This window comes from Carcharodon carcharias, chromosome 25 (assembly GCF_017639515.1).
Source record: "Carcharodon carcharias isolate sCarCar2 chromosome 25, sCarCar2.pri, whole genome shotgun sequence".
In the NCBI taxonomy this organism is placed as follows: Eukaryota; Metazoa; Chordata; class Chondrichthyes; order Lamniformes; family Lamnidae; genus Carcharodon; species Carcharodon carcharias.
In genome coordinates, this window is record NC_054491.1 from 9,878,692 (window position 1) to 10,115,709 (window position 237,018).

The window sequence follows — 237,018 nt, forward strand, 5'->3', positions numbered from 1 at the left end:
CTTTGTGCCAGTTTCTCTTGTACTGAAGTCTTAACACAGCCAACTTCTTAAACCTTAAATTAAAACTTTAAAAGAGTCCAGATGGTTACCTGGACCAGATCTAAGTTTCTAACGTGAGACCGCCCCATCTGTTCTTTCTCTAACATTTCTCTGACAGATCTCTGTACATGCTTGTGTATGTGCACAAAGCAACACTTTCTGAGTAAAACACAATGCGCGTGGCTAAGATAACATTGTGTCAACCTCTCAGACTGCTGTAAGATAAACAGAAACGGGCACTCCTTTCGAAGATTAGGGATGACCAAATAAGGACCTTTAAAATTATGAAGGGGTTTGATAGGGTAAGGTTGAGATGAACATGTCTGTTAAAGAAATCTTAATTAACTACTTGTTAAGTAGTCTTTTTTAACTACTTGTAACTATATACAAATATTGAGTAAAGGGTACAGGCATGGAGCTATCTCCATCCTAGGTCTTCGCACATCTCTGGCCCTAGGTCTAGGTCATGTGCCTTCTTACATCACTGTGTGGGCGGTACTGTTCTCAGACCCACATTAACCCTGTGTGTACTAGACCCTGCTACTACCAGTAAATGTTTCAGTTGTCAGATGGACCAGAGCTAGGAACCATAAATATAAGATAATCGCTGATAAATCACAGAGGGAATTCAGAAGAAACTTGTTTACCCAGGGAACGTTTTGAATATGGAATTCAATGGAGTCATTGAGACAAACAGAATAGGTGCATTTAATGGGAAGCCAGATAATCATGTGAGAAAGAAAGGATTAGAAGAGTGTGCTGATAAGGTTAGATGAAGAACATAAACGATATCATAGAACAGTTGGGCCAAATGGTTTATTTCTGTTCTATAAGTTCTATGTAATTCTATGTAAGTACCAGTGGCTGAATTATGAGTAAAATGAAACAATGGATTTTTTGGGTTGCATTTTTCAGAACACTTAGGATTGACCAAAATATAAAAATGTCTTAATATTCTGCTAGGGTGAATCATTATTTTTGTGATACTACTAGAGTAGATGGTGTTCTTCGCAATGATTCAGAGGAAACACATAACCAGTAAAAAGATGGAAAAGAAGTTAGTGAGAAATAGACTCAGAGGCAGTGAAGTAAGTCCTATTTGGTTCATCTCTGAATAATGAATAGCAGAGGTGGTGGCTTGGTGGTATTGTCACTGGACTAGTAATCCAGAAACCCAGGGTAATGATCTGGGTTCATAATCCCACCACAGAGTTAAAAGTCTAAGGATGACCATGAAACCATTGCACAAACCCACCTCATTCACTAATGCCCTTTAGGGAAGGAAATCTTCCTGACCTGTCTGCCCACAACAATATGGTTGACTCTGAAATGGCCTAGCAAACCACTCAGTTCTTAGGGGAAATTAGGGATGGGCAATAAATGCTGGCCTAACCAGTGATATCCTCATCCCATGAATGAATTAAAAAAAATCTCCTGAATCACTACAGGTAGGTAAATCAATCTCCAGTTGGGGAGAGCAGCTCCTTTCCCCTTTTATTGTTAGAGGCAGAATGTCTCTTCTGTTTAGGAAACAGGTTTTATAGTGAAAGCTGTAGAATATATCCTGTAGAAACATTGGCATCTTTTCTCTTTTACCGAGCAATTCAGCAACACTATTTACTAGTACTAATAGATTCTGGTGAAAAATGAAGTTGTCAAAATCAAAAGCAGATGTTTGCTTTCCCTACAAATTTAATCACGTGGCTGCTTTAAAACATAAACTTGATCATACAAAATATAAGTGGCCTCACCAATGTTTAATTTTCTTTTTGAAACATCCGTGTATCAATACAAAAAAGCAAATTTACTTTCTCGACATGCTTAAAAAGTCCTTTCTCTGACAACAATTTTCAATGATCTGAAAGAGGAATGAGATGGCAGGACAGTTAAATAAAAGCAAATACTGCAGATGCTGGAGATCTGAAATAAAAACAGTAAGTGCTGGGAGAACTCAGCCGGTCTGGGAGCATCTATGGAGAGAGAAACAGAGTTAACATTTCAAGTCTAATATCACTCTTCTTTGGAACTCTGGGGACATAAGGGAGTAAAATTGAGTCCTTTGCTGAGTTCCAAAGTGTACTGGACTTGAAATGTTAACTCTATTTCTCTCTCCACAGATGCTGCCAGATCTGCTGAGTTTTTCCAGCACTTCTGTTTTTATTAAGGCAGAACAGTTAATATTGGTTCACTCTGTATGGATGGTCTAGCCACTCTTACAAACTTTCCCAATTTCCTTTTGATAGATATAATCTAGCTCAGATGTATTTTTGTAATTTGTTAATTAGACGTGGGCATTATTGTGTTTTTCTTCTCCTTGTACTTATCTTAGTAGCTAAACGTCAAGGCACCAATACGCATAAGGGATTGGTTAATGCAAAAATATGTGGGTTCATTTATTAAGGATTTAAGAAGTTGGTAGCGGCATTAGACAGTTGGAGAATTCGTGCACATGTCTGCGTTGGTAACTTCCTCAGAACAATCTGAAACTTAGTCCCAGATTTTCACTACAATGAAGCCTCTCTATCATGGCAAAATAGCGGAAATAGCATGCCCAAAAATCATAAGTCCCACCTCATGAGCACAGCACTTTCTATTTTCACCAGAGCTGGAATGGAGCATTTCACTCATGCATGCTTTATGGAGGCAGCTGGCCATTGAAATCATCTGCCTCCACACTAGTCTGATTTGGTGGCCAGGGGGTATGAATCCCAAAGTGTGCCAAGTAGACCTGATAAGACTAAGTCTGAATCTGGTGTATTTCTTTGCAAATAGCCAGCGGACAACTTTGGAGAGGTAAGGTACCACTGCGGAGTTTTCCTTAAAATTTTATTCACAGCCCCAGAAGAGGCACAAAACCAATTCCAACTATCTTCCCTTAAATCAAGGGAATAGGGGTAGGGGCTCCTGCCCTCACAGGGAAATTATCTTTGTTCCCACTGACTCATGCACCCGGGCACCAGGAATAACTTTGTGCTGGAGAAGGGTGTTTAGCACTTTGTGCAAAGGGACATAGAAGATGGGTATCGCAACTTTGCACACAGAGGCCATAGAAGCCAGTCACCATGAGAAGCCAGATGCCAGAAAGTCAGGAGGGAGAGACTGCTGCCTGTGGACAAAGGTGGAGGAGGAGGAGGAGAGGCAGGGCAGCCAGGTACTGCCCTGTGGGAAGGGTGGACAAACCTAGGACTTCCTACATCGAAATGACAGAGAACCAGTGTTGAAGGTGACTGAAGCTAAGCCGTGAGGTGGTGACAGACAGATGTTCAGCAGCAACTCGAGCCACAATCTATTGACCTCTATGCTTTGCCAGCAGTTGTGAAGGTAACTGTTTCTCTCAACTTCTATGCCTCAGGGATTTTCCAGGGATCATCAGGAAACCTGTCTGGTATATCCCAGTCAGCAGCACACTGCTGTATCAAGGCTGTAACTAATGCCCTGTTTGCTTGTCTGGGGATCACATTAATTTCCCTCTAGATTTGGTGTCTCAGACCCAGAGAGCCATAACTTTTGCCCAATTAGCAGGCTTCCCTCAGGTACAGGGTGTTATTGATTGCACCCATGTGGCCAGAAAGGCCCCAACTCAACATGTGCGCAACTTTGCCAACTGGAAGTACTTACACTCAATCAATGTTCAGGTGGTTCATGACCTCCACAAGGTCTTCCTTCATGTGTGTGCAAGGTCTCCTGGTAACTGCCATGACTCCTTCATACTAAAGAGTTCCCAACTCTCTCAGCTATTTCAGGCACCAGTGCAGATCTGTTGGTTGGCTTTTAAGAGACAAGGGTTATCCCTTAAGAACTTAGATAATGACTCCCTTTAAGTGCCTACAAACAAGGGCAGAGTCCAACTACAATATCAGCCAGGTCGTTACCTGGAATATAACCGAGCAGGCAATTGGCATTTAAAGGTGCACTTCAGGTGTCTTGATCACTCAAGTGGAGCTCTACAATATGCCCCAGCAAGAGTACCAAGAATAGCAATGGTGTGCTGCGTGCTGCACAATATTGGGCAGTAGAGGGGCATACAAATTGATGACGTTGATGCCAAGGGCCGAGCACCAACCTCTGAGAAAGAGGAAGATGAGGAGGAAGAGTAAGATGAGGAGGAGAGGAAGACCCTGTACATTTGGAAGATTCCAAAACAGATGAGGATGAGGAGGCTACCAATGGCAGACCAGTGGAGTGACATGGCCATATAGCCAGGACTGACCCTGTGCAGGAAGAGATCATCACCAGGCGGATCCTTGTGCAAAATAAATTTTCATAATGTCCTTCTGCGTCACTATTGCCATCAGAAAGTCCGTGGTGACATACTTCCACCTAAAGAACCTTATACACTGACTCAACAATTACTCAAGGGACTGCCCATTCCCCACAAGGGAGATAATAAATGTCAATGAGTTAGATTCAGTCACATTCATATGGTTGAAACCCTCATCGTCATAGCAATGGGCCTCATCATATTACAAACACACATATTAATAAGTCATTCACAACTTGGTACCCTCACATGAATGCCAACAACAATAAATGAAGGGCCTAAATTGCCAGATTGTCAAACCTTGTTCACAATGCTGAGAGTGAGACATTAGAATTTAAACTCAACACATGCTGATATGTTGTAGCATACATGCAGATAAGGCATCTCCGTGCATAAAGAGCCCAGAACCGCAACCCACAGCTCTTTGAAAGAACTTGCACACCATCCATTCCGGCCAATGGTCCAGTTTCTGACGTAGGTGTCACGTGCATCATTCCTGGCTTCCGATTAGCTCTGCTATCTGCATAAAGCACATCCCGTGAGACCTGGAATACAAATGCAGCTAAAGTAGTGGGCACAGCAGACGGCCAATATTACCTGCATGATAAATGGCCTCTTGAGCTGTGATGCCTACACCTCAGCCAACGTGTGACACTGCAGTGCAGGTGAACGCCTTGCACACAGCACGCATGTTTGAGATGCACCTACTGCCCAGCATCTGTTAGTGGAGTCTCTTAAAGTTAAGCTTGAGTGGACAATGAATGATACAAGGGTCATCTCAGTGCTTGAATCCTTCAATGCTGAAATATTATATGCCATAGCAGAGAAGAAAGAAGTCTTCCAAAGCATCACAAATCAGCCAACAGCCTTGATCCTATCTGCAGCACATTGAGAAGGACTTCAGCATCTTAATTATTACTGGTAAGAGCTGCCTTTATAATGTTACCATTGTTTTTGAGCTCTTTAGTTTTTTTTTATTCATCCATGGGATGTGGGTGTCATTGGCTGGGCCAGCATTTATTGCCATCCCTAATTGCCCTTGAGATGGCGGTGGGTTGCCTTCTTGAACTGCTGCAGTCCATGTGGTGTTAGGGAGGGTGTTCCAGGGTTTTGACCCAGTGACAACGAAGGAACGGCGATATATTTCCAAGTCAGGATAGTGAGTGGCTTGGAGGGGAGCTTCCAGGTCATGGTGTTCCCATGCTGTTCTTGTCCTTCTAGATGGTAGCAGTCGTGGGTTTGGAAAGTGCTGCCTAAGGAGCCTTGCTGAGTTCCTGCAGATCATCTTGTAGATGGTACACACTGCTGCCACTGAGCGTCGGTGGAAGGTGTGAATGTTTGTGGATGGGGTGCCAATCAAGCGGGCTGCTTTGTCCTGGATGGTGTCAAGCTTCTTCAGTGTTGGTGGAGCTGCACTCGTCCAGGCAAATGGGGAGTATTCCATCACACTCCTGATTGAGCCGTGTAGAGGGTGGACAGGCTCCAAGGATTCAGAAATGAGTTACTCGCTGCAGAATTCCTAGCCGCTTACCTGCTCTTGGAGCCACAGTATATATATGGCTTGTCCAGTTCAGTTTCTGGTAAATGGTAGCCCCCAAGGTGTTGATAGTGGGGAATTCAGCAATGTAATGCTATTGAATGTCAAGGGGCAATGGTTAGTTTCTCTCTTGTTGAGGGTGGTTATTGCCTGGCACTTGGGTGGTGTGAATGTTACTTGCCACTTACCAGCTGAAGCTTGAATATTACTCAGGTCTTGCTGCCTCTGGACGCAAACTGATTCAATATCTGAGGAGCTGAACGTTGTGCAATCGTCAGAAAACATCCCCATTTCTGACCTTATGATGTAGGGAAAGTCATTGATGAAGCAGCTGAAGATGGTTGGGTCTAGGACACTACCCTGAAGAACTCCTGCAGCGATGCCTGGGGCTGAGATGATTGACTACAACAACCACAACCATCTTCTTTTGTGCTAGAATTGACTTCAACCAGCGGAGAATTTTCCCCCTGGTTTCCATTGACTTCGGTTTTGCTAGGGCTCCTTGATGCCACACTCAGTCAAATGCTGCCTTGATGTCAAGGGCCGTCACTCTCACCTCATTTCTTGAGTTCAGCTCTTTTGGACAAAAGCTGTAATGAGGTCAGGAGCTAAGTGGCTCTTGTGGAACCCAAACTACACGTCAGTGAGCAGGTCATTGCTGATTAAGTACTGCTTAATGGCACTGTTGACAACACCATCCATCATTTTGCTGATACTCTAAGCAGACTGATCCAGGGTACTGAGGGCAGACCAGCACCCTTTCCTGGCCAAGACTTTTCTCTTGCATCCACTCCAAGTGCTGCTGCATGTGTCTCTCCATGAGAGTGGCCAATGTCTCATGGTCAGAGCTCATGTGATTGAGGCCCCAACTTAATGTGGAACTCATGAATCATGTGATTGACTTTTCCGTTTGCATTCCTAGAGCTCCCACTGCCTCAGGAACTCTGCCAGATTTTCACACATCTAGTCCTGATTATCCAAAAAACAATGTTATCATTGTGCCCTAAAAGGAGACTCCACTGGCTGCACATTCCTGCCCAGTGGAGCATCATTGTGACTTTCCTCCCTTCTTCAAGGAGAACTGTGCACAGACGTCTTTGACTCTGACACCTCCTCCTGCACCCTGGTCCGGTGACTTTCACCCTGTGCCACCAAATCTACATGTGCTACATCCCTCTTTACTATTTACATCTGAGTTGGAGGAGTGTGGGAGTTGGCTGGTCTGTTGTGAAGCTGTCTCCTCAGACATCGCTTGCTCCTCTTGACGCCAATGGGATAATCTGGCCCGAGGTTGAAAGTAGGATGGGGGAGGAGATGTTAAGGGAGCAGAGCTGGGACCTGTGAGACACACAAAAGGAGTTATTTAGGTATAGCACTTTCATTGTTGAAGCACTGTCTGATGTACACCATTGCCTTTAACCATGATCGTGCTGCCCGCATAATGCAGCCTCTTCCCTGCACTCCCTCTGATGCTAATGTCCCATTGTGCTCAGAGAACTGACATTGTGACCTCCACTATTATCACCATGTGCCAAAGTGAGGTGATTTTAACACCACCTTTATCACCTGCTAACAGCGATTCACCATCAGCAACAGACAGCTGTTCAGGCACTCTGGCAAAATTGCACTCAACCACAGTCCGTAACGTCATGGCCCGGCATATCACCAACTCGACCATTACCACTAAGCTGGGGGATCAACCATGGTTCAGTGAAGAGTGCCAGAAGCAGCACCAGGTATACTTAAAAATGCTCTAAAAATCAATCTGTTGAAGCTACAACACAGGACTACCTGCATGCCAAACACCATAAGCAGCAAATGATAGACAGAGCTAAGCTATTCCACAGCCAACGGATCACATCTTAGCTCTGCAGTCCTGCCATGAATGGCAGTGGACAATTAAACAACTCACTAGAGGAGGAGGCTGCACAAATATCACTGTCCTCAAAGATAGAGGAGCCCACATGTTAGTATAAAAGATAAGGCTGAAGCATTTGCTACAACCTTCAACCAGAAATGCTGAGTGGATAAGATCCATCTCACCTCCTCCAGAGGTCCCCAGCATCACAAATGCCCGTCTTCAGCCAATTCGATTCACTCCAAGTGATATCAAGAAATGGCTGAAGACACTGGATACTGCAAAGGCTATGGGCCCTGACATATTCCAGCAATAGCACTGAAGACTTGTGTTCTAGAACTTGCTATGCCCCTAGCCAAACTGTTCCAGCACAGCTACAACACTGACATCTATCCGGCAATGTGGAAACTTGAACAGGTATGTCCTGTACACAAAAAACAGGACAAATCCAACCTGGCCAATTACCGCCCCATCAGCCTACTCTCGATCATCAGTAAAGTAATGGAAGGGGTCATCAACAGTGCTATCAAGCAGCAGTTGCTTAGCAATAACCTGCTCACTGATGCTCAGTTTGGGTTCTGCCAGGGCTACTCAGCTCCTGACCTCATTACAGCCTTGGTTCAAACATGGACAAAAGAGTTGAACTCCTGAGGTGAAGTGAGAGTGACTGTCCTTGACATCAAGGCAGCATTTGACCAAGTGTGGCATCAAGAACTAGCAAAACAGGAGTCAATGGGAATCAGAGGGAAAACTCTCCACTGGTTGGAGTCATACCTAGCACAAAGGAAGATAATTGTGGTTGTTGGAGGTCAGTCATCTCAGTTCCAGGACATCACTGCAGGAGTTCCTCAGGGTAGTGTCCTCAGCCCAACCATCTTCAGCTGCTTCATCAATGACCTTCCTTCCATCATAAGGTCTGAAGTGGGGATGTTCACTGCTGATTGTATAATATTCTGCAGCAATCGTGACTCCTCAGATACTAGAAGCAGTCCACGTCCAAATGCAGCAATACACCACCATCCCCCGGATCAAAATCAGAAGTTTGGGCAGACATTTTTAGAGGTCAGTTTCGTGGAGCTGGGAATTCTCCTCACTCTGTGTACCCAACCTGGGAGTGAAAATCAGGGCCTAAGTCTGAATCACAGGATACATTGCATTATTTCCACTTTAGTGATAGAAAAGAAAATCACACCCACTTAAAGGTCCACAACAGATATCTCTGGCAAGGCCCAGCATTTATTGCCCTCCAAAGATGGTGGTGAGCCCTTCTTGAATCGGCAGTTTCCATGGTATAGGTACACCAAAGGTGCCGTGAAGGAGGAAGTTCCACTATTTTGACCCAGCTATGGTAAAGGAGCACCTATATTTTCAAAGTCAGCGTATGGGATGGGAATTTGTAGCTTGTGGTGTTCCCATGCACCTGTTGCCCTTGTGGTTCTAGGTGGTGGAGGTCATGGGTTTGGTGCTGCCTCAGGAACCATGCTGAGTTTTGGCAGATGAATGTACCAAAGTTTGTTATTTGTTTCACAAGGATTTAAGCCAAAAAATAAAAGATTTCCCTTCCACTCTTCCAGAATTTTGCATTGGAAGGGAATGTGCTAATGAACAGTAGGTGCTGGTATAAGGCTGTGAATGCAAAGCAAAAATTAGTAAATTTATTATAGTTGAATTGTGAAACTTTTCCTGGAGAAACATTCTGGCTTCAAATCACAGAAACCCTGTCACAGTAAGAAAGAGGTATTGGGCCGAATTTTACAGCAACGGGATTTTACATTCCTCAGTTGAGAATGGCTTGCTGCATTCTAAAGCCTCATCCCTGCCCTGGCGGGACCGGAAATTTCCATCCATTGGATTGTACTCAGGGAATTATCCTGATGCATGCTGAGAGATTTTGCACACTGTGGCATCATTAGATGCAAAGCTTGGATATAATTAGTAATGCCATTCAGCAGAGTAATACCCCAGGGGGAGAAAAGTCTCACCTACTGGAATGGATCACTTGGACCATTTTAGTACCCACCTAATCTTTATCTCATCGGGAACATGTTACAACACGTGTCTGTTCTATTCTGCCAGATTGCTGTCGAGGCAGTGAAGAGAAAATTCTCCTTATGTAACTTTTATGTTTTCATTATATTAGAAATCTTACACTGAACTTTATGGTGTAAGGGTTTGTTCAGCAGGTCTCACAAAGAGGTTCAGAGGCTTTTAAGGTTCTACAGTAGTGTTTATTGGTAACATAAAACATATGTACAAAGTATACAATACAAAGCAGAGTCTTTGAATATTTTTAAGGCAGAGTTGGATAGATTCTTGGTAAGCAATAGGTGATAGGTTATCAGGGGTAGGCGGGATGCAGATTTGAAGTTGCTATCAGATCAGCCATGATCTTATTAAATGGCAGAACAGGCTCGAAGGACCAAATAGCTTCCTCCCGCTCCTTGTTCGTATGAATAGCCCAGATTATGAGCTAGCTCCATGCTTACTTCTACTGAAGTCTCTGTACACTCTTAGGCTGACCCAGGTCCCTTGTCATGTGACCGTTTACATCACACTGTGGGCCGCACTGTTCTCCAATTCCACATACAACAACGCTTGCCATACCAAACACCCTTATACCATACCTTGCTTATCTGATTGGGGGGCCAGTTAGCTCAGCTGGCTAGGCGACTAGACCATGATGCAGAATAATACCAACAACACAGGTTCATTCCGCTTACAAGCTATGGTCATTCATGGAGGCCCTGCCTCTCGCCTTGCCCCACGCTTGAAGACTGGTGCCCTCCAAGCTACAAGTAGCGAAAATGTCTCTCCCTAATGGAAAATGATGCCGATTGGTCATTTGGGACTAAGGCTAGATGGCACGACCAATTTGAACATGAAAAAAAAAGTAGGTTTTCTTCAGTCTTCAAAGCTAGAAAATTCTAATTTGATATGTTTATTACAAATATAAAGCAAAATGTAAGAAATTTACTTACCAGCAAGTGTGACACAGGAATTGTGATGTGCCATTTGTAAGTGATAGGTACTAATGGATATTCTATTCCATGTGTGCTCTGCCTCATTGTCTGCTGATGCTTCATCCTTGGCATTTTTTGTCATTGTCTCAGGGGCAGGGCAAGGAGGCATATCCCAAGTCTACCTCAACCAGAACAGGAATTGAGCCCATGCCATTGGCATTATTCTGAACCACATGCTAGCCATGTGACAGGGGAAATAGTGGCATAGTGGTAATATGACTGGACTTGTAATCCAGAGGCCCAGGCTAATGCTCTGGGGGCATGGTAGCTGGCGGAATTTAAGTTCAATTAATAAATCTGGAATATGAAGCTAGCCTCAGTAATGGTGACCATGACAACTATCATTGATTATCATAAAACTCATCTGGGTCACTAATGCCCTTTAGGGAAGGAAATCTGCCATCCTTACCTGGTCAGGCCTATATGTTACTCCAGGCCCACTTGACTCAACTCTTAACTGCCCACTGCCCTCTGCAATAAGCCATTCAGTTCAAGGGCACTTAGGGATGGGCAACAAACGCTGATCTTGCCTGCAACTCCCACATCCGATGGAAGAAAAGAAAAATTGAGCTAATCAAACCTCTAGGTCTTAAATAAAATTATGCAAAGTATTTTCACAAGAGAATGTGCCGCAAAATAAAAATTGTTCCTTTATCAAATTGTGACTAATCATAAAATAGAAAAAGAGAGGGAGGATCTGTGTATTTTCCACCCAAGTTACAGATTAATGGTCCAAACAGGATAATATGAGTGTACAGTTCCATTACTTAGCTATCTAAAGATATTCCCTCAACAATGAATATGAGCCAGATTACTAGGCAGTGATTCTACAGCTTTCCAGTTCAATGAGATAAATTTCTTTGGCAGTAGCTAAGAAAATGACAACAAATTTAATTACATAAATGTCTGGACGAGGATGATCTAAATGCAAGGTTGAGACCTGTCTGCGATTTTAGTACATTTTGTATCAGATTATGTGCGTGCTTCCAAAGTGGAGCAAGCTTGTTGCATAGCCAAAACATATGCAAGCCGTATGTACTGGGTCATAGTTGACCCTTCATCCCACAGCTGGTGCGTTTCTCAGTGTTGACTCTTCAACATCTACATCTCAACCTCACCAAGCTGTAATGAGAGCCAGTATTAAAAGCAGAAACAATAGTAATGTATTTGCCTAGTATTTTTATAAGTTATGGACATCTATACTGGCATACATATAGTAAACATACAGTAAGTTTAGAGAACTTTAAAATTTCAGTCAGGAAGATGTCATTCAATAACTATGCCTATGGCAGTACTTGTCCCACATCATAACTCTCAACTCTAATTTTACTTCACTTGTCTTTTCTCCATACCTTTCCTCCAAGTGTCTAACTCCCTTTTAAGCAAAATAACCTGCTTAGCTTCAATATTTTGTGCTGATGCAATCTATATCTGAATGTCCCTTCATGTCTTCCATCCTTCCTCTTTATGCTTCCAGTACTTATTCTCAATTTATGCTTCCGTGTTACTAATTCACTGGTCAGGGGAAATTACCTTTTATTATGCATTTTCTCAGCCCCTTTCAAATAAAAACAACTCCCATATGATAAACAAGCTGGTGGATCCACCAGTGACCTTTTCTGACAGTTTCTGCTCTGAGTGTTTTTCAGCAGATACCACCATAACAACCATTTGTTGATGTCTTTATTTAAGTGGAAGGTTAAATATTGGTGCAGAGATATCAGTTCTAACGTCCACTGTTAAGGTAATAAAGTGATACTCAAGAGTTCTTTTTTTCACCGAGAACAAGGAATTACATAAATCTGGCAGTTCTGCAATTAAGGTTTAGTTCAAATCAGATGGAGATCAAATTCTGGAACTTGGGACATGAAACCTCCTACCTTTTAGAAACTGACAGACTTGCAACCTCAAAATGGTAGGAAAGACCATTTTTAAAGGGATGATGATTGTATGTAAGACAGTATACAAGACCAATAACATATCAGAAAATAGAGGGCATTGAGAAACTCAAAGCATGAGTTTGGTCTCCTAGTTGATCATGTCATTTGAAACCCTTGATGTCATTAGCTTGTATCACAGCCAAACTCATAAAATATAAAATATGTTTTAGCATCACTGATTCTCATTCATTATACAGTAAACCCTCTCCAGATTCTTGCAATAATTCCTAACTTTATTTCATACATTAAACCAGAACACAAATCCATTCCATATTTCTATGCTGTGCTGCTCAATTGCAAGCTGAAACTATTCATGGAGAACTTAAAGAGGAAAGCGAACCTACAGGGGTGTACATTTTGTTCAAAGTGCTCACAATTGTTTTGAAAAGTAAATAATACACTTACTATATATTTTTAGTGACTGAGATGTCCCCCCACACTCAGTATGTGCAGTAAAAGCACAGGTAGGAAACATAAGGGCGCTCACTTAATGCACACAGAGAGGTGTGATGGCAGGCTGACAAGAGAGAGCTGCTCTGGAATCACCTGGAACCAGAGACATGTATGACCACCACAATGACACAAAAGCAAAATACAGCAGCTGCTGGAATTCTGAAATAAAAGCAGAAAATGCTGGAAACGCTCAGTAGGTCTGGCAGCATCTGTTGAGAGAGAAAAACAGAGCTCAGGGCCAGGATTTCCCAGTCCCACCCATGGTGGGAGTCAGCGTGGGTGGGACCAGATATTTTGGAGGGAAGCCAAGTGTTGACTTAGGGCAGAAAATCCTGCAAAACATTTCAGATGTGACCTTTCATCAGAACTGAGGAGAGTTAGAAATGTAATGGATTTTGATCAAACTGAAAAAGCCGGTGGGGTGGGGGGGCGGTGGAGAGAACGGGAGGGCAGGAGGCAGAACAAGAGGGATTGGGTGGAGGACAGGAGAGATTAAATGACAAAGTTTCATGGTACAAAGCTAAAGTGAGTAATAATGGGACAATTAAAGAAATGAAGAATGTATCTAGAGTTGGTAGGAATGACAGGATAGCAGCGATTTAAACGCAAAGGAATTAAGGAAAAAACAAGGTAAAGGGGGAAAAAACTCACAAGCAAAATGAGGGCAGAGGTTAAAATTTAGAATTGTTGAATTCAATATTGAATAACTTGTTGGCACATAGATTTCCAATACTCAACGGTGGCATGGTTTGCCAAGTTTGGGATTTGCATTTACGTCAGCTGGGGATGCACCTCTCAATTCCACTATTGAACTCCTCGGGTATACTCCCTACCAGCAGGTTCACTGGCATGACTAACTGTGTCTCCAAGTTTGAAAATTCAAAGAAATATCAAAATATCAAAACCATGAAGGGTCTGGACAGGGTAGATAGGGAGAAACTGTTCCCATATGTAAATGGATTGAGAACCAGAGGGCACAGTTTTGAAGTGTTTTCCAAAAGAAACAAATATGAGGTGAGAAAAACTTTTTCACGCAGCGAGTAGTTAAGATTTGGAATGTGCTGCCTGGAAGTGCGATGGAGGCAGATTTGACCGAGGGCATTAGATGATTATTTAAATAGAAACAATGTGCAGAGTTACGGAGAAAAGGCAGGAGATTGGCACTAAGTTAAAATGCTCAGAGAGCCAGTGCAGACACGATGGGCTACTTCTACACCATCTACACTGTGATTCTGTGATATCCAGCAAGCATCTTAGATTATTCCATAAAAATGGGAAGGTGTAATGATACATCTTATCCATAACTCTATTATTACTTTTTATGCTGCTCAATGATTCTTTGTCCTTGCTTAAGATTTCACATAACACTACAACTCTGTGGTTCAGAACTGGCTTCGGTCAGACCAGACACTTAGGGTGAGTTTGGAAGTGGGTAGGGGCCATGTGTTCGGATGGAGGGTATGGGGTGGTGATCCCACCATTTTCCCACCTCCTTCCAATTAAGTGCAGGACAGGAGGGCATGCGGGTAGCCTTCTAGCCAGAGGCCAATTGAGGCCCTTAATTGGCCATAACTGCAAGGGGCTTTTAGCGAGCAAACCTGTGAGAGCAGATTGCAGGAATGCTGGGACACCTTTGCGCACTGCTATTCAGAACCACAACGACAGCAAGTAGAGGTTGCATGACAGCATTCTGAGCTTCCACTGCCACCCTCAGATGTTGGGTAGTTAATGCTTGTGCTACTTTGGAAGCTGAGACATTTGCCAGCACATGCTGCAGCATGGTTAGCTCCACAAAATGCAGGCTTTCTGGCAGTCTTTCTACTGCACCAAGCTTGCGGTCTTTTTCTATAGCCTGGGCCATTTAAGTCATCATTTGATTCCTCTGTAGCAGAATTAGTATGTGACCTTGACCTCCCAGTGAGCTGGGCTCGTGCTATCTTTTCCCCAGGGCCCTGCTGCAGGCCATTCCTGCCCAGTGTCAAAACTCATGTCGATCCAGCCTCAGTAGCTGACGTGGTAACGATGGCAATGAAATAGTGATGGTGCGTCTTCATCATCACTGTCTTCTTGTTCTTCCGCCATTGCCTAGGCAGGTTGAATTCATTGACGCTTTTTCCTTTCAGATAGTCAAAGGTAGGTCATGGTGAGAAGAAAGGAGAAATTAAGAAATACATGCTACACGATCAGCATCCTCTCGATGAGAATACAGTGTGAGTTGAGGGGGAAGTAGGATGTGAGGAGCATACCCTCATCTTCAATGGCTTCAGCTCTGCTGCTGGCCACAGCCTCAACAATGGCCCTTACCATAATGGTCAACACCATCTCCTCCATGGGGCTTCAAACATGCATGTGTGTGTGTCCCACTCCAATTAGTTCCTGCTGCCTCTGGTTGTGTGCCACCTCCTCCAGAGAGAAAGAGAGAGAGAAAGACAGACAGAGGGGAAAGTATGTTAGTGAATGTCATGAAATCTGTTTGGGTGATGTAGTTGTCATGAATAGCTGCCATTGTGTGTGCAACCTGTGGGATGTGGGTTTGTGGCTTGCAACAGTACCAAGTGTGCGAAGATGGGGTGAAGCATACGGACATTAGGTACAAGTCCTGATTGATACAGCTTGTTGGTCAATAAATGAAGGGAATGTAGTGAATTGAGCAGTGGCTGATGCTGGTGGTGCAGTTGGTAGGGTATGGCATTTGAAGATCCATTCACCGATCTTGGCCATTCATGTAAGGTCACTAAAGTTCTTCCAGAATATTATATGTAACATAAACTTGTGTTTCTGCATGGTTAAAATAAACAAAGTTTTCAAATAACTATACGAGCACAAGGCAGACACAAACTTCATCGACTAACAGGAAAGGTCCTCGTTTTGCCAATGATTTAAAAAAAATATCGGGGCAAATCTCCTGGTGTAATTTTAGCATAAGTCCCATTTACATGAATAACAATCAGGCATTCTGCCAGAGTTAAAGCAGCAAAGCAGGGCAGGGCTCCAAGGAAATTCATCCCATTGTGCGATTATTATACCAAACTGTTTTCCTTCACAATTAAGAAAAGCAGAAAGAACAGTTAATTCTTTCCAGTTGTACGTGAGTAAAGTCAATGGGACGATGATTGGACTGGTTCAACAACAGGTGGGTGGTCCATTCCACCAGGTCACTGCCTGGGCAGTGAAAATGAAAATTTACCTTATGCATTTTACAGCATGGGAGACATTTGGCCATGGCACCGTCACCACTCTCTGAAGAGCTAACCACTAATGTCATTCCCCTGGCTTTTCATCAGACACTTCTGACCAAAAAAGGTAGAATGCCTGTGCAGTTCAGCGCCTGTGCTTTTCTCAGGAAAGTTTTAATCTGTGGTTTGATTAATCTTACTGGAAACAAAATGGTAAATTTATGAGTTACGCTGTTTAAGTGACAGCATAGTCAAACAGCTCTATGTCTTGCTGCTTTTTAATCAGTGTTAATGCTGACCTTTTCCATTTCTGTATTTTTTTTAATGGTTCATAAACTTGTCCTTTAGGATGTCATAAAGCCTAAACAGGAATTCTAGCTCTTATATTCAGAATATTGCAGCCTAGACGCAAGAAACAATTCAAAAACCATTTACAAACCCAGGCCAAGGCATGACGAATTTCATTTTACTAAAATGCAAAATAGCAAAGTTTGAGTTTTTTTAAAAATCCCAAATGGAGAGCTGCACAGACCTTATTAAGTAAATCGTATCTGGGTTGTTTGCTTGGCTTAAGAAGCCTGCTATGTCAATGGCAGTGCTAGACATACAACATTTCAGACTAAAGGGTCCCTTGACAACTATGAAATCCAACTGACACCTGTGGTCTGTATTGATTGAAGTAAAATGTCCGGTTTATAAGGAAAGAAAACGACCTGATCTAAAGCATCTGCTAACATTCCGACATTCCAACTCAGTCACTTTTGAGGAAAAAAAAATGTTCCCTTGCTATTAAATGTCAAAAATTCTGCAAGGCCTGGCCTATCCACTTAAATGTTAGCATATGGTAATAAACATTCCAAATTCCTCATTCGCAGTATTTTATGCTTAGTGTAAAACAAGATGTAATAGTCTAATTGTGCAACAAACATCACGAGCATTTTTTTGTCTCCACTGACTAATTCATGCAGAGCTTATCTGCTGTTTTCTTTCATTCTTGGAATGTGGACGTCACTAGCAGATATTGCCCATTACCCTGAGAAGGCAGTGGTGGACAGCCTTCTTGGATCACTGACAGTGGGCAATGAGATACTGCAGACAGCAGTTAAGACAGCAGTCTGCCAGGTTGGGGTGGGACTGAAGTCACATATGGGCTAGACCGGATAAAGATAATGGGTTCTCTTCGAACATGGAAACAGGAAGCCATTCAGCCCCTTGAGCCTGTTCCACCATTCAGTTAGATCATGGCTAATCTGTATCTTAACTCCACCTACCTGTCTTGGTTCCATATGCCTTAATACCCTTGCCTAACAAAAATCTATCAATCTCAGTTTTGAAATTTTCAATTGAAATAGCCTCAACATCTTTTCGCGGGAGAGTATTCTGAAGTTTTAATGAACAAATGCTTCCTGACATCAACCCTGAATGTCCTTGCTCAATTTTAAGGGTGTGCCCCCTTGTACTGGACCTCCTTCCAAAGTAAATAGCTTCCTAAAAGCATCAGTGAACTTTAGGTTGGTTTTTACGACACTCTGATAGTTTCAAAATCAATTTTCTTCTTAGATTTTTAAACTGATTTCTAATTGTCAAAATTGCCATAGTGGGATTCGAACTTACGTTGACAGGATTCTTAGTACAAGCAACTGGATTATTCATCCACTACACTATCTAACATTGCCACTACACTACTGTAACCCTGTGTTCAGATGAAAACTGCAGGAGTGTTGGCTTTCAGAATGTCTGTTGAGCCAGGATTCTTGTATTTTCTTGCTTCCTTTGGGGGACATTAGAAGGTATATTACATTACAGAAATATGTTTTTCATTTTAATGTGTCTATAAAATGCTTCCCTTTCATGTCTAGTTACAATAATTTTGACGTATGTGAAATATTTAGTATATATAGAGTTGCATCACACAAAAAGGCTGAATAAGTGTCAAACTTTGTTCAATTTGTGCTATAACTTTTCTTTTAAATTAGATATGGAGACGACAATATTGTGATGAAACCGAATGAGCAAATGTTGTAACTGATCAAGACAGGAGGATGTAGTGTTGTTTAGGGGAGAAAGATTAATACGAATATATAATTAAAGGGTCATTACATGAATAAGAAGGCATGAAGAATGGGTATAAAATAGCTTCACATAAATGCAAACATCAGGCTAAATTTTAGGAATTTAGCTGCCAATTTTGAACAACTTTAAGAAATTTTTGTAAATGGTTGATCACACCATCCATGATAATATAGTTTTCATTGTTGCCTGTGATGTTGAGAAAACATTTGATTGCGTCCATTGCCAGTAAACATTCCAAGTACAGTTGCGATATGACTTTGCAAATACAATCTGAGTTCTCAACTTTTCATACTGAAAAGAAAGATACTGCTTTAAGATTGAGTTGATTGTCATTTGTTGTAAAAAGAACAGGGAAGGAACATAAAGCATCTCTACGATAGATGAAACAAGGATGGAAATTGACAAGGCTATCCTATTATTATTCAAAGGGCACATAACCCAGCCAACCTTAATAGTTGTTTACAGGGTAAAATGTCAAAACAAATCTACATCTCATCCTTCTAAAGACAGAAGACTGAACACACCCAATTTTGGTTACTATTTCTGGACTTCCAAAATCAGACATTGAACTTATTGGCAGGAACTAAGTTAGAATGCTTGGAAGTAAGACGTTATGCTTTGTGGCATATTCCTTTCACATCACCTGAAGTACTAACCTAATATTAAATGTCATCTTATCAGATTGTCACGCAAGATTTGGAAAAAATAAATATACAGAACCTCTGACGTTCTTAATGATAATCTGCAACTATTACATTTACTGGCACCTGTTTAAACCCTAGAGTTTATAATCCATGAACGAAAGAGAATACAAAACTGTGCAGTGTCCCATTGCTTCAATTATTCTGATAGTAGAAGGTAACTGGCCCTAAACAGAATCCATATTTTCGAAGCCTTGTAGCATTAAAAAAGTGACAAAGATGGATGATTTAGCAGCTCTAAAACAGTGTTTGTAGTGGTGCTCACACAGTGATACGATTAGAAAAAATTTGAGGGAATAAAGATCAGAGAATCTCACATTTACACTCACCTTCAAGTTTTATTCTCTAGAACTTTAATGCACAATGTGCATCATAAATTATAACTCTTTTACAAAATTCTACTGCTTATTTCTTCATACATGCCTCTGTAGACAGGCAGGTGCGTAAATCATAGGTACTGTTAAATACAGAATTTGAGCAGAAACATTTAGATCAATTCTAGCTGTTCCCCTGGCTAGGGAACGGGTGGCAGTGCCTTCACCACCAATTTTGCACTCGGTTTCATTTTTTTCCCGATTGACTTCAATGGGCAGGGTATAAAGTTGGTAATCAACCTGCTTTCGCCTGTTTCCCACCAAGCAGGAGCAGTTAAAACTGACCCCATTAATTTAACATTAACATGACGACAATTTTTGTGTTTGGCAAATTTACAATTATTAGAAGCACAAGGTTGAGTTCTACAACTGGGAACTCTCACTGAACACTTAAACATCTGAGACAACAAATAATAGTAATATTTGAACATGCAGTATTTATGCAAACATACATCAAATCCATGGTTACCTAATAATAGTCTGACAGATAACAGAGGCGCCTAAATGATGTGTCAATTTGGTGAAACAGAAATGCTTAAAAAATGCACCTTGTACATCTGCCAGTATGGATTCTATTATGTTAAACCGGAAAAATGCCATTGGGATGCACTGTAAAGTATTTTAGCTGTTCATCAGCTGCAATGCACCACAACAAGATCATCAGATTAGAGGACTATATTTATATCTAACATTGAACTAATTTGCTCCCCTTTAATCATGAATCCATTTCTGCAAAGAAAAAAATCATACAACATTTTGAAGCCTTAAGCTGTGGGCTTTAATGTTTCAAACCTCAGAATTTATTCATTCCACAGAATAGAGGAAGTGATGGGGGGAATGAACAACATGCAGTAAATGTATTATTGGGTCTAAATCTTGTCCATGGACAAATTTTGCCTCATTCCTGCATTTTCTCATATTAAACATGCAAAAGTGATTCAATCACAGAGATGAAACTTACCGTCATTGAAATCAGCTTTGTGCACTAAATATATGAGGATAGGCAACCAGTTAAACCCCTTGGGCTTGGTGGCTGAGAAAAAGGCACTCCCTGAAGGATGGATTTAGATCAGAAAGCTGCATTTTAACCACAACCAACCCTCCAAGCTCAGGGGACTTACAGAACTGAGGTTGAAGTCTCTCAGTTTTCAACCTGGGGGCAGGGGAAGAATGGACCTAAAAAGATAGAACTTAGGACAGGGAAAAGGAGCTGGTGAGAGCATGTTGGAGGGAGGGAGTCAGCTGGAGTTTGCTGTTCATAACAGCATGGACTTTTGTGTGTGTGTGTGTGTAATTCTCAGTTTTTTGTGTCTGGCTTTGAAGGTGTGGGTGCGAAGGAGGGGGTCTGGCTTTTTTTTATGCTGGAGGTGGGAGCATGGAGTATTCTTTGAATTTTCCAAAATTTAAAGATCACATTTCTGTATATCATGAAACTCACTGGGGCCCTGATGCAGAGCTTGCTAAAGATAGTAATTTAGTATACCAGTTTGGTTAGTCTGACAGCTACTTAATACTCAAAATGGAATATCATTTTCAAAGCCTGTTCTATTTCCAAAGCAAATTTGATGTTCATCAACAAAGAACATGATCTTATAAAAGGGAATGACCAACAAAAAAATACAGACAACGGTTTAACATTATACTTGTGCTTTGATGAGGTCCACCATTTTGATCTTTGTGCCTAAGAGAACACAGTTCTATTTCTTGGGCTACAAAGGCGACTTTTAAAATCTAATGCAGAATATAGCAATCCTCTTTACTTAGCATGCTCTTCTTCCAACTTCAAGTTTATTCACATTTTAAATTAATGAAATAAGTAAAAGTAACAGTTTTTACTGCTTCGGTAGCGGACATATGAACAAATGAAAAAGAGGGACAAGAAAAGATCAACTAGTTCATCTAGGCTGTTCTATCCAGACCTGGAATATATTCCATTAGTTATTAATTGTGAATCCCAATTTTGGTGCAATGAGAAAAACTGCAACACATCTTTATAAACTGCATAATGTAGCTGATAAAACCTTCATCAAACTATTATCACGACCAACAATACAAAATCTTTTAATATTTTAGAAGCTACTTCGTGAACAATATCAAACAATCACCTAATCAAAATGACAAAACAGTACATCTTATACTTCAGCCTCTACATTTAAACGTGAAATGTGCAAAATGTTCATATGGTTCAACAAACTAGAAAAGAAAATATGTAGCAAATGAAGAGGGCTTCTAAAAAATAAGCTCTCATTCCAACCATCTCTCAAAGAAATTGGAACTTAATTTTGATACCTTCCATTATACCTAAGGCCATATTATGGCAAATTCATCACCGAAATGCACAGCTCTCAGGCACCATGTTATAATGAGGGTGCAGCTTTAGTTTTTCAGTTCTTTGGGTGGGAAATTCATCAGAGCTGCTCCCTTTCCATTGGGGGTTACTCTGCTTTAAAGTGCAGTAAAATAAATTTCCACTGCACTTTCGGGAATTCTCATGCAAGCAGAATTCTGAGGAACTTCCTGGCCCTGGTACTCAAAAAGTGCTTAACAATAAGCTCGCATTGTGCTATTCAGTGTTTGTATCTCTATTTTAGGAATGTTTGAATAAATATTGGTTAATTATTGCAATTGTGGAGATTGGCCTTGTCAGCACAAGTGTAATAAATGCTGCAAAGTTATTAACGTGGATGAATTGTTAGGTGGAATCGTTTAGAAGCTTGCTATAGAAACTTACGTTTAGGTTTTCAAGCATCAAGTGAATCCCAAATCCTTTAAAACATTTTGGAGAAGTACTGCTTTCCATTTTACTGCAATATTAAGCATTCTAATCATTTTGATTTGCTTTGTATATCTGCTCAAAAGCATTTCCACTCCGCTTGAGATGGCCAGTGCACTTTCCAATAACAGGTTCCAATCATATCTGATGAACAAAGCTCAAGGCTCAGATGATGTCTGAACATGCATTACACACTTTCAACAAATAGCCTATTATCATGTGCTGTCATTTTATGATGTATCTGAAGTTGAAATGTACAAAATTCAGGCTTGGTGTTTTCCTTGCTGCACATTGTAGTGCAAAAAGATGTTGTTCACACTTTGTTTCATCTGATCTCTGGTAGTGATGTCCAAATGATGCTTTTGTGACAAATTTCCTTTGTATTCAGTCACTGCATGGCGATTGGTTCTTACCCTGTTCAAGAGAAAAGGCTATAGGTGGATTTGTTCAGGGCTTTTTACAACTATCAACAGATAAATGAAATTCTACAATCCATAGAAAAGGCCATTTGTTTTCAGTATTTAGTAGTCTTTAAGCAGATGTGTTACCCGAGAAAACATTTGAAGGAAAGAAAGGACGAATGGAATTTATTATACAATGGCAAAAACTTTGGATCACAAGTCAGGCCTGCTTTCTTCAAGAAGCTATTGCCTTGTTCAGTGACATTACAGCTAATTAGAATCATTGGATATACTTATTGATTGCCAAGACTACTACAATAGTTGGAATTGCTGTAGTCAGCTATCATGAATGCTTTCTCGTAGGGGAGGACTGAAGCCTGTCTTCGGCTGTCATGAAGATATGTATTGCTAGATGGATCCGATGGAACAATGTCACAACTCCACAAAACAAATTGCCAATGAGAGGACGTTTACCTCAGCCCAGTAGTTTCTCAGAACTGCCAGAAGCACAGGCAAGTAAAGACTTTTGGAATTCCTCACTGGAAGCTTCTGGAATCAGGAACTCCAGCAGTAGATCCCAAATGCAGTAAACCAGGTGTCTGAAACAGAAAAGAATTTTGTGGTCATATAGAAATTATAATAAGGCAATAGGATTAGAAAAGAAGACATACATTCTCACAGATGCTATTAGATTAAATTTTATGATTTAGTGCTGTCAACACACAGCTTCAGATAATGGGAGCTCCGGTCTGGCAGACAGCTGCCCAATTCACAGCCCATGTGACTGTCCTTCCATTAAAATGGTGGGATTGTCATGTGGGCTGGAAATCTTGCAAACTCAGCCCTATCACCAAATATCTGACAAGAATGAAGGTTTGCACTAGGCCCACAATGATTCTCTGCTCCTCCATAAGGTGCACTGTTGAAGTTCTCACAAATCACTCAGTAATATATGGAATCACTTACTAATAATAAAAGCTGTTCAGAGTTGGTAATAAAAAGAGAAATGTAGAAAAATGGAAAAAAAATGGAAAATAGGAACAGGATTAAACTTTTCAGCCCTCGTGTCTGTTCTGCCAGCATTTAGTTATTTCATGGCTGATCTGTACCTCAACTCAAATTATCCACCTTTGCACTATATCACAATGTATGTATCTGAACTAGCCTTTTATGTGAAGATGTGCATTCTGATTTCATACCCTAATTGCCTGCTCTAATTTTGAGAATATTCTCTCTTGTTCTGGATTGCCCTTCCAGAGTAAGTAGTTTCTCTATATCTATGTTAGCAAATCCTTTTATCATTTTAAACAGCTTGCTTTGATCACTCCTCAATCTACTATACTCAAGCGAATACAACCCAAGCTTATGCAGCCTGCTTCCTAACATAATCCTTTAAACCCTGATATCATTCTAGTGAATCTGCACTGCATCACCTCCAGGAGTAATATATATTTCCTGGGGGGGGGGGGGCAATGCCAAGAACTGACCAGGCTCTATATAACTAAAGCATAACTCTCTTCCCTTTGTACTTCTGAGATTTTTCTATTGTATCTGTTCACCAGCCTTTTGAAATCTGTGCCATGGATTCTTCCACAGTTCTTAGTTTCTCACTGTCTAGAGAACACTCTGTTCATCTTTATTGGGTCAGGAGTGAATGACCTCACACTTTCCACATTTAACTCCATTTAACACTTCATCCGTCCGTGAACTCTCTCAAATGAGAGCTATATTCTCCCAAAACTTATTCGGCTGGCAAATAAAAATGGAAAATTCATTTGTCAAATGTAACCTACAAAAAAAAATCTATTCTGAATGGGAAAGATGTCCTATGAATTGGCTAAATCTCCTGAAAACTGTGTCAATAGACTGAACTCTGGGAAGTAAAAGGAGTAATGGGAATTGAACCATGAAGGCTTATACAAATAAAATATTTCTTACTATTATTGGGAGGCATAAGTCATCAAGGTCACAGCTTCAGACACAGCTTGTTAGGGAATGTAAATTAATCTTTATCTGAAATTGTTCCAGTACAGCTACAACACTGACATCTACCCGGCAATGTGGAAAATTTCCCAGTTATGTCCTGTCCACAAAAGTGAGGACAAATCCAACCCAGCCTATTACTGCCCTATCAGTCTACTCTCAATCATCAGGAAAGTGATGGAAAGGGTCGTCATCAGTGCAATCAAACGGCACTTGTATAACAATAACCTGCTCACTGATGCTCAGTTTAGGTTCTGCCAGGGCCACTCAGCTCCTAACCTCATTGCAGCCTTGATTCAAACATGGACAAAAGAGCTGAACTTCCGAGGTAGGGTGAGAGGGACTGTCCTTGACATCAAGGCAGCATTTGACTGAGTTTAGCATCAAGGAGCCCTAAGAAAACTGCAGTCAATGGGATTCAGGGGAAAAACTCTCCACTGGTTGGAGCCATACCTAGCACAAAGGAAGATGGTTGTGGTTGTTGGAGGTCAATCACCTCAGTTCCAGGGCATCAGTGCTGGAGTTCCCCAGGGTGGTGTCCAAGGCCGAACTATCTTCAGTACTTCATCAATGACCTTCTTTCCATCATAAGGTCAGAAGTGGAGATGATTGCTGATGATTGCACAATGCTCAGCACCATTTATGACGATTCAGGTACTGAAGCAGTCCATGTCCAGATGCAGCAAGACCTGGACAATATCCAGGCTTGGGCCAACAAGTGGCAAGAAACATTCACGTCACACAAGTGCCAGGCAATGACCACTTCTGACAAGCGAGAATCTAACCATAGCCTCTTGACATTCAATAGCATTGTCATCGCTGAATCCCTCACGATCAACATCTTAGGGATTGCCATTGACCAGAAAAAGAACTGGACTAGCCATATAAATATTATGGCAACAAGAGCAGGTCAGAGGCCAGCAATCCTGTGGTGAATAACTCACCTCCAAAGACTGTCCATCATCTACAAGGCACAAGTCAGGAGTGTGACGGAATACTCTCCACTTGCCTGGATGAGTGCAGCTCCAACAACACTCAAAAAGCCGGACACTATCCAGGACAAAGCAGCCCACTTGATTGACACCCAATCCACAAATTCACTCCCTCCACCATCAACGCATAGTGGCAGTAGCATATACAGCCTACAAGATGCACTGCAGGAACTCATCAAGGCTCCTTAGCCAGCACCTTCCAAACCCACGACTGCTACCATTGAGAAGCACAAGGGAAGCAGGTGCATGGGAACACCACCGCCTGGAAGTTTTCTTCCAAGCCACTCACCATCCTGACTTGGAAATATATCATTGTTCCTTCATTGTCGCTGGGTCAAAATCCTGGAATTTCCTCTCTAACAGCACTGTAGGTATAGCTACGCCACATGGACCGCAGCCATTCAAGAAGGCAGCTCAACACCACCAAGGGCAATTAGGAATGGGCAATAAACGCTGGCCTAGCCACTGACACCCACATCGCATGAATGAATAAAAAAAAAAGTTGTGTAAGAGTCTTTCTTAAAGCAAGCCTGAGAATTTAGGGGAGTGAAATCACAACATGACATGACTGGATATCGATGCTTTACTAAAGCTGAAGTCATTGAGAGTGCCAAATATGGCTGTTTAAGGTGACTGACACCTAAAATCGAGTTCTTCAAACATGTGTGCCTCAGATTTGTCAAAGAACCTGAAGTGGTTTCTCTGAAAATGAAGGATATACGGGGTGGTATTTTGACACTGAAAATAAGAAGTTTGTGTCATTGGTATTGTAGTAGTAACACTGCCAGTGATAGAAGTTGTATCAAAATGGTAATTAATTTAATATTTAGGGATCCTTGGATCTAGTGAATGTTGAAGTGTCTCTCTTGAAAAGGAGGAAAGTTCATATCTGGATAAATCACCCCTTGTCCTGTAATAGAACAGTGAAATAGGTTCTAGAAATAAATGCTTATATCTGGCTGGCGGAGCCAAAGCAGAGATTACTGTGTAACTTAAATGTAAGTTTTCCCTAAAATTATGGGGAGGGAAATTAAAGTCCACTAGTACAGATACATCTGCCAGTGCAGGAGAGGAATTTACCCAGGGCAATGATTCGGAGAGGAATGGGTATCACATTGCCAGCCAGGGAGGGGGCAAGGTCATTACTCTGGTATCTCAGAAGATTAACACCGTCATCCCAGAAGAAAGCAACCAGCTCAACTTACACAATGAGGTTGTGTAAGTTCTGGAATATTGTTAACTATAAGCACATAGACTTTGTCAGGACAGCTACCTAATGCTGTTAACTTATCATCTATCCAACAATCTAATCCTAAACTAACTTCGCCAAGTTATATCTCTGATTCCAATTGTATAAACAGGAAGCTAGTTAATGCCAAACTACCATGACGTAACTGAACTACCCTGGCAATTTCTGTTATTCATTACAATCATTTAACCATATCTATTATGTAAGTCCATATACTATGTCCAAGTTTAAATGTTAATTCTGATCATGACATTAATAAAGATTTGTGCGTTCGTGAATTTATTGTCTGGCTTCTTTAAAGGTTTGGCAGGAAAGAATTTGTGCAGTGGGTAGAATTTTCCCAGAATTGCACCAAGTGCGCTAATGGGTGGGTAAAATGGAGTCCTACCCGCCGATGAAAATGGCGGGTTTTCATGCCGTATCTTCCCGAGCCCGCCTCATTATATATTCAGTCCTGCAAAACACGCCGTTTCCATGGCGAGCAGACTCTCGTTCTTCTGCTCGCCACTGTTGCATCACGCCGGCCGCCATCTTTAAAAGGCAGTCGCCAGCAAAGCGTTCATCGCCACCAGCTCACCACCGCAGCCGAGGAGACATGGCCAGCAAAGGCAAAAAGACTGCAGCCTCCCCCACTTCAACAACGGGTCCCTTGAGCGACTGCTGGATGCCATGGAGGCCTGCCAGGATGTGCTCTACCCCCGCTCTGGCTGCAGGATGGGTAGCAATGTCACCAACCCGGCTTGGGAGGAGGTGGCAGAGGTGGTCAGCGCAAAAGCCCTGCAGAGGAGGACAGCCTCCCAGTGCCGCAAAAGGATGAATGATTTCCTCTGTTCCACCAGGGTGTCACTCTTTTCATCACTCCAAACTCTCACACTTACAAACTCATTACATACCCACAGGGCCCTCACTCACTGCCGGTGCAAGGACATCACCTTTCACACACACCGTCATTTCCCTCATCCTATCCATGGGACCACTTACCACCCACACAAGCCAGGCATACTTATCATCTGGCCCGACAGGGGTCCTGATACACTCTCCCTATCTCTATCCATGCAGGACAAACTGGCTCACAACAGGAGGGAAAGGTGACAGACAGGTGGAGGGAGGCCGGAGATCAAAGTTCTCACGGAATTTGAAAACAGAGCCATCCAGCTGGCCGGCGATGACCTGGACCGGTCCTGTGCTGACGGTGAGGTCAGCGGTGCTCTACCAAGTGAGGATCCAGCAGTGTAACATCCATCAGGCAACCATGCTGTGAGTAATGTGTCCTCTTTCACAGGCCACTGCCATGCACTAATCATCTCCCCTTGCTTTCGCAGGTACATCTGGGAAGCAGCCGATGGAGTCCACGACCCAGGGCCTCCAAGCAAGCTCCAAAGAAACCTCTGAAGAGGAATCTGAAGGCACCCTCCTTGAAATCCCGTCACAGCGCTCACCCACACCCTCCACCAATGCAGATGCACAGACCTCGATGGGTCCTAGCTTTAGAGTAGCCTCGGGATCACAACCTAGCGAGCACAGCACACTTTCTGACCCACAGCAGGCGGATGCAAAGACTTCCGGACTGTTGGAGGCCAGAACGTTGCTGAGTCCAAGTCTGATGACAAGCCTCTGGACTCAGTCATGTCATAGTTGCTGGAGCTGCAAAGGCAAGCTAGGGAACAACAGAAAGGGATGTCTACTGCACTCCTCAGATTGCAAGGCACGATGGAGGAGTCCGTCTGTCTTCCAGCTGAGGTGATGGCACCAGCATTGCAACAAACCGAGGTCAACACTGGCAGGATGGCGGCCGCCATGGAGACCTTGGTCCAGAACTTCACTCCTGCACTGCTGCGCGGGCTTAACTCCATCACTGATGCCATAGTTGGCCTCCAACAGTGTGTGCTGTTGGCAAGAGGAGGGCTGGGCAGCTCGATCTCACTCCAACTCCTTCTGCTCACGGAGTCAGCCAGGGGTCTCGGGGAGGAGGATCAGCAGATGCACACTCCGGGGCCAACCACCCAGGTGACTCTGGGAGTGAACCGCCCATCTGACTCCCCTCCGCAGATCCAGCTTCACAGGCCAAGGAGGGTGCCACTGTCATACAGCAGGACACCAAAAGCAGGCCAGGACCCTCCAAGTCCAGAGGACACCTGCCAAATCACAGTCAGCAGGCTGCCCCCACCTCCGCTGTGGATGTCCGGGAGCACCAAGATGTAGAGGCAGGGTTAAGAAAGTTAAGGAGAATTAACTCTTCTGGAGTCAACCAATTAAACCAAATTAACAAAATGAGGGACAAGATAAACACAGCCCCTAAATTAGGGAACTGCAAAACCAAAGACAAAATTTAAAGGAAACTTACCAACATCAAATTAAACTGTGATTAAGGGGGTCAATAAAACACCCAGTCCCCGCGGTGCCCACCAGGCACGGAAGGCCTCGACGGTGTCGGTGACACCACATGCTCCCTCTCCAGGGACGTCCAGCCGTGAAGGCTGCCACAGAAGAGGGGCGGACAGTCGGGGCAGACGACCCCCTCAATCGCCCGCTGCCTGGACCTGTTAATGGCTAACTTGGCCAGGCCCAGGAGCAGGATCACGAGGAGGTCCTCCTCCCACCTGACCCCCTCCCCATTGGGTGCCCATAGATCAGGAGCGTGGGACCGAAGTCCAAACAAAACATCAATAAAAGGTTTTTTAAATAACTGAAAAGGGAGTGCAGCCTACAGCACCCTATGCATACGTGGTCCACGGACTCCACAAGACCGCTAAAGGGGCAGGTGTCTTGGGAGTCCGTAAACCAATACATCCTGCAGTTGTACAGGACTGTTGCCTGCAACACCCTCCACCCCAGGTCCCCGATGGAAAGCGGGAGGACACCTTCGTAGAGGAACCCCAACGGGGATCTCCGCCGCCAGATGACAACAAGGCGTGTACGGGCGGCGAGCAAGGAAGTGAAGGGTGTGCAGCAGCAACTCGTACAGGGAACCCCTCCATACCGTGCTAAAGGACACGGAGGGCATTTCTGCAAGACGACTCAGCTTGTGGGGCACCGGCTCCCGAGGGGAATGTGGAATTCCGTCTGAACAGGGTTACACTCAAGACGGAAAACCACTGCACGCCTGCGTGACATCTCGAGGCCCAGTATGACGTCGGGGCCGAGCACGACCGTCCTAAAGTCTTGAATGGCATTGGCCGCGAGCTGGATGTCCACGGACACGCGACACAACAACTCCTGAGGAAGCATCCAGCCCACTCCTCCGCCACCCAGCACATCCCCGATCCTGGTCACCCCGGCAGCCACAGCCCTCCTCTTCGCCAGCCACTGTAAAGGACAGAGGGGCAGATTCCTGAGCAGCAGCTCTCTGATGATAGCCGCTACTCCTTACGGGGGAGAGCTGCGTTGTAAGGCGATCACGTTCCAGACTTTGATCAGGTCCTGGTAAAAGACGGGCAACGCCTGCAAGGAGCCATGAAGGCCCCTCAGGTCTACAGGAGCTGCGCATCATAATTCAGGCTGTGCACACGGCAGAAGAAATATGTCGCTAGGACACAGCATTTAAGGAGAATTAGTTGCACAGCCTGGGCACGAGTGTTAATCTCTTGTACATAATGTTCACTATTGTCAATAAACTCCCAATAATCTCCCTGTCTATGGCTCTTTGTTCTGATGAACAGTGTTCTTGTCACTCAGAAGTGAAACATTTCTGCACAAAATAAAAGGCAGCTGTCTCAGTCCAGGGCCTCTTCCCTGTGCTGTGCGGCCTTCGGACCAAAATGATGGTCCAGCCTCACCCTCCCTGGAAACATTACTGATGCTTGCACCTCGGCGTGCTGGTCATTGCTGCTAAAATGTAGTGGGCAGGTGTCACAGAGTTCTCTCATACTCTGTGTGCTCTCAGCACCTTTAAGGTGGGGTTGGACCCCATCACACCAGCATGTGAGACCAGTGATGCTGTACAGCAGCTCCTGAAGGGCTGAGGTGCTGAAGGGGGACATAGCATCAGATGCGTCTAAATTTTCATGGCTGCATCTCTGAGATGACCCTGATCATGGGAGTGCAAGCGAGCTGACCTCGGCCAGACAGAAGTCAGACATTCTCAGAGGCTATGTGAAGATCTAAGGAGTGCCCTCACTGTATGTTGTCATCATCCTCCTGCAACCAAGCGACTTTTAGGGCCTCCACTGCATCTCCATGACAGGAGCATTCTCACAGAGGGTATTGGCGCTGTGATAAGCCAGACTGGAGTCAAATGTTCACAATTATGACAGAGAACAAGGGCACCTCACTGCATGTCATCATCCTCCACAAATCTGGCAGATATGAGGGCCTCCCGAGTGCACCTGCCTTGACTAGCCAGTACGAGAGCCTCATCCCTGTTGTCGTCGTCACCACCAAGGACCCCCTCACCCTCATCCCCGTCAGCGTCCTCCTCATCAGAGGTGTGCAGCTCCTCCATCTCCTCCTCAGCCAGCTCCTTGCCCCGTTGCAGCACCAGGTTGTAAAGGGCACAGGAGATGACGACGATGCGTGACACCCTCTGCGGACTGTATTGTAGGGCCTCACCAGTCCGGTCCAGGCACCGGAACTGTATCTTCAGCGTCCCAGTGGTCTGCTCCACCAAGTTGCGGGCTGCTGCATGAGCCTCATTATAGCATCGCCCTGCTACAGTCTGAGGCCACCGCATGGGTGTCATCAGCCACAACCTCTGCGGGTAGCCCTTGCCCCCAAGAAGCCAACCCTGCAGCCTCTGTGGACCCTGGAAGACTGCAGGGTTCTGTGAGCGACTCAGGAAGTAGGCATCGTGCACACTCCCTGGAAACCGTGTGCATACCTGCAGGATACGTTTCTGGTGGTCACATACCAGCTGCACATTCAGCGAGCGGAAGCCCTTGTGGTTGATGAAGTCTACTGAGTGTAGCAATGAAGACCAGAGCGCCACATGAGTGCAGTCAATCACACCCTGCACCTGTGGGAATCCCAAGATCTGGGCGAATCCAATGCCCTTGCATCCTGGCTGTCCCAGTCCCAGCTGAAATGCACAAAGTTGTTGCCATGGAGAAGATGGCATCCGTGGCCTCATGGATGCATTTGTGGATGTCGGACTGTGAAATCCCACAGAGATCACCTATGGAGCTCTGAAAGGAGCTACTGGTGTTGAAATTTAGTGCCACAGTCACTTTCACAGCCACAGGCAGTGGATGCTCTCCATGTCCCCTTGGTGCCAGTCCTGCAGTAAGTGGCGGATGTGAGCCACCGGGTCCCTGGGCATGCATGTCGTCGGCGACACTGGCTCTCAGTCATCTGCAGGAATGGCAGGTGGCGCCTATAGACCCTGGGTGTCGCTAGGCGCCGACCAGCCACAGCTCTCTGTCACTCCTGGGCAGTGTGCACGGGAGCCTCTGTTGCACCTTCTTCGTGAGGTTGCTACTCCTGCCTTTGCATGGCCAGGTGCCTCAGTCGCGCTCTCCTCTATCTTCTATGGTCTCTGTAGGCCATCAGGCATACAGCTAGGTCACCAGGATCCATAATCCTGACATAGTCCTCCTGCAGCATCAAAGAGAGAGAGATGTGGTTATTATGGCTGTACTTAGCACCTTTTCTGGCCCTGTGTGACCGTCCCTTAACACTTCTCAGAGTGCTGGTCACCCCTCGGATGGCCTGATATGAGTGTGCTGTGTGGCTGCCCTGTGGGGTGGAAAGGTAGGGAGCGCTTCGTGGCCCTTTGGTGCTTCTGCGTTTGTTGCATGGGCAGGCAGGCTAGGAGCTTGACCCCAATCACATCACTGTGGCTGCGCCTGATCTGTCTCAGTTGCAGAGGAATGGCCAGTTTACACAAGTGTCCCTAATGCGTGGCCACTTCCCTCGCTTACCCTGCCCCACCTGTGCGCGGGATGCAGCGCTAGGGCGGCATGTGACCCCCTCCTCTCGTCAGTCACCTCCGAGGCTGTCCTGCACTTGCCCCCTGACATCCCCACCCTTCAGCTGTCGCCTCCGAGGCTGGCCAGCATTTGTCCCTGGACACGCCCACCCATCAGCAGTCGCCTGCAGGGCCAGGCATCAGTTTCCCCAGCACCCCTGAGCCATAGAGAACGCTGCTGTTCACTCACCTCAGTTCCCCCAAAGTGAAGGCCACCAAGTGCACGTCGCCTGTGTGCTGTGTGAAACACGTCGGAGGGAAAGGACGGACGATACGGTGGGGTTCCAAGAGCCTGGCGGGCTGTCCCTTTAATTATATGCTAGTGTATTACAATTAGCTTTCTGCCAACTGATGGCAAGAAATGTGGCCCACATAATTTGTCACGGAAAATTCCGCCCAGTGGCTTGCGCGTATCCTAATTGGACAGTGTACTCTAAATACTAATATAATGCAAGTTGGTTCACGTAATACAGTTTACTGAGCCAAAGTTAGGCACCATTCACTCCAAGCATTGACTGGGTGATAAACCCCTGATGGTTCCTTGAGTAGTTATAGTGAAGGGGGTTAAAGATTCCTCTTGTTTCCTTAATAGATAATCGTGTAAGGATACAATCTAAGTATTTTCCATGAATGCTTTTTTAAAAGGCTCAAATTCTGAAATACAATTGTTCCTCCAATCTGGTACAGGCCAAACAGAGGTATTCTATAATTTACATGCAGAATATCTGTACAGAAGGACAAGAGCAATAGGTTAAATGGAACTGAATGTAATCAGATAGTGTCAGGGTAAAGGTTGATGAAGGAAGTACTGGCGATCTTCAAACATAATCTGTATATAACATACAAGCCTCCTCGTGTCTGTTCTTTTTGCTGAATCAGCCCCCTCCAGCTAACTTTCATCAAAATCACATCCTGGTCTGTTGAAACTACACTTAGTCTGGCTCTGTACAATCTAAACTAGTCTCACCCTCCCCTTCCCAAGGGGTTACTCAGAGAGCGAGCCAAAGTTAATTAATGCCCATTAGAGCTTTGAGTTATCTACTCCCCCTCCCCATTTCTCTTGATGCAAGTGTTGAGCTTTTATTCTTGGAGCAATTTGGAGATTCATGTCAGAAAAACGCATTAACTTGAAGTGAATCTTCTGCTCCAAAGTTAATTTTCAAATAACTAGTATTTTGGAGTGTAAATGTTTACTAAACTGCAACTGCCACTTTACAGCCCCAATCTACTGCCAATCAATTTGTCTCTCATGAAGCTGTTTATTTTAACACAGATTATCTTAAATGGTGTTAAATTTATAAATATTTGAGGTTTTTAGAGCTTCTATTATTCCATAGGAACCACTTGAAATAATCACAAAGGTTACTTAAATTCAGATAGTAAAATGAACCACAGTGTTTAATTCTGACACTACAGAATAATGCTATCATCTTTCCTGGCCTTACACAACCTACAACTCAGGGTATGCAAGAGATTGGTTCTTATGCCTTCACCAATGCTGCTCTTAAGTTAACCAGAAAACAGGGCATAAGAGCAAAATTCGCCCCTCTTCACAACGACGCGAGTATATTTAAAGACCTTGGACACATCAGTCAGGAAATCCAAACTGCAAGCTTAGAAGTCATGTGGATTAAAACTTTCTGAATAGAATTCTTCACTTCAGCAGCAGCCGGCATTGCTTAAGCTCTGTTATAAAAGTGCCGTTTGGAGCCTTTGGGGTCACTTGCTGATTTGTATGTAAAAGGTATGTTTCTCAAAACTAAAGGAGGACATGTACATGTCTTATAAACTGAACTGCAGCTTCTGTGATGCAAAACTCTATTTACATTTTGGACTTATCAACCTTAATTAAAAGATACAAACATATGAAATAGGCCATTTGGCCCATCGAGCCTGCTCCATCTTTCAATAAGGTCATGGCCGATCTGTTTGTATTACTAATTCCACACTCACATCTATCCCCAATAACCTTTGATTCCCTTGCCTAACAAGAATCTACGTCTGTCTTAAAGATATTTAATGACCCTGCCTCCACTGCCTTCTAAGGCAGGGAGTTCCAAAATCACACAACCCTCAGCAGGAAAAATTTCTTCTCATCCCTGTCCTAAAAGGGCACCCCGTGCCCCTTAGTTCTTGACCTACCCACAAGAGGAAATATTTCCGTGTTCACCTTGTCAAGGCCGTTCAGGATCTTATATACTTCAACCAAGTCACCCCTCATTCTTCTAAACTCCAGTGGAAACAAACCCAGTCTGCCTAATCTTTCCTCATATGACAACCCGCTAATTCCAGGTATTAATCTAGTAAACCTCCTCTGAACTGCCTCTAATGTATTCACATCCTTCCTTAAATAAGGAGACCAAAACTGTACACATTATTCGAGTTGTGGTCCCACCAATGCCCTGTAAAACTGAAGTATAACATCCTTACTTTTATGTTCCATTCCTGTTGTAATGAAAGATAGGATTCCTTTAGCCTTCTTAATTATTTGTTGTACCTGCATACTAACTTCTTGTGACTCATGCACAAGAACACCGAGATCCCTCTGCACCTCGGAATTCTGCAGTCGTTCTCCATTTAAGTAATACTCTGCTTTTTTTTATTCTTCCTACCAAAGTGAACTTCACATTTTCCCAAATTTGCCACACATATGTGTTTCAAGACTTGGTTTTAATAGTACAGAAAGCATTCTCCATAAAGGTGTACTTTTCCCATTTTTGTAGTTAGTGTCAGCGTTGAGTGCGCCAGGGTTTACTGTAAAGTTCCTCTTCTTTTCCCGAACAAATTTTAGCCCAAGTACAAGAGAACAATCCAATTATTGCTCTGGTGTGACAGTCGCAAGCTGTTCTCTAAATCTGACAACCAATACCAAACATTGGCCAAGGTTGCACTTTAGAATAGCACACAACAGTTAGATGAGGACTGCCTCAACTCATTACACTTAAAATTCTCAGTGAAAGAGGACAGTGTGATCCAATGAGTCTGGTTGGAGACAAAGACAATACCCAGAGGTAAAAAGACTGCATTCTAACCCACTGTAAAAGTAAAATACATTTTAATTTGCTAGAATTTGAAGAAAACAGTTCCTCAGGATTGAGCTGAATTTTATAAAATGCAGTGATTTTAATAGAGATTTGTGAAATAGGTCCATCTTTCAAGACTCCGAAGAAAATAAAATACAATCATGATTTATCCTGGATGTGGTACCCAAATGCTACCGCAGTCGTCAAAGGTTTAGAAACAAAAAACAGATTTGTCCCATATGGTACAGTTAGGTTGAAGAGAGAGGTGTGTGTGAAATCTTGACAGTTCTTTGAATGCAACTGAATTTCAGCTTCAGTCCAAATAAAAGCTTTAAGTATTTTCGATTAAAATGCATTACAGTGAAATAGTGAAGACTTGAATATCATGCCAAGCGCTTGCTGTAAATGACGTCCAACTCTCAGATTTAATTGGTGTTTGGGTTTCTTTCCAAGAGCTTTGGATGCTCTCCAAAAAGTTTAGAATGACTTTACATATCAGCACAGTGTATATATGCATGCATTCACTCAGGATGCCATGTTAGTAATATGGAGAAGCAAGATGAAAAAGATTGAAAAGTAAATAAACTAAAAACATGTCAGTGTGTTAACACCAGTTTGAGCAAAGATAAACTGTATAGATAGATTTCGCTAATTCTAGTCGATGTCAATACCAGGCTGTCTTGTAACTATATTTAGGCTCAAGACATCTTATGCTATGGAAATATATAATTTGGCTTTGCTTTCAATCTCTGCCAGGCTATTTGGGAGGGAGGGGAGTTGCGGAAGGGGGATCAGTGGAGCCACCCACATCTTGCTCATATTCTGGTACCTGGTTTAAAAGCTTCATGGGCACAGATGTAGAAATTGATCTACATCCACAGTTGTAGAAATACATTCTTCTCTAATGAAAGGCGTTGGGAATGTAAGGTAACAAAAAAAAGACTGGGAAATATTTAAGATGTAGAGCAGCAAACTTCATTCACCCGAGAAGGCAATTTCCATAGGAACCCAAGAATTATTGTAAAGCCTCAGCACACAATAAATGTCCTTTGCACCTTAAGCACCAAAATGCACTGTAACAAGGTTTAATACTGAATATTTACTGTTTACTTTAAGTAATGAACTTACGATACAGTTTAGTTTAAGTGAAGATGATGGACTTCAGCAACTTAAATCATAAACTTGCTTGCGCTAAATTCAAGAGTTTTAAATTGTATTCAAAAGGGCTGTGTCAAATATGCTGTTTAAATGAGGTTTCATTGTTTACAACTTTTGTTGTCTACATTCTAAGAAATCCTAGTTTTAACTTGGGATGTATTTGAAGTTGGTCTAAAGTTCCAACATTCCTATATATTCAATAGAAGTTCATGTATTGTTTATTCTGTGATATAAATTGAATTATATAACTGGAGAATATTCAAAATGAATATATTTTCAGTCAGCCAGCAGTAGCCAGCATTATAGCTTTCAGAAACTCTGGGTTGAAGGCTGAATTTTCCCCCTTTTGGCGGGGGGGAGGGGGGAGTTGAGGCACGGTGCCATTTTATGTGGGTCGCCAATTAAGGCCCGCCCAGCATGAGGTCCGCTGGGAAGCGCTATGTGCTCCCTGTGCGGGCGGGCGGGGGGGGGTGGATTCCTAAAATCAAGAGTGGGCTCTTTTGCACAAATGCACGAAAGAGCGCACTCATCTCCCTGAGGCTAAGTGCAGCCTCAGGGAGATTGGCTCTAAATATAAAAAAGCTCAAAATGGAAAAATAAAATTTCCCTAATATGTCCCCTGATGTGACAATGTCACATGAGTTGGGACATGTTCTTAATTTCCAAAAAAAAAAGTTACTAAAATTTTTAAAACCCTACATGGAACCTCATCCCGCCGGCGGATGAGGTTTCAAGTTTTTTCTACTTCCTGCCGGGGCTCCTGGCCTGCCCACCAACCTTAAGGGTGGACGGGCAGGTCCACTAATTACTTTAATTGCTCTGTCAATGGCCTCAATTGACTATTGACAGGTCGGCGGGCCCGCAGCTGATTTTGCTACGTCCCCGCCTTCTTGAAAATTTAAATGGGACGGGGTGACATCGGGAATTCCGCCCGACATCACCGCGCGTCATTTTACATGTCGGCGAGCGGGCCCCGCCCCCGCTTGTTGACGGTAAAATCCAGCCCTCCAACAAGTCCCAGTGAGAAACACTGAAAGAAATGGCATAAACAGCACATAGACATGATTTTCAGTGGCTGTATTCTATAAAGCACAGGAGTGGACATATGTTGATAGCTAAGTAGAAGAGTTAGGAGCAGTAATAATGTTGATTATATACGTATTAATGACAATTTATTATTTTGATAGATGCATTGAAAATAGGTCAATGAGGGGGTGGAGTCTCTAGCCTATAGTATTCCTTGTGAGACATTATTACCTGTTGAACTTTTTTGCTTAGTTTTTTTTACCATCACTGTTGCTGGGTCAAAATCATGGAACTCCCTCCCTAACAGGGACTACACCACTGGACTGCAGCGGTTCAAGAAGCAGCTCACCACCACCTTCTCAAGGGCAATTAGGGATGGGCAACAAATGCTAACCCAGCCAGCGAAACCCTCATCCCACGAATGAGTAAAAATTAATTAATTTTTTTAAAAAAATAAAGCAAAAAAAAACCTCAACAGGCAATAAATCTGAACAGGCTTTCATCACTCTCACTAAACTAAATAACTGCTCTCTTCCAATAATAAAATTATTACAGACAATTTATATTGTTCCCCTTTCTTTCTGTATGGAAGGAAAATGGAGAAATACAATGAGGTAGAGGGGTATCAGGTAACTTCGTACAATGAAATTATTGCCCTGAAGGACGTTTTAATTTTGTAGCAGTATCCACTTTAATTTTGAAATCTAGTTTTCAACAAAAAATGCATTTAGCCATATTACTACATGAGTATTTCTCACTAACAATCTGAAACTCATATTTAAGCTTGGGAAAAACAGGGAATGGTCACACTGTTTTATGATCATGATGCGTGAAAGAAAAACTGAAATAATTACTAAAATCACTGGAAGTGAGCTTTGGCTTTTGAGTCAGTATGCTTGACACCATTCTGCATTCCTATTCGGATCATGCAATTCACAAAAACTGATTCCTATCCTGTCAGTGCCAAAGGTTACAGCTTCACCGACTGAAGCTTTTCTTTGGTTAGAATGGCTTGCTATGGAGAAGATTGGGACTGAAAAATATGTAGGGTAGAGGAAGAAATAGCCAAATTCTTCACGTTAAGATCCCTAGCTACTTAGTGCTGTTTTAGCCTCTGAGTCAGATGATTGCATACGTTTTGTATATCAAGTAAACATTATGCTAAAATGCTATCATGGATTTCGATCACTACCCTGCTCTCTGTAAAGTCTTAAGTGTAAGTTTTAACTGGACATATTTAACAAGGGGCCCAGCAAATTATAAAGAAAACAAAACAAAAGTCAATATAGTTTGGGTGCACTTAAAGAGGGGATAGTGGGAACCAAAACATGGTCAACATTTGAACTACTACAACCTGAGTTGGCAGAATAGCATGGATTAGGTCTATTTCCCTACTGATTTCATCTGAAAGGGTCCTAAAAAGCGTGATTCCTGCTTCGAGAGCCTATCCAAGAAGAGCACTATCTAAGACAACATAATCTCATTTATGGTTATGATGGTGTTGTTTAATTGCAACCTAGCAGATGACCGAAGCTAGAAAATGTGCTTAGCTTACTGAACATTTATGTTCTGACCACATTTTCCAAAAATATAAAATGTACAAAGATATGTCATTTTTTTGCAATAAAAATTTACAAGCAGCTTCAAGAACTTTGGCACGTATGAGACCTTTAAAAAAAAATCTAATTAATTTACAAGTTATTTGAAAAATATATTCTGCACAGAGCTTTCGAAGATTAAGCTAGAAAGCAAGGCTTTCACTCTTATTTCCCAGTTCCATGAGACGACTCCCATATTGATGATTGTTCACCCCTTGGCCAATAATACTGTAAAAAAATTAAATGAAGCTTATTGTGGTGTCACAAGGAGTGACAAAGCAGACAATGTTGTTACCAAATATTTGGTTCAACTTATATAAAGAGTAAATTTCATACAATTTGAAGCTGACTGGATCCTAATTACAGCCAAGACTGAGATTCCATAGGACTTCTGTTTTTTTAATATTTTAGGAAAGGCACTGAGCTCCATTTTCATCATTATTGGGCAGGGATTCTATCTCTTAAGATCCCAATTTGTCTTAATGAAGCTTTTGCCTGTTTCTAGCATAAATTGTGGCTGGTTCAAAAATCACAGTGGGTGGGTTTCAGATAGCAGTAAGTCAATTTTTGTGTTGCTACTTCAATCTCACTGGAAATCAGAGCAGGAGAGAGATTAAAATTGGGCCCATTATTTCTTGCTTTATTAAACTGATCAACTATAAATTCTGCACAGGTTTTACTGAATCATTCCTACCATTTAAAATTAGTCTTGTGCAAGTGTAGTGTTTGTGTATACTGGCTACCTGACAGGGAGGAGCTCTATAAATTAAATACAAAAAAAAATGCATGTCACCGAAGTGTTCCACATACTTACTTGTATATTAAACAACATTTTTAAAACTTGTTAATCTCAAAAGCTTCATGATACACTATAAATTTCATAAAGCTAGGACCAATTATGTTACGTGGAAAGCTAATTTGCAAATTAGCATTATCCCTAACAGCAAAATTTTGCTCCCCAGCTTCATTTGTTTTTGAGTTAATTGTAAACCTGAAAATGGGTAGCAGATGAAGGAATGTGAATCGTAGGGGCTGAGCACTTATTAGTGTTGGATCGGTTACAGTAAAACAAAAATGGCAAAAGCGTAACTTTGTATTTTGACTTCTACTTAAATGTGGGTGGCTTGTGGCAAGTGATGAAGTACATCATCTAAGTGTTCTCTATAGAGTAACCTTATCCAATGGCAGTTCCTCTCTGCTGTTAGGTACTGTATCAAATATCCTCTAGGACCTCTGGACTCAAAGAATTATTTCCACCGCTGGAAAAGCAAACTTCCTGCCTGGACATTATCCTTTTCCTTTCTTTCCCTGATGGTCATAGTGCTCTAAAATTTCTTGAAACACTTTTTAACAGTAATGAAGAATGGATATTCTTAAAAACTACAAGTTTCAGTAATTTAAAGATCTGTATAACACTGCAGTTTATTTTTATTGAGTTTTGGCTGGTAAAATACAAAAATACATCCGACTCTTATTTTTTAATCCTTCAATAAATTAATTTTTTTTGCAAAATTGGTTAGTACCACAAACTTTGTTGAATATGACAGCAATTTGTTGGACTTTGTCTCAAATACTGATGCCTAAATATACAAACAGAGCTATTTTTCACACTTCTCACAATACTGTGGTGCTGTCCTTTAAACCATGCTTTTTGGCTGAGAAGTCAAGCTGAGGCATTGCCTGATGGTTCAGATGGCTATAAAGAATTCTAAGAGATTTTCCTGATGTCCCCATCAATACTCAATCAATTCTTTGCCAACAACATTGAAACAGATTTAGTCAACAGTTATCTCATTTGCTATTTGTGAATTCTAACCATGTCCAAATTTGCAGATATGTTCTACCCTCTGCACAAAAATCCTTTGGCCATAAAGTACTTTGGGAAGTCTTGCCAGCTGAAAGGTGCTCTATGTAAATGCAGTCCCTTTAACAAAAGGAAAGCAATGAAAATTCGAGCAGACTGTCTGACCCATGCTGCAACACTGCAGTCTGTAGCTGGGCTCTCAAGATCCTGCGATAAAGGCAAAATACTGCGGATGCTGGAAATCTGAAACAAAAGCAAAAAAATGCTGGAAAAACTCAGCAGGTCTGACAGCATCTGTGGAGAGAAAGATAGAAGAGTCATACGGACTCGAAACATTAACCCTGTCTTTCTCTCCACAGATGCTGTCAGACCTGCTGATTTTTTCCCAGCATTTTTTGTTTTTGTCTCAAGGTCCTGGTTTGCTTGCGGTCGCCTCATACGGCCATCTGAAATGGCCTCGGTGAAAGCTCGGGAGCCTTCCACCTCATAATTTCTAGCCACGGAGGATACACTTCATAGGAGCACTTCGACAGGTTAAACAAAATGCACACAAAACAGTACTAGTGGTTGCGCAAGAGTAATTCTTAATTATTCCTGTTAAATAATGGACATAGATGAAATTAAGTTGTTGAATACCTTTCTCCTTGTTTAATAAAATTGCAAATTCATTCAAAAGGAATTTATTTAGAGCAGTTTTTCTCCTAAGGTTATGAGGATTGACTGTAATATTACAAATCATTTCAATTCCAAGTGAACATTTAATTCCAAGTGGATTCTCTTAAAATTCTTTCATGGGATGTGAGCATCGCTGGCAAGGCCAGCATTTATTTACCATCCCTAACTGCTCTCGAGAAGGTGATGCCTTCTTGAACCGCTGCAGTCCATTTGATCTAGACACACCCAAAGTACTGTTACAGAATTCCAGGTTTTTGACCTGGTGACAGTGAAGGAACAGCGATAGAGTTTAAAATCAGGATGATGTGTGCCTACGCACAGCTGCACGGAAAAGTGAACACTGCAAAGCCAGAATTCTATATTAAACCAACCTGTTTATCATAGGATCTTGCAGAGACTCCAGCACCACCTGCCAACTTTTCTTATAACCCTCCTCACCAAGAACTTCAGGAACCAGAGCTGTCAAAACATAACAGGAAAGGCTTGTAATCAAAAGACGTGTAACTGGGCCTTAATCAGGCGACTTCTGCTCCAAAGAAAACATCTATTAAAATGTTTGCGATCTTTCAGTGAAAGAAAATACATGATTGGCAAAGATTATTCACAGTTCTGGGCCTCACGATCTGAGGCTTTCATACACAAACTTTCTGAATTTAAAACATAAAACTTATCTTCTTGTGCTAAGAAATTTCAGTACAAACAGAAGAATTTTCAAAAACCGATGTTTTCGATAACATTTTGAAAACACTGCAATCCATAATCTGGAGAACATTCAGCATTCACCTGTACCAAGTGAGGAACCTAACCTTGGACTGAATTTATGTCCATCATCAATAATTCATGACTGAGCTTCGATAACTCATGACTGAGAGAAGTAGAAGGGTATTTCTGCCACCCAAATCCTTCCCGATCCTCACTATCAAAGCTCTGCATGTGCACCTGTGATTAAACTATTTTTCTAACTAGGAGCAGAGAAAAACTTTGGTACTCTTATACAACAATTATGAAGCAAATGGAATTATCATAATGGGCTCACTACTTCAAAAAGCTGAATAAACAATACTAAACTTGCTGAGTTTTCACTCAAAAACATTTGTTTTTCACTGGAATTGTGCTTATCTTCCTATTCCGAAGGTAGTGACGCACAATGAGTAAAGTGCCTCAGGAATGAATGACTCCCCACTTTGTCACCAAAGTGGTTAGTCTCCTCAAATGACATTGGACAGTAAGAAAGGCAACTGTGAGACCATTAAAGCCGAGCCTGATCAGGCTCTCGGACAACGTCCATGGGCCCCTGCTTTCAGCATTATAAACAAAATTTTTGTCCTCCATAAATGTATGTAGTCAACTGGATCAGGAGAATGGTGGAAGCAGTCACCAGGAAAGGATGACAGGAGGTGGTTGAATGGACACAAGTTGTTTCACGGATGGCATCATTGTAGCTTCACACTTCAATTCAAATGCCCAACATATCAGACTTATTCCTAACCCCAAGTGTCCTTCCACTGAGATTGCTTGGGCATTTGGTTAAAAAAAACACAAACATGCAATACAATAGTTACTAATTTCCCAAGAAATTGTTTTTTTTTCAAGCCCACTTGAAGCAAAGTCATCCTTAAAAGATAAGAATTGTTTCACATGTTGAAAGCTCATTTACATTTCCTGTTTGCTGCATTGGTTACAAATTGAAAATGTGAAGTGACATTTGTGCCACTGGACACAAATGGCTTCAACCCACACCATCTACAGCTGCACAAAGCAGGTGCAAAACATTTCCTCCATGCAGAGGTAAGCAGGTTTTTTTACTCTTTCATGGGATGTGAGCATCGACAGCAAGGCCATCATTTGTTGACCATCCCTAACTGCCCGTGAGGTGATGGTGAGTCTCTTTCTGCGGTTTATCTCATTTAGATACACCCACAGTGCTGTTAGGGAGTTCCAGGATTTTGACCCATCAACAGTGAAGGATAAAGTTCCAAGTCAGGATGGTGTGTGACTTGGAGGAGAACTTGCAGGTGCTGGTGTTCCCATGCATCTGCTGCCCTCGTCCTTCTAGGTGGTAGAGGTCTTGGGCTTGGAAGATGCTGTTGAAAGAGACTGCAGTGCATCTTGTATATGGTACAAACTGTTACAACTGTGCATCAGTGGTGGAAGGAGTGACTGTTTAAGGTGGTAAATGGGGTGCTGATCAAGTGGGCTATTTTGTCCTGGATGGTATCAAGTTTCTCAGGCGTTGTTGGACAAACTCTTCCAGGCAAGAGGAGAGTATGCTGTCACACTCCTAACTCATGCCTTGGCTTTGGGGAGTCAGGAGGTAAGTTACTTGCTACACAATTACCAACCCCTGACTTGCTTTTATATAGGTATTTATATGGCTGGTCCAGTTAAGTTTCTGGTCAATGGTAACTCCCAGAATGTTGATGGCAGGGGATTCAGTGATGGTAATACCATTGAATGTCATGGGGAGATGATTAAATTCTCTCTTGTTAGAGGTGGTCATTGCCTGGCACTCGTGTGGCACAAATGTTACTTGCCACTTATCAGCCCAAGCCTGAATGTTGTCCAGGTCTTGTTGCATATGGGCACATTCTGCTTCATGAACAAAACTGAACACTGTGCAACTGTCAGTGAACATCCACTTCTGGTTTTATGATGTAGGTAAGGTCACTGATGAAGCACTTGAAGATGGTTGGGCCTAGGACACTATCATGATGAACTCTTACAGCAATGTCCTGGAGCGGAGATGATTGGCCTCCGACCATCACAAACATCTTCCTTTGTGCTAGGTATGGCTCCAACCAGTGGAAAGTTCTCAATGCCATCCACCACCCACCCCCCCAACCCCAGATTCCTACTGACTTCAACTTTGCTTGGACTCTCTGATGTCAAAGTCAGTAAAGTGCTGTCTTTATGTCAAGAGCAGTCACTCCCACCTCACCTCTTGAAATCAGCTCTTTTGTCCATGCTTGGACCAAGACTGAAATGAGGTTGGGAACAGAGTGTCGGTCGGTCAGGTACTGGAATGAAAAAAGCAATTTTTGTTCCTTTAAAAAGAACTGAAATTAAAAATCAACCTTCAATGACCATAATGTTGGATATCAGCCTCAGGAGAGAACAGCGAAAAATTATGAATTCAGTGTCGTTCAAATGTCGTTTCAATGCTGTAATCTTTAGTAAATATCCTATATATACTGTAACCAGGCTTTTAATTTCACAATACTCAAGTGTTCCTAATGCTCTTTTTTTAAAAAAAAGTCAGTGATGATATAATTTTCAGCTGGATTTCATGCAAATATCTGCATGCAAAAAAAAGTTTTGAAATTACTCATCAAAGAACAAGGATAGTATCAATCAGAAGCATTCCTTTATTTAGAATTCTATCCCCTCTTTATGTGCTGCAACTGTCATGGTTTGAAACACCTTAAATTATGGTGTGGAACATTTATTCAAATCTCAATAACCGTAATTTTCACTGTAATTTGCCCAATGAAACACTGCCAATTCTAGTCCCTGAATGTTAATTATTCAGTTCAGTAAAAGAGCAAATTAGGAAGAACTTTCAAAAACAATGCCAGTCGTAAAACAACAGTTCATCAAAAGGGGGAAAAAACCCAAAGTTCTTAGTCAAACCCATGTACTGCCAGAGCAGTATCTCTAGGTATTTATTACTGGAATCATTTTTGCAAAATCACAGTATTATTCAGAAATGACAGCAATCGATACACAATAACACAACTGGGCATTGTCTTAAAATGCAATTATTATAAACCTACTGCATCAAATGCATCATATTCAGGGACTAGAAATGGCAGTGTTTCATTTGACAAATTAAGTGAAAATTAGTTATTGAGATGCATCCGGCTGAAAATTATCTCATCGCTGACTTTAAAAAAAGAGCATTGGGAACCTACTGCATCAAATGCATCATGTTCACAATGTGCCATTGCTGCAGTTACTTACTTACATGGCATTTTATATATTGCTTATCTATTTCATCTTCTCATCGAACAAATCACAAAATGATTACGCACTAAAGCAGATGACACAGCCCATCAAGTCCACACCGGTTTTCTGCAGGAGCAATTTAGCTAGTTCCGTTTCCCCGCCCTTTCCCTGTAACCCTGCAAATTCTTTTCACTTCTAATTCTGCTTCCACCACATTCTCAGGCAGTGCATTCTAGATCCTAGCCATTTATTGCATAAAAAAGTTTTTCCTTGTGTCACCTTTGGTTCTTTTGTCATTCTCCTTAAATCTGTGTCCTCCATTTGTTAACAAATAGGAATAGTTTTTCCTCTATCTACTCTGTCTAGACCCCTCATGATTTTGAACACTTCTCTTGGATTTCCTCTCAAGCTTCTCTTGGCTAAGGAGAACAGCCCCTTCAATTCTCCAATTTATTCTCGTAACTGAAGTCCCTCATTCTTGGAATCTTTTCTGTAGCCTCTCTAAAGTCTTCAACATTCTTCCTAAAGCATAGAGTCCAGAATTAGACACAACACTCTAGTTGAGGCTGAATCAATGTTTTATAAAAGTTCATCCCAATTTCTTTGCTTTTGCACTCTATGCCTCAATTTATAAAGCCCAGGATCCCCTTTTTAACCACTTTCTCAACCTGTCCTGCCACCTTCGACAATTTGTACACATGTACTCCCAGACCTCTGTTCCTGCACCCTTTAGTTATATTTACTGTCCTTGTTCTTCCTACCAAATTCTTCATTAAATTTTATGTGTCCGTCCATTCCATCAGCCTACGTCCCCTTGAAGTCTATCGTTCTCTTCCCCATAATTCTTCAAGTTTTCTGTCAACTGCAAATTTTAAAATTGTGCCCTGTACATCCAAGTCTAAGTCGTTAATAAATAGTAAGAAAAGCTGTGATCCTAATCAACCCTAGGAAACACCACTGTACACCTTCCCCCAGTTCGAAAAACAACCATCCACCGCTACTCTCTACTTCCCATCACTCAGCCAACTTGGTATCCATGCTGCCACTGTGCCTTTTATTCCAGGCTTCAACTTTGCTGGCAAGTCTATTATGTGGCACTTAATCAAATACCTTTAAGAATCCATATGGACCACATTAAGCCATATTATCCTCTCTGTTACCTCATCAAAAAACTTAATCAAAATTGGTTAAACATGATTTGCCCCTAAGAAATTCATACCTATCCAAGTGACTATTAATTTTATCCCCAATCAGTATTTCTAAAAGCAGTTAGTTGAACTGACTCGTCTTTAGTTGATGGGTTTATGCTTACACCTTTTTTGAACAAATGTGTAACATTTTCAATTCTCCCTGATATCTAAGGGGTATTGGAAGATTATGACCAATGCCTCCACAATTTTCACCCTTACTTCCCCCAGTATCCTTGACTGCATCCTATTCTGTCCTGGTGACTTATCAAATTGAACTTTAGTCAGTCTTTGTAATACATCCTCTATCAATATTTAGCCCATACAGTATCTCAGTTACCCTCCTCTTTCCACTAGGACTTTGGCAGCATCTTTTTCCTTTGTAAAAGCCAATGCAAATTACTCATTTAGTACCTCACCCATGTTCCCTGCCTCCATATGTAGATTTCTTTTTTGGCCCCTAATTAACACTACCATTTCTCTTACTGCCCTTTTACTATTTATATGGTGACACACACCTTTTGGATTCTCTTTCATATTAATACCAGTCTCTTCGCCTTGTATTTCCTTTTTCACTTCCCCTTTGAACTTCCTGTATTCAGCCTGGTTCTCACTTATATTATCAACCTGATGCCTGTCACATGCATCCCTTTTCTGTTTCATCTTACTCTTTATCTTTGTGTCACAAAGAGAGCTCTGGCTTTGGTTACTCTTCCTTTCCTACTCATGTGAATATACCTTGACTGTACCCAAGTCATCCCCTTTCTAACTGCAGCCTATTGCTCTGTTATAGTTTTGCCTGACAATCTTTGAATACAATTTACATAGGGCAAATTCATTCTCAACACACTGAAATAGGCCCTACTCCAATTAAATATTTAACTCTAAATTGTTCCTTCTCCTTTTTCATAATTAATCTAATCCTTATGATACTGTGATCACTGCTCCTTAAATGTTCTTTTAAAGTACAAAACACTAAATTGACTTTGTATAGTGCCTATCAAATTCTCAGTATGTCCCAATGGATTTCACAACATTTTCTTTTGAAGTGCCATGATTATTGGAGATACATATGCAACAATGTTCCAGAAAGAACAATGACTAAGTGATTGGTTAATCTATTTTGGTGGTGTTGCTCCAGGGAAAAAGGTTGGCCAGGGCACCAGGTTAATTTCCCTGCTCTTCCTCAGTGCCAATCGATCAACCTGAAGGAGCAAATGAGGTGTTAGCTTAACTTCCTCCCCAAAAGCCTACAGCTCCAACAATGTAGAGCTCTCTCATTACTACACTGAGGTGTCAGCCTAGTTTACATGTTCCAAGCCTGCAGTGGGCTTAAACCAATAACCTCGTGGCTCAGAGTCAGTTTTTTGTTGGTTTTCCTATTCAAATATCAAAACAAATCTTAAGCTGACATGTTCCAACATTCTGCTACACTTTGTTTATTGTAATGCTTATTGCAAAAATTATGACATTGTTATAAAACCATGTTTTATATTGAAAATGACTTTATTGATTGAGAGGGCTGAAACCCCAGGATAAGTTTTAAAAGATAAATGACCTAAGCAGCAGTTCTGAAGATGGCCGAACATTTACATTACTGTATCCTGAATTTACCAAGCTAACTGAAAGGAGCCGGGCTGTCTGGCGTGGTCCACCAGAGGTAGTCAGCTTAAACGAGTGCAGGTGACCAATCCCCTGAACCATTCGTAGACATCCAGGCCAAATCTGTTATTCAGGTGGGTGCAGATCGTTAGACTCGATCACTTTGGGCAATGGACCCTGGCCATGTAATCAAATGATTTTAAACAATGGATCTGGAATGAGGGTTTCCACCTTGCTATGACTATATTTGGTAACTGGCCAGGTTGTGAATGGAGGCCATGTGTTTAAAGAAACTGCTTTTCCAGGGTCATTCATTCAGACCAGAAAGGCCTCGAGTGGGTGACAACAGGAAGAATTCTCTTGGCTCCTTTTTTCCTCTCTCTCCAGCCATCCTACAAGCATGTGCCCTGCCTGTGCTCTGACCTGTCAACCACCAGAGGCGGCATATTCAAGATAAAGCTGCTGATGCTGGAGGAAAAGACAGAGATCATCTATCAACATTTTAAATCATCTCGACGTGGAATCCAGAAAGATCACTGAATGCAGCCTGAACTCGTCCAAGTCAATCTACAGGATCCGTATATGATTGACCTTCTTTTGGGCACTTAAACAACTTACCTCCCCTTCCTCTTTGTAGCTTATTTGTGTGTATGTGTGAGAATCTCCTGAATGTATGTATGAATGAAAGTTGTAGCGTTTTTATTATATTTACATATTGCATGTTAAGTACAATAAATACTATTTCCTTTTCTTTTAAAACTAACAAGGAAACTTGTCTATGTCTATCTTTTACAGTCACAGCACTTAAAAAGTTAAACACTCATTGAATTGGTAAGCAAATTCTCTTTTAAAAAAGACCCATAGTGGTCAACCCATAGGTGCAAAGAGAGGGAAGCCACTCTACCACTGTTCATCTGACCGTAACACCATAGTGAAAGAAATGGATTTTAATGTTAGAAATTTCATCCTGTAAAAATCACAATTCTTGTGCTATTTAAAACTTGCATCTTCAGTTACTTAGCAAAGGCATGGCACCAAATCAGATTTTTTGGCAAGAGGATTGAACTTTACAGTTAAGAATTGGCCCCCAGTCCCAATTGATTAAACCTTTGACAGTAAAGACCACTGGAATGATGCCGCATTACTTTGCTGCAGAGGTAAGACATCATCAGCACAACATGACAGTAAATTATGCAGCAAGTAAAGAAAGAAATTAATGGAATTGTGGCAAGCTCCTGAGTTAGCAAATCAGATGCTGTTTTTACACAGTAGTGAATCAAAACCACCAGCTAGAACTGCTAACATTAGGGAAAGACCAGAAATTAGGTTTCGGTCACCAAAAGGAATGTAGCAGATTACAAACCCACTGAAATATAGTGAACTATGTCCCTTTCTAAGGGCAAAATAGGTCAAAATTGAACTCAAAATGTGAGAGACTTGACAGGCTTGTGTTAACAGTGCTATTGATTCTGAGACCAAATCATAAAATTTCACGGATTATGAGCTGTGAAGGTTCTGTGAAATGTTATTATTTCAAAGACTTATAAATTCCTTCTGTATTTTCTAGCATGATTGTTTACAAGCATACAGATGCTATTTTACAATACTTTGTTTCCCTATTCCAACACATCACACAACAGCACTCAAGTATGTTCTTCAAATATTTTTGCAGATGGGGAATAAAGAAAAATCCAAGAAAGAAGTTATATTAAGAGTAATTTTTTTTTAAAATGGCAAATACCAAAAAATGTCATTAATCAGATGCAGATTGTCAATGGTCTGATGTAGTGCCGACCATAGCAAATTAATAGCCAAATGGTCAAAGAAATAAAAGCAGACGTCACTTCAGAAAATACATTTTGTTATTACAGCAAAGTGAACATTTTGGCAAACACACAAGGTAACAGGAGCTTCATAAAAATATTTGGTTTGGCCTGGCATAACATAAAGGAAAATAAGCTACCAGCAATGGATTTTGTAGGTACCTGAAGTGAAAGTTTACTTGTTCTGTTAAATCATCGTAAAGACTATAAGACAGTTAGAAAAGCAATATACAGTGGTGAATCCTGGAAATCTGTAATAAAACAAAAAGATTCTGAAAATATTCAGCTGGTCTGACAGCCTCTTTGGAGAGAGAAACAGTTTCAGGTCAATGACCTTTCATCATTTTATGACCAAAACAAGTTATCTGGTCACTGATGATAATTACTACATGTGGGACCTTGTGTATGATGCACTTTGGGGCATCCAGTGGATGAGGGGCTGCGAGAGAATGAGAGAAAGATATTAAAAAAGTATAGTGTTTCTTTTTCTAAGTAAAAAAATAAGTATATATTATCGAGAGAGAGCAAGAAAATGAGAATGAGAAAGAGAGCGCATTTCATAATCTCAGGATGTTTCACAGAAATTTACAGTCAATGAAGTACTTGAAGTGTAATCATTATTGCAATGGAGTAAATGCAATAGGCAATTTACACACAGCAAAGTCCCACAAACAGCAATGTGATAATGACTTGTTAATCTGTTTTGCTGATTTGGTTGAAGGATAAAACTTGGCCAGCACTCTGGAGAGAATTCCCTTGCTCTTCTTCGAAACTGCTGGACATACAAGATTTCGTGGAATTGAGAGCGGAGATGACTCAAGTCTCTGGAGTGGGATCTGGAGTCATGGTTCAGAGGTCTGAGTTCTGCCGTTGAGCCAAGGCTCAAACCTGAAAGGGACTATAAAAAAGTATGCACTTTCCTTCTTTTGCTTTTTCTAACAAAGCTACACCATTTATGAGCCAAAAAAAAGCTAACATCCGATAATATGACATTATTGGAAAGCAAACAGTGAGCATGATTATTTGCTCATGAGCATTCTGTAAGGACCAATATTCACAAGGGCAATCAATTAAGTTTGAAAAGTAAACAGATAACTTAAAAAATTGTTTCAAAAAAGCACATGGTTTTTGTCTGTAATAAATGATGTAATCCATCAGAGTAAGAGAAATAAACCATCCAAAACAAACAATAAGCAGTGCTTAGGACTCAACTAATGTTTTGTCTAATTGCAAAAGTCTCTGTACAGTTAAGTGAGGCAAAGCATATTCACAATGCAAAAGTACAAATGGTTTACATAACGGGGAGAGTTTGGAAACCAGAGAAGAGATATGAATTTGACCATAAAAGTGTATCTTGGCTGTTGTTTTGAAGAATGAAGCGTGTGATGAACAGACAAGCAAGCCAGGATTTGAACAATACTTCAACAAGTAACAGAATTTAGTAACAGCCAATTAATATTTTAAAGATCATAATGCAATTGCTATACATTACCTCCAACAGGATAGTTAACTTACTTATCCTATTCAATACAGCATGCTAATGTTCCCTGCAATTAACAACTGCTGCAGCTTATGTTAGCTAAACCAGTCTTCAGTACGAGTGAAAAAAAATGGTCACAATCCTCCATTATCAATGACATCCAAGTATCAAGCAGCATCTTTAGTTCATATCCTTAAATATAGGGTTCACTGTTAAGTTCTCTTTTGTAATAAAACAAACCCCTCAAAGTGTTAAAGATTATACTTTCTCTATCCTTATATAAATATTTCCTCAAAGAGGTTACACCATATTAGAAGCTTCACTGGATTACAGCGTTGTGCAGGAGATAATTTTTGAATCACCCTGGGTTAATAGACTGTATCCTTACCATAGCTAATTCTTCCACCCACCACCACACTCGCAACTGCATCAGTAATACCCCAAGCCAGTTATGTTCATGCGGTTATCAATAATCCACTTAGTAAATATTCAAATCTATCAAACTTAAAAGTGCAAACAAAAATATATTACAGTTATGGGTCTCCCATTTAAAATGGAGATTATAAGCAATTGCTTCTCAAAGAGGGTCATTTATCTTTGGAATGCTCTACTCCAGGGATCAGTGGTGACTGAGTAATTGAATATATTCAAGGTTGAATTAGATAGTTTTTGACCTCCAAGGAAGTACAGGGTTATGGGAGGGGTGCAGCCAGGAAAGTTGAGTTAAGGCCACAGTCAGGTCAGCCATGAGCTTACTGAATGGCAGAACAGACTCGAGGAGCCAAATGGCCTACTCCTGCTCCTATTTCTTATGTTTTTAACCATACACTTTATCATAATTTGATTTAAACAAGGAGCTATAGTGATGCACTGCAGAAACTCACCAAGGCCCCTTCGACACCACCTTCCAAAGCTGCTATCTCTACCACTTAGAAGGACAAGGGCAGTAGACATATGGGAACACCACTACCTGCAGGCTCCCCTCCCAGCCCCACATAGTCCTGACTTGGAAATATATCTCCATTCCTTCACTGTCACTGGGTCCAAATCCTGAAACCCCATCCCAAACAGCACTGTAGGTGTACCTACATCACATGGACAGCAGCAGTTCCAGTCAATGGCTCACCACCAAGGGCAATAAGGATGGGCCATAAATGCTGCCCTTGCCGGCAACGGTCGCATTCCAAGAACGAATTAAAAAACATACATATTTTTCTAATGAAGGATTATTTCACATGCATGAATCACTTTTTGCTCTTCATGAATGTAAAATAACTCTGTGGGTAATTAAATTACATACTTCACATACCACTCTCCGCAGAGAAAGAAACAAAGTTAATTTGTCATCGACTTAAACGTTAACTCTGTTTCTCTCTCCACCGATGCTGCCAGACTTGTGAAGCATTTCCAACATTTGCTGCTTTAATTAAAGGAAATTCATTGCCTGTCATGAGACAACATTGAAGTTAGTCTTCCCAGTTACTAAATATGAAAATATATTAACCTGGCAGTACTTTACTACTTGGACATAAGGACCGTGATTGAAAACATATTTAATTACAGAAGCCTACAGAATGGCAAGCAAAAGAAAAACTAATATTTAACTTTTTCATTAATGAACTTGAGATCTTCAAAAAAAAATGATCAGGAGTTCATGAATGTCAGTAGCAGTGTTAATCTAATTTAACCATGACCTCACTGCCAAACATATATCATTTATGTTGCTTATTTGGCTATGTATATCAATATATGGAAGACATAAATACATGAAAAGAACAAGACAGATCACAGTGACAGAGGATCAAGTGCTTGTGTTGGAGCCATGGGTTTTGTAAAACTTTCCTGGATTTTAATTATTTCCTATCTTTTTGATAATGTATTGTTAAAGTTTACCTTCAATACTCTTGTTAGTTAATCTTCCATTGCTTAGCATAAATGCAATCATCTTATAAGGTCTGCAGAGTGATTTTAATGATATTAAGGATAAAATTATGTTCCATTCAAACATATATACAATTTAAAGTGGAAGATAGCACTACAAGAAGCACCTTGGACAATGAGTATTCTCCTAGACTTTGCTTTCCCATTTACTAACATATTTAATATTGTCTTCCTAACATTACTAGCCACATGCCAGGAGGATCTACCTGATTTTAGACAAGTGAAAGGAATTCATTCAAAAGCAAAACATTGCTGATGCTTCAGGAAACCTGAAATAAAAACAGAAATGCTGGAATGCTCAGCATATCTGGCAGCCTCTGCAGAGAGCAAAACAGAGTTAACAGGTCAGCGACTTGAAATGTTAACTCTGTTTCTCTCTCCACAGATGCTGCCAGGTGTGCTGCATATTTCCAGCATTTTCTGCTTTAATTAAAGGAAATTCATTGCCTCTCATCAGATAACATCGAAGTTAAACCTCACAGTTACTAAAGATAAAAATATATTAACCTGGCAGCATCTTCATTAGACATTGGAAGGCTAATTCCTGGGTCTGTGCTTTCTGTTCTTGAGTTCTGACCGGCTTTGGCCATTTGGGTAAGGTTCCTCCAGGCCAGATAGCTTCCTGTAAAAGCTTGAGGTACACAACCCAGTGTTGAGTACATGTCAGGTTAACAATCTGGACCTCAAGCCACCTGTAAGCAGAAGATATATATTGAGTTGTGCACAAGAAAAAATATGCATGATATTAATCAATTAATAAGTGATCTATCAGCCCTTGGAAAAATAAACTATTTCAGTCACACATTCTCACAAAAATACCTATGGGTTATACATGCTATGCAATGTGCACTTCAAACAGTAAGAAGCAAGATCAATTAGTATGAAGTACTTCTGTTTTTTATCTATGTTAGAAAGATGGTACATTCACTTTCATGCATAGCATTCATCGGATGGGCAGGCAATGGGTCTATAACATAAAAGCATCATGACTCCTGGCATGATGCGCTGTTGGTAATCACATACCAGTTGTGCATTAATGGAATACAATACCTTGCGATACATGTAGGCAGTAATTTCTTTTTTAGGAACCTGAATGGCAATAAGGCCGTTGACATAGGGAAAATCTGCACAAATCCAAAGCTCTATCCTTCTGTTCCCCGTTATTGATGGGGCAGATGGTAGAAGTGTTTGCTTTAGAAAATGTGGCATTAGTCACTTACTAATGCAAACATGCAGTGCTGACTAGTTGAGTTGTTGACATACCCTGTTGCAGCCTGGAAGGAATCAGGTAAAAAAAATTGACAGCCATAGTAACCTTGACTGCAATGGGCAATTCTATGCTAATCATGGCAGTGCATGCAAGTCTCGTTGCAGGAAGTGGCACAGCATCCTTCTACGCTGCTACTCTGAGAAGTGCAAGTATAAAACGCTGGCTCTATATTCTCAATGTGAAGGTGAGGTTTTCTGTGAGTTTTTCTCCTCTTCTATGGTCTCCCTACAGCCGTTGCACCATGTGCTGTGGCTGCTGCTTTTCTTCCTCTACAGCCAGAATGGAACAGCCAAAATGATTCTCAATTTTAGAAAGTGTTAGCAATCCCTGCTCAAACTTTCTAAGGACTGTCCGGCCACCACCACAAAAATACAGATTCTGCACCCACAAATGGCCAAGACAGACAAGCAATATGTCTGTCAAATATTTACAATGATTTAAAAGTTATGAGATGATTATCCCTTTAAATAATAGTGGAATTAGCTGTTTCCACTCTGTATCACCCAAGATTTGTAGTAGGTGTAAGTAGCAGCAGTGACACAAGTAACACAAAAGCTAAGTAACACAAAAATGGAGTCTGGCCCCAGTTGGCAACTGGTTTCTAATTTAAATTTATTTGGTTCCTAAGTATTTCTAGCAGCAGTGCTAGCAGCTTAAGTTAAAACCTGCTCAAAAATCACACTGTGCAGGCCTGCAGCGACATGTTGCTTACCGATTTTTTATTCCAATTTCTGTCCTATTACCGTACATTGCATCTGAAGATTGGGGTGGTATGGTGACAAAAATCATTCTTACTGCGTCCTTATATTGTTAGCATATCATGCATTATCAAGATGGTAGTATGTGTGTGGGCATAGATCTGAACAGGCAGATCAGCATACAGGGAACATAAGCCAATTCAACAATTGTCAACAAAGTCAAGTTAATGACATCGTTCTGTTGACATGCCCCTTGTACAAGAGAAAATAACCTTTAGGCCACCATTGTGATTTAATACCCTACTGCTGTTGGTACAACACTGTATGGAAAGCAATCTGCATCATATGGGAAGAAACATCCGCCTGTTCCTAAGTATTTAAATGCCACAAAAAGAGTGCGCAATGGCTGGAACAGCATATCGATTTTGGTGTAATTTCGTCAATCCTAGGATTGGTTAATAGAGCAATGCACAATGGCAAATTTTGAAAGGTTATGGAAAGATATCCAAGCTAGACATATGTGAAAAACATCACTTCTACAAAAAATATTTTCCAATAGCTGTTTACACTTTTGTGACCAAGATTTGCCTTTAGCCGATCAATGACATTTTACACACTGATGTTCTGTGGGAGAGCTCGAAATAAACAGTGAGCTGTTCAAGTAAAAACCTTTGTTTAAATTAATGACATCAGTACATGAGGTAAAGCAATGCTTTTCCCTAACATTAAGCACAGTTCTAAGGTCAATAATGAATTTTACAGAAAATTAAAAACCTCTTAAATGTAAATTGATCCATAGATTTTATGACAAACTTAAACCAATTGTACTTGTATGTAATTGGCTCAGTGTTCAGGAAACCAAGTAACTCAATACTATTACAATAGCAGTGAATCTTACAATATAAAAACACAATAAACTGTATTTTCCCAGCCGTGGAGATCAGGTTGGAAGTGATGGTGGGGTGGGGAGGGGGAAAACAGAAAATAGGAGGAACATGTCAGGATAACTCTCTGACGCATTCCCACCACTCTGGAGGTTTTCCAGGGAGGGTTGGGAAGAGAATCAGTTGTCTGTACCATGGAGGCAGGCAGCCAATTAAGATGATCAAGTTTCTAATTTGAAGCGATTTTGGGGTCTCCCTGACATCTTGCTCCATGGAGGCGATTTCCCTGCAGCCGAGTGGGGGGCTACTGGAGCTGGAAGCTCCATGCCCCATTGAGGCAGGAAAGACTGCAATCACGGCTGATCCCGATCCAGTGAAGGGGTTTCCCCTCCATCCCAATGGATATGTCAATCAAAGTCTTGTTAATTTCTACATTGCTGTGCAGGCCTCCTTGGTCAGCAGTGTCACCTCTCCTGGCCGGGGGGTGGGGGGGGGGGGGGGGGGGGGGGGGGGGGGTGGAATACTGAGGTTCCAGAGCTGCCAGCCCTCTGATGGGGCTTATAGCATCAAGAGCCCGCTGCTATCCTTAATTGGACAGCAAACAAGGGAGGGCAGAATTCTAGGTTTAGCCTTAGGAAATGGAACTGGGCAAGTGGAGGAAGTAGCAGTAGGGGACCATTTTGGAGATGGTGACCATAATACAGTTAGATTTCGTATAATTATGGAAAAGGACAAAGATAGAACAAGAGCAAAAATTCTAAATTGGGGGAAGACATATTTTACAAAGTTGAGTGGTGAACTGGCAAAAGCGGACTGGATATAGAGAAAATTGTCAAATCAGTGGGAAGCATTTAAAGGCGAGATTATACGGTCACAATGTAGGCAAGTCCACACAAAGACAAAAGGTGCTACTGCCAAATCTAGAGCCCTCTGGCTATCCAGAAGCATACAGGGTAAGATAAAGCAGAAAATGAAAGCTTATGACAGTCACAAAAAGCTTAACACTGTAAAAAGCCTAGAGGAGTATAGAAAGTACAGGGGATGAAGTAAAAAAGGAAATTAGGAAAGCAAAGATACAAAAAAATATTGGCAGGTAAAAGCAAAGAAAGCCAAAGATGTTTTACCAGTACATTAAGAGCAAGAGGACAACTAAGGGTAGGGCCTATCAGAGATGTACATTGTGAATTGTGCCGAAGTTGTAGGCAGGATTCTCAATGAGTACTTTATCTCAATCTTCACTAAGTAGAGGGATGATGCAGGCATTCTGGTTAAAGAGGAATGTGAAATATTAGATATAATAAGCATAATGAGAGGAAGTACTGGAGGAACTGGCATCTTTGAAGGTGGATAAATCACCAGGGCCAGGTGGATTGTATCCCAGGCTGTTAAAGGAAGCCAAGGAGGAAATAGCGGATGCTCTGACAATCAATTTCCAATCCTCACTAGATACAGGTGCAATACCAGAGGATTGGAGGTCTGCAAGTACTTTTCAACCTGCTGAATAGGCAGCTGGATAGGTCAGAAAATTATAGGTCAGTCAGTCTGACTTTGGTGGTGGACAAACTATTGGAATCAATTCTGAGGCACAGGATAAATTGTCACTTAGAAATGCATGGATTGATCAGGGATAGTCAACATGGTTTTGTTAGGGGAAGATCGTGTCTTACTAACTTAATCAAATTTTTTGAGGAAGTAACAGGGAGGATTGATGAGGTGAGTGCAGTGGATGTTGTCTACATGGATTTAATTAAGGCATTTGACAAGGTCCCACATGGCAGACTAGTCAGAAAAGTGGGATCCCATGAGGTACAGGGGAATGTGGCGAGTTGGATCCAAAATTGGCCAGCGACAGGAAACAAAGTGTCGATGGATTTTTTTGCAAATCAAAAGCGGTTTCCAGTGGCGTTCCACATGGCTCAGTGTTGGAGCCCTTGCTGTTTGTCACATATATTGATGATTTGGACTTAAATGTGGGAGGCATGATTAGGAAATTTGCAGATGACTCAAAAATTGGCCATGTAGTTGACAGCGCGGAAGATAATTGTTGTCTCCAGAATGATATCAATGGTTTGGTTGAGTGGGCAGAAAACTGGAAAATGGAATTCAATCTGGAAAAGTGAGGTAATGCATTTGGGGAGGACAAACAAAGCAAAGGAATACTCCATTAACAGGAGGATATTGAAAGGGGTAGAGGAAATGAGAGACCTTGAAGTACATGTCCACAGGTCCCTGAAGGTGGCAGGACAAGTGAATAAGGTGGTAAAGAAAGCATATGGAATGCTTCCCTTTATTGGACAAGGTATTGAATACAAAAGCAGGGATATAATGAACACTGGTTAGGCCGCAGCTGGAATTTTGTGTACAGTTCTGGTCACCACATTACGGGAATTGCCCTGGAGAGAGTACAGAGGAGATTTATAAGAATGTTGCCAGGGCTTGAAAATTGCAGCTATGAGGAAAAATTGGATAGGCTAGGGTTGTTTTCCTTGGAGCAGAGGAGGCTGAGAGGTGACCTAATTAAGGTGTACAAAATTATGAGGGGCCTAGATAGGGTAGACAGGAAAGACCTGTTTGCCCTAGCTGAAGGGTCAATTACTAGGGGACATAGATTTAAGATAAAAGGATTAGACATGAGGAAAATCTTTTTCACCCAGAGGGTGATGGGCTTCTGGAATTCACTGCCTGAATTGGTTGTTGAGGCTGAAACACTCAACTTATTTAAAAGACACCTGGATCTGCACCTGAAGTGCTGGAACCTGCAAGGCTACAGACCTGGTGCTGGAAAGTGGGATTAAAATGAGTGGCTAGTTTCTTTTTTTAAAATCTCTTTTTTGACCGGTGCAGACACAATGCAATGAATGGCCTATTTTTGTGTCTTAATTTTTTTGTGGTTCCATGGACAGTGAGTGCAGAAGCTGTCAATTGGGAAGCCATCTCCAAGAAGATTGTTGAGTCAGTCTCACTGCTGGCAAGTGCGGGCAAGGGTCCCCCATTTGGTCCTGCACTCACAGGAAAATCCAGCCCACTACTGCTAAAGCACTGACAACAAAACATGAAAGCTTATTAAGACTTATAAATTTGTTCTTCGACTGAGCAAGGAGTCAGTCAAGGACAGTAAAATCGGCTCCCATCAATTTTTTGATAGGTATAGTTCCACAGGTGTTAGGTGCTCTCATTGAAATGGTCTTTCCTTTTATGCAATAATTGGCAGTGTGTCAGCAGGTCAGACTACCACAACACAGCTGAGCCCAATTCTGTCCTCTCCCTTCATCTAATGTCCACGCTTGCCTACAAAAAGCAGGGGTTACTGGTTAGCAATCAGAAACAATGACCAATTTTTCAACTAACAAAGCAGAGTGGACATTGAATCTGTGATTTTCATGGCCTCTACGGCTCAGCAGCTTTAGATCAGCTCAGTGAGCCGCCAGAGGAGTCTAGGACATGGTTTGACATTGGACTAACTGGTTGGATTATGGAAACACTCAACGTACCTGTCTGCTTCACTGCATTTCAAATGATTTAAGACCTATTTGAAAAGCCAGGTAAGGTGTTATATAAATGCCAAGACGTTTTTCTTTCTGTAGATGAAATACAGCAATAGATGGAGTATGTCTCACACTGTTATTACTACCTTTCATTCTGATATCACAATAAAGTTGGTTAAACCTATGATGATTTCCAAAAACTCTGTCATCCAATGAAACTTGAGGCAATGTCATTTCAGACATGGCATTGGGTTTAAAATGTTTCTGCTGCAAGTACCTTGGCATTTCAGTAAACAGTCCATTATAGGATAAGTTATAAGAATGAAGCAGAATTAAAAATGAATGAAAACAAAAGTAGCTAATTTTTCTTCAGAATTCCATCTTGTTATGCAGGTGAGGAGAAGTGAGCTGGCTCCCCTTCTCTTTAGCTCCATCGGTTGGTCACAACAAAGGTATTAAAATTTATTTTCCCCGTAAATGCCTTTCCCAATCCAAATGTATTTAATTTTTAATAAGGAGCCTATCAAACTATGTTTTCTTGAGTCAAAGAAAGAGTAAATTTACTAGTTATTAAACCTGAGAAAAAATAATAAAGGCTCAATAACATACACACACGCACGCACACACACACACATACACACAAAGATCAGAAGTAAGAAAGTTAGAGTCCAATAAGAAGTTAAATTAATGTATAATTAAGTCATTTGCTTGTCTTTGAGGCATGGATTGTTGAATGTTACAGTCATTTGAAGTTAGTTGGTTTCCTATAGAATTCTGGAGTTGACTTGCTTCAGGTCTGCACTTTGTTGAAGACACTCTTTTAGCGTGAAAGAATGGGGGATGTGGAGAGAGGGGGGAGATCTTTTCTGCTCTTTCCTAGCAATATTTTCAGATGGCTGTGATGTTCCTTTCTCCTCCTTCTGATTCTGCTTTGCAGAAACAGTTTTTAAAATTCCTCTATATATATTTCCTAGAAGAGAATTTAATTAGCATGTCTTGCAGTCGTTGGGCAGAATTTAGCCCTCGATGGATGGGCAGGCCCCACCAGCTCGGCGGCAGGCAGGCAGCCGAACTCCGCCGCCGAAACGGGCCCCACCGCCATTTTGAGTGGGCGGTCCAATTAAGGCCCGCTCAGCGGGCTGCACGACGGAAAGCGCTAAGCACTTTTTTGCAGGGGGGGAGGGATACCCCATCTGTCAAAGTGTGCTCTTTTGTGCATGCATGCCAAAGAGCGCACTGCTCCCTGAGACTAAGTGCTGTCTCAGGGAGATTGGTGACCGTTTAAAAAAACCTCAAAAATAGAAAAATAAAAAAATTATTAACAATGTCACACGAGATGGGACATGTTAATAAATGTGACATAAAGTTTATTAAAGATTTTTAAAATGGACATGAAACCTCATCCCGCCGGTGGATGAGGTATCATGTTTTTTCTGTTGCTCGCTGGGGCTCTGGGCATTGACAGGTTGACGGGCAGACAGTTGATTTCGCTGTCCGCCCGCCTTCCTGAATATTTAAATGGGGCGGGATGACTTTGAGGGGTTCCTCCCAACATCACCCCTCCTCATTTTCGTGTCGCCGATGGAAAAATTCTGGCCGTTGTTGCAGAACAAGTTATTCAATTTTTTGATCTTTTCTTCTCTGAAACCTTTGACACATTTCAAGATAGAAATTGACAGGAGATGGAGTTATTTTGTCCTCCACAGGGGGTTTTGAATGTCTGATGAGTATCTGGCTGGTTAACAATTTCCATTCTTGATAGAATGACAGTTGATTAAAGTCCAGCACTTTACATTTGTAATGCCTTGCTTCTAGGAGAGTCCCTGTTTGAAGTGGACCTTGACACTCCCTGGGTGTGAAATTCTATGCAACAGGTCTGCATTGTAATTCATATAGAAACTTTCCAGGGAAGTGGTCAACTTATAGCTTCAGACTTCAGGTGATTCGTGGCATCCATTTTTTGTCAGTATCTTTTCTTGCATTTGTTTTTAAACAGGTCTTCTTTAAACAGTCCAATATGTCTGTGATTAAATTTCACTCCGTCACAGCTTCCTGTCATTGTTACATTGTCAATATCTGCCTAAAATCCAAGAATCCACTTAAAAGTGATTGAGTATCATTTGTATACATGCTCTTTATTCCCAAAGACAGCGGTATAAAGATCATCATGTGATTACATTTCTAACTTCTTCCAGTTCTGGATTTCAACATACAGTCTATGACCAAGTGCAGGAATGTTAACATTAATTAAAACAGGGCTTTAAGGTTAATTTCTGGCAATTATAGTAATTTGTGTCCTTTTTTTGATTGAAGACTTCCTCTGTATATTAACATAAGCACAAATTCTAACTGTGCTGACCACAAATATTTGGCAACGTGATTAAAAAGCTTCAACATTTACTGCTTACTTTGGCTGCAGGATGTCAAATTGACACGGGGTATCCATATAACTATTGATTCTTAATGTACATGCATCATCAGCTCTACTAACTGGTTTGTACTCTACGTAAATATAGTTATATCCAGAACCAAGGTCAGATGTGGGCTAAATATATGCTCTTTGGAAAAAAATCTACTTACTCAAATACTCATATTGTGGAACTGAAAAGCCTTCATCTTTGCAGGCTAAAACTTTGGGTTGGTTTAACAGAGAATTTTGGAATGAGAAAAAAAATCAATGAGCAATTCAAGACTGTTCAATGAAAATATAATTATTGTAAGGAAAGAGTTAAAATATAAAAATGTCTCTTTTGAAGTCACAGCCTGTGAGGATGCAATTTAATGTCAAATAAAACTAGGCCTTTTTTTCTGACAATAATTAAGAAAATTGTCCTATAATTAACATTATGTACTCATGTTTTGCCATTAAAAAGATTGGCACATTAACATTTTCTAACCACTTACATCACCATAACGGCTAATCTTAAGTACTTAAAAGCTCTGGGTAGAAGTTTAACCTTTTTATTGTATGGATCATTTGTTGTCAGACAAGTAGCTGTCTGAAATTATTTTAAAAGCCAAAAACAAATCCCAGCAGCATAAATGTCGACACGGCTGAACACTGTTTTTCTGGAACACACAATGGCTTCCTGGCAAAACACTTCTGATTTTGAAGAATGCAGATGCAGCATCTGTATCAGCATTACCGGCAAGCCACTCTACCTAATTTTTTATCCGGTGGTTTTGTATGTTAATTGACATCTACAAGTTTCGATTCCATTGTCACACCCAGCACCGCCTTTCAGAGTTTCCAAAATGCAGAATGCGTCCCCCAGGACTTACCTCAGTGCTGAAAAATACCCAAATGCCCTCTTTCTTTACAATGAGACCCTGGTATTCTCATTATGGTACTCCTAAATATCAGCGCATCTCCTCCAGCATGCCCATTTCTCATAACCTTCCCTCCTATTTTCTCAATCTCTTATAAACCTCCATTGCTCCTATATTATTGTCCCGTTTACCCCAAACCTAGACTCATCCTTAATACCTCAAATCCACAAAACACTACCAGCTCTCTAGTGTACCACATAGCTTTAACCTCACTGCAGCCTTGAATAATTTTCCTACCACCCTCCTCTGTATAGTTTATTTAGAAAATTGAGATAAAGTGAACGACCATATTTATCTAACCTTTAATATTAATGCTACTGATTACAGTTTCCACACAACATGCATACAATCATTTTCAAGACGCAAAACTGGTAAAAAAAAAATAAAAAAGGTAATTGGGCTTTTTTAGTATTTGTGCAACAGATGACGGCATTGCTGGCAAGACCAGTATTTACTGCCAATCTCTAACTGCCCTTGAAAAAGTGGCGGTGAGCTACTTTCTTGAATAGCGGCAACCTATGTGGTATAGGTATACCCACAGTGTTAATAGAGAGAGTTTCCAGGATTTTGGCCCAGCGATGATGAAAGAACATTAATATGGTCCCAAGTCAGGATGCTATTTGACTTGGAGGGGACTTGCAGGGGATGGTGTTCCCATGAGCCTACTGTTCTTAACCTTATAGATTGCACTGAATCAATATACAGGTGACTTACTGAATCCATACAGATTAGTGCATCTTACACTATATTTGATGTTAAATATCATAAAACAACCAAACTACTAATTCACCATGTACAATGCCACAATAAATCTTCTAGTAATTACTATGTCTCAAATTTATATTGAAAACTGTAATATAATGGTTTAACACGTAATGGTAGATTTCAGAGGCTTTATATACATTGAATTTTTTAAATTATTGCTTTGACAGTTATTTGTACATGGCACACACTAAAATTAAAAGTTTCAGAAGTTGGACATATGATTTCCAAGTGCCATTCTTCCTTCATCTTGTTCCATTTAGTCATTAAACATTAATGTTGAACTGGGAGGTTTTTCAGATCTCTGCAGCTTTACCCACAACTGGTCAGACATGGACTTAGAGTAAGTGAACATGAACAGCACACTGTTGACTACATTCAAATTATTCTGTAAGATACCATACCTTTCCTCATTCAAGACTATACAATTTAGTCCTAGTGAAACAGTCAAAGAATATGTAGGTCATATTACTATTGGAGAACCATTCCTCTCCCTTTGGGATCCATTGGATTAAATTCACAATCAATCATTTAGGTTGGTGCTGTTAGCTTCTGCTGCATTGTTTATAGCTCAAATTACTTTTATTCAAGCTATACTTAAACAAAACCTGCTACTTACAATCTCCAAGCTCTCTCAGTTGAGGCTGCAGTATAATAATGTCGTGGTTTCTTCAGTCTAACTTGGATAACAAAAATAACGCCAAGCGCTAAGGATTTTAGCAATAAGTGCAGTTCTGCAGTGACTTTTCTGTATTGTCACACATGCTGTGTTTTAGGAGCACATTAATGCAGGCAATAGCATTGTTAAAAAAAGCATGGAATCTATTGTATCAAAACCCTGGATTCCAAACCACGCCTGATGCGTGATTAGCAAGAAAATATGATTTGGAGCTAATGGAAAAAGTTGATCAATTTACAACTTTTTGTGCTTTCTTTTCCTAAAAATAACATGTCATTTAAATTTAAAAAAATGATACTTGTAACATGAAGTGAAATTTCAAATGCCAATGCGACAATAAATTACCTGCAAGCCTGTTCAGGCAGCATCAATATCTCCAAACTACACCCACCAGCTGAGTTTGCTGCAATATCATCCAGGTTAACACTGACTGAATTGCATGTTCTGTTCAGTGGTATTGAGGAACTGTTAAGTTGTTTTAACATATCACGTGTCAAATGGGTCGATGGTTAGAATTTATGAGGAAAGGCTGGTTTCCCCTGAAGATAAGCTTATTCCCATGTCTACTTTAAAGATGACATCATGTCTGGAGTAAAAAAAGGTCAGTGTTCCCTGCTTTGCACCTGCAATCATTTCTGTCCAAACAGAAGTCAATGTTGGTACAACATAGGTGATTTTCTGGGGAGCTTCTAATGCTTGTCCACAGTAATTTTAGTGAAAGGGAGTGACCAAGTCCTCAGCTAAACACCATTTTTCCAGAGTTTTCTCGATCCTTCAGCTGAAGTGACAGTGGATGTTCAAGGACTCAAGCAGAAATTCACTCAGCAATTTTAACCAACTTTAAATTGCCTGATTAACATATCCAATCATTATCAATTTGTAAAGAAGAGATTTGTTCCATAGCCGCTTCAAGGCTGAGAAAATTGGACAATTTAATTCCGACTTTAATCCATGGCAGGAATCGGGGTACAGGGGCTGAAGCGAGCGGTGATCTAATCAGCACCCCACAGCATGCAGCCTGTGCCATCTTAACTTCCAGGCGTCGTTTTATTGCTCCCTCGCAGCCACCTGACTGAAGTCAACATGGATGATGTAGATAAAAACATAAAACTGCGGATGCTGGAAATCCAAAACAAAAACAGAATTACCTGGAAAAACTCAGCAGGTCTGGCAGCATCGGCGGAGAAGAAAAGAGTTGACGTTTCAAGTCCTCATGACCCTTCAACAGATGGATGATGTAGATGCCAGTGGGAAAGAACAGCAAAAACAAGGTGCTGCGGGGGTAACATAGGGAGGGAAATGGGAATGATCACGATCATAAGGGAGAGTGCCCCAGGGCAGCAAAAGCCTAAACTCACCTTGTGGGGTTGGAGGATCACACTGGTTCTTCCTGGCCCTCAAGTAACCTTACAAGAATGTTTTAAAAATAACCTGCACCTCTTCTGCATCGGATTTTACCTACTGCCAACTGCAACCAGTTAGTTGGCCCTGAGTTAAAATCGCCTGAGTGTTGCAATTATGTAATTGGACCACAACTTTGGCTTTGTAATTAAACACAGTTTGTATGGTGTGGGCAGCTGTCCTGAAGCCAGATGATTGCTAGTTAAATTTGCATGCCTCAGCAATGGGGCAAGAATGGCATTGAATGCCCTAAGAGATCATTTTAATTCCTAGGTGCCTGTGTACTGTTCTTTTTCAATTCCAATTTGCTTCCTCACCTTTGATACAACTGACAACTGATTAAAAAAAACTGTTATAATGTTCCAAATGTTTAAGGGTTTCCACTTTTATGGTATCATATCAGTATCTGAATAGTTGAAATATCCCAACAAATGCAATGTTCATTTCATGATAGCATTTGTAATCTTACTCTTTGGTTTCACAAAAGTACAAGTGCACCACAAGGTAGAATTTCTACAGGCCACTGCCGTTCATCCCCCATAATTTCACAGACTGTCTTGGATCTCGAGGCCACTTTTTAAACCTACATGATGTTATTTCTGGCACTTTCTGTCAGGACATAGTAAGAGAAAAACAAGTGCCCAGTGTCGCTACAGGTACAGCGGGCTGAATTTAAATTTTAAATTGCCTAAAGGGAGTGAAGGACATGGTTGGGTGATCTAACTCTCCAGCCGCATGATTTTGAAGAATCAAAGAAGAATTCTGTCACTTATCAGCTACCCAAGATGAGGTTTACCATGTTAGGCTGGGGCAAGCCTCAAGTTCCAAGATGGCAACAGGCAGAATCACTTAACACCCTTGACCTTGGAAACTTGGTTACTGTCAGAGGGAATCTTTGCAATGGATGGAAGTCTTGGACTGCTGGTGTTGCAGTCAAGAGGAGCATCTAGACTAATCTGTCTAATGCTTATTGTTATGGAGGTGTGTTGATGGTCAAATATTAAATTTCAACTTAATCTGCTGGGCTCTCACATATGGAACTTTTTTTTAAAATGGCAGTTTCAACTGTTAAAACAAAGACACTGACTTAAGATGGTTGCCATAGGTTCACGTAATATTTGGGACTATAAGTTGGCCAAGTTTCTGGAAGTTTCTAAAAGTGAATTACAACGAACATGCCTCTACTACATCCTTTCGGAATATCACACATCTTTTTCAGGACTTAACCCAAAACAGCAAGGACAATAAGGCAAAAGCAAAAAACTGCGGATGCTGGAAATCCAAAACAAAAACAAAAATACCTGGTAAAACTCAGCAGGTCTGGCAGCATCTGTGGAGAGGAGCACAGCTAACGTTACGAGTCCGCATGACTCTTCAACAGAACTGTTGGACAATAAGGCCTTAGACTCTCTGTCTCCAGAACTAACAGGTAACAAAGAGAACTAACAAAACTGACTATGCAAAAGGGAAATCCAAAGGGCACCTCTCTGTTTCTATTGTATGTCAATGGTTGTGACCATGGTAGGTGGAATCTCCTTCATTAACATGAATAGACTACCGATTATTTTCCATTGTTTATCAATAGCCAGTTGTCACATGACAAACTCTGATTTTTGAAAGTCTTTTGTTATAAAACCTGTTATGATCAACCAAGGTGTGAGGAAAAAAGGGGCAATCCTTCCGCTCTTCCTCACCTGCTCATAATAACAGCTGTCATAGCCCAGAATTAAAGTACTGTATCCCATAAAACAAGTCTGAGTGGATAGATTGATATGCTAATCGAGAAACAATGTTGCCCTTCATTAATGTTACAAGGTAAAGTGGTAAGAGGTTTAAATAAAAACAGACTAGCAGTTATGTTGACTAGCAATCCCCAAGAATTGAATTGTTTCATTTTTGTTTTTTATATACAGGTTTTGGGTGTTGGCCAGGCCAGCATTCATTGCCCATCCCTAATTACCCTTGAGAAGGTGGTGGTAAGTTGCCTTCTTGAACCACGGCAGTCCATGTGGCATAGGTACACCCACAGTACTGTCAGGAAACGAGTTCCAGGATTTTGACACAGCAACAGTGACGGAACTGCGATATATTTCCAAGTAAGGATGGTGAGTGGCTTGGAGGGTGGTGTTCCCATGTATCTGCTGTCCTTGTTCTTCTAGATGGTAGTGGGTTTGGAAGGTGCTGTCGAAGGAGCCTTGGTGAATTACTGCAGTACATCTTGTAGAAGGTACACAATGCTGCCACTGTTTTGGTGGTATAGGGATTGAATGTTTGTAGAAGGGGTGCCAATCAAGTGGGCTGTTTTGTTCTGGGTGATGTCAAGCTTTTTGAGGGTTGTTGGAGCTGCACTCATCCAGGCAAGCAGAGAGTATCCCATCACACTCCTGACTTGTGGCTTGTAGATTATGGACAGGTTTTGGGGAGTCAGGAGGTGAGTTACTCATTGCAGGATTCCTAGCCTCTGACCTGCCCTTGTAGCCACAGTATTTACATGGCTAGTCCAGTTCAGTTTCTGGTCAATGGTAACCCCCAGGATGTTGATAGTGGGGGATTCAGTGGTGGGAATGCCATTGAATGTCAAGGGGCGATGGCTAGATTCTCACTTGTTGGAGATGGTCATTGCCTAGCACTTGTGTGGCATGAATGTTAGTTGCCACTTGTCAGCCCAAGTCTGAATATTGTCCAGGTCTTGCTGCATTTGGACATGGACTGCTTCAATATCTGAGGAGTTGTGAATGGTGCTGAACATGGTATAATCATCAGCGAACATCCCCACTTCTGACCTTATGATGGAAGGAAGGTCATTGATGAAGTAGCTGAAGATGTTGGGGCTCGTACACCCTGAGGAACCCCTGCAGTGATGGCCTGGAACTGAGATGACTGACCTCTAACAACCACAACCATCTTCCTTCGTGCTAGGTATGACTCCAACCAGCAGAGAGTTTTCCCCCTGATTCCCATTGCCTCCAATTTGCTGCTCCTTGATGCCACACTTGGTGAAATGTTCCCCACCTCCCTCTCCTCTGGAGTTCAGCCCTTTTGTCCACGTTTAAACCAAGGCTGTAATGAGGTCAGAAGCTGAGTAACTCACTGTTACTAATGGTAAATATAGAGGTATATCACATGGGTTTATAGTCACCTGATATCACTGAAATTCTTCAAACATGTTACAGCTTTGTATCTTTCTCCTAGCCATGTGGCTCTTTACTTACCTGCTGCAAAAAAAAAAATCCAATTCTGATGGAGGGTTGGATATTGACTAAGAAGCATAAGAAATTATTTGTCCCTGACTGATGGGATTACAATAGCTGCAATTTATTTTTAAAGTAAAACCAGCAAAGGGTTAAAAAGCTGAATCGGGAAGACGGTACTCTTGGTGCAAGAAATAGTGCCTGAGGTTTGAGTTTCGTAAAGAGCATAGTCTCTCCCTTCCCACTCCTCTGCTCTGGATTATTTTCACAAGCATGTTATCAATTACTTTAAGTGCATGTAACAGATGCACACAACCACAATATGACATCATTGAAAACTGCATGCTGATAACTGTTATTTATGCCTTATTACAATCCTGCAACCAGGATAATAAATAACAAAATGACCTAATTTACAACTAGGCAACTTTACTAGAACCATCCTTGATGGGAGCACCAGTCAGGAATTCAGTCTGATATTGTAATGTGAAACAAGTCTTGCATTGATATCATACTTATCACACCTGTGAGAAACGTCTCAAGGTACTACATCTGAGAATTAAGTTGAGTTGCAGTTACTATTGTTATGTTGGTGAAAGTGGCAACCACAGTGCAGACAGTGCCATTCCACAAACATTCCAGTTAATTGTTTTAGAGATGTCACACTAAGAGTGCGTTCACCTTCACAAGCTTAGCTTTGGTGTAGATTCAAAGCTATTTTACAGCGGCTCTAAGCTTGGAACGTTAGTCAGGTACCAAGATCCAATCTGATTCCAAACCAAAGTGGAATGAGACTACCTTTTCCAGGAAGTTACACTCAGTTTTATTCTGGTGTCAGTTTATACTAGGCTCAGGTGTGTTCACACTGTACCTGCAGTTCCAATGTGAAGCTAATCACGTGACACCCTCTGTACTATTGAAGTAAGAAAGCAGCTTTAAACAAAAACTTATTGAAACTATGGCCTTAACACTTTTCCATTATGGTGGGTTAACTGACGACAGTATCATTATGATCTATTATTCTGTTCTACTAAATAGCAGAGGAGGTGTTTGAGTAAACTGCTCTTTATGAAAGTTATGTTTAGAGTGGAGAAGACGAACGATCAAGGAATACCTTTGAATGTTATAGGAAGGTGTAGCACCCAAAGGACTAGTTTCTTGACCAGTCTTACATACGTACATACAAATTAGGAGGAATAGGCCACTCCACCCATCAAGCCTGCTCTGCAATTCAATAAGATCGTAGCTAATCTGATTGTAACCTCAACTCCACATTCCTGCCTACCCCCAATAACTTTTCACCCCCCTTGCTTATCAAGAATCTATCTAGCTCTGCCTTAAAAATATTCAAAGACTATGTTTCCACAACCTTTTGAGGAGGGGAGTTCCAAAGACTCTCAGCCCTCAGAGAAAAAATTCTCGTCTGTCTTAAATGGGGAACCCCTTGTTTTTAAACAGTGACCTCCTAGTTCTAGATTCTCCCACAAGAGGAAACATCCTTTCCATATCCACCCTGTCAAGACCCCTCACATCCTTTACGTTTAAATCAAGTCGCCTCTTAATCTTCTAAACCTACAGTTACACAGGATGCAAAAGCAAAGGGACAGACAGGACTTTAATTCTGTACCATAGTGCTGAATCTTTGATCCATTCTTGTCATCATCAAGACTCCGCACCTTCGAAACATCAGAACTTCGGCAATAATATGCCGTCCACAAAATTGTTTTGAAATTCCAACCTTGTATCAGTTCTTAAATAACGGAGTATGGAGGTAATTATTATAGCCTAAATCAACGTCATCCCTAAGTTTTATTTAATGATCCCAATCATAATCGCTCCACCATTGGTGGCTGTGCCTTCAGTCATTTAGACCCCAAAATCTGCAATTCCCTCCCTACGCCTCTCTGCCTGTCTATCTTGCTTTTCTCCTTTAACACTTCTTAATACCCACCTATTTGACCAAGTTTTTGGTCATCTGACCTAATATCTCCTTATGTGGCTTGGTGTCATACTTTCTTTTCTCCTGTTAAGCACCTTGGGAAATTTCATTATGTTAAAGCCACAAGACAAATATAAGTTGTTGCTGTTGTTGTTTTTGTTGTCCTGACTGCCAATTCAACAGCTGAGGGAAAAAATGCTCACAAACAAAAGAAAACACACATACTCGTGATGCAGACTCTGTTTTGAAATAGAGAAACCATCATGCACGAGATAGTTATTTCTATCATTCCAAGATTGAATTGTCTACGAGTGCTATAATAGGACTGCATTTTAAAATTCCAATTAAGGCATACAATGCCTTTTTGACATTCCTAAATAAGGAGTTATTTATCCTGCTACACTCCACATTAATTTGCATTCCTGTCCATCTCTACAGATACCTCAGGAACTAGACATAAAAACCTGATGCTGCATTGCCTAAAACAAGTGTGCATGGTCTGGCATAACTTGTTAACATCTCAGCAGCACAGGGAAGCAACTGTATCTGTGACAATCTGTACTAATACTAACAGAATTAAGCATTGCATTGGCAGAATCTGAATTTCATTACTGTTTTTTCATACAATATAGAAAACCAAAATATATATTGCAATAAAATGAATGTATGTGATAACCACATACACTGTTTGACAATTTGACTTTAGTAGTTAACAAGGATATAAAATCTATATTGACAAACCGTTTTTTTTACAAGCTTCAAAATAGCTTGCTGTTCTCCCATCCAAAGTCCTGGCTGAAATTCCATTCATCCTGTCTAAATATTGATCAATCTCTTGTAATATCTAATTTGGTGGTTTCATAATATTGGGATAAGTAGGTTTAACTACCACCATCAAGGTTAAATACCCAGAACAAAAACAGAATTACCTGGAAAAACTCAGCAGGTCTGGCAGCATCGGCGGAGAAGAAAAGAGTTGACGTTTCGAGTCCTCATGACCTTTCAGCAGAACTGGGTGAATCCAAGAAGAGGGGTGAAATTTTAAATACCCAGAATTCTACCTCCAATCATAAGTAGCTCAACTTCTCTTAAAAAAATCCTTTGACCTTTCAACATCATTTTTATCTTTCTGTTATCTGCACTGGAAGGAAGAAACTATAGTTACAAATGTTCATCTGCATCTTAAACTGCAACCTCCCACCTTCCCCCAGAACACGTACAACAATTCGCATTTATATTGAAGAAATGCATTTTAAAAGGCTCAAAGTGAGATGGAATGGTGGAGAGTTTGGGAGGAGTTCCAAAGAGCACGACTAAGGCAACTGCAAACTCCACCAGTGTTTGTTATGCAGAGGGAGGGAACAATGCAAAGCAGGGCCTGGATGGCTCAAAACACAGGAAATATATAAAGCTGGAGGAGTTTACAGAGCTGAGAATTGGCAAGGCCATTCAAGGATTTGATACAAGGATTTTAAATTTAATCTATTGGGAACAAGGAGCCAATAATGTAGGTCAGTAAAGATAGATGGGATGGTCCAGAAGAGTTGAGTGTGGGGCAGGGTGCTGGTTTCAGAATTTTAAACAATTTGGAATTTCTGGATGGTGGAGTTCATGAGTCTAAGAAAGAGGGTGTTTGAGGCATTGAGTCCAGCAATAGCAGGGTATGGCTGTAAGTGTTTTGACAGGTGGTGTTGCAGAGGTGGAAAGAAATAGGCTTGGTGATGGAATCAGCTATGGATCAGCTGTAGATCAAACTGATCAAACAGTCTGGTTCAGCCTGAATGAGCAGTCAAGGTGTCAAGAATTCCAGACTGACTTATCGCTAGGTGGAGGTCCAGGGCTACAATCCCTGGCAAGCTGCAAGCTTTGGCCCATGTGTAGTGTACGACAACATGTCTGACCCAGCATGCTCTGTTCTGAGTTTCTCCTCTGGCAGTTGAAGGGCTTGGACATCCTGAAAGTAATGGTGAAAAGGAAAAAGAAACAGTGTGAAAACGAGATCGTGTGACTGGGGGCAGAGCACCATAATCGGGAAGAGTCCCAGGCAGGGGGACAAGGGGAGGGGACAGGGAGAAGTCGCAAAAGAAGAGTCCCAGACAAGCAACAGGGAGAGATCCCAGTTAGAAAAAAAGAGAGGAGCAAAGAAAGAAGCAAGAAAAAAGCCAGCAGTTTGCAGACCTTAAGTAATCGGGGCTTAGGAGTAGCCCAGATGATCTTAAGAGACAGCAGAAGATTGGCGTCACCATGCTGCAGGCCAAAGGTACCCTTCTGGAGCAGCACTGTTATGCTCGGCATGGCCAAAAAGCTGAAGTTGTGCTTTTCAGTGGTGCTGGCGTGTAGACTCGGGAATCCAGGGAACAGAGTCTCAGCAACCGAGATTGAAACCCTGTGAGGTGGGCTGTCATCGAGGCCGCCTGAAGTGGAGTAACTTTTGGAGAAAATTCCAACTTGAGATCTTTGAAGATGGAGACTGGAATCCCTCATGAGAGAGAGAGAGTTTCAATGAGATTGGTTGACTCAGTGTTTACTGACGTACAGGTAGATTGTTGAAAAATCAGTGGAATCTGTCTTGGTCGTATTTGCCATTTAGTGCACAATGTCATGTGTTCAACGACAGTTTTCCTGTTAATTCACATGTACTTCATCTTAACCCTGAATGTTAGAATATAAGGTAGATATTGTAAATTGTTTCGCCTTTCTGACCTAGTAAAGGTCCTTTTTGCTTGTTCAAAACCCATGGAATCTTGTGACTTTATTCTCTTAGCAAGTGCCTTGAATCTCAAACTTTGTCTACTTCAAACAAAAGGTTAATAGTCCCTAACTGGATCATACCAAGAACTTAAGGATCTGGTCCAGGATCATAACACAGGTCAGGAATGTCTTTGATGGTAAGGATGAAGAGTTATAAAGACTCAAAAAATACGATAATCCTGGCGTTCAACCGTAGGATTGTGAAAAAGCTAATCTGAAAGTATTGGGATTTTACTGTTGAGGGCAATAGCAAATGTCATCACCATTTGTATGGAATCTAACTGCATGTCTACAGATACATTTTTTTAGGCAGTACAAAGATAAAGAAGAGGAAGGTGTCCAAGATTGATCTTTGTGGAACATTGGCAGGGACTGTGTGCATCCTAGATGAAAAGCCCCCATATCTGGAGATCCGTTGGCTGCATTGAAATAGGGAGGAGCAGAACCCCACCTATCTATGCATTGTCAGAAATGGAACCTGGAGTGACATAATAGCAATTGGGACAGTCAATTAAGGAAATATGACCCCAAAAAGTCAATGCGGAGAAACACAATTGCACTCAAGTCAAGAGGCATCAATTAGAGGTAGTGTAAACTGTCAGGTCTCCAAGGTTAGGAAACACTGCTAGATCAGGCCGGGCTTTAAATAGGACATAAAAGTCAATCAGGTAATTAAGTAATGTAGAGGAAAACGTTCAAATCTGGTGTAAGTAGGATCGGCTATACATTTTGATTTCATTTAGTAAAATGAGCCGGGATATGTAACAGTTCTCAGCATTAAACAAACAACAGTCATTTTTCAAAATACATTTGTAAAATCTATACTCAACCGTTTCTGGAGAGTAACTCCCTACTTTAATTTTTACGCCTATAATTGCTACTGATAGAAGGAAATGGAGAACATAGATGTAATTTTCATAATTTCATTTAAAATGCTGAACATTCAGATGCTGATTGGCAAAAACAAGAATGTCAAAATCAGTGGTAATGATTTATAAACTCCTGCTATTCTGTGGGCAATATTTGCACACAGTAACGAATTCCTTCCCAATTTACAGAGGAGTTGTCATAGACAGATAGGCCCCAAAATGGAGGTGTTGCCTCAGTATTCATGGCCACTTGTATTACAAACGCTCGGGAGACACTGGAATGGTGCAGGCACGTGCCTGTATTTTGTAAATGACTTGGGACTTAGGATGGAATAAAAGCCAAAGCATCCGGCAGCCTGAAATCACAACCCATAACACTTCTAGCAGTGCAGCAGGACTCAAAAATGTGTCAGATTTTGCAAAATTCCCAAGTTTCCAGCACCACACCTCCCACCACCACCCCCTCACTACCTCAGGGCCAGAATTTCCATTTCACCCTAGTAAAAAGTTACTTGTTTTCCCTATAACTCTAGGGAGATGTTTCCTGCTGTTTTGAGGTAGTTTGCATAGCAGCTTTCGAGGCTGTTACTCTAAATGCACTGAGGTCCAGTTTTTGGTGCACACCTTAAGGCAACCTGGTGTCAGCAGCTTTCACATTACTGCTGGTGGACAATCAACAATAGCGCTAGCAAACAATAGCGAATATATGGAATCCCAAATTCCACCAAGGTGGTAATGCATTGGATACGCAAAAGAAATCAGATTGTCACATTGGGCTTTTACCTCAGACTTGATTATAATCCTGCCCAGACTAATGGGAATAAAGGTCTGCTCTGTATGCTGGTTGAAGAAATCCCAATTGAAATTTGTTTTGATAGTCTCAAACCACTTTTTTGTGGGCATGGATTCCAAAGTACAAAACTGAAAGTAATGCAGGACAAAACCTCAATCACCCGATGGCCACAGAATAGTTGGTGTGGAAAATGGAAAATGTCATAGTGAGCTTAAGTGGGAGGTGCTCTTTCGAGGTGGCAGATGAAGCACCTTTTTGAAGTGGAAAGGGGTTTAGTTTGCATGCAACCAATGTTACATCTCACATGCAAGTATTTGATGCTGGCACAATACAGAAATGTTTCATTCCTCAACACCAATAGTCCTCAGCTTAATGTGCACAAAAGAAAAGAGTAAAAAAAGGAAAAAACAAAAATTATGCATACTAAGACTTGTGTAAGGGTGGTCACTTGCAACAGTTTACCTTTCAAAGTTACATTTTGACAGTCAATTTTGCTTTTTTTTTGAATTAATCATAGACAGGGAGGGGCTTACATATGTGCCTTTCTTTTTCCACATTGCTGTTAGTCCCTGGCTGAAAATGGGAAGTCAACTAGCACACAAAAACAGAAAGAATACTAACTGTCTTCACTCTCATTAGACATATCACATCGGCCCATAGGACACACTTTGTACCATTTAGCATTAAGATATCTGTAGAGGAGTTTGAAATCGTTACTTTATGTGTCACTCTTACGGCCATGCACAAAGTTCTGTAATTGATGAAGAATGAATCCTTTAAACCTTTCAACCAAAATCTAAATACTATCCTGAGGGCCTTAAGGAAATGCTGCCTGCACCCAAAATCTCTACACTTTACAAAACATTTTAATTAAAAATATACATTTGTAAACTATCAAAAAATACTTAATGGTAATGGCCAGAATTTTACGTTGGGCGTGCGGGCAACGCCCGGGTGTAACATCATGCGTGATGATGTCGGGTGCGCTTCCCAACGTCACCATGCACCTCACGATATTTCACTAGAAGGGCGCGCGATGTACACGGAGGCACACCCGCCATTAATTAACAGGCCAGTTAAGGTTATTGAGACGCCAATTGTCTCAGAGTTTACATAGCCCGGGCAAATTTCAGGGCGTCGCAGGGGCGCAACGGGCAGGCCACGTTTTCAAAAGCCTCACCCACTGGCGGGATAAGAGGGGTGAATGGGCTTGCTAATGCGAGTTGTTTGTATTTTAGCTTATAAGTTGCTGCTGCTTGCTTTGTGAACAGGACAACTTAATTTCGCTTCAGAGCTGCTTTGACAGCAATAACAGGCTTCAGTTCAGGACTCCAGAGGAGTCATACCACTTGGGTCCTTCCGGGTATCAGACAGCCTTCCCTTACCCTGGGAATGGGGATCGTGGTCTCCGCTGGAGGCACCTCCTCCCCTGAGGGGAGGAGAGGAGGCCAGGTGTCCCTGCTCAGCCTCCATGGGAGCGACCTGTGGGAGGACAGGCACAAGCACAAGGCCAACAGGAATTCCAAGGTGGGAGGGGCTGCAGAAGACGCCACTAACCTGCTGCCAGGGTTTACCGGCAGTGATGCAGCTACCTCAATATGTCTGAGGTGCAATGCCGAAGGTGGCTCTGACTCTCATTGGACACAGCGACCTCCATCTGTCAGATGATCGGCCCTGAGATCAGCTCCGGTTGTGTGGGTGGACACCCCATGCCAGTGGTGCTAAAGGTCACAGTGGCTCACAACTTCTATGCCTCTGGCTGTTTCCAGGGGTCAGTGGGTGATCTTTGTGAAGTTTCCCAATCAGCTGTCCACAATTGTGTCAAGCTGGTGACAGACACGCTGTTCAGGTGTGCACTGACTTTCATTCACTACCGCATGGGCAAGGCCAGCCAGGCAGAGCGAGCCAGAGGCTTTGCAGCGATTGCTGGGTTCCTCCGCATCCAGGGTGCAATCGACTGCACACATGTGGCTATCAATGCGCCAGCGGGCGACCTGGGTGCCTTCATCAACAGGAAGGGCTTCCACTCCATGAACGTGCAGATAGTGTGTGACTATAGGATGCAGATTCTGCAAGCCTGTGCAAGGTAGCCAAACACCTCCCAGGTGCCGAGGCTCTTCAATGCTCAAGCTTGACTGGATGGATGGCTGCTGGGTGACAAGAATTATCCCCTCAAAAGGTATCTCATGCCACCTCTCCACCATCCAAGAACAGAGGCCGAGCAGCGGTACAATAGGAGCCACGGCACCACAAGGGCTGTGGGAGAGAGAGCCATAGGTCTTCTCAAGATGCGCTTCCGATGCCCGGACGGTTCAGCGGGCGCACTCCAATGCCCCCCAGATCATGTGTCACTGATAGTGATTGCATCTTGCGCTCTCCACAATCTGGCACTGGAAAGGGGGGGACATGGGGGAGGAAGATGACGTTGACGCAGCTGCTCTGGCAACAGACGATGAGTCCAGTAGTGAGTCCGAGGACAAGCACGCTCAGGAGAACGCTGAGGGGAGAGGCCTAGCCAACCTCCAGGGATGCAGGGACATCCGGGACGCTTTGATCTAACGCTCCTTCATCTAGCCTACCAAATAAGAACCACCACCACATGCCAGGGCTGCAGGCTCCACACTCGATGTCTGAAAGGAATATTTGCTTGGAGCACAATATGCACCATGTGCCATTTCAATGAAGTTCAATGACAAACAAATCACTCATAACCTCATGGGTTACCCTGCACCTGCAGAACTAATGAAGCACCCAGGGACTTGTTGAGCAGAAACACATTAAGTGCTGTGGTGGTGTACATAATACAACTTAAATTGACAGGTGTCATCCATCACACCAAATAACATTTAATGTAAAAGTGGGAGAAGAAAAATATCACCAGTGATAAGTGTTGTGCTTAAAGTGCTTAAGTTTTCGCTTGTGAGTGCTACATCTAGGTGCTCCCCCTTCACTGGCACCGACATTGGAGACAGCCTGCTGACTCTGCTGTCCTGTTGGCCTTGATGACCTTGGCAGACGTCCTATGGCCTGTGGAGCCCGTGCTGGCCCCGCCTGGGAGGGTGTGGCCAGTGCCATGGCTGGCATCTCCCCAGTTGCCGCTGCCTCATCAGATACCACTGGCAGAGAGGCGGAGGAGCTGCTGCCATCGCCCGGAGCGCCCTGAGAGGAGCCTGCAGAGACAACAAGCAGCTCGTGCACCAAAGTGAGCTCACTTTGGTCCTCCGAGCTCAACATTGATGGATGAGCACCTAGCTGGGATACCGGGTGCCCCATCCATCTCCTACACTGACAGTGATCACCTGAGGTCATTGCTGGTGTGAGGGCTTGCAGGTCCGAGCACATCCCCAGGAACCCATGATTCAGCTCCTGAAGGAGCCTCTCCACGAGAGTTGCTACTCTCTCCATGGAGGAGGCAGTGCGCTCAGCCATGAGGGTCATTGCATTGCTTATGCTCCGCAAGGACCTATCCACAACAGAGACCATGGCACGCATTCCCTCATGTATCTCCGCCAGATCCTCCCACACACCCTGCTGAACTTCCAGCGTCTGCTGCCTCAGGGACGACTTCAGAGGCACATCACCAGCCACCGACTAACCATGTTCCTGGTCCCCAGCAGTCCTCCGGCTGCCGGAGCCCTGGGCACACTCTGCCTCCATCTGCACCTCAAGCGAGTGTGAAGCACTCACCGATGTACACCGAGATACTAGCCGCTGATGTAATGCCCAACGAGGTGCTGGTATCTGTGCTGGTGCCTGCTTGGCTGAGAGGGTGTGACGCAGGTGCATTTCGATGGTTGCTGTCCTCTGGGGTCAGTGGTGGGCCTTCAGGCTCCTCACCTCGATGGGCTGCTGGTGAGCACGATAGAAAAAACAAGGACATGTCATTAGTTGAAGTCATTACACTGTGACTATGTATGCCTGGCACCCATCTTTCCATTATCAATGGGGATTCCATGTTCGAGGCTCACATCAGTATAGAGACACTGGAATGGTTGCTATTACAGACATACTGACCCCAGTGCACTGCACTCTTACCTCCCTGTGGCAACCCAACCTCACCGCGGCCGGTTGACCTAGGCGCATGGCGCCTCTCCAACTCCAGGGCCTCCTGCTCATATCAAATTAGGATGAGTAGGTGGGGCAGTCCTCCGCCAGTCCACAACCTCCCAGCATTGTTGTGGGATGTCTTCTCCTGAAAGGACAGAGGTGCATTGATTAGTCCACCCTGTACCTGCATTGTCATTGCAGCCTGGCCAAACCCACCTGAGGAAAACCTCGCAGGGTTCAGCCAATTTGTGACCCTGGAGCCGCAAGACACTCATTCCAAGCAGCCAGCACTTATGCCCATGCCCAGATGCTGCGTCGTTGACATTTGCCACTCACACTCTAAGGCCTCTAAGGTCCGTGGGGGGGGGGGGGGGGGGCAGCTCCTAACTGATGTGCTAAGTGACCCATGCCTTCCCAATCGCAGGAGAAAATTGAACCACTTATGGCACTTCACCCATGTGCGCCTCACCATATCATGAGAGCTCACCTTGGATACCACCTCCTCCCAGGCATTTTTGGTGAGGTGGTGGTGGTGGTGGTGGTGGTGGTGGTGGTGGTGGTGGTGGTGGTGGGGGGGGGGGGGGGGGGGGGGGCTCCTCTTCCCGTTCCTGGGGACAAGGATCTCTCTCCGTGCTGCCACCTCCTCCAGGAGGGCAGCGAGACACTCATCAGAAAATCATGGGGCCGATTGCCCCGCTGACCTGCCCTCCCACCTGCCCGGTCAGCTTCCCGACTGCTCCCGCCGAACGTAAAATTCTGACCCATGAGTCACAAGTTAAATTATTAGTTTATCACAATGTCACTGAATGTCACTTGAAACTCAGGCTACTGACTTTTACAGCATTAATGTATTTATGTTAAGGACCTTAGGGTATTGTTCTGCTAAGCCTGACAATTCTGAGTGAGTTCAACATAAAAAAACAAGTCATCATTGTGATTTGGTAATTGTTGGAAATGAAGATGTTCAACAACTACGTATTATTTATTTATATTTATAAGTTTTTAAATTTATTTTTAATATTTGTGCTATAGTCAGTCTCAGGGAAACAAAGGTTGAATTTGAATGAACCGTCATGTTATATAAAAGAAAAATACTTGCATTTATGTAGTGTTTTTCACAAACACCAGACATCTCAAAATGCTTTACAGGGGACATGATGGCATAGTGGCATTGTCACTGGACTAGTATTCCAGAAGCCCCGGGTTCAAATTCCCCCAGAGCAGATGGTGAAATCTGAATTTAATAAAAATCTGGAATTGAAAATCTGATGATGGCCACAAAACCATTGCTGATTGTCGTAAAAACCCATCTGGCTCACTAACGTCCTTTAGGAAAGGAAATCTCTCATCCTTACCTGGTCTGGCCGACATGTGACTCCAGACCCACAGCAATGTGGCTGACTCTTGAACAATTAGGGATGGGCAATAAATGCTGGCAATAAATAGCCAGCGACACTCACAACCCATTAACAAACTTTTTGAAGTTACCATTGAAATGTAGTAAATGTGGCAGCCAATTTGCACACAGCAAACTCCCACAAACAATCAGATAATCTAATTTTGTGATTTTGATTGAGGGATAAATATTGGTTGGGGATAACTCCCCTGCTCTTCTTCGAAACAGTGCCATGGAATTTTTAACATCCACCTAGAGCAGGCAGACGGGGCCTCAGTTTAACGCCTCATCTGAAAGACAGTGCCTCCAGCATTTCCTCAGTAGTGCACTGAAGAATCAGCCTTGATTTTTACGCTCAAGCCCTGGAGTGGAGAGGTGAGAGTGCTACCAACTGAACCACAGTTGACACACTGTTGATTTTCAACAGGTTACTGAACAGTACCGCAGATTATGGATTCTAAGTAGGTAATTGTTTAATTCTTCAATTACCCAAACTACTTGATCTCTACGTCTTAAGTCTAGCTGTTCAATTTACACAGGTATTGAAATCAGCTATTGATTAACTTAATGTATGGTGTAACAACTGTAGCATGTGTGACTGACAAGAGAGTCAGCAATATTAACTTTTACATGCTTCTTACAATGTATCTTTATTAAGATTATTAAGTTTCAGCATTAAAATTCCAGCACATTACTCAGTCACATTTCTTATCTCAGAAATATGTTGTGATGTTTGCCTGGCCATGGAGAAAAGTGAGTGTGATACAGGTCAGAAGACATTTGGATCACTTGCTTTTCTAATGCAAGCACATTTTCTGCCCTTCTGACCTTCAGAGGTAGATTTCCATCATAACACAAAGTACAGGTTATTATTTTAATATTTACTTATCTTCTACTCACAGGAGTATTATCTGAGCCCATCAGACCAACCGCGTCTTTCAGTGTTCCACTCTACTATACAAACATGTACCAGATGTTTCAAACCTCCACCTCCTGACTTTGAGCACGCTGTGAGTACAAAACATTAATAAAAATAGCAACCTATTGGTAAATAACTATTAAAAGAGAGAAACAAAACAAATAATGGCAGAACATGCTAAACAATTAACTAGGAGTTTATTTGATTTGGTTCAATTGAGTACCAAGATTTTTTTTTACCATTTTAGCTAAAGCTTATAGTCACTGCCTATTAAACAAAATGTTTGTTATATGATGAACGTTATCAGCATTTTGTAATTAATATATCATGGGTCTAATAACAGAATGTACATTAGTTTCTAATTAGTTCCAATTCTGCAACTAGAACTTGCTTTTTTCCCTAAAAAGAAATCATTATGCGTGCACTTTCCAGCAGGATGCCATCTGATCTTCCGATACAAGCTTGCATCATTAACTTCGGTTTACTGTTTATTAACCTACCAGCATTTAAGTTATAAAAAGAGAATTTGCCTCAAAAAGTTTAACTGAGATGATACATTACGCAACACTAAAAGATAAAAGCAAGACCCAATTAACTGGCCCATTGAGTCTATACTAAAACCTTAATTTCTAATGTAAATTCTTGACATTTATAATTTTATTACTCATTTTTCTGAAAATTGTATAATGTTCTTGAATATGTGTTTTGTGTGCCCAGTTTCCCCAGAGTGAACTTTTAATGTGAAATTCTCAATATTGCACTAAAATAAGCAGTGATCGAGTGTTATGGACGCACATTTCACTTTTTGTTCCTCATACTTTCAGCTCTGAAAGTTAGGCTTTGTTGTCAACCAAAACCACAACTTTAGACCATCTAGGAAACAGAGGGTTTGTGTGAAAGTACAGGCTCAAAAAGTATGAGGCATTAATTTTGAGTCAGTTATCTGAAGTCAGAGCCATTCATTTACCAAATATGTGTCTCCTTTGTTTTCACACCCTCTTTACATTCATATTCTTGATCAACAAGAATTCAGAATCAATTGTCAAACGTAAGAACAGTTTTCAAAGTGCCTAAATTTATTTCACTTCAGGCATTTAACTGCCAAGCGCTGGAACAAAGGACATGACCAAGAAATAATTGTTTTCAAATACGAATGTTTACAACCAGCAGTGCAAACCTTTTTGTAACCACAGTGTTGACAATGGTAAAACTTCTTTATTTTCACACTTTCTTGAGAACACAAGGAGAAATATTCAGTGAAACATTTTTCTTGTCTAACAGGACCTTTTTAAGAATAATTATTCCCCGATTTCTTCTCTACTGTCGACCGTGACCTCTATTGTGGACAGTTTCGTGAGCATTGACATCACCCTGGCACGATTCCTAAAAGGTCATTCTTCACGCTTTCATTCTCGACAATCCGTTTGGTAATTTGTTCAACTACCTCAGGCGTCACAGCAATGCCCAAAACTGTCCTTACCTTGCCAGCCTGAAACATGCATTTTCCAATAGGGATCACAGGGCAGCAAGCAGAGTTGGAAACCCAGCCTGATTTTCATTTCCCTTCCCGATGTCAGAGATGCTATATGTAACTGGAGCATTCTTGCAATACAGTTCTGACTGGGAAGAGCAAACTCTGCACATATCTAAGGAATTTTCTGTTCTGGACAGTTCTGTACCACACCATCCTGGGCATTTACTTAATAAGCCACGAGAGGCATAAATAGAAATTGTACCACAAAAACCAAGTCTAAGCCAATGAATACTCTTAAAAACATAAGCTTGCGTAAGATCACCACTAGACTGTAGTTTCACAATAAAAACAATAAACACTCTAAAAATCAGGTTCCAAATGTCTTCAATAAAAGTGTAATTTAATAGCTTAAACTGAATTTACTCTACAAAAAATGTTTTTACATACATAGAAATAAACCACATTTCAGCCAAGTCACGCAAAACCCGTTTATTGCCTCATAAACTTGGCAATTGCAACAGGCATTGCTTAATCATTTGAAAAATTACACTAGGTGTCCTGAAAGGCGAGGAGAAAGGCTTGATACAGAGCTGCGCACACAACTTACTAGTGCCAATAGTACGAGTGTCCTTCAATTTCTTTGAACCTATTTCTTGTAGATTTACTTCAAGATTTTATTTTCAGCAGAATTAACTTGATAGAAAGTATTTAATACTGTAAATTGAAACATGCTGGTCTAATAGCACTTCACTGGGGATCTGACAATAATATAAGTGAACACTGCAATGCAATTCCTTAAAGATAGCAGAAAGATGGCTAAGTTCCTTTGTCTAATTGCTTTTCCTGTGCATTTTGGATTCACTGAGAGAAAACCATCCCTGAGGAAACAATTCCCCCCCTCAAATCTCACAAAGGCCTGCCCAACTCCGACCACCTTCACCTGGTTCCAAGGCAGCATTCAAGATGCTATTCCGGCTGCATCAAGTCCCAGTGGTGGTCAACAGCAGCTTTGATTAGCCAGCAACTCTTGGAGGAAGAATCTCTATCCGTAAAGCGATGGAAGCACCAACAACAGCAGTTAATCACCTTACGGACAACTAATTGGGTCAGGGTTCCCGGAAATAGCCTAGGTGGGGTTGCACCTGGCTTTCTGGGCTGTCATCAGGGCCACTACCACCCACATTAAATTCAGCCCCTCCTGTGCTTCTGAGTAATTGCACGGAACCCTGCCTGCCTGCCCCAAATTCACAACATTGTGAGCAGGCATTGACAACATGGCTCCAGTGCAGAATGAAGTTGACATGAACACACACAGCACAGGTCCGCCTACTCCCTTTGCTCCTCTTCTCTCTCCCTTTATTCTTCCATCTTTTCTCCATCATTATTTTCTCCATCTTGTTCTTATCCTTTTTACTTTTTTTTTGTTCTGTACACGTTCTTTTTAAGTCATTTCTTTTTCCTTATTCTTTTGTCAGATTTATTTTGCTGACTCTATCTGAAGGGAAACAGAAAACTAAATTTCTGAACAAGAGTTAGCATCTGAACCATAAACTTGTCCGTTCTCAATGCAGCTGCTGGCTGCCTTGATGTGTATTTCCAATATTTTCAGTTTTTGTTTTGGATTTTCTGCACCTGCAGTATTTTGATTTTTAGTCTTATCAGTATAGTGCTGCAAATTGGTGTCATCAAGCAAAAGTTAGGAGACCGCTTTCTCCCTCGGCAAGTTCAAAATCAATGGGGTTTGCATAACTGTTAGTTCATGACAGGGATTCAGATCATTTAGGGATCAGAGTCTTGTTTCAATGACCACTGCATTGCTGCCTCTCTCAGTCCTCATTATAACTAGATCTGACCTTAAAAGTCAATGTCCCCAAGCATCATCTTAAACCACTTTAAACATTAGTGGACCAGGTACTATGGGACTGAATTGTGACCAATCCCAAGGCTGCAGCAGAGATTCAGTGTACAGTTGGTCAGTGGCCATCTACTAAATACTCCAGCTCCACCACCTCCACTCTATGTGGTTCTAGTGCAGCCAATCTCTATTGCCAGCGCCTGCTGTCTGAGAGAAAATGGGTAGTTAAAAATCAATGTTAAGGCTGTAAAGTAGCTATCAGGAAGATGAGGTGCTTCTCCTCGAGAAAGCTGCAAAACCTTTGAAATGAGTTGAGAGATGTGGAGGAAGGATTATGCTGATCAATATATACAGTGCCACCATTAATGCATTCAAAAAGTGTGTTTAGGATTTTGCTATATTCAATGAGCAGAATGCACTTACAATATTCTCTTCTGGCTCTAAGGAGGAAGTGAGATCTTAAGTTGAAGGTAGGAGAGCACACAACTGAATGGGAAGATAACTTGTGGAGGCCTAAGTCAAGAGGACATTGGTATCTTAATGAGGAGGCAATGGGCCTGCAAAATGACAGCCAAAAATGTGTTGAAATTTCCATTCCAAAAACGTGATTGATTTGTAATGCCACATAGATTGCAGGATAATGTTAGGATCTGACTGGTTTGTGGTATCATGATACCATGGTCTAATTTGCTACATTAGAGGCTTACCACAATGCCATAAATTGCTGAAAATCAATGCCATAAATTGCAAACACTATCTACTTTGCATTGCAGTTACACTGATTTTCCAACCACAAAGGACAGAAAAAAGAATGAGACCAGTTATACTGAATCTCTGCCCTCTGCTTCAGGTGATAAGGGGCTGTGGTATCTTTCTGCCTGGCACAGGTGAAAGCATTTAAAAGGAAGCTAATCATGTGGGGGGTATGATCAAAACATCCCCCATCTCATCTTTCCACCTATCTGCCTAGCAGAAGCCAAATTCTTCTGGTGCACCCTGATTGGAGGATTTGAGAAAAAGCTTCCAGTAACATCCTCCTGTCTCCACACAGGAGAATTCATTTTCAAAATTTTCTTAAGTTCAGAAAGATAAGTGGTGCTTCAGAAATTATGGTTGCTGTTTCCAGACAACAAGCAGAAGGCACCACAATCAGTGCTGCTGTCGCCGCCTCTCATGCTTGCAATAATGAAGCACTTTACTCCCTCACTTGAGGTGCACTTCCTTCTAACCTCTGCACCGGCAGAATGCCAGAGTAATCCACAAATACAAGGAGATTCTGGTACTTTCAGGGATGCTCTGCCCGGATTGCACTCAATAGGGGAATAGAAAATTAGACCCCAGATATTTCGATGGGGTGCACCATGGCACATACCACACACTGAGGTGCACATTACATCAGATACCCACATGGCTTTAATTTGGCCCAAATACAAAGGGGAAAAAAAAACTCCTGATGCGTTATGTATCTAGCAAGCTGCTCAAAATAAAATCTCGATTTTTGGCTTTAATTCATACAAACATTAGTACCACTTGACATACTGAAGCCTCTACTATGGTGTCTTAAGAAAATAAATCTCTGCTCCTGACTTATTTGGATTGTGGATGCTTTCTGACTCCTTTCCTTATGCAGAAACAGTGAATGTGGAAGCTTTTACAAGAGCAGCACCCATCATAATGAAAGCTCCTCAGCTTTAGTTTCTTTCCCCTCCAGCCATGCAAATCAGCAAAAGGTAGTAGCAATGATAACTCAATGATTACACTGGCGTGCATGCTCAAGTTTAAAGAATAGGAAGGCAAGAACACAACTGTAATAAGCAGGGGCGGATTTACAATGAAACACACCGTGCCTTGGCACAGGGCCCCCATTCGCAGGATGCATTATAAACCTGAGAGCTTTGTAAGATAATACAGCCCAATCATTGCTGCTGTTTTAGTTTGAATGTAGATTTAAGATTAGTATGAGATAATATAGAACACAGAGTTGTCCAACCTGTCCCGTCAGCAAAGCCCACCCAAAGCAGAGGCTGGATGCAATGATGCAAATGGGGTGGTAGGGGTATGTGGTGAGGATGAAAAGACTCGCTGTCCATGAGTACGGGAGTGAGCGAGCGCGCGCGCGCAGGAGTGGGAGTGAGCACGCAGGAGTGGGAGTGAGCGCACGCGTGGGAGAGTGGGAGTGAGCACGGGAGTGGGAGTGAGCGCACGCATGGGAGAATGGGAGTTAGCACGGGAGTGGGAGTGAGCGCGCGCACGCAGGAGTGAGTGCATGCGCAGGAGCTGGAGTGAGCGCGTGCACACAGGAGTGGGAGCGAGCGCGCGCACGCGGGAGTGGGAGCGAGTGCAGGAGTAGGAATGAGAGCACGTGGGAGTGGGAGTGTGTGCATGCGGGAGTGGGAGCGAGTGCAGGAGTGGGAGTGAGCGCACGTGGGAGTGGGAGCGAGTGCAGGAGTAGGAATGAGAGCACGTGGGAGTGGGAGTGTGTGCATGCGGGAGTGGGAGCGAGTGCAGGAGTGGGAGTGAGCGCACGTGGGAGTGGGAGTGAGTGCAGGAGTGGGAGTGAGCGCATACGCGGGAGTAGGAGTGAGAGTGTGCATGCGGGAGTGGGAGCGAGCGCACGTGGGAGTGAGCGTGTGCATGCGGGAGTGGGAGTGAGCGCACGCAGAAGTGGGAGTGAGCGCGTGCATGTGGGAGTGGGAGCGAGTGCAGGAGTGGGAGCGAGCGCACACAGGAGTGGGAGCGAGCGCACACAGGAGTGGGAGCGAGCGCACACAGGAGTGGGAGCGAGCGCACACAGGAGTGGGAGCGAGCGCACACAGGAGTGGGAGCGAGCGCACACAGGAGTGGGAGCGAGCGCACACAGGAGTGGGAGCGAGCGCACACAGGAGTGGGAGCGAGCGCACACAGGAGTGGGAGCGAGCGCACACAGGAGTGGGAGCGAGCGCACACAGGAGTGGGAGCGAGCGCACACAGGAGTGGGAGCGAGCGCACACAGGAGTGGGAGCGAGCGCACACAGGAGTGGGAGCGAGCGCACACAGGAGTGGGAGCGAGCGCACACAGGAGTGGGAGCGAGCGCACACAGGAGTGGGAGCGAGCGCACACAGGAGTGGGAGCGAGCGCACACAGGAGTGGGAGCGAGCGCACACAGGAGTGGGAGCGAGCGCACACAGGAGTGGGAGCGAGTGCAGGAGTGGGAATGAGCGCGTGCGGGAGTGGGAACGAGCACGCGCACGCGGGAATGGGAGTATGTAATTCTTCAGCAAACAATTAGGAAGGCAAAAGGCATGTTAGCTTTTGTTATGAAGAGACTGGAGTATAAGAGCAAAGAAGTTGTACTACGATTATACAGGACTTAGATCAGACCACACCTGGAATGCTGTTTGCAGTTTGTCTCCTTACTAATGGAAGACATATTTGCCCTAGAGGGAGGGAAATAGGGTTCATTAGGCTATTTCCTGGGATGAGGGATTGTCCTATGAGGAGAGATTAAGTAAGCTAGGTTTATATTCCCAACAGTTTAAAAGAATGAGAGATGATCTAATTGAAACATATAAAATTCTTAAGGGGCTTGACAGGGTAGACGCTGACAAAATGTTTCCCTCAGCTGGGGAACGTAGAACCAGGGGTCACAGTTTCAGAATAAGAAGTTGGCCATTTAGGATTGAGATGAGGAGAAATTTCTTCATTCAAAGGATAGTGAATCTTTGGAATTCTGTAAACCATAGATGCTTAGTGGATGCTCAGTTGTTGAGTACATTCAGGATAGAGATCAATATATTTTTGGGTACCAAGGGAGTTATGGGATATGGAGATAGTGCAAGGAAGGTGGAATTAAGGTCAAAGATCGGTCATGATCTTGCTGAATGGTGGAGCAGGCTCAAAGGACCAAATAGTCTATCCTAATCGTATTTCTTATGTTCTTAAAGCTGTAAACCTATCGCAGATGCAAAGCAACAAAAGCCGATGGCTCACAGATTATCCCTCTCTCAATCTGTTATATTTTGCAGGGATTTAATACAGTGCAAAAAAAAATTCTTTAATTGTATGTTTGTAATTTTTCGTTCCAATATGTATTGTATTTCTAATACACATCAACCTTAAACTTGCAGTTATCTCAAGAGAAATATGAGTAAGGCTGGTGAATTGATTTCACTCAGTGGAGGAGGTGGTAATCATTTCCAGCTAATAATATAATTATTGGCCAGACTAATGTGCAAATCGCGTCCAACTTTACTATTAATCTATAACACGTATTGCTCAGAAGTGACTTTTTTCTGTAAATGGGTGCAAAATTAAATTAAGCTCTTTTTTCTCATCATCCGCTCCAGTTGAGTATAAAAAGGTCGAGAAAAAAGTTTTTTGGGCAAATGACCACTTGCTAATGAAAATTACTCAAAAATTTGAGTCCTTTTAACCATGTTGCCCTTGACATATTGTATAATTTTAACTTTTTAAATATGTAAATGCAAAGTATATAATTTTATATAAATCACAAATATATTCCCAATACTCTTTAGCAAGCTCTCCAACAGTAAATATACTTACTTATGCCTGACAGTTAAGCTGATCCTCTTATTGTCTCTACATAAACAGTTACGTATCATAAACAATTATAGGAAGGTTAGCAATTGTTGATTGTTCTGGCAATGTTACTTCAGTATTTAAGAAATGTGAGCTACTTTTAAAAGCCCAGGTTATTTTTTCCCTTTCACCTGCAAAAATTTTCAAATTTTCCAGAATCGTACACTGGATAGAAAAGAAACAATATTTAGGTGGAAGATACTTTTTGTGTTTCTTTAATGTCTCTATTTTCAGCCCATCACACATTTTTCTGTAACGAATTTCAGCTATTCAGGTCAAAGAGATGGGTATTAAAGAGTGTCTTAAAGGAGGAAAAGGAGGTAAGGAGGTGTTTTTCAGATCTAAGGGCCTTAACAGCTGAAGGTACGCTGCCAATGGTGGAGTAATTAAAATCGGGGATGTGCAACTCCTCACAAAGAAACACTAAAGCCTGACAAAAATGGTTTTCTGTCTTATCTGGATTGTAGTATATCAAAAGGATGAGGAACTTTCAGTAACAAAAGCCATAAAAATGTAAGTAATAGGAGCAAGAGTAGGCCATTTGGCCCTATCAGCCTGCTGTGACATTCAATAAGATCATAGTTTTCATAAGTAATCATTTTTGAAAAGACTGTGCTATGGAATGACTTCTCTCTTTTAATATGAAATAATTAGAAGCCTTGCAGAGATTTAGAGTAATGTTGGAGAATTTCATATTGTGAATGGAGTATTTCTATTATAGTACAGCAGCAACTTTATGAAATATAAAAGCAGAAATCTGCTTCACAAATAAAAAGACAAATATTCTCCAGTACAATGGTCAGCTGTAAAATGTAGGATATTTTATGTGTACGAACAGAACCTATCACGTGCTTCCTTACAGATCATGTTGGAAACTGGTTTTCCTACACTGCAGGCCAATTTTTCATTGCAGTGAAGAAAGAGATGACTGTTCTATGGCATGGTATTTCTTCTGTTCACCTGAGCACGCAGACTCCCCATCTGTGGCCTCCTGCTGGTCAGTTAGACAATCTGATCTATTGTCAAGCAGGACTCTGCAAATATGAATTCAAATAAGGCCATGCTGTTAAGGTCAATAGGGCCTCCACGTCCCTAACTTTGCTGGGTTCATGTTCCTGTGCACCCTATTCTCCTCACCCCGTAAAAATTGAGGCCATAATAACGGTTTCAAACAGAAGGTCTTCAGTCCATCTAGCCCGCCTAGCCACAGTATTCCCTTGGTGCATTTCTAGTTAACCATGAATTGTATTTGTTGACAAGAACTTGGCTCATTCCTTAAAACAAGGCACCTATCATTTACGGGCCACAGGTGTAAACTACAAACGGACCTTGTTAAGTGTCCTGCCTGGAAGGAGAATGCAAAAATGCAATCATTGTCTATGGTTACTGGAAGGGCAACAACAATGTAGCTCCATTTCTTGTAGGTCTGTTTCCTGGGGCAATTAGGCTATAGCTTCCTTGGTGAGTTGCAGAAGCTCACAAGCCCAAGACAATAATGGATTCTAGTGGACTTTGGTCTGCTTCCCTTCTTTTCTATCTCACAAAGTGATGCATTCATGCTACTGTGTGGACTGAAATAGTTTCCAACATCTCGCCTATGCTGCAGACAGGACTTTGATTTTCTCCAATGCCGTAATACCACTCTTAAAGCAGGTGCTAATAACATGAAGAAGGTTCAAGGACAAACGTGATTATATCTTCACGTTCGCCACTAATTGTTATTCAACAAAGCAAAAAATATATTATTTTTTGTACTATTAAAGCTACAGAATGCTTCTTTTTAAATGGAGGTTGTGCTGTTTAGATGGGCAGGACCCTATGTCCCTTGCCTGGTTTTCTAGATGCTACCCTTCACCCCTACCCTCCCTATTAATATCAGGGCTTTGAATCCATTATACTTTTTCGTTCATGCGACAACTAGAAATATATTTCTCACGGAAGAATTTACTAAACTAAATAGTGAAAGTGTACAGTTCATATTTTTAAATCATACATTTAAAAAGGAAAAACCATAAAATATTTAATTAGATCACCCTTTGGCCAAGTTTAGAAATTTAGAATATTAATCTTTTTGTAATATAGAAGGCCTGACTGGAAATACAGCTAAAATATTCCAAATAATGAGGAACACTAACCACAGAATCTTGTTTTAGATAAATATGTTCATATATATTTATTTTCCTGTGGATTTTTTTCCCTACTGAGGTAAAGATTATCCAGGTGTCTGTAAATTGTTTATTTAGGCATAATAAAATAGTGGTTTTGTAACATCAGGAGCTGTACTTAATTTAATAGTGAGTGAGTGTTGCACAACAAATATTTAGCAGACAATTTTGCTTTAAGCCAAAATTGAAGAGAACTGCAGGTGATGGCCTTTTACTCTTTATGGAGCTGTGTGAAAAGATTAAATTGTTGTTTCACATTCTGCAATCTATTTCTCCCTGCCTTCTCAGCTTTAATGCAGTTCGTTCTTGGCAAGTCATAATCAAAAGCACTGTAAGTCCAGGCAAAAATTAATACTGGAAAACAAGTGAAGAATGGCTTTGCACCAGTTTAACAATTTAACGCCTGTCAGGTGTCCAGGGATCTATTGTCAACATTGACTTAACCTCTGCAGGGAGCGAGCCACAAAATGACTTGCTTCTTGCTGTGAACAGGGTGAAATGAAGTATTATTGAGGTCCACTGCAGACCTATTCAGGTTCTAAAATGCTGTCTTTTATATTACAGGCTCCTGCTATAACTAAGGCACAAGAGAGGAAGATAAAGAATTGCTCACGGATAAGTGATTCTAAGACTGTTCCAAATATTTTGAGATAACAAGTTATTATTCCACACAGACTTCAGCTCTCTAAATTGAAGACTTGTCTTCTGTATCCCAAGCAGTAACTTTCTTAGATATGGTTAGTAATTGAGAAAATTGTATTTTTTGTGTGTAAGTAAAATAATCCTAAAACGTTTCATAATTAACAAGTAGGAAAGGATTAATATGGGAAAGGGTTAAGACAGGTTATGATTTTAGAATGTTTTAATATATTACAGGATGTCCAGTGATGAAGGATAGAACTGGAGCCAATCTCTACACACTTTTTTAAGCTTTTATTTACAGAGGTTGTGAACAAGCACCTTCTAAACTAACCACCAGCTTCAGTCTGTTCCTATTTGTAGTGATACAAGTGAATGCCCAGTTAATGCTCACCACCTCTATACAATAAGCACAATTAATGTACAATGAACACCTTTTCTAAGTTTTAAAAGTGTTTCATTCACAAGTATGTGCTTGCAAGATTAATTCTACCGTGAAACATACAGCCACCAGTGACTTAAATCTTCTAGATCATTCCTTACAACCTTTAAGTTTAATGGCACATGGGATTTCATCATGTTACAGTACTGCCCAAAGATGCACCCTTTTGGTCAAATTGGAGCAGTTAAACTTTTGCGGAATTAATAACTGTAATAAAATTGAGGCTGCCATGCCAGAGACCAAGGGTTCCACTAGTGTAACTGTCTCTTATCCTTTGCTATATCCATTTCCTAATTAACTTGCTTTAATAATTTACCCTACAGGATATTTTTCAGGTGTTAAATGCACAGGTTAAACTATGAAACTGCAGAACACATTCTCATATACCGTATGTAGACAAAACAAGGCTGGAAGTATATAGTAAATCAGCTATGTTGCTATATTCTTAGGAATATGAGTAGATTATTCAGTGAAATCATGGCTGATCTGTACCTCAACTTCGTTTGCCCAACTTCGCTCCATATTCAATACCCTTACCCATCAAAAATCTACTAACCTTAGTCAACAGAACTTGCCCTTGTGGAGGAGAGAGTTCCAAACTTCCAATACCCTTTGTGTAAAAAAGCCTTTTTAAATTTTACTCCCAAAATGACCTAGCTCTAATTTTAAGATTATGCCCTCTTGTTCTGGATTCCACAACAGAGGAAATTGTTTCTCTGCATTCCTTCATCATTTTAAACACCTCAAATAGATTATCCCTCAGCTTTCAATCACAACAAAATACAACTTCATGAAACCTGTCCCTACAATTTAACCCTTTAATCCCTGGTATTATGCTGGTGAACATGATTTAGCTAGTTGAATGAGAATTGTCCTACTATGAATTGTACTGTTATTAACCCCTAAGTTTTGTGATGTTAAGGATAAGATCAAGATTCTACTCAACTGTGTGTTTATCTGTCATACCTTGGCAAGTATTGGAAACTATCATTTTGTTCTAATTGTTACCATCTTGCTAATGTTTCTTTCAGTATTTGGAATTTTTGACTTTACAAACTTATTAGGAAGTGATTCAGTTAATCTTTCTACAACATGGGTCAAAGGATCAAAGCTTCTACTGATTAAAAGCAATCATTTTGGTTGCCAAAATATAATTATAAACAAATGCAGTTAAGAAAAACAAGAGGACACAGAAAATATCTATCCAGCCTGTACAGAACAATAGAAAGTGGGAAGTACATAACCCAATGAAAACAGTAGACATAACAGAAACAGGGCAGTGAGAAATTCTTTGAAAACAAGGTACTTGTACAAGTTCACTGGGTATTAAAAGGATTGAATCCAACTGTAATTATCAGATTACAAAAATGAGTAACTGTTAACCTGGATTATTGAGCCTCTTATCTCCCGCATCCAGATTTGGTCATTCTACATCATGACTCTCTAACAATAGTTTCATTATACCATAACACAGCTACTGCAGTTAGCCCCAATTAACTGACAGAATAGGATTCAACTGAGGTCACTTTCATGTGTATTGATGTTCATTTAGGTTGCCACTAGTTTTACGCAGGAGTCAGTTTGAGAGGTGAAGCTCAGATTGGAAACTTTTCACCAGAACATGGAAAAGGATTAGACAGTGTGACAGCTTGATTGCTTACCTCAAATTCCTACAGTCACAGATTTGTCTATTAGTAGTCCATAGTTGTTTGTATGCTTACTTTATGCTCTTATAGTTACAGGTGTGAGTGCCAATAATACCACTCAAGCCAGGTTAAGTATTGTAAATTAGATTTCACAGTTGGTTAACTGAACCCCAATATTCATAGCTAGAGCACTGAAATGTTCATGATTGACAAGTGAGAGGGCTTGCTTCCTGTGTGTCACACTAAATTAATTAGGATTAATCCCAATTATGAAAGGCCTTTATTAATAGACAGAGAAATGCCAACACTCGACAATCCACCTACTGTCCATCTGAAACCTAATGTATCATGATCAATGGCCTTAATAAGGAGGGAAAACACAACCAGTGAATCTGACTTTGAATAGTGTAATGGGGAAAAATACACCTCATTAGACTGAAGTGAGGCATAACTTAGAATACAGTAGCAGTATGCAAACTTTGAAATGAAACTCCATTTGTATCCAAACCTGAATAAATTCTTCCATTTTAACAGCATCGTTTTTGGGAAGTGTCAAAAGTGCAAATTCATCTGGTTTTAAGGGTAATGTTTACCCTCTTCATTTCCACTAGCAACATTGTCACATTTTAGAATGCAACAATGGCTTACAGGACCATTGTTGACATCCTTGAATAATAACATAGCAACAGTAGTAACAATTGGCAGTAACTTTATTATTCTTAATGGGTGTTACTGCCAGAATTCCAGAAGGGAAAAACATAAGTGAAGGAGATAAATTGTTCCTGTCTGTGAAAGCATGGCTTCAGTTCATGATAAACTGCTGCAATCTGACTTTCTTGTAGGGAAAAATCTGAAATCAGAAGAGCACAATAAATTAAGTATATCTTAAATGTTCAGGAATCAACTAAAAAATTGACAGGGATCCAGTGAAAATTGTGGTTTTATTTAAGATGTTTCTTGGGAGAGGGGAAACAAAAAAAATCTCAGTTGTCCAACACTGACTTCTCATCCATCCTTTGGGGCCAATAATTAAATCATCCTCGACTGAAAATGCTACACATCTCATGTTCCTTAACATAATACAGAGATACTGCTAGAATACTTAAGAAATCCAACCTAAGTGGAAGAATGTTATTATAATATAGAACATTTAGACAATCCAATAAAGCGCCTCCAAATATTTTCACTGGCAGACAACAGGAAATACATTAAGCATTTCAATCAAACTCTCACACAAAAACATCTCAGGTATGTTATATAGTTTAACTTATGCATCTACTTTTATACAGTTGAAATTTCAAGTCTGACGAAGTAGCAGTCTACTTGCAATGAGTGTGCATTTGCATGTATGTGTGTGTTTCTGACTGCTGTATAGCCCATTCTTAATCGATGGTGGGAGGTGTTGTACTGTGGGAGCTGGTTGGAAGAAAACCTTTGTTTTCCGGGTGTTTAGTGAAAGGTTCATTCGCTCTATGGACTCAGACTATGGCCTGAAACTGAATTTCTGAATGGACACACACACACACACACACACACACTGGCACAATGAAGCTGAATTACTGAGGTTGGGGTGATTTTTGTTTTGAAGGTGGCGTAGGTTGAACAGCTTCCGGTCTGTTCTGTCGATCACCTCCACACTTGTGGATAATTTTCTGGAGGTGAGGTGCAAAGTTGCAGTCAGGAAAATGGAAGAGAGGGTTGGTTTAACAGCACAACCTTGTTTGATCCCAGTCTTCACTGAGATATGGTCTCTGTTGGTTCCATTGGTGAGGATCATGGCTTGCATATCATCGTGGAGTAGGCAGAGAATGATGGTGACAAATTTCTGAGGGCAGCCCTAGTTTGAGGCGGATACTCCATCAGCCTTCATGATTGACAGAGTCAAAAGCTATTGTGGGGTCATAATAGGCCATGTATGGTGGTTGGTGCTATTACTTTCATTTTTCTTGAATTTTCTGCTCAATGAAGATCATGTCTGTGGTGCCTCTTGAGGGATGAAAACTGCACTGTGACTCTGGGAGGAGCTCTTCAGCCACTGGGAGGAGGCGACTGAAGAGGATCCTTGCAATGACCTTCCCTGTGGCAGACAGCAGGCCAACACTCTTTGTCGTTATCGTAATTGACTTGTCGCCCTTCTGGAATGTAGTCGCAATCACAGCGCCTCCGAGATCCCCTGGCATGCACTCCACTTCCCAGAATAGGGAAATTAAATTGTGCAGCCGTGCCAGGAGTGTATCTCCATCTTGTTTCAGAATTCCAGCAGGGATTCTGTTTGCTCCAGAGGCCTTGTTGTTATTCAGCTTTCCTAGCTTCATTCAGAACCGGGATAGGCCCTGCAGTAGCACTGAGACTGTGCCGGACAGGGTATTGAGGAATGTTGTTGCAGATATTCAAGTCGAAGAGCTCTTCAGAATATTCTCTCCAGTGAGCACTGACTCTCCCAGTCTTGATGAGCTACTCTCCATGTTTTGCTCTCAGCAGGGTAGGTCCTTGAGTGCTAGAGCCGTAGATCATCTTGACAGTACTGAAAAAACCTCACGTCATTGTTTTTTGCGATATGTTGGATCACCTACTCTCTTTTTATCCACCATTTGTTCATTATGTTGTTGATTAACATCAACGGCAAGATCTTAGAAAATGTGGGCCATTTTCTGTGGCCTGGGAGCCTACTCTTGATGAAGGCTGACATAAAAGATTAAATTTATCATCGCCTCCAATGTGCCAGCTCAGGCTTTGGGCAACTGAGGAAGAATATTTGTGGATAAGGAACCCAAGCCCAAAAAGTAATACTTTATTGGGCAGCAGTGATCCCTGCACTCCTTTCTGCTTTGGAGACTTGGACAACCTACAGAAGGCACCACAAAGCACAGAGGAGACGTACCATCAGAAGTATCCTTGCAAGATCTTACAAATCCAGTGACAAGAAAGGTGGTTAACAGCAGCGTCCTCTTCCAAGCCAACATGCTCAGCGTCAAGGCATTAATCACTTAAAACCAGCACCACTGTGAAGGACATGTTATTCGTATGCCTGACACCAGAGTCCCAAAGTAACCATTCTACTCAAAATTTGGTCACAACCGGAGACTCCAAGGAGATCAGCAGAAGCACTTTAGTGATGTCCCTAAAGCATCCCTGAAGAGATAAAACATTCCCGCCAACTCATGGGAGTCCCTGGCTTATGACTGACCCAATTTTTTTTATTCATTCATGGTATGTGGGCATCGCTGGCTAGCCCAGCATTTATTGCCCATCCCTAATTGTCCTTGAGAAGGTGGTGGTGAGCTGCTTTCTTGAACCCTGTGGTCCATGTGTTGTAGGTACACCCACAGTGCTGTTAGGGAAGGAGATACAGGGTTTTAACCCAGCTACAGTGAAGGAACTGCAATATATTTCCAGGTCAGGATGGTGAGTAGCATGGAGGGGAACTTGTAGGCGGTGGTGTTCCCATGCATCTACTGCCCTTGTCTTTCAGGATGGTAGTGGTCATGGATTTGGAAGGTGCTGTCTAAGGAAAATGGAGAAGGTTTATTCGGGAAAGCAACAAACAAATCAACAGACTACTTCAGGAGCACCCACAGGTGAAGTTGAGGCATCGGAGAGAGCACACAAACCTCCAAACACCTTATCTACCCAACCTTTCAAGCACTATCTGCCCTGTATGTGCCAGAACCTGCAGTTTGCGCATTGGACTTATCAGTCCTCTCAGAACCCATCAAACCAGAGTGGAAGCAACTCATCCCCATTCCCAAGTGACTGCCTAGGAAGACAGTTTGGTAGATATCTAATGTTAAATTTGAGGGAACTATTTTGTAATATTACACTAATAATTGTACAGAATTAAGAATTGAATGACTCAAATTAAAAAGGAAAGGGGGTTCTGAGAACAGTTAAATTTGTTTGAGACTCATTACTCAAAACTCAGTATAGTAACATTGAAAAATAGAGAAATCCTCTATATCTCACCCCAAAAGGCATCTTAGTAGCAAATTAGATCATACACTCCATCACCAACACATCAATCATTCTATGCTTGTTTATTTTACTCAAGTCTGATTTCATGGGGAGAATTTTCTACCTGTTGGAGGGGGGGGGGGTGGTGCTGGGCAGGAGCAGGAGTGGGTGGGTGTGCACTGCCATTTTGCATGGGCGGGCCAATTAAGGCCCACCCAGCGTGACGCGCACCCGGAAGCACTGAGCGTTCCCTGTGCAGGCGGGGGGAGTAGCCTGAGTTATGGCCTGCATATGCGCGAAAGAGTGCAGAAATCTCTCTGAGGCACAGAGCTGCCTCAGTGGGATTAGTTTGATTTTTAAAAATTTAAATGAAGAAAAAAATTTTTTTTAAGACATGTCCTCTCATGTGACAGCTAGAACATGTCTATGAATTTTATGAAAAATTTTTATTGAAGTTCAGAGACCTTCATGAAACCTCATCCCGCCCGTGGGTGAGGTTTCATAATAAATGCAAAGGCTGCCTGGGCTCTTCGCTTGCCAGCCAACCTTAAGGTTGGATGGGCAGCTATGTTAATTATTTTAATTGATATTTAAATGGCCTTAATAGGCCTTTGACAGTTCAGCGGGCGCGCAGCCAACTCTGGTGCGCGCCCGCCGAACTGAAGAGCTAAATTACACACGGTGACGTCAGGAAACATGCCCAACGTCACTGCACGTCATTTTCCGTGTTGGCCAGTGGGGCCTGCCCCACATGCTGCCCCTAAGATTCTGGGCATATTGCAATTTGAAATGAAATCCAGCTGAAAGAAATGCAACTTGTGTTAACAACCACTGTATTGCATGGGAAACGATTAGATAGAATCGACAAGTGGAAGCTTTCCAGCTCAGCCTCACTGTTATTAAGACATAGTTCTCCGTTCCCCTGTAGTACGAGATCCTGAAGTACTATTAAATACAGAGATTTATATGTATTCCAATTGTAAAAAACAACATTGAAACTTGAGACATAAAGCATATAATGAACCATTGTCGAATGCATTAATATTTGAGAGTTAACATAGAAACATAGAAACTAGGAGCAGGAGTAGGCCCTTCGAGCCTGCTCCACCACTCAATATGATCATGGCTGATCATCCAGCTCAATAGCCTGCTCCCGCTTTCTCCCCATATCCTTTCGCCCCAAGAGCTATATCTAACTCCACCTTCTTTGTCAATGAAATACGAATGTTATACTCCCACTTTTACAACAGTTGGAATGACAAATTCCACTTAAAATACACATTTTATATACATATACAATATTCCTAATTAACAACAAAATATATCTTATTAAACCAAAGCAATTCATACAATTGTAAATCCTTTTCTAAGTACGTCCTCACAGGTCAATTATTAAAATACAATTATTAAGAGAATTTCAATTCTGTACTGTCTTCTTCTTGAAGGTGCTGATTGAACTGAAGTACATTTGCACAGATACTGGAAAGCCTTCAGTCAAGCAGTTTTCAGTGAGCCTAGGCAGTAAGCAACATTCATTCACCAGGGAACCTCAGAAGAGCCTGTTCTGTTCCTACAAGAATAGGTCACTGGATATATGATCAGGAGCCTTCCTAATTTTCCCCTCCCTGATTCAGCCATTTTGAGGCATACTAAGCGTTAAGTAAAACTTAATAGCGGCAGTTTAACAATGTACATTTGCAAGTTTACTCTCACTGTTCAGCTAAGGCAAAACAGAAGAAATGCCATATCATAACAATACAATTAAACTTACAAGTGAAAAAGTCCTGCAAAGCAACTGTGGTATTCTACTGCCATCTACTGCTTCTGTTCTATGCTTGTGATACAACTTAGCCATAGTCACATTAAGTCTATTACCTCTCCAGGCTGGAATGCATGTTATAATTAAACATAAGCCATAAGTCAAGTGATCCATTTAGCTTTCCTAGAACATATGAATCACATCCAGCATTATTCTTTCATATTAAAAGTACTCAAATATTTAAACACTTAGCAAGCTATCCACTGCATTCTCAGAATAAGGCTATCAGTTTCAGTGATTGCTACGTTCTGAAGGTCTCTTTCAGAAATACCTATTAAGGAGAATGCGGGTACTATGTGAAGTACTAATATGGGCACTCGACCCACACTCTTCCCCATTAACATCTGCATGCATTACGTTTTTAAAATTTGTTTTACTGAATCTGTAATGCGGGGCTGTTTGCAAGCAACCCACACTCTACACGTGTGTTGATTAATTCAAATGGGACCTCAGGGATAGGAGAACTAAGTTGCACGTGCATAATCTGGCAATGTGACAATGAAATGCTTTGTCCACTTTTCTCGGACCTAGCATGTTCTTACAAGGCCAATCACAGCCTCGGCCACATTTCTGGCTAAAAACCATTGGTGGCAAAGCTTAACAACAAACTAAATATTTATTAGTTAATATATCTTATTTACTTTTACAGACATCTTTATTTGCTTTAGGTTTACTAAAGTTTCAAAATATAACAAGAAATAAAGATTTTTTCAACCATGCTTGTAACAATTTCATTTTAATTATTTTAAGTGCGTATACTATAAAAATCACTCATTTTGAAAAACGATTGAAAAATTACGGCTTACTACAAGTTCAAATCGACATAAAAATGTGATTACTTTCCTACAAAACACTTCCTGGAAGTAGGATCTTGAATCGAAGTGTTGTTACAAAAGTTCTTAGATATTGGCCCTAAATGGATTATCTTGCTCCCATAATGGTAAAGACACAGTCCAGTAGGTAGCCAAACCAGACAGACTACAAAGGTCCCAGGTTTAAATCTCATTCGACCTAAGTTTTTCCTGAATGTATGACTCATTGATTCTGAGGGCGGATTAGCCACTTTTAGGTGAATTATCATAAATTGTCCACATACAATGAATGAAAATTGAGACACTGAATCTGCTGAAAATTTCAATATCGGTTATGACTGATGTTCAAACTCATTAAACCGAGGTCTCATTTGAACTCTCATGTTGCCATTTAAAGGTCCCCTAGCACTATTTCGAAGATGAGCAGGGGAATTATTCTTGGTTCCTGGCTAATATTTATCCCTCAATCGACATCACTAAAAAAAAAGGATTATCTGGTTATTGTCAAATTGCTGTTTGTGAGAGCTTGCTGCGTGCCAATTGGCTGCCATGTTTCCTACATTACAACAGTGACTACACTTCAAAAAGTATTTTATTAGCTTTAAGGGGCTTTGGGACATCCCGTGGTTGTGAAAGGCACTATATAACTGCAAGTCTTTCTTTTACCCGTATTCAGTGTGGAGCCATATGCGACATCATGAACAAGTGGAGAAGCTGGCAGGTCCAGCCCCACTCTGCAGCTCCATAATCCGTGCTAACTGGTGATACAGCAGCATTTACAGTTTCAATGAGCAAATCAATGGCCTACAAAGTTCTACTTTACTAACTGAAGAAGTTAAAGGCAGACACTGGGAACTCAAAGGTCACTTAAGGTTAGCCAGGTTTTAAACAGCGAAAGGCAGGATACCCCAATGTAAAAACAGCTGGGGAGCACAGTCTGAAATTCCATTTTCAGCAGTGGACCACCAAATATCCACCATTCTATCTTATGTTTTGGTTTGGAGGGGGGTAGTCAAATCAGGATACCACAAGTGAATGAATTAGACACAATACGTTGAATTGGGTGGATGGATTTAAATTAGGACACTAAAGGTGCATTTAAGTCAAATGGTAATTTTGTGGTAGCTCACAACATGGTGCACTGCAACTTCAATCTTAGCGCAAAGTAAAACAACTTGGTACTGATGCTACCACTGCAATATAGATCCACCCTAAGCTGTCATTAAAAAAAATTGGTTATGACAACACGGAAAAGTCAGTAAATGGTAATGTCTGAGGTATTGCGGTACAGTGACTGTGTTACTTGATAAGTAGAGTAATAAACCAGAGAACATGCATTCAAATCTGACCATGATATTTTGAGAGTATTAATTCAGTTTCAAAACATCTTGAAATAAAAGATTGGTATCCAGCAGTAAGAGTGACCATGAAGCTGTTGGATTCTCATAACAACCCAATTGGTTCACTAATATCTTACAGGATAGGACACACAGGCCCAGATTTTCGCCACAATAGTGAGCCTCTCAGTCATGGTGAAAATAGTGAAAGTGGTCAAAAATTGTAAGTCCGGTCCCGGAACATGGCACTTCCCATTTTTGCAGGGATGGGAATGGGAGAGGGCGTGTTTCACGCTTGCGTGATTTATAGAGGCTGCCAGCCACTTAAATCATTAGCTGCCTCCACTGAATTGGGTTTTTGGTAGGCCAGGGGTGTGACACCTGAAATGTACAGATTAGACCAGGTACGAGCAGGTCTGAACTTTGTGGACTTATTTGCACAACCAGGTTACCCCTTTGGAGAGGTACGGCAGCCTTTGAGTCTGGTCCCAGGATACCTTTGAGGGAGATAAGGTTCCCTTTTTGGTGGAGGCCAGATGCCCTTTGGAATTATTAAGAGTAAGCATAATGTGCGTAAAAGTGTGTAAACACATTACTAGCAAGTTCATTAGAACAGTCAACAGAACTGTCAAAACCAACTTTCAAAATTGCCAGATGCACCTGTCAAAAGGGCTGTCAAAACCGTTAGAAGCATCCATAAAAGGGACCTGTCAAAGGGAACTGTCAAGCTGACAAGGCATTTAAAAGTCCTGCCCTTTAAATCTTTTTAAAAGTCTGAAGCCTTAAAAAAATTAATGCTTACTATTTCACTCTGTCTAGTGACATAAGCCTAAAGGCTTCCATTACTGGATTAGCTGCATGACTGATTTCAGAACCATCCATTGTCACAGTAGGGTACCTGCCATTTCAGTTTAATTGACAGCTACAAGTGGTTAAAGACTCTTTGATGTGGGACTATGAATTCCAATGCTAATTGTTATAAGGGATTGTGCTATTGAATGAAATGTTTGTTGTTATGACTTTATTTAGCTGAAAAAGTGTAAAGGTAGTAAATGTTTTTTTACGAATGAGTGTGGTTTTTTTCCAATATGGTGAAGTCACTTAAAACTTTATTTTGTAGAACTTAGTCTCATCGATGCATGGGTCCTGAGGTCTGCTCATGGTGGACACTAGGTGAGCTGGGGTAGTAGGTGTAAGGGCAAAAGGTGGTGGGTGGGGAGGCATTGGTTGGCCTGAGTTGGCACTAAGTTGACACAGGGGCTGCAATAGGCCACAGGGTAGCTGGAAGGGCATAGGTTGGCACAGAGGCTATAAAGGGCCACAGGGCATGGGTGACGTGGCCTAGATGCTATAAGGGGCTATGGGAGCTGCGTAGAGGGGCATAGGTTTACATAAAGGGTATGAGGGGGTTACAGGGTGGTGGGTAAGGGGCATGAGGTGGCATGGGTTGGCAATGGGTATGTATGAGGGGGTATGAGGGCTGGGTGGGTGTTTTATGTTCTAATCCTTATTTTTAAACTTTGGACACAGTGCCAGAGACCTGAGGCGGGCCTTTTGTCCAGCCTGCCCCCGCACCCAGCATCCTCTTCAGTTCTTCCCAGGTCACCCACCCCAACTTCTAATCCAGTCCGCCGCCCAAGACTGAAAACGCAACATCTAGGCAGCCATTTTTAAAGGTTGGGTTCATGGGGCCGGGAATTTTCCAGTCTCAGCACAACTGACCCGGGAGTGAAAATCTGGGCCCTACTGTTCTTATCAATATATTGATATCCTATATTTGACTGCGCTCTCACACAAACATTACTACCCTTTGAAGTGGCTAAGCAAGTCGCTCACTATATCGAATCACTCTGACTCAAGAAGGCGGCCTACAACCACCTTCTCAAGACAATTAAGTAGGGCCAGTAAATGTTGGTCTTGCCAGGGACACCCGGATCCCAAGAAAAAAATTTTAAAATATGATCCGTTCATGAAAAAAGCTGAGAAAAATGTTTTAACTGTTTACAAACTTGCATTTCATTCATAGCATATCCTCAAAAAGCTACTTGACAACATTTGGGGCTTTGCTAAATTAAATTCCATTACCTTGGTGACATCTAAGCAATCCACAAGCTTTTGAAAATTATTGCATTAGGTCCAGTTTTTACACAATCACTTATTTAAAAAAATATTTAAATGTGATGCAAGCCATAAAGCATCTGACATATGTTTATAATTCTATGAGTTACGTACATATTCTGTTAAATCATTTAGGGTATTCCACCTTTCTTACTTGTAAAACAGTCTGCAGAATTCACCATTACTGCTCTGCAGGATATGGGATTCAGTTCAAATTTTAGGTGAATTAATGTGGTGTCTATTTCAGATGAACTTGAATATCATGTTGCCATGAACTTTCAGTGACCTTACAAAAATAACAAGGCTCTTGTCCAAACCAAAACACAGCACAATACTACTTAGGAAGCATTTCATCCAAATCTAAATGCCTCTTTTGTGCCAGTCAAATGGGTATAAGGGAGACAAATGTAATCTCATCCTTCCTGAAATTGGAATGGAGTTAGAGGTTTGTTTTTAAACTACAATTCTTGCAGCCAAGGAGTGGATGTCAAATAAAAATTATAAGTGAAAGGAATTATTTTCCATTCCTTAAGAGGCCAGCAATGGCTTAATGTTATTTCATAAACATGACATTGGCTGGTGGAAATAGTTGAGTGGGTTGACCTTTGTGTGTCAGTGTAACGCAATAGATGTCAAAGCACGTGCAAACAAAAGCAAAACAAACGATATACAACCCAGCAAGTGAGAACTTATCTTTACATTGAGCAGGAAAAAAGCACTATTGGATAAAATTCTTGGATCTTCACTAAGAACCCTTTTTTTCCCCCAGCTGAAAGAATGTTGAACTATCAGGCGTTATATGTTGCTTACATTGCCCTGTTGGCTGGGGTCCTTCCACCATGCAACAAATGACATTAAGTACCTCTTTCACAAAACAATACCATTTTCGGTCAACAGATTACTTGAGCAGCACCAAGACTAAAAATACAGGCCGGATTTATAGAGACAGCTTCATGACAGAAATATTCCTGCAGTCAACTCTCCCTAGGAAGAAGCTATCGGTGGCCTGTAGGTCCAGTTATCTGCTGAAAAAATATCCCTGATATTAAGGAGCATGACTGTGCTGCATTAACTGATGACTTCACGTCAGTTAGAGCTTGAGGCTGGAAGACATTCAGTGGACTTTAAGCTAATATTACACATACTAGATCATGTTGCCAGTCAGAGAGTCCAGCTTCTAACAATATTCAATTTATCAGTTTAACTTTTGTCATGACTGTAAACTACAATCTGCATTTACTTTACAATTAAATAGGTTTGTTATTGCTAAAATTCCACATCTACTTTACAGTTTGTAAAATATTGCTAAAAATACGAGCTGGACCAATTTTATTTGTTTGTTCAGTGTCACATGTCTACCCATAGGGCAGAATTTTGCCATCGGCGAGCAGGGGGTCGGGGCTCGCTCACCAACGTGTAAAATGAAGCGGGATGACATTGGGCGGAACTCCCGACGTCACCCTGACCCATTTAAATTTTCAGGAAGGCGGGGACACGGCAAAATCAGCTGTGCGCCCGCTGACCTGTCAATGGCCAATTGAGGCCATTGACAGGATCATTTAAACAATTAAAGGACCTGCCTGTCCAACCTTAAGGTTGGCGGGCAGGCCAGGAGCCCCAGCGGGCAATAGAAAAAACACAAAACCTCATCCAATGGCGGGATGAGATTTCATGCAGGGTTTCAAAAATTTTAATAAAGTTATTATGTAAATTATGAACATGGTAGGGAATTTTTTCTTCTATTTTTATTATTTTTCAATGTAAAAGCGATCTCCCCGAGGCAGCATTTAGCGTCAGGGAGATGCTTGCTCTTTCGTGCGCATGCGCAAAAGAGCGCACTCTCGCTTTTGGGGAATCCCCCCGCCCGCACAGGGCGCCCGCATAGCGCTTCCTGCCGGACGGGCCATAATTGACCCGCCCACGTACAATGGCGGCACGGCCCGCTTCTCCAGTGGGGATCGGCTCCCCACCCGCCGAAGATTGGGTTGGGCCCACCCGCCCAACAGGCAGAAAATTCTGCCCATAAAATAATTCATTTACAACATTACCTCCCTTAAGACAGAAGTGAGCAAAGCCATTTCAAAACTTTCTGCCACACTGAAAGTGGAATACACTATCTTTTTGTCAGAATTCAGTATCACAAAGCTGTTGTACATTTATATGCATTAATAATTTGGATCTAACTACTTGAAGTTTTAGATCTAGACCGAAGGTTTTCAGTGTCCAGTTGGAGCAGGTTTTGTTAGTAATAGTGATTGGCCCAGATATGGCAGTTGAAAATAACAGTGAAGCTATCAGCGCTCACCGTTGTTAAGGAGTAAACTGGACAGCAGCTTCCAGCGTCTGCATAAGCGCAGTTAAATAGAAATCAGGAAGCTGCTGAGTTGCATAAACTTTGCTTTAATAGTATCTCACCAACAAATTAGGCATCAAAATACATGCAATGGGGTGAAGATGCAGTAGTTACCCATTAATGCACCAGCAAAACTTAGGGCTAGTTCATTTAAATATAAGTGCATTCTGACTTGCTGCAAAATAACTATTGTGGCAGTGAAAATTAACTTATACAAACGTAGAGTCGTATTCCTTCAGATTTTAATTGTGGAAAGCATACATTCACCACTGACCACAAAATCGTGCACTTATAATTTTGTAAATACAGTAATTTTACAGCCTTGAAATTATAAAGGACACAGAAAAAGAACTGAATGAAACGGACATTTTTCTTAGTTGATGGGAGTTTACATGTATTAATCTGAAACTAAATCTTAATTTTTCCCATTTCCTGGGAACTATCACCATATAGTACTTTGAATCTATCCTAAGTGATGGCTCAGCCAATCAGAGTCAACTTGCCAACCAATCAACACCTTTTTTTCCTGTAGTATAATTTGTTGCGATCATTTGAAATTTGGCATTCTTGCACTTGCCCTGGTGAATGCAAGACCAAAAGCTTCAGCAAGATAAGTTGAATATTGCTGAAAAGAAAGACGTGTGCTACCAAGTGAAGGTAAGGGGATTAAACTATATTCTGCTGCACTTGATATCTGTAATATTGTGAGCTGGAGTTCCCTCTGCCAAGTTGCCCAAAATCTGGAAGTAAAGTGGCAAAAATAGGAAGAAAAATAAGACAGAGACCTGCCGCCAGATATCCACCATTACCAGCATTGCAGAGAATTTTCCTCGGTCAATGTTGTCTTGACCATCCTCACATCTTTAAAAAATGGTGGGGAGGCAGCTCTGAGAAGATTCCTCAACTTCAACTCAAATATTATCAATTGAAAGCAGTACACCCTTAGGCAGCAGTGGAAAGCCCTCAACTATCAGGCCGGAGAGAGACATGAGTTGCTGCAATGGCCTACGGCTCAGTAATAAGCATTTTCTTAATTTCAAAAATCATCTTCAGATTATTCTCTGTTTAAAACATCCTCCTCAAAAGCACAACAGACTTTGTCCAGTTTATGTGCCACTGAACTTTGGTGGGGGAGGGGGGGCATAGAGATAGCGGGCTCCCTCTGTGTGGTACAGATTCCTCCAGGATATCACTCTGAAAATTTAATGAGGTGGATCAGAAGCACTGCAGAGTTGGGAATGGACGAAAGTTTTACCCCCAAATCAACCCCAATTAAAACATTGCGTTGTTACTTTTGTTCATATTGCACATAATTCTACAGTTCTCCCAATGCAACATGTATTGCAAAACATGGGCTACTGTTGAACATGTTTTGATATCCACTAAATGTTTACACACTGGTGCAACTTCAACATTCTGTTTTACTAATTTATAAATAGTAAAATACAATAGTGACTTCATGACTAGGTTGCCACACCTGCTGTTAAATTTTTTGCATCTCTAAACTTTTTAAAAATAAAAATTATACATAATGTTTACAAAATTCTTCCAAGTGTTTTTCCCAAGACCGAATGCAATGATAAAAGTCACATTAACATGCATCACTACATAAATAAATGCCACCATCTTACTTATGCATAGCATAAGCGCAAATGCTCTTATTTCTTTCCTAACCTTAGACAAAATGGAATACATCGAAAAAAGAAAACACATGCTTAGGTAAAATGTAAGAAAACACTGTCAAAACATCCTGATACTGTAAACATAGGAGGAAGCAGGGACTTCGGTTTTAGAAAAATGGGTATCTGTAGAAGTGATAGATAATACCCTATGCGTCACTTCTACCAAGTGGCCCTGTATCAATTCATGCAGTGCTCTACTTTGCAGAGATCACTATCCCACTTATGTTCTCATATAAAATATTGGTTACTCAACGTTGTCATCGCTTTCTGCAATTTGAAACCACTGATCTGTATGGTATGATGCAAGTTCCTAACACCCAATCTTTCAAAGGAATCAGAGCAAGATGACTACCAATTGTCAGAATTGCCAAATTATAATATTTTTAGCTACTGCAATCACACACACGATCTTACAGATTTGCAAATTGGACCAAAGGATTATTCTATCTTGTGGCAAGTATTTTTGTATTCATTTCTGGGGTCTGGGATTCACTTGCAAGCCTAGCATTTATTGCCTGCTTTTAGTTGCCATAAGAAAATGGTAAGTGATTTAATACAATTGAGTGGCTTGCTAGGCCACTTCAGAGAGCAGTTAAGAGTCAACCATTTTGGTGTGGGGCAGAAATTACTTACAGGCCAGATTGGGTAAGGACAGCAGGTTTCCTTCCTTGAGGGACATGAGCGAGCCAGTTGGGTTAAAAGCAAAAAACAGCGGATGCTGGAAATCGAAAACAAAAACAAAAATACCTGGAAAAACTCAGCAGGTCCGGCAGCATCTGTGGAAGGGAGCACAGTTAACATTGAGTCCACATGACTCTTCAACAGAACTAAGGAAAAATAGAAAAGCGGTGAAATATAAGCTGGTTTAAAGGGGGGGGGGGCGTTGGGACAAGCGACAAGAGAACTGGATAGAGAGCCATTGATAGGTGAAGACAACCAAAAGATGTCACAGACAAAAGGACAAAGAGTTGTTGAAGGTGGTGATATTATCTAAGGAATGTGCTAATTAAGGGTAGAAAGCAGGACAAGCAAGGTACAGATAGCCCTAGTGGGGGTGGGGTGGGGTGAAGGAATCGAAAAAGGCTAAAAGGTAGAAATAAAACAATGGATGGAAATACATTTAAAAATAATGGAAATAGGTGGGAAAAGAAAAATCTACATAAATTATAGGAAAAAACAAAAAGGAGGAGAAATCAGAAAGGGGGTGGGGATGGAGGAGAGAGTTCATGATCTAAAATTGTTGAACTCAATATTCATTCCAAAAGGCTGTAAAGTGCCGAGTCGGAAGATGAGGTGCTGTTCCTCCAGTTTGCGTTGAGCTTCACTAGAACAATGCAGCAAGCCAAGGACAGACAGGTGGGCAGGAGAGCAGGGTGGAGTGTTGAAATGGCAAGCGACAGGGAGATCTGCGTAATGCTTGCGGACAGAACGAAGGTGTTCTGCAAAGCGGTCACCCAGTCTGCGTTTGGTCTCTCCAATGTAGAGGAAACTGCACTGGGAGCAACAAATGCAGTAGACTAAGTTGAAGGAAGTACAGGTGAAATGCTGCTTCACCTAAAATGAATGTTTGGGCCCTTGGACGGTGAGGAGAGGGGAAGTAAAGGGGCAAGTATTGCATCTTCTGCGGTTGCATGGGAAGGTGCCGTGGGAGGGGTTTGAGGTGTAGGGGGTGATGGAGGATTGGACCAGGGTGTCACGGAGGGAACGATCCCTACCAAATACCGCCGGGGGGGGGAGGTGAAGGGAAGGTGTGTTTGGTGGTGTCATCCTGCTGGAGTTGGCAGAAATGGCAGAGGAAACCCAATTGGGTTGTTACGACAATCTGACAGCTTCATGGTCACTTCGACCAATACGACCCTTTTATTTTCAGATTATTTTAAGCCGAATTCAAATTCTCAAACTCTTCCGGGATTCAGGTTAAGGAGCGTTGGTGGAGTAAAATACTTTTTTTACATTGTGTCTGTTTTATGCTACACTTAACTGTTGAGAGTTTTTATTAACTTTATGAGTGAACTTGCAGCTATCTCTGGCAAGGTCGGGGATACTTTTTCGTTTTTGGCTGAATTAAGGTCATGTCAGGTGCAGCAACAGATGGTCATGCTATATTGCTCCCTCTATTTTGCTTCAAATATGTATCTCAGCCCCAAACTGAGAAAAGCTTTCCCATTTGCACCAAATACATTTTTTTTGTTTTCCATGCCAGTCATTCTTACAGGCCCATTAAGTTTGACTAGCAAGTTACATGCTGTGGGATTGCAACTGGTTGAAAGTAAGGTAAGCCTGCCAAGCTCATTTTACTTAGGATCATTTTGTTCCATCATCAAAAGTCAGAGAAGCCAAGAGCGATATGTTAGGCTGTGAAGAATAAGAATTACCAACAGATTTCAGGGCCATCTGTAAGTGCATTTCAAAAAAATATGGCTCCTGCAGCCACGTTGGCTGAAGAAATTAAATATTTTGCTCTGCTATATTCTGTCAAAAAAAGAGATAGGATTATCTCAGACATATTTGGCAGTTAGGCCATGAACAAACTAGTTTTTTAATTCCCAGTTGGCCAATAAATTTCAGCTGAATGTATTTTAAAGTAATTGGGATTAAATGCTGCTATAGGGTCTCTCAAATTCCAGTCAATTGGATCAAAATCTTAATATTGCTGCTGTAGCTATTTTAACAATTAAAACTAACTGAAACTGTATTCAAAATAAAATTCAAATAAATTTTCCCAAATTATGTACACTAAGTTCCAGATAAATCTTCCATATGATAATGCACATCATTTTTTAAACTAATCTAAACTCTGGTTAGCTAATTGGTTAAAATACTCATCTAAAGAGCTAAACATTTTCCCACTGCTTTGCATTTGGTGTCTTCATCAATCATTGCATGGTCAGGCATAGCATGGCCATTAAGCTATTTTCACAAGGTCATGAATATTCATTAACATCTTTAAAAAGGTATTATTCATTGAAATAGGTTGCATTTTTATTTCTGGTTTAAGCCACCTTCATAGCCTCTGTAAGAGAAACTGCCAATTAATCTTAAACCATGAACATTTTTGTTCCATTGATTAACAATCACAAGTAATCACAGGAGGATGATGATTGTTCTAACTTACTTCACTTAATGCCCTTACAGGCATTAGAGGTATAAAGCTTTCAGCTCAATAGTCTGCACTGGTTTACCACAGTTTCCATTCGTCAACAAGATAGATTAATATCCTTTTAAAAGTTTCACCTACTCTTATATAATTTCTACTTTATAACAATTCAAGGTTCAAGTTTGAAAGAGATGTGCCTGTAACAGTCCAGCCAGTGAATCGCTGTCAATAAAGTCACAAGAGATATTCTAGTACTAAATCAAGTATTACAAAGTTTTAAAATAAAAAGGGAAAATGCCTGGGAACCTACACTCGTCTATCAGCATCCAAACAGGCAAATTCTGACAAAGGGTCATCACCAGAAACATGAATTAGTCTTTTGTCATCAAGATTGTATTTTTAGAATTCACTGATTGTCATCTCGTTTCCAGCATTTGTATTTTTCCTTTCTTTCTCTAAAGTGTGGTTGATTCTCTATTCTATGAAATTTACAACATATTTAATGCAATGGTTCATACATCACAATTCTGTCAATACACTGCAACACAAATTACCCGATGTAGGGTTATTCTATGCTTTAGCAAAATTAAGTGGCAACAATCACCGGGGTCAACATGAGAAGGCAACAATAGAAGGGGAAAACACATAGCTAATGGAGATAAGGTCACAGCATTTATAATATGGCATACATATGCTGAATATAAATACCTTCTCGACCAAAACTGCTGCATGTATCCTACTCACCCAGCAACTTCGTAAAGGCTGACTGTTTCTCCAAACTCAAAGTTTCAAATTGAATAACCTCCTTCTCTTTGTTAAACCAGACCATGGTCAGATATATTTTGATTATTTTTTGAAATAACGGGCCAGATCTTGCAAATTTTGCACCTTAATGACACACATTGTTATCAATGCGCAAATCGGAAGGGAAATTTTGGCGAGGAAGAGATATAAGGTGCTGACCAATTTGTACCAGACCACCATTATCTTTGCAAAAATGGCATCTAACACTTAAACCTCTCCCTGATTTTCATGATGTTGTAGCCATTTTCAAATTAACTACACATTAAACTCAGAACAGGAATTAAGATCAGCGTTGTGCCTTTTTAACAACATAGTTGTTAATGGCTGCCAATCAACCTATCTTGCACAGATTTGAGTCTTTCTGTTTCAAGTTGAGCAGTTTTAGGAGTTTTAAAAATGTCAATTTAAAGTATCTTCTTACCTTTCCTTGCTGCCTCTTTTTTTTTCCTTTCTTAACCCAATCTTTTGTTCCCTCAATATCTCATTTCACATGGAATTCACGCACTCCATTTCACCTTTCTTCTCATTCTTTCCTGTATATTTCTCAATCCTTTAATCTCATTAAGGAGATACACCATTTGGTCTGCTGTTTACCAAGGTCCTCAATAGCCTGTTGGTCTTGGTCTCAGCTCCAGCAACTATGTAGGCAAAAAGAAGCCTACATTTTGAAGTCTAAAAGTGCAACTCTAAGTCTAACTAATCAGACATGCAATGAGATCTCAGACTACAACAAAATTGCGATCTCATATTTGCAGGAAATAATATTTTGGATATACTATAAGAGGAATTACGCCATGGTTAAGTGTGGCATGTTTTGGAGGAAAAGGTTACTTTGGAACTACAATTCCCAAACTTTTCACCACTTTTGGTTTCCTCAACTCATCTGGATTTGTTGTAGACAAACTGATAGAGATTGATTGCTATGATTATTCAACAAAACCATTATCATTGTATCATGGACTACCAGGATGGAAGGAGGCAAACAAGAAAGACTTTGGCTTTTCCCCATCTAGCAATTCTTATATTCCGATGTCTTGTCCTATCCAATCTATTAAAGTTCACCTACCCTATATCCCCCATCCCCCAAACTCCCCATTCCACCCCTCTGATTGGGGTTTCTTGTTCACCTCCTCTCCCTTTGCTCTACTATTGCTGGAAGAGCCTTCAACAGCCGAGAACCTACTGTTTTGAATTTCCTTCTTTAACTGTTCTGCTTCTCTTCCCACCTTTATAAAAGTCCAGATAATCCAAGTTTCTGGTTACCCCTCTCAATCTGTCCTTTCACGCCTCTGTGATCATACACTTATCTGTGAACAACCTTGGGATGTTTGTCATATTAAAGATACTATATAAAGCTAGGTTGCTGTTGCATAATTATATCAGGAAGCTTGTCACAATGATATTGTGTCAAAATGTGATAAGAAAAAAACAGGCCTGAAAATTGTTTGGCTTACTTAACTATGTTAATAAAACTCAAAACATATTGGTGCAAAATATTAAATATATTTATTTTTAAACCCAGACATGACAAAGCATCGTGCAAGTTTTGTTATAATATGGCCTTTTCTTGAAACAAATTATAATTGAACACTTTTCCTAAATTAGCCAAGATTCCAGTAAAGCACAGTAAAACACAGATTTCTTTTCGTGCTCAAACAGATCTAGAAGAAAATAAAAGTTACTTTTAAAGAGGTGCAATATCTACACTGATTTATACAGAATATTATGCAAAGATAGATCTTGTATTATGCCATGAAAAGCATATGTGCAAACAAATGAATCATCCCTTTATGTTCTAGTCGGACAAATTCTTTCCCTTCTATATCGCATCAACATGCCAAAAGAGGTCATTTTCTTTTTATGACAAAAAACAGAACTGAGTATCTCTGAGCCAAACCTTTGAAACAAATGACATTTTGAACATACTGGACCATTTGTATTTGTCTCTAATCAAGTTCCTCTGCGGCTTATTTCAGTTCATTTAGAAGCCAACGTGATTTCAGAATGGTGACGTCAAAACAAATGGATGCAGTCCAATTCAGGTCACCTACCATCCTTCAAAATTTAAACCTTGCACTTCAAAAAAAAAAGGCTGAGGAACATTTGGCGAAATAAAAAGCTCCCACCTCTGCAAATGGTTATGATATTTAATAGCGCTAAGGAGAATTAAAACTCAAGCTATCATGTAATCACTTCTGGGAAGATAGACTTTGGACAAAAACAACAGAACATATACAGTTCCTGGATGACACAGACCATCAGCGGTTTTCAGAAAAATTGTACCATATATCACACTCAGGTGTTACTGAACAGTTTTATTATCTGTGCTCTCTTACAAATGTGGCATCCGTTTTACTTGCCTATGCCTGAACGTTGCTCTTCCAAATTATTTGCAACACGTATTGATAAAATAACCCTTAAATGTTACTGACTTTCTTAAAATTTTAACATGATTCGCCATTCCATTGCTGTTTATAGCACTGTCAAAATCTTGCAATTATAACACCTTTTCCTTTTGAAAGGTGCATGAAATTGAACAATGCCAGCAGAATGCAATTGATAAGTATAAAGAGTCTTTTAGTGTCTGACAACACAATATTTGCTTGTAAGGTGAGGAAGTCACAGGGGCTCCTCCTGGCCCATATAATTTCACTGAATTCATTTTGAAAATTCGATATCTGTAGCAGCTCATTGTTTCACGTGATCAAAAATTAACCTCCCAGTATCCAAGATAAGGTGGAAGCATTTGCAACAATCATCAGCCAGAAGTGCCAAGTGGTTAAAACGCCTCAGCCTCCTCCGGAGGTCCCCAGCAGCACAGATGCCACTCTTCAGTCAATTCAATTCATTCCACGTGATATCAAGGAATGGCTGACGGCACTAGATACTGCAAAAGCTGCGTGTCCTGACAATATTCCGGCAATAGTACTGAAGACTTGTGCTTCAGAACTTGCTGCGCCCCGGACAAGCTGTTCCAGTACAGCTCCAGTACCAGCATCTACCCGGCAATGTGGAAAATTGCCCAGGGGTTTGCTGCACACACATAGCAGGCCATATCCACCTGGAGAAATACCGACCCATCAGTCTACTCTCGATCATCAGTAAAGGGATGGAAGAGGTCATAAAGAGTGCTATCAAGCAGCACTTGCTTAGCAACGACCTGCTCACTGATGCCCAGTTTGGGTTCCACCAAGTTCACTCAGTTCCTGACCTCATTACATCCTTGTTTCGAACATGGGCAAAAGAGCTGAACTTCCGAGGTGAGACGAGAGTGGCTGCCCTAGACATCAAGGCAGCGTTTGACCAAGTGTGGCATCAAGAAGCCCTAGCAAAACTGGAGTCAATGGGAATCAGGGGGAAAATTCCCACTGGTTGGAGTCAAATCTAGCACAAGGGAAGATAGTTGTGGTTTTTGGAGGTCCATCATCTCAGTTCCAGGACGTCACTGCAGGAGTTCCTCAGGGTAGTGCCCTCGGCCCAACCATCCTCAGCTGCTTCCTTCCATGAAGTCAGAAGTGCGATGTTCATTGATGATTGCACAATGTTCAGCACCATTCACGACTCCTCAGAAATTGAAGCAGTCCATGTCCAAATGTAGCAATACATGGAGAATATCCAAGATTGGGCTGATAAGTAGTAAGTAAAATTCTGGCCACACAAGTGCCAGGCAATGACCATTTTTGACAAGGGAAAATCTAACCATCACCCTTTGACTTTCAGTGGCGTTACCATTGCTGATTTCCCCCACCATCAACATCCTGGGGGTTACCACTGACCAGAAACTGAACTGGACTGGATTAGCCATATAAATACTGTGGTTACAAGAGCAGATCAGAGGCTAGGAATTTCGCTGCGAGTAACTCATCTCCTGACTCCTCAAATCCAGCCCACAAGGCCCAAGTCAGAAGTGTGATGGAATACTTGCCTGGATGAGTGCAGCTCCAACAACACTCAAGAACCTTGGCACCATTCAGGACAAAGCAGCCCGCTTGAGTGGCACACCATCTGCAAACAGTCACTCCCTCCACCACTGACGCACAGTGGCAGCAGTGTGTACCATCTACAAGATGTACTGCAGGAACTTGCCAAGACACCTTAAGCAACACCTTCCAAACCCACAACCACAACCAACTAGAAGGGCAAGGGCAGCAGACACATGGGAACACCGCTACCTGGAAGTTGCCCTCCAAGCTACTCACCATCCTGACTTTTTTTTATTCATGGATGTGGGACTCGCTGGCCAGGCCAGCATTTATTACCCATCCCTAGCTGCCCTAGTTCAGAGGGAATTTAAGAGTCTGGCATCACATGTAGACCAGACCATGTAAGATCTCCATCCCTAAAGGACATTAGTGAACCAGATGCGTTTTTACAACAATCAACAATGGTTTCATGGGCAGTGACGCCCACATCCATGAGTGAACAAAAAAAATGGAAATGTTTGCTCTCCAAGACTTGTATTTCTAAAATGTGCATTAACACTGTAACCAAATATTTATTTGTCTTAAATATAATCCATTCAACTTTACATTGAATGCAATTAAATCTGCAGTCTGATCCCTCAGAAAAAAGCAAGAGTTGCAAAACACAATGACAAACAATGGACTCAACAAGTGATAATAACCATACATGCTTACTCAGCAAGTCAATCCAGTAAGCTGCTAAACTTCACCAACTGGGAAGATTCTTGGTTTGATCCCTGGTGTCTGCTGCGTTAGTTGATTTCAGCCTCATCAGCTGTAGGGCTGCTTCAACTAGACTTAACATCTCTGTCTTAAGAGGAGAGAATCATTCAGGATTCCTATTACTAGTTGCTATCTAGCATTCAATGCTAGAAGTGAGTAATAACAGGTTAAGATAGGATCAGTCTCCACCACAGTGCCCCTGCAGTTGAATACCTTGAATAGCTCAGCATTCATTACCATGATTGATGGCCATTTTGGCAAAGTACCAGAGATAGACCATGCGAAACAGATCCATACCCCAGTTAGAAGACTCTGCCTCTAGAAGAGGGGAAGGGGTAAAAAACTGGTTGAGAAAATTATACAAATAACATCACAACAGGCTTCCAGGGCAGTTAGTTGAGGTACCTTACTTCTGACCTTAAGGTTAACTAACTAAAATACTGTGGTGAATGGAAGCACATTCCTTTTACCACAGAAATAAATGAAAGTTACTAAAGAGGAAAATCACAAAACACACTGATCCAGAAAGGGCTCTTTGATGCTGATTATCGCTACGCTACCTACATTTCCTCTCCACTCTCTAAAAAGTAACCTTCATTCAGTCGGCTAGCTTATGTGGTTTTTTTCCCCCCAAAGCCTTGGGAGGCAGGAAAAAAACCCACAAGAATAACTTGTCTGCTCAGGATTAGGCAACAATTTGGGGGGAAAAAAAACAAAGCCCTGGAAGCGGGATGGTGAGGCTGGATGAATGCTGCGTTGGAATGTGGTGGATATTGTCTTCAACATGCAAACAGGACACAAGAAAAATAATTTTCCCCTTTGGCGCATCAGCCTTCACATACCATGCAAAACAGGCTGTCAACAAAGGAAGGCTCAGAATTGTTTCTAGTCAAATAGTTGGCTTCAATGCATCCCTACACAGTATCAGTTGATGCCACAGGAGTAAACTCGTGCAAAGTCAAGCTGCAAAAAAATCAAGAGAGTTGCCAGTTGTAAGTTCCATTCAGTGGCAGATGGTGAAACTCCTTGGGCTCATACAGTTCTCTACCAGTCAATATCAAGCTGCCACCAGCACTTCCAGGTTGATCAGAATCAGTCTGGGTGGAGCTAAGAAGCAACAAGTGGTGGAAAACATTAGTGGGAGTTGTCTATAGGCCTCCAAACAGCAAGGTAGGGGATGGCATTAAACAGGAAATTAGAGATGCACGTAACAAGGGTGCTACAGTAATCAGGTGATTTTAATCTACATATAGACTGAGCAAACCAAATTAGCAATAACACTGAGGCAGATAAATTCCTGGAGCATGTATGAGATGGTTTTTTTTAGACCAGTGTGTCAAGGAACCAACTAAGGTGCAGGCTATCCTAGATTGGATATTGTGCAGTGAAAAGGTGTTAACAACTTTATTGTGCAGGGTTCTTTAGGGAACAGTGACCATAACATGATAGAATTCTTCATTAGGATGGAAAGTGAAGCAGTGCAATCCGAAACAAGGATCCTAAATCTAAACAAAGGAAACTACAAAGGTATGAGGCCTGAGTTGGCTACAATAGATTGGGGAACTTCATTAAAAGGAATTAAAGTACATAGAAAATGGCTAATATTTAAGGAGCGAATGTATGCACTGCAACAGTTATACATTCGTTTCTGGTGCAAAACCACAACAGGAAAAGTGGCCCATCCATGGCTAACAGAAGAAATTAAGGATAATATTAGATCTAAAGAGGAGTCATAAAGTTGCTAGCAAAAGTAGCAAGCTTGTGGATTGAGAGCAGTTTAGAATTCAATAAAGAAGGGCCAAGAGATTGAATAAGAGGGGAAAAATAGAATATGAGAGTAAACTTGCAAGGAACATAAAAATGGACTGTTAAAGCTTCTATAAGTATGTAAAAAGAAAAAGATTAGTGAAGACAAATTAGGTCCCTTACAGTCTAAAACAGGAGAATTTATAATAGCGAACATGGAAATGGCAGAGCAATTGAACAATTACTTTAGTTCCGTCTCCACGGAGGAAGACACAAATAACTTCCCAGAAATACTAGGAACCAAGGGTCCAGTGAGGAGGAATTGGAGGAAATTAGTATTACTAAAAAAATAGTGCTGGAGAAATTAATGGGACAGAAAGCTGATAAATCACCAGAGCCTGAGAATCTACATTCCGGGGTACTAAAGAGGTGACCATGGAAACAGTGGATGCGTTGGATGCCACCTTCCAAAATGCTATAGATTCTGGAATAGTCCTGGCAGATTGAAGGATGGCAAATGTAACCACACTATTTAAAAAAGGAGGGAGAAAACAGGGAACTACAGACCAGTTAGCCTAACATCAGTAGTAAGGAAAAGGCTAGAGTTTATCATAAAGGATATGATGACAGGGCACTTAGAAAATATCAACTGGATTGGACAAACTCAACATTGATTTATGAAAGGGAAATCATGTTTGACAAACCAATTAGGGTTTTTTGAGGACGTAACTAGCAGAATAGATAAGGGAGAACCAGTGGATGTGGTGTATTTGAATTTTCAGAAAGCTTCTGATAAAGTCCCACATAAGAGATTAATGTACAAAATTAACGCACATGGGATTGGGGGTAGGATATTGGCATAGTCTGAGAATTGGTTTGCAGGCAGGAAACAGAAAATAGGAATAAATGGGTCTTTTTCGGCATGGCAGGGAGTTACTAGTGGGGTACCGCAGAGGTCAGTGCTTGGCTCCCAACTATTCACAATATATATCAATGGTTTGGATGAGGGGACCAAATGAAATATTTCCAAGTTTCCTGACGACATGAAACTTGGTGGGAATGTCAGCAATGAGGAGGATGTTAAGAGGCTTGAAGGCAATTTAGATAGGTTGAGTGAGTGGGCAAATGAATGGCAGATATAGTATTACATGGATAAGTGTGACTTCAATAGGAAAAACAAAATGGGATATTATTTAAAGGGTGATAGATTGGGTAATGTTGATGCACAAAGAGATCTGGGTGTCCTTGTACACCAATCACTGAAAGCAAGCATGCAGGTGCAGCAAGCAATTAAGGCGGCAAATGGTATGTTGGCCTTCATTGCAAAAAGACTTGAGCACAGGGGCAAGGATGTCTTACTGCAGCTGTACAGGGTCCACACCTGGAGTATTTTGTACAGTTTTGGTCTCCTTATCTAAGAAAGGATATACTTGCCATAGAAAGAGTGCAGCAAAGGTTCACCAAACATGTTCCTGGGATGGCAGGATTGTCATATGAGGAGAGATTGGGTCAACTATATTCACTGGAGTTTAGAAGAATGAGAGGGGATCTCATTGAAACATATAAAAATATGACAGGGCTGGACAGACTGGATGCAGGGATGATGTTTCCTCTGGCTGGGCGGGTCTAGAACAAGGGAATAATCTCAGGATATAGGGTAGACCATTTAGGACTGAGATAAGGAGAAACTTCTTCATTCAGAGGGTGGTGAACCTGTGGAATTCTCTAACACAGAATGCTGTGGAGACCAAATCACTGAATATATTTAAGGGGGAAATAGATAAGCTTTCTAGACTCTAAAGACGTCAAGGGGTTTGGGGAAAGAGCGGGAGTACTGCGTTGAGATAGAGGATCTGCCATAATGATACTGAATAGCAGAGCAGGTTCGAAGGGCTGAATTACCTACTCCTGCTCCTATTTTCTATCTTTCTGTGACCAAATTCTGATCAAGCAGAAGAGGTCAATTAGAATCCATAACAGTAGCATAAGGATCTGGCACATGTAGGGTCAACGTGGTACAATTACTGTACTGCCCACACAGTGATGTAAGAGAACACATGACATGCACCCAGGGGGTCAGACTAGTGTTGAACAGAGCTGTGTGCACAAGCAAGCATGGAGACAGCTGCTAGCTTGAACCCTTTGCTGCATAAGTACATAGCTCCTGTAGTTAATAAATACACACAGTTAACCTGCTTAAGACCATGAAGAGTTCATTAAGATCCAAGATATGGCAACTAACACGCTACAACATGATGGCAGCGAATGGAAAAACCCAAAACCTCACAAAAAATGCAGAGCAAAACGAAAATCCTGGAAAATAAAGAAAAATTTGAAGAAGTACTTCGAGCCGAAGAAAAGCTCAAGAAGCAGAGGAAAATCATCAGGGAAAAGCTCCAAAGAAAGGCTTGGAAATTGGATCTCTTATAAGTTCAGCTTCGATTCCTAATCTGCAGAGTCGGTAGACCTAGCAGGGGTGAGCTAAAACATTTAAATTCCAGGATACAGCAAGCCCTGAGAAACTTTAAAATAGTTCAGTGGTCAGAAATTGGCATCCAAAAACCGTGTCGGTAAAAGACAGATTCTTGAGTCGCACCTGCACGTGAGGTCCGAGCTCACTCCAAGAATAAAAAATAATCAATTTGGAAAAATCATGACTGAAGGCCAGCAAAGGCCAGGATTCGACACTTTCGCGACACTAAAGCGTGGGGCTGAAATGGAGAAGCCTTCAGCTAGTCGATCCAAGTAGCCATTGTTGAAAATCTTTTCAAGGCTGAGCACGAGCACAAGCTGAGCCCGCCAAAACCAGCAAGCATGTGTCTTCAAATGAACAGAGGCGCCATCCTGAATTTTAGAAATTTCTTAAGGCTGAACCTACACTTATTTAACCATGGATCAGAAATCCACTCTTCCAGATCAACTTGGACTTATTCAAGGCCCAGATCAATCACATAATTGGTGGCTTTGGAGAAAAAGATTCCTTAGATACATGACTGCTTCAGGATGGGATAAAAAGAGAGAAGCTCAACAGGTTAACACACTGCTTTACTCGGTAGGCCTGATAGCAGACAACATTATTGCTAGATAAGGAATCAACAAATCATCTGCTAAATTTGAAGAAGTACTAAAATAATTCAATGTTTATTTTACCCTAAGAAGTATCAAAATCCTGGAAAGGGCTAAACTTAATAAGCATGTCCAGCATCTAGGAGAGCTGTTGACCCATTCATTAATGATCTGTACAGGATGGCTGAAGGCTACAAATATGAAGACCTAGAATCTAAACTTATCAGGACGTGCCCAATTCTGTTACATTAGAAACATTGGACCGAAATTGCAGAACTTTGATCTCACCTTTGGGGATGTTTTGCTCCATGGCGCTGGCATAGTCACTCTACTGGCTGACTATCGGAGTAGCTGACGACACATTCTCAGACATGCTGCAAGTGAAAGAAGATCAAACCCAGGGAAAGCTATCCAGGTTGTTAGGCAGTCTGAACTCTGCATGCAGCACTAGTCCATTTTACAAGGAGAAAGTAAACTGCGATACAAAGGAAACCCCACAGTCCAGTTAGTTAGACAGCACAGAAACAGGAACACTGCAGGCCAAGGGAAGCAATACCCTATCCAGCCAGTAGAGTGACTATGCCAGCGCCATGGAGCAAAACATCCCCAAAGGTGAGATCAAAGTTCTGCAATTTCGGTCCAATGTTTCTAATGTAACAGAATTGGGCATGTCGACAAACTACAAGGCCAAAACATCCACATGCACAGAAGGCCAAAAGATGATTCATGAGGTTGAGACTGCACTCCAATGGGACACACAGCCATGCTTCTTGAATGAGGTCAAAGATCTTGGATTTTCATTCCAGAGTGCAGACATTTCAGTTAATGGCCACCTTACAAACTTTAAATTGGACACAAGGACCAGTGTTACATTCCCGTCAGACAGAGAACCATGGCTGGTGGTCCAACAACTGGTGCCAGCCACAACACACCTATACGGAGGAGATGACAAAGCTCCCGGTGAAAGACACCCTGCAGGTGACACTGAGGTAAAAGGATAAAAGAATCTGAGATACTCTGTTCATGGTCTGCAACCAGGGCTGTTCACTATTAGGCCGCAAAGCCTGAGTCAAGCTTAACCTTCTACAAAAAAAATGACAAGGTCAACCAACAAGGGCCTGGATCCAAGTACAAAAGTGAATTCCTGAAGCTCTTTACAGGTCTGGGGGCGACTGTAAAATGCATACAAAATCACTCTCAGGGAGGATGCTAACCCGTGTGCCTAGTCATGCAATGAAAGACCCCCCACCCACTCATGAAACAAGAGCAGCAGCAGCTGGGTGAGATGACAAACATGGGAGTCATCAACTCAATCACACAACTAACCACATGGTGTTCCAGGATAGTCCCAGTCCCAAAACTGAACGGATCCATCCGTATTTGCGTCGACCTGACACAGCTCAATAAAGCCATAGCCAGAGAAATGCATGCCACGTCCTCAGTGGATGAAAGCCTGACTAAACCCTCGATGAGCATGGTATTTTCAAAACTGGACACCAACAGCAGCTTTTGGCAACTTCTTCTTGATGAAGAGTCTGGGCAGCTGGCCACATTCATTACCCCTTTCAGTAAATTTTGCTTTAACCGCCTGCCATTTGGTATCACTTCGGCGCCAGAATATTTCAATTTACGATGTCGGCCATTTTGCAGGGCCTACAGGGGGTCACTTGCCACATTGACGATGTATTGGTTCACAGTACAACAGTGGAAGAACATGACATGCGACTCACCGCAGTCTGAGAGTGCCCACAGGGAGCAGGATTGATACTGAATGAGAAATGGGAGTTCTCCAAAACATCAATTCAGTTCCTGGACCACATTGTCAGCAATAAAGGCATCACAGCGGACCCAAAGAAAGCTAAAGCTATTAGCAGGTTCCCAATGTCATTCTTAATTCCAGACCTCCAACAATTCTTGGGGCAGTGAACCAGCTGGCAAAATTCTTTACCAAATTTGGCACAGATCACAGAGCCTTCGAGGCATCTGCTTAAGAAAGACCAGGCATTTACTCACATCAAGGCGATGCTGCCCTCCACTGACATTCTGGCCCACTTCAATCCATCCCTGTCCGCCACCAAGCAGCGGATGTTTTGTCCACAGGCCTCGGAGCAGTCCTATTCCAGGAACAACTGGATGGAAATCGCCAACCTGTTTATTGCATTTCCACAGTGCTGTCAGATATGGAGACGAGATATGCCATCGTGGAAAAGGAAGTTCTCGGAGTCACGGGGCCACACGAGAAGTTTTCAGGCTATAGGATCGGCCTCAAGGTCACAATCAAAACAGACCATAATCCACTAGACTCATTATTGGATGAGAAGGATCTAGCAAAGATGCCTCGCAGAATCCAGACCTATGCCTCTTGAGGTTCGCCTATGAGATGGTATAAGTCCAAGGTAAAAACCAAACAGCAGACATACTTTCTAGGGCTACAGTGGGCCTTTTGACAAAACAGGACGCCAATCTCAAAGAGCTGGAAGAATACTCCCAATTGACAAGGAGACACCTGTCAGCAACCACAAGTAAATTCCAGCAGATTTGCCAGGTACAAATGCTTGATGAGGACTGGGACAGCATCTGCCATGACTGCCAATGAAGGTGGCCATAACAGAGACCAAATGGTGATACCATGAAAGCTTGGTTTAAATAAGAAAAACACTTCACGGTCATAGACGATCTCTTGGTCTATAATGAGCGGCTGGTCATCCCAGTTTCCCTTTGGTCAGAGACACTTCACAATATACACAATAAAACATGTATTCCAGAATGAACTTATGTGGGAGCTAAATCTATGCCATGCTTATGTGGGTAAAGCTAAAGAGGGTTGTGTAGCCAATTGGTTAGCATTTTGAACTCTGAGGAACACCACTGTCAGGCAAGAGTTAATTTGCCAGATTGCAAGTTTTTGTTAGCACAACCTTTTTATAAGTGAAAAGAGTGACACTAAGAGAGTGATTTTTTTTTCAACAGATTTTAATAGTTGAAGCCTGAATTTAACTTTCACCATGTGTGTTACAGAAGTTATTCAGTTTGCAATGCCAATAAAAAAAAATAAATCTCAGAATGACATAAATCTGGGTCAGGGTACAGCAAGAGCAAAATTAAACCCACTCTCATGAAACTCTGATAAATCAATCTGGTTAAAGATTTTTTCCTACCAATGTACAGTTTGTAACAGGAAACTAATATATTCCCATAAAAAAATAACAGGATGCTGTAATTAATTAAATCTCACAAAAAATTGTTTTCTCATCTTGAATGCCTAGTCCTGCCTTGATAAATTTATCTAGTAAATGACCAATATTACATCACTACAGACACAGTCAAGCATCTTTATTATGTCAGATAAATGCTAGGCTGTTTTAAATCTCCATATCACTTGAATAATATTTGTGATAAGAGGAATTGGGGATAAAATTCTTTCAAGCGTAATTACCAAAAATGGAAATTATTTGCTCCCAGTGTAATTTGCTGAGTTCTAAAATGACACAATATTCTGACAGCACATTTCTCATGACAGACTTACCCAACTTCTTCTGAGCACATTTAAATGACCTGACTGCATCAACAAGATGACAAGAGTTACTAATATATTCCAGACGATTAACTGATCTCTCAACAGGTCACATAAGGGATGTAACTTTGATTACAGAGTAATTTCCATAACAAATAAAAAAGCTGATCCAAGTGGTTTCTTCCACTCCATCTCTGAATTTTGTCCTGCACTGTGTGTTAAATCAACTCTATAGCTCCCTCCTTCACATTAAAAAATCTAGCTCAGTCAGAGGATTTCTGTGATATTTGTAAACCCATTAAGCCTCAGAGGGAGTGATGGTCAATTAAATGTGAAATGTTTGAAAAATAGAAATAGAAAGTAGAATTAAAATTTTTACCCAAATTAAAATGAAACTAATATTTTTGACTTAAGTTGATTTTACTGTACTGTGGCATCAATTATGTCTTTTACATAGCAAAACATTCCAAGGCACTTCACAATAGATCAGAAGAGTTTAATAGAGGGTTCGAAAGAGATTGGCTTTCAGAGTCTTTTAAGAGCAAGGAGAGTTGAAGAAAATAAAATTACTTCGAAAGAGAGTTGCAGAGATGGGTGAAAGATCTGACATCAATAGTGGATCGAAGAAAGGAGGGAGTACACGGTAGTCAAAGCCCAGAGTTAAAAGAATGGCACCAGGCAGTTCTAGGAATAATGCAACAAATTGTGTTACTGGAAAACATTACCTGCTGATCTTGCACTATTTGACACCACATGTAGCCAAGTGTGGCTAAATACAAAAACAAGAAGTAGTAAAACAACAAATTTGGGTTACATGGATGAATTCTGATCCATAGCTGGTAAACTGAGGCCATTTCAAATATTCTCTACAGGCCAAGCACAGATAAAGGTGATGTTTGGAGTAAGATTGCTCCTGAGCTGCTGGAATTGTGGAAATAGACTGCAAGAAAGACAATCAGATAAAGCTATAGAATATAAGATTAGATACATATTCTGCAGTTTCACACAATTTATCACTGATGAGGCAGATGGTGATTGCAGAACCTTTCTTCGGGATATTATGTCAGTTGGATAAAACCCATGGTGAGAGTGGATTGCAGAGGGTTTCACAGCCCTAGTAGCAATGCAGTCTCATGTTCTCAGAATGATGCTCTTTTCAACTTTTCCCAACAATGTGCTTCAACGCAATTGCCTATTAATAGTGATTAATAGGCAATAAGTGTGATTTTGATGATTCCCAATACAGCCGGCTAATTGCCTCTCAAAGAGCTTTTGGATGTCTATTGCCAGCATGAAGTAGAACTTACTTCCACCAATAAGTAGCAGCCCTCTCCCCTCTCAGTCATAGGTTGTGGTTCAAGTTCCATTCCAGAAATTTGAGCACAAAAAATCCAGCATAATACTGACGGAGCACTGCAATGTCAGAGGTGCTGAATTTTGGATGAGATGTTAAGCTAAAGACAAAAAAACTGCGGATGCTGGAAATCCAAAACAAAAACAGAATTACCTGGAAAAACTCAGCAGGTCTGGCAGCATCGGCGGAGAAGAAAAGAGTTGACGTTTCGAGTCCTCATGACCCTTCGACAGAACTTGAGTTCGAGTCCAGGAAAGAGCTGAAATATAAGCTGGTTTAAGGTGTGTGTGTGGGGGGCGGAGAGATAGAGAGACAGAGAGGTGGAGGGGGTTGGTGTGGTTGTAGCGACAAACAAGCAGTGATAGAAGCAGATCATCAAAAGATGTCAACAACAATAGTACAATAGAACACATAGGTGTTAAAGATAAAGTTGGTGATATTATCTAAACGAATGTGCTAATTAAGAATGGATGGTAGGGCACTCAAGGTATAGCTCTAGTGGGTTTTTTTTTTTATTTTATATAATGGAAATAGGTGGGAAAAGGAAAATCTTTATAATTTATTGGGAAAAAAAAAAAGAGAAGGGGGAAACAGAAAGGGGGTGGGATCTTCCGACTAGGGACTTTACAGCCTTCCGGACTGAATATTGAATTCAACAACTTTAGGTCGTGAGTCCCCTCCCCCATCCCCACCCCCTTTCTGTTTCCCCCTTCTCTTTTTTTTTCCCAATAAATTATAAAGATTTTCCTTTTCCCACCTATTTCCATTATATAAAATAAAAAAAAACCCACTAGAGCTATACCTTGAGTGCCCTACCATCCATTCTTAATTAGCACATTCGTTTAGATAATATCACCAACTTTATCTTTAACACCTATGTGTTCTATTGTACTATTGTTGTTGACATCTTTTGATGATCTGCTTCTATCACTGCTTGTTTGTCGCTACAACCACACCAACCCCCTCCACCTCTCTGTCTCTCTATCTCTCCGCCCCCCACACACACACCTTAAACCAGCTTATATTTCAGCTCTTTCCTGGACTCGAACTCAAGTTCTGTCGAAGGGTCATGAGGACTCGAAACGTCAACTCTTTTCTTCTCCGCCGATGCTGCCAGACCTGCTGAGTTTTTCCAGGTAATTCTGTTTTTGTTAAGCTAAAGCCCTGTCTGCTCCCTCACGTGGATGTAAAAGATCCCCATGGCACTATTTCAAAGAAGAGCAGGGAAATTATCCCTTGTTTCACAGCCAATATTAATCCCCTAATTAACATCATTAAAAGCAGATGTCACTATCACAATGATGTTTGAGAGAGTTTGTTATGTGCAAATTGACTGCCAACATTACAACTGTGACTACTATTCAAAAGTACTTCATTGGCTATAAAGCATTTTTGGAATGTCCTGAGGTCATGAAAGGTGCTAAATTAATGGAAGTCATTTTTCCAATACTAATGATCCAGCAAAAATCAAGAATGAGTCTGACCTGGCTGTAGAGCAAGCAGAGAAAGACACCCTGCAGGAGGGAGTCTCACACTGAGTTTGCCACTAGTTAGAGTATAACTTCAGCATGCTGTCAATATTGTTCAGAGCATCCTTGAATTCCATGAGCAATACTTAAACATACATGACCTTAATTTAAATATTTGGAGAGCAGGGATTTTCCATTCTCCACATTTTACTTTTTGGAAGAGCGCTCTATGCATGAAGCATCCATGCAGGGGGAGAGCTCTCTCCTGGTCAGGCTGATGAGATTCCAGCTTTGTAAAGTAAAGTATAGTAGTGCCTGGCTGCAAAGCCAAACAGAAGCTAATGCTCTCCAACTGGCTATTGTATCTTATTATCTCGCGAGATCATAAGTAAGGTCTTCGGCAGAACTTTTCCTGTGGGCTTCAGGACCCCATTGTCAGGCTCAAATGAGAGTCAGAAGTCCACACTGTGTGGGGAAAAGTCACTCAACTATAATTTTCTCTGAATTAGCCAATTAATGGCTCATCATCCAGTTAAGTGGGCAACTCTTAAAGCTGGAGGGCCAACAGGGGGCAATAGGCCTTCAATTAATTTAATCCATTGCCCGCTGCTTGCGGACGAGTAACCCTACTACACCCCCTCCCCCACCCCATCCTGTCCCTGGGAAAATGGCCCAATGGCTAGAATAGGCCGAGAAGGGGCATGCCAGCCAAAGTGCAAAATTATGCATCGATCCCTATCTGTGGCTAAGCATTCAGCCAATTAATGGGTCATCATCCAGTTAAGTGGGCAACTCTTAAAGCTTGTCACAGCATGCAGCAACATTCAAAACCAGGGCAGCAGTAGAAGGAAGGATTCTGGAATAGTGCTGTGGACACTAACAGCAGTCCTCACCCGAATTCAAGTGCAAGCTAATGCCAAGACCACACTGTTCGACTATAATAGTGACCAACTCTAGGCTGATTAGATTCCAGCTTTGCAAGTAAGCATAGTAGTGCCTGGCTGCAAAGCCAAACAGAAGCTTAATGCTCTCCAACTGGCTACTGTATCTTATTATCTCGTGAGATCATAAGTAAGATCTTGGGCAGAACTTTTCCTGTGGGCTTCAGGACCCCATTGTCAGGCTCAAATGAGAGTCAGAAGTCCACACTGCGTGGGGAAAAGTCACGAAACTATAATTTTCTCTGAATTTGCCAATTAATGGCTCATCATTCAGTTAAATGGGCACAATTCTCAGCCAGTCAGCATTTGGATAGCTTCTAATTGCAGTTCTGAAAATTTACAACTGTTGTGCATTTAGCCAGTGGAATAGGATCTGTCCATCTTAATCCAATGACACATGTAGTGATAGATCAGAATTCCCTTTCCACCAATGTTTTCCTCATTTAAAATGGCATAACCATATACCAGAAGCAGTGTGACTCCACATAACGCAAGGCTATAAAGAATCTCAGTACTTCAATGGCATCAGCAGTTGCACAAAGTATTGGTACATCAACATGGGAGCAAGCACTCAAACTTTAGCTATAAAAACATTTTTCAGCATTTCGTTTGTGTATAATAGTACGTGGCTATAATTTTGTTCGTATATTTATACAACTCATGGACTCAAATCGCCATTATGAGTAACTTATTATTTTGTGTTTTTTGATGATGGATTACATTACATCACATTGATAACAAGGCATAAACCTTGTCTTTAAATTGTTTTAATGTCAAGGAACACAAATAATGCCTGACTCAACGTTAAAATGAACACTTAAATTGGTAGTGAGCAGTGCCTAGTGATTGCAAATGTCAATATAATCTGCCAACTTCAAACTGAACTGCACAGGTATCTTAAATGCATATAAGTAACGCAGTGGCAACCCACTGCTCAGATACTGACCTCAGACTGATATGAATCACAATAATAGCATTTTAAGAGAGCATTCACACTTTACCACAGAGGGATACCATCTTCCACAACTATTCACATTACCATTATCACTGTAGAGTTATATCGCTTCCCATCATATAACATGATAAAAGGGGATTTTTTTTTTAAGATAATGAGGCTAATTTCAGTTTCTAATAGCCTGTATGTGACTTACATGCAGTAATCTCTGAAATATCCATTTCCAGAGATTTTGCCTGTAAAACAGTTACAAACTATTTTTTAAAAATCATGCAATACTATGACATCTATTTGGTCTGAAAGCAAGTGGCTGAATTTATTGGGTAATATTTGCAACCTCTGTAAAAATGGTATATGCAAAATTAACATTTGGCCACTTGAACAGGAGCATTATTATTGAACAGTGGTTTTTAAGGTGCTATTAGTGCTGGGTATTAAAATGCTTAAAACTGTTGAAACATAAGGAACTCCTTAACTTAATTTGTTATTTTAAAAATCTCCAAACAAGCAAATAAAATATTTGAAACCTCATTGGTCAATAAGTAACCATTAGAACCATTATAATATTTTGCCCAAAGCCTAAATATTTTGAAACACTGCCCAGTTAAATTCTCAGAATTGCCCATTAATATTTTACTGGGTGCAGTTAGATAAGTAAGAGCAACTAGACATCGTCAAATTAGTTTAACTGTAAAAAGTTTAAAATGAAGACTTCCTTCAATATTTTTATGAATTTAAAACAAAAATTATCCAGAAAATAAATTACATTGTTCAAAAACTGTTTTCAAAAACAGATTTTGAATACACTTAAGAGTTTTCTTTGCAAGGATCATTATTGGAATTTTGACCAGGTTTCCGAAGCCAATCAGCCGTTAGGTTTAAAAAGCATCATAAAATGAGGGCATCATGCAAATTAAGAACGAAAAATAGTAACTCAGGAGCACAATAACAAACAGCAATATTATGCAATCACATATATTGTAACCCTCAAAATTAATGTCACAATTTAATTTTTATCATAGTGAAGTAAGTACAGTACTCGCTTCAGGCAAAAGACCACCTGCCAATTAAACTTCATCCAAAACATTTCCATCTTTTCAGCAACGAGAAAAATCTTTCAGATAGAAGAGTCTTGCCTTTTTCCTTTTTGAAACACCTTAAAGTATCCTGTTCAACCAACTAAGTTAATTCGGTATGTTGTTCAGAATTAAGCTGACAAAATTTTGTTTTAATTGCCTACTTAATTTAATCATCTTAAAGCGGCACCTTTGATTGTAGAGTTCTGAATACAGCTAAGAGAAATATTTATCCGCCAAATCCCTTCATAAGCTTTTAAAAAAAGGACTGTAGATGACACGACGATGTGGTTCTGCTTGCTTTTCATCACGTAATGACATGCTTTTCCGAAAGTGTTACGCTCATTACAACTGATGCTATTTAGCTCAGTGAGCATAAATTCATCAACTTAAAAATGTTTTAAATCACAACGCTTCTGCTCTATGCAACAGATTCAACAGTCGACAAAATGCTGTGCACTGTTAAATATATAAATAAGGACTGTATTATTAATTACATGGAACAAAAAAATCAAGAATTGGCATATTGCAAAGGTTATATCATTAAGAAGAAGTTGCTTGTAAAGGTCAATGAACAATGCCTTAGGGGATTCACAAGCGGTATATTAAAAACAATTGAATAAAATATGGTTCCTATTGAAAATGTGCTGTCATCACACGTTTTGGTTTTTTTTTTAAATCACAATGCAATAGCTATACTGACAAACATAAAATTATGCAAATCAAGGCTGCCACCCCATTGATTTCAATAGTACAAAAATCCAGATAGTTTCCACAATGGTGGTCAATCTGCTCCGGCAGATTACCACTCAGGTGGTTAAGACTAAAATCCACCTCAATCCACCAAATTGCCCAAAACTATTTAACATTACTTTCAACTGTCATATTTCTTCTTAATACATCCCATAGTTTAGAGCTGAGACATTGGTGTTAACATGATTTATCCTCTATACATGGACAGTGAAACCAAAATGCAAAGTACTTTTTAAATCTCCATTTAACAACAGCATCTCCTTATTGTTTGTACGTTCAAACGAAATCACATCTTTCGTGAAGTACCAACAGCTGATTGAAACTATTCAAAGACTCAATTTTGGATGACGTCAGTAGAGCTTTTATAAAATTGGTAAATACAGTATAGGAAATAAACAAGGTGCAAACAGCTGATTAAAACAGCTTGAAGAACTGACTTTCCCTTAAATTTCTAAGTAAATGGCAAGTACTTTTTAAACTGCACAAAATAGTCACTTCACCTGTAATGCCAAATGATTTGCACCATTAGCCAAATACAGGCAGCAGCTGATGATTAGTGTGTACAATGTAAATGGTAGGGAGTGTATCTGAAATTTCTAATATCCGAAATAATATTTGTAACATGAAGAGGTTAAAATTGACACATCTCACAATAATAAACTAACAGAAAACATTCATGAATGTTTTTTTTTAATCCATCTGCCCAGCTTTTCTCGAAAGACTGGTTTACAAGGGTAGCAAGTTCTCACTATGTGCTGGGCAACAGTCATTCCTCAATCAACACCATCAACATTAACTGATCAATTCATGATTGTGTGCAATTTGGCCATTGCTTTCACTTAGTAAACAACAGTGTCTAGACTTTAAAAGTAGTTCATTGGCTGTGAAATGCTTCGGGAGGTCCTGAGGATGTGAAAGGCTTGAAATAATATAAGTATTTTCTTTCTTTACACCTGTGCCAACAATTCCAATGGTGCCAGGTTTCAGCATGTGCAGCACACATTAGAACTGACAGACAAATTTCAAAAGCTTCTCTTAGCAAGAGGTTCATAAAATGATGAGTTTTTACTTCAAAAAGGAGCGCTTGTGTGTGTGACAGCAACAGATGACTACTGAGTGTTCATTTGCTGCTTCCTTTCATTTATAAATATCAAACTATCATTCTTTACAGAACAATTACTTTTCCACAGTGGAAAATAGTTTTTGCAAGGACTAAAACCTCCTAGTTGGTTTTTAGTTGAAAGATAAATTTTGAAAAGTGTTTGAATCGAAGTTTCACAACAAACCATGAATATTTAAATTTCAGATGAGCAACAGTACATTTGATATAGAAATGTATCTAAAGACAGAGAGATAAAGAAATAGGATTATTGAGACATTGTGCTTGAATTTCTTGAAATCCTAGAACTCCATCCATCGCAACACTATGGGTACACCTACAGTACATGGACTGCAATAGTCAAGGCAGCTCACCATCTCCCCAAGGACTATTAGAGATGGGCAATAAATGCTGGCCAGTGACACCGTTATTCCATGAATGAATAAAAATATTTCAAAACAATGGCTGCACAATCCCTTCAATCCAGATGCAGCCACAGAAATGAAGCAGAGCGGAATTTGAGCCTGCCAAAATCCTAGGAGGCTGGTCTTGTCAGAACTCCCATGGTCAACTCATTTCCATAGCCTAGCCACAGGCCATATATGTTGGTGGGGTGAGGGGGGGAGCAGAATTCAACAATGGATGGAGAAACACCATTATTTAAAGGGCTGCATGTATTAATAGGCAAGAAGTGAATTAAATTGCTGCTGCAACAGAAAAGGAAAGGCAAGCAAGCTCATAACTTTGGCTGACACTTAAGTGCTTGCCGTCCCAAAGTAGAGAAAGGGAAGGATGCTACTGTTGGGAGTAGCTGGGAAGAAGTCATCCACAGGACGGCATGGCTCATTTGGAAAATGATGAGTGGGAGTTTCATAATCCAAAGGATCCCTCACAATAGAAGTTTAATGATCTCAAAATGTTAGTGAAGGCAAGTATTACTGGATAAGTAAGAGGACAGTGAGCTGAAATACACAGAGGCAAATGAGTTGGCACAAGAGTTAAGTAATGCCCTTTGGGGTATCATATGAAAACACGTTTTCTGTATCACAGCAAAACAACTTGATAGTATTCATGTTAACTGTCTAATATCTGGCATATTGAAGACTCCAACCTTAGGTCCATCCTCCCTTCCACAAAAATGCATGAAGCAGAAGAAACTACAATCATTAACTTGGAATACAGATGTTCTGACATCTTTGAGGGCCAAATCCAGGAATTTAGGAGCCATTTTCTTCTAATATTTCTGTTAATAGACTTGCATATAGCACCTTTCAAGGCCACCAAAGGTCCCAAAGTACTTTACAGACAATTAAGTACTTTTGAATTGTAGTCAGTGATATTGTGTAGGAAACAGAGCAAACCCCTACAAACAGCAATCTGTTAATGACCAGATAATTTGGCTTTGTGATGTTAATTGAGGAATAAATATTGGCCCGGAAACCAGGGATATCTCCCCTGCTCTTTTTCGAGATAGTGCCATGGTATCTTATACACCCACGTGAGAAGGCAGACAGAACCTCAGCTTAAAGTTTCATCCGAGAAATGGCGCCACTGACAGTGCAGCATTCCCTTAGTACTGCACTGGAGTGTCAACCTTGATTTTTGTGTTCGAGTCCTGGAGTGATTCAAAGGCAAGAGTTGTATACCAACTGACCCGTGGCTGACACACAATTTAATTAAAAAGCTGGCTAGCATTTATCCAAGTATAATGGGGAATACAAAAACAAATCCTTAAAACTATTGGCGATCCTTGGCAACACACTTTCGTTTTCATAATGGAATAAGTCTTATGCCTTATGAAACATAAGCTATCACTCCATGATTAAGGCAGTCGGCAAAGTGTCTCGGGAAGCAAGTGTGCTGCATAGAGATGGTATGCATTAATAACATAAGAATTAGGAGTGGGGGGTAGGCCGTATAGCCCCTTGAGTCTACTCCACCATTCAGTTAGCTCCAGTCTAATCACCTAACTCAACTCCAAATTCCCACCCTATCCCTATTCATACATAAGATTTTAGTATGATAGATAGGCAGATAATATGTCTTATTCCAAATTATTCTGGAAGAATGTCGGAATACATACCTTCCTCAAATAATGAACCAGTCCATGCCAGCAAGCAGTAAGACCTGGACAATATCCAGATTTGAGCTGATGTGGCAAGCAATATTCACCCCTGCATGCTGTTGCTAATTGATCTCCCATCCACTACTCTACAAAAAACACCCCATTCTTGTCATGCACAAGGTTAAAATCAGGACAAAATAACTTATGAGGAAGGTCATTGAAAATGAGCTTTTTGTTTGTTTCTATAAAAAGTCTAGCATAGAATAGCTCATCATTCAATTTCTTTGTTTATTATTTAATAAACAAACAGTTCTTCTCATACCCATTGAGCAAGTGCCTGCTTGAAATAGCGTGTTTACATACCGACTTTCACTGTTAGCCACCAGGTACCAATATCATGCATCTCCCAGCGCTCAAAGGAAGTTTACTGCAGCAAGTGTATGGTTCTTACCCACTGGAATCCAAACCAATGTTTTAGCAATGTTGGGGAATTAGTTTTTCAAAAATTAGATCTTCTGATGAATTTTCATACCTCTCAAAGTGAAGGCCTTTTTGCTGGGAAATTACACGCATTTCTAAGTTTGGAAGTCAGTATGGCAGCAAGCATATCCTGGTTAGTTATACTGTTTCGACTTTACATTTGGCCCTTACAGTCAACACATTTTCATCCCATCAATCAGGAAGGTAATGATAGACATCAAGGGGGCATAGGTTGATGGAATGGGCGGACACATGGCAGAAGAAATTTAATGCAGAGAAGCGTGATGCGATATACTTTGGTTGGAAAAATGAAGAGAAGCAATGCAAAGGATAAAATTCTAAAGTGGGTGCAGGAACAGAGAGAACTAAAGAGAATATGTTCACAATTCACTGAAGATGGCAGGAGGTACAGTAAACAGTTAAAAGTTCATACGGAATCGTGGGCTTTTTAAATCGAGGCACAGAGCACAAAAGCAAGGCAGTTACGATACACTCAAATGGCCTCAATTGGAGTACTGTGCCCAATTCAGGGCACTGGACTTTGGGAAAGATATGAAAGTTTTAGAGAGGGTGCAGAAAAGATTTACAAGAATGTTTCCAGGGTTGAGGGATTTCAGTCATATGGAGAGATTGGAGAAGTTGGGATGTTCACCTTAGAGAAGGTTGAGAGGAGATTTGATAGAGGTGTTCAAAATCACGAAATTCGATAGAGGTGTTCAAAATCACGAGATTTGATTGTTTGAAACCATGAGATTTGGATAAGGTATTCTAAGTCACAAGGAGTCTGGACAGCTTAGATAGAAACTGTTCCCATTGGCAAGAGGGTTGAGAACCAGAGGACACTGATTTAAGCCGACTGGCAAAAGAACCAATGGCAACAAAAAGAAAAGCTTTCTTACGCAGTGAGTGATTAGGATCTAGAATGTACCTGCCTGAGAATATGGTAGACATGATTCAATTGTAGCTTTCAAAAGAAAATTAGACAACCTATTTGCAGGGCGACAGGGAAAAGGGCAGGGGTGTGGTAGTAGCTGAGCTGCTCTTGCAGAGAGCTGACACGGGCACAGCCAGCCAAATGGTGTCCTTCTGTGCTATAACCATTCTATGATTCAACAGAACCTTACAGGAGATGATTTTTGAGCTGACACACCTACATATCTAGGATTGTATATACAGGTGCTCACCGATTTAACGATTAGGGCGCAATAAAAAAACATCGGAATGAAATGTTAAAGAGAATTGGGAAATGATTGATTTCTTTTAAACAAACTATGTAACAAAATCAAGCAACAGGTTTTTTATATAAATATATATATATATAAAAATGCAGCTGCCTTAAATTCTTAGAAATACTTTGCAACTGCCAAAATATATGGGTCATCTGGATGGGAGGCCAGTATGAATATAGAAGCTCTAAGTTACTATACTTTAGATGGCATGTGTGTGAAAAGCAAGACAAATTTTACACTGTTTAGTAACATCCGGACATGAAACAACCTAACATTAATCCCTTTGGAACTAAAATAATTAACTCATTCGATATACACTGCAAGTACCTGCCAATTTGCTTGGCCTAAATAGCCAAGTGGTTATGGTACTGAGTTTGTAACCCCAAGATCAAGAGTTCAAATCTCACAATGGCAAACTATGAAACTATGTAACTTCATCTGAAACAGATGGAAATGGGTTTGTACTTGAAAGAGTTACCTGCCAATTTTGATTGCTCATAAAACCGACTTAAATCCCCAAGATTTCTAAATTCTTCATTATTCCATGTCATTGCACACAAATTTCATGAATTTTGCAGCAAAGTACACTCAGAAACATATCTTTTATGATAATAATTAGGTCTCCCACGCGTTGCTCATGGTGGGACAGAGATTAAACTGGGCCATATTATGCTGTCAACATCATGGTAAGGCGGATGGCACTTACCATTATTTATGTGCAAATGGTGTAGCAACTACAGGCGAGAGGCAGATGCGCAGTTAAATATGGAAATCCAGAAGTTGCTGCCAAGGCTGCACCCCTCCACCATTAGCATTACAAAAATGTCATCTTGCTTTATGCCTCATCATTCAAATGCATTGACTAATGTCAAGTTGCTGTATTTGCACAGTAAATATGAACTAAACCCACCATTCCAAGGTTGTTAAATCACTTCCAAGTCTAAGTAACCTTTTAAAATTGTGATGTGTTAATTCCTGTCAATCAATCCCTCTGGCGCTGAGAGTGAACGATTACATGCGTGGAGTCGCATTCCTTCAGGTTTTAATTGCTAAAGACCTTAAAAATGTAAAATTTTAAATTTGCACTTCTTTATTTTCACGTTTCCTTTCAGTCTGTTTCCCGGTCTCTTAATCCCAACCTTTCTCTTACTCATTTTATTTATATTCTGTATCCGATTTGGCATCGAATTCACCCACTCTAATTTACACTTCCTCCTCAGTCCTTGCACTGTTTATTTCATGATCCTTCAATTTGATTTGTTCAGGAGATGCACAGTTGCTTGCCCTAAACACCTCAGTTTCCAAATGTTGCTTTCTTCCCTGCAGCATTATCAGCATGCACTTTCAACAACTCGCTACACAAAAAAAATCGAAAAACCTGAACATTCAAGGGCAAGTGTTACAAAGGGCAGATACCAGATGACCCGCTACACCAAAATTTGGCCCATTATTTCACAAGGATGGGAGAACTGTATTAACAACATACAATCCATTATTCCACTGTTCAAGTGGAGCAGTGCACCTGATTAGAGCCACCAGAACAAAATAAGCTTTACAATTGCTTTTTGCTGGATGCTGAAATTAATCAGAATATTTTCTGTTGCTGGAAAATGGCTCTGTAGGTTGGCAGGTGTTTGTAGAAAGAGACACAAAAATAGGTAACAAGGCAAGTGGTCAGGACGACACAAAGAGTCTACAGATGAAGTGAGTGGGAAAAAACTTGGCAGATGGAATATAATGTGGGAAAATGTGAGGTTTTGCACTTTGGCAGGAAGAATAGAGGAGCTGAATATCATTTAAATGCAGAAAGCTGCAGCACAAAGGAATTTAGGGGTCCTCATGCATAAATCACAAAAAGCTAGCATACAAGTTCAGCAGGTTATAGGGAAGGCAAATGGAATGTTGGCCTTTATTTTAAAGGGAACAGAGTATAAAAATAGGGAAGTCTTGCTAAAACTATACAAGGCACTAGTTAGACCACACCTAGAATACTGTGAACAGCTTTGGTCCCCTTGTCTATAAGATATACTGGGTTTAGAGGCAGTACAGAGAAGGTTCACTAGATTGATCCCAGGCATGGAGGGATTTTCTTATGACGAGGGGTTGAGTAGGTTGGGCCCATACTCATTGGACTTTAGAAGAATGAGAGGTGACCTTATTGGAACATATAAGATTCTTAGGGGGCTTGACAGGGTAAATGCTGAGAGGTTCTTTCCCCTTGTGGGAGAGTCCAAGCTCTAATCTCAGATTAACGGGTTGCCCATTTAAGACAAAGATGAGGAGGAATTTCTCTTCTCTCAGAGGGTAGTGTATCTGTGGAATTCTTTACCGCATAGAGTTGTAGAGGCTGGGTGGTTAAGCATATTCAAGGCTGAGATAGACAGACTTCTAATCAGTAAGGGAATCAAGGGTTATGGGGAAAAGGTAGGAAAGTGGAATTGAGGTTTATCAGGTCAGCCATGATCTCATTGAATGGCAGAGCAGACTCGATGGGCTGAATGGCCTACTTCTGCTCCAATGTCTTCTGGTAAAACCCAGCTCCACTTCAAGATCAAAAGAATCCAGTAACAAATTCTGGTTCCCATGTTACAAAATGATACAGAGGCACTGGTGAATGGGAAAGGATGATTTACAAGGATGATATCGTAACTGAGATGTTATAACAATCAGAAAAGGCTGAACAGTATCAGGTTATTTTCTCTAGGAAAGAGGAGACTGAGGGATAGCCTAATAGAGCTTTTTTCAAGATCATGAAGGGGTTTGATAGGGTAGATGTAGAGAAGATATTTCTACTTGTAGGGAAGTCAAGGCCCTAAATATAAGATAGTCTCTAGTAAATCCAAAAATGTATTTGAAAAACTTCTTTGCCCAGAGGTTCGAGGGTAGAAACTGCTATTGCGTGGAGAAGTGGTTGGTCTGAGGAAAAGACAGATTTGCATTTATACAGCGCCTTTCACAATCTCAGGTCATCCTAAAATGCTTTACAGCCAATTAAGTGAAGGGTAGTCACTGCAGTAATGTAGAAAAAGTGGTAGCGAATTGGCACACAGCAAACTCCCACAAGCAACAATGCAATAATGGACAGATAATCTGCTTTTGTGATGTGGATTGAGGGGTAAATATTGGCCTGGACACTAGTGATAACTGTCCTGCTCATCTTCAAAACAGTACCAGGGGATCTTTTACATCCATGAGGGGGCAGGTGGGGCCTCGTTTTAAAGTCTCATCCAATAGATGGCACCTCGAACAAAGCAGCATCCCCTCATTACTGAGTGACAGTAACTGGAGTGACAGCTTTGCTTTTGGTGCTCTAATCCTGGACTGGGACTTGAGCCCACATCCTTCTGACTCAAGAGGCGGGTGCGATAACAACTGAGCCAATGTTAACATGGAAACTGGTTAAGTATAGGAGGGAGCAAGGAATAGAAGGATATGCACTTACTGCAAGCTGAAGTAGGATGGGAGCAGGTTTGTGTAGAGTGTAAACACCACCACAGGCCAGTTGGGCTGAAAGGACTTAAGAACATAGAAAAGGGAGGAGAAGTCAAACCTGCTCTGCCATTCAATATGATAATGACCGATCTTGGGCTTCAAATCCAATTTGCTGCCTGATCCTCACATCCCTCAATTCCAAGAGACCAAAAATATGTCTATCTCAACTGTAAATATATTCAATGACGGCACATCCACAATCCACTGGGTAGAGAATTTCAAAGATTCACAACTTTTGGAGCCAAGGAATTTCTCTTCGTCTCAGTCCTAAATGATTGGTCCCTTATCTTGAAACTGCGCCCCTTGTTTTAGATTCCCCAGCCAAGGGAAACAGTGGGGAAGATCTTCCGGTTGGCGAGCAGGGACAGGGACCGCTCACTGACGCATAAAATGACACGGGATGACGTTGGGTGGAACTCCCGACGTCACTCCATGTCATTTCCATTTTCAGGTCGGTGGGGGCACAGCCAAGTCAGTTGCGCGCCCGACAACCTGTCAACGGCCTATTGAGGCCACTTAAAAAGTAATTAACCTCGTTAATGGACCTGCCCATCCAACCTTAGGGTTGGCGGGCTGGCCAGGAGCCCTGGTGGGCTTAAGAAAAAGCATGAAACCTCATCCGCGGGCGGGACGAGATTTCATGAGGGTTTTTAAATATTTAATAAAGGTTTCAGTAAAAGTGATGGACATGTCCCAACTCATGTGACAGTGTCACATGAGGGGACATGTCAGGGAAATGTTACTATCATTTGCTTAACATTTTAAAATTTGGAGCAGATCTCCCCGAGGCAGCACTTAGCCTCAGGAAGGTCAGTGCGCTCTTTCGCGCACACTTGTCTGAGGGAATCCCCCCGCACAGGGAGCGCATAGCATTTCCTGGCAGACGCCTGGTTGGTCTGGCCTTAATTGACCTGCGCATGTAAAATGGTGGCGTGCCCCCAATCGGGGGCACCGATCAGAGGTGCGCCTGCCCACACCCACTCAATCCCCCCCCCAACCCCAAAGAGGGGAAAATTTTCCCCAGTGTCTCAGTATCTACCCTGGCAAGCCCCTTCATAACCTTAAATGTTTCAATTCTTCTAAACTCCAGACAATATAGACTCAATTTATTCAGCCTTTCATCACAGGGCAACCATCTCAACCCAGGGACCATTCTAGTGAACCTTCACTGTACTGCATCCAATGCAAGTATATTCTTTCTTCCTTAAATATGCAGACCAAAATTGCACACAGTATTCCAGGTGAGGTCTCAACAAAGCCCCAAACAATTGTAGCAAGACTTATTTATTTTTGTACTCCAATCCCCTTGCAATAAAGGCCAACATGCCCTTTGCTTTCCTAACTGCTAGCTGTGCCTCCATGCTAACTTCTTGTGCTCCTTGTACAAGTGCACCCAATGTCTCTCAGAACATCAACATTTACAAATTTCACACCTTTAAAAAATATTTTGCTTTTCTATTCTCACAATCAAAGTGAATAACCTCACACTTCCCCACATTATACTCTATCTGCTATCTTGTTGCCAACTCACATAACATGTCTTTACCTCTTGGCAGCCTCTGTGTCCTCCTCACAGCTTACATTCCCACATCGCTTTGTTTCATCAGCAAACCTAAATACATTACTCTGTCTCTTCATCTAAGTCATTATTCAAAAAGGGAGACAGGAAGCAGGAAACTTCAGGCCAGTTAGCTTAACATCCATTATAGGGAAAATGTTAGAAGCTATTATTAAAGACATTATAGCAGAGCACTTGGATAAAATCAGGGTAATCAGGCAGAGTCAACATGGTTTTCTGAAAGGGAAATCATGTTGAACCAATTAATTGAAGTTCTTTAAAGAAATAACATATGCTGTGGATAAAGGAGAACCAGTGAATGTACTGTATTTAGATTTCCAGAAGGCATTTAATAAGATGCCACATCAAAGGTTATTGCAGAAAATAAAAGTTCATGGTGTAGAGGGTAACATATTGGCATGGATGGAAGATTGGCTAGCTAACAGGAAACAGAGGGTAGGCATAAATTGGCCTTTTTCTGGTTGGCAAGATGTAACAAGTGGCGTGCCACAGGATCACAGCTGGGGCCTCAACTTTTTACAATTTATATAAATGACTTGAATGAAGAGACCGACATAATGGTTGCTAAATTTCCCAATGGCACAAAGATAGGTAGGATGGTAAGATGTGAAGAGGACACAAGGAGGCTATAAAGTAATACAGGTAGGTAGGCAAAGATCTGACAAATGGAGTATAATGTGGGGAAGTGAGAAATTGTCCATTTTGGCAGGAAAAATAAAGAAGTATATTAACTAAATGGAAAGCTCTGAGATGCAGAGGGGTCTAGGTGTCCTACTTCATGAATCGCAAAAGGCTAGTATGCAGGTACAGCAAGTAATTAGGAAAGCTAATAGAATGTTATCATTTATTGCGAGGAGAATTGAATACAAAAGTAGGGAGGTTATGCTTCAGTTGTACAGGGCATTGGTGAGACCACATCTGGAGTACTGTGTACAGTATTGGTCTCCTTATTTAAGGAAGGATGTAAATGCGTTGGAAGCAGTTCAGAGAAGGCTTACTAAACTAATACCTGGATTGCCTGTGTTGTCTTATGACAGGTTAGGCTTGTGCCGGCTAGAGTTTAGAAGAGTAAGAGGTGACTTGATTGAAACATATAAGATCCTGAGGGGTCTTGACAGGATCGATGCGGAGAGGACGTTTATTCTTGTGGGAGAACCTGGTACCAGGGGGCACTGTTTAAAATAAAAGAGGTTGCTCGTTTAGATGAGCAGAAATTTTTTCTCTCAGAGGGTTGTAAGCCTTTCGAACTCTTCTTCAAAAGGCAATAGAAGCAGATTCTATGGATATTTTTAAGGCAGAGGTTGATAGATTCTTGATAAGCAAGGAAGGGGGGTGAAAGGTTCTCAGGGTTAGGCAGGAATGTGGAGTTGAGGTTACATTCAGACTAGCCATGGTCTTATCGAATGGCAGAGCAGGCTTATAGGGCCAAGTAGCCTACTCCTGCTCCTAGTTCGTATGTTCGTACAATTATATGTAATTGTTGAGGCCCCAGTCCTGATCTTTGCAGTGCTCCACTAGTCACAGCCTACCAAATTGAACATGCCCCATTCATCCCTACTCTTTGATTCCTGACCGTTAACGAATTATCTATCCATGTTAATATATCACCTCCAACTCCTTGAGCTCTTATCTTATGCCTTAGGCTTCTGTATGGCACCTTACCGCATGCCTTTTCGAAATATATTACATCTACCGGTTCACTTTTATCTGCCCTGCTAGTAACATCCTCAAAAAAAAGAGTAAATTTGTCAAATAGGATTTCCCTTTTGTTAAACCATGTTGACTTGTTCTAATCAAACAATGTTTTTCTAAGCGCATTGTTAAGGTTTCCTAAATAATAGATTCCAACACTTTCTCAATGACTGATGTCAGGCTAACTGGCCTGTAACTCCCTACTTTGTCTCATCTTCCTTTCTTGAATAATGCTGTTACATTGGCAAACTTCCAATCTGCTGGGGCCGTTCCAGAGCCTACAGAATTCTAGAAATTGAAAGCCAGCACATCCACTATCTCTGCAGCTATCTCTTTTAAAAGCCTAGGATGTGAGCCATCAGGTACTGGGGATTTGTTGGATCTCATACTATGACATTAATTATTAACGCCACCTCGTTGCACAGTAAACTGTGCAAAAGAGAGAGTTGCAGATGTTCCTTTTTCATTCTGTATGCCTTTTTGAAATGTTATGACCCCTGGAATATTTATTTCCCAACTTTGGTCAATTCTTACCAAATCTCTGTAATGGTGATTAGATCTAAACCATTTATCTCTATTTGTGCCACTAGTTCATCTATCTTATTATGGATGCGGTGTGCATTCAGATAGAATGACTTCAATTTTACTTTTTTAACCACTATTTTTTGCATGGATCTTACTCACTGATACACTATTAAACTCTCTGTCCCTTCCTTTCCCTTGTCATTATCCACATTGATATGCCTTTCCATTGCCTCAACTTTTATCTTTGGATTTCTAAATCTCCTCCCCCTGTTAGTTTAAAGCCATTTTCCTTTGCTCTGATACTTCTGGTGCACTCTCGGTGTTTGTATACTCTGCCCCTTCTCGTCACATTCTGGTTACCACTACCTGTATCACTACCCTGCACGATTTGCCTTGTTCTCTCTCTTTAAATTTCCAAATCTCTCCTCATGTGAACCTAGCCCTATTTCTGTGCTGCATGTTCTGTATGATTCTATACAAAATGACTTGCTTTCTCGCTAGTATTGTTAAATGACAGAAATTTGCATGTTGGACAAAGTGTGATGCCTGAAATGCAACAGAGAGTCTCAAACCTCTTTTTAAATCAGATACAACACATGAGTAAGCAATTCTCAATAGCCTTATAGCCATGATTTTATTTCTTATGTTTGATTTTGCTTCATCCATTTGGCAAGAACTCATTTTTTAACGAAAAATTTACCTCCTTTGTGTGGCTATTTTTTCTTCATAAAATTCTAGCATGGTAATGCAAAAGCAGGTCAGAAATGAATTAAAACTGGGTTTGCGTATTTATTTACTAAATGATGTTTCATTATGTGTGTCCTAGTACAGAAAAGGATATTCAGCTCGATGCACAATTGTAGCTATATTTATTGCAAAAACGATTGTTTGGTAGGCAGTTAGCACAGTAATAATATCAAGCTGAAAAAAGTAATGGGATAAAATTACATTCCATCTATCTGTTTCTCTTCAGAACTCAGTTCCTGCACATTCTTTAGTTAATTCATGTTGCAGACATCTTAAAGCAGTTGTACAGAAAAACAACATAGAACTGCAGTGAAGTTTTAGCCTCGTTGACATTTATAGAAAGAAGGAATAATACAAAGTATTGCTCTTTTCATTTTTTTATCAAATGACAACATTAAATATTCCAGGTCTAGTTATGACACTGACCAGAAATAATGCATGATTGAGTGATAATACATGATTCCTTCACAATGTTCTATCAATGCGCTTCAACCTCAAACTTCGAAGAGCTTTCTCTCCATTACTAGACCCCACTTCCTTCTTCAGGTTTTTATGTTTATACACGTTTCAAAGAGGATCCATTAATCACTGAAACATCAGGAGACAACTGTGCTGTAGACTCCACTCCACTAGGAAGTGATTATGACTGACAGACTCATTTAAAGTACAATCATTAAATGTCAGCAGAAACAAAAGCTGTTCTTACAAATTTTTCTCAGCTGGATTTTATACTCAGTCATACACTCAGAATCTCTAACCTTTTGGAGTTAGGATCCAAGTCCTCTTGTCAAAGTGAATGATTAAACAGAAATGTGAGCCCCAACACACAAAAAATTCAAACACCCATTCACCAAAAAAAAAAGGTATTTAGCGTGTACCTTGTCCATCTTTCATTTAAATGCTTGCTACTGCTGGTCTAATATTTGATCTGGCAGTTTTTCAATCAATTAATGTAGGCCAGGTCCACTTTCATGCGCTGAATAAGCCGTTTTTAGTCAAAAACCTTCAGCTACGACTCCTTTTATTTCTTTATCAATTTCAAAGCGAACACTATGGGCTACTTAATGGGATATATCTATTTCCAATATGACAAGATATCCCTTATTATTCTTTAGCTCAACCCAGACAAACTGTACAAAACTATGTTGATTAAAAACTTTATATGACAGCAGTTCTGTCCCTAAATAACCAGGCTACACCTCCTACCTTCCTTTCCTTCTTTACTCAGCTGAACACTTTAGAAGCAAGAATATTTACTTCCCATTCTTGCTTTGGCTGAAGCTATATTTTCATGAAGGCAGTAACAGAATATTCTTCCATTTTAATTAATGGGCTGGATTTAGTCCTACCGTCTTGGCACCCGCTGGTGGGTCTGAAAGTCATTGGGGATCTGGCATGGGTCCGTGGTTGTCGACTGAACCGAATTATGGGCAGAAAGCTCATGAATGCGGGTCAATGGGCTTGCCACTTGACCACATGGCAGGGCACAGCTCTGACCGTGAGAAACTCCGCTCCTTAGAATGTCAGCTCAGCAAGTTCTTACACAGAGAAAAGTTCTCTAAGATCAACCCAGTGCCCTGTGAGTTAAGGAAGCCACATTAAGGAACCATGCTCTCAAAACCAGCTGTCTAAAAACCAGCATTGTCCAAAAAGCACACATTTTTATTATGTGCCATGCATCATTATTTTTATTTTACTCATTTAAAATAAACTTATCTGGACAATTCGACTAGGCACCGCATGGTACTGGACTACTTATCCTCTTCACTGCTTGTGCGCCGGTCTATTCCCGCAGTCTAAGCGACCCTTTGACTCTACATGACCTGGATTGACCAGGACAGCCTACTACCTAAAGTGCCCACCCCGAAATCCGGCAAATTCGGCATAAGCTAGGTCCCAAGGCTGCCAGTTTTGAGCAAGTGTGCCTGTATAAGTTAGCAGCTTTCATCGAAGGTATGAGGGACATGTGTAAGTTTCACTAAATCGGGGAGACAGGATTAAAATCTACCGAATTGCATTTAATTTATATTCCAGTGGGCAATTAAGTGTATGAAGAAATGAAGTTCCCACTGCTATCAGATGAGTTTCCCACCTTGTTACCTTCTTGCCACTGAATTAAATTACTATAGTTTTCCCACCGTCGGGAATCCTAAGTGTAGCCTCCTGAACAATTTTCCGTGCCCACCTGCCATCTTGTCCACTCCAGCAGGCTCCAAAAATTCTTTTATGCTCTCCCCACCCCCACTAGAGCTATACCTTGAGTGGCCTACCATCCATTCTTAATTAGCACATTCGTTTAGATAATATCACCAATTTAACACCTATGTGTTCTTTTGTACTGTTGTTTGTGACATCTTTTGATGATCTGCTTCTATCACTGCTTGTTTGTCCCTACAACCACACCAACCCCCTCCACTTCTCTCTCTCTCTCTCCGCCCCCCACCCCCCACACACCTTAAACCAGCTTATATTTCAACTCTTTCTTGGACTCGAACTCAAGTTCTGTCGAAGGGTCATGAGGACTCGAAACGTCAACTCTTTTCTTCTCCGCCGATGCTGCCAGACCTGCTGAGTTTTTCCAGGTAATTCTGTTTTTGTTCCAAAAATTCCAGTCCAGTGTCTCCCATTCTCAACTGCTCTTCTGCTGTTATTTGCATATAAACCAATGATCAATTCATACCCCTCAAAACTATTTTCCCTTCTGTATTTTCTGTATGTTTCCTTCACTGTCATGTTTCTTAACTTCTTCCTTACTGGCCTAAAGCACATTCTCTAAACTGAAATCCAAGGTTCCTATTTTAAACTATTTTGCCCCATCACAGCATTTATTCTTTATTTTTCCCCCATATACTCTGATGAAAATCTCTATCTGACGGAATTTAAACTTCATTTATTCTTAGTTTCAAAATATTGGTGCCAATAGTCCAGATCTAACCTTACTCAACAACAAACTTCAAAACTGACACCAATGCCTTCAACTTATAATCTTCCCGACAATACCACTTTCCCAACCAGGCATTCAAATCTTATGCTGCCTTAGCATGTGGTACAGGTTGTATTCTTGAGAATAACAGCCTTAAGGTCTTTTCTGTTACTTTATAAAACTGAGCACGACTTATTACAGAACTATATCGCACCTTAGGTCTGTATCTGAGTGGCCCGTTTCCTCCATCCCACTATCATCATCAATTCCCACATCGACCATTGGCTGTTTATTGAACCATCCCAAAAGTCCATCCACACACTTCTTTATATTGTTCACTCTAGCACCCAGAGAGACACCATACTGAACTGTACTCCAAGTTGCAGCTGTATTCATCCTCTCTAACCCACTGATAATTTATCCTACTAATAAAGTTGGACTTTTCCTTTCCTCACTGGTCTGCTCCATTGGGTCCCTGCCCACATATCATCTGCCAACGGCCTTCTTTCCTTGAGATAGAACTGCTATTCATAAATCTCTAACCACCTTGTTGCACTCCAGAAAAGCCAAGGTGTTGGTTATTTTATCAGAATTCCTCTGGCTTTTCACTTTCGTGAAGTGAACACCTTAATTGTACTTCCCTTAAGTCAGTCAAACACAAATTCAACTATTGTTTTCAAATCCTTCATCCCAAGTTGAGAAATGAATCTATCAGAAGTCCTGGACAATTCTAAAAATTTTAAGTTTTCATATGTACAAAGTAAAATATCTGATATTATCTCAAATCTAATTGAAAATGGCACAGGATTATGCCAAGAAGTCCTGCAAATAGATGATAAAGCTAATGAGCCAGCACTATAAGCCGAGAAATTAATTACTCACGTGGAACTCCCAAAGTCATTCAAATGAAAAATTATGTTTAAATTAATCTTCAAAATTTGACTTTGTGCAGTCTTTGGTTTGTGAAATTGCTGTATACCTGAAAATCATTGTACCACAAGGCTGAAGTTTCAAATACATTTTCAAACTCACGACTACAGAACCCTTGAACTTATGTTTCTTCATGACCCTCACCAGGCAACTCTCATTTGTGGAAAGCTGATGGAAGAGTACAATAGATATTTTTACATTCCATGGTACTGTATTTATTCCAAATAAGAACAGCATGTACTGGGTTTTAGATATTTTCATTTTTCATCGGTGACTAATCGACCTATCCCATACAAACAAAGTTTTAATTATATAAATTATTTGCAAGATCTCACTCAGATATTGGTCTGCTCAATGTAACACTATGTGCTAAGCAATTCATAAACTGTGAACATGCCAATCCACACAGACATTATTTCATATTTCACAGTTCAGCCGATCTAGCAAATTGGAATGTCACATCTTTTACTTCGTGTTACAAAGAATTATTACCTCAATGGAAAACTTTAGCAAAGGGGCAGCTTCTCAAAAAGACAGGGACAGAATCTTATCAAAGCTTGGTTGCTCAGTTTCACAGCTGCCCTAAGTGCTCTTTAAAAGAAAATTGTGTCAGTATTTTTTTTGAGGTGTAGAGCTTAAAATTGTTTTGCAAATTATAATTATTTCATTCATCACTATTTAGATCTCCCAATTTACTACAGGTCAGAACCAATGATAAAATTAATAGGTTATTTTGTGTTTTTCAATCATGATTGCTGAGAAGCAATTCTGTTCCTATATCGATCAAATAGAATATAATTTCTCTCCAAGCTCTAGCTCAGACAGTAGATGAAACATCAGACTGACTTTCTCTTTTTGCTTTAAGTGTGGTTCACACGAACATATGAAGTAGGAGAAGTAGGTTGTTTGGCCTCTCGAGCCTGCTCCATCATTCAATAAGATCACGGCTGATCTGTTTGTGTTTCGAGTTCCACATTCCCATCTACCTCTGATAACCTGTGATTCCCTTGCCTAACAAGAATCCAGCTACCTCTGCCTTAAAAATATTCAGTGGCCCCGCCTTCACCGCTTTCTGAGGCTGAGTTCCAAAGTCACAGAACCCTCAGAAAAAATTTCTCCTCATCTCTGTCCTAGAAGGGTGACCCCTAATTTTAAAATAGTGCCTCCTAGTTCTGGACTCACCAGCAAGATGAAACATCCTTTCCCCTCTCCACCTTGTCAAGGCCATTCAGGATCTTATATACTTCAACCAAGTCACTCCTCATTCTTCTAAACTCCAGTGGAACAAGCCCAGCCTGCCCAATCTATCCTCATAAAACAACCCACTCATTCCAGGTATCAATCTAGTAAACCTCCTCTAAATTGTCTCTTCCAACGGATTTGCATCCTTCCCTAAATAAGGAGACCAAACTGCACACTGTATTCAAGATGCAGTCTCACCAATGCCCTAGGTTCCTAATGTTATTTTTCAAGTTCAAGGGTACAGACACTGAGAGGTCAATTTTGGCATCAGGTCTTGGGACTGACTGCCTGAAATCACAAGCAGTGAACTGGCCAAGTTTGTGGCCAGAATTTTTCCGTCGGCGGGTTGGGGGGGGGGGGGGCGGGGCCTGCTCGCCGACGCAAAAATGACGCGGGGTGATGTTGGGGCGAACCAATCCCGGCCCATTTCAATATTCAGGAAGGCGGGTGGTCAGCGAAATCAGCTGTCCGCCCGCCGACCTGTCAATGGCCAATTGAGGCCATTGACAGGATAATTAAGCCAATTAAAGGCCCTGCCCGTCCAACCTTAAGGCTGGCGGGCAGGCCAGGAGCCCCAGTGGGCTTCTGAAAAAACATGAAACCTCATTTACTGGCGGGATGAGGTTTCGTGTCTGTTTTAAAAAAACTTTAATAAAGTTTTAATCATATTTATTAACTTGTCCCATCTCGTGTGACATTATCACACAGGAGGGACACGTTAATAATATTTTTATTTTTTTTTTTAAGTTTATCAAACTGTCAGCGCTCTCCCTGAGACAGCACTTAGTCTCAGGGAGCAGTGCACTGTTTCGCGTGCATGCGCGAAAGAGCACGCTTTGACAATTGGGGAATCCCTCCCCCTCCAGCACAAGTCAGGCGGCCCACTCAAAATGGTGGCGGGGCCCGTTTCGGGGGCAGAGTTCGGCTGCCCACCCGCCGCTGAGCCGGTGGGGCCCGCCCGCCCATCGAGGGCTAAATTCTGCCCTGTGTGTTCGGTTTAATTACCATTTGTGCATGAATTAGGCCTGGACTTGATAGTTTGTCCATTTGGAGACAGGAAATGGTACACTATTCAGGATTTAAAGATCAGCAGAATCTTGATGTGACATTGTAGCCAAAGAGGGAGATGAACTGCTGACGACTTCCACAGCCAAAGGAGTAATAAGTTTCACTGTCTGACAGGATTACCCATGTTTTACTTGAGCAAATTCACTTAAACAAGTTGACTTTCCTGCATTACAGCAGTGACGACACTTCCAAGAAATACTTCATTGAGCATAAAGCACCTTTTGGATGTCCAGTGGTCATGAACATAGGAACATCGGACTCAGGAGCAGCAATAGGCCATTCAGCCTTTCGAGCCAGATCTGCCATTCATTAGGATCATGGCTGATCTGGTTGTGGTCTCAACTCCACTTTCCTATCTGCACCCCATAATGCCTGAATTCCTTGTCCATCAACAATCTGTCTAACTCTGCCTTGAACAAATTCAATGACCCAGCCTCCACTGCTTTCTGGGGAAGAGAATTCCACATACTCACAACCCTCTGGGAGAAAAATATTCTCCTGATCTCTGTCTTAAAAGAAAGCACTATATAAATGCAAGACTTTTTCTGAGGAAGGACATCCGCTTCCCTGGGGATGGTTGCCCTATCCCAGGGAAATTTGGACAAGATGCTTCACAGAAGCTATGAATACCAGCAGGATTGTTCCAAGAAGGTGGCTGCATTGCCATATTAATGTCCTCACCATCTTTCATTGTTCCAGCCATGAAGGACATGACCCATACTCTCACCTCAAACACATCCCGACATTAACTTGGAAAGTTATTCTGTCTTATTATTCAGCAAAGAACATTCTATTAAACATCTCTTTTGGTTATCCTCACATCATGAATTACTGTTCTGCCTGTTTTTTCCCATTATAATACAGCACAATTTTGTTCTTGCAATCATGCACACAATGATCAACAAACTGATGCACAGCTAATCAACAAAATAAGAGCAGCTGAAGCTGAATGGCTTCTTGCCAATGCCGTTTATTCAACCTCTTCTATTGTTCTTCTAGGGGAAGACTGTCAATTATAAGAAAGTAAGAAGCTGTAAGGGAGATCCCTCAAAATGAATCCTCTCACTCTTTTGAAAGAGGTGGTATAAGAAATTCAGAACAGGGACGATATGAAGAAAACAGGAGATGTTTGGAAACCTGGTTCTAGCTGAGGATTTGTGGCCAACTTTTCTTGTTCTTCCTACTTCAGCAAATAATCATTCCCTGAAACCACACCTGAAATTTAACACCAATTCTTTGCATGTCACTGTGTAGGCAGCAAGCCGAGATGTTGCCATCTTAACTTGTCTCTCCTCTCTTCTATAGACAGTCCTGTTGACATGAATGATGGTGATATCACTGACCATAGGATGCAGGCTTCAAAGTCTTAGCTTCGATAGGAGTCAATGGAACGTGTTATCGGTTTGATCCGGCACCTTGATGCTTTTTATCATGTGAGGACCAGAGCTGTGCACATTATTCAGTGCTAAAACCAAGGTTCTAAATAAATTGGCCTCCTTGTGTTTGTGTTTCTTTTCTCTTGAACCTTCCCAATCGCCTCTGCCTGTCATCGAAAACTGACATCAAAGACCAAGCTGGCACCACTGAAATCTGTCTCTGGGGACATGAAAGGGGTCAGCTCACCTGTAATATCCTAATGAGGCCAGTATTTCCTTCCTAATATCCAGTTTTAATCCAATTTTTTTCCCTTTCCTTAATTTCCAATTTCTCTCCTGTTAGTTAGGATGCAGGTACAGCAAGTCATTAGGAAGGCAAATGGAATGTTGGCATTTATTGCAAAGGCAATAAAATATAAAAGCAGGAAAGTTTTACTTAGCTGTACAGGATCTTGGTGAGACCACATTTGGAGTACTATGTGCAGTTTTGGCATCCTTATTTAAAAAAAGGTATAGTTGTGGTCGAAGTTCAGAGAAGGTTCCCTTCCTGGAATGAGGGGTTTATGTTACGAAGCAAGGTTGAGCAGGTTAGGCCTATACCATTGGAGTTTAGAAGAATGAGAGGTGATCTTATTAAAACATATAAACTCCTGAGGGGATTCGACAGGGTAGATAGCGGGAGGAAGTTTCCACTTGTGGAAAAAACTAGAACCAGGAGACACAGTTTAAGAACAAGAACTCAACTGTTTAGAACGGAGATGAGGAGATTGCTTTCTCTCAAAGGGTCTTCAGTATGTGGAATTCTCTTCCCCAGAAAGCAGTGGAGGCTGGGTCATTGAATTTATTCAAGGCAGGTTTAGACAGATTTTTGATAGACAAGGAAGTCAAGGGTTATGGACTGCCAGATGGCAAAGTGGAGTTGAGATCACAACCAGATCAGCCATGATCTTGAGTGGTGGAGCAGCCTCGAAGGGCTGAATGGCCTACTTCTGCTCCTAAGTCCTATGTTCCAACCTGAGACCTAACAAAACCATTCTAAAAGTAAATGGATTCTTTTACAAACTATTTGCTTAGAGATATTTAAAAGAAAACTGCTCCCTGATTCCCTAATATTGCATTTTATCATCGTGATAGAAAATATATTAATTTTCAAAGGTTTAATGGCAGATATAAGGTTTTGTTTGAAATCTACAAATTGATTCTAATGGAAGAGAAAGGTGATTTTGAGAATATTTCAAATATATCCAAAAAATAGTGGGCGTGAGCAGCATTTCTAAGCACTAACTGAGAAATATTATTTTATTGGAGGTAGTAAGAAGTATCAGTTAGTCATAATGCAGCTGCAGCAAATGCACCTTTCACACTTCTGAACTAACAAGTCATTCAACCCCCGTGAGTTTTGAAAAATAGTGTCTCCTGCCAACATAAGATGGACACTGATACCCGACTGCGCATAAGCACTGGTCCACACATGCTCAGAAATCCAATTATGTCACTCCGCTGCGCCCAGCCTGCCAGTACCCTCTGCATGTGCATCAATAACTCATGGGAGCTGTGTTGGTTGGGGAAGGACCCAATAAAGGCTTCAGCCAAGGTGCAGTGCGATTAATGCTGTTGCTGGAGGGAAGAGCGTGGTTGGGAGGCAGATCGAGGTAGGGTCAGTGACGAGGAGTTCACGGGGCAGGGGGTTCACAGGTCTGCTTTATAGTCATCAGGATCAGTCTCTTCTACATACATAAAATGGGAATTTATTTAGCATTACAAATTGAAGCTGAAACAATGGACTGTGTTTGGGTCACATGCAATTACGTTATTATAGATCAACATTCCTATAACAGTTGGTATTACATTAAATGCCCAATTTATTATTTCCCTTTCCTAATGTTATATAGGAGAAGTTTCACACTGGCAGGAGTTAAAACTTAAAGATGGTCAAAGAAATCCATGCTTCCTGATTTCCGGACCATAACCCCGCTCCATGCTCCTAAGCCCCACCCAGTTTATTCCAGGACCTTGAAGTTTGGAAAAATTGTTCTCAATCTTTGTTTGAGAGCAGCTTTGACTGCAGTCACAAGCAAGAATGTGAGAATCTATTTACAAAGCCTGTTGGAGTTGTCTTTGGTAACAATGGAGTGTTTTACCCAGTCACAGGGTGTCACTGAAACACTAACTCCCAGCTCCAAACAACTTAAAGAGTTCATACACAGAATTTTTTTTTAATAACCATTCATGGGATGTGGGCACTGCCGGCTAAGCCAACATTTATTGCCCATCCCTAATTGCCTTGGAGAATTCTCCTCCTACACCCAGTACCCAGTACTAATTAAATCACGGATAGGGATCTGGGTTTTAAAACTCCCAATTGTATGTTCCCCTATGTTTTCTCGAAAACACCAAAGGCATATTTTCAAAAATGCAAATAAAAATGCAAATTTTTTTAAAGAGCTAATCTTTGCTCCTACTCTGTTGCTCACAATGACTCAATGGAGTAAAACACTAGAACTGCGCATGCGCTGCGTTGCTAACAAACGCAGCCTTTGAAAATTCCAGCTGTGAGATTTACAATATCAGTCAAAAAGGCAGAACTGCAAAGACAATTATATATTTCACACAAATGCACTGGAATGAATCCATAGGTGGGATTTAAATAGCCCATGGGGGTCTAGCCCACCAGTCAATGAACCAGCGGGGAACTTCCGCCAGTTTAATGGAGCAGGCCGGACAGTCTTAAGCGCCATTCAGGCACTTAGGTGGCCACCATTGGACCCCGGAAGTGGAAATCTCGCCTGCAAAGATTTGGCGGCCAGAGGCCATCAGCTCCTGATTGATCGCCATGCCACCACCGGGAGCAGTGGTGGCAGCTGGCAATGCATCCACCAGAGGCCCAGGATCATTGAGCGATCCCAGGCCAAAGGTGAGCTCAGCTCATTAACGAGCCCAACTGGCATTCCACTGTTGGTGGCCGGGAACTTCACGTCAGTCCATCCAGCCCTTTGACTTTATCGGGAGGTTTTGCCACCTCCGTGAGACTGACCCGAGGCCTCTTCCGCGATTAAGAGGTTCCCACTGCGACAGGCTGCAGTAAATTCCGCCTCAAATACTAAGAGAACCAAAGTAATGCTAAGAAGATAAGGATGTCTTCCTTATTTCTTGTTCAATTTGCTTTCATCGTAGTGCCTTGAGGAAAAAATTTCAGCATGGTTCTGTGCTTCAGAAAACAGGGAATAGTATATTTAAGCTGTTGAATCAGGCACTGAATTTAGAATGGTTTTCTCCATAGCAGCCTGAAATTAATATTCCCTCAGCTGTTAGTTTAAGGAGACCCTCATTTTCATTCCTTTGATTTGACTTAAATGTAATATTGCCAGCGGCAGCCAATGAATAAGGTTATCATCTTAATCAACTGCAACACCTGACTCCTAATGATGGATAAGCAAGATTTGATTCATTAGTCACCAGTGAGCTTAAACAGAACCAGAATATTAAATGTCATGAAGTGATCCATAAGGAGTCTGGGGAAAGCAGTCAACTTAAGGCAGATGACGCAGTTTCCATATTAATGGTATCAGTTCAAGACTTTCCAACATGGCAGTAGCATTAGCTTAGTCTTCTTTAAAATACTTACAATATTTACAACAGCAAGAATATAATGGTAGGTAAGATGGCAAAAAATGTATTAGTACGCAATTATGAAACTAGCAATTAAATGTCAATTTATAGCGATTCTACATTTAAATATATTTTGAATAACTAAAATACAGGAGTTTAGTCCCCAAGTGAGATCAGTTATTAATGTCCCACCAGCTTTTCTTCATCCCTGAACAATGAACATTTTATTGAAACAGGTAAAGAAACAGAACAACCAAAAATTTTCAGTCTGAAAAGTAAGTAAAGCCATCCCCAAGTAAACTGCAAACAAGCTGACAAACTAATTCACTTAAACAACACTGCTGAACGAACTCTCTATTACAATTACCTTTTGAAATATTGAACTGGTAATTGTTGAAACGACCCATAAGCTTTAAAGAACACCATACCAATATTTTGCTTTGAAGACTGCCATTAGGGAAAAGAAATACTAAACACAGAAACAAAACTGCAAGTTTTGAATTAATAAATCCAGACACTATTAACAATTAGGTAAATAGAAAGAGTTTATACCAGATGTATGAAAATGGCTCATCACTCTAAATATCTAGTCAATATATATTTGATGTTGGGAAACTTATTTTGCACCCCAGTTCAACATCATTCACTTAACATTTTATACCAAGAGTAATCGAATGGAAAAGCTGGTTCCGAATCCCAGCTTCAGCTCCATTCGGGTTCCGCCCACACTGAATATGGGCCCTGACAACATCCCAGCCCCAATGCTGAAGACTTGTATTCCAGAACTAGACGTGCTCATAGCCCATGCTGCTCCAGTACAATGACACCCTGGCATCTACTATTATTTCAGTTTCAGCCCTAACTCTTAAGTTTTCTCAATTGCACTCCACATATTATATACCATTCTTATCATTGGGCACCACAAATTCTTATATTTAATATTTGTAAATGTTACAATATCGTGACAGCTTTTTTTCTAAGAACTGTTGAACTTTCATTCTATATTTGTTGCGAACAAATTTGCGATAGATAAAGCACTTTATTTACCATCATAAACATTTCTAAAAGGGCCAAATTCTGGTGATAAGGAAAAGGCCACGAGAAGCTTTGTAAGAAACAGAGTTATTTCTGTTGTTCTTAAGTTTTAAAAAATAACACAAATAAAGAGTGCTTTGCTAAACACATTGTGCTGTTTGAAATAAGTTTTAAAAATAAAACAATAAAAATTCACTGTGATAATCTTATTGAAACATCCAACATCCAAAGGAAGCCATGTGGTACATCAAATACAAGGGTATGGTAAACTACAGGCTGAGAAGCAAAAGTCTGTTGTTATAAAAGTGACAAAGTGTAAATTGATAACGACTTCTTTAAGACAGAACCTTTTCCTGTTTCCAAAAGGTCTCGTGATATCAGACTAAGTAAGATTTCATCAGAAATTACCTCCCACCACAAGTCATCCCCAGTCTGGAATATGTTTTCCCCAGTCTGGAATATGTTTTCCTCCTTGAAAATTTTAACTGAACTGTCAATGATTTAAGATAATAGTTTGATATTTTTTTGTTGTGGCTTTATACTCAGAGGAAAGCAGACTCACCTTTTCCTCAAACCCTTCTCTCTCCGGAAGTGTCTCTAATTGTTAATTCATGCTGCAACTCTATTAGAATATGGGTAAAAATTATCAGCTGGTTTCCCTCATCATCCTAATCTTCACAAGGACATAAGAAATCAAAGCAGAAGACCATAATGCCTGTTGAGCCTGCTCCGCCATTCAATATAATCACGGTTGATCTTAGGCTTCAACTCCACTTTCCTGCCCGCTCCCCATAATCCCTTGATTCCCTGAGGCATCAAAAATCTGTTTTTCTCAGCGTTAAATATATTCAATGATGGTGTATCCACAACCCTCTAGGGTAGAGAATTACAAAGATTCACAACCGTTTGAATGAAGAAATTTCTCATATCAGCCCTAAATGATCGACCCCTTATCCTGAAACTGTGTCCATTTGTTCTTGATTCCCTAGCCAGGGGAAATAATGTCTCGATTCTAATGTTGAAACCTATGTTTCCTGGTTTTTGAACATTTCATAATGCTGAACAATTGCTAGATAAATTCAGTCAATTTCCTCTGCAATGTTGGAAAAGTTGGGTTCAGTCACCTTAAAGTCTCCTCTTCAAACTGAAGCAAGCTCAGCTTCCTTAAATTTTCCTCAAAATTTAAATCCTTAAAACTCATATTCAATTCATGCACTAAGCTGCAGTGATAGACTTGAGAAAACTGGTAGACATGAAGGCTTTGTTTTAGTAGTTTCCTTCTCCACCACATTGCATTCACCAGCAGTTCAATTTAAGAATTCTCTTAAAAAGTGACCATTTGGTTTCATTCATCTGTAAACACCCCAAATACTTAATGCTCCAATGCGCCTTACCTGTGAGTTACTGAGGCATTATCCTCAATTTACTCAGTTGAGTGTCAGATCAACAGATTGCAACCTGGAAATTCTGACTCAAGCATCACACACAGAGCGAAATTTTAGCTTTCAAAAATAGCATTTGTTTTTGTGCATGGACCGATTATGTATAACAATTCACCCACCGTTCTATCAGGGTCCCACACAGCAGCCTAATGACTTTTTGCATGTTCTCAGTACATAGCCAGCTCCAGTGATCTTTCATCAGCAAACAAAGAAGATCCAATGCTACATCTGCCAAGGCTGTTTCAGAACCCTCTGTTTGAAAAGGAAAGGAAAACAAATGAGTATTACATGGTTACCATAAATAAATGAGATCATAAATAAATGTTCAAAATCAGAAAGGTGAGAACCAATTCATGTTCTCACTACATCAGCTTTAAAACACACTTCACGTTCTAGATCTAATGGACAGATTTATTATTTTTGTCATTTATTTACAATTATATATACCTATTAAGGATGGAATGTGCAGCGAATAAGGATCAGGGCTGCGTTTGAGAACACAGCTCACAAATGGCAAGGTCTTAGAGCTTTAATGCACCAAAACATTCCTAAGATGTGCAACAAATTCTTTGCTATTGGCGCCCATATTGCAAGAATTATTTTGTCAAAAACGAACTTCACACAGGGCAAACTAGACACCAAGCCAGCTTTAATAGAGGTGGTTAAAAGTTTGGTCAAAGAAATAGGTTTTATGGGGATTGCGGAAGGTGAAAAGAGAACATGACAAGATGGAGCAGTTTAGAAAGAGAATTCTGGAATGTGAGGGCATAACAGCTGATGCTAAGTTGAGGTGTAGCACTGGAGAAGTATGTTCAAATAAGGCAGGGAGCGCTGGAAAGGTCATTCAGGTGACTAACGTGGGACAGGCCACAGGTACTGGATGAGCTTGAGTTTCTGTAGGGTGAAGCTCAGGAGACCAACACGCAGGACTTACGAAAATGTTGAGACTGTAATTGCCAAAGCAGTGCATGAGGATTTCAACAGGATAGAAGAAAAAGGGGAGAGAGGAAGGCAATATTCGAAAACGCAAAATAGAGTGAGTTAGTGACAGACTTGGCCCAACTTTTGATTTTGACACAAATCCAGCTCACAGTTAAGTAGCTGCACACAGTCAGGTTCAGAAGAACCAAGTGTCAAGGGCTAGAACAGAATTGAGGGCTAAGGCACAGAATTTCTGGAGAGAACTGAACAGGATACCCTTGCTCTTGCTGATGTGAGATGGAGGACATTCTGCTCGCCCAAAGCTGGACATCAGATAGTCAGTACACAATACAGCAACAAGGAAAGAGGTGCAGTTGCAATCTACTTCATGGAGCTCAGAGATAAAAGGATTTATTTTGCACTAAGTGTTAATATCAAAAGTATGTTTATTTTGTTTTATCCCCAAGTATGTATACTTGACTCAGTTGGCAACACTCTTGCCTCTAAGCAAGAAGGTTACTGGTTCAAGTTGCACTGCAGGCTTGAGCACATATTCTAAGATGACAGTGTACTGCAGCACAGAAGGAGTACTACAAAGTGGGAGGTGCCGCCTGCCAGGTGACACGTTAAACTAAGGCACCACTTGTCTGTTCGTGAAATTGTAAAAGATCACATAACACTATCTGAAGGACAGCAAAGAGTTCTTCCTGTCTCCTGGCCAAAATTCACTCCTGAACAATCACCAAAATTATCTGTCATTCATTAATTTGTTGTATGTGGAACCTTGTCATGCTTGTCTACATAGCAGTGACTACCTTTCAAAAGTAATCCACTGACTGTAAAACATGTTGGAATGTTCTGAGAACATGATAAGGCACTATATAAAACAGGTTTATTCTTCTTTTCCACAATTTTACTAAATCAACTTTGGATTGAATTAACTACCACATTATACATGCAAAATACTAGTCATAACATATCAAACAATCTGTCAACCACTGAACTTAAAACATAATTCCTATGAAATTTATATTCTTTAATCTGGGTAAATTCAGATAATATTACACTTCAAGTTTACTAGCAACTTTCTTAATTTGCACTCAGTAGGAGTAACAGACATAAATGGAAAATGACTATTTACTGTCAAATTCTTGCCAACTCTTACAATTTTAAGATATTCTAGTAGCATCAGTCACATGTGAGTTACGAACTATTCTAAGGCATCATAATCTCCAAAAAAGTCACTGCAACAAGCAAAGAGAGAAATTTTCAGAAGGTTTAGTCAAGAAAGACGAAGAATTGATTTTTTTTAAACCTTGACACATGCTAAAGTGAAACATGGTTACTTCTGGTTTTGGGGCAGGCAAAGAAAGCATTAATACCAAGAATTCACCCTTTCTCAGATGTATTAAGCAATATCATTTTTTCCTCTTGTTAAGGAAGAAATTATATTTATTATAATCACTGCAAAACTCACATCATAAATAATGTTTTGACGAAGTAGGAGGAAATATTTATAGACATGCTTGGATTAGATCATTGCATTTCCAGTCCTTAAGAGTGGTAAAAACAGAAGTATACTTCCACCTGGTGGAGATAGGTATAGATTACAGTTCCTTAAACTCAGCACAGTTTAAGTAGATAAGGCTGTTTCTATTTTGTTGTATCCCCAAGAATGTTATTTTGGTCTTAGAGGAATGTATCCAGCCACTGAATGGCAAATGAGAGTCAACTAAAATAACAGCACAAAGACCTCTTTTTAAAGGATATGATAGAATAGTTAGAGAGAACTACTTTTTCTGGTGGGAGAGTCCAGAACACAAGGGTCACAACCTCAAAATTAGAACTAAGCCATTCAAGGGTGACATCAGGCAGTGCTTCTTCTCCCTCCCTGAAAAAGCTACTGAGACTGGTTTAATTCAAAATTTCAAAACTGAAGTTGATAGATTTTTGTTGGGCAAGGAGATTCAAGGATATGCAACCAAGGCAGGAAGCTGGAGTTAACATACTGATCAGCCATCCTCAAATTGAGCGGTGAAACAAGCTCGACGACAACAGCAACCTTTATGTATCTACTGGTTTTAACGAAATAAAACATCCCAAGGCACTTGACAGGAGCATAATAAAGCAAAATTAGACACCAAGCCACTCAAGGTAGTGTTCAGGCAAAAGGCTAAAAGCTTGGTCGAAGAAGTGGGTTTAAAGGGGAATCTTAAAGGAAGAGAGGTGGAGAGGTTTAGAAAGAGAATTCCAGAGCTTAGGGCCAGGAACAGGCACCAATGGTGCAGCAATTAAAACTGGGAATGCTCAAGAGGCCTGAATATGATGAGCGCGGATATCTTGGAGGGATGTGCAGCTGGAGGAGATTACAGAGATAGGGAGGGACAAGGCCATGGAAGGATTTGAAAATGTGGATAAGAATTTTAAACTCAGGGCTTTGCTTCATCAGGAGCAATGTAGATCAGTGAGCACAGGGGTGATGGCTGAGTGGGACTTGCTGCAAGTAAGGACACAAGCATTGGATAGTCTCAAATTTATGGAGGGTAGAAAATGAATGGCCAGACGTGCTTTGGAATAGTGAAGACAAGAGGGAAAAAGGCATGCATGAGGGTTTCAGCAGGTCAGCTGAGACATGGGTGAAGTCAGATGATGTTACAAAGATGGGAAAAGGCAGCCTCAGGAATGGGGTGGATACGTGCTTATCACAGGGTCAAAGATGACCCCAAAGCAACAAGCAGTCTGGTTTAGGCTCTGGCAGTTCCCAAGGAGATGGTTGGGGTTGGTAGCAATATAATGGAGTTTGGAGTGGGGACTGAAGACAATGGCTTCAGTTTTCCCAACGCTTAATTTGGAGGGAATTTCTACTCAAGCAGCACTGGATGTTGGATAGATAGTCTGATAATTTAGCAACAACAGAGGTGTTCAGAGAGATGGTGGTAAGGTAGAATTAGGTATCATCAGTGTACATGTGAAAACTAACCATCTGTTCCTATGTTCTATAGTACAGCTTTAGAATATGGAGGATTAAAAGCTGAAATGGAGATTTCCCCCAATTCAGTGCAAGAATAAAATTACCTCTTGAAAACTTTAGCATGAGATCCCTTCAAGGATTGTGACGGCTCTTAAATAATGCTGAATTACAAAATGTAGAATCTACTAAACTATGAATTTAATAAAAGTAATTTTAAATGGTTAAATAATTGCTTGTCAGGTTTCAAGAAGCACTAATCAGACCGACAACAATGAATGTTCTGATAAGGTTTCAAAGTAGTTCTATTCTAATGATGACTTCAATGCTTTTATAAAATCATTTGGGTTTTAAAATGTTCCAGAAAGATAATGTTAAAGAAACAATGGAAGGAACTTGAAGCGGGTTGTGCTGCAATCAGTCCTGGAACATACAGAAATAAAACCAAAATAATTTTCAACAGTGCCTAAGGAGGTCAAAGAAAATCTGGTGCATTGGTGCAGAAGAAATGGTTAAAAATGAATTATACAAAGTTTAGGCACAACATTCTCCTTAATAAACAAGTTCACTGAAATTATTAGTGTGGTAGTCATAGATATTATACCACATGTCCACTGCAGGCCTCAAAACCAAGAACTATGTAGGCTTCTACTGATACACACTGGGGCTTTCTGCTTTCCATCATTAATTTTAGTGATTTACTTGCTGGCGTGAGTAGAACAGAAAATCCAGCTACAATATATAAATAAAAGGTTTCACATCACTCCCTAGTTGAGGAAAGCAAAGCTCTGCTCATCAATGGCCAAATGTCAGTTTGCCGATTTCATCATGCTACAGATACTGCATCAACGCAAAGCCAAAATCAGTATAAAGAATTGTGTAATCACACAGCCCCAGTACTGAAAGAAACTCTATAAAAGGGTCTATTGAATACCATCTTTTGCATGTGTTTCTCATTTATAGAATGCTGCAATCCTCTGAAAATGAAAATAGCACCACTACTAAAGTATCAGGTGAGGCTGCCCTGATGTGAATTTGCTTAAAACCCCTTTGCATACTTAAGTCAGCATTTGCAGTTTAACGGTCGTCTAGACTAGATAATTTTGCCTGGTGAAGACATATGTCATCTTAATTCTTTTACTGGCACAAAGCTACATTTAAGAATTAACATTCCAACAAAATTCTTCCTGGATGGCTTAAGTCTCTATTTCTATTTCCACTGCTATGGCTGTACATAAGTGGGATCACTGTCATTCTGTAGCGGTATTACAGTCTCCTCTAGGCTGAGCCAAATCAGTGAAATTGAAATCTGAATTTCAATCTTGAACCTACAAAGGTCAGGTTTGGATTTCTTACTGCTGAACTCAGTGTTGTAGGTATGGTATGATGACAGGTCAGAGACCTAAAAACATTAAATTTGTTTCTCTCTCCACAAATGCTGCTAGACCTGCTGAATGTTTCCAGCACTTTCTGCTTTTATTTCAGTGTTATAGTGTAGCTGCAACTGATATTCATCACCAAAGCCTCCAACCCTGCACTTTGTAAGAATGTTAAATTGCATTATCAGCTTTCAACTTTCTGGGTTAATCAATATGGAGAAAATTCAAAGCAGTATGGATAGATTTGAAAGGGTAAGTTTAGTAAAGATTTTGGCTCCAAGCTAGAGATCTTATTTCCATCTTATACCTGAAAATACAAATTGAAAGAGATCCAATTCAATCAAAAGGTTAAAACATGCTTGTTCCTTCATGTTCATTTCTCTCCTCAAACACTTGTTTCAAATGAAAAATAAACTTAAGTTATTCTTTTTGCTACTTGTGAAGGAGGAGACTAACCCTAAAATCTAGGGAAATATAGAATGTTGCCCCTGATTTTGCGAGACCTTTACAGTTCTGGCAGAGATGTTATATTGAAACGCATGCTGTCACAACAGCCAGCACATGGGGCCAATTACAGCAACAGACTTTGAGTACTGATTATGCAACAATAATATTTACTGTATTTCCTCTATTACAACAATTCAAAACTACTTCATTGACTGAAACATACTTCAGAATGTTGAGGTCATGAAAAACATTATTGCTACAATTATAAGGTTTATAAGAGTATGATGTTTGGGGTTGCAGCTCTAAATTTAGGGTAAATGAAGGAGATGGGTGTGACCTGTTCTGCAGTCTGACTGATAATAAGCCTGGGTGATTTGATTGTTAGAGATCAAAGGAAGGCTTAGATTGTTTTACTGAGAAGATGCAAGTTATTTACGCTTGGAGATAATGACAATCTCTAAGTTTACCAAAGTCCCAGAAAGGTGTTGTTGGTATCAGGTTGTAAATATGTATACTGTTAACCATCCATTTATTTCTAGGATGAAAGGGAGTTGGGATCAATTATAGCTAAATAGCATTTGTACCTGGATACAAAGTTTATTTGTTTCAAGTTGCCATGGGGATAAGGGCAGAGGAAACCATTTTGAGATCAGGCTACAGGCTTCCCTATAAAATCAATGAATATCACAGACAGATAGCAGAGGTTCTGAGCAGAGAGAAAAGATGCTTAACTTTGCGAGCTACCACAGCTAGATGTGGGAGGGAGACGACCTCTCGCCTAAGAGATGCACTCTGTAGCAGTCAAAGGATTCCAGGAAAGTCATCCTGGCATGGCCGGGGGAGAAGAATTATTAGATCAGGCTTTATTGCTGGTGGTAGATTTAAGGAACTCCCCCGCGAACTGAGGAAAGCGTCTGGCGACGGTCACTCGAAGTTATTACTCATCGAAACAGGAATACGGAAACCCACTGGAAGCAACTATGGACTGCTTGCAGTAAGGACTGTAATTCCTTAGGGAGTGCAATGTCTAATAGGTGGATATCCACTTACCAAATCAGGTAACAGAAGACATACTGAGCGTCGCAACTGTTTTATTGTTAAACTATAGTTCAGTACAAATACCAGTTTTCAGTTCTGGATCCTTATCCTGTCCAGAAGCAAAACCCCCTCTCTACTGTGGGAAAGCTTAGCTCTCAAGTACAGGTATCAATTAACATCACCTGCTCTCAATTCACTCCAAAGCTTGTCCTGGTTTACTCTTAAAGGGACCTGCATTTCTAATATTGTCATGCAACGTGTGATAAATATAAAAGGGGAATGTTCCTCTCTGTTGTGTAAATTATAAGTCGTCTACAAAAAGAAAATAGTGTTTAGTCAATAGTGCTCTTAGTCATTTGTTTAGTAGAAGTTTTAAAACATGAAGTCTTGCCATGTCATTCATTCAGCCAATAACTGGAAAGTCAAATCTCTTTTTAGAAGTTATCAGCATATATAGACCCAATTGTTTTAGATATTTTTGTTATAAATTTAAAACTATCAAATAGCAAGAAGTATATCATTTTTTGTATAGCTAAGGTAGATAAGGAAAGTAATGAATTTTACCTCACTATTGAGAATTACTTCCATAATGAGGTGAGCTGCCACAAAAATAAGGTTAGCACTGTAGTACACCTTGGGCCATCAATGTATTCTCTATGTACATTAAAATACAAATTTATTACAGATTTTTTTAAAACAATGAAACAAGATGTCAAAACATTGCCTTACAAAAGAATTAAGGAATGGATAAAAAGTTCCCCAGAGGTTCAACAAATTAATCCAGTGAATGGCTGAGCAGGAAGGTCTTGGGTTCAGCCTTTGGTCTATGTTGAGTTAGTTATCTCAGTCAAAGAGGCAGTAGAAGTAGTACAACTGGCCTCATTTACCACTAGTTGAGGGTTTGGGGAGGGAAGTCAAAATCAGTCAAGATCACTCCCTCCAGCACTGACAAACAGTGGCAGCAATGTGTACCATCCACAAGGTGTACTGCAGAAACTCACCAAGGCTCCTTAGGCAGCACCTTTCAAACCCACAATCGCTACTATCTAGAAGGACAAGGGAAGCAGATCCACCACCTGCAAGTTCCCCGACAAGCCACTCACCATCCTGACTTGGAAACATATCGCCACTCCTTCACTGTTGCTGGGGAAAATCCTGGAGCTCCCTCCCTACAGCACTGTGGGTGTACCTACACCACGTGAACTACAACAGTTCAAGAAAGCAGCTCACCACCACCTGCTCAAGGGCAATAAGGGATGGGCAATAAATATTGGCTCAGCTGGCGAAGCCCATAACCCATGAATGAATTTTTTAAAAATCCCTGCCACGAATTATCATCTAGCAGACCCTGCCAGGATTGCATGTAAGTGGACATCAGATAAGACAGGAATGCATGCAGCTGTTATTTCTTCCATGTTCAAAGGTGAAGACAACCCTCACTATCAAAAGTTCCTAAAAGAATTAAAAGCCACTTTGGCAGAAGGTACCTGGCAACCATAGCCGGGCAAAGAGTCAGCCTCAGAAGAGAGGGAGGAAGTGGGAGAGGAAACAATCTAAATTCATTGCGAGTATCCAGACATTAGAAGGTTTGACAGGGGAGGGCGTGGGGTGGTGGCGGGGCTGCTGCATGTTGTCCTAAATGACAACAACAATAGCTGGTACTTGTAAAGCTGTCTTGGTACTTGTAAATCTGTCACACATCCCCATTAACTAAAAAACACAAGCTTCCTTCCTCACATTCTAATTAAAGCAAAAATATTTTGGCTATGTTTACTGCCAAGGTTTAATGAACTTTCTAGGAATATTTAACTTTTCAAAATTAATCAGAATGACATTGCTCATAGCCCTTTGTGCCTTCTTTCAAGATTATGACTGTAGACCATTTTCATTAACCATAGCCAATGCTAAAAAAAATGCACAATGCAATGATAATTTTCTAGCAATGACAATATTACTTACAGTAAAACATTTTAGTTATTACATGCTACTTTTCAATAGATACAAACAGCCTTTACAAAGTATAACATTAGTCAAATCTAAATATTGCTAAGCTAGTTCAAGTTGAGTTTAACAGATAATGGAATTTATTCAAGAACACCTTGTAAGAGTTTTGTTTTGTGTTTCATCTATTTCACTTCTGGCTTAATTTCTTCTATCTCTTCACACTTCACCCAACCCTACCTACCCTTAGAAAGTTTGCTTTTACAATCTACCTTCAGGCAAGAGCTGGAGCAGACTGGCCACCAATGTCACTTTTTTGTAATCAGAATGTGTGCTTCTAACAAATATGATCAAATTTTCCTTTCTGTTTAGTGAAGAGAGCAACATTGTGAATATTGGAAAAACTCATTCCAACCTCTGTTGGCAGAATTAAGTTACAGGCAACCCCAAGACTAAAACCCAACATAATTTTGTTTGGAAATAGAACAAACATAGACCATAAAGATTCAGAGACATTAAGAATTTCAGGGTCCACAGTTAGCCCATGAAGAAGGTGCTGAGCAAAAGCTAGGTACTTCCCCAATCTGAAAGCACAGAACTATCTACCAGGTGACCTGAGGGAGGGAAGAAATGTACAGAAGGAACAACCATAGAAGTTATATTGCAAATATAACATAATATAAGTGAAATAAAAGTGCATTTAAAAAAATCTACGAGCTGAAGATTGTTCCCTATAACTGTTCTCATCATCAGCATAAGGCAGATTCCATAGATAGGTAAGCTCTATGATCAGATATTTAGCTTTAAACTTTTAGTGTTTGGGACGTAAACACAAAAAATAGGAGCCTGAGTGGGCCAGTTTGCCCTTCAAGCCTGCTCTGCCGTTCAACAAGATCACGCTGATCTTCTACTTCAACTCCACCTTCCTGGTCCATCCCCGCACCCCTTAATTCTCTTAGTACCCAAAAATCTAATGACTTCAAAAGAAAGTATGAACATATTACTGGGCAAACTCTCCTCATATTTATTATCAAACTTAAAACTGGATGGTATATAAAATTCTACTACTTCTCATGTCCTTTCAGAAGACAGATAACACCCTACCAACCATGTCAGACACTTCTCATAACTAGCTAAGCTGATAAATTAGTCCATTTATTTAAGCAACAGTTCAGAATCTCATCCCTTCAATACTGGAAGTCCAATCCCAGTTTGCAAAGGATTAATAAAACAAACTAATCAGGCAAGTCCCTCAAATCCATCTTACAGGATTTACTTCTCAGGAGGAAAATAAGTGGCATTGTTCCTCAAAAGGAGAATACTTTCTACCACTGGAAATTTTGATAGAATTTCAATCTATAATCTTTGCTTGACTCATTGCATTCGCTATTATTTCAAAGCAACTTCTTTTGAATTGATATATTATTGATCAAAAGCAATCAGTCTTCATCCTGAAACCCATCCTAACCAGTGCAGTGCCCTTTCAATAATTTTTTCACTTTAAACAAGATATTGTGGCAGTCACTTGAGCATCTCATCTAAAATATTTGAGTGTGGTGTTTTAAAAGTTATTTCAGCTATGCAAAAATAAAGGAAAAAATTATTTTTTGTCACAGACATTCTAGAGCTTTTTTGATAGTCAAATCCTAACGTTCTTTGAAAAGATAGCTGGTAACTTTATTTGACAATGGAAGGCTGCTTCCTTCTGTATTTAACCTGCCCTGAATTAGTTAGTGTATTCGAGAGATATGGGGCTGGGGTGGAAAACGATGGAGATAAACTGAAAAAGGTAAAAAAAAATCTTGTATTCCTCGTTTTATTCATGTCAGCTTGGCTCAGTGTATAGTGTTGGAGGCTGAAGCTCTAGGTGGAGGTGCACCCTTTGGATTCATCTGGCCTGTAGGTTGAAAATTGGAGAATCATGGAGATGCTGAAAGAAGGATAAGGAATACCCCCAGTGTCCTGAGCAACATTCTTCCCACAATAAATGGTTCCTAAAGGCAAATTAATTGGTCATTTCATTGTCATTTGGGGTCATTAATGTGCACATTTATAAATATAACAATAGTTACCACAGTCCAAAAGTATCCCATTCAACAAAGTGCTTCTCAAAATGTCAGGATTATACAAAAGCAAATTTTTTTTGTTCGATAACACTTTAAAAAACTAAATAATTTACCTCTACCAGAGTTTCTTAGGCAAAGTTGATGCAAACTGTTGGATAAAATCCCAGCAATTACAAAAACATATTCTTCATTTTTAAAATGTCCTCCATGCAGTACAAAACAATGCCAATATTCTGGGTCACTTACATACCTGAATTCAAATCCTGGTGAGAAGAAGATGGCTCACTGCCTTGCAGCTTTTTGGCTGCATAATCACCTTCAACACTGGCAACCTCTTTGGACTCCTTTCCTTTCAAATTAATTTGTGTTCTTTTCAGCAGTTTTTCTTTTTCTTTGATGAAATCCTCCATGCCAGCTATGCAAAGGCCTTCTGACAACTGAGTAAAACAAAACAGTGGCACACTAGCAAGAGCTAATTTTGGTATAATCACAAACAACATACCTTCATCAAAAGTTAGGCTAATACATCATTTTCATCTGGAAAATTCAAAATGCTGGCAAGAATTATAGCAATTTACCAGCACACCTGCTTACATAACAAGAGTGACTACACATCAAGAAGTAATTTATTGAATGCAAGGCACTGTGAAATTTACTAAAGACATGATAAGGTGCTATGTAAATGCAAGTTTTTTTTTGACCTAAAGTGCATTGTTCATTCAGGATTCTTAATTAACCATTTAAGAATTACAGTATATACAGTACAATGTAAAACAAGAACATTCTTGCTTTGATACCATGTTTGATGAATTACCTTTGTTCAATACTCCTTTTCAAATGAAGGACCAACTTACAGGAAAAATCTTTGTAAAGCTACCCTTGCTAGAGTGCAATTTTCAGTTCTAACATAAGCTGCTCTATTATATTTCTCAAATATGTATGTATCTTTCAATATAAAAATTGAAGCAGAAGAATCTTAAAAATTGAGAAGGGCCATTTAGGAGTGAAATTAGGAACTACTTCTCCATATAAAGTAGTGTAGAACTCTCTCAATCAAAAGGCTGTGGATGCTGGGTCAATAGATTAATCAAGACTGAGATTGTTGTTAAGAATATCAAGCAAAACGGAGGAATGACAGGTAAATGGAGTTCGGGTACAGATCAACCTAATCTAATAATATCTGAACGGACAAATTAATGTTATATCCCACAGACAGCACCTCTTACGATATAGCAAGGAACTCACGATAAAGGGAAAATTGTAAGCATAAACTCACTAACAACAGCTGCGTGAAGCTTATGGACTACATTATCACTAAGATTGAGATCATCAACAGCAATGACAACTTTCATTTGCATAGCACCTTTAATGTAGTATTACATTCCATGGCACCTTCACAGGAGCATTAGACAAAATTTAACACCACACTGTACGAAGATATTAGAACAAGCAACCACAAGCTTGGTCAAAGAAGTAGGTTTCAAAGAGTGTTCTAGAGGGCGAGAGAGGTAGAGAGGTGGAGATTTTTAAGGAGGGAATTAGGTCAGCAAGGACAGGTGTGATGGGTGAACAAAACTTGGTGTGTGTTTGGATTGGGGCAGCAGAGTTTAGATAAGCTCAAGTTTATGGAGGGTGCACTGTGGGAGGCCAGTCGAACTCAAGATCTACAAGGGATCCGCAGAGGTCATCTAATTCAGGTACACTTAGTCAATATTCTGCACTCTTTGAAACCCACTTCTCTGACCAAGCTTTTGGTTGCTTGTCCTAATGCCTCTTCATATAGTGTGGTGTCACATTTTGTTTAATGCTCCTATGAAGTGCCATGGAATGTATTACTATGGTAAAGGTGCTACAGTTGTCATTGCTGTGGATGATCTCAACCTTAGCGCTAAAATAAGCTATGAACTCCACACACCTGTCGATAGTGAGTTTATGCCTACAACTTTCCCTTTATGGTGAGTTCTTTACTATATAGTAAAAGGTGCTACCTCTGGGATATGACATTAGTTTGCCTGTTCAGATATTATTAGATCAGGCTGATCTGTACTTACTGGTTTGCTAACACATTTTCTGTTGCCTTACACTATTAAAAAATGTTTCCTGCAACAACAGCTCCACTTTTCATTTTGGTCAATGACATGTTCTTTCAGGAGTTGGGACAAAGGATCCTTATGATTATGTTAACATTTGCAGGAGTTCCAGGAGTGACTTAATTCTTGTGGGAAGCCTCGCACAGAAAGCATGAAAACCACTGAATTAGATCACATTGAAACCTTCTAAATCCACAACTGACCATGAAGTTCTACCCCCAGTATATGTTATTGGTTTCATGTTCAGTTAAGTTTTATGGTGTGAGGCTGCCAGGCAACTTTGCTTGACAGTACCACTGGTTTCACAGCTGTTTCACTGTGGACTTCTTTACTACTTTTAAACCAAGGGATTCGTTTCTATTATACCATTGCTATAAACAAAATGAATAATAGGGAACAGAGGGTGTCACTAAATGATCCTGCATGTAGGTTATCAAATTTTTCTCATTGTGGGATAAATGGTGATAGCTCATAATCCCACACAGCCTATTTACTATTGAATATGCAAACAAATAGAGAGCATCACAAATTAATCTAGAAGAACATCACTCAAGACATACTTATGCCAACGAAAAAATGTCACTGATCGGATTTTATAATTTTACCAGTTCTTTTATCGTGTTATCATGACCACAGCATCTGAGTTTCAAGAAATTAGTCTGTTTCCAAAATCGAATGAATGATTAGAAATCTGTTACACATCAATGGTGAATTCAGCAGGTATTGTTTTTGGTATGAGCATAATGGCCCAGAATATATGGTAATACTAACAATGAGGCTGTGTGTATCATTGTTATTACTTTGTAAAACTGACAGCAATTCAGGCATCTGCCCATGTGACGTTCAACACAGAAATCCAGAAGTTGCTGTCACTGACACCCCACATCTCCACAGGATGCATTGTTGCGGGCTTCACTGATGCAACCATTAGAAATTACTGATTTGGTGTGAACTTCAACTGCTTATTGCATTATTTGTGCAATGAAAATGTTAATCCCTGTTCAATCAAGAGTAACTGAGTTTTTAATATCATGCTAAGTAATAATTACTTCTCAACAGCTGCTCTGGTTCTGAAAAACTAATTTTACAAATGTGGAGTCTCATTACCTCAAAAGAACATTTTAAAAATGCAGAGTTTTTAATTTAAATTTTTTTTGTGTGATGTTTATGCCCCAATCTTTACTTTCTGTACAATGATTTAAGTGTGATTTATATTTCTTGCATTTTACTTCCTGCTTTGCCTCAATTTGACTGGTTGGTCAGCTTATCCGCTACTTGTCCGGTTGCTGGACGTCAAAGATGCCGTGCAGAAGGTGCCAAATTGAAAATGGTGTCGGAAAAGTGGAAATCTATGCTCTCGAGCATGCTAAACGTGTGTGTGCAACCTTTTTCGAGGTCAGTGGTGAACACCGTCCCTTTACCGCTGATTGCATTCCTGCACCCTAAGCTGCAGCAGAACTTGACAACAGCACTGCACTGCACTACTGGAGGCATCATTCTTCCACTAAGTCATTGAACCTTCTTGTGCCAATACATGACAAATGTTCTGTTTTACTAAGCAGGGAGTAACCCAAGTATTCGAGATAATCCCTCACAATAAACAAACAAACCCTACCGGTACTTTGTGTCACTAAAGACTCAATGTGAATGACATGAGCACTCTATAGTGGGTCGTTTGTGGATAAAATATTGTATTAATAGCATCACCAGGGCAAGCAATAAACACCAGGATCATTTTTTCACTTCCAACTAAAACTTAACTTGTTCTGAATACAAGCCAAAACAGATTTTGTGAGATAAGTCAACACATGAAAAGGTGATATTTCATACCACATGCATTGAAACCAACAGTTTTATTTGGAACACAGAGGGAGCAAACCATCCATACTCAGTAGCCAGCTGTAATCCAGTCTGCCAATCTAACCGTGCAGGAAACAAGTTGGATTGTTGAAGAGAATAGTACTGCCAAAGCTGAAAATTGTAACTTAGTATTTGTTCCCTTAGAAATATTATATCTCAGAACTTGATTTCCAAATCGTTCAATATACTTTTCAAATTGCAATACTTAAATTTATACAACATTGGAGACGAAGCCTGTGTTTTGACCAAATCTGTATTTCTCTTCATGCATTGCAGATACTCATAAACCAACATGTGCGCACTGCAATGATCAGTAAAATCAATGTAGTCATTTTTTAATGAGTATAAAATCTACAGTGGAATTCAGAGCAAATTTGACAAGGTAACTAAGTAAAATGTTGTTGTATATGCACTATGATAGTCTTGAAGGACAGTTTATATTTATTGCACTTTGGTTAAGTGCTGAAAAGCAATAGCATTTTTTGTGCGTGTTTATCGGGTGTAACTTTTTCCAACTACTCAAATTCCAGACCTATAAAATGCCTTCTGGAAACCCTGTGATGTAATTTACAGTCTATGTTTTGCAAGTGTGATTAGCTAAAAACATATTTTAAAAATGTTAACTCACCAATATCTGGAACTCAATTAAGTTTCCTGAAAAACCATTCATAGTTACACATCATACACTTCTTCCAGGCCATTGTCAATGTAACTTCAACAGTGGCTGTGGGAAGGTACAATAGAAGAATACAGACTGCCTCAACTCCAAATTTTTCCACCCCCCCCCCTTTCTTGTAAAGCCTGGTAATGCCTCCTTGAGGATTTAACTGAGATTAGGAACTCGCCAGAAAGGGAAATTTATAGATTTAAACTCACATCTTATTACTTGAATCATTCAACACCCCACAACACACTGCATTTTTCAGAACATATTTAAAGAAGACCTCGTTATTATTTCTACCACTGAATTTCTGATTTTACCCATCTTTAACTGGTAACATATTGGAGACTTTATCTATGAAGAAAAAGATGAAGCAGGAATGAAGAAAAGGATGAAGCAGGAATGATCAAAATTTCAAAATAAATAGTTATGCCAGATATTCTCTGTAATGAGTCCAGACTGTATGCAATATTCTCTGGTTTCCTACCTATCCTAAGATATTCACATAGCCTTATCTTCCACATATAGAACTGTAGTTTAAAAGCTAGGGCAAACAATGACATCTAAATATTCCAAACCTCCAAATGCGCCTGCAGTCACTTTTCATTTCCTTGTATCCCTAACGATTCTCATTCCCTACTCACTTCAAACTCCACTTCTTTCTGTATTTGCTCCTGGGAAAAGATCTCCCCCAAGACACTTATAATAGCACTTTATAACTCCTGTCTATCCTTCTGTTCTCCCTTTGGCATGATCCTTCTGTAGTTATTCCTCTGCTCAAGCAAGCCCACACCTCTGTCTTTTATGCCTTTGCTCCCAGTGAAACAATTACTTTTTCCCACCCTGACTGCTCTCCCTTGCAGCCACCATCCTTGCTCCCTTAAGTCCAAAGGGTGCAAACTTGAACATATCTACCTCGCAACTGTTTTACCGGGGCCAAGGTAGAAGCATTCACATCGCAGCCCTGTTTCAACCAATTCTACCAACACCACGCACAGCAAGTAGTGTACACAACATTTTCAGACCGCTGTTTTGATCAAGTATCAACATCATGCCTGAAGACGGAAGTCGTCGATGTCAGAAATACGGGTCTTTTTCAAGACCGGCATTGACTGTTATATTTGCTAACGTTGAAGGGTTCTCTGTAACTCTTTCGAGTACAAACCCGTTTCCATCTGTTTCAGATGAAGTTACATTGTTTCATAGTTTGCCATTGTGAGATTTGAACTCTTGATCTTGGGGTTATAAACCCAGTACCATAACCACTTGGCTATTTAGGCCAAGCTTAAAGTCATGATTATCAGTTGAAGCAGATCATTGTAACTCTTTCGAGTTTCCATCTGTTCCTAAGTTACATTGTTTCATAGTTTGCCATTGTGAGATTTGAACTCTTGATCTTGGGGTTACAAACCCAGTACCATAACCACTTGGCTACATTATGCAATGAGTTGCAGTGTGATGTCCTCTGCCTGCAGGAGACACACAAAGGAAGTGAGAACTACCGTCCAAAAATACCAGGAATGTTCCTGGTTATTGAAAGACCTCATCAACAATATGGCAGTGCTGTATTTGTTAAGAGCTGGTTCAGTTGTAGAAGCCACTTCTAAAACAGAGGAGGACAACATCAAAATTCTAACTGTAGAGCTGAGCAAAGTAGTAGTGACCTCAGTGTACAAACCACCTGGCACAGATTTCAGCTTCTCTAACCCTGTATCCAACCTGCACAGTAAACCACAGATCATCATTGGAGACTTTAATAGCCACAGTACCCAATGGGGGTACAAGGAGTCTAACAACGATGGAGAAGCAGTCGAAAAATGGATGGACGCTAACCAGCTTAGTCTCATCCACAATCCTAAATTGCCAGCCTCCTTCCACAGTGCCCACTGGAAGTGTAGTTATACCCCAGATCTTGCCATTGTCAGTAACGACATCGCTGGCCTCTGCAAGAAGTTTGTCACATACCCAATACCACAGACACAACACTGTCCTATTAGTATCCAGGTAAATGCAGCAGTGTTACCGTCGTATCATTCAAAAGGTACTTCAACTTCAAGAAGGCCGATTGGAACAGGTTCATACGAGCACTTGACCAAAAGGATAAACGCATTAAACCATTACCTGAGCACTACAACCTGTTTGCAAAAGCTGTCCAGAAAACAGTCAGAAGGAAGATCCCCCAAGGTTGTAGAGCACACTACATCTCTGGTCTCACCAAGGAGAATGCTGAACTCTACTGGGAGTATGTCTCAATGTTTGAATCTGACCCCTTTTCAGAGGAAACAATATCTACCGGTAAGAATCTTACTTTAAGAATGGTAAGAATTTTACGGTAAGAATGTTAAGTATCTCTCAAGGGCGTCAAAACACCTGGGACACCTTGATAGAGACAACAGATCTTACAAAAAACAGCAAGAAGGCATGGTTTCTCATACGCAAAATTGGAGGCGATCCCAAGAAAGCTGCCCAACATCCAAATGTGTCTGCTAACCAAGTTGCTCCTAAATGGAAAAATCAACAAGAAACAACCAAGAGCACAACTAGATAGGAAGAAGTACCGATGACCCTGGCTTCACTGGACCATTCACCATGGAAGAGCTGGAAACTGGTATATCAAGTCTAAAACACAGGAAAGCAATTGGTCTTGACAACATAGCAATGGAGCAGATAAAGCATTTTGGACAGCAAGCAAAGAAATGGCTCCTACAATTGTTCAACCACTGTCTGGCAACACACAAGCTACCTAATATTTGGCAGAAGGCACATGTTATAGCACTATTAAAGCCTGGATAAGATCCCTCAGATCCTAAGAGTTTTCCGCCAATTTCACTGCTTTACCACACCAATAAGCTATTTGAATGCCTGATACTCAATAGGTTGCACCAACTGTAGATGAGAAGATCATTCCAGAGCAAGCAGGTTTCCGCCCCGGCAAATCAACAACAAGCCAACTGCTCAACCTCACACAACATATCGGAGATGGTTTTGAGCAAGGAATGATAACAGCTGTTGTTTTTGTAGACCTGTCAGCAGCATACAATACAGTGAACCATAGATATCTCCTCTGCAAGATCCTAGAGATGACAAAAGATATTCGCTTTACAGAGCTGTTAGAAAGCATGCTTCAGAATCGCCGATTCTATGCTGAACTAGGTGGGAAGCGCAGCAGGTGGCGTATTCAGAAGAATGGTCTTCCTCAGGGAAGCATGCTTGCACCACTGCTGTACAACATCTACACAACTGACCAACCTATAGACGGTGTCAAACGCTGTTTTATATAGGATGATGACTTATGTGTCACTGCCCAAAGCACTGATTTTAACACTGTGGAGAAAACGCTTTCTAAGGCCTTGGAGGAACTAACATCCTACTATGAAGAAAACTACCTTCACGCAAACCCATCAAAGATTCAAGTTTGTGCATTCCACCTCAGAAACCATGAAGCCAAACGCCAGCTTAAAGTAACTTGGTGTGGAGCAACACTGATGCATTGCGAGCGCCCTATCTTAGGAGTCACCCTTGACAGATGCCTCACCTTCAAGAACCACATCGAAAAGACCAAGGCAAAAATGACCGCATGAAACAACATCCTGAATAAGCTCACTAACACAAAATGGGGAGCAAGCTCGAAAACATTGCGAACCAGTGCACTTGCTCTTTGCTATTCCACTGCCAAATACACCTGCCCTGCATGGTAAAGATCTACTCATGTTAAGAAGATGCATGCCATTCTGAATGCAAGCTGCCGACTTATCACAGGTTGTTTGAAACCAACAAACACCAACAGCCTATAATTCCTGGCAGGTATCGCTCCCCCTGAAATAAGAAGAAAGGTAGCCAGCAAGAAAGAGCGACTCCGTCAAACATCAGATGAGAGGCACCCTCTACATGGTCATACACCTACACCCAGCCGCCTAAAGTCAAGGAAGAGCTTCATGAACAGTGTTGTTCCATTACAATCAACCCCATCTGAAGCCCGCATCGCCTTGTGGAAAGACCGGCTCCCCAGTCTCGAACAACCCCCAGCGATGGAAATTCTACCGGATGAAAGCCTTCCCCAGGAGCTAATTGCAACTGGGCAACCTGGAAGTGCCTTAACAGACTTAGGACTGATGTAGGTAGTTCAAAGGTGTCACAAAGCAAATGGGGATATACAACCTGCCCAACAACTTGTGAATGTGGAACTGAGCCACAGACTATGCAACATCTCCTGCAATGTCTATCGCTACAGGAACCCTGTGCTGTTGCAGATCTTGCCGAATCCAACAACAAGGCGCAAAAATGTGTCCAGTTCTGGCTGGGCCACGTATAGGCTGTCCGTGGACATGATAAGAAGAACTGTTTTATCTGTCCATTACCAAATCTGACTGGACCACATCAAGCCCTATTCTCCTCTGCCACAATTGCTCACTATTCCACAATAATCCTGGAATGCAAAACAACACTCAGTTTCTTTTCTCCACAATTAACCTATTCCTTTAACCTTTCTCCCCTGCCCGCTCCACCCTCATTTCCAAGGTGTGATTGGCTTAGGTGCTTCTTTGTCATTAGCATGGAGCTTATCAACAATAACAAGCTGTATTGAAATAGCACCTTTAACATAGTAAATAAGGCACCTCACAGGACTGTCAAACAAAACATGGCACTGAAGCACATGTGGCGGTATGAGGATGAATGACCAAAAGCTTGGTCAAAGAGGTAGGTTTTAAGGGTTGTTTAATGGAGGAGATAGAGGTAGGGACATGGAGGCATTTAGGGAGGGAATTCCAGAGTTAGCTGAAAGCACAACCACCAGTGATAGAGTAATTAAAATCAGCTATGCACAAAAGGCTAGGATTGGAGGAGCCTAGAGATCTTAGGGGGTTGCATGGCTGCAGGAAGTTACAGAGGTAGGGAGGAGCAAGGCCATAGAAAGAATTCTAAAACTGAGGCATTGTTAGACCGGAAGCCAAAGTAGGTCAACAACAAAGGACTGATGGGCGAACGGAACTTGGTGCAAGTTAGGATATGGCAGCAGAGTTTTGGGTGAGCTCAAGTTTCTGAAGATAGAAGAAGGGAAGCCAGCCAGAAGAGCATTGGAATAGTCAGGTCTATAGGCAAAAAGGGCATGGGTCTTAGCAGTGGATGAGCTGATGCAGAGGCACAGTCAGATGATGTTACAGAGGTAGAAGTTGATTGTCTTGATGATTTATCTGCTATGTAGTCGAATGCTCAACTCAAGGTCAAATACATTACCAAGATTGCAAACAGTTTGACTCACCAGGGAGAGGGATGGAGTCGGTCGCTAGGGAATGGATTTTATAGTAGGGACAGAAGACAATGGCTTCCAAGTTCCCAATATTTAGCTGGAGGAAATTTCTGCTCATACAGTACTGGATGTCTAACAAGCAATGTGACAAATGAGGGATAGCAGAGAGATCGAGAAAGATGACAGTCAGATAAGAGATGAGTGCTGTGGAACTTAAGGTGTTTTCATGTGATGTTGCTGAGGAACAGAGTGTGTAGATGAGAAATAGGCAGGGTGTTACTAATGGTGCAGGAGTGGGAAGAGAAGCCACTGCAGGTGATTCTCCGGCAATAACTTCATGGCGAAGAATGAAATCAGATGAACACAGTTTCGCCCAGTTAGACAACTGAGGTGGCGTTGGAGGAGGACGGCGTGGTCAAATGTATCACAGGTTGCGAAGGACGAGGGGGGATATTTTGCCTTCCTGTCAATTGTCTTTTCTGCAAAACTAGGTACCGACCCCTCACCAAAAAAGACAAACTTTCCTGAAGGTTTTCCCCATCCTAGCTCTGAAGCAGTCTTTCTCAAGTTCCTGTCCTATCTCTTAAAGTCATTAAACTGGCCATCTAATTTCCCTTCAAATCTCGCATGCTAGCTGAATTTGTAAATAGCTCCCTCAAGCCAGGTACTGTCCTCCTCCCTTTCAAAACTGTCATCTTTACCTCTTCCTCAAAAAATGGCCTTCAGTGCCCACATCCTTGATCTCCCTTTCCTCTCCAAAGGCTTTGAACATACTGTCACCTCCCAGGTCTGCACACATTGTTCCCAAAGCTCCATGTCTGAACTGCAACAATCAGGTTTTTGTCCTGATCAAGCGTGGGTTTCAAGAGGGAACTGGGTAATTATCTGAAGAGAAAAAATTTGCAGGGCTACGGGAAAAGGATTAGTGGGACTAGCTGAGTTGCTCTCGCAGGGAGCTTGATACAAAGGCTGAATGGCCTCCTGTGTTGTAACCATTCTAAGATTCTATGATTCTTTGACATTAACTGTGATGAAGGCCATGGTGGATTATTCCTCATTTGCTTCACTTCTCTGGAGCTTTTGACATTATCAATCACACCATTCTCCTCCAAAAGCTCTCTTCCAGTCCCCACTTGGATGACCCTAGCCTGATTCTACTTACTTATCAAGTCATAGCCAGAGAATTGTCTGCAATGGTTTCTTATCTTGCTTTGTACTGATATTAAACCCTCAACTAAAGATCCATCCTGCTACCTGGCCCCTGTCTCAGATTGATGCAGACTGTTTGCAACCTTGGCATTCTTGTGACACTGAGCCGAGCTTCCAATCCTATGTTTCAACATTCCCACAATATTGCCCATGTCCACCCCTACCTTATCTGCTGCTAAAACTGTCTTCCATATCTTAGTCACCTCCAGATTCAACTACTCCAATGCACTGCTGGCCAGCCTTTTATCCTCAATCTTCCATAGGCCTCCAATAATATAAAACTCTGCTGCCCCTATTCTAACCGGCACCAAACACCACTTGCCCATTAGCCTTATGCTCACTGACCTATATTAGCTCCTGGTCTCCCAATGCTCCTCATCTCTATGTTAAAATCACTTCAGGGCTATACACTTCTCTAATTTTGTAATCTCTTCCAGCCTTACAACACACTAAACACTCTATGCTCCCCGAACTCTGGCCTCTTTCACATATCCATTTCCTTGAATCCATCCTTTGGTGCTCGCGCCCTGAGCTGTCCAAGTGAATCCGCACTCATTGTAGGATTTATCAATGGTAAATACTTTTACATCTATGTGTATGTGAGACAGAAAGAGACACAGGAGGAAATGAATAAACAGAACGTGAGGGAGGTATGAATGAGAAACAGAAAGAAAGGAAGATAGAGGGTTAAAAAAGTGAAATATGTGTATTTCAATTGCTTTGCCTGCTTTTTGTATATTTAATCAAGACTTATTTTAAAGTAATGCTTTAACTTATGAGTACCAAGCACCATGTGATTGTTCCCCTTATCTGTTAATACTTAGACAGTAATGCACCATTAAAGATCTCCTGCCAAAAACTAATGACAGTCCTCAGTCTGAGTATCTTTTGACATCAGATCACCAAGCATGAAGGCCAAGACGTAACAAAGACGAGTTCTATAATAATCATCCGAACTCTATGGCAATTTTTCAAAATTTGGTTAATGAGTCATTTGTTGCCTTTCTGCATTTAGATGCAATCTATTCTAGAAGTCAAAGTTCTGACATAATGAGGATAAAATGCTGACAATGTCATTAGCGCAACAACATTACGTGAATCTGTCTTTACAGAACCTGATTAATACAGATTCATAGAACTATTTTATTTTATTTTCTTTTGTAGACCCATAACCATTTTGCCCACAATTATATTCAGTGCCATCTAATTAGAACTTATATATTTGGTTTAAAACATCAACCAATTGTGTCGGGGTTTTCAAGTGAAAGGGAGAAAAGTAAAGTCTCAACATAAATACCAAGAGAGAAAATGACTGACTCTCATAGCAGCATCTTATAATGCAACAGACATTAATCCCAGGAGAGTCAATGAGGACAGGAATCAATTAAGTCTGTTAGCTATGGGTTACTCCAGCTCAGTGCTGCTCTGATATCTTCCTGACTTGAAATGCTGAGTCTCTATGGGTTTGGGCAGCACTGATTTAAATTGAGACTTCTTGTAACATATGGGAATTTTGAAAAATAACCTTATTATTTGGGGATGCAGAGAGGAATAAAGAGAATTTGACATTGAAAGTACTTCACTTACAGTAATATTTTCTCCTTGATGTCAGTTTGGCTCACTATCAGTGCTCTTTGCGCCAAAACAATTGGAGATTCAAGCCACCCCATCCCCCCCACCCCAGATTTGAGCAGATAATCTAGGCTGACACTTCAAAGCAGCACCGAGGGATTGCAGAATTCCCAATTTTTTTGGATGTTCTGCCTGCTTCTTCAGGTGGATTTAAAAGATGACACGTCACTATGAGGAAGAACAGGTCATTCTCTGCGTCCTGGCCAACACTCATCTCTCAAAACCACCAAAACAGATTAACTTTTTTGTGGGATCTTGTTGTTGGCAAATCGGTTGTCACATTTGCCTACATTACAAGTAATCAGGCTCCAAGGATTACATCAAATGATTGATTACATAAACTAGGCTTATATTCAGGGAATATGGAAGATGATTTGACTGAGGTTTTTGGGATTTTGATTGTGGTATAGTAGTGTAGACTGGAGCCTAAAGTAACAAACAGACATTGATGCATTAAATGAGTCAGTGAAATTACCGCAGATAGATTTCAATGCAAGAAAATGAGAGATCATCCATTTTACACTAAAGGATAGATCTGAATAGCAATTTTATCATGAAAACCTAGGGACAGTGGAAATTTCAGGATTCACATACATGGATCGATAAAACAAAATAGGTACAAAAAAAATTAAAAATGCTAAAGGAATGTTAGCCTTTGTAACAAGAAGATTGGAAGTTTTGCTAAAACCTGGTTTGGCCACATTTGAAGCACTGTGAAGAATACTGGCAGATTACATAAACTAGGATTGTAAATTTTGGTCATCCAAAAGTCTGCTGCCTGCGTCCTAACTAACACCAAGTCCCATTCACCTATTGTCCTTGTGTTTGCTGACCGACATTGGCTACCAGTTAAGTAACGCATGAATTTTAAAATTCTCATCCTTGTTTGCAAATCTCTTCATGATCTTGCCACTCCCTGGGCTGGATTTTACACTTCCCTGCCAGCTGGTCTGAAGGCAGGCAGCAAGTAAAATTCAGCACATGGCGTTCCCCATCCTCCCCCGAGCTGTCTGAAATTTTACGGCAAGTGGGAAAGGCATCAGCCCACCCGCTCTTCGGCCTGCTGAGGCCCTCAATTGGAAATTAATGGCCACTTCAGGGTCTCATCCCACTGCTGCCAAGTATTTTACCTGCAGCGGAGGCAGGCTCACGCAATGCAGGAAACCTAGCAGCCTTAGCGACATGGGCTGGTGTCGGAAATCCTCCTTGCAGGACGCCAGTCTCATCAAAGGCACCGACCCCCTGCCCCCAACCCGCACAGGGGATTCAACTCCTTTTAATCCTCCCCCCCAGCCTCTTAAACCCAGCCCTCCACAACCCCTCAGTGAGACCCTGGCTTACCTGGACTCTTCCTCCTTACCTGTTGAGATTGTTGTAGGCCCAGCAGTTGCCAGTGCTCCTGTTGGCACTGGTGGGACTACAGAGGTATTCCAATCTGATTGCCCAGCAGCTCTCTAAGGCAGGACTTCCTTCCAAGGTAGGGCTGGAAGTCTCACCTTAGAGCAATTAAAGCTGCTCCTCGCTTTAAATTGCTGCGGAGCACTAATCTTTTAGCTGGAGCGAGGGGAGGGAAGAGACTACACGTGAACTGCGGAGCCCTGTAAAGGCCAGCCCCTTCTCTCTGTACACTCCTCCAGTACTACAATCCCCAAAGACATTTGCACTCCTCTAATTCTGGCCTCTTGGGCATTCTACTTTTAATCACTCCAGTACTGGCGGCTATGTCTTCAGCTGCCAAGGACCTAAGCTCTGGAATTCCATCTCTAAGCCTCTCTACCTTCTTTTATGATGCTTTTTAAAACTTAACTCTTTGACAAAGCTAATATCTCCTTCTATGACGTGATCAAATTTTGTTTGATACCATTCCTGTGAAGTGCCTCGAGATGTGTTAGTACACTAAAGGTGCTGAACGAGTACAAGTTGTTGTTGTATTCCCTGGAATATAGAATGTTAAGGGGTGATTTGATTGAGGATTTTAGGTTTTTGAAAGGAATTAATAGGATTGATAGAAACTTTTTCTGCTGGTGGGGTGAGTCTAGGACAAGGGGACATAACTTTAAAAATCAGGACCACGCCATTCAGAAGAGAAGTTTGGATACACTTCTTAACGTGAAAGGGTGGTAGAAATGTGGAACTCTTCCTCCATAAAAAAAGATGCTCGCTCAATCAATAACATTAAATCTGTGATCGATAGATCTCTGCCAGACAAGGGCATGAAAGGATATGAAGCCAAAACAGGAGGGTGGAGTTAAGATACAGATCAGCCACAATCACACTGAATAGAAGAACAGGCTTGAGGGGCTGAATGGTCTGTTCCAGTTCTTGAGTGTTACACTTCAGAAGTGTTTCATTGGCTATGAACGATTTTGCTTCCTGAAAGCATAAAATGCACTATAAAATTGCAGTTCTTTTTCTTTCTTTCTAAATTTATCGTCATGGGATTTGCTGACATGCTGCAGATGTGTAATAGTTAAAAATCCCAAAATGAAGAGCACAGCTTTTTGGCTCATAGAATTTGCCTTTTAATGATGATGTCATTACTTATTCTACACGTCCACTTCCTTTCTCTCCTGTCCAAAGTGGGAGACGATGGTGTAGTGGTATTGTCACTGAACTAGCAATCCAGAGGCCCAGGCTAATACCTGGGGACATGGATTCAAATCCCACTCCAGTAGCTGATGACTTCATATGGTTTTATGGCTTCATAAATACTTTAAAGAGAAACATACGATAACTCAAATGGGTTTTGTTGAGAGATACAATATACCTAAATAAATCTCGAATATAAAAGTCAAAACTAATCTCATCGATAAAAACTCATCTGGTTCGCTAATGTCCTTTAGGGTAGGCCCACTTGGCCTACATGTGCCCACAGGAATGTGGCTGACTCTTAAGTACTGTCTGAGATGGCCCAGCAAGCCATTCAGTTCAAGGGCAATCAGGAATGAGCAACAAAGGCTGATCTTGCCAGTGATGCCCACATCCAAATTGGGCACATCTGCTTAACTCCTCTTGTTTCTTAATTGGGTAAATCCACCTTTGAGCAAGTTTAGAGTAAGAAATAAGAAACCAATTTCAATAAATATAGGAATAGGGGGTGGATTAGGAGTTATACTCCATTGGGACAGAGTGCTGTGGATGGGGTAGAAGAGAAACCTAACCCACCCATCATTAAGTACTAAGCAGCTGTTCATATCGACAAGAAAAACATATCTCCAAACGTATTAAAAATTTAATTTAGAAGTTAAACACCAACAGCGTTTCAGCTTCATTGAGAGTTTGTGATGCTGCTATTAATATTTCCAAGCACACAGAATGGCTTCATAAATACTTTAAAGAGAAATATACAATAACTCGATGGGTTTTGTTGAGAGCTACAATGTGCCAAAAGTATATATTTTTTAAACATGAAACATTTTATAAGAATGGAAAAAAGTAAAACAAAATACATTTATATTATGAATCAAGTGCTGAGGTACAAACTGCAAGAAAGTAATGTGCCAAGTTCAACATTGTTGTTACTTCAAGCCTTATCATTTATCCCATTTATTCAACTGGAGTTTGGTAGTTCCTTACTGTACTCCCTTATTTCCCACAATAACCGCAAGCTTGATTTTCACTTGAGAGTGATATATATATAAAAAGTGAAACTCATAAATGCCATTCAGGCCATCAAGCCTATTCGTTCTGCAGACAATGTAACCCACTCTTATCACGGACACTATGCAACCCTATATAATCTTGTGAGGAGAGGTTCTTCAAACTGGCTCCATACCACCCACCCCACACCCAGGTCAAACTTCCAGTCCTACCTAGGCTTACAATGTGTACGTCCTCTACCTAAGTGTCTTCATTGATCTGGCATTTACAGCTCAGGGGCCATTACTCTACAGGATGTTTGGTTACCTGTATCACTGTACATACCTTTGGCTCCAGGACGTTCAAACCCGTTTCTAACCCTATTTTTTCTTTCAAACAGGCATTGACTTAACATATCACTAGCTGCTTTATTTGGAAGTTGCATTCTGCACCTCAAATCCTGCTGAACTGTCGTTAATTTCCCATGTGTGTGGCTTCCAGTTTTGTCCAAGTACCAGAAGTTGCTTGCATCTACATTATCCACCTTCTTAACACTTTCAACTATTAACTCCAAAACTTTAACGAGATAATAGCCGTCTTAAGCATCACTGGTATGGAAATGGTACGCCTAACGAAGGACAGCTGTAACAAATTATTAACCCTAAGGTACTACTTATCTATGAAGGTCTCCGAGCACTAATTATAGGCAGCGTCGACTAGCATTTTTAACATTTCTAATTCTGAGACGCAATAGATCAGGAAGCAATGTCAAGAGTGAGCAAAACAAAAATACGTTTCCAGAATTGCGACACGAGAGAGATGTGGTTATCTCTTCAGCTCAGTACTTGACAGGCTACTAGGCAGATAATAAAAGTGCCTTTCATCAAAATAAAATCAGCAGGCTCTTTGGTGAAATATTTGAACTCTACATAGCAGCCTTCAAATCTGCGAATGGAAAACTAACATACGAAGTAGATTGCATAATTTGCAGACAACTTCAGAATCCTGGTGAACAGCACAACTAGGAATTAGAACGGATATCACAAAAGATTTGATTTTAAAATATTCATCTTTAGTGGACTACAAACAGATATATCATTTGACTTGCATGCTTCTACATTTAGCATGGGAGTAAAGCAAGAAAACTGGTGACTTACGCTGTTCTCATTGTAGCAGTACATGACTTTTGCTTGAATGTCACCAACATTCAATGCTGGAGCAATCTTGCTGGAAGTAAACCTCAGACGAGATCTGAAAAAATAAAGTTGACAATATTTCAATTGCTAACAAAGGAACAATTTCTATATTTGTCACATATAATACGATCATATAAAATTTCCAAATTAATTCACAATATTCAATTTAAAATCTCCTGTGGTTCTGTCCCTAGCTCACAAATAATTTTTCACTCCAGTTCCCTCCTGCAAGATATAAACCATACCTCAATTATCCACCATTTGACTTTGCATTTGAGAGTATTTTCCTTAAGTTTACTTCTTTAAAAACAGGACTTCAGAAAAGGGACAGAAACGGGCTTAGCCATTCACTGTGAAAGGTTCATTTATTTATTTTTCAAATGGCCAAGGGAAAAGTACCAGGCCTTTGAAACAGTATACCATAGGAAACAACTTCTTCAGGAAAGAAAGGGAGGCAATGGGGGATAAATAAAAAGCACAGCTGTATGGGAAAAACAAAAGGCTTCAAAGACTGACAGACATCAATTATATTGTGTTTTCAATTGATACCTACTTGGTCGCTTTCTTTCCATCCCCTTGAGATTTTCCATCCACCTCACACTCTCCCACATCCTCAGTAGGACTCTGGGGTTCGATTCGGGGGAATGCGGTCTTCAGTGTGTCCACAATTGCACTGACAACAATCTGCGGGAGAAACAACCCATGCTAAGATAAATTTCCTTGCACCTGTTTCGATCGATCCCATTCAAACCGTTCTCCAGTATAAATTTCCTTGCGCAAAATATCCCATGTATAGCCCCACCTACAGCCACCATTCTTTTGGTTGACCTTCTAAATATTGAAGAAAAGTTAAAAAGTAATTTTGTTGGGGATTTTAATCCACCGTAGTTCAAACACACACCTAGGATCCAAAACCGTTTTAATGTTTCCAAACATCAGCAAATTCAGCCTCAGAATTTGAGAACTGAATATTCCCAACTTTTAAAAGAAAATAGGTAGCTATCACCATGTGGTATTAAACAAATAGCAGCTCTTGAAGAGAAGCTGTTTAATAAAAACTTAACCAAAATTATTCAAACATTTACAAAGTTACCTTGTCAATCCTGGACACAAATGATTTCTTCACAAAAGCAATCCTGGCATCGGTGTTTAGAGCCAGAAACTCCTGCATTTCCTCAGAATACGCACTTTCAGGAATGGCACACAGTTGCTGCATAAAAAGGCAAGAAGTTTATTTCCTTAACTGTTCCACAGAAAATAGGACAGAAAAAAAAAATAATTCAAAGTTAACAAACGCAATTAGCAGACTTGGTCTTTCAATCACTTTCAGCACCTTGGCTGTACTCTGCTGAATCATCTGACTATACCTGGAGGTTGCAATTAAATGAAGGCTTAAGTGATTTGATCTTCTTGTTGATGGAGTTCAACTTAAGTTTTCCAAAATACATATCTATGTACAATACAAATGATGGTTTCCAGTGATCTATTTGTATACCATGAACAAATAAATAGCCAACAAGTATTGAAGTCACAACCTGGTTAGGCTCGCCATTATGTTACAAATTGAAAACAAACAGCACATGTCCAATTTGCTAATCCACTAGACAAATTCTATTCCCAAGTTGACTCAATTTAGTCTCTGGCACAGCTGAACATGGGCTACACAAGGAATTCTTCTGCAAGACTCAAGTAGAAGGCCTTTAATACAAGAGTGAAGGTGTCAAACCAGGGAGACACAGCAGCTGCATTGGGTGCAGTGTGCAAAGCAATATGCAAATAGCACTTTTTTAATGGGGCTCAAAAGAAATGAACACAAAGGAACAGAATTTGGAAAATGTTATTTTGTTGATATTTTAGTTGAAACGGAAGGTCAATGATGATTCTTATTAAAACAACATGGTAAATTTAGGATGACTGCATAGACAATACATAAAGGGAATTTGGGATTTTTCAATCAAACACCAATTGGCAAAACAAACATCTGTCTCAAAATTGCCCATAATACTCCACAAACTAAAAATCTTACTGTGTGAAGCCACAGACGGCTGGCGTGGGAAATGCAGAACATTATCTGGATGCAGTAGGAACTGCACTTCTACGGCTGGACTTGAATCGTATTGTGGAAACTATATTGAAAAAAGTCCCTGCACATAATTATGCCACACCAACACTAGACATACACAAAGCTGACTCCAGGTGTCACAATTAGATAAATGCTCTTGCTTTGATGGACACAGATATAAATATGCATTTATCGATCGCTTCTCGGCCTTTTGACTAAGATCAAATGTAGTCATGAAGTGTTGGCTATAACCAGTCGAGCCCCATACCATGGGGGTACGTAACACCGTTTGGATGACGGTAAAGGACAGCGAAGGCAGTGCATCCATGAATCGGGCCTTCTTCTTCAAGCGGATCCTGTGGAGACGTGTGGATTTGAAGTGGAGGAGATCTACTCACTGCAAGACTTCCCCAGCGCTGGATGTTTCGACGTGACTTTCAAGCGTGTGGCAGCTTGCGTCAAGTTCCTGAAGGTGTTCGAGGAGAAGAGAGACCAGACGGGGATAAAGATCCTGACGGTGGAGCTGCTCTTTGCTCTGCCGTGGCAACAGGACCGTGTGGTGACTGTGCATCTCTACAACCCCCATGTTCCTGTCGCTGATGTGTTCACCTTCCTCGCCAGGTACGTTGACAAGGTTGGGAGCTGCACCAAGGTTAGAGACGCCTTCGGGATTTGGACATGCAAACGCCAGATAAAGGTCACGCTCAAGACCGATGGTAAGGGAGCCGTCTTCCACTCTCCTTCCATCTTCGCTATCAGGGGAAGCCGTGGCTACCTTGTCTACGCTGGGCAGCCCAAACTTTGTCGCTCATGCAACAAGTCTGGTCATGTGGCGGCCAACTGCAGCGCTGCCCTCTGCAAGAACTACAAACAGTAAGGGCACCAGACAAAGGACTGCAAACAGACTAAGTGCTGCAATCTGTTTGGCGAGGCAGGCCACCTTTACAGGAACTGCCCCAAACACTGCCTCACTTATGCAGAGGCAGCCAAAGCCAACGATGGGGAAGCAGAAGAAGTGTTTCGTGTCACTACTACCAAGGACACTTGCAATACTCCAACCACCAAGGCCCCCAGTGAGAACAACGGGACAAAGGAGGGCACAGAGAGAGACAAGGTGGAGGAAAAAATTGAGGCAGCAGACAGCCAATCAACAGCACTTCCCCCTGAACCTCCCACTCCTCAGGAGAGCGAATCAATGGAGGAGGAGGAAGCAGCGGAAAATCAGCAGGGGGAATGGCAGCTGGTGAGGAGAGCCAAACAGAAGAACGGGCTAAGAGACCAAGCCACTTCCCAGACAAGTGGCAAGAGGTATCTCCCATCTGAGGGCAGCTGCTCTTCAGACGAAGAAGGGAAAGGGCAACATCTACAGAAGAAGCGGCAAATCTCCAGGGAGTTGGAGGACGAGACACCTGAGCTCCAGAACATTGGAGACAATGAGGAGACCAGCGTACCCCAACTTTGCCCAAAACCCAAAGAGGCCAGCGCACCCCAGCCCCAGGAATCTGGGAGCAGTGAAGCGCTCAGCGCACCCCAGCTCCGGGAAGCCGGGAGCAGCAACGCCCCAGAGGGGGAGAGGATTGGAGAAGCTTCTCCAACAGAGGACATTTCAAACCCGCTCTCTGCACGAACCCCCAGATGCCACTGAGCAGAACATTGCCAATGGGGAGGTTCAGGACAGTTTCCTCAGCCCATTCAAAGTGAGGCAATTTGTGAACACTATGGGTATGCAGGAGCAGACCAAAGGCCTGGGACTCTCAGAGACAACAGGTTTGGTGAGAGACTAAATACTTTAAAATGGGTGTAAAGATTGTATCCATAAATGTGCGTATCATTAAATCTACTATGCGATGTGTTGCGACCTTGGACTACCTTGCCAAGATCAAAGCTGACCTGTTGTTTCTGCAGGAGTGTGCGATACCGCACCTCAGCTCCTACAGGCAATGGTCAAGATGGTGGTCCCATGGGCCATCGATCTGGTCGGGAGGAAATGACTCTCGTTCCTCCAGCTTGGGTAGTCTGCTGTGGGGAGGCAACTTCACCGTCTCCGAGGTTAAGGAGGTGGTGGGCGGGCGCCTCCTCGTAGCAGACATAATGTACAAGAATGCTCCACTCCGGGTAATTAACGTGGACGCCCCGGCACAAAAGGCCGAGCAGCTGGCGCTCTTTCAGCAGCTCCCACTGCTGCTGGCAACCTCCAGGCCGGTCATTCTGGGCAGTGACTTCAACTGCAGCATCGATGCGGCTGGACGATCAGGCAGGGCCAACAGCAGATTGGACGCTACGTCCAGATCCCTGATGGAAACAGTTAAGGATGCCAAGCTGCACGACATCTTCAGCAACCCTGCAGATGGAGCGCAGCAGAGATACACCTGGTCGTGGCCAGACGGGTCCATCTGTTCCAGGGTAGACTTCCTGTTTGTGTCCCGTGCGTTCACAGTCAGATCCACCGACGTCAAGCCAGTGTTTTTCTCTGACCACTGCCTCCTACTGGCTGACTGTCACTTAGAGGAAGACCAGAGGGTTGGCAGGAGGGCATGGAAGCTAAACGTGCAACTGCTGACCCCAGAGAACATTGAGGAGCTCAAGAGGGATTACAAAGGTTGGAGAACCGTGAAACCCCTCTTTGAGTCCCTGACACACTGGTGGGAAGCGATCAAGGGAAACATCAAAAGGTTTTTCATCCTCAAAGGTGTCCAGAAAACTAGAAAGGAACAGAGGGAAATGTCCCGACTCCAGAAAAACATGCAGAATCTGTTCCGGCTGCAGTTGATGGGGGTCGATGTCAAGAAGGAACTCCAAGAGGTGAAGAGCCAACAAGCCTCACTCTTTGCCTCGGAGGCCTCCAAGATCATCTTCCGTTCCAGAGTCCGCTCCGTGGAGCAGGATGAGATGTGCTCACGTTTCTTCTTCCAAAAGGTACACAGAGAGAGCTCTGTGATCAGCAGCCTGAAGGAAGAAGATGGCTCAGTAAAGTCATTGCAGTCCAACATTTTGAGGATCAGCAAATCCTTTTATGCCGGATGATATGACGTGAAGCCCACAGACAGCACGGCCTCCCAGTCCTTCCTGTCCTCTATCACGGAGGTCTTAGACAACAGTACACAGGAGAGCCTGGACAAACCGCTAACTCCTAACGAACTGACTAAGGCCCTTGAGTCCTCCGAGAAGAGTAAAACTCCCGGAAGCGACGACTAGCCGGTGGAGTTGTATTCGGCTCTGTGGGACTGATCGGCCCAGACCTGCTAGAAATGTACGAGAGTACAGCATGTCAGAATCCATGAGGAAAGGCATCATCACCCTCATCTACAAGCACAAGGGGGAAACAGAGGAAATTAGAAATTGGCGACCTATTTCACTGTTGAATGTGGACTATAAGATTCTGTCCAAGTCATCGCCAATCGGGTCAAGTCCGCTCTGGAATTGGTGATCCATCCTGACCAGACCTGCACTGTGCCGGGCAGGAAGATCTCTGACAGCCTCGCGCTGCTCAGGGATACGATTGCCTATGTGCAGGACAGGGATGTGGACACCTGCCTCATCAGCTTGGATCAGGAGAAGGCCTTTGACAGAATATCGCACACCTACACGGTGGATTTGCTTTCCAAAATGGGGTTTGGGGAGGGAATTCGCAATTGGATTCAACAGCTCTACACTAACATCAGTAGCGCAGTCTCAATCATGGGTGGGAATCAGATAGCTTTCCTATTAAATCTGGAGTCAGGCAGGGCTGCCCTCTCTCCCCTGTCCTTTTTGTGTGTTGCATAGAACTCTTTGCTGAGTCTATCAGGAAGGATCCGGGCATAAGAGGAGTGACAATCCCAGGCAGTGGAGACACTCAGGTCAAAGCCTTCCTCTGCATGGACAATGTTGTCGTCTTCTGCTCGGATCCGCTGTCGGTGCGCAGACTGATCCACATCTGCGACCAGTTCGAACTGGCCTCGGGAGCCAAGGTAAATTGTGGGAAGAGCGAGGCCATGTTCTTCGGGAGCTGGGCTGACCGATCCTTTGTCCCCTGCACTGTCAGGGCTGACGGCCTGAAGGTGCTAGGGATATGGTTCGGAGGGACCAGGGCATGTGTTAGAAACTGGAAGGAGCGAGTTTCTGTGGTGAAAAGAAAACTGGGCATGTGGGAGCGACGCTCCCTCTCCATTGTGGGTAAGAACCTGGTCATCAGGTGTGACGCACTCTCGCTGTTGCTGTACATGGCGCAGGTCTGGCCTATTCCACACTCCTGCACGATGACGATCACCTGAGCCATCTTTTGCTTTATCTGGAGGTTGAAAATGGATCGTGTCCACAGGGACGCGATGTACAAGCCTCTAAAGGGGGGAAAAATGTACCCAACATCGCCCTCATACTGATGGCCACTTTTGTGTGCGGCTGCATCAAGCTGTGCGTAGACCCTCGGTACACAAACACCAAGTGCCACTACGTGCTGAGGTTCTACCTGTCCCCGGTGTTGCGAAGGATGGGTCTGGCCACGCTGCCGCAGAACGCTCCAAGTAGTTGGACCATGCCGTACCACCTGTCCCTCGTGGAAAAATTTATGCAGTGAAACACCTATGACCACAAGTCCATCAGGCAGTGGTTGGCACATAACATCTTAGAGGTCCTGAGGGAAAAGGAGAGGGTGGATCCTGTAGGATGGTTCCCCGAGCAGACTGTCAAAGTCATTTGGCAGAATGCCACACTGCCAGAACCTTCCAACAGCACCAAGACATAGCTTGGTTGGTGGTGAGAAAGGCCCTCAAGGTCATATCCTTACTACACGCCAGGAGTCTCACCCCCTCTGCACGTTGCCCTCGAGGTGGCTGTGCTGGGGTCGAGACCGTTGTTCACCTCCTTGTGGATTGTGCCTTTGCAAAGAAGGTCTGGAGAGAGATGCATTGTTTCTGTCGAGGTTCATCCCAAGCAGTTCTGTGACACAGGACTCTGCTGTATGGGCTGTTCCCAGGGACACACACCGAGACAAACATCAACTGCAGCTGGAGGATCATCAACTCGGTGAAAGACATCTTTGGTCTTCCCGAAACAAGCCCGAAACTTGTTGGTCTTCCAGCGCAAAGAGTTGTCCCTGACCGAGGGTTACAGACTGGCACATTCCAAGGTCCAGGACTACGTGCTGAGGGACGCACTAAATCTTGGGGCAGCCGGCGCAAGGGTGCAATGGGGAAAGGTCGCTGTCTAAGACCTTTCTGCCATAGTGCACCGAGGGGCTGGGAACTCTTGAAAGCCCCTCAGGCTGTACAGCTCAAAATTAATGTATGCAGGGAATACTGAGTGTATTATAATTGTATTGAAGCACCTCAGAGTGCAACATGATGTATGTTGATAACTCCAATACCTTTGTCTGATTGTCTGCATTGACCATATTGAAATAATTGTAATATTCATCGATTGTATTGATGCACCTTGTGATACATGGGTAAAAGTTGAATCTGATTGTACTTTTCGTGATGGTGATTTTGAAATGGTTTGGAATGTTCTTCCAGATATTTTATGAATAAAGTATATTTTTCAAAAAAAATAAATAAATATGCATTTATTGTTTTTAATAAAGGGGTTCTTCATGCGTGTGTTGGATATATGCAAGAGAAGGACTGAATAGAGGCTGAATGAGGCACTGCAAGAATAGATTAAACTGATTAGTTTCAAAATGGTCAACTATCGCCCACGGGGACAGAAGCACTACAGTCATGGCGTCACTCTTCTCCTACCTTAATAAAAGTCTCAAGAAGGCTTTTTCGAGCCTCAACCTTGTCACTGTCCATGTTTCCAAAGGGCAGGTCAGGAAAGAGCTTCTTTGGTCCTTTAACATCTGGAAACCAACAAAATTCTATTAATGAGAATGTCAAACAAAATCTGGGTTATAAAAATTGCGCCACTTTTTGCACATGGTGGTCTGAAGACGATGTTTTTGAATTATTACAGCTCGCATCCCCTGATAAAACTGAAAAACTCCCAAAGCGAACGTATTGAGTGGGATTTGGAAACAATTTAGAGAAATGTGGCAAATATTAAAATATTCTGAAGGTTTTTTTTTAAAATTCTACCACTCAAACAAATATCATTTAATTTAAATTCATGGAAAAAAAATACTTTCAGAAGAAATATGCAAGGCAACTCATGAGAAAGAAAAAGACCTAATTTATTCATCCACTCAATGAATCATAAATATAATCTGGGCATTCAAAAGCAAAAATGAGTAAAGAAACATATCACATGTTTTATTATTACAATTTACAGTTCTAAAATATTAAGGGAAATAATGGCGTATTTTGAATGCACAGGGTTATTATTACCAGCATACGTTAATATACAATGTTTTGCATTTTACTGAATACTTTGTAGGATACATGACAATCAACGCTTTCAGAAAAGATTGAGTGGAACAGTTAAAGCACCATAAAATATGGTACGTTATCCACAGTGCATTCCACATATTCAGTTCCCAAGCTCAGGCAGTGCCAAACAGAGGCAGCTGCTTCCTCAGAGGCAGAATGATAAAAACAGTCGACCAGGGACATTTATATGAATCTCTTGATTTAAAACTAGCAAGGGCAGAGTGAAGCAAGATGTATGCATTGTATGCATTTGTGCACTTCTTCATTTCCTCGCTCCACCTCTCGGTGCTATTCCCACTCCGATGTTCTGTTACACTGAGAGCTACAATAGGTGGGGATTCTTTTGATGGGTTTGGAAGATTAGGTTTTGCAATGTTATCAAGTTCCATACTTTTGAGGAGCTTGCGTAGTTCTGCCTTTTCCTCCAGTCTAGTTTGCAGGTTCAGGAATTCACTGTAGCGTCGATTAACAGTGTGGTACGCCACCTGCTGGAGTGTTCCAGGATTCTCTGTGTCCAGTGCAGTTTCATACTGTTAAAAGAGTTAAATATGTTTGTCTATGCAAAATAAGTGATGTCACCACAGGGTATACAATCTTCAAACAAGCTAACTCAAAGTCAAACATTTAATTTACACAAAACCCATGCAGACTTTTTCCATCTCTGCATTGGACATATTTTATTCTCTGTAAATCTTTTTGATGTTTGCCATAAGGTTTTTTTTAAAGACTTACTCTAAAATTTTGATTTCTTATTAAATGAAATTTGAACACTACAAATAAGTGCATCTTCGAAGCGCAAGTTAGAAAGAGAAAAGCAATTCAGTCCAACGAAACATATTCCTCTAAAAATAAAAAAGACTGCATTTATAAGGCGCCTTCACTGCAACACGCAGTGCTAAAGCTAAAAATACCTATTAAGTATTTTTGAAGTATAGTCACTGTTGTAATGTAGGAAACACTGCACGAGTTCGCTCACAAAAGTCTGGCAAACAGCGGTGTGATAATAACCAGATAATCTGTTTTTGCGACGTTGTTGGAGGGATAAATATTGGCTAGAGCACCAAGGAGAAATCTCAATGCTCTCCTTCAAAATAATACCAGGGTTCTTTACGTCCACCTGAGAGGTAATAATAAACAAGCCTTGGTTTAATATCCCATCTAAAACATTGCACCTCTGACAGTGCAACATTCCATCATTACGGCAGTGAGCTGTCAACAATACTTGTGCTCAAGTCTCTGGAACGGGACTTAAACCCACAACCTCGAACTTGGAGGCAAGAGTGTGACCAACTGAGCCACAATTGAAATCCAGTGTCCCAACTTTCCTAATATCACATCAGTTGAAAGTCCCCAATTTATACTCTCTACTGCCTTGCCCAGCAAATTACTCCAAACAGTTAAATGAAGAAATTCTTCTGGCAATCTGTTTTAAATTAATTTGCTAATTTTTCAGCAATTGGGCTTTCAGCTGAGATGTTAAATCAAGGCTCTGTCTGCCTTCTCAGCTGGGTGCAAAAGGTACCATGGCACCATTGTGAAGAAGAGCAGGTGAGTTACCCTCAGTGTCCTGGCCCAACACTTATCCCTCAATCAACACTGGTTGATAAGAGAGAAAAAAAGCTGGGGTAATCTTTGTGCTTCAGAATGGTCCTGGTTTAATCGAGTAATTTCAGCAGAAGGCAGGGCCTGATAGTGCCTCATGTGTTTGAGCCAGATGAACAACTAAACCAGCTGGGGCACCATAAATGTTCACCTCTACAGCCCTTGGATTTAAGGGAGCGGGGGGGGGGGCATCATACCAGTTGGAACGGTCAGAGAAAGGGTTTTATTGGGGGCAAAGCATCAAGGAGGTGAGGGTATAATTGAGCAGATCAATAACTGTACAAGTGGTGGAAGGAGGGCCAAAGGCAAGACAGTCATTAGTTTGAGAGTGACATTCTAAGTGATTTGGAGGAATAATTTTTTTCCAGGGGCAGATGCAGGAGGAGTGGAGATGGTATATGCTACAGAGGTGAAAGTAGACTGTCTTCATGATGGAGAAATTGGGTCAGAAGTTCACTTCCTGAATTCAGTTCCTGAATTGCACTGTTTAGTTCATCTCAGCTTGAGTTTCATCAGAGAATGTACAACTGGTCACACAATTTGTGTCGCACTATACCAGAGACAGTTCTATATATGGGCTATTGTACTAAATTGCCTTTTTAAAGAAATATACCCAGGATAATGGCTTATTTGTTTAAATTGCTTCAATATATATATGTAAATATGTATAATATATATATATATATAAAAACACACTTGATGTATATATACACACACATATGTGAAACTAGGAGTTTAGGTAACTGAAAGTAAATTGTTGTTTGTGTGAGGACATTCTCAGAACTTTCTCTGAGAACAATACTGAACTGCTCTTGGCTTATTAAAGCTCTCCTCACTACTTTATAATGGTGCTTCCCACCTCTTCAATTCTCAGTACCCTCTCCTCCTCTTTCTAGCTCTCGGTCTCCCATTCTGCACTCTCATACTCCAGGGTCCTCCTCCCTCAGGCTCCGGGTCATCTGCTCCCCGTCTCCTTGCTGCTCTCATGTGCGACAATCAAGATATCTTTAACACAGATTTCCTGTTCTCTAGCAAGCTGCGAAGATAGACAAGGCCCTTATATGTGGACTTCAGATAACTTCTGAACTTCTTTTGACTGGAGGAAATAAGCAGGTTGCATCATGAGTTGTTTTATATGCAAGGTTATATGGTACTGCAGTGCCTTGTTTACAGGTTGCAATGCCCTCTCACTGACAGTCTCAAACTCTGACAGACATTGCAATACACCATTTCCTCTGACAACTTAAATTCCATCAACACACCAAAATTCCTCCATGGTTTCATTCCCAAAGCAACTCATCCTATATTATAAACACAATGACACTGCCAGCCACTGAGTTGCTAAAACCAGCGTGTGAACTAATCAACGACAACTTACATTTATTGATGTAATGAATTCAAAACAGGAAAATAAGCCAAAGCGCTTCACAGGATCGCTACCAAACAAAATTTGACATCTAGTCACATAAGGGATAGGTTTTAAGAAGGTCTTAAAGGAGGAAGCGAGGTCGAGAGGCAGATGAAATTTCAGAGCTTAGGGCCTCAGCCGCTGGAGGCACAGCCACCAATGGTGGCAGTAATTAAAATCAGTGATGAGCAAGAGAACATAATTAGTTAAGCGCAGAGATCTCAAGAGGGAGCAGAACTGGAGGAGGTGCACTCAAAATGTAAAAATAGAAGTAGACAGGGAAAATAAAGGGGTCTGGCCTCTTATATACTTTGTAGAGCACAAATCAGTGAAACACATCATGGTGTCTTTCTGAAGTCAGCTCTTCAAATATCACACACTGATGCAGAAGCGTTTAGAATCCAATGTCACAAATAATCCAAGTTTTTGGAAAATTTTGTGAAAAAGATTTGTTTTCACTTTTGTGCAAATTTTCTTCCCTCTTTTGTTCTCCTGCAAGCACCGACTCCTTGCTTTTATAACATTTCATATGCCAAAGTCACTCTCTGATACCTTGCATCGATGGCCATTATTCACAGAGTATTCTTGAATATAGTGATTTGGCTATGAGCAACAGCAAACCATTCAACCAGCAAGGCTGACCTCACTAGATGTCCACCCACATGCCATCCAGGAATGGTCATCATGCCACAGGAGACCATTTAGCCCATCATATCTGTGCAGGCTCTTTGAAAGAGCTCTCCAATTCGTCCCAGTGCCCTGCTCTTCCCCAAAGCCCTGCAAATGTTCCCCTTTTCAAATATGCAGACAATTCCTTTTTGAAAGTTACTACTGGATCTGCTTCTACCACCCTTTCAGGCAGTGCTTTCCAGGTCATATCAATTTGCCGCGTAAAAAAAATTTCTCATCTCATCTGGTACTTTTGCCAATAATATCTTTGCCCTCTGGTTGCCAATCCTCCTGACAAGGGAAACAGTCTCTCCTCATTTATTCTGTCAAAACCCCTCATAATCCCCAAAGGAACAATCAGAAGCAGGAACAATGAACAATTTCTCACATCACAACCCACAGGCATAGAAGTCTAGGCTGAGATGACCTAACCTAGCACAGAGAGGAGATTGAGCTGATGATGTCCCTTGTCTGTGTAAAGCCCTCAATGATTAAATTGACCAAGACATTTCAGGAGCCACAGTCTTCCAAACCTTAACAGATGAGTATTATTCAATATAGTGACTTGCTTCATCATCCTAAAGTGACTTGCCTTAATAGTGTACAATGTGTAAGGGTGAACTCCTCCTCCTCTGTGTTCTTTTGCTGTGACTGTTCCACTGATTCTCAAATTGTGAATCACCACTGGTGTGTCCGGGCTGCAAAGAGGTTCAAAACTATAAGTGGACACATTCACTGAGGTAGGTGAAGATGTGTGCACAGGTCCTGCAGACACAACATCTAAGGAGTTACAGGTTAGATTATCTGATGGAATAGTCTCCTTTTCCTGAAAAGGATGCTGACTGGAAAGAATTCGGATTGTCTCATGAGCTAGAACCGTGGTGGAGGTCGGTAATTTAGCAAATGCCTCTTCTTTCCCAACATCATCAACATTCTCAAGCCCCAGAGAAGCTGTATTTTGGTCAAATGATGGCAAGCAAGCATATGTATCCGAAACTGTGGATTCTCCTATGTTTTGCTCATCACTGCTTGCATCTTCGGGTGTATCAAAAGTATTAGTTAGTTCCGCTGGAGTCAGCCTGTCCACAGCCAGTTCTTCAGTTGGTAGCTGTGTTAAAGATTCTGTGGAACCCTTTTTCACATCATTTTGGGGGCATTCCGGTTCAAATTCCTCACATGAATAGAAGAGGTTCAACTTGTCTGGCCTCTGGCGATCATAACCACTGGTGACATCTCGTGTAGATTTCTCAACCTTTCCGCTGGACTTACTCACACTTCCATCCGCTGATGTATCAGTCTCCTGCAGGTTGGGTTCGAAATTGTCAACGGTATCATAGCTGGGGAGGTCTTCAGCTTCCGGAGCCGGTACGGTTTCAGCGATTGCCTCTTGTTGGGCTTGCAAAACCAAGGAAGTGGGCACCTCCAGCGGCAAGGGTGCCGCCTTCGCTTTCTCCTCGCTGCTTGAGTGTGTAAACATTTCTATCACAATGCCGTTTATGCAGTCCGGGTCTGCCATCTTGCCTACCAGGGGCAGAAGCACGTTGCACGCGATCAGCTCCCGCACCACAAATCTCCCCGTCCTGGTCTGCAGATTGGGACGGGGCACCAGCGCGTGCAAGAGCAGGTCGACGATGCCCCTGGCGTAATTCGCCTCCGCCGCAGGGCTCTGAAGGGCGACGTGCGGGTCGCCGACCTTGCAGTACGCCTGCCACGCGGGGTGGGCCCCCTCCGCTCGGCTGCGGCCGAGCCTCTGGCCGGACGCCCTCCTCGCCCTCGCGTAGACCTCCAGGTGGCAGCTGCAGAGGACAAGGACCTTGCGGGCCAGTCCCTTGCTGTCCAGCCGCTCCACCCTCCGCTTCAGCTCCAGGGCCGTGGCGTGCATCGCCCTCTGCACCTCGCTCTCAAAGCCTGGCTCCTGGCTGACCGTCCTGTACCAAGGGGTGACAAAGTCCCGGACGATCTTGGCGACGGTGCCCTCGATCTCCCTGGCCAGCAGCTGCTCGGAGCCCGGGGTTCGCTGGGCCGGCTCCAGCCTGACGAACCGCTCCAGGTGGACCAGGCTGGCCGGGCTGAGCACCAGCTGCGCGCCCAGCCAGCCCCCCAGCAGCGCCAGCAGCACCGAGGCGCACAGCAGCCAGACGCTGAGCAGCAGCTGGAGGGCGAGACAGGCCAGCGCCAGCAGGCCGACCCCCAGCCACTTCCTCCGCCGCAGCTCGTTCAGCAGCAGCCGGCCCGACTCCTCCGCACTGCCCGGCGGCATCCCGCCGGCGGCACCGCTGCCGGTCTCCTCAGCCACCCACTCACCCACCTTTCGCAGCTTTAGCCAGCGGGAGAGCGGCGGCCCAGCATCTGTTTACATCCAAATACCCCGGGAAGGGATTAAGGTCACGAACCGCTGCATCCGGGGAAGGAGTTTTGGCGGCCGGGGTGGGGGGGGGGGGGGGGGGGGGGGGGGTGGGGGTTGTTGGTGGCGGGCGTCAGCGCCACCTGGAGGACAGGAGGACTCGTCGGCAGCGCCGGTGGACTCTCCGGCAGCGCCACCCGGAGCACAGGAGGACTCGTCGGCAGCGCCGGTGGACTCTCCGGCAGCGCCACCCGGAGCACAGGAGGACTCGCCGGCAGCGCCGGTGGACTCTCCGGCAGCGCCACCCGGAGCACAGGAGGACTCGCCGGCAGCGCCGGTGGACTCTCCGGCAGCGCCACCCGGAGGACAGGAGGACTCACCAACGGCGCCACCTAGAGCACAGGAGAATTCGTCGACAGCGCCACTTAGAGAACAGGAGGATTTGTTAACAGCACAGGAGGACTCACCAACTGCCACAAAGAGCACAGGAGGATGCATCGACAGCGCCACTTAGAGGACAGGACTCATCTAGAACACCACCTAGAGCACAGGCCGACTCATCGACAGCACCACCTACAGCACAGGAGGACTCACCAACAGCACCACCTACAGCACAGGAGGACTCACCAACAGCGCCACCAAGAGCAGAGGAGGATTCATTAATAGTGCCATCGACAGTACAGGAGGACTTAGCGACAGCACCACCTACAGCACAGGAGGATTCATGGACAGCACCACCTAGAGCACAGGAGGACTCATTAACAGCACCATCAGCAGCACAGGAGGATTCATGGACAGCGCCACCTAGAGCACAGGAGGACTTGGTGACAGCGCCACCTGGAGCACAGGATGACTCATCAACAGCGCTATCGACAGCACAGGAGGATGCATCGACAGCGCCACCCACAGAACAGGAGGACTCATCACAGCGCTATAAAAACAAAAAACTGCGGATGCTGGAAATCCAAAACAAAAACAGAATTAGCTGGAAAAACTCAGGTCTGGCAGCATCGGCGGGGAAGAAAAGAGTTGATGTTTCGAGTCCTCATGACCCTTCAGCAGAACTGCTGAAGGGTCATGAGGACTCGAAACGTCAACTCATCACAGCGCCACTGGAGGACTAATCGACAGCTCCACCTTCAGCACAATGGGACCTCTTCTACATTAATAAAAATAGTGCTGGAAAAACTCAACAGATTTGATAGCATCTGTGGAGAGAGAAACAGAAGCCAGGATTTTCCATGCCCGCCTGCGTCGGGTGTGTTCATTGGAGTGAGCGGACAATCTGGCAGGATCGGCTTCCTGAACAGCGTGAAACTAGTTTGTGGTTGTCCGCTCAAGCGAACCCACCATCAGACATCAGGAGCCTCATTGTAAGCTACATGTGTGCATTTAACTCTATAACAAAATAAGAACTCCCTCCTGGAGGTTCCCTGTGCTACAAACTGCATCAGTACATTATAAAGCCAGCCCACAGGGCTCATCCTCTCCCCCCACCCCCACCCCACCCCCACCACCAACCATTCCTGCTGCATCGTCCGCTGACATTGACGGAAAAGCACAGCACATCAGCAACATGCACCTGGCGGGTTGCACATTGCTCGGGACTTCAACGTTTGTTCGCCTACCTTGATTCAGTCAGCACTCACAGTCATCAGCGCCAGGCTTCACAGACAGCACCACATCACTTTCAGGGGAGCTCACAGGTGGGTCTCTACCTACCAGATCAGCCATATATGGGTGGATTTTCAACAGCTGCAGGGCCAGGGCTTGCTTGGCGAAGGGGGAGAACTGGCCTCAGGGAAGGGAAGAGGCAGCAGGATGAGGTTGTGTACTGGGGAAGGAAGGTAACCCAGGTTGTGTGTTGGGGGCACATGTTGATCTGTGCAAGTGGCCTCAAGATGGTGAGGCTGAGGAGGCAGTCTCCAGAGGAGATGAGGGCAGTTGGACGTGTGATGGTATGTGTGTGGGAATGTCCCTTGAGCTGTCAGTGAGTGAGATGCCAGTAAATGTGTGTTGGGCTTGATTTTGAGTTTAGAGTGATGAGCTGATTGCCATACCCTGGCTGCATGAGCGAGATCATTCATCCTCTATCTGCATTAGATGGCCAATCTCTTCTGTGTATCATTGGCATTGACCATCACTGCCACTGCCTGCCATGCTGGATTGGTGATGCCACTGCCCATCCTGCAGCCAGAGTGGGGGTAGAGGACATCAAAAGGCGTTCCAGTGACATGTCAGTAAACCTGGGGGCTGCAATCTTCTTGCCTTTTGTGGACATCTTCCCTGCAGCAGTCGTGGACTGGAAGCACTGAGATGTGTTGCACGTGGGTGGACTGAGATTTGGCACCCGGCGTGATGAAGCAGCGAGGTGATGGCAGATGGGAAAATGAGAGCCCAACACCATGGAACCAGAATGTTTCCCAGGAATACGTAAATAATGTGGTGGGTTTGGGATGATATGAAGTGAAAACCCACCATCGTGGCCAGCGAGTTAAATGTCATTTTACCCACCCACTTAGTGCAAATCTGGGATGATTCCGCCCAGAGTTAATGTTTGAGTTGAATGTGACTCTTCTTCAGAACCCGAACTTCTCATTGAGTCATCGAGGTTTACAGCACAGAAAAGGGCTCTTCGGCCCATCGAGTCTGCGCCAGTCAAACAAGTAGCTAACTATTCTAATCCCATTTTCCAGCACTAGGCCCATAGCCTTGTATGTCATGGCATCGCAAGTGCACATCCGAATACTTCTTAAATGTTATGAGGGTTTCTGCCTCTCCCACCCTTTAAGGCAGTGAGTTCCAGATTCCCAGCATCCTCTGGGTGAAAAAATTCTTCCTCACATCCCCTCTAAACCTCCTACCCCTTACCTTAAATCAATGCCCCCTGGTTATTGATCCCTCCACCAAGGGGAAAAGTTCCTCTCTGTCTACCCTATCTATGCCCCTCATAATTTTATACACCTCAGTCATGTCCCCCCTCAATCTCCTCTGCTCCAGGGAAAATAATCCTAGCCTATCCAATCTTTCCTCATAACTAAAACTCTCCAGCCCAGGCAACATCCTGGTAAATCTTCTCTGCACTCTCTCTTGTGCAATCACATCCTTCCTATAATGCGGATTCCAGAACTGCACGCAACACTCTAGCTGTGGCCTAACCAGCATATTCTCCCTGCTCTTATATTCTATGTCTCACTTAATAAAGGCAAGTATCCCTTATGCCTTCTTAACCACCTTATCTACCTGTTCTGTTACCTTAAGGGACCGGTGGACATGCTTCCCAGGGTCCTACCGTTCACCATGTATTCCCGTGCCTTGTTTGTCCTGCCCAAGTGCATCATCTCACACTTATCCGGATTAAGTTCTTTTTGCCACTGATCAGCCCATCTGACCAGCCCGTCTATATCCTCCTGTAGTCTAAGGCTATCCTCCTCACTATTTACCACCCCACCAATGTTTGTGTCATCTGCAAACTTACTGTTCAATGCTCCTACATTCAAGTCTAAATCATTTATTTATACCACAAACAGCAAGGGACCCAAAACCAACCCCTGTGGAACCCCACTGGACACAGGCATCCAAAAACACCCCTCAACCATTACCCTCTGCTTCCTGCCACTCAGCCAATTCTGGATCCAATTTGCCAAATTCCCATGGGCTCTTACCTTTGTTATCAGTCTCTCATGTGGGACCTTATCAAAAGCCTTGCTGAAGTCCAAGTAGACTATGTCAAATGCACTGCCCTCATCTACATACCCGATCACCTCTTCAAAAAATTGAATCAAATTGGTCAGACATGACCTCCCCTTAACAAAACCATGCTGACTGTCCTTGACTAATCCCTGCCTCTCCAAGTGTAGATTAATTCTGTCCCTCAGAATTGCTTCCAATAATTTCCCCACCACTGAGGTTAGACTGACTGGCCTGTAGTTCCCTGGTTTATCCCTTCCTCCCTTCTTGAATAATTCGGACTCTTCGGAAAATGAGTCATATTCAACTCGAAACATTAACTCTGTTTCTCTCTCCACAGATACTGCCTGAACTTCTGAGTTTTTCCAGCACATTTTGTTTTTATTTCAGACTTCCAGCATCTGCAGTATTTTATTTCTATTTTAGACCTCATCTACAGTGTATCCTCCAGCATAGGAGGACCTCACCTATATTGTCACCCACTGCATAGGAGGGCATTATCTGAAGTTCCACCTAAAGTGCAGAAAGACTTCACCTACATCACCGCCAACATCTCAGGAGGACCCCATCTGCAATGCCACAGCAGCACAGAAAGACCTCACCCACAGTGCCATCTAAAGCAGTGAAGCATTTTACCTGCAGTACCACATCAGGGGAGGTCAGCACTGACATGGCATCACTGGCAGTGCCACTTCCAGCGAGGATAGATTTCCCACGCAGTTTTTTGAACAAAACCCATAATTATGGTTTCACTCAGCATCTCCTCATCACTACAGCTGGGCTTGAGGTGGGAAGGTTGAAGAAGATAAAGGAAAGTTTACATTCTGTTACTCTATAATGTGGCCATTATAGGCAAAGTACATTATACCACAAGACAACATTGATAGATTTGGTGTGGTTAAAAGAAGCAAAAAAAAAGCTCCAACTCTGAGAAACAAGGATGTGCTTCTTTGATCCTGTAAGAGCTCCACTATTTATGCTTCAAGGTTGTAAATAATTATTCAGATGGTTTTCTAAAGTTAAACAGAATCACAGAACAGAAGAGGCCCTTCGGCCCACCGAGTCTGCACCGACATGCGAGAAACACCTGACCTACCTACCTAATCCCATTTACCAGCACTTGGCCCGTAGCCTTGAATGTTATGATGTGCCAAGTGCTCATCCAGGTACTTTTTAAAGGATGTGAGGCAACCCGCCTCCACCACCCTCCCAGGCAGCGCATTCCAGACCATCACCACCCTCTGTGTAAAAAGATTTTTCCTCACATCCCCCCTAAACCTCCTGCCCCTCACCTTGAACTTATGCCCCCTTGTGACTGACCCTTCCACTAAGGGGAATAGCTGCTCCCTATCCACCCTGTCCAAGCCCCTCATAATCTTGTACACCTTGATCAGGTCGCCCCTCAGTCTTCTCTGCTCCAACGAAAACAACCCAAATCTATCCAACCTCTCTTCATAACTTAAATGTTTCATCCCAGGCAACATCCTGGTGAATCTCCTCTGCATCCCCTCCAGTGCAAGCACATCCTTTCTACACAAACAAGATAAATTTATTGAAACTATTTCCTGAGCTAAAAAAACTAGGTAAAACACAGCCACCATTCATACGGTCAACGCATATTCATCTAGGCCCACACACACACCAGTACAGATGTCAGAGTAAGAGGAAAGACTTATAGGATTATTTTTTACAGTTCATGAAAGATAAAACAAAGGAGTATATGGTTAGCTGTTCCCTGGCTGGTCTCAATGTGGTGGGTTCAATGTTGTGGCCATTTTGTTCCTGGGTGTACTTGTACGGAACAGATTTCCACATTTTTTGTAAAGATCTTGGTTCACAACCAATTTTTCTTCTCAGGATGGTCACTTTGCAAACCAGGCCCAACACTTTCCGAGAGAGAGAGAGAGACACACACAGCTTCAATCTGCCTATGTTCAGTATTGCATTGTCTTTTTTCTCTCCCTCTCCTGCTTGATAAGGACCCTTGAAGTTCCTCCCTGTTGTATATCCCAGAGAAGTTCTATTAGCCCGTCTTCTGCAGTTATTGTTTCAGAACAAGTAATTGCATTTTCATGTCTCACCTCAGAAACATTTGAAAAGTATCAGGGCGATGTGAATCAAAAGGGGGTGGGGTCTTTCATGCTTCCCTGGGAGTTGAGTGTCTGACTTCATCCCACTTGGTGGAATGCAAAATTATGGTTTGTCGCAGTAGTCTGGCCAGTTTTTTTTAAATCCCATTGCCTGTATAGGGTCCCAGTTTTTGAAAACCAGCACAGAAAAAAGAAAAATTAGAAATTGTATCTTCAAATAGCACATCCTCATAACACATTGTAACTAAATTATCAAACACTGAATATGATACAACCTGTAGCTGGTTCTTTGCAAAGCTCAGGCTTCGAAAACATGCTTTTCCTGGAATTGAGAGAGGTAAATTGTATCTAACCTGTACTTTCAAAGTGAAACTATGTCGACTGATAGATGATGAATCTTCTTGACTGTGTGCTATTACGAATGCGTTTGAGTAGCCACAATCCAGTTTCTTCTGGACATAGATTGACGGGGCTAAACTCCTTCCCATTCACCAGCGACTGGCAGTCTCACTTGGACTGCAAACAAGAATGGTGAGTGCGGAACATGGAAATATTACATTGGCCCAGTAATTTGTAGATCAGAGCACAAAGGAACTTTACCCCACACGTAGAATGTGCACTTTTGGACAAGGGTTTGCCTGAGGCTGACACTCATCACACGATGGGCTGAAGGGCCTGTATCTGAGCTGTTTAACTCTCTAACACTAAGTTATTTTTATAAAAGGTCCAATCTAGTGGCAATCTGCATCTTAATCAGAACAAAAATTGTACAGAGGGAAAATCTACCTTTTCCATAAACCCTGAGAACATTGCAAAATTTCAAAGATTTGTAATTAAATGGGGCAAATAGAATGTTTTGCTTCAGCCTTATTATTTGGAGAAATAATAAATCACATCTGTAATAAAGGTCCAAAGATTCCCAGCCATACATTGGGATGTGCTCTTTGAACATTCAACACTGCTGAGTTCATAAAATACTTGCACTTACATGATCCTTTTCATGACCGTATTTCCAAGCACTTTACAGCCAATGAAATACTTTTGAAGTGTAGACGCTGTTATTATTTAGGAAATGTGGCAGCCAATCTGTGCACAACAAACACCCACGTACAGCCTTATGATAATGACCGGATAGTCTGTTTCTTATGTTGTTGGATGAGGGATAAATATTGGCCAGGACATCAGACAATTCTTTGCAATTTTTTGAAATGGTGCCATGGAATCTTTTACATCCACTCGAGCAGCAAGGTCCCTCAGCTTAATCATAAGCTCAGCCAAAAGGTGGCGCCTCCAACAGTGCGATACTCTCTCTACTGCACTGCAGTGTCGGCCTGGAGTGGAACTTAAATCCAGAATCTTATGGTACCATAACCATACCATTTATATATACATTTTTAGCTTCATTGGCGATTGGTGATTTTCTTGCCAGGAAAATCAGAATACTCCAATAAAACGATGATCAAAGGTTTTGATGCAATATAGATCTTTAAAATTGCCTTCGCATATTGAGATTAACTGTATTTCCCCTTCTTTCAAGTAGGACTGTCTATCTGTTTCTCAAAAAAGACACTATAAATTGAAGAGGAAGAGGCTAGATTCTCTGTATCTCCATAGTTAACCTGTAACATCTGAAATTTGTTAAGCACATCACACATTCTTACTCAGGCATCACCTTGTGTTGCACACTTCTTTCACTAAATGAAGCTTCATAAGCATCAGCACCTGCAGACTCTCACACCGACAGCGTCATTAAAGTATTCAGAGGGAAATTTGTTTTGTTGATGGCGATGTTTTAAGAGGCTGTCAATCCTGTCAGACATTGTTGTCTCCCACTCTTCATTTCCAAATCACACTATTTATTTCCCTTTCTTTCCCCTCTGACTTATTTTCTGCCAATCCACAAAAGTTCTGGATTTCAGTAGGACTGCACTTTTGGCAGAGAAAAACCTGGGGGAGGATTTTCTGGTCAGCGAGCGGGAGCGGGGCCTACTCGCTGACACATAAAATGATGCGCGGTGATGCCGGGCAGGATTCCCAATGTCACCGCACACCCTCTAGATTTCCAGTTCAGTTGCACGCCCGCCGAACTGTCAAAGGCCTATTAAGGCCTGTTAAAAACAAATTGCTATAATGGAATGAGCTGCCCGTCCAACCTTAAGCTTGTCGGACAGGCGAAGAGCCCAGGCAGTCTTCGCATTTTTCATAGAACCTCAACCACGGGCGGGATGAGGTTTCATGAAGGATTTAAAAATTCAATAAAAATTATTTTAAAAATTCATTGACATGTCCCAGCTCATGTGACACTGTCACATGAGGGGAAATGTTTTAAAAGTTTTTAACAACTTTATTCAGAAGTTTAAAACTTGAACAAATCAGGTGCCTGAGGGAGATTTCTGCGCTCTTTCACACGCAGGTCCGGAGCTCAGGGAATCCCGTTGCCCGCACAGGGAGCACCCAGCGCTTCCAGGCAAGCGTCACGCTGGGTGGGCCTTAATTGGCCCGCACACTTAAATGGCGGCGCGGACCCGATCGGGGGTGCCAATCAGGTTCGCGCTCGCTCCCACCCACCCCTGCACAACCCCCTGGACGGGGGGAAAATTCAGCCCCTCAAGTAGAAAGAGCGGACTCAGACAGAGTGAATCACTGTCAAGGAAGAGACAGGAACAGCATGCAGTCAGACTTTCTTTCTCCTGGCTGTTACTGAGAATTACACAGAATCAGGCCATTCAGCCCACAGGTCTATGCTGACTTTATGCTCCACTTAAGCCTCTTCCCACCTAATCACCATACCTGCCATTTATTTCTCTCTCTCGTGCACTTATCTAGCTTCCTCTTAAAGCAGTAGAAAGGTTAAACATATAATCTCAGTTCCCTGATGTACTCTTAAGCCATGGGGTCCAGAGTTCCAGCATCAAATCCTGGTTTATGCTAGGCCAGAACAGCAAGGCAGGCGCACACTGCTTTACAAAAAGGGAAAACGCCAGCCAGGATTTCTACTTGAGATCAGCATCCAGGGACTGTTGCATGTGTACTGAGGGCATGATCAGACCTGGCTGTGATGTTCCTCCATGTTCAACCCTCTGGAAAACACACTGGTGGAAATTGCCTGTTCAGCCCATTGATGGTGGGCCGCGTATCCGCACCCCCCCCACCCCCCCCCCAACCACCCACCCCATCAGACATCGGGAACCTCATTGCAACACATCAGCATATCATGATAAGGCCAGCCCACCAGAACCCTCTCCCTCCGTTGGATCATCTGCCCACATCAGCATGATTGTACACCGACGTGTTTCACAACTGCATATAAAAGGCCAGCACTTGGCGGGCTGCACTTTGAGGGGAACTCAGAAGTGAGCGGACAGTAACATTGTGCAGCACTCACGAGGGACGCCTTGTTGGACTTCACCGTTGAGGCCCGTTAGGCGTGGGGGCAAAGGCTGCCCTGCAGTTGAGGCAACTTTGGGGAGGGGGGGCAAAGCTAGCGCACAAGCACATGGTGGAAGGCGGGCAAGGGGAGCGGCCACGCATTAGGGACGCCTTGTGTAAAGTGACCATTCCTCTGCAGATGAGGCAATCCAGATGCAGCCACATTGATACGACTGGAGTTGGGCCTCTAGATTTTCTGCCCACTCAAGCAACGCAGAGGCTTGGAAATGCCACCAGGTGCTCCAGAACTTTTCACCCCTCGGGCACAGACTGCAAACTAATGGGTGTTTTAGTGGACTGCAGAACGGTTGGACGACTGGGCACATTGTACTACCTCCTTGCTAAAGCTGGCCATGGAGCAGTCACTGGTGGAGGTGCTCACAGCCCCTTGCAATGTCATCCTCCTGGTTTGGACCAGTCTCCCCCATGGCTGAAGCTAACAGGGCAGCCTTGCAGTGCAGGTTAGGAGAATGCCTGCGCCTGAGCTGAGAGCACAACATGAGGTCCAGTGGCCAAAGCTGCCGCCAAGCGGTCAGGTGAAATGGGGTGGAGGAAGGTTGCGTTTCGAGCAGCCATGCAGCGCACTAAAATCTGGCCATCTGCTTTGTGGCCAGCACTCTTCGTGCAGCGCACTAAACTCTGGCCATCTGCTTTGTGGTCAGCACTCTTCCGGATGTGTTAAAGGGGCTTCAGACTTAATCAAAAGAGGTTCTTAGTGCACCCGTGCTAACCCATACGTTTCTCTCTTTCATCCTCCAGGTGGGGTAGATCAGGATCGTGAAGCCTGGTGACTTAGCTGTACGCCTGGTGGCGTACATACGGCGAAGATGACAGAGAAGAGAGTGACTGAGGGGCACAGGGAGTAGCAACACCCTCTGGAAGAAGGATGGCTGGGGGTCCCACACACACGGCCGAAGAGCCACAGCGAGCCATCGCTGGTCGGTGCCCAGCTAGACCCAGGGTCGAGAGACATCACATTTCATTCCGGCAGATGGCTGAGAAGCAGTGTCGCCAAAGATTGCACATGTCTAGGGAATTCATTGGTCACATCTGCCACTCACTGCAGGATTTGGCGCCACAAGGACATGGAGGACATCCACTGCCAGTGGCCGTGAAAGTGACAGCGGCGCTCAATTTCTATGCCAGTGGCTCCTTTCAGGGCTCCACAGGTGACCTCTGGGGGATATCACAAGCCTCCACCCACAAATGCATCCATGAGGTCACGGATGCCATCTTCTCCATGGCACACAACTTTGTGCATTTCGCCTGGGACCAGAAGAGTCAGGATGCAAGATCGATTGGATTTGCCCAGATCCAAGATTTCCCACAGGTGCCCTCGACTGCATTCAAGTGGTGCTCAGATCTCCATTGCAACACATGGTCAACAATGTCAACTGCAAGGGATTCCATTCGCTGAATGTGCAGCTGGTGTGCACCACCACAAGCACATCCTGCGGGTCTGTACACAGTTTCCAGGGAGTGTCCACAACTCCTACAATCTCAGTCAGTCACAGATCCATGACATCTTCCACGGTCCACAGAGGCTGAAGGGATGGTTCCTCAGGGACAAGGGCTACCCACAGAGGATGTGGTTGATAACACCCGTGCGGAGACCTCAGACTGCAGCAGAGCGAAGGTATAATGAGGATCATGCTGCAACTTGGTGGAGCAAACCATCAGGATGCTGAAAATGAGGCTCTGGTGCTCAACCAGTCTGGTGGAGCCCTGCAATATATTCCACAGAGGGTGTCACGCATCACCGTTGCCTGCTGTGCCCTTTACAACCTGGCGCTGCAGCAGGGAGAGGAGCTGGCTGAGGAGAAGATGCAGGAGCTGGAGGTCTCATCCAATGAGGAGGACATCGATGGGGATGAGGGTGAGGAAGTCCTCGAAGGCAACAATGACAGTGATGAGGCCATCGCATTGGCTAGACAAGTCAGGCATGCTCGGGATCCCCTCATAGCTGCTAGATTTGTGGAGGATGATGACAACATGTAGTGAGGAGACACCATAAGATCCTCACATTGTATCTATGAATGTTTGACTCCAGTCTGGCTTATGGCAGCGCCCATGCACTCTTTGATAATGCTTCTGTCATGGAGGCACAGTGGAGACCCTATTGGCACTTGATTGCAGGAGGATGATGATGACATGCAGTGATGACACTCCATAGATCTTCACACAGCCCTTGAGAATGTCTGACTCCTGTCTGGCCAAGGGCAGCTCGTTTCTGCTCTGTGATCAGGGTCATATTATGGAGACGCTACCATGAAACTTTAACAGCATCTGATCCTTTGTCCACCTTCAGCACCTGACCCCTTCAGGAGCACAGTGTCACTGGTCACAAATGCCAAAGAGATGGGGGCCAGCCCCACCTTAAAGGTGCTGAGAGCACACAGAGAGAATGAGGGAACTCTGTGATGCCTGCCTATGACATTCTGGCAGCAATGACAAGCACCATCGAGATGCAGGCATCAGTAATGTGTCCAGGGAGTGTGAGGTTGGACCATCACTTTGGTCTGAAGGTTGCACAAAGCACAGGGAAGAGGCCCTGGACTGAGACACCTGCCTTTATATTGTACAGAAAGGTTTCACATCTGAGTGACACGAACACTGCTCATCAGAACAAAGATCCAAAGGCAGGGAGACATTCTTGGGAGTTTATTGATAATAGTGAACATTGTGTACAGGTGATTAACACCCGTGCCCAGGCTGCGCAACTAATTCTTCTTAACCTTCCTAACCCTATCGCTATGTTTTGGTGCTCCCCAGACATCCACAGTGGAGGTGGAAGCAGTCTGCCGACTGCAACGCCCTGTCAGTGATGACCTTGGTGGGCATCCTCTGGAGGGCTGAGACTTGGAGGGTCCCGGCCTGCTTTTGGGATCCTGCTGTGTGGCAGTGACACCCTGTGGAGCTGGAGCTGCTGAGGTCACAGGAAGAGGGGATTTGGATGGGCCGGATACCTCCCAGGGTCACCTGGATGGATGGCCCCAGGGGGTACAGATGCTGATCCTCCTCCCTATGCGTACCCAAGGGGCCCTGGCTGACTCCTTGAGAAGAAGGGGTAGCTGGAGTGAGATCATGCTGCCCTGCATACACACTGTTGGAGGCCAACTATGGCATCAGCAATGGAGTTGAGCCCACACAGCAGTGCAGGAGCGACATCCTGGACCAAGGTCTCTATTGCGGCTGCCATCCTGCCAGTGTTGACTTTTGGTACATTGGTATTCCAGCGCTATCACCTCAGCCTGAAGGCAGGCGGACTCCTCCATCATGCCTTGCAATCTGAGGAGTACAGCAAGACGATACAGTGTAAAGTTGTGGCCAGCGGGTAGGACATCGTTTTAGTCACCCGCTACCACACTTGGTGCAAACCTGGGACGATTCTGCCTACTGTCCGGGATTGCACTTCTGCAGGACTACAGGAGTCTGTAAATAACTCGGCAAAGGCCAGGAGTCTGTAGGTAAAGAAAAAGTAAGAAATATATTTCATTTGCATATTAGCTATTCTCATGCCTTCTTGCGACTATGGAATTATTCTCGTCGCCACTTTTATGTCTTGGGTAAATGAGTTCGTTGGCCAATCGAACTCTAGCTGCACACCTTCCTATGTTCTCTTCAGCTGCTGCTTGCAATCAATAATGGGAAGAGACTAATTTAAGAAAAAACAGTGATGGTTTATTGAGACATAGGGCAGAGCACCAGATCATACATGCTCACTCAGAAACCTCCAGAAGTAGACTTACAGTTCCCAGTTGCTCGCGCTGTACTGTGATTCGTCAGTGCTGTCACATGATCAGTAGACTTGCATTCTCTTAAAGGAACAGGGTACCTCACTTTACCACAGCAATCGGAGCAGAAAGCAGTGCTGCAGTTTAAAGTTTAAAAAGGATCGTGATCACAGGGATCCCTCCAAAACCTGAAAAGAGCACAAAGCCCAGTAGAGAAAAGCCAATAGCTGCAGAGACAGAGTTAAAAAAAAACACAGTGACTGCTCTTAAATACATTTAAACGGGCAAATACATGAAAAATGGCTATGGTGAGGGGGGGTGGAAGTGAACAGAAAATTATAAGAGACCCCAGAGAGAGTGCAACTCCATGGTAAGCCAAACACCTAAAGTTCCTCATTATCTGGGAAGCCTATCGGAAGTGCGGTCCCTTTGCAATTGTTCACGATGCCACAGCTTGGGGATGTCGAACCATTCTTCAGCATTTCAGATGATTGGTCTCAGTATATCGAATGCCAAGCATTCTTTTTTACCACGAATGACTTTGCAAGGGAGGAGAAATAGAGGGTGAATCTTTTGTCCTCATGCAGGAGTAAAATGTATGGCTGATCTGCAGCCTTGCATCACCTTGTGTCCCAGACTCGAAGACTTTTGATGAGTCGTTAAAAATTGTACCATCTGAGGCCAAAGCCCTTAGTTACTATGCAATGCTTCAAGTTCAATTCAAGGAACAGGCTTCCAGAGGAGACAATTGTTGACAACGCGGCTGTCGTAAAGGCATTAGCTAAGCATTGCGAATTCAGAATATCCATACGTGATATGTTGAGAGACTGGCTGATATATGGAGAGTATCATCTCCAATCCCAAAGATGTTTGCTAGCCGAACCTAGTCTAGACTTCAATAAGGCATTAGAATTAGCTACCGTGATGGAGAGTGCTGTTAGAAATCCCAAAGCTATAAAAGATACACAAAATGGCGCTGTCCATCTGATCGAACTGAACAATCCAGCAGCAAAAGGCGCGAAAACTTCAGACTCTACGGAAAATCGGGAAATGCTGTCTAGCTCCAGACCATTGAAAAACAATGGTATTGCAGTGAGAAACCACAAAATGAATGAGAGAAATACGCCCAGGCCTCTAGTGAACGAACAACAATTCTAAGAAGTTGTGTGCTTTTTTTATGTGGCCACTATGGCCACATAAGGCGGCACTGCAGAAGAAGGCTGAAACAACACTATAAAGGCAGAAGTAAAAATCATAAAATATGCTTCATGGAAGATCCAGAAGAAATGGAATCAGACATCCATTCGTTATATCACCTCAATGTGGGTAGAACCGAGCCAATCCAAGTAGTCATTACAGTTAATAGACAACCCGTTAAGATGGAAGTTGATACTGGAATGTCTGTGTCCATCATTGGATAGCATACGTTTAGATATCTGAGTAAAGGAACCCATCCTTTGAAGTTAGAGGTTTCGGACAGAAGCTGAGGACATACATGGGTGAAGAAATAAGACTGAAAGGGTTATGTCAAGTCTCAGTGACATGGAAATCAATCTGAAAGGTTGCCCTTGTTAATGGTAGCTGGAGAGGATCCCAGCTTAATGGGCCACAACTGGCTCAAAAAGATTAAATTGAAATGGGCTGAAATTTTTCAAATTCCAACAAAAGGCCTACAGGAATTGTTGCAAAAGTATGTTTCCATTTTCAAAGATGAGTTAGGAAGGATTCGAGGGCTTCAGGCCAGGAGCTATGTAGACCCAAATGCAACCCCCAGATTTACAAGAGCCAGACCAGTCCCTTACGCTCTGCGAGACAAAGTTGAAACCGAGCTGGACAGACTGGAAAAATTGGGCGTTCTGCAACCAGTGCAATTTTCTGAGTGTGTGGCACCCGTCGTACCTGGACTGAAGCGGGACCAAAGCGTGCGTTTATGCGGTGACTATAAGCTAACTGTCAATAAGGTGGCCAAACTTGATAGACACCCGATACCCAAGATTGAGGAATCGTATTCGAAGTTGGCAGGGGGCACCACATATTCGAAATTAGACATGAACCATGCATACCACCAGGTAGAGTTGGAAACGGAGTCTAGGGAATTTGGCACCATTAATATACACAGAGGATTTTATCAATACACACATCTGCCCTTTGCAGTCGTCTCGGCGCGTGCTATTTTCCAAGGAATGATGGAAAACTTGCTCCAAGGGTTGCCCCATGTTATCATTTACTTGGATAACGTATTGGTCACAGAACTGACCGATGATGAACACGTAGCAAATTCAGAAGTGATGCTCAAGCACTTCACACAAGCGGGGGTATGTTTAAGTTGAGAGAAATGTCTGTTCCTTGCTAAGGAGGTAGTTTACTTGGGCCACAAGGTTGATGTGCAGAACCTGCATCCTATGGAAGAAAAAGTCCAGGCCATTCATGATGCACCTGCCCTGAGAAATACGATAGAGCTTAAGGCCTTCTTTGGCATGGTAAGCTACTAAGGCTGACTCCTCCCAAATCTCTCGACTGTGCTGGCCCCATTGTGTGGCCTGCTTAAGAAGAACCAGAAATGAAGTTGGCAAGCTCTGCACCAGGATGCCTTCCTGAAAGTGAAACGATTGTTAAGATCATTGGCCTTTTTGGTATACTTTGACCCCAAGAAGGAATTACTTTTAACATGTGATGCGTCCCCTTATGGAATTGGGACTGTCCTTTCACACTGGATGGTGGATGGCTCTGAACGTCCCACTAGTTATGCATCCCGCACACTCAATGTTGCAGAGTGACAATATTCCCAAATTGAAAAGGAGGGCTTATCTATTGTGTTTGGCATCCAGAAGTTTCATCAATATCTTCCCGGTCACCATTTCCTTATTATAACCGACCACAATCCCTTACTAGAATTATTTAGAGAAAATAAAGCGATACCACCTGTTGCATCGGCACTAATATTAGCTGCCTACAAATACACTTTTGTTCACCATTCGGGAACTCAAATTGCAGTTGCTGACTCACTAAGCTGCCTTCCCCTGCCAGCTAATAACTGGGATGCTCCAATTCCCCAGGAACTGGTCTTAGTGCTAAATTTTCTGGATTCCTTCCCTGTTCAGACCAGACAAATCTATGAGTGGACAAGCCGGGACCCACTATTGTCTAATGTCTAGGAGCAGGTCTTGAATGGTTGGTCCGGTAGATCTAAATCCGAGGAGGTGAAGCCCTATTCTGATCGTAAGTATGAACCATCCTGCCAGGACAGCGTATTACTCTGGGGAGCAAGGGTTATCGTACTCCCGAGGGGGCGAAGGCCATTATTATCCGAGCTACAGAGCGCTTACCTGGGCATTAGCAGAATGTAGATGCTCACCCGCAGCTACTTGTGGTGGCCAGGCATGGACTTGGATATAGAAACCATGGTCAAAAGCCATCCTCAATGCCAGCAGGTGCAAAAGCTACCCCCCCTGCAACCTTAGCCCCATTGTACCCATGGGAATGGCCGGGCCGGCCATGGGTGCCCCTCCACATCGATTATGTGGGACCCTTCTTGGGCACAATGTTCCTTTTACTGATTGACTCCCACTCCAAATAGATGGACATCCATTAAGTCAGGTCACCCACGTCGGCTGCCACCATAGACCATTTGCAGCAGAGCTTCGCAGTGCATGGGTTGCTGGAGGTCCTTTTGTCCGACAACGGGACCACTTTTGCCAGTGGGGAGTTCCACAGGTTCACGGCCCTTAACAGCATTACCCATATCAAAACCTCACCCTACCAGGCAGCATTGAATGGCATGGCTAAGTGGGCAGTCCAAACTTTAATCCAGGTTGAAAAAGATGGAAGGGGATTCCATTGGTACAAGATTGTCCTGGTTCTTGTTCGCATACCAGGTCATGCCACACACAACGACTGGCATTGCCCCTGCAGAACTCCTAATGAAGAGACATCTCTGCACCCACCTGACTCTTATCCGGCCGAATTTAGAGGGGAGGGTGGAGGAAGACCAAGAGGCGCAGAAGACCAGGCACGATGGTCATGGTCATGAAAGAACTTTCACGGTGCGAGATGCGGTCCTTGCAAAGAACTTTGGAGATGGGCCCAATTGGCTGTCAGGTGAGGTGAATGCAGTAACTGGACCCCTCTCCTATAATGTAATGACAAACAGCCGAATAATTAGATGACATGTGGATCAACTCCGCAAAAGAATGCCAATCCCACAAGAAGAAATGCAGTTTTCACCTACGTTTGAGTTTGTGCTGCATGTAGAGGACAGGTCACATGGTTTGGAAGCAGCGGTGGGGCCTGTGGGACCTGACAGGTTCAGGGAAACAAACCTGCCAGTTTCCAATGAGGAACCTAGTGGACTACTGTTCCCTGAAAAGCAAGTCTCACAGAAACCAGCCAAGGTTCTTAAACTGAGACACTCAACACGTCCAGAAAAGCCTCCTGAGAGACTTGACCTGTAAATAGTTGTGTAAATAGTTAATGTAGCTTAAGCTTGTTAGCTGTACTTTTAAGAAAAGTGGGAGGGATGTGGTAAAGTGAGGTACCCTGCCCCTTTAATACAATGCAAGTGTACTGATCATGTGACAGCACTGACAAATCACTGTACAGGGCGAGCAACTGGGAACTGTAAGTCTAGCTTTGGAGGTTTCTGAGTGAGCATGTATGAGCTGGTGCTCTGTCCTATGTCTCAATAAACCAACACTGTTTATCCTTGCAATCAATAATGGGGAGAGACTGATGTAAGCAGCAACTGAAGAGAACATAGGAAGGCGTGCAGTTTGAGTTCGGTTGGCCGACTAACTCATTTCCCCAAGACATAAAATAAAGGAAAAGTGAGAAATAGATTTCCTTTGTATATTAGCTATTCTCTTGCCTTCTAGCCACCATGGAATTAGCAGAGACCAGGACTGCCAACTTGATGTGTTCAGGGCCTGACTGCTTAAAGCCAGTGCAAGAAGGCTTGGCAGAAAGAAGAGCCCAGAGGGTGTTTATTTAATTTTCGTTTGTTATGGGCTGCAAGGAGTCAGGACCTCTTGGCCCCACAAGTATACCCTGGCCCTTTATTTCACCAACTGCAATACAGACCTGACATCCCCAGTGCCAGGGACTATTCCTTCAGGTCCCCTCCTGCTGCCTGAAATCTCAGTCCTGCCGACTGGCCAGCTGGCATTTCCATCCGGATTTGGGTGAGGGATTGAAGAGGATCGCCTGGGCCTCAGGCCCACACGACTTATGCCCAGTTAAAACGAGCACTCATATGTCAAAACTAAAGGGAAAGAAAACCACATATTGCAATTCTGCCCATTTGCCATTTCCCCGAAGTCAGACGGCAGAAATTTGCAACCACTGCTACCCTCACAAATTGACCTCAGGATTTGCTGATTTTAACCACTTCCCAATGTAAGTGATGCCTTTAAAGGGACAGGCCTCAATATTAGCAGCCACACACACACCAGATCTGAGACTATCCAAGGGCAATATCACAGGTAATCACCTTGTATTTTTAGGTGCTTCTTCCTATATGTTAAGATTATAAGAAATAAGAGCAGGAGTAGACCATATAATTTTTTTCTCTCGGAGGGCGGTGAGTCTTTGGAACTCTTTTCCTCAAAAGGCGGTGGAAACAGAGTGAACATTTTTAAGGCAGAGATAGCTAGAATCTTGATTAGCAAGGGGGTGAAAGGTTATCAGGGTAGGTGGGAATGTGGGGTTGAGGTTGCAATCAGATCAGCCATGATCTTATTGAGTGGCGGAGCAAACTCAAAGGCCGAGCGGCCTACTCCTGCTCCTAATTCGTATTTTTGTATAACCCGTCGAGCCTTTTCTATCATTCAGTATGATCATGGGTGATCTTTACCCTTATCTCCACATTCCTGCGTGCTCCTTATGTCCCTTGATTCCCTGTGAGATCAAAAATCTGCCTATCACAGCCTTAAATGCATTCAACCACAACCCTATGGGGTACAGAATTCCAAAGATTCAGATCCCTTTGAGTAAAGAAATTTCTCCTCATCTCAGTCCTACATGGCCAGCCCCTTATTCTGAGAAGCTCAGCCCTTTATCATGGAATTGTACGTAGAAAATTTACTAAATCACATTTGACTCCTTTCGCAAAACCGAAGATTTAAATGCTCACTTTACTTTAAATCTCTGCATTCCCTTGCAGAACTGAATTTGCAGGAAACAACAACTCAGATCAGGAATTGTATTCCATGATGGTCAGTAGAAATGGATTGTAGTACACCAAGGTTTCAGCAGGATTGTTTGTAACTGTTATGTTATACCTGTCTTCAAATCCCATGTGTCAGATTTATTTTATAAATTATATGGATTCACAGAACATTGGATGCTATCATATTCTTCACATCTAAAGATCTGTGGTAAAGCACCCAGTAAAGAATTGACGTCTGTACTATTATAACTATATTAGTCCAAGTCAGTACTATTAATTGTATGCAGGTGGTGTGAATTGGAGATTCACATGTGCTCCTATAAATAGGAACAGACTGAAATGGTGGCAGTTGGGTTAAGAGGAGCATGTTTGCAATGTGCATTTCTGAAAATAAAGCTTGTAAAAGTGTGTAAAGATTGACTGCAGTTCTATACTGCTTTCTGGAAAAAAATAAGTACCTCTCTATAGGCCCTGACAATATTCCAGTAATAGCACTGAAGACGCGCTCCTAGCCAAGCTGTTCCAGTACAGCTACAACACTGGCATCTATCCAGCAATTGGGAAAATTGCCCAGGTATGTCCTATACACAAAAAGCAGGACATATCCAACCCAGCCAATTACTGACCCATCAATCTACTCTTGATGATCAGTAAAGTGATGGAAGGGATTATCAACGGCGCTATTAAGCTGCACTTGTTTAGCAATAATCTGCTCATTGATACTCCGTTTGGGTTCTACCAGGGTTACTCAGCTCCTGACCTGATTACAACTTTAGCTGAAACATGGACAAAAGAGCTGAACTCCCGAGGTGAGGTAAGAGTTACTGCACCTTGACATCAAGGCAGCATTTGATGGAGTGTGGCATCAAGGAGCCCTAGCAAAACTGGAGTCAATGGGAATCAGAGGGAAAATTGTCCACTGGATGGAGTCATACCTAGCACAAAGGAAGATGGTTGTGGTTTTTGGAGGTCAATCATCTCAGTTCCAGGACATCACTGCAGGAGTTCCTCAGGGTAGTGTCCGGGGCCCAACCATCTTCAACTATTTCATCAATGACCTTCCTTCCATCATAAGTTCAGAAGTGAGGATGTTTGCTGATGATTGCACAATGTTCAACACCATTCACAACTCCTCAGATACTGAAGCAGTCCATGTCTAAATACAGCAAGACCTGGACAATATCCAGGCTTGGGCTAACAAGTGGTAAGTACCATTCACGCCACACAAGTGCCAGGCAATGACCATTTCCAACAACAGAGAATCTAACCATCACCATTGACATTCCATGGCATTATCACCGCGGCATCCCCTACTATCAATATTGACCAGGAACTGAATTGAACCAGCCATATAAATACTGTGGCTACAAGATCAGGTCAGAGGCTGGGAATCCTACAGCGAGTAACTCACCTCCTGACTCCCCAAAACCTGTCCACCGTCTACAAGGCAAGGTCAGGAATGTGATGGAATACTCCCCGCTTGCCCAGATGAGTGCAGCTTCAACAACACCCAGGACAAAGCAGTCCACTTGACTGGCACCTCATCCACAAACATTCACTCTTCAACCACTGATGCACAGTGGCAGCTGTGTGTACCATCTACAAGGTGCATTTCAGGAACTCACCAAAGTTCCTTAGACAACACCTTCCAACCACTACTATCTAGAAGGACAAGGGCTGCAGACGCATCAGAACATCGCCTCCTGGAAGTTCCCCTCCAAGCCATGCACCATCCTGACTTGGAAATATATTGCCTTTCCTTCACCATCACTGGGTCAAAATCCTGGAACTCATTCCCTAACAGCACTGTGGATGTACCTACACCATATGGACAGCAGTTGAAGAAGGCAGCTCACTATCTTGTCAAGAGCATTAAGGAACAGACAATAAATGTTGGCTAGGCAGCGATGCCCACATCCCATGAATGAATAAAAAAAATACTTAAATAATTTCTATTTCAATTTCCTTAAAATACTATTTTTTGTAATTAAAAGGCCATTATTACTCAGTGTGAAGTTTATAATATGTTTCACTTTAGAAGTTTGTGGCGAAAGGAACAAATTCTAAGCATGACCATGATTATTCTTCTTATTATTATGGTCAAATCATTGTACAGCCACTTGTAAAACATTTTGTAATCGTATAATCCCACAAACTCCTCAAGTTAAACTGCAGGTGGTAAAGAGAAAACATGAGGTGGATTTAGGTTCTGATGGCGTGCATAAACCACTTGACCTTTGTTGTTAAGTCTTGTGATGTCAGTTGAAAAGTTAGGGCTTGTCACAGCTTTATTAATCACCGCAAACTAGGTAGAGTCCTACAAGATAAATAAAGAAAATATTTAATTGTTCCCTTGAAATATTTGCTGTAATATTTTACCCATTACACTTGGATGATGACATGCCTAAGATTGGAGGTCTGCCAGACACACATGTGTGTGACTGTGTGTGTGCATGTTTGTCCATGTGCATGGCATACTTGTATATATGCAAATTTCCCCATGCTGCTCGATTTTAATTTCTTATTCCTAAAACAGAAACAATTCATAAACTGAAAGGTCAGGGACTGTGGTGACCTAAAGCATGTGAGGCAGGTAAAAAGTCATGTCATAAGGAACTCCCAAGGGTGTACAAAAACATCCAATCAAACATGAATAGTCAGCAAAACCAGAAACAAAAGAGAAAGACATGCCCACTAAATTTGCCCCAACTATGAGCTGAAGGAATGAAGTATTGTAATGAAGTCTTAAAGCAGTGTAAAAGTTTCAAGAAAATAATGAAAGTTACCTGCACAATAACATTTCTGGGTCCAAATTATCATTCCAGAGGACTACCGCTGTAAGCCCAGTGGTTATTTGTCAGGTGGCTCCAAACTTTGCTATACCCTGGATCTACTAGCTCAGCCTTGTGCATGGTCTTTTTTTCTTTATCCTTTCACGGGATGTGGGTGTTGCTGTCAAGGCCAGCATTTGTTACCCATCCCTAATTGCCCTTGAACTGAGTGGCTTGCTAGGCCATTTCAGAGGGGCAGTTAAGAAGCAGCCACATTACTGTAGATCGGGAGTCACATGTAGGTCAGGTAGGGATGGCAGATTTCCTTCCCTGAAGGACACAAATGGGTTCTTACAACACTCAATGATAGTTGTCATGGACACCATTACTGAGACTAGCTTTATATTCTAGATTTATTAATTTAATTTAAATTCCACCAGCTGCCGTGGTGGGATTTGAAGCCCACAGCATTAGCCTGTGTCTCTGAATTACTATTCCAGTGATACTACCACCACATCACCATCTCCCTCAAGTGAGTGTCCTCCAGCAGCTTATCCAAGGGACCATTATTCATGTATTAGTCTTGATGTGAGTGTTAACAGGGTATCTGACGAAAAGCATCAGCTAACATCCAAATGGGGCCACTCGATGTCGATCAAGAGGAGAATCATTTACAGCCCCATTCATCTATCCCCACCCCTCCTCGACTGCTCCACCATCCATGAGGCCAATTCTCATTTTACTACAGCTGGCAGAGACCAACTTACTGGACAAACTCAATGGATCTACGTGGGAATCCATTGTCAGAGTTTGTAACGCCAGGAGATTTGTTCAATTGTGCTTCATCATGCCCCCCACTGAATTTTAAGTTCTGTGCTGCAACAACATGTATTAACATCACTCACAAGAAAAAAAGTGTTATTTTCAATATGTAAACGTTATCAATTTATAACATGGTTTTATATTTACTGGGACATTGTGATCAGAAATTTCTGCCTCAAGATTGTTATTTTGAAAGTATTCAAGCACATTGAAGTGAGTGAGCAGCAGTGTTTATATAGTAATGATCATAGGTACTGTTAAATGCCATTAAACAGCTCTTGTTTGTGTTATGGAACAGGACAGGGTTCCCAAACTGTGGATCCCCAGTGGGGGCCATGAGACAAGATTTTGGGATCGCGAGCTCAGGGGCAGCAATGGTGGCAGTGGAGCTCAGACTGAGTTATGGCAGCTGCGAGGCCCCTTTAAACCCTCACTTTATTATTGGTGGGCGCAGCCTAATGGGCTGCTCTCTGAAGCCTGATTGCTGTTGCAAAAAAAAGTCTGTAAAAAGTTAGGCGTTCATTTTTTTTGTAGAAAACCTGCCTTTTCATCAACTCCCCCTACGTTCAACTGCTGTTCCCCCATCCCCAAGTTTAAGAACCAAAGCCCCTCCTTCCCACCCAATAGCCAAAGCTTCCCCCACCCACCGGCAGCTCAACAACTGAAGCCTCCCACCACTGCTCAACAATCCTGGGGTCACACAAAAAGGCATTAAAATGGGGTCACACAGAGAATAGTTTTGGGAAGCACTGGATAGGGAATGAGAAAAGGCTTTTTATGCCATCAAGTGAAACACTTTCAAACAAGAGTATTTGCACCATTAGTGGTTTTAACCAATTTATTTCATCTCCTGGACATAGTTAAAAGTTCAGAAAGATGACACACCAAAGTTCCTTATTGGTGCTGATAGCTGATTAAATCAAATCTCCAAATTATCTGTCTAGGTCCAGCATCAAATTGTCCTTGGATCATACTTAGCAAAAGGCCCAAAAGAACTGGGATCAAAAGAGGATTGAATTATTTTCTGTTTTTAGCCTTTATGTCCATTTTTAAGGAGCTTTACATATCTTACATATTAAGGAGTTAAGTGCAACGGTAGTCATGATGGGTGGCCGGCCCACACACATTCTTTTCATCCTCTGAGGCTAGTGGCTATTTATGTTTGCATTCCTGTATTTTTGCAATCATAGTTTAATTGAAATAACCTGTTTACATCTATAATATCTGTGGCCACCAATATTTTGAAGACTTGGAATGATGTCTTCTCAGTTTTTTCTTTCTTCACAGAATCGTTACTGTGCAGGAGGCCATATGGTCATTGTCTCTGCAGTGGCTCTCCGAATGAGCAATTCACATAGTGCCATTTTCACCCCTTCTATCCATAACCCTGCACATTCTTCCTTTTCAGATAACAGTCCAATTCCCTTTTGAATGCTTCGATTGAACCTGCCTCAGACAGTGCATTCCAAACCTGAACCACTCACTGAGAAAATATTTTTCTCAGATTACTTTAAATCTCATTCTTGAACCGTTCATGAGTGCGAACAGTTTCTCCCAATCTACTCTGTCCAGTCCCCTCATGATTTTGAGTACCTTGAATATCTTGGGTGATAATAAGTAGTGTTATGTCATCCACTCTGTATAGTTCAAACTTTAAATCCAAGGATCATCCTTATCCACATTCTTAACCTTTTTGGGTGTATCAATATCAGTTCAAAAACTGTATATAATAATTCAAAAGTAGTATTGGCACTAAGTTTTCTGGGGTTAAGATTACCTGTTTAAACTTATGTTCAAATGCCTTGGAGATGCATTGCTTTACTTTATTTCCTCTAATGACAAGTGTCTAACACTTATCTGATGCTTATAGAGAATAGCCAATCATCCAAATCCTTTTCTGCCTTTACCAACAGGCAATAATCTATTGTGCACACAGTTAGGTCCTAGACTAATATCTAATGCTTCACATAAAGATCCCATTCTACCATCACCCCTGTGCTTGCTGAACTAAATTGGCTCCCGGTCTTGATTTGAAAATTCTCATCCTTGTTCTCAAATCTCTCCATGGCCTTTCCCCCTCCTATCTCTTCCAGCCTCGTAACCCTCCAGGACATCTAATTCTGGTCTCTTGAAAATCCTTAATTTTTATCTCTCTACTATTGGTGGCTGTGCCTTCGTTGCCTGGGCCCTAAGCTTTGGAACTCCTTCCACACATCTCTTGGCCCTGTCTACCTCACTTTCCTTCTTTAAGACACTCCTTAAAACCTACATCTGAGACCTAGCTTTTGGTCATCTAACCTAACATATCCTTATATAGTTTGGTATCATTTTTGTTTTATAATGTTGCTGTGAAGTGTCCTGGGACTCTTCATTGTGTTAAAGGTACCATATTAAAGGTACTATATAAATATAAGTTGTTGTTGTTGCTCCAGTTGCCATTACTTAGCCCAACTGTGTCACTGGTCCGGATAACTTGGTCAATCTCTCTTATTTTTATGTGACTTGCGGCCATTGATGGATTTTATAATGATAATTATTTTGAGAAATGGATTCTATCTGAGCTTATATATGCTTTGAGGCCTATTATAGCTGACTTGAAATTGAACAGGAGACCATGATTTGAATATAAATTCAGCAGTCTGTGTTAACTCTGAGTGACATTTTTTTTTCTAGAGATTCATAGGCTGATGCAATAGCATAACATTTGGCTGGTAAGAGCATTAGTCATAATCAACACGGCTAAAATGAGAAAGGATGTGGTGCAGGAGACAATCTGACTCGGGAATTTGTTATCTATGCTGGGATAATTTCTCAACAGTTGGAGCACAAGTTAAATGTTCCACCCAATGCCGCTATTCAAGCCACTCTTCTCCCACGGTAATGGAAAGCAGTCTCCCAGATGTCTCTTCTCCCAAAGGAAAAGCACAGAAAATTATGCAATGAATGATAAATCCAGATTCAAGTCACACTTAGCCTCAGGGAGATGTGCGCTCTTTCCTGCGCATGCCCGCTGCAGATTGGGTCAGGCCTGTCTGCCCAACAGGCAGAAAATTCTGCCCATGATCTCCATTATCCAGAGGGACAAGATCAGCAAACACAAGGGAACAACATCAGCTGGAAGTTCCCCTCCAAGTCACACATCACCCTGTCTTGGGACTATATTGCTGTTCCTTCACTGTCACTGGATCAAAATGTGTGTGTGCCTACGCCACATGAACTGCAGCAATCCAAGGTAGTGGTTTTTCATCACAATCTCAAGGAGTCATGTTCTTCAGTAAACAGTGTGGAGGTAGGGTTACCAACTCTGGTTGTAATAATTCCCAAGCTTTCATCACACAATCTCCTGCTGCCAACCTCCCTGCCCCCACACTCACGCCATCGGTCACCTGACTATCCCATGGCATTCCAATGGAATTTGGAAGGTAAATAAGATCTTAACTACCCAAATGGATGATGCTTGTCAGTAAAATATTTCCAACATTTTTGTAACATGAATGTGTTCAAAGAATAGGAAAATTCATACATTGTTTTAATACCCCTACAATTTTCCTCCCGAGTTGCTTGCAGCAATGTGCTGGTGACTAATCTTTAATTCCTGGAGAATTCCTGGGCAATTGATTGAGGTGTACAAAATTATGAGGGGCCTATAGTTAGAGTAGGCAGGGAACACTTGTTTCCCTTAGCGGAAAGTCAATTACTGGGGGCACAGATTTAAGACAATTGGTAGAAAGATTACTGGGATATTAGGAAAAGCTTTTTCACCCAGAGGGTGGTGGGTGCCTGGAATTGGGTGCCTGGAATTTGCTGCCTGGTTTGATGGTGGAGGCAGAAACTCTCAACATGGATCTGCACCTGAAATGCTGTAACCTGTAGGACAATGGTCTTACAAGTCAGAGTCCTTCATCGGCTGTAGGGCTCCACCACGATTTTCGTGGGAGAATTTCCTTGCGCCTCCAGGGGTGGGTGGGATTAGAATGGGCGGCTAGTCTTTTCAGCCGGTGCAGACACGATGGGCTGAATGGCTTCTTTCTGTGCTGTAACTTTTCTATGGTTCTAACTCTGGAAGGTTGGCACCTTGGTATGGAAGCCACAAGCAATCAGCATATGAAGGGCTGAACTGTGGGAGAATTAATCATGGGGCCAATCTGTATTCATTACAGTGCAATTCCTCAAAAATGAAAGACCCTCCCTCCATTGAATCACAAGTTGAATGCTGTCGGCACTCGAGCTTATCTGTCCACTTTCACAATGCTTACTCACTGTCAGGAAAAGGCCCCACCCCAAGCATAACTTTGGAAAGTTTAGCTTAGGGCTCACAAGCTGTTTTCATAAATATCTCCTGCTTTGACAGGTTTGTGTCAAGTGGATCAAATTATTTTGCTGCTGTTTATTTTCCCTGCAGACTTTGGCAACTTCTGTTTATCGTGCAACAAATGCACGCCTTTCCAGCACTGCCCACATCCCATGGAAGAATAATAAACAAAGCGCAAGGAAATTCTCCCACTAAAATCATGGTGGAGCCCCGCAGCCGATGAAGGACTCTGACTTGTAAACCTCCTGTCTGGTTGCGTACAAGTATTGGGTAGCCATTTAGTGGCCTCCTTGGACAGAATCAGGCAAGTGGTTGTCCAAGGTCCATCAGATTTTCAGCTGTGAGGAAAAAGTATGGGAGCAGATGAAAACCCCCCCATCCCCTCATTTACTTCTCGTTTTCTCATCTTCTTCAGAGTTAATTTCAGTCATCGGCAGTCATTGTTTTATTAATAAATTCATAGTTTGGTTTTGTAGCCAAGCTGTTACAGCGCCATAGGAAGCTTACCTTAATGATACTGGGGATTTGTTTGCAGGCAGGAAGATACTGTACATCCTTTTAGTAAGAGCAGACTCGTGATTTTTTTCCTATCTGTCTCACTCAGAGACAGTATTGTTATCTGACTAACATTATGAGAATAGGTCAGTATTCATAGTTGTTACAATCCAGTTAGGGACCAGTAACATTAAAGCAGACAAAGTTTGAAATCCCAGGTACTTACTAAGAAAATAAAGCCACAAGATGTCACTGTTTTAAACAAACAAAATAAATTTTACCACACAAAGTCAGGAAAATAAAATAATTTACAATATTAATCTAATACTCTAACATTCTGGACTAACACTAGGTATATATGAATTACCAGATAAACTGTGGTCAAACACACCTGCATGTTAAATGACAGATGCAACCAAGACAGATCCTATGGATTTCTCAACCCACCCAAACGTTAGTGTCCACTGTGAGTTACAAAATCTCGCTAAAACTCTGTCATCCTCATGAAGGATTTCAATTCTTCATTTTTGAAGATCTAGCCTTTGAATTCCCTCAAAAGCCACTTGGACTGCCTCAACAACTGCTCACCTCCTGATGGTTCAAGCTCTTCTTCTAAGACTGCACTCCACAGGATTCAAAGCTGCATTCTAGCATCCCCAGGACTTCTCCTGAACCCTAACTGCAACACTTATCAAATTTCTCCTGGGACTTCTTCTGAGCACCAGCTACACAGAGCCAGCTAACAGCAACACCTTAGATGCCTGGATCCTCTTCTTCTGCATCTCAGCATATCCAATCACCTGGGTTTACCTTCACCCACCACCATGGGTGCCAGGGTTAGGTTTCCGTACCTCCGCCACCACACAAGCACCCTGGTGATCTCTGCAATGGTCCCCCTGAGAGCCCAAAACACTGGGCTGAGCACGCGCAGCCTGTCCTGCTCCACACATTCACCAGAGCTCCCAGGCATGCCGGGATTCGTCATCCTCAGTCTCCTCCCAGAAAGCACCCAGTGGAGACAGGTAAGTTCGCAATTCTTAACATAGTGCAGAGATAGGCATTCCTCCACCCCACTTCTCCCAATGCCTTACAAGATAATAAAAGGTATTAGTGCGGTTTATTCTGTGCATAGAATTGTTATTCAAAACTAGATTGTCAGCATTCAGACATTTTGTTGTAGCTTCCTTATCAATCTAAATGTTAATCAGAATTAAATACACCATTTTAAATCAACAGCAGTTTTGCAGGGCACAATTATATTCTTCTTACCACGTTGACAAAATTTGACAAAATTGGTGATTTATTAAGAAAGAACTGTGTTTAAACATCCTAAAATACTTTTGCAATCAATGAATTGCTTTTGAAGTTTTATCAATTTGTTATGCTGGCCAATATAGCAGCCAATTTGTACAAAGCATGTTCAATCAGTGAATGAATGACCAGGTGGTGTGTTGTTACAATTCATGCAATGTGCAAGGCCTTAGGAATAGTGTAATAAAAAACATTGTGGCACCAAGTTTTACACAGTATTGACAAGTGACAGGGTCACAATGGGATAGACTTCTATCCTTGAAGAATCCTGCTTTGAGCACCATGAAGTAGGCTTCATAGTCTTGAGTATATTAACAGAGAAAATGGAAAGTTGTCCACTGGTTGGAGTCATACCTAGCACAAAGGAAGATGGTTGTGATTGTTGGAGGTCAGTCATCTCAGCTCCAGGACATCACTGCAGGACATCACTGCAGGAGTTCCTCAGGGTAGTGTCCTAGGCCCAACCATCATCAGCTGCTTCATCAATGACCTTCACACCATCATGTCAGAAATGGAAATGTTCGCTGATGATTGCACAATGTTCATTACCATTCGCGACTCCTCAGATACTGAAGCAGTCCATATCCAAATGCAGCAAGACGTGGACAATATCCAGGCTTGGGCTGACAAGTGGCAAGTAACATTCACGCTACAAGTGTCAGGCAATGACCATCAACAATAAGAGAATCCAACCATCACGCCTTGATATTCAATGGCATTACCATCTAATGAATCCCCCACTATCAACATCTTGGGGGTTACCATTGATCAGAAACTGAACTTGGCTAGCCATATAAGTATTGTGGCTACAAGAGCAGGTCAGGGGCAAGGAATCGTGCGATGAGTAACTCACCTCCTGACTCCCCAAAGCCTGTCCACCATCTACAAAGCATAAGTCAGGGGTGTGATGGAATATTCCCCACTTGCCTGGATGAGTGCAGCTCATACAACACTGATGAAGCTGGACACCATCCGGGACAAAGCAGTCTACTTGATTGGCACCACATCCACAAAGATTAATTCCCCCACCGCCGACACACAGTAGCAGCAGTGTGTACCATCTACAAAATGCACTGCAGAAATTCACCAAGGCTCCTTAGACAGCATCTTCCAAACCCACAACCGCTACCACCTAGAAGGACAAGGGCAGCAGATAGATGGGAACATCATCACCTGGAGTCTTCCCTCCAAGTCCTCACCATCCTGACTTGGAAATATATTGCCGGTCCTTCACTGTCACTGGGTCAGAATCCTGGAACTCCCTTCCTAACAGCACTGTGGGTGTACCTACACCACATGGACTGCAGCGGTTCAAGAAGCCAGCTCACCACCACCTTCTCGAGCGCAACTAGGGATGGGCAATAAATGCTGGCCCAGTCAGCAAAGCCCACAACCCGTGAATGAATTAAAAAAAAGAAAGTCTTTATTAACAACGCAATATAAAGGAGGGTACAAATGTTATTACACAGCAGTTGGTAAAGCTGAGCTATTTAAAAATCCCAGAGGGCAAATTTTAAACAACTGTCATAACCTACATTTTAAGTGGTATGTTTGAGATGCAGCTCTAAATTCAGGAATCAGACCAGCAGTTCTCAAGAGGTTATTATACCAAATTACATGATTTATTAATTTACACAAGCTAAACATATACTCAAGGCTACAAATTACTATCATAACTTTTAACAAATTCCCAAACTCATCTCCACTAAGGTAACAGCAACCCATAGACTTTAAAGCAGACACCCAGGCAAAGCATTTTCACTTTACAAATTCAAAATGAGAATACTTTCACTTTGGTTCCTTTGCAGACACAGTTGTAAGCTTATGGGCTTTGATATTATATGCCTCTGCACATACAAAATTGTTATACATAGCACATCTCATTGAATGTAAATTCTCATTGTATCACCAGCCCCTTTGAACTCCATCTCTTCTAACAATAAAACCTCTTTCATAGTACCAATTTTTAGTAATATAAACATTGCTTCACCTCTGCTAACTAGGTGCCAGATTTCACTCCCCTTCTTGAATGCTCTATTCAACAAAATGCAAATGAACTTTACCTCTCTTACATCTCAAAACCAGTATACATCAAAGCACCCAGGATAACTGGCTTTAATCCAATTAAGGCACACCCATAGACTAACCCTCTATTTTTAAAAAAATTCACTAACTTTATATACATTAGGAGCTTCATGACAAAGATATGGAGTTAACTCCATCCTGGGTCCTCACATATCTCTGTCCATGTCTAGACTGACCCTGGCTGTGTGTACTGAATTCAGAAGTAATGAGTCCACCAAGACCTTCAGAGTTTTTTTACAAATTAAATTAAAATATTTATTAACAAAATTAAGTATTTCAAGCACGTATATAAGACTACAATTAATTACTATCATAATGAAAGCTAAAATTCCTAATTAACCTGACTCTCAGTTACACACTCCCTTTAAGGCAACAGTCCAAAATAGATTTTAGATTTTAAAACAGTACCAAAAAGTTCACACAATACCCACTTAACAGTGGACTTCCAAATGGGTGTCCCCAACTTTGCTACTTATATAGCAGACTTTTGCACAAATGACTGGGGGCTTCTTGAAGACTGTTTCACACACCCCTGTTAAATCTTACATGACATTTCCCACATAGCCTTTCATTCCTCTTTATATATGTTCCTCTCTTTTTAATATGTACAGTCTATTGTTCCATGTGTCTTTGAAACTGTATCTTCCTCATAATATAAAAACTTTCATGTTGCCAATAGTGTCAGTATCCTTTGGGAAAAATAAACACATTCCTCAGCCTTGCTTATCTGGCTCATTGTAAACAGACTAACATCCCTTTGAAATCCAACAATACCTTCATTTATCTAAAAATGCAAATTTCCTTCACACCTTACATGCTAAGCCAGCATCCATGTTTACTCATTATATCGTCAAGCACATTTTGACACCTAGCTTCTTTTGATGATTTCAAGCTTACAGTCTACTTGACTCCAAATGTAATTAAATCAAACAGGCATACCCAACTATAATCACACCCATAGATCTACTTCACAATAAACCAGAAAAATAATATAAAAATGATTATACTTTTGTCACAAGGACTCGGTACCATGCTGTTATGAATGGCAAATGACAGCGGTAGCCCTGACATCTTCTGCCCTCTGGAGGAGATCTAGGGCTACCAAGCATCACTGCTCAGAAAAGAGAAAGCTGATTCTGGACAACATACATCAGCTCAAAGATTCGTTTGCTACCATATCTCAGTGTTTCGAGAATAATGTCAATGACCGGGAGTCAGGCTCCCCCTGCTCCATATAGTAAAGTGTCCGTTGTTGAAATCTAAAGGCCTTGAAGCCATGGTCCCTTATGTGACAGGGTTGTCATGCTGGCACCTGAATTTGATTTAAAATTCATTAGATGATTATTTACCAGAGTGTTAGCATTCCAAAATGAAGGGCCGCATTTTCAGAAGTCACCCAAGAAGCATGATTGTGTGGCTTCAGGGTTTTTGGTCTTGGCCTCTTAGGTGACCTTTGGGCAGTGTGGTGCTGGGCTTTTGAGTTGCACAATTTACCAAAGAGTCCCTGTCTGTTAAAGTGGATATTGGGCAGTGCTTGCAGGGCACTGATCTTTCCTGTGAGGGTGCTTCGCACAGTGCTGGCAATGTTGGTCTGCTGGGCGGTTCAGGAATTGCTTTCCAAAACTTGGATGATTCCTGTCTTTCTATGACCTAATATGGTTGATTGAGGGTTGGTTTCTGCTCAAACTAGTTCTCTCCCCTTAGGGTGTTCCTGTATTGTTCATGTAGTTCAGACAGTCTAACTAGCTGGATTATCTTGACTAGAGTAAGATCATCTTCAGCTTATAGGAGGTCAAGGAGGGAATTGTCTGCAACACCCAATGCGATTCTGTCTCAGATGAGCTCTGATTTTAAATCATCACATTCATACCCTCTGCCAGCCTTTTGAGATTGTTGGTGAAGGAATCGACAGGTTCCCCAGGCAGTTGGATTCTCTTATTAAATTTGGCTCCCTCCAATATTTTAGTGGATCTCAGGTTGAAATAAACATTGAAGGACTTTAAAACATCATCAAATTTGGTAGGTGATTCATCGATAGTTTGTCGTGCAATGATGTTGTCTACAATTGCCCCAATAGATTAAAGTGTATTGACTTGTCCTGCTTCTGATTTTTTTTAGACCTGTAGCAAAGCTGTATCTTAATTTTTTTCCCCTCCAAAAGCTCCAACCCTATGACTCAGGGCCATCTGTTAATCCCAGAGGAGCTGGAAGTGTGGAACTTGATCCATTTTGAAGATCTTCAAAATTGTGAGTACAGTTTTAAGAGATTACAGGCTTCACTGCCAAAAAATGAATCTTCTCGCATTTTCTGGTTTTTGGCTGGCTTTCCAAAATGACAGTGGTACACTTCTGCCTGAAGAAGGGTCTGCAATAGTTGCATGGGTCAGCTGGCTGCCAACTTAATTTAATCAGCGATATAGCATTGCAAGTCAGGACACAAAGGAAAGAACTGCAGGCTTGCTCTTTAGGAAATCAGATGGTCAGAAGGTACTCGAAATAGGCAAAATTAATTATTCATTTTTCTTTCCTTTGCCAAACTCTGGAGCCACATGTTGTGACTTGGATTCGGGGATCAGGATTCGTGACGGGTTTCTTTCAAACAGCGCTTCCGACTGAATGAATGAAAGGGGATTTCTCAGGGCCGGCTGACCTTGAACTTAAAAATAAACGCCTCACTCTTGCAGTCTGAGAGCTCTGCTTGCTGAAGCAGGGCTTCCCAGGGAAATTCAATGGAGTCTTATGCTGGAGGAAAACTACTTTTTCGCTTCCAGGCTCTTCTCTCTTTGGAACTTTTTCCTTCTGGTGAATTTTCTCCACGTCTGATGCTTTAGCTGGGAGTTTGTTTCAGTTCATAATCTATTGAAGGTTTCTCTTAGTCTTTTTGCATTCTTGTGAGGATAAGGGTTTTTGATCCAGACACTCCCATCATGAAGAATCCTGTTTCAGACAGCATGAAGTAAGCATTGTAGTTTTCAGTTTATTAACAGAAAGTCTTTATTTATGAGTCATAACTATATACAATATACAGTAGCGGCTACAGGTATGGAGCTGTCTCCATCCTAGGTCTTTACACATTTCTGTCCATCTATACTGACCCTAGCTCTGGGTCATGTGCCTTCTTACATCACTGAGTGGATGGTACTGTACTCAGTCCCACATTAACTCTGTGAGTACCAGACCCTACTACGAACCTTAATCTGTCTTGCTGTATGTTGAATATTACGTTGGGTGGAACACATTAAAGATTTTCAGGGGGATTGCATGCCCTTTACAGAACTTGCCAGATCTTCTTTCCTGTAATCTTAATGGGAGGAGCATCCAGCAACCCCCCCCCCCCCTCCACCATCAGATTTTCTTTGCTGAACTCCCCCTAGATAATGCTTAATGCCCAGCTGGTGAAGATCAATGCCTACTTAATTCTTGGTGTCACTAAATCCCAGGGGGGAGAAACATTCAGGTGAAAAGGACAAAATAAAACACAAAGTATCACCAAAACATCATCCAAAATAACAGAACTGAATCAAATCTTTCTTCAGCCACATCCAAAATTCAATTCTTAATCTCCAGCGCCAGTCTGCATAAACTGCACAAACAAGCATACACAACTGGCTAAAATGCTGTGAACGGTGAGGAAGATAGTTATATTTCAATTTATTCTTTCATGGGATGTGGGCATCGTTGGCAAGGCCAACTTTTGTTACCCATCCCTAACTGCCCTTAAGCTGAGGCTATTTCAGAGGGCAATTAAGAGTCAACCACAGTGATGTGGATCTGGAGAACACAGGTATGTAGGCCAGACCAGGTAAGGATAGGAGATTTCATTCCCTAAAGGGCATAGTAAACCAGATGTCATGGTCAACATTACTGAGGCTAGCTTTCAATTCCAGGTTTTTTTTTAAAAATTGAATCCAAATTCCACCAGTTGCTATGAACCCATGTCCCCAGAGCATTAGCCTAGACTTCTGGATTGCTAGTCCAATGATATTACCACTATGCCGGCATCTCCTCCTATAGAGACAGACTTCAAGAGGACATAGATAGCCTGGTGTAATGGGCCAACATATGGCACATGAAGTTTAATACATAGAATTAAGTGATATATTTTGGTAGGAAGAATGAGGTGAGTCAATGTAAAATAAAGGACACAATTCTGAAGGGAGTGCAGGAGCAGCATTACCT

General features: G+C 41.9%; 1 protein-coding gene across 2 annotated transcripts; it reads right to left on the minus strand.

Annotated features, from left to right (window-relative positions):
• Positions 1 to 19,376: 19,376 nt before the first annotated feature.
• Positions 19,377 to 202,001, minus strand: snx19b (sorting nexin 19b). 2 transcript variants are annotated; one of them, XM_041174199.1, is made up of 12 exons: positions 200,186 to 202,001; positions 196,306 to 196,444; positions 195,288 to 195,388; positions 188,602 to 188,718; positions 188,062 to 188,192; positions 187,470 to 187,563; positions 170,284 to 170,470; positions 159,393 to 159,525; positions 54,502 to 54,686; positions 42,388 to 42,475; positions 23,081 to 23,205; positions 19,377 to 22,619 (listed from the first exon to the last, which is right to left on the minus strand). In XM_041174199.1, exons 1-11 carry the CDS (start codon positions 201,851 to 201,853, stop codon positions 23,082 to 23,084), a joined length of 2,967 nt encoding a protein of 988 aa, XP_041030133.1. In that variant the 5' UTR covers positions 201,854 to 202,001; the 3' UTR covers positions 19,377 to 22,619; position 23,081. The 2 variants fall into 2 exon arrangements, with proteins under 2 accessions (XP_041030133.1, XP_041030134.1); XM_041174200.1 differs by lacking the exons at positions 19,377 to 22,619; positions 23,081 to 23,205; positions 42,388 to 42,475 and adding an exon at positions 82,390 to 82,497 and having other exon boundaries at positions 54,554 to 54,686.
• Positions 202,002 to 237,018: the final 35,017 nt, after the last annotated feature.

Bases quoted from the DNA above. Each gene is read 5' to 3' on its own strand.
- snx19b (XM_041174199.1), bottom strand. From the start codon at position 201,853: ATGCCGCCGGGCAGTGCGGAGGAGTCGGGCCGGCTGCTGCTGAACGAG. The intron at 159,526-170,283 runs GTATGTAAGTGA...CTTTTCAAACAG, and splicing joins TCACCAGGATTTGAATTCAG to AGGGTTCTGAAACAGCCTTG. The intron at 54,687-159,392 runs GTGGGTGAATTG...TTCTGCTTACAG, and splicing joins TGTGGGACCCTGATAGAACG to GTGGCTTGAGGTCCAGATTG.